The 288,358-nt window shown below is 42.1% G+C and overlaps 5 protein-coding genes and 3 pseudogenes across 11 annotated transcripts; 3 read left to right on the forward strand and 5 right to left on the reverse strand.

Annotated features, from left to right (window-relative positions):
* The first annotated feature begins 1,368 nt into the window (after window positions 1–1,368).
* Window positions 1,369–61,531, forward strand: CTNNAL1 (catenin alpha like 1). The gene is made up of 19 exons (XM_045780728.2): window positions 1,369–1,554; window positions 17,473–17,662; window positions 24,272–24,459; window positions 26,114–26,233; window positions 28,614–28,703; window positions 29,724–29,894; window positions 32,800–33,000; window positions 35,446–35,532; window positions 39,064–39,222; window positions 41,396–41,488; window positions 44,877–45,027; window positions 50,285–50,322; window positions 52,667–52,714; window positions 52,807–52,961; window positions 56,549–56,597; window positions 59,367–59,423; window positions 59,566–59,679; window positions 60,340–60,423; window positions 60,557–61,531. Exons 1-19 carry the CDS (start codon window positions 1,432–1,434, stop codon window positions 60,620–60,622), a joined length of 2,184 nt encoding a protein of 727 aa, XP_045636684.1. The 5' UTR covers window positions 1,369–1,431; the 3' UTR covers window positions 60,623–61,531.
* A 261-nt stretch (window positions 61,532–61,792) lies between these two features.
* ABITRAM (actin binding transcription modulator) lies at window positions 61,793–68,757 on the reverse strand. Of its 3 annotated transcripts, none has more exons than XR_006776648.2 (7): window positions 68,605–68,757; window positions 67,465–67,516; window positions 66,738–66,867; window positions 63,774–63,850; window positions 63,626–63,695; window positions 63,244–63,532; window positions 61,793–62,331 (listed from the first exon to the last, which is right to left on the reverse strand). XR_006776648.2 is itself a non-coding variant. In XM_045780729.2 (6 exons), the coding sequence occupies exons 1-6, from the start codon at window positions 68,681–68,683 to the stop codon at window positions 63,395–63,397; spliced, it is 546 nt and encodes a 181-aa protein (XP_045636685.2). In that variant the 5' UTR covers window positions 68,684–68,757; the 3' UTR covers window positions 61,793–63,394. The 3 variants fall into 3 exon arrangements, 1 of the variants encoding a protein (XP_045636685.2); XR_006776647.2 differs by having other exon boundaries at window positions 61,793–62,629; XM_045780729.2 differs by having other exon boundaries at window positions 61,793–63,532.
* Window positions 68,758–68,851: 94 nt separating this feature from the next.
* ELP1 (elongator acetyltransferase complex subunit 1) lies at window positions 68,852–127,517 on the forward strand. 5 transcript variants are annotated; one of them, XM_045780726.2, is made up of 37 exons: window positions 68,852–69,230; window positions 72,741–72,903; window positions 73,792–73,944; window positions 74,181–74,262; window positions 75,006–75,086; window positions 78,378–78,463; window positions 79,786–79,882; window positions 80,196–80,286; window positions 81,533–81,656; window positions 82,579–82,672; window positions 84,974–85,204; window positions 86,256–86,426; window positions 87,234–87,333; window positions 88,964–89,146; window positions 91,422–91,528; window positions 91,839–91,942; window positions 92,642–92,695; window positions 92,781–92,886; window positions 94,170–94,285; window positions 94,651–94,724; window positions 95,475–95,553; window positions 95,651–95,730; window positions 96,897–97,034; window positions 97,142–97,227; window positions 97,514–97,662; window positions 99,606–99,729; window positions 100,621–100,718; window positions 102,144–102,345; window positions 105,061–105,122; window positions 112,322–112,384; window positions 112,767–112,827; window positions 114,425–114,562; window positions 115,060–115,171; window positions 116,522–116,649; window positions 117,122–117,276; window positions 119,959–120,034; window positions 123,173–127,517. In XM_045780726.2, exons 2-37 carry the CDS (start codon window positions 72,754–72,756, stop codon window positions 123,238–123,240), a joined length of 4,023 nt encoding a protein of 1,340 aa, XP_045636682.2. In that variant the 5' UTR covers window positions 68,852–69,230; window positions 72,741–72,753; the 3' UTR covers window positions 123,241–127,517. The 5 variants fall into 5 exon arrangements, with proteins under 5 accessions (XP_045636682.2, XP_045636683.2, XP_045636680.2 ...); XM_045780727.2 differs by having other exon boundaries at window positions 68,853–69,230; window positions 114,449–114,562; XM_045780724.2 differs by having other exon boundaries at window positions 68,906–69,127.
* Window positions 127,518–128,913: 1,396 nt separating this feature from the next.
* Window positions 128,914–130,254, reverse strand: ACTL7A (actin like 7A). Its single transcript, XM_045780611.2, has one exon. The coding sequence runs from the start codon at window positions 130,234–130,236 to the stop codon at window positions 128,914–128,916; it is 1,323 nt and encodes a 440-aa protein (XP_045636567.1). The 5' UTR covers window positions 130,237–130,254.
* A 1,416-nt stretch (window positions 130,255–131,670) lies between these two features.
* On the forward strand, window positions 131,671–136,220 carry ACTL7B (actin like 7B). The gene has a single exon (XM_087869494.1). It carries the CDS (start codon window positions 134,880–134,882, stop codon window positions 136,131–136,133), a length of 1,254 nt encoding a protein of 417 aa, XP_087725620.1. The 5' UTR covers window positions 131,671–134,879; the 3' UTR covers window positions 136,134–136,220.
* Window positions 136,221–168,461: 32,241 nt separating this feature from the next.
* On the reverse strand, window positions 168,462–168,769 carry LOC123781333 (large ribosomal subunit protein eL42-like; annotated as a pseudogene).
* Window positions 168,770–186,585: 17,816 nt separating this feature from the next.
* LOC123781171 (ubiquitin-conjugating enzyme E2 N pseudogene) lies at window positions 186,586–191,802 on the reverse strand (annotated as a pseudogene).
* An 8,806-nt stretch (window positions 191,803–200,608) lies between these two features.
* On the reverse strand, window positions 200,609–202,122 carry LOC123781172 (keratin, type II cytoskeletal 8 pseudogene; annotated as a pseudogene).
* Window positions 202,123–288,358: the final 86,236 nt, after the last annotated feature.

Consider the following 288,358-nt stretch of genomic DNA (forward strand, 5'->3'; position numbering starts at 1 on the left):
AGAATCCAAGGAAGAGAAAGTTGGTTAAAGGAACTGCACATTTTGAATGAAGAAAACAAGCCCACATTATGGCTATCTTCAATAGCAACGATATCTGTGCAGCCCCGGCAGACGGAGCTAAACTCCCAAGTGGGAGTACCGTGAAGCACATTTCAACAGTGCTTGGGAAAGAGCCTCTGACACCTGGAGTTGGTGGTATTCAGCTCATCAATCTGACATGGATGGAGAAATAATCCTGGCGAAAGTGAAAGGGTGGACTCGCCAGTCTCAGATTCTTTTCTACTCCACTGGTTGCTTACTCGCAGGTATGTTCACAAATACTTCTCCATGCTTCTCAGTCTATTGCTTAAGCTGAGGACCCCCTCATGGATTTCTGACAGCCTCCTTTTGTATGTGTTTCTGACAGCCTCCTTTTGGCTTTGCTTCTGGAACTCCTGGGGAAAGGGGTGTTCAGCTCTCCCTCCCATCTGATCATGTTGGGGCTCCCTGATTCCTAGCCTTACCTTTAAGTGAGTTCAGTCAGAAATATACATTAATGATCTTTTCAGTCAATAAACAGCCTTTAGGAAACTGCTCTGTGCTGGGCCCTAAGGGAAAAGTAATTCTGAAAAGTAGTTTTAGGGTCGCCTGGGTGGCTCAGTCAGTTAGGAAGCTGACTCTTGATTTCAGCTCAGGTCCGGATCTTAGGGTCATGAGTTCAAGCCCCCCTTGGGCTCCATGCTGGGTGTGTTAAGAAAAAAAAAGTAGTTTTAAAATGTAATAGTGTTGAACAGTAGGTAAAAGCTTTTCCATATGCTCTAGTTAATTTCATTTTGAAGAGTAATTTTAAGCAGTACCCTGAAAAGTATCCAAATCCCTGCCTCCTTGCTAAGTACTCAGGTACTCCTTAAAACTGCATTATCAAATGTTTCATTCTCAATCCAGCCCAAATTGTGAGAAAGATAGGGTCGGAAGAGGAGCCAGGGGGCAAGTGGGACCTTCTGGAAAGCTCCAGAAAGACGCTTTACGGGTAAAATTCCAGTCTCAGGGTAAAGGACCCTTCCTAACAGACTTGACTTTGATTCTGCTCCACCAGTTAGCTCTAGAAATTCTCGTGGGAATTCGGAGTTAAGACGAGTCACCTACCAGGAGGACGAAAAGCTTTGCTAGAGACCGTTGTCTTTGTCCCGGTAGGAGGCCACACAGCCCTTCGAAGCCCGCAGGTGTCTGGTTTGATCCGTCCAGGCGGGGGCGAGTAGGAGCGGAGAAGTGGGACAGACCCAGCGGGGCTGCAGGGCAGACCCTAGACCCGAGCGCGTGGGGGCGTGGCCGTCCCGGGGGCGTGGCCCGGCTGGGCTGGGGGCGGGGCCTCGGGCGGCGCGGTTGCTTTGCCGCTGCCGCGGGCGTGCTTGCTGGCGGGCGGCGTCCCGGCTGCGCGACGGGCCGAGGGCCATGGCCGCCTCTTTGGGCCCGGCCGGCGTTGGCGGCGCCGGCCCGTCGGGCTTCGCCTTCGACTCGGGACTGGAGATCAAAACTCGTTCGGTGGAGCAGACGCTGCTCCCGCTGGTCTCTCAGGTAAACTGGCTCCCGGCGCGGCCCCTCGTCTCCCTCCGGCAGCGGCCCGCGATGGCGGCGGCCGCTCGCACTACCCGGGGTCGGGTCGGGCCGGGCGGGAGGCAGCCGCTGCCCCACATTCCGCACCAGGACTGTGGCGTCGGGTCGGGCTGCCTGTCTGAGGCTTGGGGACCGGACTCGGTTGCGGCTGCGGCGTTTGGTCTGGACCATCCGAAATCCGGCCGCGAGGCCGAGTGGGCTGCGCGGCAGGGGAGGCAGAGGGGCGGGGAGCCCAGTGCGGACCGGAGAGCCGGGCAGGCAGGTGCGCCGCCCGGCCTGCCCCGCGCGACCCGCCTGGGGCTCCGGCTCCGGCGGCCCCGGGCCCAGCGAGGGGCCCCGCGCGGGCTCCCCCGAGGTAGAGGGGACCCTGCGGGGGCCCACATGTTCGCATCCCCAGTCCACACCCCGACTGCTGGCCACTCCGGCCGGGGCATTGCTGCCGGCCTCCAAGTCCAGCGTGCTCTCCCCGAGGCCTTTGTCCCTGTCCCCTGCGCGTGTCGGCTCGCTGTGCGCCCATTCACCCCGGGCCACCCTGCCTGCCCCTGCCCCTTAACCTGCCGCTTTTGTCTGGCTTCGGAAGAGTGCAGCGAAGCGCTGTCTGATAGTTAATCCGGATGCACATCTTTTTGCCAAATCCCGTCTGGGATGTATGCTTTATTGTATTTGTTGGTCATAACAGAAGTCTGGAATCAGCTAATTGACGCGCTGAGTTTTAGAGAAGTTTTTGTTACTGTGAGCCGAGTTATACGCAGCCTGAGGGCTAGAATTCCTCACCTCGATCTGTTGTAATGTGCCAAGCACTGTGGGGAGTGAAGAATTCTGTGCCTTCTGGAGAGCGTTGGCGATGTGTGACTCACAACTAGATGGTAATGTCTTGATGACTCACGCTAGTATTGCCAAGACTTTAGAGGTAGAAGGAATCTTAAAGGTTATCTGACTCTAAATTTAAAAATTCTTTCTTATAGCATCCTTACACCTGGTCACCATTCTCCTGCTTAAACATGTTCAGTGATGGGGAGCCTGTAGCCGTTCCATAGAATTTTAAGTGCTGTCTTTTCTCCGTCCCAGTCCTGCAAATATTTGAAAATAGCAGTCACACATGTCCCTAGATTCCTGTTATGCCGATTAAATAAACAGCTTCCCCCCCCCCTTTTTAATACCTGTGTGCACTTTAGCTTGGCTAACAGAACAGGAATGAATACACCTGACAGTCCTCCACCCCCTCTCCTTCCCTTCCATGTCTGATAGAGGCACTGACCAGGGGGAAGGAGTGCTAGGATCTGTTAATAATCTCTACACTGTCTCCTCTCCCCCCAAAGAATGCCACTACTACCACTAATACAGCCACAACCCAAAATGAGAAATACTGTAGTAGTTTTAAGAGTGATAAGAGAGTGGTGGAGTTCAACTTGACAGTATGCTATCCATTTATTTAACAATACATGTGTTGCTTACTATTTATGTTAGGCCATGGTTTAAGCACTTTATAAATATTAACTCCTTTAATTCTCATAACAATCTTATGAAGTAGATCTGTGTTTATTCTCAGTATATGGAAGAGGAAACTGAGGAATAGTGAGATTAAGTAATTTATTCTGGGACTTTGAACTGTAAATGTCGAATTAGCATTTGAACCCAGGCATCCTGGTTCCAGATTCTGTGCTCTTAGTTACACCATATGCTGTGTTCTCTCTAGAGATTAGAAGCGGTGATGAGGTCAGCTAGTAAGAGATACAGAGAAGAGAATCCACAATGGAAAAACAAGGTGGAAAGTAGTTGTAATCTGGAGAAATGGTAACTTTTCACAGTATTACTGCTAAAAATGTATCAGTCCTACAGCTCTGCATTGTGTAATTCTGGGATAAAAGAGGGTGGAGTGGAGGAGGAAATGTGTGAATCTGTGAATTGTATGAATTGCTGCTGAGAGTTAACTAGAGGTCAATGCCAAAGGGGGAAAATGCCAGCTTTTTTTTTTTTTTTCCTTCCTTGTTAAAGATTCATTCAGGGTCATAGTTGAGGTTCTGCATCCCACATATTATGTATCCACAGCTGTATCGTTAGCACGATACCATAACTGACATTCCTTATGATTGCCCGTACTCAACAAATAACAGTTGACGTTGTTTAAAATCAAGAAATGAATAAAGCATGGCCGGAATACTGCTAACAAAGCAGGAAAGTGTGGAGTACAATTTAGAGTGATTTTTAAGTTTCAGTGACTATTAGCTGATTAAAACTTCAGCTTTCTAGAAAATTCATGTCCAGAAGTCTCATTTTTTTAAGGATGCTGCATTATTATTCAACTCATATTTCACCATTTTATCCACAAGAATATTTTAAGTAAGCATGTATTGTGTACTTACCAGCTGCTCCTTGAGGAACTTGTAGTCCGGTTGGGAGACAGGACATATATAAATTAACACGTGCCAGTTGTCAAATGAATAACATCAATAGTAAATGCTCTAAGAGCTCAGAGAAGGCATGGATGAGTCAGGAATGATGCCATAGAGGAGACGGTCTTAAGGTGAGCAAGTAAGACTAGCATCATAAAATTTAGTGAGTTTTAAGCAGATATAATCTAACCTCTTCTGACTCTACAAGTAAAAAGTTCTGAGTTACTGGCCTTATTCTAGGAACGGATGATTGAGTTAGTATTAGACAAATGTGTACTATTTTCTGTATTCACATGTTAGAAGAGATACATGTTCTTATCAGTAGATGCAGAAGAAACATTCAGTTAAGTCCAAATTATAATCATGATAAAAACATTTATCAAACTAGTAATTAAAGAAAACTTCCTTAACCTGATGAAGAGTATCTGCAGAAAACCTATAGTTAACATCATAGCAACAAGTCAAATTTAAAATAAACATTTCCTGGGGCTCCTGGGTGGGTCAGTCTGTTAGGCATCTCACTCTTAATTTTGGCTCAAGTCATGGCTTTGGGGTCTTGGGATCAAGCCCCGAGTCAGGCTCCACGGTCAGCAGGGAGTCTGCTCGACCTTCTCTCTCTCCTTCTGCCTCTGCCCCTCTACCCCATGCTCTTTTGTGCTCTTGCTCTCTCTCAAATAAATAAATAAGTCCTAAAAAAATAAAACATTTCCTTTAAAACCAGAAACAAGAGGAGGGATGTGTGCTATTGCAGCTTTTGCTCAACACTGTACTGGAAATCCTAACCAGTGCAATGAGACAAGAAGTGAAAGGTGTAAAGAGAGAAGGAAAAATCAAAAATCTCGAGAGTCTACAGATAAATCATAAAAATGAGAAGCGTAGGTAAGTTCACTGAATATAGGATACTAAAGTCAACTGCATTTTTCTACATTAATTAAAAAAAAGGTAATTCTAAAAAAAAAAAAAAAACTTAGAATAAAAACTACAGCAAAAAATGAGGTTCCTGGGAGTATATACATAGCAAAAGAGATGCCAAGCTTTGTGAAAAGATTTTTTTAAATTCTTATATTTTTTAAAGATTTTATTTTTAAGTAATCTCTACACCCAACATGGGGTTCAAACTCACAACCCTGAGATCAAGAGTCCCATGCTCCACACACTGAGCCAGCCAGGCACACCCCGAGAATTTTAAAAATTTATTGAAAGCCAAAGTAGATCTAGATAAATGGAGTAAAGTACAGTGTTCCATGACTAGATTGACTCAGTGTTCTAGACATATCAATTTTCCCTATTCTATAAATTTTATACAATTCCAATGAAAATTTCAACAGGATTTTTTGAGTAGAATTTGATAAAAAGTAATTGTAATTATATGAAAGAGCACGGAGCCAAGAATAACCAGAAGAGAAACAAAGTGGGAAGATTTTAAGACATTATAAAGCTATCATAATTAAGGCAATAGACCACTGAAAGGAAACAGAGAACCTAGAAACAGGTCCACACATATGTGGAAACTTGATAAATCACAGAATTGGCACTGCTGGTTAGTGGGGAAAGGAAAAACTTTTTAAAAAGGGGCTAAGACAATTGTTATCTAATAGTAACACATGAAATTGGATCCCTGTCTCACACCAAATACAAAAATCAATTCCAGATAGATTAAGGACATCAATATGAAAGTGAAAACGTGTAGCACTTTTAGAGAAAAAAAAAAAGGGCAATATCTTCACCCCTCATGGTGGGAAGTGATTTTTTAATAACTGAAAGTAAAAATTCTAAGCAAAGATTGATAAATTTGACTCCATTAGAATGAAGAACCTCTGTTTATCAAAATTGAAAGGATAAGCCATAAAGTGGGAGAATATGATTGCTACACAAATCACCAATAAATGACTGGTGGTACCCAGAATAAATGAAAGACTGCAATGAATCAAAAATAAAAAGATAACCTGTTAAAGATTGGTAAAAATAAATAGTCATCTCATGGAAGAGGCTAAAAAAACATAAGATGTTCCATTTTATCAGAAATCAGTGGAGTACAAATTAAAACCACAATGAGAACAAGTATTGGTGAGGAATGTGGAGCCAATGGGAATGTCAACTTTGGAAAACAGTTTGATGTAATCTAAACTTGAAGGTGGGTATTACCTATGGCCCAGCTATTCTACTCCAAAATCTAAACCCCTAGAGAAAGTCCTGCATGTGTGTTAGAGACCTGGATTGGAATGTTGATAGTTTTTTGTTTGTTTTTACTTCAAGTGGCCCCAAACTGGAAACTACCTAAATCTACCTAAATGTCTTTTAACAGTACGATGTTTAAGTAAATTGTGTTATGTTCATACAATGAGATACGATGCAGCAGTGAAATGAATGAACCACAGCTATAATTATCCGTATGGATGAATCTCAAAAACATAATGTTGAGTGAAAAAAAATTAAAGGCTCAAAAGCAGGCAAAATGAAACCATATATCATTTAGGGATATAACATCTGTGCAGTAATAATAAGGAAGAGATGAGCACAAACTCAGGATAGTGGTTTCTTCTGGGGAAAGGGAGGCAGGTGATGTGGAAAGGTAGGTACCCACAAGGCGTGTGGGTTGTCAGAGGTACTGGTAATATTGTTAAGCTTGGTGCTGGGTGCATATGTCTTCCATTTCTTTACACTGTGCACATATATGTTATATATATTCATTTGTTATATATTTTCTAATTCAGACAGTCTAAAGTGCCTTGGTTTTGGGGTACCTGGGTGGCTCAGTCGTTAAGTGTCTGCCTTCGGCTCAGGGCACGATCCCAGGGTTCTGGGATCGAGCCCCGCATCGGGCTCCCTGCTCTGCTGGAGCCTGCTTCTTCCTCTCCCACTCCCCCTGCTTGTGTTCCCTCTCTTGCTGGCTGTCTCTCTCAGTCAAATATATAAATAAAATCTTTAAAAAGAAAAAAAGGGTGTGCATCAAATATATAAAAATAAATAAATAAATAAATAAATAAATAAATAAATAAATAAATAAATAAAAAAAAATAAAATGCCTTGGGTTAGGTCCCAAACACATTTTCTGCACCTTCTTTAATAATCATTTTGTTCTTGGGGCACCTGGGTGGCTCAGTTGGTTAAGTGTGTGCCTGTGGCTCAGGTCATGATCCCAGGGTCCTGGGATTGCTCCCTGCTCAACCGGGGGTGTGCTTCTCCCTCTGGTCCCTCCCCTCTGCTCGTGCTCTCTCTCTCTCTCAAATAAAGTCTTTAAAAAAATCATCATCATCATCATCATCATTTTATTCTTCCTGTCAAAATGCCCACTCCCAGTCTTAAAATGTTTTTATCCAAGGAAGGGAAGAGGGATGTCTGCCACATACTCCACCCTAGTGTGGAATGTTATTCTACCACCCACTAGTCTTTTCCTGTCTCTGATAGATTTACCGTTCGCCATTGTACAGACCCTTCACATTTCTAAGGTAGCTCACCTTGTCTTTCTGTTTCTTTCTGTACTGTCCTGTAGGCTTTTCAGGATCCTTGTCTTATTAACTGAAGATGAATAGACTATGTGTGGGGCCCTCTTTGCTGATTTGTGTATGTGAATATATGTGTTTTTTTACTTGCAAACATAAAACACATAAAGTAAGTGAAAGTGCCCTTTTTCCTGAATCTTTTAAAGCATCTCCCATGATTTTATGTGTTTTCTTCCATACTGGTTTCTATAGCTAATTAGCTTATATATATATTATTTTTTAATTTTTATTTATTTTTAATTTTTTTATTTTTTAAGTAGGCTCCATGCCCAGTGTGGGGCTTGAACTCACAACCCTGAGATCAAGAGCCACATGCTTTACCGACTAAGCCAGCCAGGCACCTCTAATTTTTATATCTAATTATTTTGAAAACTCACTAATGAGTTAAGCCCAGAGACAAATTTCTCTGTACTAGCCTGGCTCCCTTATTTTTCGGGTCCCAGGGAATTAAGCCATTGTTCTTTTATCTGGGCTACTACCATCTTTTTTTCTTCCTGGTCGTCACTTGCTTTCTTGCTTCCCCACAAAATAAGTAAGTAAACTAAGAAAATCCATTTCACTGAAGAGATTGCTGTGAGCTATTCTAGAAAATAAGAATAACGTCACAAACATGAGGAAAGAAGAGAGATTCTAAAATGTAAACTGTAATATCTAACAATTGTGCGATGTTTACTATATACCAGACACTATTCTAAATACTTTATTTACTAATGTATTCCCCACAATGACCTTGTGAAATGGGTACTATTATTCCTGTTTGTATAGATGAGAACATGGAGTTACAGAAAGGTTAGATGACTTGCCACATTGTCACACGACAGAGCCAGAATTCAAACCCAGGCAAAGTAAGCCAGAGTTCATGTTCTTAACTGCTAAGATATATTTTGTTGGAGATTGATACTTCTTGACACCCTTTGTTAGAAGGTATCAAATAAGCCCTAGTTCTTATTCTTTTATTCTACAGCAGAATTCTTCGATGTGTCAGATGCTCTTTTTTCCCCATGGGATGCTTTTCTGCCCTCCTTTTTCCAGTTCATTCACACATACTCTAGGCTCTGGGGTCAGAGCATCTTCAGGTTGTGAGTCTCAATTTAATATGCCTCTATTTTTGTAGTATAATAGCTAAAATTTTATTTGGCACATATAATTTACAAGGCACTCTCACCAACTGTCTTTTCCCTGATCTTTAGCATAATCCTGAGAGGAAAGAAGCAGTGTAGTTACTAACAGCATAGGCAACTTACTCCCTTTGTGCCCTTGGGCAAATTTTTTACCTCTTCAAGGTTCAGGTCTTTATCTGTAAGATGAGGGTAATAATAGTATCCGTCACATAGAGATGTAAGCATTAAATGAATTAACACGCATAAAACTCATAGGATAGTGCCTGACTGTTAAATGCTATCTAGTCTTATTTTTCACATGACAAGAAAATTGAAGTGTGATCTCAATTTTGTAAAACTGTGTGTTTATGTATAAAATAAGACTGAGAAAAATTATGGCAAAATGCTCACAGGGTTGTGTGATAATGAGTAATTGTTATTTCTTTAGTCTTTCCTATATTTCCCTTTTTTTAAAAAAGATTTTATTTATTTATTTGACAGAATGAGAGAACATAAGCAGGGGGAGCAGCAGAGGGAGAAGCAGGCTCCCCACTGAGCAGGGAGACTGACATGGGGCTCAATCCCAGGACCCTGGGAGCATGACCTCAGCTGAAGGCAGACGCTTAACTGATTGAGCCACCCAGGCACCCCATTTCCTATTTTTTAAAAACAATCAACATGTATAACTTTTTGAAACTCCCTTTAAAAAAGTTTGAGAATAATTTAAGGATATAAATCGACCTTTAATGAGGAATTTTCTAAATTGACTTGGCTCCTGTATATGTCCATTTCAAATGTATACCTGTATTTGGATTGAATATTTTCCTAGCCTGCTTTGAGTAAAAGGAAGACAGCCACACCTAATTACGCACCGGGGAAGATGCTTGTAGTGAAACAAAATGTGCATTTCAGAACTGGACGATAGTTGGCATTTTAGCCTAATTGATGATCTCTTCTATATAATTGAAAATGTAAAGCTTTTGATAATAAACAACTTAAACTCCTTTTCACTCGAGAGTTTCTTTCAACTTAGTTGTTTGGAATAGTCAATGGTGATTAAGTCCTCTGTTCTCCAGGTGGTTCTAAGAGTTCCTTAGGGTCTGTCTGGTGTGGGGAAGGATCAAAGACTCCTAAAGACTACACACACACACACACACACACACACAGAGAGAGAGAGAGAGAGAGAGAGAGAGAATAAATGAATTTAGTAAAGTTGCCAGATAAAAAAATCAACATGCAGAAATCAGTTGTGTTTCTATACACTAACAACAAAATATTTGAAAAAGAAATGAAACAATCCCATTTACAGTAGCATCAAAAACAGTAAAATACCTAAAAATATATTTAATCAAGGAGGTAAAGGGTCTGGAACTGAAAACTGTGAGACTTTGATGAAAGAAATTGAAGAAGACACAAATAAATGGAAAGATGGCCCATATTCATAGATCTGAAGAATTAATATTATTAAAATGTCCATAACACCTAAAGCCATCTATAGACTCAGTGCAATCCCTATCATAATTCCAAAAGCATTTTTTCCCCACAGAAATAGAAAACAATCCTAAAATTTGTATGGAAGCACAAAAGACATCAACTAGCCAAAACAATCTTGGAAAAGGAGAACAAAGCTAGAGGCAACACACTTCTTGATTTCAAATTATACTACAAAGCTGTAGTAATTAAACAGTATGGCACCAACATAAAAACAGACACATAGTCTAATGAAACAGAGTCAAGAGGCCAGAAATATATCCATACATATATGGTAAACTAATATTTGACAAGGGAGCCAGGAAAAACCAGTGGAGAAAGGATAATTTCTTCAATAAGTAGTGTTGGAAAAACTGGATCATCGCATGCAAAAGAATGAAACTGGACCCCTATCTTACACCACTCACAAAATTGACTAGAAATGGATCAATGACTTAAATGTAAGACTTAAAATTTAAACTCCTAGAATAAAAGAAGGAAAAATCTCCTTGACATTGGTCTCGGCAGTGACTTTTGGATATGACACCAAGAACACAAGTAACAAAAGCAAAAATAAGCAAACGGGAGTACATCAAACTAAAAAGCTCTGCATAGCAAGAGAAGCAATCAACAAAGTGAAAAGATAGCCTACAGAATGGAATAATGTATTTGCAAACCATCTAGGTGATAAGAGGTTAGCATTTAAAATATATATAGGGAGCTCATACCACTCCATAACACCAACAACGAAAGTCTGATTTAAAAATGGGCAGAGGAACTGAATTTTTTTTAAAAAGATTTATTTGTTAGAGAGAGTGGGAGTGGGGTGGGGAGGGGCAGAAGGAGGGGGAGTGAGAGTCTTAAGCAGACTCTGCACTGCCCAACACAGGGCTCTATCTTATGACCCTGAGATCACGACCTGAGCCAAAACCAGGAGTCAGATGCTCAACCGACCGTGCCACCCAGGCGCCCCGAACAGACATTTTTTGAAAGAAGACACACAAATGGTCAAAAGGTTTACGAAAATATGCTCAACATCACTAAACATCAAGGAAATGCTAGGTCAAAACCACAATGAGATATTGCCTCATACCTCTTAGAACTGGCTGTTTTAAAAAAGACAAGAAAACAAGTGTTGGTGAGGATGTGGAGAAAAGGGAAGCCTATGTACTGTTGATGGGAATGTAAATTGGCTCAGCCACTATGGAAAACAGCATAAAGGTCCACAAAAAATTAAAGATAGAACTATCATATGACTCAGCAATCCCACTTTTGGGTATATATCCTCAGGAAATGAAATCAGGATCTTGAAGAGATATTTGCACTCCCATGTTCATTGCAGTATTATTCACAATAGCCAAGATATTGAAACACCCTCAGCGTCGTTCTATTGATAAATAGATCAAGAAGATGTGGTATAAATATACCATGGAATATTATTCAGCCATGAGAAAGAAGGAAGTCTTGCCATTTGCTACAATGTAGATGGACCTTGAATGCATTATGCTAAGTGAAATAAATCAGACAGAAAAGGCAAATACCAAATGATCTCACTTGTATGTGGAATCTACAAAAGCCAAACCCACAGAAACAGAGTCGAACAGTGATTGTGGGGGGCTATGTGGTGGGGAAAATAGGGAGATGTTGGTCAAAGGGTGCCAATTTCCAGTTATAAGATGAATAAGTTCTAGGGATCTGATGTACAGCATGGTGACTATAGTTAAGAACTCTGTATTACTAATGAATCATCGAGCCTTACATCGAAAACCGGGGATGTACTGTATGGTGACTAACATAATATAATAAAAACTCATTATTAAAAAAAAAAAAAGAACTCTGTATTACATACTTAAAAGTAGCTAAAAGGGTAGATCTTAAATGTTCTTACCACCACCACCACCAAAAAAATAATGATAATAATTATGTGAGGTGATAGAGGTGTTAACTAACTATTGTGGCAATCATTTGTAGTTTATTGTGGAACCATTTGCAGTGTATATGTGCATCAAATCATGTTGTACACCTTAAACTTACACAGTGTTATATGTACGTTACATATCAGTAAAGCTGGAAGAATAAAGTACGGTCTCTGAGTCAAATTGTCTGACTGTGAATCTTGGCTTTACCTTTTAATAGCTATGAGACCTTAAATAAGCATCTTTTTTTTTTTTTAAAAGATTTTATTTATTTATTTGACAGAGAGAGAGACAGCTAGCGAGAGAGGGAACACAAGCGGGGGGAGTGGGAGAGGAAGAAGCAGGCTCCCAGCAGAGGAGCCTGATGTGGGGCTCGATCCCAGAACGCCGGGATCACGCCCTGAGCCGAAGGCAGGCGCTTAACCGCTGTGCCACCCAGGCGCCCCTAAATAAGCATCTTTTAATGTCAGTTGCCTTCTCTGTAGAAAGGGGATAAAGTAGGGCCTGCATGCTTAGATCATTGTGAGGATTAAACTATTTGTGCAAAAACACTTTTTTGTGCCTCCCATGTTGAGATGTTAGTGTTATGCCAATGCACCCTGTTTCTTCTATCACACATTTAGGGGTCATCTTTGACAACACCAATCTAATCCATCAAGCAATCCAGCTTATCCATTTTCCTCTATATTAACTATTGCTGCCTTATTTCAAGCTGGCATTTTTTTAAAAAAAGATTTTGTTGACTTACTGATTTGAGAGAGAGAGAGCATGAGAGTGTGAGCAGGGGGGAGAGAATCTCAAGCCAGCTGCACACTGAGCATGGAGTCCAACACAGGGCCCGATCTCACGACCCTGAGATCATGAACTGAGCCGAAACCAAGAGTCAGACGCTTAACTGACTGAGCCACCCACGTGCCCCAAGCTGGCATCATCTTTTACCTGGACTATTGGCATGGTTTCCTGACTGGTCTCCCTCCTTCTACTTTTGCCACTTTATCAATCTATTCTTCCCCCAGAAGAGAGTGTTCTTTTAAAAATACATAAGTTTGAGATTGTATTAGTTATTTACTGTTGCAAAATAAATTACCTCAAACTTAATGTTTAAAAACAACAAACATTTGTTATCTTAGATTCTGTGCGTCAGGAATTTGTGAGTGCTGTACCTGTCTGGTTGTAGACTACTCACGTGTCTGTAAGCAGGAGGCCTCAGACTCTTGCTAGCTGCTGGTCAGAGGCCTCACTCAGTTGTCATGTCAGACTGCATCAGGCTGGTCAAGCATCTTTATGACATGGTAACTGGTTTCCCCAAGAGTGAATAACCTCAGAGGGAGAGAAAGATTGAAACCAGAGTGTCTTTATGACCGGCCCTCACAAGTAGCATACTGTCACTTCCGCTTTATTAGTTAGAAGTGATTCACAAAGTTCAGCCCACACTCAAGGGCAGGGGAACAAGATTCCACCTCTTGAAGGGAGGAATAGCAAAGAATTTGTGGGCGTATTTTAAAACCACCACACTCCACCCTCTGGCCACAAATTGTTTACTTTCTTTCCATTTGCAAACAACCTTCATGCCAGTCCTCCTAAAAGTCTCATCCCTCTATGATATCAGCTGGAGATTCAAGATTTTGGCATCTAATTCTGATTCAGATGAGACTTCTTGTCCGTGTAGTTCCTTAGGTGTAGCTCCTTGAGTATAGTTCCATTTGATCTGAAACCCTGTGAGCTAAAGTGACAGTTTATCTGTTCCCAAACACACAACTTATAGTGGTAGGACAAGCAGAGGATAATCGTTATGGACAATTTGTTAAAACAACATCAACAACCCCCCCCCCACAAAACAAAACAAAACAAAACAGGAAAATAGGCATAGGATAACTGCCATATACTTCTGTTTGAAAATGGGAAACAGGAATAGGAGTCACTGGTTCGCAGTATTCTGAAACCCACCTAGATACAGGTTAGCAGTACCTTGATTAAGACCTGAGGCCTGGGAATGATTCTTCATGGCTCTTAGCACTGCCCTCTAAGCCATCCTCGCTCATGAGAGGTAGACCATGTTTGTAGCTGCATAGTTTCTCAGCCTGTTCCTTGCCTCTGGAAGCTTGGGGATTCAAAAGCCTCTCTTCGTTTTGTACTGATCTATTTCCTTCAGTCCAAGCTGGTAGCATTTCTCCTGACATAATTATCTTTAAAATTTTGTGGGTCTCCTGTGAATCTTATTGTGCTCACTCAATTAGACAAACCATATCCACAAGTCTCTTTATGATAAGCCCTGCTCTAACTTGGGCTTCTGATGGGGCTCCTGAGGACAATACCTATAAAACTTCTCAGGAGACCTGTTGTTTAAGTGAATGGATCTCTGGAGCACCACCTTGAATCTTTCTGAGATCTTAACATAAGATTTTATAGTCACACTCTTAGCTTCATCTTTAGACTTTGCTTTCCTGACAGTGCCCTAGATTTTGTTTATGCTTGGAAGCCATTCTTAATTTTAACAGCATTTGCCTTCTGGAGAAGAAGGAATTTTCAAATCCAGCAAGGCCTGGCTTCTTTTTATTTAACAGTATTTCCTTTAGCTTCCATCTCACCTCTTATATTTTACATTTTAAGGAAGAAACCAATTGGTATCTTCAAAATCTGTCTTGAAATCTTAGTTAGATCACCCAGTTCATTAGGTATATTCTCTAATTTACACATTCCTGGGGGTGATTTTCTGCCACTAGATAACAAAGATCCTCTTTTCCCTAGTTCCAGTAGTATTTTTCTCACTTTCCTTTAAGCCTTCACCCAAAGCTTCTCAATGGACACCATGCTTCTACAAAGTTTATTCAGCACTCTCTAGCTTTTACTAACTCCTCAAAGTCCATTCAGCTTCCAAGGCCTGATGTCAAAGCCACTCCCACATTTTAGGTTTTGTTACAGCATTGCCCCAGTTCTAGAGACTAAAACATGTATTAGTTACCTATTGATACATAGCAAATTACCCCAAATTTAATGCCTTAAAACAACAAACATTTATCATCTCATAGTTTCTTTGGGTCAAGAATTCTGGGATGGCTTACCTGGTAGTTCTGGATTAAGGTCTTTATGAGATTGAGATCAGGATGTTGGCTGGACCCACAGTAATCTGAAGGCTTGACTGAGGCTGGAGAATTTGTTCCCATGTTCACTGTTCTTGTTGTAGGCAGGAGGCTTCAGTTCTTCCCTATCTTTTGGCCAGAGGCCTTAGGTTCTTCCCCTGTGGGTCTCTCCATAGAGTTGCTTGAGTGTCCTGCAAGACGTGGTAGCTGGTTCTCTCCCACAGTGATTGATCTGAGATTGAGGAGTTGGGGGAGATGGAAGTTTACAATGTGTTTTATGACCTATTCTCAGAAGTATGCCATTGCTTCCACTTTATTCATTAGAAGTGAGTCACTAAGTTCAGTTCATACTTAAGGGGAGAAAAATGAGGCTCTACCTCTTAAAAGAAGAAATATTGAAGAACTTGTGGGCACACTTAAAAATAACTGCAGGGGTGCCTGGATGGCTCAGTCGATTAAGCGTTGGACTCTTGGTTTTGGCTCAGGTCATGATCTCAGGGTCGTGAGATTGAGCCCCATGATGGGCTCTGCACTCAGTGCAAAGTCTACTTGTCCCTCTCCCTCTGCTCCTTCCCCCACTCCCTCTCTCTCCCTCTCTCAAATAAATAAATAATTCTTAAAAAAAAATCACTACAGAGATTATACCACTTTCCTGCTTAAAAACCCTTCAGTGGCTTCCTGTCACACTTAGAATAAAATACAAATTCTTTACTCCAATTCACAACCTTTCATGACGGATCCCTGCCCACCTGCTGGATGTTGGTTTTATACTTGTCCTCTTGCCCCTGATCTTTGACCACTTCTGGCGTTACCTCATTCCTTGAACAGGACCAGCTTCCCTTCTCTCTCTCCCCTTCTCCCCTTCTCCCACTCTCTCTTCCTATCCCTCTTTTTTTCTCTCTCCCTTTCTCTCTCTGTCTTAACAACTATATCTTCTAGAATGCTTTGTCTCCTGATGTTTGCTAGCTTGGCTACTTTATATCATTTAGATCTTAGCTTAAGTAGCATTTCCTCATAGAAGCAAGATCAACTAACCTGTGGTAGCTACACAAATACTTTCTATCACATTATCCTATTTTAATATTTTGCATAGCATTTACATTATTTTATTTTATTATTTTATTTTTTTGCCTATTTGTATGATTATTGTGTCTCCTCTCTCTCCTACTTGAATGAGGGTTTGGGCCTTTCTTTCTTGTACATTGCTTTTTCATCATTGCCTAAAATTTCATTTGGCATACGATAGGTGTGCAACAAATATATTTTATATGATTGAATTATTGTTATCCTGGTAGACTGTAAACTGAATAGGGTTGTGTTAGTCTTGTTCAGAGATACATCTTCAGGACCTGGCATCTAGGAAATATTCAAAATTTAAAAAATAATATAGGTGAGGAAATTTGGAGAGATGAAGTAAATTTCCCTGGGTCATTTAGCTAGTAATGGCAGAGCCGAGTCTCAAACCCAGGCCTTCCTGATTCTAAATTATTAATACTAGAACATATAAAGTGCTACATAGTAGTTGCACAAAGAACCATTCCCTTCCTCTTCTTAATTCTCTGTTCTGGTCTTTGTGAATGCACTCCTATAAATCATTTCACAGTTACATTCAGTGGACATGTACTATTTAGGATTCATATTTTTCATGTAACATTCTTTAAATATTTTTATATGTCCGTATAGTTCATGTACTAGTTCTATAGGACATTTTGAAGATTTATATTTGTTTCAACAAGCTTAACTTGTCACCTTTTGTATTTTATTTCAGGGTCTGGAATTAAGTGTTCAAATCCTTGGTATTTAATTTACTTTGGTTCTACAACAACACTTAGAGAAGTATAACATGTAGATTATAATGGTCATTCTAAAGTGTCTGGCTAATTCAGTAAGCATGTAGGGCACGCATACCATTTTGTACAACCTGTACCGTGTGCTGGGCAATGGAGCGGAATGCAAGGGGAGCAAGGTGCTGTCTCTACTCTCACACCAGCTCAAGCCACATTAAAGGAAACGAGATCTCTAGGATGCAGTAAGAACTAAGAAGTGCTTTGGTTTTCTGTGTGTGTGTGTTTTTTTTTAATGTAATGATTCCTCTGTTCCTACTTTTCTCCTGTCTTTAAATTTGTTGAAATATCTGGAGGGCTTCTGGAACTATATGTGCCAGATAACTGTGATCAGGTAAACTTGGAGTTGTTATTAATGGAAACGTTGACCTGAGGACGGATGCAGGATTCTTTTGCTGGTTGTCTCTGGGTTGAAGCATCAAAGCTGTGAATTTAGTCTGTTAAGCCAAAGACTGTTGCTGTATGCTGGGCCTTGTCTAGTATGCTGGGCTTCATTTTCTTGGCCTCTGTGATATAGCTTTAAAAGATAATGAGATAAATTTTAATCAGGTTGCTTTCGTCTTTTATTTTTAGATCACCACGCTTATTAATCATAAAGATAATACCAAAAAGTCTGATAAAACTCTGCAAGCAATTCAGCGTGTAGGACAAGCCGTTAACTTGGCAGTTGGAAGATTTGTTAAAGTAGGGGAAGCTATAGCCAATGAAAACTGGGATTTGAAAGAAGAAATAAATATTGCCTGCATTGAAGCTAAACAAGCAGGTATGTGATATTGATATTAAAGCCTATTTATACCAGTTTTATTGCTTTGAATATGATGACAAATTATGGTCTTATTTTGAGTAAAGGTGTGTACTGTGCCTTAGCCCTGTGATTAGATTCCTAGGACATTAAAGGCCTGGATTAGCTTCCAGGAATATTGAACTTCTCTTGGCTCAAATCCTAAATCTGACACATTGAATTCTTTCATTGGGTAGGGTAGTGTCTTCCATTCTTGCCATTAACCATTGAAATGCTGGAGATACAGGAGAATGTGAGGCATGGACTCTGCCCTCCAGGAGCACATTAGCATAATTCCACCATGTAGAAAATGGAAATAAAAATTAGCATGTTCAGGGTTGTAAGTTTGAGCCCCACGTTAGGTATAGAAAATACTTTAAAAAATCTTTTAAAAAATTAGCATGTTCCTATACTCAAAGCAGACAAATCTTAACGACTTCAAATTTTGTGATGTCCCACATTTCTCTATAGCTGGTGGCACAAAAGCCTGAGAGAACCTGGGGTGTTTTGATGGATATAAATAGTTCACCTTTGTTGAAGTGTAATTTATCCATTTATTCTTTCAATAAAGATTTACTGAGTGCTGGTTATCTGCCAGGCTTTCTTCTAGGCCATAGGGATATAGCTGTGTACACATCAGTCAGATGTCTGCCCTCATGGAGCTTGCATTCTAGTGAGGGAGACCATAAACTAAAGCAGAGTAAGGGTTAGGAGATCGGTGGAGGTATATTTTAGAGAGGACAAGTTTTCCCAATTTCGATGCTTTTGACATGTTGGGCTGGATAATTACTTGTTGATAATTCTTTGTTGGGGGTGGGGGCTGTCCTGTGCATTATAAAGTGCTTACCAGAATTCCTAGCTTCTACCTATTAGATGCCATTAGATTCCCCCTCTTCCCCCCTGTGACACCAAAAATGTTTCCAGACATTGCCAAATGTCCTTCAGGGGGTCAAAATGCTCCCCCCCCCCCGGTTGAAAGCTTTTGAGGTAGGGGGTCAGGAAGCCCTTCTAAGGAAGTAACATTGGAGCAGAGTCTGCTCCAATGAGGGTCCCAGCTATATGAAAGAATATCTGGAAGAATGGCATTTCTGGCAAGGAGAAGACTGAGAACAGGTATGAGCTTCTAGAAGGGCAGGAGCTTTGGACTGTGTTCTAAATATGATAGGGGGCCTAATGGAAGGTTTTATGCAGGGTGGTGACATAATCTCATATTTTAAAAAGGTCACTGGTGGTTCCTATATGGAGAGTAGATACTAGGAGGCCTGAGGGTGAAATCAGAGACCAATTAGAAGGTTGTTGCTGAGGTTAAGTTAATGAATGACGACAACTTAGATCAGGTTGTCGCATTTGAGGTGGTGAAGATTGGTTGCATTTGGTTGTATTATCAAGGTAAAGCTAATACAATTTGCTGATAGTTTGGATGTGGGGTATGACGGAAAGAGGAGTCATGGGTAACTCCAAGGTTTGGAGTATGAACAGCTAGGGAAATGGTGGTGCCATTTACTGAGATGGGCAACCCTGAGAGAGGAGCCGGTGTGTTTGGAGGCTCATCCTAAGTGAGATAAGGCCAAGTGAATACGGAGGGACCAACCAGATCATATGTGGTCCTGTGTATTATGTGAATGACTTCAGGTATTACTCTATAGATGACAGATTGGGGAATTTTCAGCCAGATAAGAAACATAGTTTTGTGTTAGAAATCTTTCTGGTAGGGGGCGCCTGGGTGGCTCAGTCAGTTAAGCGTCTGCCTTTGGCTCAGGTCATGGTCCCAGGGTCCTGGGATGGAGCCCCATGTCAGTCTCCCTGCTCAGTGGGGAGCCTGCTTCTCCCTCTGCCTGCTTCTGCCTGTGGCTTCCCCTGCTTGTGCTCACTCTCTCTGGCAAATAAATAAATAAAATCTTAAAAAAAAAGAGAGAGAAATCTTTCTGGTAGGATGGAAGAAATAAACAAATGAGGGTTGATTAGAGTTGAGGATAAAGGCAGGGAGATTAATATGGAAGCTTTTACAATAAACCAGGCTAAGCCAAGGCAATGCCTTAGGGATAATAAAGAACAGGGAGAGTATGTGAAATATTCATTAAGGTGTTTAAATAGATAGGACTTCGTTATTGGTTAGAGGCAGGGAGGTTTCTGAGTTGACTCTTGAGTTTGTAGCCATTCACTGTGCTAGCGAATAGATTTTAAGTGGGGAAGGAAGGATGGCCTTATTCTATTCATAATTTATATTTTACCTACATTTTAAAGAGATTTGAAATAACTTACAATAAAAGATACATGTTTAATAAATCCATTACAATGGGAGATGAAAATAAATATCCTGGAAACTTTGGCCAACATTGTTACTCTAATTAAGCATGAAATTTATCTTTGTACTTCCTGGAAGGCAAGGCACAAATGTGGGAAAGAAAGGGTTATATAATTCTCATTGTTTGTTAAAAGGAAACAAACCAGCTTGTCAAGTGGAGAGCAACTTCTTTCCTGGCACTAAATTATTGTGTGGGCGCTTATTCAACAGACATTACATAATGCAATGGACAATTCAACAGAAAATGTAGAGATGTTCTACATATTACTGTTTCTTTTTATAGCAGCCCTTAATTAAAGCAAGAGTAGGGGTTTTTGAATGAAAGGGCAAGCTGAGTCCTACTCACCTTATGGGCTTTGTAGGATGTCACTGTGCTCAGTATAGGGTGAGAAAAGAGGATGTGGTCCACCGACCCACACTCTTGTAGACTATGGCGCTTGGAAGCCATCTGTTGTCTCCTTTTAAAGTCCCCTTTCCCTTCTTGAGAACTACCTCTTCTGTCCCTCTGGTAAGAGAATGAGAATGGCGCCTCCTGGAGTTGTGTAGTATGGAAGCCTTATTTTCTCTTAACATGTACAGATTTAAGACTTAACTTGAATCACTCCTGAAATGTTTCTAGCCCACTCAGCCATAGTACTCAATTTCTCCTTTGGACAACTTAATATTTATTTGAGGGAAATAATGTAAGATAGTGATAAAGAACTAGAACTTTGGAGTCAAGACTACCTGGATTTCAGTCCTAGCTCTTGACTTGATAGCAGTGTGATATTGGGCAAGCTATTAAACTTTTTTAAACCTCAGTTTTCTCATCAATAAAATGGGGTAATGTTAGTATTTATAGAAGTGTTTTGATATAATACATGTATGCATTTGGCACACAGAAAGTACTCAGTAAGTATTAGTTATCATTATAATTTTTTTTTTTCCTTTTCTTTCCTCCGGGGAATTCTTTTTATCTTCCTTAAAGCCTTTATTTTTAAGTAATCTGCACCCAGTGTGGGGCTTGAACATACAACCCCGAGATCAAGAGTCACATACTCCACCAACTGAGCCAGCCAGGGACCCCTCCTCTGTTGAGTTCTTGCATTGTGTTTTTACATCTTGTTAAATTGAGGTATAATTGACATGCAATGTTATGTTAGTTTTGGGTGTACAACACAATGATTTGATATTTGGATGTACAGTTGACCCTTGAATAACACAGAGGTTACGGGAACCAATGCCTGTGCGGTTGAAAATCCATGTATAACTTTTGACTCTTCAAAAACTTATCTCCTTATAGCCTACTGTTGACCAGAAGTCTTACCAATAACAGATGGTTGATTAATAACATGTTTTGTGTTTTATATGTATTGTATACTGTATTCTTACAATAAAGCAAGCTAGAGTAAAGAAAATGTTATTAAGGAAATCATAAGGAAGAGAAAATACATTTGCAGTACTATCCTGTATTTATTGAAAAAAATCTGCATATAAGTGGACCCACAGCATTCAACCCACATTATTGAAGGGTCAACTATATTGTGAAATGATCACCATAGTAAGTCTAGTTAATCTGTCACCATACATAGTTAAAAATTTTGTGTGTGTAGTGAGAACTTTTAAGATTTACTCTCTTAAAAATATCCAATATTTTAAAAAATACACGATACAGTATTAACTCTGGTTGCCAAGCTATATATTGATCCCCACAACTGATGCAGTAACTAGAAATTTGTAATGTTTGACTCCACCCAATTGGCGCCCCCCTTCAACATTTTTACTTGTCTACTTAGTCCCATATTTTTTTTTATGGGAGCTCAATAAATATTTGTAATTGACTGACTTTAGGTTTTCACATTAAGACACAACACTAATTACATATACAAGTTAAAAATGGCAACCACAAAGCTAAAAGGACAGCTTTGTGACTTTTTCAGGGAGCTAATTTCTGAACAGTCTACAGTTTGAACAATTTTATAATGTTAAGGAAGAATTTGACCATGTTAGTGTAACTAACCAAATGTTTCATCCCACGTAGTTAGGAGTTTAATGCCTGGGTTTAGTCAGAAAAAGGAAAAGTTACATAATGCCATATGTGCAGGCTCATATGTAGTATCTTTGAGGGTTGAGAGCTGTAGGAAGAAGTAACATTTTCCAGAGGCAGAGAGGAAACATTTTTATCCTCAAAGCTATTGCAAACTGATACTTTTTCTCCTGCCCCATTCTATGTTCATGAAGGTTTAATTCCAACCTTTTTTCTCTGTATATTTTGCTGTATAAAATGTATTAGTAACCTATTGCTGTGTAACAAATTAACCCAAACCTAGCAACTTAAAACCATAAACATTTATTATCACACATAGTTTCTGAGGGTCAGAAATCAGGGAGTGGCTTAGCCAGTGGGGTCTGGGTCAGTGTCTCTCACAAGGTTGCACTCAAGGTGTCTGCTGCGCCTCTGGTTATCTGAAGGCTTGACTGGACTGCAGGATCTGCTTTCCAGTTCTCTCTGATGGTTGTTGGCAGGCTTCACTTCTTTGTTGGCTTTTGGGCAGAGGCCCGAGTTTCTCCTCATCTATGCCTCTTTGTAGGAATGGCTGCTTACAACATGGTAGCTGGCTTCCCTTAGAGAGGGAGCAACCAAGATGGCTACCTTAGTGTCCTTAAAAACCTGTATCAGAGGGGACATACCATCACTTCTGCTATACCAACCCTAGTATGATGTAGGAGGAGACAACACAAGCATTGGGATTGCTGGGAGCCATCTTGGAGGCTGGCTACCACAGACTTCCTCTATTAGTAGAATTTCAGCTGTTGTCATGATAGGTAACCAGTCCATATCTACAGGCTTGTCTTTTGGGGGGTTTTCCTGTGTTGTTTCAAATTCCTGTTGTCTGAAAGTAAATTTATCATCTTCCTTTCTGTGCCCTTCTGATTTTTTTTTTTTTAAAGTGATTTAGGTTCACAACCTTGAAGCCATTGTTTACATTTCTCTTTTTCTTATCACTGCCCAGGTACCAATTTTGCATTTTCTTTCCCTGGTATCTCCCAAATCGTCTTTTTTATATTCCTGTAGCTACCAGCCTTGCAAGATCCTTACTCCTCCATACCCGCAATTGAAATGCTGCCTGAGTAGTACCCTGACTTTGAGTCTCTCCTTTCTCCAGACTGATCCTAAATCTTGATTTCATTATGTCACACCTTGTTGACCTGTCCATTAAAATTCAGGTACTTTTACTCAAGATCCTTAGCCTATGGGCTGATACCTTATTGGATATATATAATAATATTGACAAAGGGGTTTTTGTGAGAAATCAATCCATTATGCACTGAGGTTTATTTAGGATGTAAAAAATTATCTTGAACATTGCAAGATGATGGAAAGTTTATTTTTTAAATCTTGTTAAGTTAAGCAGTAAAGTTTGGAAGAAATTACAGCCTGGCTTCATTTTTGAGGAGAACAAATATTTGTATTGTTTTATTGATGGATAATTGCTATTACAGAAATCAAAGCATTTTGACAGCAACATTTTGATAGTGAAGAAGAGACTTTTTCTAGAGGGTTGGGCGTTCATTTGGTAGAACGGTTTATGCCGGGCATCATAAGAAGTATAAATTCAAACAGCAAGCCTCAGGGTCAGCCTATGTCTTGAGTTCTCAGGAGAGATACTTTTGTTGTTTTCCCACTCAGAGCCCAGGCTGCCCAACAGATAAACTTGCATATTATTTCCCTTTGCCTATAGATGATTTTTCTAGGCCCCCTTTTTACGGAGGATGCCTTCCAAGGGGTCCAAAGCTTTGTCTTCTTTCCGTGGGTGTTCATAAAAACCGTAACCTCTTCAGGCTGTGGAGATGGGCAGTGACAACCACCCCCGCCCCAGACCCCCTCTATCCCTTCAGCCCAGGCCAGAGCCTTGGCATCTGCTTACTTCCCTGCTTGGGGTTCTTCTTTGGTTATTAGCTCTTAGGATTTCTCTTACTTGGTCTTACAGTAGAAGAAGGCTTTTTTAGATCATGTCGTTTGCCATATCACTGGAGGAAAAGTTAAAATATTTTGTGAACTTGTGAAGGCAGCAAATTTTTCAAAGTTCTTAAGAACGTGCCATTATTTTGTCATTAGAGAGCCTCATACGATAATCCTTGTGCTCATCAAGCAGAAGCTGTTTCTTCTTCCTGAAATGAGACTCCAGAGCCAAGTGTCTACCCACTTGAGCATATTCCCTACTTTAAGAGTAGAGAAAAGTCTGGATTTTAATTGAAGTGCATCTTATTCCCAATTAACTTTTCACCCTTGCCTTTCTTGTTAGGAGAAACAATCGCAGCACTTACAGATGTAAGCAGCTTGAATCATCCAGAATCTGATGGCCAGATCACAATTTTTACAGATAAAACGGGAGTTATAAAGGCTGCAAGATTACTTCTTTCTTCAGTGACAAAAGTGTTGTTGCTGGCAGACCGAGTAGTCATTAAGCAGATAATAACATCAAGAAATAAGGTACTTGTCTTTCTCATGTTTCTATATTTGTGTCTTTGGGGTTGTTCAAAAGTGTTTTTTAGGTTAATTACAGGTAATTTGGCAGTGCTTGTCAATTTTAGTTTTTTATACCTCTAGTTGTCTGTAGTTTTAAAAGTGATATTTCTTCTGCACCTATAATTCCTAAACAATGTGTGTGCTGAGTCTAAACATTTAGATGTAAATAGTATTTTTTCTCAGGAAATTGTTATCTACTTGTTGAGGCTTATTTGTGAAAGTTTTCATGTGTACAAATTTGGAAGAAAAGCCAAAACCCGTGACAATGTATGTAGTAGACACCTAATTAATAAAAATACCAAATTCCTCAGTACCTTTTTTTTTTTTCAGAGTCAGAGGATAATAATTTATAAGCTTAAGAAAAAAATTCAGTCATCTGAAACCGCAGTTATCCACACTATGAAATTTCTGTATGCAGCATCCCTAGAGATTATGAATATCATAAAGCTGACAGAATAAATTTAAACTGTCCCAGTCTAGAACTTTTCCAGTCGCTCAGATAATGGTCATGCTCCCCCATCATCCGGGGAAGCCAGGGTGTGGACAGTCACTTCTTTCCCTGGATAATTCCCGAGGCAAGGAGGAGGGCAATCTGCCAGGGAAGGGATTGTCTCAACCGAGTTTTAGGACAAAACTACCTGATGAGTGTTGAGTGAATTGAGGAGTGTGAGTTTCAGGCGAAAAAGAAATTGGAGACGTATATCGGGCAGTGCCGGAGTGATAGGAAAAAACCCCACTCTCTTTGAAAGATGGTTTCTGCCCAGTGGTAGCAATCTGTCTTATCTGTGCTGGTCTCCTGGACTTCCTGAGCTGCCAGGGCGGATTAACGTGCCAAACAGCCATCATATCCTCATTTTCAAACGTAAACACAGGATATCTGTGTTTTCTTTACCTATCTTGGTCTGACGAAAGCTAATCCAGTACTATTATTTTAGAGAAAAGTATGAAAATATGTTTCTCATCTATTTACTTTACTTTTAATATCAAGAAAACACCTAACATTGTCTGTTGGCTCTACTATAGGTTTCTCACTTTTTTTGCCTCTGGCGGCCCAAAGGCTCTTGGCAATTAATTTATTCAACACAGGCAATTCCTGACTGATCCAAACTGTTTTCCTGCTCTTGAAGCACCACACCTTCCTTTCCACTCCTCACTGTGCAGGTGACCTTCCTTCCACTTTCTTGGGAAGAGTGAGGTTCCCCCCAGTTCTGGTTCACTGAACCTTAAGGCTTCTGTGTATTACCTCTATCCTCCCTGTCTCCTTAGTTCTCTGAAGATTTGATTACCTCTTTCCTGCACACGTTCACCTTCTCCAGACTTTGCTACATAAATGATGTCTTCTCCTGTATATTGAGGTGTTTCGTGTACTCTTTTTCCTTTTAATTTTCAAGTAAGCTCAGGTCTCCCCATCGTAAAAACAAATTATTCGCTAGATGATTCTCACCTTTGGATGGGCTTCTGCTTCTCTGGGCTCCTCCTTCCCTGTCTTCCCCTGTGACGACGACTCCTCAGCTCTCGCCTAGAATTCAGAGTTTCTCCTTTGTCCTCTCTATTCAGCCTTGACATCTCAGTCTCTTTCATCTCTACACCTGACAATCAAATATTCTCTGTTTTGCAGGTTCTTGCAACTATGGAAAGACTAGAGAAAGTGAATAGCTTTCAAGAGTTTGTCCAAATATTCAGTCAATTTGGAAATGAAATGGTGGAGTTTGCACATCTAACTGGAGATAGACAAAACGTATGTGTTTACCGCATTGAAACATTTTCAAATACATGCATACTTTTTCATTTGGATGGAGGCATGATCTTGGTTTATTTGCTTATTAAATTTATAACCTTGGTGTTGAAAGCCTTTCATAAAGGAGCTAGGATAAAGTAAGTAAATCTACATGTCTTTTTTTTTTTGCATACATGTGATAGTTAAATATGTTCTCACCACACAGACTAGGAAAAGGTCATATTTGCCTTCAGGGCTCAGATCTAATACTTGCTTTTTTAGGAAAATACCTCTTCTACCAGGGCTCAGGCAAATAAATTGAGTCATCATATATAATCTGGTAGTATTTTATTGTATATCTGTTTTGTAACTTGTTATGTATTATTCTGTTATTACCTATTTCTGTCAGTTTTCTCCATTAGAATCAGTAGTATTAAGTCAAGCCATTACTCATCTGCATTAGCTGTGTGTTAGGTACTTAATATACATGATCTCATTAATTTTGAAAACATTCCTATAAGGCGGGTATTGTTACTACTGTTTCACACCTGAGGAGATGGAACCTGAGAGGATAATAAACTTTCCCAAGGTCACTCATCTAGCAGGTTGAACTTCATTATATCTGATTTTGGAGCCTGTATTTTTTTTGTTTTTTTTTTTAAAGATTTTATTTATTTATGTGACAGACAGCCAGCGAGAGAGGGAACACAGCAGGGGGAGTGGGATAGGAAGAAGCAGGCTCCCAGCGGAGGAGCCCGATGTGGGACTCGATCCTGGAACGCCGGGATCACGCCCTGAGCCGAAGGCAGATGCTTAACGACTGCGCTACCCAGGCGCTCCTGGAGCCTGTAGTTTTTAACCTACACTGTGATATTAGTTCTTTATGGGTCTTGTTCCTCAGTTTAGACTATAAGCCCCTAAATTTAGGGTGATAGAAGACCATATTATATCTAGAGTTGACTTTTCTTTGTTGGGGTATTCATGCATGAGTTCATCTTGTCAGCAGGTTAGGTATATAATAAGGGACCCCTTGAGGTGTTTTGGTATAGTCCCATAGGCTATCATTTTCGTGTTGGCCATGAACTTTCCTGGCTGTAGCTGGAGTTGAAAGATGGGTATTGGCCTGGAAAGTGACAGGCTGGTTTGTATGGTTCACCTAGTGCTTCTTGGACCATCTGGGTTTTATGGAGGCCTCTCTTTGTCCTGTGGACTAGCCCTCTAACAGATTGAGATGGCATCTTTTTCACTCATTTGTTATCACCATACAAGAGATGGTGTCGTGTATGGCGTACAACTCACAAATGGAAAGACTGACTAATGTGACAGGTGAAAATTTTGTGTGATTCAAATTTCAGTGTCCATAAGTAAAGTTTTGTTGGGCCACAGCCATGCTAGTTTGTTTATGGATTGTCTCAGCGTGGCTTTCACACTGCAATGGCAGAGTTAAGTAGTTGTTTCAGACACTGACCCAGAAAGCCTGAAAAATTTATTATCTGGCTTTTTGTTGAAAATGGCTGCTGACCTCTGATTTAGATGGCCATCATCAAATTATTATGAGAGTATTGGGTTCTAGATTTGATCACAATATTTAGGTACTTTCTGTAATAGCACATATTCTATCAAGGGCTCTATGAAGAGCAACTAAAAGAAAAAAATTCAAAGCATGGTGCCTGCCCCAGACCTCATAATCTAGTTGGAGAAAATGATAGACCCGAGAAACATCTTAAGAATATTTCAGAGCAGCATATTGGTTAAGTTTAACCGGACATGGTCTCTGAAAGAGTAGACATCTAAGTATCTAAGTGGAAGGAAATAATAGCCCAAAAATGCTTGATAAACAGGTCACTCTTAACGGAGTAAAGCATAGGATGGTTGTTTCCGGTCAGGAGTGAGGTGTATCCACGTGGGCACGAGGATGTCAGGTGTGCAGACCACCAGCGTGCGAGCAGCGAGGCATCCCCCTGCTCCTTCTCAGTCCCTGGCTCTGCTGCCCTCAATAACGGCACCTGTTTCTTTCCACACATTGTGTTGATTTATTTATGTATAAAAGATTTTATTTATTTATTTGAGAGAGAGAGAGAGTGAATGCACAGAGAGGGAGATAGAGAAGCAGGCTCCCTGCTGAGCAGAGAGCCCGATGTGGGACTCGATCCTATGACCCTGGGACCATGACCTCAGTCAAAGGCAGACGCTTCACGGACTGAGCCACCCAGGCGCCCCTGTGTTGATGTATTTAGATCAAAGCAGTGACATTTTATAAAACTTTATCCTGGTTTTTTTTTTTCACTTTGTCACTTTTTAAACACTGTTACTTAATTGATTGAGTCTTGTTGCATAAATAATTTTTCAAGAAATTGTTTACAGGATCCTAGACTTCTCAGTGGTTTTATTTCATTTTTAGGATCTGAAAGACGAGAAGAAAAAGGCAAAAATGGCAGCAGCCAGGGCAGTCCTTGAAAAATGTACAATGATGCTTCTCACAGCTTCGAAGGTAGGGACGCTTTTGTTTTACCTGCTTAAATGCAACTAATTTATATGTTTTACATTTTTAAAAAGACTAACATGATAAATTGGAACATAGGCTACAGCGGTCAAATCTCAGTTATCCTTTAGCAAGAAGGCTAACTTCCTTCCCCAGTTCCAGACCGCTGTTAGTCTGCCAGTCAACGCTGCGGGAGCAGCTGAGCAGAAGATGGTGTGTGAGGTGCCGTGAGTCGGGGCCTGTCACACACGGTCACTGCCTGCAGGGTTTGCCAATCTCGTCGGGGAGCCAACACATGTACTCTCGAAAAAACGAGGCAAGTTAGAATCTGTTAAGTAACAGTGGAGTATTAATCCAGCCTTTCATTTGTTTATTCTGTAAATTCATACTTCTAATTCCTTATTCTACTTTTAACAAAATTGTCTGTTGAGCGCTGGTGATTCCACACAGCAGCTGGCCAGCAAGTCAGTACAACTCAAGAATAAACTAGTCAACAGCTCATGAGCAGTTTATTGAGAATTGCCTTTTCTGCTCGCAGTATTTACTCTAGGCTGGGTTAGCGAAGCCACATAAACAGCGCCCCGGAGCTCGCCTGCAGGGCTGTGTTCACACTGAGGCCCTTTGAGCAGCTTGCATTCACATCACATCATTTTTAAAAAGTCAAAGATATATCCACTGTCATAGAACATGTGTTCATGTGTCCTCATTCTTTTTTAGTTTTTGCACATGGAAGGCAACATTTTAAAATAGTTTTAATCATGATGAAGATAGTTTTTTCCCCCCAAATTTTAAGTGAACTTATTGAAGTATAAAGATACAGTTTTACACTCTGCCTTTTTCACTTAACCTTGCTATCGCTTTTTACTCATCCTGCTTCCACTTTTAGTGAGGAGAAGCAGCTGAGTGAGCCAGGGACCCAGGAGATTTTGGTAAAGAACCATTTTTATTAGCATGACATGTTCTCTGTAAGATTTTGTGTATTATGGTATGGTATTTTTATTGAAATAAAAATTTTCAATTGTTTTGAAGACATGTCTCAGGCATCCCAACTGCGAATCAGCCCATAAAAACAAAGAGGGAGTATTTGACCGAATGAAAGTGGCATTAGATAAGGTGATTGAAATCGTGACTGACTGCAAACCAAGTGGAGAGACTGACATTTCATCTGTCAGTATTTTTACTGGAATTAAAGAATTCAAGGTAAGAATAGAGAGAATATATATATTTTTTTCCTTTCCGTAGCAGAGGAACATCTTCAGACGTAGTATCCATGTTTTGGTATAATATTTTAGGATAGATGCTTCCCAAAAGCGGATATTTTTCTGTAAGACAGTGCTACTCTGTAAAAACTTAATATTCGGTAACATTTAGTTTAGTGTCGTTTGTATGGAGGACGTTGGTCTGGGATTATGGTAGCTACCCTGGCCCTGTGTTGCTGCACGGTTCAGCGGAAGCCTCCTGTCCTCCGTTCAGAAAGGTGTTCCCTGCCCAGTCTTTTGAGCAGTGCTGTGCTATCCGTGGCTGATGACAGACAAATTGTTTCTGCTGGAATCCCTACTTTTCCCCCGAGCTCTAGGGTGGATACTTTGAGACTTTAGTAATAATAATATTCATGTTAATTACAATCTAGAATGAACACTAATACATGCTAACATGTATTGTTGAGCATTTACTCTGTGCCAACCCTGTTCTGAATGCTTTAAATGTATGTACATGTAAAATCCTATAAGAACTATTGCTACTGTACTGTTGAGGAGACTGAGAAATAGAGATTAAGTGATTTGCTAGTGAGGAAGTGCCAGAGTTAGGATTAGAAACCAAGCAGTCTGACTCTGAAACCCCCCCGTTTTCAGGCAGAACTTCTCATGGGAGGTCAGAGAGCTGTTGAAGCTGCCCTCTGGGTCAGAGCGGGGTCTGATTGAGGAGGGCCCTAGCAAATCATCTAGTCCAACACCTCATTTAACAGCTGGGAAGACTAGGGCCCTTGGAAGTTATCTAATAGGCTAAGGGCTGCAATGAGGTGGCATCTTTTTAATTCCTACTTAGGTAGGAACATGGGGTGAAAGAAAGTCATGGAAAGAACAGTTATTTTTAGGGGCCAGTTGTCTTCATGAATATTATCTAATTTAAACTAACTTCCCTTTAGGTGGGTACTGTTATCATTATGTTTTTGAGGAGGAAAGCTAGAAAGTGGTGGAACCCCCCCCCCCCCTTTAGAACCAGGACACACTAATCCAAAGTCCACGACCTTTCAGTTTATGCCTGTGGGTTTGCTTGTATGCTGCCGGTCCTGCCCTAAATCTCTCTCTGAGGGGAAAGAAGCTACAAAGACCAGTCATTGTTTTAGAGTTTTTATTGCCTAAGGGATCTTAGAGATTATTTTTCTAATCCCCTCTTTTTATAAAGGCTGAGGGGGAGATGTCTTCTCAAGGGTTAAAGGATAATTAGGGAAACAAACAGGACTAGAGCCAAGTCTTTTGCTTCTTGGTGCTACACTTGGGTTCCAGGGTAACTCGGGGCAGTGCCGTGCCCGTGGCCGCTGCCGGCTGCTCTGGCTGCTGACCCTTCACCATCAGGCATTCTGGAGGGCAGAGTTATTATGAGTAGACTCCGTCTCTCCGTCAATGGGTATCTTTTTGGCATCTTACCATTTTTACTGGTGAAGAGATAATCTGTAGACGGAAACTGGATATTTTACTGTGCTTGGTACTGTGAATATGTGGACAAATCTTATGAAACCATATAAATGCATGACTTCTGAAAAAACTACTCAGTTGCTGTTTAAAAGCATGTTTGTGTTCTTTCAAAGGGGAGAATCAAAAACCTTACATAAATGGTGTGTGGTCCACATGACTGATTTTTATGTTGTAATGTTTAAATTCTAAATTCTCAGATACTCCTTGTCAATTCCATACCTCACTCTTATCCATGTTCTTTCCTAGCTTAAAAATAAAATGCCTTCTAGCTAGAATAGGGTGGTTACTGGAGACACCTTGGGCAAAGAGGAGGAGGGGAAGCAAGACCCACTGTGGCCTCTTGACCTTTCCAAATCTTAGTATTTTCATGGGTCCTGTGAAAATGGGTCAGATGTAAGGATTAACTTGAGACTGTGAAAGGACTTTAAAGTGCTAAACAAATGTAAGCTATTCTTATCAGCACATTCAGTGTGAGCACAGTCGCCTGGATCACCTCAGATCACCTTGGATCGCCTCTTGGCCCAGGTTGTTTCTGCGACCCTGCTCAGGTGAGAGGTTAGAGCCAGCTGAAGTGGCATAGTGTCACCTAGACAGCTGACAGAGAAAGACGCACTAGTGAATACCTGTCCATCACACAGCTGGGGAACTCTGAGCATAGGATGGCTCAAGTGACAGGTTGTTTGGAAACTTGGGGGGGTGGTGAGACAGACTGTCAGAAACATCTATAAAATCAAGACCCTAGAGGATTTTGTGTTATGCAATAGAAATTTGAGCTTAATTTTATAGGTAGTGAGGAGTCAATTAGAGGGAGGTGGCAATATCAGAAGCTTTCCATTTCAGAAAGATGATACAGAAAGATGATAGAGGATGGTAGAGAAGGTTTTGGTCAGGGAGGTGCTGTCGGGGACATAAGACAAAATGTGGGGAGACCAAGTAGGTGACTAGGAGAGTTTTGCTGAATTAAGGAAGGAACAATTGGTGCCTTTCCCAGCCCTTCCCATACCCACACCCTCCACACCCTGTCCCCCTGGGCTCAGCACAGGTTCATATTTGGGTGGAGCGTCTTTCAGGACTTCGCCTCAGCATTTTCTCAGATGCACATTCTCTACCTGCGGGCTGGTTCATTTTCCTGCCGGTTGCTACGTGATGATGCTTTTCTGTCTTAGGATTTACTGATTTCATAGGACTGTTGTATTAACAGCTATTGCAGTGAATCTCTGCATGGCCGCTGGGGGCTCTTAAGCTGTGTGTCCTGGAGAAAAGAGTCCTCACTAGAGGTGGTATTTCCCTGGAGCCCTCAGATAGGGAAAGAAATTGCTAGTGTGTCTCTGGGCACTGTTAGAAATTGCAGCCCATTTGTTTAGGTGGGAATATTGACTCATGCGGATGGATATCCTTTCCGTTCTCAGATGAATATTGAAGCTCTTCGGGAGAATCTTTATTTTCAGTCAAAAGAGAATCTTTCTGTGACTCTGGAAGTCATCTTGGAGCGCACCGAGGACTTTACTGATTCTGCCTACACCAGCCATGAGCACAGGGAACGCATCTTGGAACTGTCAACCCAGGCGAGACTGGAACTGCAGCAGTTACTTTCTGTGTGGATTCAAAGTGTAAGAAGTTTTTCTCGTCAAAGTAAATCCCCCCAAATAGCTTTTTCCTAAAGCTCTGAGAATTGCGGAAGCTAACATAATCATCAGGAGTATGAATGTGGTCTGGAATGGGACAAGGATATGTCATCCCTTTTCTCCCTCCTTCTTGGCCCAAAGCCTCCTTCCCATCCAGCGCTCACAGTACTTGACATTTCTAGGCCTGTTGTTTCTCAGTTTCCCATCCTGGCAAGCCTAGACTCTGTACCACCATCATTATCATGAGTTCATCCCATAATCCCCACTCGTCCACCAAACTCACTTCTGGGAAATTCCTCCCCAAAATGCTTCTTCAGAGTGAAGAGCCAAGGAGCTGACCCCTACTAGAGGTTCTTGTCACCTGAATCTTACTGCCGGAGCCATTCACATGTGCTGAGCGGATACACCAATTTATTTTATTATTATTTTTTTAGAGAAAGAGAGAAAGAAGGAAGGGAGGAGGGGAGGGAGAGGGAGAGAGAAAATCTGGGCGTGGAGCCTGAGGTGGGGCTTGATCTCACAACCCTGAGATCATGACCTGAGAGGGAATCAAGAGTCAAACACTTAACCAACTAAGCCACCCAGGCGCCCTTACAGACACAACAAGACAACTTAGATGACTTACTAAAGTCTAGACGCAGTGAAGGCCAGGGTGGATCCAGCAAGCAGGTAAAAGATTTTTTACCCGTGTACTGATTCCTGGTCTAAGATTGTGAGCAGCCATTCAGAGGCAGACTGCTGGTGCACATACAGCCTGGGGGGTTATGTGGGGCAGAAGGGTAAAGATGGACAGAGCTGGGGGCACCTGGCTGGCTTATGGTAGAGTATCCAACTCTTGATCTTGGGGTCATGAGTTCGAGCCCCATATGTGGTGTAGAGTTTACTTAAAAATTTTTTAAAATAAATTAAAAAAAAAAAAAAGATGGACAGAGTGGGACAACACAGAAAGTGTATAGCCAGACTCTTGTAGAGAGTGGTTACAAAATCAGAAGGTAGAGGCTTGAGACTCTGGCCCCTACACTATTTATTTATTTCTTAGACCCAAGGTATGTCAAAAAAAGTATTTAATGTGATTTACAATGTACAGCATAGATGGAACAAATCTGAGAGCTATGAACAGAAGCTTTGGCAGTAAAGATGAAGAGGGGCGAATGTGGCTGAGAATAGTGCGTGAAGTAGCAGTTGACTTTCTTGTAAAGAGATTGGTTTATGAATGAAGAGTAGATATAAATCAAGATTTCTCTCCTATTCTTTTGCATCATGACAGTGCAAATGCTCATATTAACTGGAATTAACCTAAAGTAGAGTGTCAGAGCTAAAAGCAATATTTTGTGACTACTTTGACATATCTATGTGATATCTAATCTGAAGTATAGATTGCTTCAGCATTAAATTTTTAAAACCAACAGTCAACATAAAGAGCTTCTGTGAGGAAATGCTCTCTGTGTTGGAAATCCGAGTCTGTCAACACTTAAGTTTGCAATTAGCACCTTTCCCATATTTCACAAGTGCTCAGATCTCTGAGTCTGCACGCCAGAGATATTGTTCATTCATTCATTTTTTTCAGCAGTTGTTGCTGAGCGCCTTTTATATGCCAGGCACTGGAAATCTAAAGACGAATAAGATAAAATCTTTGCCTGCAAGAATTTTGCAATGGAGAAAAGTGTGGGAAGGGGTAAAATAAGTACAGAAAGCTTTGTAAATGTCCTGCCAGAGGTACAGACCATGTGTTGCGGGGATTTGAAGGAGGGCGAATTTATATTTAGGGAGACGAATCAAGAAGACTTCTTGAAGATATTGACATTTGACTTTGATTTATCCATTCAAAGAACGGAGTACCTACTCTCTTCCATTTGCTGTGCCAGGTATTGTGTATTCATTGGTGAGCAAAAGAAATGGGATCTCAGCCTTCATGGAGCTTACCAAGGCCTAGTGGAGAAGATCGACTTTAAACAAAAATATTTAAAAAGTAAATATGTAATTGTAAACTAGAATGATTACTTAGAGAAAGATTGGAATGGGTAAGAAGAGGGCGTAAGTTAGATTGTGTGATCTGAAAAGGTCTTTCTGAGAAAGAGACATTTATGTAGAGACTTGAGGTAAATAGGATTTTAATTTTTAACTACATTAAGAGCAAAGAGATGAACATTCTGGGCAGAAGATAAAATAGATTCATTGTAGACATGATAAATTTATTAAAGAAATGAGATTTTAAAAATTCATCTTTTTATAGTTAGAATGGGAAAATATAACTAGATAGTTAAAATTCTATTTTCCATTTTAACCATAAATAGGTGAATTTTTAAAATCTTTTTAAATAACTCACAGAATGATATTAAACATTTATTATAATTTGTAGTTTAAGTAAAATTGGAATTACCAGATTAAAAAGATGATGTAACACTATATATATATTTTTTTAATTTTCAGCAAAGCAAGAAAACAAAAAGTATTGCTGAAGAACTAGAACTCACTGTTTTGAAAATCAGTCACAGTCTCAATGAACTTAAGAAAGAAGTAAGTATAGTTTGACATTTAGCCTCCTTTATTTTTTTTTTTAATTTTTTATTATTTTTTTAAAGATTTTATTTATTTATTTGACAGAGATAGAGACAGCCAGCGAGAGAGGGAACACAAGCAGGGGGAGTGGGAGAGGAAGAAGCAGGCTCATAGCAGAGGAGCCTGATGTGGGGCTCGATCCCGTAACGCTGGGATCACACCCTGAGCCGAAGGCAGACGCTTAACCGCTTTGCCACCCAGGCGCCCCAACATTTAGCCTCCTTTAATGCTTTACTAATTTTCATGTAGAATGGTATATATGACATGCATTAATATTAGTACGTCTGTGTGCCCAGAAGATGGCTTTCCTTTTTGAAGCCCCATTTTTTTAGTGCCATCCTTCTCAAAGCTCGTACATGAATGTTCATAGCAGCTTTATTTATAATAGCCCCAAACCAAAGACAGTCTAAGTTTCCATCCACAGGGGAATCGATAAATGGATTTTGGTATCACTCTAACAAGTATTATTCAGCAATAAAATGGAACAATATTGATACAGATAATCATATGGCTGAATCACTAAAACATAACAGTGAAAGAGGTCAGACACCAAAGAGTGTGAGTGGGTGTGTATATATATAATTCCATTTAGAAGAAATTCTAGAAAAGGCAATACTAATTTGTAGTGACAAAAACGAGATCAGTGGCTGCCTGGGGGCAGAAGTTGGGGGTATTTACTGCAAAGGGGCATGGGAGAACTTTGGGGGATAATGGAAATGTAGTAAATAGTGATTGTGGTGGTGGTTACGTAGATATGTTTGTCAAAACTCATCAAACAGTACCCTTGGTACATTTTGCTGTATGTAAACTATAACCTTAATATAATCGATTTTTTTAAACTATTCTTTTGGCTGAGATTTCCCTGCTTCTTGCAAAACTTGGCCATCTCATGACTTGTTTATTTTTTTATTTTTATTTTTTATGTTCATAGCCACTGTATAGTAAGTACGTCATCAGTTTTTGATGTAGTGTTCCATGATTCATTAGTTGTGTATAACGCCCAGCCCAGTGCTTATCATAACACACACCCTCCTTAATATCCATCACCCGCTACCCCTTCCCCCACCCGCCTCCCCTCAGTTTGTTTCTCGGAGTCCATAGTCTCTCAGGGTTCGTCTCCCTCTCATGACTTATTTAATCACTCTCAGGTAATTGATAGTCACCTTAAGTCAGATGTTTGCCAACTACAGCCGGGCTGTCTGTTGTAAGTCAAGTTTCGGGAGACACAGTCCTGCCCATGTGCTTACGTATTGTCTACTGTTTTTTCACAACAGCAGAGTTGGGTAGTCGCAGTAGGCCCTGTGCAGCCTGAAAAGCCTAAAATATTTCCTCTCTGGCCCTTTACAGAGTAAGTTTGCCAGTACCTGCTTTAGGTCATGAAACACAATCTCAGTTCCAAAATTTGAATGTTTTCTCCAGTATATTAATTGCTACTTCAGTAGTCATTCAATGAAGGACTCACCCCTGTTCCCCAGCCCCCAGCCCACCTAGGGCTTTTGGGAAAGGTGTGGTCTCTGGTCTCTTCATACCTTTCCTCCTTTTCCCCGCTCGCCGTTAGCTTCAGTTCCTGATCTTTGCCAGGTGTGGCTCAGGGCCAGAAGAGAGGAAGTGGGGAGGTGGAAAGTTATTTGAAACTGGTGCCCTTATAGGATGCTTTGGGCTCTGTTTAAGCTGGCTTTGTCTCTCCTGGATGGTTGAGTGTGTTCTTCAGAAGCCCTCCTGTGGGGCCTCCAGCTCCTCACTGCAACTCCCACACCACCCTGCTTCCTCTTCGCTGGAGGCACTCAGTAAGCACCCATCCGCTCTCCAAACAGCTTCCTTACCTCTAATTCCTCTATTCTTTTATATTTTTGCGGACTCAAGGGTTCAAGAGAAAGGAATTGGGTTTTGGTTTTCTTTTATAAATTATATACATGATGATTTGTTTCGCATCTTACTTAGTACGGACCTCTGTTGAAACCTTCATTTTAACATCTTATTAAACATAGAAGGATGTTATGGTTTTCTTTGGTTTAAAGAAAGCCTATCCATTTTTTCCAGCCTATTCAGTTTTAACTAGATTATTGTTAAAATTTGACTATCAGTAAGAGGATAAAATCCTTTGGTGACAGACTCAGCTGCTTCCCACCAGCTTATTTTCCTTACCTCTGAAATGCGTGTAACAACATCAACCTAGAAGAATTTTTATAAGGATTAAGGCAGATAGTGTCTATAAAGCTGCTGTCAGTTCGTTGCGCAGACCGGAACTTTGGGTTTATTCACCCTTCCTCCCTTAGGCGTGGTAATAAGTTGTCTCTAGAATCACTGAGATTTACGTGACCATGGGCAAGTCACTCCGTCTCTAAGGACCTGTTTCATAGTCTATAAAATAAAGGGCTGGCATTAGGTATTCTCTAAGGCCCTGATGGTTAAATAAAATCTTTTAAAATTCTTATGTGGCATTTAGTTTCCAAAGGAAAGTACATTCTAATGTCTTTGTTTCTGACTGTAATTATTTTCACTTGATTGCATGAATGTGGACTACTCTATTGTTAATTTTATAGAAAGTCCTGTAATTTGAATTGACATTGGATTATTTCCAGGAAAAAAAATCACTTCATTCAATAGGCTTCATTCAAAGTCAGATTTTCCTTAGAACAGTGTTATTAAAAGTGATCTCTTCCTGGAGAACCCCAGAATAACCCGTCAGATCATTTTTTTTTTTTTTAAACAAAAGTCAGGATGAAGGGAAGATTTTGGAGTTAATAGATTTATCTGCTAAGGGTGGGCCGTGCTTAAAATCCATTCCAAGTCAAATACAGCCTCGGGGTTTTGGTTACCCTTTGTCTGTCATTTATCCTGTGACCCAAGAGTTGGGGGATAAAGTTCTAGATAGCAACTGCAGATGGGCTATAACCCCCCAGAGAGAAGGGAGTATGTCCTACTTGTCTATGTCCAGCCTCTAGTACAGGGTCTGCCATGATCTAGGTATCTAACAAAATTGTGTTGAATACCTAACTGATTGAATCTCACATCAATACCTTCTCAAAAGTCTATTAAAAAACCTTAATGATCATGAACTGCCATTTGATTTTCCTCGTAGTACTCTGAATACCGTCCTCTTAATACTGTTGTGTTTCTTACTTCTAGAGTAGTGGGAGCATTTCTTAAGTAAGAGAGAAGCTGTATGGGCAAGAGCTGGTTACTAGCAGGATGAAAAAGGGACTGGCCACTCCACACTAGCTGAGCAGTTCATCTTTTGCAGACAGCAGTTCTGCCAACGTGAGGGGACTCAGAAGATGTCCATGTCACTCCTGCTCTGGGAGAACTGACAAGCTCCCCCATGCTGCACAACTTCCACTGTTACCACAGGAACTGTACACTTTCCTCTCAGTGGATCAAGTGGGGACTGCTCCTTTTTTGTTTTTAAAGTGCTTGTGAGGTGCTTGATGACAAAACCTGATTGTTTGTTGTCTTTCTTTCATTGCCCTTCACCCCCCACATCTGCAGCTTCACAGGACAGCAACCCAGCTGGCAGCAGATCTGTTAAAATCCCATGCTGATCACGTGGTCCTAAAAGCATTAAAACTTACTGGAGTAGAAGGAAATTTAGAAGGTTTGGCTGAATATGCCTGTAAACTCTCTGAACAGAAAGAGCAGCTTGTTGAGGTGAGTAATAGGTTCTTTTGTTAAAGAAATTGTGGTTTCCTGATAGCCATACCATCATCAGGGAATATTAACACAAATAGAGTTTTTGGGTAACTTACATGAGCATTTTATCTGTCTCCTTTGGAATCTTAAAGATATAATGTTTTTCTGTTCTATTCTTACAACAATCTGGCTTCTAAAACAAAACAACAAAAAATGCTGGAACCCACAGATGCACGTATTAATCTTTTTGTCCTTATTCTCTCAGAGAGGTTAGGCTTTGGAGTGGAGCGGTGGAGATACATCATCTGACCTTGTTTCTATTTGAATCTCTGGGGTCTCAGCAGGAAAGAGATGGCACACTTGAATTAGGATAATCTAAAGAGGCTTTAATAAAGGAGCTGTTTACAATTGCGTAGACAGGGTTTGGGGGAGGACCATGGGAGTGCAGTAATTGGGGTTAGTGATAGCAGAGCTGGTACTGCTCATAGGCCCAAATTAATCGGGGAAAGGAGTGGTTACTAGAAACCAGAAGGGCATAGAGTCTTTCAGAAAGCCACCTTGAGAGATTCTGATTTCAGGACTAGATGCAGAGACAGCCCAAGGCAACCCTGCAGGGAAAGAGCATGAGAGTAAAGGCCCTTACTCTTTGCATTCCTGCTGGTCTATTGCTGGGGCTTCCCACTGGCCAAACATAGCTGGAGACCACAAATGTTAGTCTCCCAGGGCAAAGAGCAGGTTGAGAAGAAGGAGAGTGGATGTGGATGGACAAAGAAAAGACATTCAGCACGGTATTCCTCCTCTGAACCTCTTCTATTCTGCCCAAACCTCTGTTGGTGCTTCACCTGCCACTTTTGCTATAGTTTCAATTATTAATTGATATTCTAAGCCTTCCACTTATTGAAAACACCAGACATCTCTTAGTAAAAAACACATACTTAACCTACGTATAACTTGTGTATATGAGGTATAGCCAGCATGTATACAAAGGCACAGATACGAACCATAGCGCTGTCTCCATATTACCTGCTGTGCCCGGCTCACCAAATCGCAAGGATTTGTGATGGTCAGAATCTAACGGTTAGAAGGTTCCTTCTAATGGTTACAAGGAACCTTTAGACTAAGTGGACTAGCTTCCTCTCCTTCACTTGCTTACATATGAAAACTGCTAGGGAGCATTCTTAAAATTACTGTAGATACATCTCCATTTTAAACTAGATTTGATGATTATGTTTTTTAAAATAGTTTTTTAAAGATATAATTGACATATAACATTGTGTAAGTTTAAGGGGTACAATAGAATGATCTCATATACATATATATTCCGAAATGATCACCAGAATAAATTTCGTTAACATCTCTCACCTCAGATAGTTACAGAAAATTATCAAGGGAACTTGCAGGATCTACTGTCTTAGCAACTTTCAAGTATACAAAACAGTACTGTTAATTCCAGTCTTATATATTATATCCTCAGAGCATATTTATCTTATAGCTGGAGATTTGTACCTTTTGATCACCTTCACTTAATTTCCCTGGCCCCAGTGCCGTTACGTTTATAAACCAAATATTATGACTTTAAGCAAACTTGCTACTTATAGGAATCCTGCAGCAAATATTTTAAGTGAAAAAAATGTTTTCTGTCTGAAGTCTCAAGAGTTTCAGTAATTTTCTTTGATAAAGGCTCTTTATCATTACACCAGCCTTGCCTAATCTAGTGTTATCTCCAGTGAAAGGCGTGTTAATTAATTGACCCCGAGGGGAAGTGTTGTTTGTTGATAGAATGTGTAGCTTGACAGTATAGCTGAGGGACCTTGGGCAAGTCACTCCTCTGAGTGAAGTTTCTTCATACGTACAATGTGTGGGCACTTACTAGATCCTTTCAGAGATTCCTTCTGGTTCTAATATTCTGTGACCGCTTGCCATAATCAGATAAGAAGCGAGACAGAGAGACAATATGCTCTACCCTTATGTATTCCTGCTTTATTCCTAGAAAATCTGTTGGTGACCAATATAGCATTATAATAATCTTCTAAGTAATGTACAACTTGATTTAATAAATAAGGTTTAATTTAATAAGGTTTTAATAAGTTTTACGTGTAAGGCTTTATTTCCTTTATTAATTATAAAATGAAAACCTGTATTGCGAAGATTGAGAACATGGGGGTTGAACTGTAGAAATGTTTTCTCATAGGTCTGTCGATTGTTACGTCATATATCTGGGACAGAACCTCTTGAAATAACCTGTGTACATGCAGAGGAGACGTTTCAGGTGACTGGCCAGCAGGTATGATCAATAGCAGATCATTCCTTTATATTATGTCCTGTCTGAGTGTCAAAACAAATTGTGTGGAAGGAAGATGTACATGGTTCTGCATAACGAGAGGTCAAATCCGAGAGTCATGAAGAAGATTATGGAATTGTCATTGACAGTGTGCCAGAACATAGCTGACATTCCATGCTGATGCTGCTCATCTGCAAAATTGGAGATTGGCCCGTTTAATTGATGTCCTAGTTCATATTTATTTTCTGTGGAGCTGTTTGCAGTGCAGGCTGTAATGCCATATTTGAAAAGTAATTTACCGGGGCACCTGGCTGGCTCAGTCAGTGGAGTGTGAGCATGCAGCTCTTGGTCTTGGGGTTGTGGGTTCTAACCCTGCATTGAATATAGAGATTACTTTAAAAAATAAAATCTTAGGGGCGCCTGGCTGGCTCAGTCAGTTAAGCGTCTGCCTTCGGGTCAGGTCATGATCTCAGGATCCTGGGATCGAGCCCCATGTTGGGCCCCCTGTTCAGTGGAGAGTTTGCTTCTCCCTCTTCCTCTCTCCCTCTCCCCCACACATGCTCTCTCTCAAATAAATAGATAAAACCTTTAAAAAAAATAAAACCTTGAAAAAAAAGTTAAGTTACCATTTATGGACCAAGCCATAAAAATATTTACATATTTTGACCTAGGATTCCCAAGGACATAAGGAAATTAGAAAAACAAAAACTAAAGCAATGTTTGTTACAGCATTACTTATAAGATTCAGTTGGAAGCAAAATAATTATCTTAAGTTAGGCAAATAGTATATTATGACCTTAAAATAATAATTATAACTAGAATTAGCAACATTGAAAGATGTGTTGTTAAAATGTTAGATGATAAAAGCAGGATACAGATTTGTATACTTGCTACTATGTAAAACCTATGTATATAAGAAAATGAAGGGTGCTTGGGTGGCTCAGTCAGTTAAGTGTCCAACTCCTGGTTTTGACTCGGGTCATGATCTCAGGGTCTTGAGATCAAGCCCCATGTCCGGATTCTCTCTCTTCTTCTCCTTCTACCCCTCCTGCTTGTGCTCCCTCTCTCTCTCTAAAAATAAATAAATCTTAAAAAAAAAAATGACTACATAGGAATATGTAGAAATGAAAGGTCTTGTGCTTTTTTGGAAGGATTGTGAGTTTTTTCTGAATTTTCTGAAATATAACTTTGTCTTTATAATTTTCCAGAGCCTTTAAAACATTGATATCCCATTTAATACTGTCCCTGTCAAATTAATCTAAAGAGAAAAGCGAGGGGCAGAACTTCCTTTCTTTTTTAGGTCTAAGCTCCAAAATACAATTTACCAGGTGTTCTTGTTCCATTTATCATGGTCAGCCAAAGGACGTCCTGCTAACTGCGGTATTAGATTGTAGATGCAGAGCCCTTGAATTTTGAGTTGAGAATAGCACAAGTGACTTAGAGACCATGGTGGCCTGTGTCCTCTAGCAGAAGCATGTAGAATGTTGGAGGGCTGTGTGCTCCCCTGTAGAGAACAGTGTCAAAGGCTTATCATGGAAGGAGGAAGTACATGAGTGACCCTTAGCAATGATCATCTGCTAAACATTTTATTGTAACCAGAGGATCTCTGCTTATTAAGAAAAACCAAGGTTTTCATATTTACTTGTCTACTTGAGATTCATCCTATTTGCCTTGGCTTTAAATGTATATCAGTAGAATTAAAGGGTTTGACTCCTCTGCCATATGCAATCAGCTCTTGCTTTCCTCAAGCCCTGCTTGCTATTTGGCTGTAATTCTTCACTTACTGTTTTTATTGTAGCAGGGATGTTAGGAATAACCATACTTTCTGCCCCAGGATGGTGATAGAGCCTGTTGTCAACTTCCATAACCAGAGAAGCACTTTTTTTCTCATAGCCTTAGCTTTTACTCCTAGTCTTTGCCATCTGTCTCACAAAGGGATCGTTTAAGGAAATAGAACATGCCTCTGGGATAATTTGTATTTATTTCTGGACATCTCTACTTTAGCTATGTCATTTTTATATTTCCTTTAGGATGTTAGATCCCATCCAGGGCACAGCGTAACAGTTTGTACAGCATACAATGGCTCCTGGTGGAGAGGGGAGTCACACTGAAATCTAGCTTGTAGTTCTCTGGTGAGCCCATGTGCCCACCTTCCCTGAAGATGGGGAACCTTGTTTTGCACATGAAGCTGCCACCTACTTGTCAAGCCCTGTGCCCATGTGACTCTGCCCATGCAGGAGGAGCATGTAGCTCAAATTCCCTTAAGGTAGCATGACGTGGACCGTATCAGTCTTCTGAAAGCTTTCCAGTGACTTCCTGTCTCACAGTAAAGTCCAGTCCTTACTGTGTATGTTCCTCATCACATGGCATCTGGTGACCTTCCTTTTTTTCATGTCAGTCCAGTCACACTGGCCTACTGGCTGGTCCTTGACCACCCTAGAAGTGCTCCCACCTTATCCCACACGACTCTCCCTAGATTTCCTTGTGCCCCCCACCCCCACTGGCCTTCTTTAGTTCTTTGCTTTTACATGCTACCTTTTCTGTGACCACCTAATACCCTCTCTCCTCCTTACCCTTTATTTTTATACATATAATTTATCATAATTTACAGTATCTTATCATTTACTTGTATGTCTCCCCCCATGCTAATGTGAGCCCCATGGAGACAGGCGTCTTTATCTGTTTCACTCAGCTGTTTCCCCAGCTCCTGGAACATGGGTACGGTGCCTGGCACAGAGAGGATGAATGAATAACTGTGTATTAATTACTTGGTATCCCTGAGCCTCCGTTCCTCTTTCCATAATGGGAATAATGTATTTTGTTTGTGTGTTTCTGAAGGTTAATACTAGTGTAGATCAAGCCTCTAAGACAGTATCTTGAGAATGTATCTGCCATGTGTTCATAGGTGTGTGTGTATGTTACCACTCCTACCACTACCAATACTACTAGCCACCTACCACTGTTACCACTCCCACTACTCCTGCCGGTCCTGCTACTGCCACCAGCACCACTACACTGTGACTGCTGCTTCTGCCACAGCCACTGCCCTATCTCTTGTGCGACAGTGCACACTACACTGTTTCTTGTCTGAGTATAACTCTTTGAATTCTGCTGTGGAAATAACTCTGTTGAAACAGTTTTCCTGAAATAAAGACCATTGCTCCCTCAATAAAGGTTTGTATGTAATAATGCATGCTGTTTATTTGTGGATCAGATTCAAAGAAACGGTGAGTTTTGTGGCGTGTGTCTCCATATTGGCCCACATGGCACTTATGTGTGGAAAGCACTTCATAGTTGTTGGGTTGAACAGTACAGCTTAAGTTTGGTCTCCAGTATGATGTTGAGAGCTAAGATTTTGAAGTGGACACCTGTGTGTGTTGTATTTCATTAGATAATTTCTGCCGCTGAAACATTGACATTGCATCCATCTAGTAAAATTGCTAAAGAAAACCTAGATGTATTTTGTGAAGCTTGGGAATCACAAATTGGCGACATGTCAACACTGCTAAGAGAAATCAACGACGTGTTTGAAGGAAGACGAGGTGAGAAACTGTCCGCATATTTAAATATATTGTTATTTTAATTAGCTCTATTAGATTTTTTATGTCAAACCTCAGTTGCAAAATGAATTATCTTGTTATAACCCAATGGGTTATTTTTGTAGTAACATATCTCCCACAGAAAAATTGTGAAAACGTTGTGTGTCCTTCCTTATTGTAGTATGTAAACAGTACAATTTATTGTACAACAGTGTAGTAGATTTCTTTGAATTAATAATAATGTTCTAGAGTTCCTATTGAAATTCAGTCATTTTATATTTTATCTAAATTGTTTTTTAATGTTAGTACAAAAATTCTTCTGTAATACACTTATTCAATGATTTAATTCTACTAACTTCATAATGAAATGAATGTAGTTATTTGATTTTTGAATTGCTTTCCTTCCACTTGGATGGAATCTCTTTCTTTGATGACTACATAATCTTGGAAAATTTCCTGTGGTGGGTAAGTTCACTGGTATTTCTACAACATGTAGAATAGCACTGCATAATGTATAGGAGGGCGTCATTTTTATTCTTTATTTTAATAACAACTGGGACTTTTGTTTATTTTCCATTGTATAGTGCGTCCTGTTATTTATGGTTATGTGTTTTCATGTATTTTTTTCCCTTTGAATGGCTTCTGTTGGTGTCAAGCATGCTTGTTTTTTTTTAAAAGTGTCCTTTAAGCCACTATAACATCAAATTACATATTTATTTTTATTGACTTGAACATCTAAACATTTCATATTTTTAAAAATACCTATTTAGGATAATCGTTGATTTGCTTTTAAAAATCAAGAAATTAGATAGACTTTGTAAATGTAGCATAATTTGTAAAGTATAATAAATGTTTACCATGCTTTTACATTTAAAGATTTCTGTGATAGCTAGTCTAAATGGCTTATCATTTTGATGCTTTTATAAAGTATTTATAGGCACATGGATTTTTATGTGAGGCAAGTTGCATATATTAAAAGGTAATATCTGAAGAATGGTCATTAGCTATAGGACTTGTTTAGGAAAGGAAGAAAGTGACTTCCCTGTCTTTCTCAGCACTAGCACCCACTACAGATAGACTAGAGCTGAAACAAGAAAATCCTATACTTGATGTTTGGACCACATAGTCACTGTGGTTTCTTTTACTTTCAAGCTGGGTATTATGTAAATGGTCTCTTCTCCAGGTTTGGATAACCTATCCTCAAAAAAATCAGGGTTACCTTAACTTAGGGCTGAAAGAAATTCCTCTGTAGGTGGGAAACTCTGCTGCCTCGATCAATGGTACATCCATTGTCTAACTGGTAAAGTATCTTGCTGTTCAGAAGGATCCTTATGTGGAGCTAACTGAGATAGTGTTGGTTGATTTCTTGTACTGCCTTTCTTTGTCCCGACTTTTATCATTAAGCTCATAAGAACAGCTTTTCTGACAAAGAATTCCAACTCTGGGTTAGCCATTACTGATTGGAATGAGTCCAGTGTCACAGTGTTGCTTTTCCTGTTCTGTATGGTTATTACGACAGGCTGGCCTGTTACCTTGCACCTGTCCATTACTTTCCATACAAAGGACGGAGTGTATTCTTCAGATCCTGATTTCTCTCTGCTACTGTTATAACTCATGTTATGGCTATTATTGAAAAGCCTTTGCTGTATTCTAGCTACCTTTGTTCTGCTCTGAATGTCTTGACTCTCATTACTAGAAAAATTATCAGATATATTTGCAAGGATCGTTTAACCCACCAATTAAAGCAAATAACATGGTAAGCAATGAGAAAGGGACTCAGAGCTAGGTCATTGTCCCCCTTACCCTGAGACACGCAAATTTCACAATAGGGCCTCCTGGGGTTGTTTTAAGAACCCAAAAATCAATACTTGTCTTCCTGCCTTTCTCTCTTCATCCATTTCTACCTTCATACCCAACCCTCCTGGGATGCCATGGTCTTCATATTAGAAAGGAACAGATCAGAAAGACTCCACTTTCCCTTAATAATGAATATGTAATCATAGCATTTAGAATTTGAGGTAATTTTAGGTAACTAAATGTTGAAAGAAGCCTTTTTTCACACCTTGTAGACTATCTCTCCTTGAAAGAGGCTGAATTTCTCTTGTTCTGTTTGAACCATCTTAGAATTAATATGACTAGGCTTCACTTTATAGGGATGTCCCTAATGGTCCTGTTCCATAGCTCTGCGCCTATTTTATCACTTGGCTGATTGGATGTGTAAGGTGCTGTTCACTGAAATGGGATGCATAGAAAGAGGAACATGCTTATGGATAGATAAGAGCTTATTTGGGGAACATGGAGTTTGATACAAGGGAGTGACCCATCCAGACAAGAGAATGAGATGATGATAGTAGAAATGGAGATAAGAAGACTGATTTAAGAAGAATTTTACAGGTCATATTGGTAGGATTTGGTGATTAATTGAATGTAGAGGTAAGGGAGAGTTTGAGCATGACGACTAGGTTTGGATTAGAATACCCCAATCCTGCTCCTGTGGTTAGCTCATAATCGCCTCTCCTTCAGTAGTTAGCGATTCATTTTCAGTGGGTCTGGGGACATGATCTTTCTGATCATGCCATATAGAGCTCCTTCCAGAATCAAAAACGCTGATTGTGGGAACGTCTAATGGGGAATTATATAGCACATCTTTAGTGGAATAGTGAGGCTTTTCTGTCCTTGGGAAATTAGCTTTAGTTTGTAGAGATGCAGAAGAGCTCTGGGTAGTGAAAATGAGGCAGCATTTCTCAGTTAGGTTTTCGTAAGAGATCATTTAGGTACTCCCATCAGATGAAAGGGGCTCTTGAGCTTAACCCTGAACTTAGTCCCTCTGGAGGTGTAAGGTGAGAAGTAAAGATAGTGCAGTTGTGGTGTTGATTTAGGGAATATTAGACAAAGGATTTTGGGAGTATTAAGTTTATGATACTCCTGTGAAAACAGTGCTTTGAAAACAGGTTTATACTTCAAATATCGACTATGTTCTCCCCATAAATATTCCTGTTTTTCCAGTTACTTCTGATGTTTATAACATGTTTTCACCAGAGATAGAAATTGTTTGTTAATGCCACTTTTTTAATTTGATAGAAGAGCTAAACATAACTGAGTCAATAGATTCGCTCTGCTTAGAATCAGTGGCAATAATAAGGCTTGTGGAAAAAAACAGCTATAAAATGATTCAGATTAATGATTTTTGGTATCTTTATCAACTTTTTTTTTTATGATTATCAACTAAACTTGGCTTATATTGGAATTGGGGGAAAGAGGGACAACCTTACCTGCAGAGCATTTGGGGAAAAGCTATCTTGAAGAATGATCAGTTTTGCAATTATCCTCAAATATGCAAAGCATTCTGAGTCCAACTAAATGATGGGAATAGAGAGCAAAACAAAGTAGCTGTAAGACAGCCTCGGGGACTGGACGTGCCAGTGATTAATTGGTGATGGTAATGCCAGCAAACCAGATCATATGAAGGCTCCTTTTTTCATTGCATTTATTTCTCCCTGCCTTCTGGTTTCTTTAACTCTGTTGTTTCTCGGAGAAATAAGAGATACTAAGATAGGTGGCTTTTTTTTTTTCTCTTGGAGAGTAAATGTGAACATTTCAGGGTCATAGGCACTATGGAGTATCACAAGGGTAGATAACACAGGATTGCTCACACCTGAGCTAATTATGCTTAAGTAATGATTATGCTTGTTTCTGCAGCTTATTAAGACCACTTTTTAGGGATATTATGGACAGGATTTGAACTTTGAATTAAGATATATCGTGAATTTTGAGGTTCTAAATGACTTAAAGTCTTCTATTAATCTTTCACAGCTAAATCAGGCACTTTTTATATCACGGCTAGGAGGTAAGGCCTGGAAATCATGTCGTTAAGTTTTATTTTTCTTTCACAATTCTGAGAACAGAAAATCATTAATAAAATTCCCTTACAATTCTGACATTACAAAGAAATTATTTGAACCATAAGGCTATTACCGAGTACCAATGGCTGACCTGTAATGACAGTGCATTTTTGAGATCAGCATTGGTCAACAGAAATATAAGATGAGCCACATATGTACTTTAAAGTTTCTAGGAGGCACAAAAAAAATTTCAAAAGAAACAGGTGAAATTCATTTCAATGTTTTTTACTTAACTCAATGTATCCAAAATATTGTTTCCATTTATAATCAATACTTAAAAATTATTAATGAGGTCTTTTACATTTTTCCCCCTTTATATTAAATCTTCAAAATCCAGTATGTATTTTATACTTACAGCACATCTCAATTCAGACCTGTCATGTTTCAGTTGCTCAGTAGTCATGCATGGCTGGTGGATTCCATATTCAATAGCACAGTTCTAGATGAAAATTTAAATATGTTATGAACAGGCTCATGCTGTTCATGTAACAGTCATTCTATAAGAAAGTGTACGACTTAGTGCTCTTACACTGTATTTACTCTCATTAGGTGAAACTGTGTGAAATTGCTGTTTTTGTTGATCAAAGTGGTTGAATATCAGCAATTTCATATGGTTCTACCTAACATATTACAGCTGAACAAACTCCCATTCCTTGAAATCAAGAAACAATTACTGTTCAATCTTATCGTGAATTCTTTCCCCTATTAACAAATTAGGCTTTAAAAACAATCTACCGTCCATTGTAACCTGACTTTATACATAATCCGGAAGTTTGAAATATGAAAGCAGCACAGGGGTGAAGTGGGCATCACATGTCGTCTACCTTTCCTCAGTTACTGTGCTTCCTGCGTGTGTTAATTCACAGCCGAGACACTGTTAATTTGGTTTACTTCATCTTCCTATCTTGTATGTTAGGGTTGCTCTCTTTGACTGAAAGAATACTTTAAGAATTTAGCTGTAAATGATTTGGTTTGATAGTCACAGAAAAGGAAGCAAGCACTGATAACCCGTACTGATAAAAGAAGCATCTCGTGTCGCTAGAGGCAGGCGGCTGTAAAAGTGCACCGGGAATGAAGCCTGTTGTAAATATAAGTAAACAGCACTGAGGTATTTTGCCTTTCTGCCATTACGCTGGGGGAGGTAGAGACTGTCCGACCAGGTACCTTAGAGATACAACTGTTGACAGCCTCCATGTTCCCCAAATTGCGATTTTGTTTCTGAAACACGTGTAACTAATAGACTAAATTATCAAAACTAATGTACTAACCTTCCTAATTAATATTTTAAAAAATTAAATGTGAATAATAGAAAATGCGCTAATAGAAAATTTGTTTTAAGTTATATGTGTTATTCGTAGGAGAGAAGTATGGCTACCTGTCACTTCCAAAGCCAATGGTAAGTAGCAGAGTTTTGTACATTTTGGAATGTTTTATTCAGAACTCAAATTATAAACTTGAGACTGAAACGGCTGCATCTGACTGCATTCCAAAATAGTGTCCACTAGATGGCCAGCGTGGTGACATATATGAAGGTGGTTTCTGTACCTTTTCAGGCAGTTGCCTTTCATTCTTCATGAAACACTTTAATAATAATCATTTATAAAAATAAAAATAATGAAAACACAACTGAATTAAAAAAAATAAGACAGGGTGTAAAATTCTAAATAAAATAAACCCTCAACACCTCGAGGCTGTGTCTTCAGTGCTTTATCAGTCGCTTTAGAGTCTACCAGACGGAGGAGGAGGATACAGGTGATGTGCCCGTCTGCACAAGGAGGGGCCAGAGAGATCACAGATCATCTCTATTTGCCAATGAACATAAGGGGCAGCTTGTATTTGAACATGTGTGTAGCTTTATAGCTTCCCCACATTCATTTTCTGTCCTATTTCTTCTATAGTAAGCAGCATTAGAATGTCTCAAAAGGGCTATGTTCAATGAGCAAATATAAACCATGAGACAGAAGAAAAAGGAAACGTTGAGGCTCTTCTGTTCTGCAGGGAAACCGGTAACAGAATAGCTGGTCAGAGTATCAAGTTGTGGTCATAAGAAGGGAAACAAAAACCAAGGAGATATACATATACTTCGAAGGCATTGATGATGACCTGTTTCTTTAGCTAAAGGAGCTAGGGTATTTTGTTTTACTGTATTATAATTTATACTTAGTGTACATCTCCTCAATGTGTGTATATGTGTGTGTTTATGGTTTGAGTAAATGTTAAAAAAAAAAAAAAAAAAGGTTAAGGTTACCAGCCTCTCCTGCCCCTTTATGTACACTAGCCTCGGCCATTCTGGAACTCCTGCCCCAATTAGGGGAGCTCCCACCAGACCTCAGATTGAGGGGAATGGCCAACCTGAGCTGCCATTTCCTGAGAGCTTTGGCATATATTTTTCAAAGAAACATTGCTATTGGTAGTGGTTTCTATTCTTTTTTTTTTTTTTAGATTTTATTTATTTATTTGACACAGAGAGAGAAAGCACACAAACAGGGGAAGAGGCAGAGAGGGAGAAGCAGGCTCCCTGCCGAGAAAGGAGGCCGATATGGGGCTTAAGCCCAGGACCCTGAGATCATGACCTGAGCCGAAGGCAGACACTTAACCAACTGAGCCACCCAGGCGCCCCAGTTCTTTTTCTTTTTATAAGATTTTATTTATTTGAGAGAGACAGAGAGCGTAAGGATGGGGTGGGGGGAAGGGGGAAGGGCAGAGGGAGAGGGAGAAGCAGACTCCCCACTGAGTGGGGAGCCCGATGTGGGGCTTGATTCCAGGACCCTGAGATCATGACCTGAGCCAAAGGCAGATGCTTAACCGACTGAGCCACCCAGGCGCCCTACTATTCTTCATGGAAATAGGCATCTGTTGGGTAGCCTGGTAACCTAACTGCGATGTTTTCGCCTCTGCTAGGGGAACTATATTCTGAGTTCCATATAGCTTACACAGAAACAAACTTGCTGTTTCAAAAATAGGGGCCCATCCAATATGTTGATTCAAATATGAAATGCTACATTCTTTTTTTTTTTTTTAAGATTTTATTTATTTATTTGTCAGAGAGAGAGACAGCCAATGAGAGAGGGAACACAAGCAGGGGAAGTGGGAGAGGAAGAAGCAGGCTCCCAGCGGAGGTGCCCAATGTGGGGCTCGATCCCAGAACGCCAGGATCACGCCCTGAGCCGAAGGCAGACACTTAACCAGTGAGCCACCCAGGCACCCCGAAGTGCTACATTCTAAGTATAATCTAGTATACAGCCTGGGGTAGAGGATTAGGACCTGGGATGTCAGTGACACTAGGGTGCTGAGATTTAGCCCTCAAAGGGCAAATTGGTTAAAGGAATTGAGCTCCAGAGTTATAACATTAGGAACATGTGGAAAACTACATATAGTGGCTAATTTTAGGACATCATTTTATAAAAATAACTCAACAGAGGGGCCAGGAATGTTTGGAGGCATAATTACTGGACTCTGAGAAGACCGCGGAAGTCTTTAAGTCCTTCTGGGATGTAAACTGCTTTCCCTGGTCCCGAGTTTCTAACTACTTACGTGTTCAAAGCTGAACTCACATGCTGGAAGAGTTTTTGCAATTAGTTGTTTGTTTCAATTTAATTTAATATAGTTTAAGTATGTTCTGAAAATATTTAAATTAAAATTTTATTATATGTCATTTGTTATGCTTTCTATTACTGTTGCATTCCCTCACAATGAACTGTACTGCTTTTTAAGATGTCTTAATCTTTTTATTGTCATAGAATAATGCAAACCCGAAATCATTAAAGTCAGACAAGCCTGACTCTGAGGTAAGACCTTTTTCTTTTAACAGTCTTACTTCCAATCTTCCTTTTATATCAATAATGACAATATTATGGTGATTAAAATGTGTATTTTATAGGAGCAAGCCAAGATAGCAAAGCTTGGACTTAAGCTGGGTTTGCTTACCTCTGATGCCAACTGTGAGATCAAGAAATGGGAGGATCAGGAAAATGAAATTGTTCGAAATGGGCGGAACATGTCCAGTATGGCCTATTCTCTGTATTTATTTACTAGGTAAATATAGTTACACTTTGATCCTTTTAAATCATTTTAAAAATATTTGGTGTAAGGAAAAACTCATGTTAAATCATTGATAGGTTAAAGTCAATTTCAAATATTTGGTAAAAAAGACTGTAAGTTCTTATGATAATTGAGTGAATGCAACAAGAAGACATTTATTTAATTAGGATTTAGATTCAGAAGATAACCCCTCCAGGGCACCTGGGTGGCACAGCGGTTAAGCGTCTGCCTTCGGCTCAGGGCGTGATCCCGGCGTTACGGGATCGAGCCCCACATCAGGCTCCTCCGCTATGAGCCTGCTTCTTCCTCTCCCACTCCCCCTGCTTGTGTTCCTTCTCTCGCTGGCTGTCTCTATCTCTGTCGAATAAATAAATAATAAAAAAAATCTTTAAAAAAAAAAAAAAAAAAGAAGAAGAAGATAACCCCTCCAGGTTTGTGTCCTGTTCTTTTCATAGTTTTGAAAAAATTTTGCATTCTGATTTTTGTCCTTCTATGTATCATTCTCTCTCCTAGCCAGCATCAGTAAGTTTAGAAAACATGCCTTTAACTCTTTATGGAAGTGATTAATAATTGATTAGATAATACAGATCAAAGAGTGGAACCATGAGGACTACCACCTCAGTAGGGTGCCAAATCTCCATGAATCAGTATTCATTAGATAGCGGGGAATTTCCCTAACTTTACTATTACATGACCTACGTTCTCTGTCTTGTCTGCATTACAAGACTCTTATTAATCAAATGCCTCATTGAAGTCCACGTTGATTACATTCCACAATCTTCTGTTAAAATAATCTATACGTGTGGTATAGTAATTCCATGTTGCTAAACATTTATCAGTTATCTGCTCAATAATCTGCTCTAGAATTTTCTCAAGGAATGACTTTAAACTTTTCACTAACTTTCTGAAATCTGTCTTTTTTTATTTTTGGAAACCTGGAAAATACTTGCTATCTCTAATGTTATGGCTCCTCTCCTACTCATTCTGATTTTGAAAATATTATCAGCAGTGGTTCACACCTACAAGTTGTTTCAGTATGCTGCAATGTAATCTATTTCATCTGGAGTTTTTTTTTTTTTCTTTTAAAGATTTATTCTTTTAGAGTGAGAGACAGAACATGCACTTGTGAGTGGGGGGAGGGGCAGAGTGAGAGGAAGAGAATCTCCAGCAGACTCCCTTCTGAGAGGAGAGCCTGACGTGGTGCTCGATCTCAAGACCTGAGCTGAAACTGAGAGTCAGTCACCCAACCGACTGAGCCACCCAGGCACCCCTCATCTGGAGTCTTAAGCTCAATTAGAGTAGCTAGGATCTCCACAACTGTGTGGGCAATGAGGTTCAATAAATAGCACCCTTTTTCCTACTCAAGTTCTGAACAAAATGAAAAAAGAAGCAAAAGAGTAGGCAGATAGGGGATGTAACCTTTATACTGATAAAGCTATTATTGGATGATGTAGTTTATATCCACTAGCAAGTAGGTTGTTTTTTTTTTTTAAGATTTTATTTATTTATTTGACAGAGATAGAGACAGCCAGCGAGAGAGGGAACACAAGCAGGGGAGTGGGAGAGGAAGAAGCAGGCTCATAGTGGAGGAGCCTGATGTGGGGCTCGATCCCATAACGCCAAGATCACGCCCTGAGCCGAAGGCAGACGCTTAACTGCTGTGCCACCCAGGCGCCCCAGCAAGTAGGTTTTAAAAAATGATCTCTAGAATTCAGAAATCTTACTCTACAGGGACAGAATGCGTCTCTTAAAATACCCAGAAGAGCAGGTGTCGCCCAAAGGCAGCTTTACTTCCAAGAGAAAAAGGAGAAAGGAAAGGCCTACCACATCCAATTTATTTTCGCAAAGTCACCAAAAAGACTGAAAAGCTAAGTAAATGTCCACACTCTTCTACAGGAGGGACTAAGTGCGAGAGCTGAGAGAAGTGAGGGATGTTAGGCTAGTGAAGATCCCTTTGTACGAAAGGAAGGTCAGAAGTGAGGAAGAAGCATTCATTTCCCTCTTGATGAAGTCCTCTACCTTTTCAAGATAGCGAATTCTTCTGGAGGGTGCAGGACAAGTGATAGGAGCTGAGTGATTGGGCCTTGGTTGCAGTCATCTGTTAATACTTTCCCATACTTTCCAGCATGGGTCACCTTTCCTCCTCGGTGGTTTCCTTCGTTTTTAATCGTTTTTCTGCAAGCTTCTCCTGGGATTGAGTCTTCCTAACACAATTTTGACCTTTTTTTCTTAGTTCCTGTCTTTTAAAAATCTGATGAGTCAAATTTGCAGAACAAAGTAAAATGGAACTCCTTCGTTTACCCACACCAAATGTGCACAGATGAGCTGAAATAACACAGATCTTGACATTTGGCTACAAACATGCTAGTTATATCATGGTGATAAAAATCAGATCTTTAAACAAAAAAATTTTTTTTGACTGATGAAAACTTAATCCCATGACCTATGGAGATCATGACCTGAGCCAAAACCAAGAGTCAGACATTTAACTCACCGAGCCACCCAGGCACCCCTTGTTTCTGAGACCCATCTGTTAACCTTCACAATATCCAGTTTTACAGTTTTTCTGGGCAATTTTATAGCTTTTCCTCAGGCTGTTGTTTAAGGTTGTCTTAACAATTTATATAATTTCTCAGTAATTTATAGATGATAATTCATATTTTTTGATAATTTTAAAGATTTTATTTTTAAGTGCTCTCTACACCCAATAAGGAGCTCAAACTTACAACTCCAAGATCAAGAGTTACATGCTCTACCAACTGAGCCGGCCAGGCATCCCTATTTCTTGATAATTTATATATTTAAGATTTACTGGTGCCTTCTAGCTTAAAAAGATTTCAGACTTACCAGAGCCTTATAGGTTTTTAAATGGTTTCTGTTTCACGATTTCATTTGATGATCACAGCGGTTTATCAGGGAACAGGAATAATTTGTTCACATGTCACAGATGTTGAGGCCAGAATTGGTTGTTATTAGATTTCTTCTGATTTATGCTCTTTTTAATGCATTCTGTTGTTCTCTTTGCTTTTTGGTTTTAGAGGTCTTGGTTCTTCTTGGTAGTTTTCAATCTGACGTTCCAGAATGTTCTGATGAAAGTGGTAGCACAAATATTACTATGATTATTTTATGTACTCAGTGCTGAAACTTAAATGACGTGCCTTGTCAAAGTTTTAGAATTAAAAATGAGAGTTTTTTGAGTTTTGGTCTGATCCTCTTAACATTATGTAACAAAGGCCTTTTGGTTAAGACATATTGTCAGATCTCATGTATTTAATTTGTGAAGCAAAATGAAAAAGCTTTGTTAAAAAGGAAAAATAAAACGTAAATATTATTTGTCAGTTTTAAATTTCTTTACATTATAAAATTAACATATATAATGTTCACTGAAAAATTTCGAAGTGCCCTAAGAAGTAATAAAGTTGTTTAAGAATAAAGTCACAATATTATTAGTTTACTCAATATTACTCTTCAAAATTTGGGATCTATTAATACACAAAATGCTCTAGAACTCTTTCCTTATGAAACCAATTTTCAGACAATAACTTTTTCTTACACGTCCTTGATAATTCATTTTATTTCAGAGGAGAGGGGCCGCTGAGAACTTCCCAGGATTTAATTCATCAACTAGAGGTATGTTTTATTTCCATTTTACGCTACTAATTTAATTCTGGGCTAAAAGTGGGTAATAACAGATTTTCTAAATGATTTTCCGTATCATGTTTGTGTGCTTACCTGTGCACACACTTGCATAGAGAAAAGTGGAAAAGCAGAGGGCTTGCAGTAGCATTTTGTGGGGCTTTTTTTGGATATCTTGTGTAAAATTCAAATGTTATAAGGATAAAGAGAATGGGCTTTGTTGACAGTCAATATGTGCAATAAGTTATAAGTTTTCCAAGCAGGTGCAAATATCCTGTCAGCAGACGCATATCCTGGATACCTTCCTGAATGCTAGGAAGGCTTTTTGGCCTCTTCATTATTGGATTGGATGAATGATATTGAGTAAATGAGGACCACACATGAGAAAGCATCTGTCATAGGCTTGAGACAGAGGGTACTTGGTACAGTTTCTTTCTTTCCTTCCATATTCCTGCTAATTTAAGGCATTCAGGGAGAGACAGACATACTCACCGCTGTGCCCCAGTGTGTCCAATGGAACTCCACATAGGCCCATCTTGAATTCATCTCCCTCATTAGAGGCATTAGATTGGCAAGTGGGTTGCAAGATTACTTTCCCTAACTCTCACGTTTGTTTGCTTTTCTAGAACCAAAGGCATTCTTACATTTGAAATGTGTAATTTCTATCACTTTCTCACCTTTAATATTTCCTTTGGCATTCCCATGTGCTGCCCCCAGAGCCTCTTCAGGAAGGGAGTTTAGCTTGGGAGGATGATTATCATCAGAGTCAGAAGATTTATAGAAAATATTTCTTTCATATTTTTTTCGTAAAGTCAACTATAAATGAGCGATTTCCCTTAAAACAGTTGGAATACATTCTGGATTCATTCTGCTCCATTTGGCTCATATCCATTTGAAGTCATACCACACCACAGGGGGTATTTCACCGCGAAAACCCACTAGTCACCTTCTTCCTGTGTGAGCTTATTCATTAAACCGGTGTCTACTGAGTTGTCTGCTGATGAACATGCAGCGCTCATCAAGTGTTTACTGAGCTTCTACTGTGTGTCAGATCCTGAGGGGAAGAGCTCTGTGGAGAAAAGAGAACAGACCAAAGCCAGTGCTGGCCTGGAGCTTACATTCTAGTGGGAGGAGGTAGGCAGGAGAAAGTTAAGCATGCAATGCCCATATATAAGCATTTAGAGAAAAAATCATGAAAGATAGAGCGTTGATAGAAGGGTGGCAAGAAAAGACCTCTCTAAGGGGGTAACATTTGAGTAGAGAGATTAATGAATGAGAGGGAGCTGGATGGATATCTGGGGGTAGAATATTTTAGGCAAACAGAGTGCAAAGGCCCTGAGATGTTGGGGTATGCTTGGGGGGGTCTAAAGAAAAATACGGAGGCAAATGTGGATGGGATGGAGTGAGCCAAAAGGAAAGTGGTAAGGTTTGACATCTCTGTAGCCACGGGAAGAACTTTGACTCTTTTTTCAGGTATGAGGGAAGACCCGTTGAGGATCTGGAGGAGCAGTGGCAGGATCGGACTTAGGTTTTAAAAGGTTTTTGGCTTGACCACCAGGGTAAAGGGTAGTGCCATTTACTGAGCTAGGGAACACTGAGGGAGAACACCAGATTTAGAGGGCGGAAATCAATCATTTTGTTTTGCTCAAGTAGTATGTAAAAGACTGGTGTCAGGATCGTTCAAGAATGGAGAGAGAGACTGGGAGTCATCAGCTTTCAGGTGGTTGTAAAACCATGATAGTCCAGGAGATAGACATGGATCTTGCCCCTGAGAGGTTTACAGGTCAGAAGGGAAGAGATGTAAACAGAAAGTGGTAATGTGGGATGATGAGGAACGTATGGGTAAGAGAGTCATTCTGTTTGGTTAGAATCCACATGTAAAACTCATTGGTTTCCCTTTTAAAGGATAAGGAAGGGAGCAAAGGATTATTTGACCTTGAGATCAGTCCATCCAATGATAGCAAGGTGGTAAGGCTGTTGGATAGAGTGTTAAGGTTAACCCCGAAAGCATTGCTTCCTTCTTCATGTTTTATCTAATTCATTACCAAGGCACATTACTTTTCTTCACAAACCACCCTTGCATTTTGCCATTCTCTTCTTTTTTATGGCTGTGACCTAAAGCTAAGACTCCTACCCTTTATTCCCCTGCTGTCTCTTACTCTGAAACATTCTGTTACCATTTTAAAATAATCATCCTAAATATTCCTATCTTATCTGTCCAACCTTATTTTTCACTGCTCTTTGCCATCATCCCGTTCTCCTCACTAAATTATACAATGCATGGTGAATAGTCCAGAACCGATCTAAATTGGTCCTCTCAAATGGCTGGTTAAGGAATGTGTATGGGTGACAAATTTTAGTGGAAGTGGGAAAGTTCTAACTGTTTTGACCTCGTGTTCTACAATGCATCACCCTTTTACAGTTGAGGTGTTATAAGATGAGCCCCCGATCCTTCCAGAAGCCCACACATAATTTGTATGGTTATTTTGTATGGTTATGACCCTCCAGTGTAATTGGAGGTTTCCAGGTGTAGAGGAGCCTCTCCAGGGACTGATTCTGCATCAGGCCTGAGAAATCTCTTTCTGAGTACAGTTAAACATTTGTGTTTCCTGGGGAGAAGAAAAGCTTCAGGCGTTCCATGACAGACCTTTTATGTTTAGGTTTTACTTTTAAAATTCAATAAGACAGTTAGCCATGAATATATTTCTTATGAATGATCTGTAAGATAAACGTCTAACTAATGATACTTTTCTTTTCCACTAGGTTTTTGCTGAAGAGGGCTTAAAGCTTGCTTCAAGTGTACAAGTTTTCTCAAAACAGGTAATGCAAGTCTGCCTGCTTGGTCTTGGTGGTGATGTCATGAATACCCACCTGGGGGGTATATTATTAAGGTATAAGGGTATTTAAAGTTTAAAAGATGGTTTTTGTTGGAGTTGTTATAACCTCCTAAATTATATTTCAGCTGAAAGATGATGACAAGCTTATGCTTCTCCTGGAAATAAACAAGTTAATTCCTTTCTGCCACCAGCTCCAGACAGTAACTAAGACACCTTTGCAAAATCAAGTGTTTCTAAAGGTAAAAGGAAGAGTGGGTTATTCAGGGAGACACGTGAGAAACTTTCACACTATCAGGTTTGCTTCTAGCCCATTTTTCTTCAGAGTGTTATTACCCCCAGACGGGCAGTTTACTTCCATTTTTCATGCCTTAATTGCAAGACTCATTTATCATCTGTAGTTGTAACTGACCCCAGGGAGCAGTGGGTTCACCAAATAAATCAGCTTTTTGGACATGATTACATCCACAACACTGAGCAGCTACGCTTAAATCCTGATGTTGTCACATGTCTAACCAGACACAGATCCCTCAGAGTAGGGGCTCCCGTTGTTTGTCTTAGAGAATTTAGCTTATGCCCACAAAGCAGTGTGCCAGAAGTTGCAAAGTAGGGGGTTCACTGCCACCATTTGGAGTGTTTTAAGTGCCTAAACAGCTCAAAATAAAACAGGTTGATTTTCCATCCATTCTTCCGGGGTTCCATGAAGTGGGCAGGAGACCTGGGCAACAGGCCCTGCACTTGTGTTCTGGGGCCTCCAGTCTGCTCATGTGCCCTAATCCATATGCCTTTTGAGATCCTTTAAATTTCTACAATGACATTTTATCTGGTTAAAGTGAAATCAAAGGTATAGTCTTTTGAAGTACTCTTTGTAGAATTTGACTGCTTGCTTTCTGTCATTATAGGTTGATAAGTGTATTACAAAGACAAGATCTGTGATGGCTATTTTGGTCCAACTTCTCTCACTTTGCTATAAACTGCTAAAGAAGGTAAGATAGTTTTTCTGTCTGAAAATCAGGTTTTTAAAAATAAGTTTCTAGAAAAATGCAAAAGAAATAGTTACTATTTTGCAATTTTTATTTTGAAAGTAAAGTAGAAACTAATTGTCTTAACTCTTTCTAGCTTCAGTTGGAAAATAACAGATGGGTCTCAGTTACAAATAAAGACTCCGTGGACGGTAAAACTTGAGAAGCTTTTGGGGTCAGATCTCTCGAACAGCATGTGGCAAAACTAATATTTTTAGAAAGTAAATGGTCCTTTATATTTTCAGAAATTCAACAGTTTTATAAAGAAAACAATTATGAAATCTTGCTTTATTTTCTGATTATGAAACTGATTGTGATGCTTTTTGGTGACTAATAAATGCCATGGTAGTTGCTACATTCCTAATTGCGTGTGAATTTATGATGGGACATTGCCACTAATAATGTTCTTGAGAGTCAAACCAAATATCTCAACTGTCTTAATGACAGTTTGATCCAAAGAAGCTATTTTGAATGTGCTCACCTTTGGCATAAAATACCTTAATTTCCTCTTTTCTCCTTTTATTTAAGCTTATCATCTAGAACACTAACTTTCAGCAGAAAATATACAGTTGTCTGGGTGAACACAGGGGTTTCCTTAAATCTGTGGACTCTTCTTCAGTCCTTCTCTGTCCACAATTGTGACTGCCCTCTTTGCTGTCCTGTCACAGATCACCCATGCTAGTAGCACACGTTCATTCTCTAACAAGCATTTCAGAGCACAGGCTCTCTGTTGTGCTGCACGTTATCTCCCCCTTTCCCAAAAGCAGGGTCTTGGAGCCCACTCCACAGAATCTTCCAGGAACTCACTAGGAGATGGCTTTCATGTCTCCTTCTACCATAGCTGGCTGGCCTGTCTGCCTTGAACATTAGCTGGAATCCTAAGCCTATCTTACTGGTGTAAAAAAAGTCTTTGAACCAGCCTTCTCTGTACTGACTCACGGAATTTAAGATATGAGACAACAATGGAACTAAGATGTCTAAAATAAATTCTGAATAATCATGCATTTTGTATATGTGCCTTTGGAATGTTTATCATAAAATAAATAAACATCTTTCATCTTTTTAATTTAGAGCTTAAAGCTTTTCTTGTTTTTTGTTTGGGTTGGGGCTTTGATTGAAGGATCTGATTTATATGTTCTGTCCTTATAGTATAACTTTGTTTTGAAGTCTTGCTAGTGCTTGTATCCCAAAACTGTGAAATTCATTTTGAAATCTGATAGAACATGTCAGTTGTCAAACGGCAGTAGTTATAGAAGCTTGTCTGATGATTGGTATCTGGGTCAGCTATCACAATCAATATTCACAAGATCCTGAAGAACCACAGTACTACCAGTTAGCTAGTCAATATTTTATTGAAGGAAACTTAAGGTTACTGTAAGCCTTCATGAGAAAATGGGATATACTCGGCTTATTGACTTTTATAAAACACTTCCTTTATAAAAATTATCAAGCATGATTTTTATTCCCTGAAGCCAAAATATTCTTTAAAATTACAACAAAAGTAATGGGAGAACAATGTGAGACAATGTTATGTGTAAAATATATATTTCTTTTACTATCTTTAGTCTTTGTTTTCTCATGTCTTCAGGAATCATTATGTTACATGAAATGGGGGCCTGCTGGTTTGTGCTTGTGTTTCTAGCTCACAGCACCATTAATGTAGGTGTTCCTAGAGTTATTACCTATTTCATGTCTGGGGGTATATTTAAGGGACTGTCATGCTGGCGCTCAAGTGACAGGAAGTTCTTCTCGAGAATCAAAAATAATTTTTAGATTTTATTTACAAAATACTTTTACATACCTGAAATGAGAGCGTATCTTCTCTTATTTAAGTGCAGTTGCGGGTGGGGAAGGGATGACTTATGACTTCAACTGTGTAAGAGGATAGAGAACCAAAGGAATTTACAAGTAAAGTGATTTCTTCTGTATTAAATTACATCTTCTGCTTTATTTACAGAGATATTTAAATGTACACATGTTGCAGCCTTTAAGAAAAAAATGACAATTTTAAAAGTCCTTCTATTTGACATTCAGTGTAAATGAATAGACAGTCTTAAACCATAAATCAGTTCCGTTGTCAGTTTAGATGATGTGAAAGTTTTTGTTCCATTCAAAGGCATCTGTGCCTTTGGATTACGGCAACTTGTCAGCAACTTCTTGGCTGGCTGCCCTGTAGCGAGAGTGTGGGATTGAGCGACCACAGTGTACATATGCAGTAAGCAGCTTTACTCTGCGTCAGAGTACTTCCATGCTGGGAAGGCCCTTTGCATTGCAAAGCCTTTCCCTGTATCCCTCGTTTAAGAAGCCACAGTGTTACAGTCGACTTTGTGTCAGAGAGGAAGGCCGTCCGAGCTGCGGAAGGGGTGGACAGTGTACTCTGCCTCTCCCCCACGACTGCAGGGGAAAAGACTTGGGGCTGCAGAGGCGGCACTAAGCTTTTTAGTAGTGTCACTCGGAAGCACATTGGGTAAAAAAGGCCAGGTTTTTTGTTTTTTTTTTAAACTTCAAACTGAAGGAAAATTGAGGCAAAAACAATAACCATGCCATAACACTCAAACCGAAGCATGTTAAAATGTAGTATTTACCAAGGGGTTACAGGATGATGGGTAAATTATTTTTATTTTGCTACTTAAAACTCATCTGTCTTGTCCAAATTTTCCTCAAAGTGCTTTGTTTTTAATCAGAAAAACATCCTTTGTTTGCCAGTTGTTAGAAAAGCAAAAGAACAAAGTGGGTACCTGGGCAGGGCAGATCTGGGAGGCTGAGGACAAAATAGGAACCAACCTTGTTATGCCAGACAGAGAGGGAAGACTAGGTTCAGTCTGCAGATCAGGCCTCCCTGCGGGTGGCGGGGTGGGAGGCATGCTTCACACGTGTCGGTTCTTTAGCGCACGGATCACGCAGGCTGCGGAGGAGTCATTATCCCGCGCGACACTCACGAGGTAGCTGTCGCGGCATGAACGCGCGTCACCAGGACTTCTTCATACTGTTTCTGTGTCAGTAACCCTTCTGTTATGCTTTTACTTTCTTCAAATTTGGGCAACACAACCGCAATGTAGCCTTCAGTGGATGGCTAGGAAGGAAATAGAACATTTAGTACTGTCAGATGTGTAAAATCAAATAAAAAGTATGTGGATGGGATCACCCTTTTTTCTGCCTCCTTTACCTTCTCTTGAAGAATAGATGGTTCATGGAGAATGTTTTCATTCACTTCAATCAACCGTCCTCTAACACAGCTAGTTAAAAAAAAGGTGTTTTGAAGAAAAATACTACCTCCTTTGTTTCTCCTCAATTGTAGTTAAAAAGTAACTCACCTAGATACGGTGTATTCTTCTCCATCTGAGCAGTAAATCTTACACAGAGGTGCAAGCTCTGTTAGAAACTGTGCCCCCTGATAATAAAAGGGAAGAAGTAATTAAGCGATGTATATGTCCACTTTCCTTTGAGAGCCAGTCCTCAGTGTGCTAAGAGAATATATTCCTGAACTAGTGTTTTAAGTAAAAATGACGTTAAGTACAGAAAAACCATTTACTCAAACATTTATGTAAGTGCCTACTTGGGCCAGGTACCATCAGAGGCTCTAGGGGAAAGAGCAGACTAAGATACATAACAAGTAGTTTAATTAAAAGATTAAGAATATATTTTACCAACTTTAAATGAGAAAGCTACATATGGCCAGATATAAAGATTTCAAAAGTGTAGGAAAATCCATCAATAAGCAATAATATAAAATTCAACATGATAAAGTATGACAGCAATATTATACAAAGTTACTTTAAGATTCCCAACTTATTTTTATATTAGAACTTACTAGATAAAGGAACTTCTTTATTAGAGTCAATCAACACTTTTTGAAGCAATGATATTTTTCTAATTAAAAAGAATGCACTTTGAGGAAAATTGGGAAAATACAGGAAAATTTTAAATAGCAAACAAGAATAGTTTACCCATTATCCTTATAACCCAGAAGCAAATACTACATTTTCACACTCATCTGTTTGAATGCTACGGCACGACTGTTTCACGTACTCCACTATTATCGATGTATCTGGTGAGATTCTGACTAATGTCTACAAGGAAGCTCCCAGGAAACTGAGGCACACGTGTCTATATTGCTTACTTTTTTCCCCAGGAATTGTTCCTATAGTTAACATGGTATCTGAGGTCAAGATGCTATTCTCTATGACCTCTTTACCACTCAAAACATTATTTCTCTCTTTCTCTCTTTTTTAAAGATTTTATTTATCCATTTGAGAGAGAGAGAACTTGTGAGTGGGGTGGGGGTGGGGACAGTGGCAGAGGGGGAGGAGGAGGAGGGACAAGCAAAACTCCAAGCTCTGCACAGAGCCAGACATAGGGCCTGATCCCAGGACCCTGAGATCATGACCTGAGCTTAAACCAGGAGTCAGATACTCAACCAACTAAGCCACCAAGGTGTCCGGCACTCAAAGCATCAGACAGCATACAGATGCTCCCACATTGGCTTCAATCATCTGCACATGGGTACTTCATTTCAAAATACTTATCACTTTTGGGAGGACTCCCAAAGTGTGACTCCTCACTTTTGGGAGGAGGGGCTGGGGATTTGTCCCAAAGTGTGTGTCTGTCACTGGGTCTACGTTAAAAGAGCAGAAGTGTTTTGACCCCTTTTTATCACCTCCCTTGGGAAAATAAATGATTGGCGGTGCTGAGAATCAAAACTTATCTCTAATGGGTTCCAAATGCAGGTTCTTCTCTGTTTGTCAATAGTAACAATAGTGTTACTACTTTGGACAAAGATTTATCACAGGAACTTCACAAACACTAACTGTTATACTTGTAATTTGTGGACTTTATCTTTTTTTTTTAAGAGAGAGAAGCTGGGGGTGGGGGATGGAGGAGAGGGACACAGAGAAAGAAAGATGACCTTAAGCAGGCTCCATGCTCAGCACTAGCCCAACGCAGGGCTCGATCCCATAACCCTGACATTGTGTCCCGAGCCAAAATTAAGAGTCAATGCTCAACCGACTGAGGCACCCAGGTGCCCCTGTAGACTTTATCTTTTAAGAAAGGTTCATACTTTTCTAAGTCCATGTGTTTCCTGAGCAAGGAAAAATTAATTGTAAGGCACATTAATAGGGAAATTCGAACCTCAAAGGGGAGTATAAGCAAGGGTCTCCTACAACAGTGAGGGAAATTAGCAGAAACTCTTAGTATCAAGTCAGAAAATGAAGGACCTAAATCATCCACTGAAACCTTACCCAGTAGGTATGTCGGGTACTTCAGTATGTTACTGAATTGTCCCTGGTGTGATCATCTAATAAAATGTGTCCATCCTGCCTAAAGTTGTATAGGGTAGAGATAATATCCTGTACAACCCCGCACTGTGTAGAGCTACAGGGTGTGGCTAGATAAGGTATTAAATTGGTAAGGAGCAAATACTGTATTTTTTTTCATTTTTTTTTTCTGTATTTTTTTTCAGACTGATTGTTTTTTCACTACCTGAGAATTTATTTATTTTTTATTTACATTTGAAAATACATGGTAAAGAAGAGTTGGTCACCTAAATTTTATAGAACTCAGGATACTGGTTTAATAAAACTAGAAGAGACAAAATATCTCGTTATATTGGTATGAAGTTGTCCTTTCAAAGGCCCACCTTCCCCATCCTCCACCCTGGGAATGACAGGAATGGTGATACGTAACAGAAAATATGACAAATCCTACACCTCCTGAAATACCTCATTTTTTGGTTTAAGAATTTCTTCAGGGTTAAAGTACTCTTTTTTTTTTTTTTTTTCAGATTTCATTTATTTGTTTGAGAGAGAGAGAACACGATCAGGAGGGAGAGGGAGAAGCAGGTTCCCCGCTGAGCCGGGAACCCAACATGGGGCTTGATCCCAGGACCCTATCATGACCTGAACTGAAGGCAGATGCTTAACCGACTAAGCCACCCAGGCATCCCTAGGGTTAAAGTATCCGTAAAATCAGCACATCAGGGGCGCCTAGGTGGCACAGTCAGTTAAGTGTCCGACTCTTGGTTTCAGCTCAGGTTGTGATCTCAGGTTCATGAGATCAAGCTCCATCAGGCTCTGCGCTCAGCACGGAGTCTGCCTGAGATTTTCTCTCTCTCTCCCTCTCCTGCTCGTGCTCTCTAAAATAAATACACCTTTTTTAAAAAATCAGCACATCAAACTGTCAGGGAAGTATGCTGAGCATACATCACTGGATTCTCAGACTGACTAGATCTATCACTACTAAGACATTGAAGATTTAAGTAGAGAATGACGGGAACATACCCGCTTAAATTTCCCAGAGACCTTGTTCTGAAGTCTGCTACAGTTGGTACTGATTTGATAGGAGATGCTTTTAATTGTTTTTCCACTTTGAAGAACTGGATGAGATTCTGCCAATGTGATGACACATATTCTATAAGGAGCAAAAATTTGATGCTGTGTTATTGGCTGGTATAATTCTTCCTCATACCACACAGTACTCCTACTGGCACAAGAATATATGAACTGACATTTGTTTAGTCAAATTATCATTGCCCCACATTTTCCTCTGGCTACTACTGGAGCTTAACTGTAGAAGGGAATGCAGTAATAGGAGAAAATGAGATTGAATATCCTTCCCAGAAGAAAGAAGAGTACTAGAAGTCTTTAGGTAGAACTGAGGTACAACTGAGAGAGAAGTAAGGCATCCCTGTATGTGTAGGATTCTACCCGTGCCTCTACCCTAGTCCATTCTCTGAGCCCTGGCAATTCACTGAGGTTGGGCACAGGCTGGTTAGTTACTTCAAGCAGTGGCTGACTGAGGGTGTGGTTCTCCACTTGGATGTTGGGGTAATCAAGTTTGTTTGGAGTATGCACTGAAAGGCTCACTCTTGTCAGCCAAACTCATAATAAATGCCATTTCAACACGGTGGAAGTTAATCATTAATGAGTATTTTTTTAATCCAAGACCATACCAGGCTACAATACCAGAAACTTTTTTTTTATAATTAAAAATTCCCAATTTGCTTACCGGTTGGAGTGCTGTAGTATACAGTGGTCCTCACAGGGTTTGCCTTTGACATCTAGAAGAATGAATGAGTCTGTTGGTTGCTGGACCAATATTTACTGCCACTGTGTGGTGTTTTCTTTGGTTTGTAGAGATAATCATGAAGATTGAATACACACTGATCATTGCTATTCCTTCATTACTTAAAAAGATATACATAAAGGCTTCCTGTAAGGTATTTAAAGAGATCTGGCCCAGGTGGAATCATTCATTCAATATTAAGTGATTAGTAACTCTTTGCTCCTTCTTGCTTTATCTTCACTTATTAAAATGAGTACACTCATAATTCCTATTAGAAAAAGTGCCATTAGCAATGCATTCTTTATATAATATAGTGGCATACGTTTTATCAGTCAATTTTAGAGTGACCAACTCTTCTGGTTTACCCAGGGCTATCTTGATGTTGGCTCTGAAAGTCTCAGATTCTGGGAAATCCTTCAGTTTTGGATAAACCGGAACGGTTAGTCATCTGAATTTGGCTAAAAAATTGTATGCCATAATTAAAAAAAAAAAAGTACACCTATTATCCCTGAATGAAAGCAAGCAAGTAGGGGTTAGAGAAGGGTCCTCAGTGCCTCCCACCACTGATATTTACTGGGTACACAAAGCAGGACAACATGGCATCTACTTTCAAGTGACAAGTATATGATACTAGCAACTTTTAGTAAAACTGTTAGATTCGGCTTTCTATATGCCTCCATTCTAACCCAATTCTCCTCTCCGTCCCTGCCTCTACCATTTTCGACCTGATCATTTAAATCACTGTAAATATCGCCACTGCTGTAGGACTTAACCCGTCAAATCCTTGCAGGCACTCAGGGCGATAGCAATCCACCTTCCTTGGGGGTGGTGCTTCACCTTCGACTACCTTCCCGCAAGCGACCCACCCTTGAACTCGCACTGGGACCCCAGCCCCAGAGTGCGCCCGACTGTACTGCAGGCCTCCACGGCTGTGCAACTGCCATTCCCTCCGCCTAGAAGGAACAGAGAAATCCAGTTCCTTCGGACATGGAGAGGAAGAGCGTGGTTCATGATCTGTCACCACTGTCCCTACAGGATCAGGCCAAGGCAGCCGAACAGAAGCCGACATCATTCCCCACTTACCGGCTTTGTACCAGCGCGTGAAGTAGCGATCCACGAGCGACGGCACAGTCGGTTCGGCGATCGCGGGCTCAGTGGCCATGGCGACCACGGGCGCCACTAGTCCCGCCCTACGAGATCCGAGCACTTCCTCCGAGCCTGCCCGGGAGGAGGACGTGCTTCCGGCGCGCGGCCCGCGGCGTGCGCACGCGCGCTGCTCCCTGGTCCCTCCGACTCCGCCAGCGGAGCTTCTAGCACTGTGTTTTGGAGTCCGACGTCAAAGCGGGGATCCAATACTATAGGTTAGGAGGGACAGGAGCGGAGGGGCAGCGACGCTCCCCACCTCTAGCTTGCCCGGGCCCTGGAGAAGGCCGGCCACGCCCCCTCCGCCTCGTGACGTCACTCCCGCGCCGCTGGGCGCGTGTCTCACCTACTTCGCTTGCTCTTCGCGGTCTCACTGCCGTGCTTCAGCTCCTACTCCCTGTGGACGAGCTCCTGGGCGGCCCCGTGCGCGTCCCAAAAGCTGGAGAGTCGCGGACGGAGAGAGGTGTGTGTGCAGCCTCGCGCGGGCTCTGGAAGGCCCGCTGCGCGTGGCGGGTGAGGCGAGGGTGGACGCACCGGTGTTTGCGGGTCCTCGGAGCTCATCGCAGGTGAGCGTTCGAACGACTCCCTCGGGGTGGAGGGCATGGAATCGGCTCTGTGCTCTGGATGTCCTGACTGAGGGGATCCTTGAGCGTGCAACCTCTGCCTGCTGCGGGAGGCCCGGGAGTGGAGTGCGGCGTGACTACCTCTGCCCTCGAGCCTTAAGTTCTCTTTCTGCAGACATGGCATCTGCTCCATCCGGGGGCTCTGCGCTGCATGCTGAGGACGACGTGTTGCTTCCCTGGCTGCACATTTACCCAGCCTCTGAATTCTTGCAGGAGTGGATAGTACCGCTGAACCAATCAATGTGCGACTGCTATTAGTGGATTGGATGAGTGTTTCGCGTTGCTTCTCGCATCTAGAGATGCGTGCTTCTCCATCTAATGTATATTATATGGCTCTCTCTCCCTTTAAGTTGTGACCTTCGTGTGGGCAGTGACAGAGGCCTCTCTTGTCTTCAGATCCTAGCACTTACTAAGTGCTCAGTAGGTGTTTCATGTGGGCCACGGACCGGGTCGTAGGATCGATTAGACATTGCAAAGGATTGAAACTATATATTGACAGCGATGGAACTAACCAGTAAATGAATAGGTTAATATGAAATGTGAGCAAAAAGAAGGGAAAGACCGTTTTCAGCTTGGGGGACAGGGAGAGTAGAAGAGATGCCATGTCCTCAAATAGAAACTCATTTGAATAGGAGAATAGCAGTACTTCGTTTTCCAGGCTATGTGTGTTGTGCTTATGAGACATCCTTGTGATAACGACAGGAGGTTGAAATGTGGATTTGTTCACTTTGGGGAGAGTTGGGGCTAGACATGTAGATCTAATCAGCATATCAGTGAGCTGCCTGATAACTTGTAGTGGTGGACATGCTAATTAGCGAAGAGGAGCAAGGGTGGAGGAGTTGCCAGAAATTTCAGAGAGGATACAGACTTGATCTGTAGTATGAAGAGATCTATGGCACAATTAAGGGCTGGGAAAAGAGTAATCGAGGGTGAGAGAGTTGGGGATTGCCGATGTAAAAGAAAGGGTACTAATAAGTTGAGGTCCTGGGGGAGTGTGAAGGATACCACTTCCCTAGCCTTGAAAAGGAGTGGGGACACTTCTGAGAAGATAAGGGAATAAGGACGTGGGTGTGAAAAGTTAGAGAAGTTCCTTTTGAGCTCGGAAGGGTTGGAATGGGGGAGATAAATGATGAGCTCATCTTTGTCAGTGATTTTGGAAGCTCTGTGACTTGAGAACACCAGTTGTTTGCTGTGTTGGTCAGTCAGGGTCCAATCAGGAAAGTAGAAACCACACAAAATGTCAACAGAATTTAATATGAAGAATTGGGTAAGTAGCTATTAGAGGAATAAAAACGAAAGGGAGCAGTGAGGTAATGTAAAAGGTAAACTGATGGAAGTAGCTATAATACTGAGTTTAGAGCTTGGGTTCAAAACAAGGGAAGATGGCGTTTGCATGACCTAATCTTGGAGGAGAGGCACTATTAAAGCTGGGACTCACACTTCTGGTGTTGAGGACTCTGGAATTCAGAGGAGTCGTCCCACGCTCTGGATTTCAGTGCCTGGAGAGAGACTGCCTGGGTAGTACTAGTATCTGTTGGGGTGGGGTTGATGAGGTTGGTCCTGGAAGTGCTAGGGACTGGGACCATGGGCCCCTTCAAGAATGGAGGCCAATTGCTGGGATGACAATGACTGTCGTATCAAGAGAGTCCTCAGCTCCTTCTGTCTTTATCCTCCAAATTCTTATCCTGGGGTCCTTGGACTCCAGGGCTCCACAGGTTGTTGGTTAATGGAATCTAAGTTCACAGGGAGAGATATGAAGACATTTTGATGATCTGATAATGGCAACAGTACTAGCATGATTATTATTAGATAAACTAGCATAAAAGACAGGAGACTCTACACATAGGACCTCAGTTGCCTGTCTGTTCTCTTTTCTTGCTCCTCTGTTACTTGCTTACTCCCTTCTAGTCAGAAAATCTCTCATCTCAAATCTACCCATCCTTTCAGATCTGTGTCACTGGTCGTCTGTATGTTTAAAGATGAAAGATAGGTGATTTTTATATTCCTTAAAAAACCCAAGTTTTCTGTGTAGAATTAGATCTAAATTAAAAACGTGCATGGTATAATATAGGTTCAAATAATTTCCAGAAGTTCTTGAATATGAATGTCACCAAAGCTTACAAAACCATTGTTGGCCTTGATTTTCTTCCTCACTCCCACCATGTATGATCTTGCCTTCCTCTTAATCCACATTACATCTTGTATTTTTATATTACACTTACCACTCTGTGCAGTGGTAGGATGAGGATTAACTAATTTTATTTTTACATTGTCATGTGTATGAAATGGAAGATGAGAGAATTCACCTTGGATGAAGGTGATAATAAGGCCATTGTGTTCTATATATTTGCCACCCCTACCATAAGTTAAGGACTTCTAATTATAAACTTCAGAGGGATCTGAGTATAAATATCCAGCACATTAACATTAATTTTTTTTCTTAGCTAATGTTATGCTTTAAAGCAAGTCTGATTTGGCCAGACCAAAGTAGGTTTCCTATTTATCATCCTATGTCACCTTTTCTATTGTACTGGTAAAAACCAGGCCAGGAAAGCAGAATTATGTGACGTAGTTTTATCAAGTTGTCAGGCTCCTCAGATGTTGGTCATCATTTTGAGGTAAATGGTATAATTTCACAGTGTCTTTATTTTCTCCCTGAGAATAGTAAATACTTTTATTTCTATCTTTAATTTCAGTATTTATTTTTTATTTTTATTTTTTTTAAAGATTTTATTTATTTATTCGACAGAGATAGAGACAGCCAGCGAGAGAGGGAACACAAGCAGGGGGAGTGGGAGAGGAAGAAGCAGGCTCCTAGCAGAAGAGCCTCACGTGGGGCCCGATCCCATATCGCCGGGATCACGCCCTGAGCCGAAGGCAGACGCTTAACCGCTGTGCCACCCAGGCGCCCCCAGTATTTATTTTTTAAATGAACATATAAAGCCAGTTTACAAATAAATTTATCTGGTGATATTAAAGCTATTTTATTCTAGATTTTCTTTAACTGACTGTGTGTATGTGTGTGTGCGCGTATGTTTTTTTTAATATGATTTTATAAGTTTCAGGTTATAAAGATACTCCTACTTGCAAAAATAAAATGTTTTCCTATTTATTTTGATCTTCAGCTTTCCTGAGGAATAACTGATGTTAAATCTTTTTGAAGAAAAAATTCTGAAGTTGAGGCTCTTGCCTCTCCCAAAGAGAAGGAACTTAAAGTAGATTTCAGAGCCTCAGTTTGTAGACCATAGATAAACGCTCTGAGTTGGTGAGGTTGCTACCACACATCCCTGTGTGGGTTCAGATTAGGTCTTTTTCTTTTTTTCTTGGTTATTCTAACTATCACATCCCTGCCCCTGAATCATTTTGCTTCTATAAGTGTCATTTTTCACTGGTAAGCTATTCCTTTCTCTCAGAGCAATTCTTCATCAAGGGATATTTGTACTTTTCTTTCAGGTGTTGCTTCATCATGAGAAATCTGAAGTTATTTCGGACCCTGGAGTTCAGGGATATTCAGGCTCCAGGGAAACCTCAGTGCTTCTCTCTCCGAACCGAACAGAGGACAGTGCTCATTGGCTCAGATCATGGACTGATAGAAATAGACCCTGTTGCAAGAGAAGTAAGTTAGTGATGGAGAATGCTAGCACTTGCAGGACCCTCGGCTTATCTTGTTACAAACCTGCTTCCCCCAGATAGGCTTTAGTTTGAATCTTACTGATTTCACATATCTTCCTAAATGAACATTCCCTTTGCTTTATATTGGTGTCATATTAGGCATTACTTAAATAGTAACCTACCCTTAACTCTGCTTCTGCTTGAAATGTAAGTTGGCAAAATTCTGACTTTATATTTCGTGTGGGTGCCCTATTTTTTACCCTTTCCTTCGTGTAAAGAACAGTGGATCTCAACTGGGAATGCAAACGAAAATTGCCTGTAGAGCTTTTTAAAATTGTGTTTCAGCCTCCATCCTGTGCCAACTAAATCAGAATCTTCACTGATGGATCCTGAGTGTGTTTGTGTATATATATAAATACGTGTGTATGCTCGTATATACATACACGTATATATGCATATATATGTATACGTGTATGTATGTATACACATACTTAAAAAATCTTTGAGTTGATTCTGAGGTATTGCTTTAATTATATTTTGCTACTAATGTATTTTAGGTGATTACATTCTTAGTTTTTTTCTACCATACTATAGATATTTTAGAAAACCATAGTTATTAGCTTCATGTTTTATTGGGCTTTTTTTAAAGAGACCACGCTTCTTGCTTTTGTTTAGTACTTGCTTGGCAAAAAGGGCCCATTAACTTTTTTTTTTTTTTTAATTAAAGACAGTAGTGTTGCGATATTTCTCAAATGAAAGTTTGGATTTTAATCTAGGAAAAATTGAAAACTTTTATATTAGAAAAGAAGCATTAATTTGTTTTTGGAAATGTAATGAATTGATCTTAAAAATAGATTGGCCTAATTTGTTTATGTGTTTGTTTTGGTGAAAGGTGAAAAATGAAATTTCGTTAGTGGCTGAAGGCTTTCTTCCAGAGGATGGAAGTGGCTGCATTGTTGGTATTCAGGACTTGCTGGATCAGGAGTCTGTGTGTGTGGCCACAGCCTCCGGAGACGTCATACTTTGCAATCTCAGCACATGCCAGGTAAGTGGAGGAGTCCAGTGAGGAGGAACTCTCAAGCATCCTCAAATAAGTCATGTGTTTTGTGTAGAAGCTTAAAAAAATCAGGAGCTAATGCTTAAATATTACATTTAAGCATTTTGCAAATTAGAGTCTTTGCATTATGTGTTTCTTTACAAAAAGTTGTTGGCATGGCTTTAGCTGTATTTCAGCTGTACTTTAGCTGTATTTCAAAAACTCACCTTTGTCTCCTGATGCAGCTGGAATGTGTTGGGAGTGTAGCCAGTGGTATCTCTGTCATGAGTTGGAGTCCTGACCAAGAGCTGGTGCTCCTCGCCACAGGTAAGCTTGTCACTGTCTCTCACTGTGGCTTTTATAAAACATGACTCCTAATATCTTAAAGACTTAAATTTTGGGGGGTTTATTCAAAAAATATCTTTGAACAATGATACCAGCATTATAATCTAAAGGGAATGTGCTCTTTTTGACTTAAGTTTCCGCGCTTAATACATTGTTTTAAGAAGTTATTTCATATTACTGTTTTGATTTTTAGAAATGGGAAACGGAGTCATAAAACTTGGAGAATCTACAAGGTCCACAGTTGTAGTTAAAAATGTTAGCAATATTTAACCTCCTCAGAAAGAAGAGTCACTATAAATGTATTCTAAAGACTGCGCTCTTACCTCTTTTCGGAGCTCTCATGAGCTCTTTAAAACTACTTTTTTTCCTGTAAGTCTCTTCATTCCAGATAAGTTTCTGTAAGCTGGCACCCCTGATAAGGTATGTGGTGGAAGAGATACCTCGGTGAAGTGTTGAAGTTAGTGGAGGGGGGCTAGGTAGATTTTTGTGTTAGCTTTACGTACATAAATGATTGAGTATAAGCACCAGGTAACTTAGCTGGTCGAAGTTTTTTCTTTCTTTCTTTTTTCAAATGAAAGTCAAAATATTTAGAATGAATTATGTGTTCCCTGTTCGGACTCTAAACTCCTCCACTCCAGCTCTGTAGCTTCCAGTGTTGTAGATACTTACGAAATAGCAAATTTGTTACATGAAAGCAAAATCGTTCTTGTTTGTGCCCACCCAAGGTCAACAGACCCTAGTTATGATGACAAAAGACTTTGAACCAATCATGGAACAGCAGATCCACCAGGATGATTTTGGTGAAGGTGAGTATAGCTTTGTTTGAAACATTTTGTGATCTGAAGTTCCTCTCAGGTTTGATCATTTTCGTGTACACTAATAGTCACATCATAAACCCAAAGAATTATGAAACATGAAGCCTCGTGCATTAAATGTCTGATAAGCCTGTTGCTTTAGCCCATTCCAGACTTTAGTAAAAGGCATACCTCTGGTGCCTCTCCAAGTCTGAGAACTCACTTTGCCAGTAACCTGGGGACAGAAGTCTGCTTAATGTCACCTACATAGTTGTTGCCCAAACCTCAGGACAGGCTTAGGCTGGGACTTCAATGAAAGGAACTGTGCTAGCTGAAATAAAGAGAGCATTTCTGGGGTACAGTTTTGGGGCAAAAACAAGAGAGGTGGGGTAGAAGGCTGATTTTTAGTTCCTGCTGATTAGACCTGACTCTGCGTTTTCATGGGAACCATCGGATTGTTCTCTTGCTAAGATCTAGTTGAGGTGATTTGGGCCTTGAAGCTGTGGGAGTATTGAAAGGGAGAAGAGGGGAGATGTTTATTGTGTGTACGAAGCTCTGACCAACAAGGGGGCACCAGATAGATGGCCTGATTGAGGAGAGGGATGGGGGCAGAAGGGATTTTAACTTTTGCTGATTCCTGACCTCATGCCTTCTTGTTCTGCCAACTCTCAGAAATCATTTAGAAAGTTGCTGCTCATTTATTCATTCAAAAATAATTTATTCAGAAATGATTTTGAGTAGGTACTGTGAACACAGTAGTGTGTTTGGTGCTGTGGATAATTCAGCTTTTCCTCTGAGGAGTCCCATAATAACCTGATGTGCAGGTGTTAGGGTAGCATGAGGGCAGGAAGGGAGCCACAGAGAGGGAAGACTTCTCAGAGGAGGCTGGCGTGAGCTGAGTCTTGGCCGGGCTAATTGGTGTTGGGTCGGGGAGGGTTAAGGGTGGTGGAGTGGTCTAAGCAATGGAGTTAGTCCATTCCGAGGCACAGATGCTTCATGGACCAGTCATGGCTTGTTCAGGCCGCTGTGAGTACGTCTGTACTGGTGCTAACAGGACAGGAGTGTGGCTTGAAATAAACAGGATAGATTTTGATTTGAGTTTGGTAGGGAATTTGGCTATACAAATGACCAGTTGTTAAAGGTTTTGATGATGCAAGATTGATTGGTTGATGAGTGGAGAGGGAAGAGACTGGAGGCAGGGTGATCAGATAGGAGGGCTACAGGAATCCAGATAAGGAAGGTCAGTGTGGGGCTAAAAGAGGGAATGAATTCAGGAAACATTTGATTCTCAGTAAGGAGGGTAATACCTTTTTGGAATTGGAATTATCTGAGAAATGTTTTTGGAATAGTTTGCATGGTCCCCTGCCATTCTAGCCAGTTTGAGAAATAGCAGTTTAGAAAGTGAAATAAATGGGCTTGGGTATGTAAGGTGAGGAAGAAAGAGTTCAGTGGGACTCTGGTCAGAAGCTCAGGTGATGGGAATATAGATGCCAGTAACTGAGAGGGAAGGTGGGGAAGTGCTGGGTTGTAAGCGGTAGGTGGTGAGTTCTGTTCTGGGTTTGTGAAGGACCATATGGGATCACCACGTGGAGTAGTCAGGTATAAGGAGCTGAAGCTCAGGATAGGCCACACCTGTGGATTGGGAGTCAATGGCATGGAGGGAATCTTTCCAATCTTGGGAGGAGGCGAACTTGCTCAGGAGCAGGTGGTGGATTTCCTGGGCAGGCTCAGGTGGGAATTCCTGGGCATCCATTTTTGAGGACAGTCATAGAAGTAACCAGCACACCTTTGGATGGGAAAGTCCACGGGGCCTGGCTAATCCCAGTAACTTTTTCAGAAGAAGCTTACAGAATATAAGTCAAGGGAATAGGGGTCCAAGTTAGGGTCTTAGGTCTTAGACATGTGTTTGTCAGTACAAAAAAATCACTCCATGGAGTTGTGAATAGGTATTTTTCCTCTAACCTAGGGGTTGACAAACTTGTTCTGTGAGGGGCTTGATAGCAGTTATTTTCAGCTTTGCAGGCCACTTAGCCTCTGTTGTAGTTACTCACCTCTGCTGTTGCAGTGTTAAAGCAATTATAGATAATACATAGGGAATGAGCATGTCTGTGTTCCAATAAAATTTTGTTGTTTTTGTTTTGTTTTTAGATTTAGTTTATTTATTTGATAGAGTGCACGCACAAGCATGGGGAGTGGCAGAGGGAGAGGGAGAAGCAGGCTCCCCACTGAGCAGGGAGCCCAACGTGGGGCTCGATCCCAAGACCCTCAGATCATGACCTGAGCTGAAGGCAGATGCTTAACTGACTGAGCTACCTACCTGCCCCAATAAAACTTTATTTGTACATGCAGACACATGCTGTGGTTTGCTGATCCCTGATCCCATTGGAAAAGTTCTCTTGCTTCATTCCTTGGTCCTTTACGTCTCTCTGGAAGGTTTCAGAAGCACAAAGGTGTGTGCTGGGGTAGGCGTTGCTGTTCATAGACAGCTGCAGGTGTGCTTTGAGGTATTACAGTACTCACCTGGACCCCTGTGAAGCAGACAGGAAATGGTCATGCTGACCCATAATATATAGAAATTATGAAGAGCCCCGCTTCATCAGAATCAATGGCAGGAGGGAAGTATTGGGTTTGGGATCTGGCCAATGCCTTCAGAGACGGCTGTAGTACCTGTTGCCGGTGGCTGCCTAGTCCTCCTCCCGACAGGGGCTGCATTATTTCAGCATCTCTGGTTTCGTATTTTATGCAAGAGAAACATTTATGATTTAGAGAGAATCTCAGGCTAGAAGGCAGATACCCTTTGTTCTAATTTGGCCTCTGCCACTGGAGGGTCTCAGTCTCTGTCGGTGTGAGGAGTGAATTCCATAATCTACAGTTGCTTCCGCCACTGATAGAGGAGGTTGGATGCATTTAGTTGATTGAATGCTTATAATCAGAATTTTATTCCCAGCTCTCATCTTGAGTTTAATGTTCTTATCCATGGAGATGTCTTATAAATTCTTCATGTTTCATTCTTCTTACTTGCAAAGTGGGAATTGCTATCATCAAGGGAATTTAGAATATATAAGATGGCAGTAAAGTGCGTTCCCAAATAAGGCCATTTAAAATTCTTCAAAAATCATTGTTGTGTATAATATGGAATATTGGTTTTTCAAACATTGAGTGTTGGTCAATTTACTGAGAGGTCTCAGAGGACCCAAGTAATTGCCAGTGACTAACTTAATGAAGAACACAATGAAACTGCTTTTGTTTCATTTCATTTAGCTTATTGGTTGTCTTGCGTGTTCTCCGTCACTTGTTCCCTAGGCAAGTTTATCACTGTTGGATGGGGCAGGAAGGAGACGCAGTTCCATGGATCAGAAGGCCGACAAGCAGCCTTTCAGGTGCAGATGGTAAGATTGGTCTGATGGATACAGGACCTTGACCGGAACAAATAGAAGTTTTGCCGTCTACCGGGAACTCTAGGTGGCCTGTTAGAGGCTAATAATGGACAGAGTTGTTGTGCTTTAGTAAAACTGAAACCATGTCAAGCCCTCAGGGAATGAGTCAATCTAGAAAGACTTCTTTTTCCTTGCCAAGTTGCTTTGTAATTTCTTTTCAGTATAGAGAATAATTATAACCAATATTCAGTTTAAAAAATACATCATCACAGATAGAAATGAAGCATTTTCTGCATCCTTTCCTGGTACTCTTTCCTTCCTTCCTCCCCAGAGCTGCTGTCCTTCATTCATTGTTGATCATTTATATACATGTTTTCATGCTTTCCTACATACCTATATTAGATATTTTTTATGATTTTCCCCTTTGGACGAAACTGTGTTTTCCTTTTTTATGAATACCTTTTGAAGGTAGAACTATAGGAGTTATTGATAATGGATTAAATGTGGGGTGAGAGACAGAAATTGAGAATGATCCTCAGATTTGGGCTGAGCAGATTTTCCATCCCTAATGATTTCTCCTTCCGTGTAACTCGTCTGTCATCTCTTAACCCTTCGCTAGAGGTTTGTGTTCTCTGCTGTAGGGCAGTGTCATTGAGAATAGGTCTTGTTAGGCTGCCTGTGTATTCCCTCCCATGCAGAGTGTGGCCATTCTGCTGCACCCTATTACTGGAATGGGTGCTCGGGTGGTCTTTTGTTCCCCACCCCGCAGAGTCAGCCTCTGTCTTCAAGGCCTTCAGGATTGAGATGCAGGTGGTGCTGGAGACCTTTCTTCTTCCCATACTGCAGACCATAGAACTCCTCTGTATTTTCATCGTTACTACTGGCTTTACCGCCTCTGGTTTTCCCTGCCTACCTTCCTCTCATCTTCTTAACTCATCTGTGTACTGTTCTGAAGCTTACATAGTAATCAAAGAACCAGAACTCTACCCTCTGACATTTAGATAAACTAAACATTTATATCCTTATCCTAGTTACCTGGCAGATTCCTGAGCCATTTTATTTAATATCCAGATCTGCACCTCCTTTCCTCTGTTGCTGTGCTTGGAGACCATTTTTTTTAATGCTCCAAGACAGATTTTGTTTTGTTCTCTTTTTTGGATGGTTTCAGGGTCTAAGAGTCTTGCCTCTTAGAAGGGTTCCTGAGGATTCTGTATAGTTGGTTTTCTAGATAGCTTAAACCTCCTGTAAAAGATTTAACTTTAATAGCCTGGGGCTTGTTTGATTTGGGGCCATTTAAGTACTCCAGTAACATTTGTGTTTCTTCTCCTCTTTAGTACCAGTCGGCTTTGCCCTGGGATGACCATAGACCACAAGTGACATGGCGTGGTGATGGCCAATTTTTTGCTGTGAGTGTTGTTTGCCCAGAGACAGGTATGGAAATAAATTGCAGTTAAAGAAAAATTTATTTTATGAAGTTCAAGAAGGTTTTCTTCCTTTTGCTTTTTAAAATTATTCATACAAGGTTCTGTTTTAGATGTTAAATGAATTTAGAGCTAAGAACTGGAAGAATTCTTTGAGGCCATCTGGTCCAGCTTCCTACCTGTTGGGTACAAATTCTTAATAAGATAATCTGCTTGGCTTTGTAAAACCATGGCAGTTTTTATTAATGAGATGTTTGAATCGTTCTGACTTGACAACATTTTAAGATGTCTGTCTGTTTATTTTAACTCTGCCTGCTATGCAGGAGCTCGGAAGGTCAGAGTATGGAACCGAGAGTTTGCTTTGCAGTCAACCAGTGAGCCTGTGGCAGGACTGGGACCAGCTCTGGCTTGGAAGTGAGTGGGAGAAGAAACCTTGTAACTTCTTCCTCAGGGAATATCTAGGAACTCGGGTAGGGGTGGTGGTACCTGTTAAATACAGGTGTTTATATAACACAAAACGATACTAACTTCTCATTTGGCTATAAGCCTGTATGTTTCTCTTTCTACTTTTCCTGAAGTCTGAATTCAATTTGAATAGTGGATTCTGAGCTTCTTCACAGATGTCGTCATACCAAGGCCCACACATTTTACGGCTTATAGGGTGGGTCTGTATGAAGCCGTTGGGTGTAACAGAAAATGGTGCCCAGAAGGGAAGTCATAGTCTACAAAGCTCTGTGGGGCAGTGAGCTTTGGTGAAAACTAGGAAAAGGGCTCTCTTCTCTGCACAAGCTACAAGCTCTTAGACTGGAAGTTTCTGCTTGCTGAGGAACATGCAGGCTGGATTCAGGCTTGATTTACCTCCTGTCCAGTGTCTGTAGCTTCCCTGAGTAAAGATAGAAGAAACATCTCCTTCTCAGTAGCATCTGTTATATGCCAAACCCCTGGGTCTCTGGATTTTAGACATCATGTTTCCCACCAGTATTTGAGTGACAATTGAATGACAGAGCAAAGAGAGAAAGGTATTTAAATTAAAACCATAGAGACAAATATGAACAAGATGAGGTGCTTGGCATGTTTTAATTAGATGGAGAAGTCTTTTTTTTTTTTAAGATTTTTTTTTTTTTTAATTTATTTATTAGGGAGAGAGAGATCACAAGCAGGGCGGAAGGGTAGAGGGAGAGGCAGACTCCCTGCTGAGCAGAGAGCCTGATGCAGGGCTTGATCCCAGGACCCTGGGCAGACGCTTAACTGACTGAGCCATCCAGGTGCCCCTAGATTGAGAAGTCTTAAGAAATACTTATCTGAGCATGGAATAGTTGCTGAAGGCATATACTTAAAGGAGAAATACATTACTTTTTTATAGGATATTATATTTGGAATAGTTTTTAAAAAATTATTGTTTTATTTAAAAGTCGCACTGGTGCAGTCTAAATTTGTAAGTCTTTGTGGGCAAATGGAGTGTTTGCAAATTAGGAAGAGGCCCTTCTCTGGGCAGGTGTAGTCCCACACTAGACTGGAGAGCTTGCCAAGAGACATGTGGGATTTAAACCTCCCTTGGGTGGAGATTTTTTGTTGGAAAAATTGTTTCTCTGACTTGCGTCTTGTTCTTAGCCAGCTGGCTGCACTTCTGGATGTTCTAACGCTCAGGGTTTGCTTTAAGGCCCTCAGGTAGTTTGATTGCATCTACACAAGAGAAACCCAATCAGCAGGATATTGTGTTTTTTGAGAAAAATGGCCTTCTTCATGGACATTTTACACTTCCGTTTCTCAAAGATGAGGTTAAGGTAAGTGCCTGAGTTGTTTCCCCATCAAATTGAGAGGACTTCTCACAGTTATAGAGGCTTATATCTTATACGGGTATATAAAGAGAAGCTCTAGGGTAGACAATAATAAAAATAGTGGCTTCTTCTAACTGCATTGTTTTTGAAAGAGGCTTTTTTTAAAAGGATATTTTGCAAAGAAGAAATGGCATTCTTTCTTACACTAGGTAAAACACAGATAGAAGTCCTCGTTTGTATTGTTTGGCCAAAAGCATAATGCTTCCAATGGTAGATACTTTTTATTAATAACATTTAAACCTTAAGCCTCTTGTGTACCATTAGGATTTTTACTGGAGCAGAAACACCAAATGGTAAGCTTTAATTACGTAGACATAAACATAATTTAAAATTTTGTTACATGTAAATTAAAAATTGAAGATAAAAGTTGAGAGAAGAGTTTCATGAATTCCATGTCCTTCTTATTCACTTTCAACAGATGCCAACATTTTGTAGAGTTTCATCCAAGCACCATTTTCTAGCCTAAACACACACACATACGTTTTTATTTCCTGGGGTTTTAATTTTTAATACTCATTTCTAACAGGTAAGATAACATTTTTTTTATATGACGATAAAGTAATAATTCCTGAGTATCATCTAATACCTAGTCCACGTTCAGATTTCCCTGATTGTCTAAAAGTATCAACTTGCATTTGGTTAAGTATCTTAAATTTTTAAGCATAAGGCATTTTTTTAATGTTCCCTACATATAAAGACATATTATCTAGATTTGTTTAATGATTCTGTGGGTTCATAGTCTGTAGCCTGGGGATCAGCTCAAGTAGTGGGATTATTTGGTTTGTGAGGGCAGGGAATTCAGCTCTTGAAAAGATTTTGAAGTACATACATAGTGAAAAGCCGGTGACCCATCTTTTTTCCCTACTAGGTAAATGGCCTGCTCTGGAATGCAGATTCCACTGTGCTTGCAGTTTGGCTGGAAGATCTTCAGAGGGCAGAAAATTGCACTCTAAAAACCTATGGTAAGACAGCGCTGGTATCTCAACCTTATGCCACATAGAATGTAGTTGAAAGTAGTAGGCTATGGAGTTGCCTTTCTCCCTTCTACTTTGTCCTGTAGTAGAATCAGGGATAACTGAGGGGATTGGTGGGGATGAGGGACTGGTTTGGTTTTGATTATTTGTGGAGTTTAGTCATGTATCAGGGTTCTTTAGACAAATAGAATCAGGGCAGGCTGGCAGGTTGGAAGTTAAGAGTTGATGTTTCAGTCTTAAGTCTTAAATCTCTAAAGGCAGGCCTGCAGTCTGGAAACTCAGGCAGGTTCTGTGTTACAGTCTTGAGGAATTCCTTCTCTGGGAAACCTCAGTTTTTGCTCTTAAGGCTGTAAACTCCTCGCATGAGACCCACCCATGTAATGGAGGATAATCTTTTATATTTAAAGTCAATTGATTGTGAAGGGTAATGACATCTACAAAATAACCTTCCAGCAATATCTAGACTAGTGTTTGTTTAAACAGCTGGATGTCATAGCCTAGCCAAGTTGACATATAAAGTTAACCATCACAAGTCATCAGAGCTTTCTCTGCGTGGATGGAGGAAGTTTAACTGCAGGAAGTTAAAGTGCTAGCCAGGGGAAAACTGTAGCAGTGAAAGAGAAATGGCAGTAGCTACAAGTAAGACTCCACTCTATACCTTTTTATTGTAGATCAGATTGTAAATATGTGTTTTTCAGTGTATGTGTAGTATGTGAAGATATTAAAAATTAGAGAAGAAACAAAAGTTTTTCCATAATTCTATTGTTCAGTAATGAGCACTGTTAAAATTTTCTTGTCTTCCAGATTTTATGTGTATAAAACAGTATAGTTATGATCTCAGTTTTGTTAAGTATATGATACATGTAGATTTATGTCACAGACATGTTTCCATTTCAGGTACCCGTGGGCATCATTTTAAATTGCTGTGTAATACACATTTGTGCCACAGCTCATTAAATCTCCTGCTGTTAGGCACTTAAAGTTCTGTCATTTTTCATATCAACAGCAATGCACTGATTTTTGTTCATAAATCTTTTCACTTATTTTTAAGTGGCTTTTAAACTTTTTAATCAGTAGAACTTTTTCTTTGAAACGTTATTTAGAAGCTCCTTTATTTATTCATTCATTACATAATCCTTCTCAATGCTGGCTGCGCCTTTTGAAAAAAAATGCCATCCAGGCCTCATCTCAGAGTTGGATTCAGTGTTAGAATGGGGACTATACATCAGTGCTTAATTTAAAAAAAGTTCCCAGGTGATTGTTAACATGCAGCCAGAGTTTCGAACCACTGATTAGACAGGGTGTCAAGGGCTGGCACTGTGATATGCTCTGGGTAAAAGTGTGGCATAAGAACAGCCCGATCATCTGTCCTCACAGAGTGTGAGTACGTGGTCTTACTTAACAATGTACAGCTAGTAGAAGTGTTCTAATAAAGGTTGGTTTCGACATGATTAGGTCTTTTCCCCCCAGCTTTATTGAGATACAACACCATGTAAGCTTAAGATGTACATTGGGATGATTTGATACATGTATGTATTGTGACATGTTCACCCCAGTGAAGTTGGTTGACATCCTTCACTTCACATAATTCGCAATTTGCTTAATATGGCAAGAACATTTAAGACCTACTCTCATAGCAACTTTCAGGTGTACTATACAGGTTGTTAAACCGTAGTCACCATGCTGTTTATCAGATCCCCGGAACTTGAACTCAGAGTTTGTGCTCTTTGACCAACATCTCCCCCATTTCCTCCCCACCCCAGGATCAGGTCTTATTCTTTTAACAGATGTTGAAAGGGACGGTTGCTGATAAAGTGATTTTCCTTGGAGAGCTGAATCCTGCTTAATACCAGATCGCTCGGGACATAACTGTAGGGAAAGCGCCTGGGGGAAAAGAATCAGCATCTTAAGCCTCATATAGCATGGTGATACTCATCTCAAGCTCTCAGATTGAGCGTTTTCATACTTTAATCTAATTGCCTAATTTTCTTTGTAAATCTTTATGAAAAAACAACTCACTAAAGCACTGTCGTCCTAGTAATTTTCTGACCTCATGATCCTAAAGTTTGAAAGTAGAGACAACCTGAACATCTGTGCTTCTGGCCTTAGTTTGTCCCCGTGGGAAACTACTTCTTCTTGACTGTTACTATTGTTAATATTATTTGAATGAAGGGCCTGAGCAGGAAGGGTCGTTTGAAAAAGAAACAGTTGCCCCCATCCCCGTCCAGCAGGTGATGAGAAGTCTGGTCATCTGGCCTCTGACGGCCCTGCTTGCGTTTCCCCTTGCAGTGCAGCTCTGGACCGTGGGGAACTATCACTGGTATCTCAAGCAGAGTCTGCCCTTCAGCACCTGCGGGAAGAGCAAGCTCGTGTCTCTGACGTGGGACCCAGTGACCCCGTCCCGGCTGCACGTTCTCTGTCAGGGCTGGCATTACCTCTGCTACGACTGGCACTGGACGACGGACCGGAGCTCAGGAGAGAACTCCGGTGACATGGCAAATGTGGCTGTCATTGATGGAAGTAATGAGCTAGAAGGGGTGGCCATGAGCCTGTGCCTGCAGATATGGTGGTTTGACTAAAACTGGGGAATTTTGATTTGTGTGGTGCTTTGGTGGTTTGGTTTATTTTTACTTATTTCCTGTTTTGTTTGGATGGGGATGCCCTTAGTGGGGGCATGTACTCTCCTGAGAACCATAGTCCTTCCTCCTCACCCCTACCCCTGCTCCACCCCAATTCCATCTGTAGTCTTCACGAATTTACTTGTCTGGCCTTCGAAGATGTTGAAAATTTTGACTCTAGGTACAGAGGAAGATAGCAGTGGTCTTGTGGCATCGGGTATGCTAGCCTTACCTTTTTGCCCTATTGACATAGATTTGCATTGACACTGGCATCCCCCCACTTGGGTTGTTTTGCTTTTTGATGTAATACTTGTTAATTATATAATCTCTCCAAAATTTTCAAGTCACAGACATCTGTCTAGTGTGAGGATTGGTTGGTGTTTTTTGTTTGATGACGGGGAGGAAATTGGGGCAAGAAGTAGTCACCAGAAAAGACAGTTTACTTACTGCTGATAACATAAAGGAAAACTTGTTTCCAGGATTGTAATGTGCCATGGTGTGCTAATTTTGTTCTGTGTAGTAGTCCTAATACTGATTTTACAACAGCATGTTCTGTCCAGAGGACTTAATCAGGTATGTTTTATTACTAAAGACATGCATAGGGAAGTGGTTTAAGGATTTTCAAGGGAATCATTCCCTTGGTTCAGTCTGGCTTGGTTTCAGGCCTTGGTTTCAAGCTAGCACCCTTGGCCTTCTTGCCCATGTTCGCCAGAGTTGGACTGCTCTGGGCCGGGAGGTGACAGTAGCCAGATACAGAGCCCTGACACTTAATTTTCCCTATATGTTGTGTTTAAGCTTATTTATGATAAAAAAAAAAAAAACACCAAATATTTTTAGGAATTGCTATATATTTTCTACCCCCATCATTAGTTAATGGTACTGTGCTGTCAGATGCTTCATTTTACAAATTAAACATCCATGTATTAATCTCCTCTTCTCTCTCTCATACGCAGACAGGGTATTGGTGACAGTCTTCCGACAGGGTGTGGTTCCACCTCCCATGTGCACCTACCGACTGCTGCTCCCACACCCTGTGAATCAAGTCATGTTCTCTGCACACCCCCAAAAGAGTAATGACCTTGCAGTCCTAGATGCCAGTAACCAGATTTCTGTTTATAAATGTGGTATGTTCAAAAACTGTTACCAAGATGTTCTGAACCGAGTCCCTCCTGCACAAAAGCAAATTATAGTGTGGTGTTGCTTTAGCTCTAGTGTTTCTAAAAACCTTGAAGTTTGTAATTAGTATCATTATTACTATGATATCTAATTGACTTGTGGGGTTTTTTGGGGTGGGAGGGGGGTCTGATCCCATTCTGGCTTATAAAGAGCAATTCCTTTTGGTTTTTGAACTTGAAGAGTCAGTGATTTAAGAAAAACATTCATCCTGGAAGTAGCATAGTATCTTATTGCGTCTTTAACATGGTTTACAGTTCTCATTGCCTTTGCACACATTTCTAGTTGATCTCATAGCCTTCCTGGGAGCGGCGTCAGAGCTGTGTTTTTCTGTAGATGAGGGAAGAAAATGCCAGGGTGTTTGCAGTTTGCTCGAACAAGAACGGACGAGGATCTCAGCTTAGGTGTGCTAGCTTCTAATCCAGTTGTCCTTCTACCATCCCATTTCTGTCAGATTCTAGTTGCTTTCCTGATGTCCAGGAGAAGCTGAAATGTGTTTTCAATTGTGAGTTCTGTGATCATGTTGTAAATTATACTGGCACATGATACTGGCAGCCTTGTTTTCAAATTGTCCTGAATTCTCAGGCTGAAAGGCAGACAGAGATTTAAGAAAGAGGTTGAGATGTGATTGTTTCTGACCGCTTTATATCTAGAGTGGATTACATTCTAGAACCCATTAAATGCAGAATTCAGTACCCTTAGTATCAGGGAAAATGTGTGTAGTTTACTATGATAGTAACTGCATTTTTGTGTTCTAGGTGATAGTCCAAGTGTGGACCCTACAGTGAAGCTGGGAGCTGTGGGTGGAAATGGATTTAAAGTTTCTCTGAGAACACCTCATCTGGAAAAGAGATACAAGTAGGTTGTTCTTAATTACCTTGGACCTCTGGGAACAGCATTTAGTCCTAACTTCAGCCAGCTGTTACCATTCAGTGTCTGTTGCTGAGTGGAACACGAAGTAGATACAGTGGCTGCTGGGGAAGTCCGTTATCTGAGATCTGAGTGCCATGTGCTGATGGCAGTGGCGCCAAGCTGGTAGCTGGCTTAGAACCCATTTCCTCCAACAGCCCTTGGTTCTCCAGGGAAGACCACGTGGCAAAGGTGGAGGTGAGGGTGATAGAGCCAAGCTGCATTTGCTTGTGTACGTGAGGGGGTCTGTGTTGTTCACATATGGCTGAATGCAGTCTCTCTCCTGGTGGCATCCCATACTCCAGAACTTTGGGTTGCTGCGTTTTGAGTCTCTCAGGTTGGAAATCAGAATGTATTTTCCCATTGAAACGATATTATAAACGGGTATGAACGAGTACCTCAGGTACACTCTGAGTATTGTAAAATGACCCTGAAGCTAATTATTAATTATAATACCACTTCTGTGAGAATCCAGGATTTGATTCTATTCTATTTGATAAGCACATGTTCTCAATTACTGAACTCTGCCTCCTAAGAGCATTTATTTATAAATTAATAGGGACAGTAAACTGACTAAAATAAGTAACTGAATTTCATAAGTAATATGTTTCTTAAATATATGCAGTATGCTTAATAAACACGTATAAATTTTCAACCTGTGTATGATTTGGGGGCTGTCTGTATAATGCTTAGTCGTTTTCAAAGAACGTTTATGTGGGTTATTTCATCTCACGGAATTCAACCCACTGGAGGACAGACTTAAGGCAAACTAGGAAGCATGAGGCAATTTAGAATATAATTTGATTTTTAAAAAATTGATAGAAGGATAGCTCCCAGTCATTTAGGAGATTTCATGATGGACATGAATACTTATTTTGATCTTTGAAGAAGAGATCAGGTTAGGACCGGTGGAGACAGACTGGGAGCGTTGAGTGTGCTGGATGGAACGTGTTGGTGGGAACCGGAGGTGGGAATGCCCCCACATGGGGAAGAACGCAGTGGAGGGACTGAGTCCAGGGAGAGCTGGTTAAGTAGGAAGATCAGGGTAGTGACCCAGCTTCTTCAGTGCATGCAGAAGATTTGCCACTTAAACTAAAAGGCAGTAGAAGTAGCCATTACGGGTTCCTGCTTGAGGTGGCAAAAACGTGCTGTCCTCTGATGTATTAATGCTACAGGAGGCAGGTGTTAGAGGCCAGAGAAATCATCTCTGAAGCTAATTAGCCGTTTCGATGTGAGATGCTTAAAAATAACCTACTCTAGTGAGACCCACATATCTGCTGGAGCCTGGTTTGAATGCTGGTAAGTGGTGACAGTGGAAAACCTCTGGGGTTTGTTTCTGTAGGGCCTGGGGCAAGTGATTTTCTTGTGTAGTCAGTTTCCTGAAGTGTTCTCTTCAAATCTAAAGATCTCAGAATATAAGAAACCTAAATAGAAAAACATTCTGGCATTACCTCAGGTTTTGTCCCTCCAAATAATTAGGAGTTGACTATATACAAGGGAATTTATTCTTCGTTTAGGAAAATCTCAGTGACATTAGAGCTTTATTCATGTCTTGGATATTCTTCAATATTTAAAACAGAATTCAGTTTGAGAATGGTGAAGATCAAGAAGTAAACCCACTGAAGCTCAGCCTTCTCACCTGGATTCAAGAAGACGTTTTCCTGGCTGTAAGCCACGGTCAGTCCAGCGCACAGTCTGTCATTCACCATCTGACTGTGGCCCCTTCTGAGACGAATGACGAGCACGGACAGCTCAGCATTAGGTATCTCGACACTTCCCTGCGTTCCGTGTGCTCATAAGCAGGTGGAGTCACGCTTTTGTCTTTTCTGGGTATAGGACTCTTCTAGTGAGCAAGGTTGAGGGCATTAGCTTCCTTGTTAAACACACTTAGCAAGAGGGTTAAGTGTATTTTAAGTCATGTCAAAATACAAACCTAAAAATGCATCAGGAAGTGGTGGAACAGAGGACAAATACCAGTAGATGGGGTAAAACATTTTTAAGATGTGTTACAGTTTTTAATTCGGCATATACTTACATTCCAGCAGGGTAATTGTTAGCCCAAGAGAATTAGCCACAGTTACCCTTGTTAGTTACTAAACTCAGTGATGAGGTACAGGCACTTCGCTGGGTGAGGTGACTTCAGGAGGCTGCTTCTGGCTTCTCTGTGTTCTGTTTGGCGCTTGACTGCATGTGCTACTAGGCATCGTTTCTGTTTCTCTTTGCTAAAATTTCACTGCTCCCTGGCCCTGAGTTTTGCTTTGTTTCCAGACTGCGTGTTTGTCACAGGTTTCAAATAATGGATGCTGTTTTCTGTAACTCAAGCCCCGTTGTTCGGTAGATGGCTTTGTGTGGACAGCTCCGAGAAATCCTCAAGCTTCCAGTGTCAAAACTTGGCACATCAGGGGCGCCTGGGTGGCACAGCGGTTAAGCGTCTGCCTTCGGCTCAGGGCGTGATCCCGGCGTTATGGGATCGAGCCCCACATCAGGCTCCTCTGCTATGAGCCTGCCTCTTCCTCTCCCACTCCCCCTGCTTGTGTTCCCTCTCTCACTGGCTGTCTCTATCTCTGTTGAATAAATAAATAAAATCTTAAAAAAAAAAAAAAAACTTGGCACATTAACCAAAAGCTGATATTAATCCTCACACTCATTTGTAATTAAGGGTTTCCTATTTAGATTTCAATTCTGAAAACCCTTGCTGCAAAATTAGGAACTTCATTGTATACACAAAACCTGTTCTACTGTAGTTAACTCATTTTTGACTCATAGTGCTTCATGTTTTTACAAAGCTTTTTGTGAATATCCAGATGGATACAGGAAATGTTCTAGCTGTATGCAACACTCAAGTTAACCAGGAGCTTACTTGGTTTTTTTTAGATTTTTATTTATTTAGAAATACCTAACGTTAGAAATACCTAAGTTGTACACATTTCTGCTTCTCCAAATTTGAAATTCTTTATCATCAGCTTGTAGAAAGAAAAACTAGATCATCTCATTTGCTGTAAGGGAAAAGAGAAATCATTTAAAATATGTTTCTGCTGCTTTGACTTTTGTTTTTCAAAAAAAGGCTGTTTTGTTCATATTAAAATATTAATGTCTTTAGGGAATATAAAGTCCCTCAGTCAGCTTATGGCTTTAAAACCTAATATTTATTATAGCTTAAGTTTTGTAAAAGGTACTCTTTTCAGTGCTTTCCCTATGGTACCTCCTTTCTCATGCTACGTCTTTGAAGTAGATATTATTGGCGTCCTTGTTTTATAGCCAAGACCTCTCAGGCCAGAGCAGTTCAGTAACTTGCCTGACATGATGCAGGTAGAGCCTCGATCTAGACCCAGTCAGTTTCGCTCTGGAGTCTGTTCTCTTAACCTATTCGCAGATTGTTTATCCTCACAAAATTTGGGGCATTTTGAGTTTTTTTGTATATTGGCTAAAAACTCTTTGAGTAAATATTAGCATTGGCAACATTTGCTTTTATTGCTATCTCTTAATAGGTCTACTCTCTCTGTTCATTGACACAGGAAAAAAATGTGACAGTAACAGATTCCCCTCTTCTCATTAATGAAGACCCACCAATTTCCATGAATGAATGTGATAGCAATAAGAGATATTGAGTATGCTCATTTTCCTACAGACTCACTGCTCTATGTACTGCATTTTAAGGAGACAGAGATAATACTGTGCATATCTAATGAAGGCAGTAAGTTGTTATAAGTTGTATTAAGTTGCTGCCAGAGTGGGAGTGATGACCTCGCAGTGTAGACACCCAGCTTATTGGCATTGTGGAAAACAGTGTCATGTGACAGGTCATTACTTTGGCCTTCGGCTTACAGTATTTATCTGTCAGTGTGTATATATGTGCGTGTGTGTGTATATATTATGTGTATGTTGTATTGAAATAGGCCCTGCAGCCCAAAGGGAAATTGTTTATTTATTTTCCTCTTTCTGCAAAATAAGTGAAATGCTCTAGTTTTGAGAAAAGTGGTCTGTTCACACTCCCATTCCTGTTTTTTGTTTTTTTTTTAATCTGTTACTTTCATCAGTTCATCTGTGACAGTGGATGGAGTCATAATCAGTCTGTGTTGCAATTCCAAGACCAAGTCCGTAGCATTGCAGCTGGCTGGTGGCCAGATACTTAAGTACTTTTGGGGTGAGTATCAGAATGTTAGGAAAGCATGTTTATGACTTACATAAATGTTTAATTCTTGAGAATGTGTACTTGTGAGTTTCTTGTCAGTGCTACATTGATGGTTAGGTCTTTTAGCTGTCCTGGAAAACCCTAAGCTGTGGAGTGGAATTGGTAAGTGTATTCTGTAATGGACCAGAGTGTTCTAATGAGTTTCCAAAATATATTTGGAAAGTGACCCAAATTGTATGTTAAGTGTTTCAGCAAATGTTGATGTGACAGTTTTACAGTGAGCACACCAGCTTTTTGTAAACTTCATCTGCCCATCCTGCAGAGTCACCCTCTCTGGCTGTTGAACCATGGAAGAACCCCAGTGGATTTCCTGTTCGGTTTCCTTATCCATGCACACAGACGGAATTGGCCATGATTGGAGGAGAGGTAAGTGAACAGAAAACTTTACCACTTAGAACAGTAGCCCAGGTACTGCTGGCATTAGGTAAAGAATATGGACTTTGGAGGTAGACCTGGGTCTCCACTTCATCTCAGGGCAAGAGTGAGAAATTTCTGAGCTTCAGCTTCTTCATCCATGAATGGGATTAAGAGACTGTCCAGCATTTATGTAGTAGTTCGTTGATTCCTTTCCTTGGAGGTATAAATTAAAAGATAGAAAAACGCAGTTGGCAGACTTTTACCCTCCATTGTACAGATCATCAGAGTTAGTTTTATTTAAATACCATCTGGGGACAGCAGAAATGTAATCTTAAAAATAGTGTTCAGGAGTTTGCCATTGATCAAATACTGGAATGTCTGTAATTGTGGTGGGTGGTAGGATTCAGTGGTTACAGAACAAAATAGCCGACTAATCCCTGCTCTTCTGGAATTTGTAATCTATCAGTATAGATGTGATGATCCCCTCTGATGGGAGAATGAATGAAATGAACAGAATGTGGTGGAAGAGTGTTGAGGTGTTTGGTGGCTAATGAGAGGATGGTAGCTATGAGGATGGGTGTCCGTATTCAGTCTTGACATGGACTTAGATATGAAAGCACAGGGCAATAGTAGAACTATGTTGTAGAAAAATTAGGTTTAACTAGTTTGGTTAGAATTGTTTGTAATTTCAGTTTTGTTTCTTTGCAGGAATGTGTCCTTGGTCTGAGCGACAGGTGTCGCTTTTTTATCAATGACACTGAGGTAACTAGGCTTGGTTTGGTGCAGGATCCTTTTCAGTATTGACTCCCAAGTAATAAAGCTAACATTCCCCTTTGCCTTGTTGTAGATTGCTTCAAATATCACATCATTTGCAGTATATGCTGAATTTTTGTTGTTGACAACCCATTCCCATACCTGCCAGTGTTTCTGCTTGAGAGACGCTTCATTTAACAGTAAGTGTTCAGTGTGTAGAGTAGAAAATAGTCCCTCTTTTATTATCTTTTGTCCTTTGAAATCTTGATGATTTTTAAAGTTCACCACCTACTTTGGCTTTTGTCATAGAGTCCTAGACTATCAGAAAACCTTTACAGGCGCCTGGGTGGCTCAGTTAAGTGTCTGCCTTCAGCTCATGTCACAGTCCCAGGGTCCTGGGATGAAGCCCTGCATTGGACTCCCTGCTCAGTGGGGAGTCTGCTTCTCCCTCTCCTGCTCCCCCAGCGTGTTCTCTCTCCCTCTCTCTCTGTCAAATAAATAAATAAAATCTTTTTAAAAAGAAAAAAAATAGAGAAGAAAACCTTTAGAGTTCATGTACTTAGCCCCTAATTTCAACACAATATCTCAGTTCAATATTCTACACGAGTCAGCAAAGACTTCCAGAGAAGGAGGTCCTTCCTGGAGAACATTGTGAAATTAAACTTTTTCAGGATTATGTAACTAATCCAGTATATTACCTTGGGTTACCATGCAGATACAAACTGGCTCTAACTTCTTTGCAATCTTCCTTTGCTCACTGTGACCACCCTCCATAGTAGATCTGAAAGACTCCATCTTGTGGAGTCTGTGTCCATTTTTCCTTCAATTCCTCATGTCTCCTCCCCCCACCGTGTGTGTGTGTGTGTGTGTGTGTGTGTATTTTCCCTATTCTGGAAAACTCCACTTAATTGCCTTTGCTTCCAACTTGGAAACTAGCAATCTTTCACTGACGTGATTATAGTATACTGATAGTGCTAAGAAATAGAGAAACTGCATCCTGCCTGTGTTTTCTGAATCAGTTGAGAAGCTATGTGTGTGATTATGCATGAGGGCTCTGTGAGAAAGGGCAAGTTCCAGGGACAAGATTGTTTGTCAGAAAGGCTACTGGTCTTAAGGTTGAGTGGGAGAGGAAAGGGGTGTGGTCGTTAATTGCTTTCTTCTACTTTATTTTTATGGGTTTTGTTTTCTTTTCTTTTCTTTTTTTTTAAGATTCTATTTATTTGAGAGAGAGTGCATAAGTGGAGGGGAGGGGCAGAGGGAGAGGGAGAAGCAGACTCCCTGCTGAGCAGGGAGCCCGATGCAGGGCTCCATCCCAGGACCCTGGGATCATGACCTGAGCTGAAGGTAGACACTTCACTGACTGAGCCACCCAGGCGCCCCTGCTTTCTTCTGTTTTGAGTCCTATGTTCAGTTTCAACTGCAGTTAATGGAAAGTGGCTTGTCATGACAGTGATTCTTATGGCTTAGCCCATGGTGTCTTTAGCATTACATGCAGGTCTGAGCAGCAGCCATCTGTCTAAAGGGGAGTCTCTGCGGAAGGTGGAGAGGGGTTCACATATTGTCACTGTTGTGCCCCAGGACACAAAGCTTATATTACAGGTAAGCTGATTCTCTAAGCTGTGTTTCTGATTGTTGTTGGGCTGTCATTATGAAACAATTCTTGCAGATTTTATTTTACACCCTCTTACCATTTGTAACAATTTATTATAAGCCATTTCTTGCGAGGTTCTGCATTAGCTTTATACAAAGGAGTGTTCATACAGGCTGTGCCCAGCAAGGCTGGAAGGGAAGCTTCTCAGGGAAGTCAGAATAAATACTGAGCACAACTAGATTCTGCTGGAAGCGTGCTTGTTTTACAGGATCATGATTAATTCTGTATGGAGAGTTGAGTTAGGTGAAGTTGTGTATCCTGGGTATTTAAATTTTTTCTATTCAATTAAAAACATTATTCTGATTTATTTAAGATGCCAAGGGGAAACTTAGAAGTTGTTCATCATCGAGCTCTGGTTTTAGCTCAGATTCGGAAGTGGCTGGACAAGTAAGAACCATATATATGACTAGTTTGCTTGTTCTTATGACTTATATGTGAAGATAGTATGTATGCTATTAAAGTTTTTAAAACTTGAAAGTATGGATAACCTGTATTACACATGCCTTCAATCAGATTCTCAGAGGCTTTTTTTCCTCCTGCACTTTGATTTGTGTGTTTTATAGTCTGGTAAATATTCCTAGTAGAAAGAATCATGAAACACATCATACAAGAGAGGGTTTCCTAGCCTGGGGGGGAATCCATATGGGCTTTAGATGCTCTGTGAACCCAGGGAAATTGCACCAAACTTTGTCTGTGTGTATTTATTTGGGCAGAAGGCCTAAGGCTTTTGGCAGATAAACAGAGGAGCCTGTGACCCAAAAATGCCTGAGCCACTGTTGTGAAGGAGATGATCCATTGTCAGTTTATTTTGGGGAAACTTTGTATTAGAAAGATCTTCATTAGCATTTTGTTAAAAGAGAAAGTGGACCTAATTCTGTGATGATTTTCTGTTGTGTGTATATGGAGATACAGTCCTCAGACTGCCATGGTGACTAAGACCCGCCTTTTACAAAGGCAAGTGAATCTGGTGCCTGATTTTTCATTCTGTGAGTTGGGAGTAGAAATACAGTAGTAGTTGTTTGGCATTTGGACTATAATCTGATTACAGCTGGTTTGTATCATAATAATGGTGTTCGATCCAGAGAGTTTAGTTTTTGTAAAATGACCTTTCTATCTATTCTCTCTGCCTCTTCATAGACTGATGTTTAAAGAAGCATTTGAATGCATGAGAAAACTGAGAATTAATCTCAATCTGATTCATGACCATAACCCTAAGGTAACTTTCTAAATCTGATATTAACTCTAGCTTACCCAAGACCTGATCTGATGTGATTGGAACTAAAATTTTTTGTCCTTTTTTTTTTTTTGGGTAGGTGTTTCTTGAAAATGTGGACACCTTCATAAGACAGATAGATTCTGTAAATCATATTAATTTGTTTTTCACAGAATTGAAGTAAGTATTTTGAATAATTCACGAGTATCATATCCATAATTTATCTAGTTTAGGAAATGAAGCAGATAAATAGCTAGAGGAGAAAAATTAACTTTGTGTTTGGTTTTTTTTTTTATCACTATAACTCTCAGATGCCACCTGTAACAGATTTTTGCTCTTTTCCCTTCTTTTTAAAAACAGCCTATTTAAAACTGAGACTTGAAAGCATGTCATTTAGAATTATAATTGACTATTTTTAGGTGTACATGTAAGACTATTTGTCTTATGAAACTGAAATCAAATGGTATGTTTTTCTGCAATGACTTTTTTTAACCTAAGAAAAAATTGTAAACATACAAGAAAAGTTGTCCTGTAAGCATCCTGTACCACCATCTAGACTCTCTAGTTCATATTTTCCTGTATTTGCTGTGTCATGATGTACCATCTGTCCATCCATCATTCATCTTTTTTTAGGCAAATTTTAAGTTAATTGTAGCCTTCAGTCCACTTTATGGCTCAGTATTTCACTTCGTAGAACACTGACTATAGTGCATTCTCTGTGTGTCAGATTCATGTGTGGTGAAATGCAGAAATGCACTATTTACTGTTCTCACGAGTGTGTACTTCCATGTAACCCAAACCTCTATCGAGATAGAGAGCATTTCCTTCACCTCAGAAAGTTCCTCCAAACCTCGTGTCAGTCACTCCTGTCCCCTCCCCCTAGGCAACCACTGTTGTGAGTTTTTCACCGTAGATCGGTTTGCCTGTTGAAGAACTTTAAGTGGAAGCATATAGTACTTACTCTTCTGTGTTTGGTAGGCTGCTCTCACTCAGTATGTTACCTTGAGATTAGCCATGTTTTTGCTGGTAGTACTAGTTCCTTCGTGTTTACCCCTCAGTAGTGTGCGCTAGTGCAGATCTGCTACGGTTTGTTTCTTTGTTCCCCCAGAGTTGGACACCTGTTCGGGGCTAATGTGAATAAAACACCTGTAACATCACTGTATGAATCTTGTGTGGAAATGCTTTCATTTCTCAGTTTGTTTCTTCATTGTTCACCTTATGTGAATATGATGAAACTGTTTTCCAAAAGCCATTTTTATTCCCTCCTCAACCTGCCTGGGGACACGTCCGTCATTTGGTAGCTGGACACATGTTCAGTTAGTGACCTCTTAATAACTTGCCCTTAGGGAAGAGGATGTTACAAAGACCATGTATCCTCCGCCAGTTACCGGCGCTGTCCAGCCATCCAAAGATCCTGCTGGGAAAAAAGTAGACCTTGTGTGTGATGCTCTGAGAGCAGCCATGGAGAGCATAAATCCCCACAAGTATGTGCGCTGTCATTAGTTGGCATCTTCTGAGTCACGGAGCGTTCTGTTGTCCTTACTCAGCTTGTTCATTCTCCTCATCCTGGGTTCTTCACTCACCACTGCAGGTACTGCCTGTCCATCCTCACCTCTCACGTGAAGAAAACAACCCCAGAGCTGGAGATTGTGCTGCAGAAGGTACACGAGCTTCAAGGTAGAGACCCGTTCACAGACAGTGTGTCACCAGCCTTCCGGCTTCTGGGGAGCCCACTGACCACGCTCAGTGCCCCATCACGCAGTTAGTCTGGGGCTTTGGGGTTGCCATTTTAAGACCTGTGTCTGTTTTTTTTGAGCGCTGCCCTACAAAACATGGACAGAAGTCCTGTGGCATCCAGTTCTGTCAAGAAAATTAGTAACTTTATCTTTTGGGTTATGTGCTAGAAACGTGGGTTTTTTCCCCAAATGGCTTTGTTGTGTCTTGTTTCCTTACACACTGACAGGCAGTGCTCCACCTGCTCCTGGTGCTGTGAGTGCCGAAGAGGCCCTGAAGTATCTGCTGCTTCTGGTAGATGTTAATGAGTTATATGATCATTCTCTTGGGACTTATGACTTTGACTTGGTCCTCATGGTAGCTGAGAAGTCACAGAAGGTAGGTGCACTTACTACTTTAACGTCCTTCCGGTTCTTGCTTCTGTGGTCGTGGCAGTATGAATCCCTGGCCCTGGCAGCGCTGGGGCTTGTCTGACATGAACACAGCGAGTACATGCCCGGGGGCAGAGCTGGGGCTCTCCGGGGCAGCTACTTCTAAGCCCCATTCTCTGTCATAGTTCAAGGCTGGTCAAAGTATTTTGAATGCCAGGTGGAACAAGTGAAATAAAGTTATTCGGTTATTTTTAAGATTATGGTCATGTGTGTGAACGAACTCTCCTCTTGTAAAGGAAATTCAGCAAATGATTCATATTCCCATCCAGTTCCTTGTTACGTGGCTGGAAAATGGGAACACGGAGAATAGGAAGGTTTGGGGCCTCTTGTCCCACTTTAGCGTGCTACATTTGAAAAGTTTGGGTGCCCCTGGTCTGGTCTGGTTTCTGCAACCTCAGTTTCATCCTGTCATCTTCCTCCTTGCTCTTGCCAGAGTGATCTTTCTACAAACGAAATTTTGATCCTTCATTCTTTTACTTAAAATCCTTCATGGGCTCTCCCTTGCCCCTAGGATAAAGTTCAGAAGCCATCGTATTGCTTAACCCCCTGCCCCTAGCATCTGGTCTCTGTGTATCTGTCTGTGCTCATCTCTTGATGTTGTTCCTTTTTCTCAGCCTGTAGAGGAGAGGCGGTGCTGTTGTCCCCCCAGCTGCCACACACCTCTGCAGATAGTGTTACTTCTGCCTCCCATGGGCCAGTGGACTTCACCACTCTCCCCCGCTCCATTCGCCAGGCTAATTCTCACCCGTCTCAGGCAGAGGATGCCAAGGTAGCATCTTGCCAATGCTCCATTCTTGCCTCCCTGCCCCCCACGCAGGGACTGGATGAGGTGGGCCACATATGTGCGGCCATTGGACCCAGTGCGTACCCCTGCATGTCATATATTCTAGCTCCTGTACTAGGTGTAGGTTTCCTGAGGGTAAGCCTTGGTTGTATTTTTTGTACGTAGCGAATTCTTACTAAATGTTTGTTGATTGAACACTTTGGCCTCTAGTTCTCTGTATTACATGCCTGAGTATTTATTTTTTCTTTTGGGTTTTCTTTTTTTTCTGGATTGTTCTTATGTGTATTTATCCTGTCTGCTCAGCATTAAGAACAGGGAGCATCTGTTCTTTAGAAAAAAAATAACTTTCAGAGCATGGCACAGAGCTGCAGACGATCAGTGCTAATAAAATCTTGGTTGGCAGGGCCTTAGAGTTTTGTCTTTAACTCAGTACAATTTTACTTTTGTTTTAAAACTTGCAAGAGGTGGGGTGCCGGGGGTGGCTCAGTCAGTTAAGTATCCGACTCTTGATTCCGGCTCAAGTCATGATCTCAGTGTCCTGGGATCGAGCCCTAAGTCGGGCTTCACGCTCAGCACAGTCTGCTTGGGATTTTCTCTCTTCCTCCCTCCCCCCTGCACATACATGCACGTGAACGCACGCTCTCTCTCTCTTTCTCTCTCTCTAAAGAAATAAATAAAATTTTGAAAAAAACTTGCAGAGGGAGGACATGCAATGTCATGCAAACAGATTTAAGCACAATGCCTTGCACTTCTGGAGAAACTTGGATGCATTTGTTGAATATCTTTTAGATTGACCTTGTTTTCCTTATTAGCCTCTGAAATAAGTGGCTCTTGTGAGATTGCATAAGAGATCATCATCATTGTTCTCAATGAAAACAACGTCTATACATGAAAGCATTTTTGCCAAAACTTATTATGTGTTGTTTCATTTTATGTATTTATACAATATTTAATTAATATACTAATATAGTACATATTTTTAAAATTATGTAGCTTTGGGTTTATTGATTGTTATAATTGTTATTTGTATTGTTATAAATAAATGTAATCATAAGCAGTAAAGATCTGTTGGTGTGTGGTTTTTTTGTTTTGTTTTGTTTTTTTAGGATCCCAAAGAGTATCTTCCATTTCTTAACACACTTAAAAAAATGGAAATTAATTATCAGCGGTTCACCATAGACAAATACCTGAAACGTTATGAAAAAGCCATTGGGCACCTCAGCAAATGTGGTAAGTGTGAGGATTAGTATGTTTATTTCTGCTTCAGGTCTTCTTTGGAGCTAGGCAGGGTATAAATTAAAGTGTTAATTTAGACATAGACTGATTTCAGTTTCTACTCCTGATAATTTTAACAGTTACTTATGTGTACCTTCTTTTATCGTATGATCTGAAAAGCTGAAGACAAAGCAAATGACTTTTGATGAACTGGAGGAGCTCCCAAATTTAAAAAAATAGAGCAGATCCTTTTTGGGTTAAGGATGATCACCTAAATTCATTTCAGTATCTCAGAATAAAAATTGTTTGATGATGCACTCTTCTCCGTGGTATTTGCAAACACCCGAGGGAAACGTAGCTTGTCTGGAGTCAGTGGCCATGCACACTGGCAGTTTCCAGAAGGACACAGGTGTAAGTGGTACCGATGGACTAGGATGAGCACAGTGCCTGTTGTTCCACCTCATCCCGTCCCCGTCCCCTGCTAGAGTTTATGGCTTCAGCAGGTGTGGTTCTTTCCAGAGAGCTAAGATGGGGATAAGAAGTTACCTGGGTGTCACTAAGCTGCTTTGGAGGACCTCATTGAGCTGGGCTGCGTGTGTGTGCTTGATAAGCTCCCGCGTGATTCTAATGAGGGAGGTTGAGCAAACACAGGATTGGAGGGTGATTTATCAGGGGTAGTGTATACAGCGTCCTTTTACATAGAACTCTGATCCCAACTGGTGCTTCTCATTCCTCGCATCTGCCCGGGTGCTTTGCTAAAGTTAGGATTCCTGGATTCTGATACCCCTGAATCTGCAGGTCTTACAAAGGTCCCTTGTTGATTTCGTGTAGGGACTGCTGGTATAAATGAAATCCATTATGCTTCCAAAGTCTTAAACTTGTGTGTGTGTGAATCTTATTCCTCAGGACCTGAATACTTCCCAGAATGCTTAAACTTAGTAAAAGATAAAAACTTATATAAGGAAGCTCTGAAGTTATATCCGTCAGACTCGCAGCAGTACAAGGTGAGTGGTGTGCGAAGTGAGGCTCTTCTGACTTTGTGCGTCAGCTGGCGAGGGGTAAGGATCCTGAGCCCATAATGCCATTCTTGGCCTCAAGGTTTATCTTCAGATGAATTCATGTCGTCCTGAGCTCTTATCTGGAGAATGGCCCTGACCTGCTCCTCTTCTGAAGAAAGTGCCTGGGCTGGAAGGCTAGGAGCTGTCCCCCATTCCTCATCATGAATACCACGGCAGCTTCTACCTGGGGTTCCCTGCTTCCGTCCCACCCCTTGCTCCAGCCCAGCCTTGCTGTCGCATGACTGACTGTACTGAAGTGTGTAGATATTTCTTATGGAGTTTGGAAGAAAGGGATACAGTTTGTTTGTTTAAACAGGCATCTGTTTAGTTTTTCTTATATGCCAAATACTTTGCTAAATGTATTCTATGATTCTCATGACAACCTGATTGGGTAAACAGATGAGGAAACAACTTGCCTCAGGAGCTGGAGTGTGAAGCCGCCGACCTGGGATGTGGACCCCAGGCTGTCTGACCCTGGAGCCTGTGCTGGAACTACTACTCAGCCCCGCCACCCTCCCCGCCCTCGGCAGTTCATCTGTGTCTCTGCTCTGGCTCCTGTCTGCTTCCTTAGCATTGGCTGCCTCTTCCAGACCTCTCTCTGCCCCTATCTTGAGCCCCACTTGTCTTTCAACTCTCAGGTCTCCTCTGCCAGAAAGCTGTTCCTGGGTGAGGTGCCACACCGAGCTCCCAGATTTGTTTTCCCCACCGGCCGTGGGCTGCTTGAAGGCAGGGGCTTCGTCTTGTATTCCTCTCTGTGTCCCTGCCTGACGTTGAGCCTGGGGATAGAGAATTTGGCCAATGGCTGCCTCTTTGCTCTCGTTTTCACTGTCTCTTCCTCTCTCCCGTGCTCGCTCTCCTCCAGTCACACCAGCCTTCTTGTTATTCCGTCCTTTGTATTCCGTACACGTTTCTGCCGGATGGCCATGGTGCTTTCTCTAGCTCTCGGCCTGGATTACTCTCCCATAACTCTTCACATGGCTGCTTCCCCTCAGCCCTCTGAAATAGCACTCCCATGGCTCTTTGTCCCTTTATCACTATGTCATAGGCCATATTGTGTTTATAAGTCACCACAAGAGCAGGATCTTGGTGGTGGTTCTTGTTATTGTTTGGGTTATTGCTGTTTGTTTTTATTTTGCATTGCTGTGTGATTTTCACTGCCCTGAATAGTACTTAGTAATTATTTGTTGTGTGAATACATGGCACATCTTCAATAAGGTTTTTGAATGGAAGAATGATTGAATTCACTGATTAACCACGGGGTATTTCTAAGTCATTCAGGAGAGTTTCAAATGTAGTGATGAGACAGCCTACACTGGAGGTTAAGAAATGACTGTCGTCTTTCCTCACCAAGCCTGTGTTCTTCTGCGACAGGATATCAGCATTGCTTATGGGGAACACCTGACACGGGAACGCCTCTATGAGCCGGCAGGGCTTGTGTTTGCCCGCTGTGGTGCCCACGAGAAAGCTCTCGATGCCTTTCTGACTAGTGGCAGCTGGCAACAAGCTCTCTGCATGGCGGCCCGGCTTAACTTGACCCAAGACCAGCTGGCTGGCCTCGGCAGAACTCTGGCAGGTAAACGTGGTTGTTCAGGTTCTCTAAAAGGAGAACTCTCCCAAAGGTTTTTTTGTTTCTTCCTTTCTTTGGCAATTTTGCAAGTAAATTTAAGACAGCATACCTTGCGATAGTCTCATATTCACTAATAAAAATTAATTAGGGGCGCCTGGGTAGCGCAGTCGTTAAAGCGTCTGCCTTCGGCTCAGGGCGTGATCCCGGCGTACCGGGATCGAGTCCCACATCAGGCTCCTCCGTTATGAGCCTGCTTCTTCCTCTCCCACTCCCCCTGCTGTGTTCCCTCTCTCGCTGGCTGTCTCTCTGTCACATAAATAAATAAAATCTTTAAAAAAAAAAAAAAATTAATTAGATAATTTAGAATGGTTTCTTAAGTAAAGGTTAAACTGCTATAGCGAGTCCCCAAACACAGTGGCATGATAAAGAAAGCTTCTGGCTCTCATGTAAGGACTGAGAAGTCCTCCTGTTGTGTGGCTCTGTCATCTCAGGCAGATGGTTGTAGCTGGATTTTATCCATACCCATATTCCAGGCCTTAGGAAGAGGAAAAAGCTAGAGCCTTAGGAGAACACTTGAAGTTGGAAATGACCTTGAAGTTACACTATTACTTGTGTTTCATCTCATTTGCCAAAACTTACATCATAGTGCAGAGCAGCTGTGTGGCCCTGTGCCCTGTCAGAAGGTAAATGTGAGTTTTGGAGTGGGGCCATTCAGGTATAGACAGTAGATCATTGGGAAACATAATAGCATTTATGAGAAATGAGGTGAAAGAAAAGGCCAAACATATAAGCATTCTGAAAGCAAAGGCAGTTTAGCTGTGTCAGGGTCTAGGGATTGTCTGAACCAAAGGTGGGCCTATGTCAGAGACTGATTCCTTTGAGGGAGGAGAGCTAAAGGACTCCGTGGAAGAAGAGGTGAATAGGCGCTCTGCCCTCTCAGCTCGTTTGGTATATTCTCCCCTGGCTCTTTTAAGAGTTTTAAAAATATTGTTATCGTTTCAAAAAAAAAATGCAGTCCTGAAAAAATTCCAAATTAAATCCTGTTAAATATACGTACATGTCCTCCTTAGCTATTTGCATTCTTCCTTTTTCTTTGGGTCATAAAAATGTTTTGACGTTATCACTTTTCTTTTTCTGGCATTTTCTGGTTATTAGGTCTGTAGGCTCTTCTATAAGGCCTTTTCATTTCCATGGTGAACTCTTTAGTTTTTGAGAATTCCCTGTATTAGGGCTTTTAGTTATTCATTCCAGTGCCATTGTTACTTCTGCTTTAGAAACTTATTTTGTGGTAGTTTATACCTTCCAGATCTGTTCTTAGGCCCTATTGTCTTCTCTTACATTCTTTTTTTTTTTTTTTTAAAGATTTTATTTATTTATTCGACAGAGATAGAGACAGCCAGCGAGAGACGGAACACAAGCAGGGGAGTAGGAGAGGAAGAAGCAGGCTCATAGCGGAGAAGCCTGATGTGGGGCTCGATTCCATAACGCCGGGATCACGCCCTGAGCCGAAGGCAGACGCTTAACTGCTGTGCCACCCAGGCGCCCCTTCTCTTACATTCTTTATAACTCTTACCTCGCTGTTTGTTGTGCCGAATGGTATATACATCCAGTTCTCCCCGACGTTTAGCAAAAAACAGTAGGGAAGGTGGTCAGAGATTGTTGAGAAACGTTAGAAGGTAGAGTCACTTCATGTGCACTTTAACTTCGGTAGTTTATACAAGAAAAGAAAGATAGCTGTTGAAATTGTGGAGGTCATTCTTCCGGTTTTTATCAGGGAAAATATGCGCTGGAGTTAGCAGGAGATGGGAGACACGAGTCTGCCAGCTCCATAGTCGACTTCAGGCTCCGTGTGCCTCTCGAAGCATGATTATCTCCACTGTGCTGAGTGATTCGAGGATCTAAAGACACTGCATGACCCCTAAGCCAACGACCTTCATCTTAGTGCTCAATCAAACAACAGGAGGCTCTTCCTGTTTGAGGAAGAAGTGGATGAGCCGGAGATGCTAGGTCGGTTTCCCATACGTGTACCTTTGTAAGCTTTTCTTCATGGCTAATTTTGGCTCTCCATGGTTTTCACATTCCATGCTAAATTTAGATTGTAACTGCCATTTAAGATAGGACGCTGTGGTATTCCTGCCTATTTCCTGACAGATATTCACAAGTATATAGTTTGATACATAATAAAGATATGTTAGTGAAGCATTTCAGCAGAGGAATCTGTGGAGCCTTGTTATGCCCAATGTTTCACAAACTTACTTGACACAAGAATGGTTTTTTGGTATTGCTTTTTATTATCCTCAGAACAGTCTTAGGGAACACTTTGGAAAATGCTGTTTTAAAGCAGTTCTATTTCAATGTACACGGTAGAGCACAATCTCCAATTTGTAGGGGACTGTTTTTACTTAAAAAGTACCTCCAGGGGTGCCTGGGTGGTGTAGTCGGTTGGGTGTCCGACTCTTGGTTTGGGCTTATGTTGTGGCCTCAGGGTTGTGAGATAGAGCCCCGTGTCAGGCTCCGTGCTCAGTGTGGAGTTGGCTCGAGATTCTCTCCCTCTCCTTCTGCCCCTCCCACTTGTGTGCACACATGCGTGCTCGCTTTCTCTCTCTCTCTCAAATAAATAAATACATCTTTAAAAAAAAAGTACCTCCAAAAACCATTTCAACATGAGGTAATCCTGTTCTTAGCAAGCCAGTTATGGTCAAATGTTTATTATCTTTGCAGGAAAGCTGGTTGAGCAGAGGAAGCACAGTGATGCGGCCACAGTCTTGGAACAATATGCCCAGGTAACCTCATTTCCTCCATTCAGCCACCCAGTCAACAAGCAGGGCCTTCCCAGTTGTACCTCACTGATCTGTGAAAATTAAAGGAACTTGGGGGTAATTAGGAAGTCCAGAGACAGTATTTGCTCTGCAGATCTTCCCTCTTGCTGACCTGACTTAGACATCTAAATTTAACTTTTTTTTTTTTTAAGATTTTATTTATTTATTCGACAGAGATAGAGACAGGCAGCGAGAGAGGGAACACAAGCAGGGGGAGTGGGAGAGAAAGAGCAGGCTCCCAGCAGAGGAGCCTGATGTGGGGCTCGATCCCAGAACGCCGGGATCACGCCCTGAGCCGAAGGCAGGCGCTTAACCGCTGTGCCACCCAGGCGCCCCAATTTAACTTATTTCTAAATAATTAGTTTTCTAAACAATAAGTTCTATAAGGTAGAATACCACTCTACCACGATAGGCACTAGTAGTTTGACCTTGGTAGAAAGTACTAAATTAAAACTCAAGGGAGTTGTACTTTTTATGTTACCTTGCCAAGTAGAAACAGTGAGAAAGGACCATTCTAAAACAAAGGGATTGGATTTCAGATACTTTTTTGGCTTTTACAGCCATTGTCTCTGTTGGAAGTGTCTTTTATCTCAGGCAGCTTGATGGGTTTCAATTTTCCAGTAGATTATAAAGATGAGTACCTTTACTGGCTTTTGATAGAATTATAGAATTTATTATGAAAATAATAAAACTATGCACTGACATGGAGTGCCTGGGTGACTGAGTCAGTTGGGTGTCCAGCTCCTGATTCTGGCTCAGGTCATCATCTCAGGGTCGTGAGATTGAGCCCTGTGTCAGTCTCATGCTCAGTGGGGAGTCTGCTTGAGATTCTCGCCCTCTACCCCTTCCCCACTCGCTCGCCCTTTAAAATAAATAAACCTTAAAAAAAAAAAAAACCCAACAAACTATGTATTGACACTGGCCATGAACTAATAGGACATAGGTACACAGTTGACACCAGGGGTCAGTGCCTTCTAGAGTTTTAGCCTTTGATTAGAAAGTATTTTTTACAGTTGTTACTAGTAGGCACATTTGTATAACATAATCGTTGCTTTTAAAATACCTGAATATCTTTCATGTAGTAAGTATGAGTGAAAGAAGATCACTAAAATTTGACAGATCCTAGCAAGAAATTATGTTGGGTGATTGAGCTGAAAACATCAATGAATAAAATATGCATAATAACAAGTCTAGAGTAGAAAGATATACCATCTAAGATGGTTAATTAAATGGATAAGATGCCACCATCCTTTTTTTTGTCTAAATGAAGATTAATACATATATATATTTAATTTGCATTTTTAATTGGGTATACTTTCCATATAATAAAATATACCAATTTTAAATGAACAGTTGGATGAGTTTTGACAAATCCTACTACAACCATGCTAATAGAACATTTGTAACACCCCAAAAAGTTCCCTGCTTCCCCTTTTTAGTGAGTCTTCTCCCTCTACTCTCAGCTCTTACCAGCCACTGATGCGCTTTTTGTCATTACAGTTTTGCTTTTTCTAGAATTTTATATAAATGGAACCATCTGGTATGTGGTTTTTTAGTCTGGCTTCTTTCACTCACATAATGCTTTTGTTTTCTAACATTTCTTTTTGATTCTTTCTTAGAATTTCCATTTCTCTGTTTGCATTACCCATCTGTTCCTGCATGTTGTCTGCTGTTTCCATTAGAGCCTTGAGCCTATAATCATACCTCTTTTTTTCTTTTTCTAATATTTCAGGTGGAATTATAGAATTATACTCAATAATTCACATGCAGTGGCATATTAGTTTCAGGTGTAATCATACTTATTTTAAATTCCTGGGCTTGTAATTTCAATATCCCTGCCACATCTCAGTCTTGTTCTGATGCTCGCCCTGGCTCTTCGAACAGTTTTTGTCCTTTGTGTAATTTTTGGTTGGAGCCTGCCCGTTATGTACTGGGTGCGAGGAATTTGGTAAAGACGCCTTTAGTGATGTGGTGGTAAGGTGTGGGGAGAGGAGAAGTGTTCTACAGTCCTATGATTAAGGCTCAGTCTTTTAGTGAGCCTGTGTCCCTGGACCTGGAACTTCACCAGTGCGTCTCAGATTTTTCACTCCTTAGGTAGGACAGGAGGGCCAGGGGGAGCTGGAGTTGGGTATTTCTCTTCCGTCATGTTAGTTAGGCCCTGGTCAAACCAACTTCAGTTAGGCTTTGGCAAAATTGTTTCTTTTGACATCAGGCCTTGTTAAGAGCAGCATGCTCTGGGCGCTTTCAAAATGACAACTTTTCCCTTCTTGCCAGAAGCAGATTTTCATCTGATGCTGTGAGAACCTGGTAGGGCTCACAGCGGTAAAAACTCGCAAAAGTGTAGGAGCCTTCCTAAGTCTGGACGTCCATAGAGTTTTCAACTCTAACGTTGTCCACAGGGGTGCTTCAGCCACTAGCTACTTACAGTTCAGATTTTCCTACCCCTGTACTGGTTCTGGTGGAGATCTCTACTTGTGGGTCACTGCTCTGTTCTGGTAAGTTGTAACTCTGCGTCTGCCTGTCTGTCTCTCCAGTTTGGGGGGGGCAGTAGTTTGCCCTATGACCTCAGTTCTCCAGTGGGTCAAAGGAGAGTTGTTCAGTTTGCTCAGCTTTCTACTTGTTACAATGGAGGGATGTCTTCCAAGTTCCTTGTGTGTTGGACTGGAAACTGGAAGTCATATGCTTTTGAGATTCATCCATATTATATTGTGTATCTCATTTATTTTGCTCAGTGGCATTTTGTTTTATGAATAGGGCACAATTGTGGATCCATCCACAAGTTGATGTACATTTGGATTGTTTTCAGTTTAGGGTTAGAATAAAGCGACTATAAACTGGTACAGGTCTTTGTGAGGACAGATGTTTGCATTTCACTTGGGTAAATACCTGTGAATGGGAGTGCTGGTCACGTGGTAAGTGGTGCATAATTTAATAAGGAGGGGCAGAGCTTCTCTGCAGTGGCTCTGTCGTTTTGTGCTGCCACCAGTGAGGTAGGAGTACTCCGTTGACCCTGTACTCATGTACACTGGGTGAATTGAGTATCTATGGATACATAACAAATTACCTCAAAACTTAGCTTCAAATGACAAACACCTATTTGTTTCTATGGGTCAAGAATCTGGGCAGGGCTTAGTTAGGGCATCTGGCTCCGGGTCGTTGACAGGACTGCAGTTAAGGCGTTGGCCAGAGCTGGGGTCATCTTAAGACTTGACTAGTATTTTTTTTTTCACTTCCCAATTTTTTGTTGCTAGTAAATAGAAATATAGTTTTGTTTTGTTTGTATGTTGGCCTTATATCCTACAGCCTTGCTGTGAACTCATTTATTAGTTCTAGGAGCGTTGGAGGTAAATTCTCTAGGATTTTCTATATTAATGAGCATGGCTTCTCTGACTAAAGACTGTTTTATATCTTTTCAATTCATATGCCTTTATATTTTTTCCTAGCCTTACTGTATTAGCTAGAACTTCCAGTATAGTATTGAATAGAAATGGTAGGGGTTGGTGGACATCCTTGCCTTTTTCCTGATATTAGGGTGGAAATTCAGTCTTTCAACATTAAGTGTGAGGTTTGCTTTTTTTTGTTTTTTTTTAGATTTTTTAAAATTTGTTTTAGAGAGAGAGAGTGAGAGAGAGAGCATGAGCAGCGGGGAGAGGAAGAAGTGGGCTCCCTGCTTATTAGCAGGGAGCCCGATGTGGGACTCTATCCCAGGACCCTGGGACCATGACCTAAGCTGAAGGCAGATATGTAGGCACTGAGGTGCCCCATGCTATTGTTTTTTAATAGATGCGAGAACCTGGTAGGGCTATTGGAGTTGGCAAACTATAGTCTATGGGCTAAATCTAGCTGGCCACCTGTTTTTATAAATAAAGTTTTATTGGAACTTAGCCACACCTATTTGTTTACATATTTTTCTGTGGCTGTTTTTGTAGCTATAACCTTAGAGTTGAGGAGTTGTGACGGAGATGGTCTGGCCACAAAGCCTAAAATATTTGCTATCTAGCCATTTACAGAAAAAAATTGCCAATCCTTGCTCTCTCGGGTTGTGGAAATTCCCTTCTATTCTTGGTTCTGAGTTTTTATCATGAAGAGGTATTGAATTTTGTCAAATGCATTTTCAGCTAAGGTATTATGTTTTAGACCAGGGCTAGGATGAATTACATTGATTTTTGAATGTTAAACCAATCTTGCATTCCTTAGGTTAAACCCATCTTGGTCATAATGTATTATCCTTTTTCATTATTGGTGGATTCAATTTGCTAAAATTTTCTCGAGGATTTTTGTATTTGTCCATGAGCGATATTGGTTTATAGTTTTCTTGTTACATCCATAATATATCAAGAAATTTTACAACTTAGCAACAAAAAGACAGAACAACCCATTTTTAAAATGGCCAAAAGACTTGAAATAGCTGTTTCTCTAAAGAAAATGTACAAATGGCCTACAAGCACATGAAAAGTTGTTTAGCTTCATTGTTCATTAAGGAAATGCAAATCAAAACCACAGTACCCACTAGAATAGCTTTAATCAAAAAGATGAAAAATTGGCAAGGATGTAGAGAAATAGGAACCCTTGTACATTGCTGCTGGGAATATAAAATGGCACAGCCCCTATGGGAAACAGTTTGATGGTTCCTTAAAAAGTCCAACATATGGGGCACCTGGGTGGCTCAGTTAAGCATCTGACTTCAACTGGGGTCATGATCCCAGCGTCCTGGGATCAGGCCCTGCTTCGGGCTCCCCTGCATCGGGGAGTGCTTTCTCCCTCTTCTTCTCCCTCTGCCTTTCTCCCTGCTTGTGCTCTGTCTCAAATGAATAAGCAAAATCTTTAAAAAAAAAAAAAAAAAATTCAACATAAACATATGACAGTCATATGTCTACTCAGGAGAAATGGAAACATGTCCACAAAGAAACCTGTATGCAGATGTTTATAACAGCATTATTTATAACCAAAAGGAAGAAACAACCCAGATGTCCATCAATGAGAGATGAATGGATAAATCATGAGGTACACACACACACACACACACACACGTACACACACACACACACACACACATATTTGTACACACACAGAAGAATATTAATCAGTCATAAAAAGGAATTTAAAACCAGTGGATGCTTCAATTTGAATAAATCTTGAAAACATTATGGTAAGTGAAAGAAGCCAGACACAAAATGTCACCTATTTTATGGTTTCTTTTGTATGATATGTCCTGAGTAGTCAAACCCAGAGAAGGGGCACATCAGAGGTCACCAGGGGAGGAAGGGACTGAGAAATGGGAGTGTTTTTATTAGGTGATTTTAAAAAGGTTGGTGGTTACACAACACTGTGAACGCAGTAAATGCCACAAATTGTACACTTCAGAGTGCTTGTATGTCATGTGATTGTCACCTTGGTAAAACAACTCTCCCCTCCCACCTTTCTTACACTGCTGGTCACACAGCACATACCCTGCTATGTCCCTTTGTGGACCTGTGGTATGGGCCTGTTGGTGGTGAATATGCATTGGGGTCTGGGAAGAAAATGCTTTTACTTAATATTTTTAATTAAAAATAATTTAAAGTACTATGTATGTATTGTAGATTATTTAGAATGCTGAAAGTAATTAGGAAAACAAAGCATGTCATTCCTACCACTCAAGAGTTTGCTAGTCTTCCCTATTTCTGATTCTTCCTACAGTGCTTTCTCTGCGCGCACACACACACACACACACGCACACAGAGGCATTTTTAACCAAAACGAAATTACACTATGCTGTTTTTAAATTTGCTTTATTTGTTTATGGTCTTCATCTTCCCATGTTAATACATTTTAATTTATCTAATAATTCAAATTCAAATTCCCTCTGGTTCCAAACTTGTTTACAGTAGGTTGATCCAAGATAGGTTCCAATCTAGGGTCATGTATTGCATTTGTATCTTATGTCTCTTAAATGCGTTTTAATCTAATGCATTCCCATCCCCCCTTTTTATCACCATGACTACTGGAGGAAACCCAGCTAGTTGTTTTATGTATTTCACCTTTTTCCTTTTAAAGATTTATTTATTTATTTGAGAGAGCGGGGGAGAGAGAGAAAGAGAGAGTAGCAGAGAGAGGGAGAGGGAGAGAAAGAGAGAATCTAAGCAGACTCTTTGCTCAGCTCAGAGCCTGATGTGGGGCTTGATCTCACAACCCTGAGATCATTACCTGAGCTGAAACCAAAAGTCAGACGCTTAACCAACTGAGCCACCCAGGCGCCCCACAAAACACGTTTTAAAGCTGTGAGATACAGGGGCATCTGGGTGGCACAGTCGGTTAAGTGTCCGACTCTTTGTTTCAGCTCTCTGCCCCCCCCTTAAAAAAAATAAAATGTGTTTTGTTTCACTTACTTACAGTTTCACAAACTTCTAGTTATAAAATAAGTCACGGAGATGAAAAGTACAGCTTGGGAAGTATAGTCAGTAATACTGGAATCATGTGTGCTGACAGATGGGGCTGTACTCACGGTGGGGAGCACTGAGTAATGTACAGAGCTGTCAGATCACTGTGTTGGACGCCTGAAACTGATAATAACATTGCGTGCCAACTGCACTTCAATAGTGTATAGATAAACATGAAATGTACCTATAAAAATGCTTTGTTGTATATGTTTTATAAGTATAGTAAGTAATTACATACTGCAGTACATGTCCAAAAATTTTTACTGGTAAGGCTACAAGCATCAAAAATGTTTGAGGACTTAGGATATGCAGGTGTTTATTACACTCACCTTTCAGTTTCCTGTAGGTTTGAAGTGTTTCAAAATAAAAGTTGGAGGAAAAAAAAAACATTAAGGAGCAAAAAGAAAGGTTTAGAAACCTCTAAACCTGCCAAGTCGAACTGGGTGGAGTAGCTGGGGCAGTGGGCATTTCTGTCAGACCTTTCTGGTGGTTTCGATGCTCGGGGATGTAGGGAGGTGGTGCCCTGTGTTTTATGGTTATTTCCAGAATTTACATCTCCCCCTACGTTGTCTTTTGCATCACTGTTTACTGAGCAGGGACTTGAGGCCAGACGTGATTCTAGGAACCGGGACATCAGGGATAGGCCGGAGGGCAGAGAGGCCGCTCTGTCGGCAGCGTTGCAGTTTGCCATGGTGGCACTCTTGCTCCATTCACCTGTTATCTTCCTTGATGTTTCCTTGTCAGGATTATGAAGAAGCTGTGGTCTTACTGTTAGAAGGAGCCGCCTGGGAAGAAGCTCTGAGACTGGTAGGAAAACTTCTAAAATCCTCCCTGTGTTAGGTGCTTAGAGCGAGAGTGCAGGGGAGACAGGGTCAGCTGGAATCCCTTGTCTTCTGAGGCTAGCAAAATTAGGTCAAAATAGTTTAGGTTGCTGGTCTAAGGAGAAGCAGTATTTTTAAAACCACTTAAAAATTTTATTCTTGATGTTTGGAATTAGTCAATTCTTTAAATGTGAAGTATTACCGGTTTTTACCGAAATGAGTTGAATGTTCTCCAGCTACCTTGTAGAGGCCTGCTCCTCTTGAAAATAACCTGGTGACCTCTGAAATCTTCCATTTCCTTCCCAGTGTCTTAACTCTAAAATGACTTGCAGTTTTCTTGCCTAAAATTACTGTCTTTTTCCTTTTAGGTATACAAATATAACAGACCAGATATAATAGAAACCAACGTAAAGCCTTCCATTTTAGAAGGTAAGGGTTATATCTCGGAATTCTACATTTGGAAGTGTAGAGGTGGGGAAGCGAGAGAGAAGAAGAATACTCCCTGTTATTATGTCCTTTAATCATGTGTTACATAGAGTTGATCAGAGTTCTCCACTGGGTGTAATACTTAATTCTGACCAGGATTTTTAAATATGCTAAACTGCTAAATGGTAGTCTGTAAGACATATGAATGTTAAAAACACGTGATAAGATATACGGTTAAGAATCTTCATATTTGTAGGGGCGCCTGGGTGGCTCAGTCAGTTAAGTGTCTGCCTTCAGCTCGGGTCATGATCTCAGGGTCCTGGGATCCAGCCCCACATTGGTCTCCCTGCTCAGCGGGGAGTCTGCTTCTTCCTCTGCCTGCTGCTCCCCCTGCTTGTGTGCTCGCTCTCTCTCTCTCTCTCTCTGTGTCAAATAAGTAAATAAAATCTTTTTTAAAAAAAGAATCTTTATATTTGGGTGTAGTTGGTAAACTTGAGTATGAACTAGATATTAGATAATATCGTATTTTGTCAGTGGCCAATTTCTTGTATTTAATAGTTGTATTGTGCTTATGTTAGATAATGTCCTTATTCTTTTTTTTTAAAGATTTATTTATTTATTAGAGAGTGGGGTAAGGGGCAGAGGGAGAGAATTTTAAGCAGACTCCGTGCCGAGTGTGGAGCCCAACACGGAGCTTGATCCCATGACCCAATGAGATCATAATAATGTCCTTATTCTTAGGAGAGAGGTTCTGAAGTATTTAAGAGGGAAAGATCACACCTGCAGCCTACTCTCAAAAGGTCCCACAAAAATAATAGTTGTGTGTGTGTGTATGGAGAGAAACAGAAAGCAGAATGTTTACAGTTAGTAAATCCAAGTGGAGTGTGTATTTGTATGTTGAACCAGGTGAGTTTGACCAGTTCTGGAACACTTGGGTGGAAAAGAAGGACATCTGTTTGGCTTACAGAAATTTCCAGCAGTGGGGGTTGGTTTTAAGCTCTTTTCAGCACAGTCCGCCCTGTGAGTAGGATCTGGCCTTTCTGATGTGTACATATACTCACACGTGTACCCTGCCTGCGTCCCCCTCCGCCCTCCTCATTAACACCACGGGAGGATTCTTTTCATATCATTCACGTAGGTACCCTTACCTGGTTACTGAAAGCTCCCTCCTGACCCTCCAGCCGTCCATCTAGCTGTCTCTTGCTTGGATTTTCTCCTCTAATGAGCACCTAGGAAAGTGCTGACTGTTCATCTGCGTAGACTTAATATCTGTGTTTCAGAAGCATCTCAGTGACTGTCCTGTTTCTGTTAACAGCTTCCTTGTATACTCCTTTTCTTTGCTAGTCCGCTCTTCGGTACCTAGTCTTTGTTAGGTGATTTTATTAATTTAGTGCTAGAGAGTATTCTAAGATGATGTTGATGAACTCTGAAATCTGAATTTCATTGAGTAGTTCATTCTCCTAATAAAACAATGCAGGTTAATTCTCATTAAGGAAAAAGTCTTGCTTGGAAAACCTAGTAACCTGTTTCTTTTTATTAAATTCTTACTCCCTCACTGCCTTTCTCGAGTTTTTTCTCTTGACTTAAACATCTTGCTCAGATCATTTTCCATCTGCACCGCCAGCCCAGAAGAATTACATGGCCCTTCTGGACTCTCAGACAGCCACATTCAGTCGCCATAAAGATCGTTTATTGGTGGTTCGAGAGCTCCAGGAGCAGGCACAGCAGGTGAATCTGGGTGAGTGTCGGCATGAAGACATGGACGCTTGGGCATGGTGGGGACACGTCACACTTCGTCTGAGCTGCTTATTTTGCCTCCTTCACTGTGATTACCCTGCTGGGGGATGTCTAAGGCTTCTGAAACCCCGTAGGGGCTGTGTACGTCTGTGTTGGTGCGTGGTGGGGAGGGCTGGGAGCAGGACCAAGCATGACTGGGAAGAGCTCTGCTACACATTCCGTCCACCCCCACCAAGCAGAGCAGAATGAGCCTCCTTGCCTCCAAAGGTTCCTTTGCTTTCAGAAAGGAAAGAAAAGAAAAAACAAGCTTGGTACTGGTGTGCTGGTGTGTGGTAGTGATAACTGTATTTAATATTACCTCGTTTCACTTTGAGATCTACTTTATAATAATTTTCATCCATCCTCAGATATGCCTTGGTTTACTATAGTCCACTTACCCCACTGAAGGTAAACCTACATCAGCAGGGAGTTTTCATCCTGTATCTGGTTCTTTTCTAGATGATGAGGTGCCCCAAGGTCAAGAGTCCGACCTCTTCTCTGAAACTAGCAGTGTCATGAGTGGCAGTGACATGAGCGGCAAATATTCCCAGAGCAACTCCAGGATATCAGCGTATGTATCATGTTTATTCAGCACGTGGACCAGGCCTTGGGGAGATGGAGAAAGTGCAAGTAAGGAGGTCAGGTTCTCATCAGGACAGTGCAGGGGGGCGAGGACAGTTCTCAAGGTCAGGATTTGGTGTACAAGGGCTTTCCCCACACAGCTCAGAAACTAGACTTGGTGTGCAGATGTCTTTCTGCTGCAGCTTTGTGGACTGTGTGTTTGTCTGTGCCCACGAGGCCCTTACTCTGGTACTCAGTTTTTATGACATCTGATTTTACTCGTTTAACAAATATTAGGTGACCGGATTGTGTGGGTGCTGAAAAAAATAAAAGATTATAAAGAAAAAAGATATCAGGCATCTTCAGTTCAAAGTCAAGATTAGAAGAGGTTACTAATATAAAATAAGTCATCGTGCTTACTCAGCGTAGCATTTGGTCAGAATACCCAAATGCTAGTTGTAGTGGATGTTACCAAAAACTTTTAAGGAGATGTGGTTTATAAGAGCTTATAGTCATCCTTGGGAAACATAAAACAGTGCAAGATTGTGTATTTAAACTGAATCATGATGGGGCACCTGGGTGGCCTAGTTGGTTAAGCGTCTGCCTTCGGCTCGGGTCATGATCCCAGAGTCCTGGGGTTGAGCCCCGCGTTGGGCTCCCTGCTCAGCGGGGAGCCTGCTTCTCCCTCTGCCTCTGCCTGCCGTTCCCCCTGCTCGTATGTGTGTGTGCGTGCTCGCTCTCTCTGACAAATAAATAAATGAAATCTTAAAAAAAAATAAAAATAGATAAATAAAACTAAATCATGCTTTAGGAATTTGAGGTTATATGGTGGGATCAGAAACTGTAAGAGAGGCAGCTAGAAACTGGGCTTTTCGGAGTCAGGGTGGGAGAGTCCCAGACAAGACAGGGGGCATAATTAAAGACCTCTGAGCAGGAAACATATAGGATTCATATATATTTTATTATATCCAAATTTCAGTGTGCTATGTCTATGTCTCCTTATTTAATAAGTTTTACTCTAAATTTGTTTTTCATTACAAAATTCAAGTTGGTTGTTCTGTTGTTCCAGCTGTCATTATCAAATATAACCTCACTTTACTCTGTATTTTAATTAAAATTTCAAGGCCAGATACTACTTTTTAGGGGTTTCCTTATTATTTCCTGCCTGTCAGACTTGCCTTTCCCAAATTTATTTTAGCTATCATTCCCAACACCTCATTATCATTTTCTTCCAAATACACATACCATCTGTAGACTCTCTGGGTTCCCAGAAAGTTGGTGGCCAACAGGTACATTCATTTGAATCCGTTCAGTGCAGAAAGAACCCCTTTTATAACATCTTTCCAATTTCTTCTAACAGGCGATCATCTAAGAATCGCCGCAAAGCAGAGCGGAAGAAGCATAGCCTCAAAGAAGGGAGTCCGCTGGAGGATCTGGCGCTTCTAGAGGCACTCAGTGAAGTTGTACAGAGCACTGAAAAATTGAAAGGTATATTCTCAATACTGATGATTCTTGCCACAAAAAAAGGTAAATGGATAGCACAGACAGAGTTTAGCAGATAGTTAAGATACACAGTTTTCCCAACTTGAGGAAGGACAGAAACTTTCAGCAGGAAGTGTCATTTCAGGGCATGTTCCTGAATCACCCTCAGCTGGGAACCTGGAAGCCTTCTTCCATTGGCCCCCGCCTAGCCCCACTGGGACACATTGGTACTGAAGCCGGGGAAAAGGACTGTGAAGACAGCTTCCTGCTTGGACCCCATCGTATTCCTTTTTTTTTTTTTTTTTGGTAATAGATAGGTTGAATTACTCCAGCATTCGGGGAGACAGAAGAAAATGTGAGAGATGGCAACTGTAGTGTGATAGTAAATATTTTTTTGCTTGGGGAAGAAACTGTGTTATGATCCTAGCAATGGAGCTGGGGACCCAAGTTACCACCTTCTCAAATTTCTTCTCTCTAGATGAAGTATACCATATTTTAAAGGTGCTCTTTCTCTTTGAGTTTGATGAGCAAGGAAGGGAATTACAGAAGGCCTTTGAAGATACCCTCCAGCTGATGGAAAGGTCACTTCCCGAAATTTGGACTCCCACTCACCAGCAGAATTCAGCTACACCTGTAAGTTTTCCTCAGTGACAGAATGTGCATCTTTTAAAAGTCATTTCACAGGTTCTTACATTCACACGATCTCTTAAAAGTCAAAAGATTTTTTTGTTCTTAAAAACATAGTATGCCATAGTTGAATTATCCTAGGCTTATGTTTAAGCTGTCAGTAAGAAGATTTTCTATTTGAGTACACGTTGGCCTAGGTTAAGTTTGCTTTTGTTTCTCCTTTCTGCGTGAAACAGCTGTCGTGGAGAAGATGGGCAAGTCAGACTGTTTCCCCTGCCTTTGTGTGAGATTGGAGTGGGGAAGCGGGGGAGCTAGGGCCAGAGTTGGCCTCTCACTTCCCTGTTCAGACTTTGGTTGGTATCAGAGTTCTTTAAAGTAACCCAGACAGGGGCTCCTGGGTGGCTCAGTCGGTTAAGCAGCCAACTCTTGATTTCGGCTCAGGTCAGGATCTCAGAGTCGTGGCATGGAGCCCTGCATCAGGCTCTGCACTCAGCACAGAGTCGGCTTGAGATTCTCTCTCTCCTTCTCCCTCTGCCCCTCTCTCCACTCACATGCTCTCTCTCTAAAATAAATAAAATCTTTAACAACAACAACAACAAAAGTAAACCAGACAATTGCTTTCCCTTTTGTTTATGGAAAACTTGACTTGTCGCTTGTACTCTGTGGTTATGGGGAGCTTTGCTGCTCATGTAAGGCAGTTGTGTCCTGTCAAGAATTCTGGTGTGTTATCTATTTATTTTGTATACTTTGCTCAGTCTCTCACACCCCAGGCCTATTGGTAAGAGTTTCTGTTTTGATTTAGAAAGGCTGGTGTGTCAGGCACCATCCATTAAGGAAAACAGCCACAGCTATTATTTTAACAGAGAGAATTTAACATAGGGAACTGGTTGAACAAGTATTGCAGAACTGAAAAGGCCAAAGGGAGGAACCTGGAGAAGGAACATTGAGAGAGTAACTGTGAGGGAAGAAAGGAAGAGTTTGGGTTTACTACAGTTTAGAAGCTTGGAGGTGGGGCCCTGCTGAGCTGGTTCGTGACCCTCTGAAAAGGGGTGCCAGCCAGCTGGTGCTGATACTTCTGAGGGGGCGCGATGGCTCTAAGTGTAGAGAAATAAGTAAACTGGAATGAACGGCTGTTACCAGGGTAAAGAACTGTTGAGTGAAAGCAAGGAGCACATTCCTTTTTCTCCAGCCTTGCACTCTTCCTCTGGCATCTGTGGGCAGAGCATAATGAGCAGCTGACGAAGGCGGAATGTTTTCTCAGGCTCCCAGTCCCGGCATCACAGGCACTGTAGAGGGTGGGTTTGGAGCCTGGAGAGAGACTGGTATTGAGTTCACTGATTAGAAACACATAAGCTTTATTGGGGCCTCGATTTCCTCAGTTACAAATGGGGATATACTTCCCTATCCACTTCACTGGAATGTTCCGAAGCTTAGGTAAGAGGGTAGATATAAGCACATAGAGCATACCTTAACAATAAAAGTTGCGAATCAGCGCCTCACAAATATTTGAATTTACTAAAATACGTATTTCCTAGAAGAGATGTGATCATCTCCAAAACTGTAGTGGTTTTGAAGCTTAGCAGTTTATAATACTTCTTCATGCTCTCTATTCAGATCATGGTAATTTTTAAAAAATATTTTTAAATTTCAATTTTACTTACTCTACAGTATAGTACTGGTTTCTAGAGTAGAACTTAGTGATTGATCACTTACATAATTTACCCAGTGCCCATAACAACAGGTGTCCTCTTTAATCCCCATCCCCCATCGAGCCCATCCCCTACCCACCTCTCTCCATCAACCCTCGGTTGTTCTGTGTTGTAAGAGTTTCTTATGGCTTGTTTTCCTCTCCTTTTTCTTTTCCCCCTTCCCATGTGTTATCTGTTTTCTTTCCTAAATTCCACATATGAGTGAGATCATAACAGTATTTGTCTTTCTCCGACTATTTCGCTTAGAATAATACACTTTAGCTCTACCCATGTTATTGCTGATGGCAAGATTTCATTCTTTTTGATGGCTGAAGATCATATTAATTTCTGAGACACCAACTTTAAGAATCTTCTGGGGAAAATGACCAGAAAATCATGTGTTGGTTTGGGTTGGTAAATTGTGGTAATGACACGTGGGCAGTATCTCCGGAGTCACGTGGAAGTGCTTTGAGCAGGACAGCACTACTGAGGAGGTGCCCCTGAGGGTGTGCACGCTGAGCCAGGCGAAGACAAAGCAGAGGGCCTGACATGTGCTCCCTGAGGCTGATACAAACGTGGAGTTCCTTTGGAGGCTCTGGTTTTACCTTCAACACGCGTGCACGGTTTGCGTTCTACTCCATGATATATACACGTATTGGTTTTAATATCGAGATTCCCACAGATCTTCTGAGTGCGTTTGATGCTCCGTGTAGCCTCTTACCTTTGTAGTCCTCCCCTCAGGGTATGGCTTATATTCCTTAAGATTTTCCTTTTTTGTTTTCCCCTCATTGTTACCTTGTCTTCTGGAAGGAAGGAGATTTGGAGGTCTCAGTTGAGACTGGAAAAACTGGCGAAGTAAAAATCACAAAGGAAAAGGGAATTCCTCTGTGGTTGATACCATGAAAATGACAAGCTATTTACTGCTGGTAGAAACTTGGCCTTTGGTATCCACGGTCATCAGAAGTATAAAATGATCTTTGCTGATCTACTTTCTACTTAGGTTCTGGGTCCCAGTTCTACTGCAAATAGTATCATGGCCTCTTATCAACAACAGAAGACTTCAGTTCCTGTTCTTGGTTAGTATTCTTTTCTCTTCAAATTATCACAGTACTCAGCAGAAGGAATATCTTTCTCTTAAGTGTTGAGAAGGTCAGGGGTATGAGGAAAGATCAGGTATTGACCACAATTTTCCCTCAAATTTATGACTATATCTTTAATACAATCGATTTAGTGCTTCTAGTGTTGGGAATCGGAGGGGTGGGGAATCCAAGATGACGTTAAACGTATAAATTTTTGAAAGATCATCCGGACATATACTGTCCATACCCGGGCACACGCTTGTCCATACAGGCACATGACAGCTGAAGTTTGAGTCTAAGCAGTCCAATTTATATATATATGTTTTAAGGATCTTCTGAATCATCATTTTTGGCTTTTGGCAGTTATGCATTACATCTTGGGGACATTTTCATAATCATCCGGGATTGACAATATAATTTGAAAGCAAATCCAAAGAATGTTAGTATTTTATTTGCATTTCCTATTTAAGTTTACCTAAAATATTTTGTTTTGTTTTATTTTTTGTTTGTTAGTGGGGGAGATGATTCCTGATTAGATTGCATAGCCCGTAAAGCTAAAAGCCCCGAAGGCTTTCTTTTTAAATTTGGTTAGAAAGTTTTGACTGATCAGTTTGGTGCCTGAGTATTTACCTTTAGGTGAATCAACCAGGCATAGCAGCCTCTTAGCTTTCAAAAGTTAGCGGTATGTTCTGAAATAATTGGGAGTTTTTACTACTGTAATTTGCATTTTCCAGAATTTTTTTTCCTTTAAATGCTGTGCTGTACTAACATTCTGATGACATTTGAAGTAGCCTCTGGGTTTTCCGTTAAGTTTGAAGTTTAACAGCTTATGTTGCTACCAGGAATAAATGAACTGCTTCCCATCCAGCTTAGCTCATGTAACTGGACAGTACCTACTGTATTCCCAGCTCCCTTTCTTCCCGAAGGTTGACAAACTGCTTTTGCTGTCAGTCCCAACATATACTTCATTCTGAGATGCTGAAAATTCATCTTAGACCTGAGGCAGCTTGGTCATTGCTCAGTTGTACTCTCTGCAATCCAGTGGTGATTTCCGCCCCATTTTCCTCACTACTGGCCTGATGCTGACCTTCACATGAAGTCTAGTCACACCTTTCCCTAGAGTATCCTGGTGGCTTTATTGAAGAGCACTTTCATTTTCCAGCTGAGCCTTAAAGACACTATTTTGAGGCTCCTCATTATCTGAGTGCATAAGTATTATCAGTGTCTTTGTGGTTACAAGATGGCGTAGGAAAAGAAAGGTTCTCATAATCTAAAAATAGGCAGATGAACTACTGACAAAGTCCCAACACTATTCCTCAACTGCTTCTCCCCAGCTAAGGGGAGGAGTTAAGCACGCTCACAGGGCCCTGTGAGTGGGATCCATGACTTGATAGGCATTCTCTCTGTTTCATGTTTACAGCGCAGTATCATGCAGATCCATTGTAAGTCTTGCAAAAATGTAGCGTTTGGTAAAATGGATTAAAGTATTTTAAGAGAAGTGCTTGAATCATCATAGCTGAGTTGGGCTTGTTATAATTGATAACAGAGTAAGTGCTTCAAGTGGGAGTGATTTTGACTATTAAAGATTAAGAAAAGTCCTTGGAAAAATTGATAAGACCTTCAAAGTATTTTTCCAAAAATAGCTCTTACACTGTGAAGTTCAGACACGGAAAGGTGAAGGATGTCATGCCTTGTTGTCATACAGTTTGTCAGCACAGTTACTTTCTTACTAAAAAGTCAACGCTTGGTATTCTTAGTTAAGTGTAGAAATCAAATATAGTTGTAGTTATGTCTAATTTTTTAATAAGATAGAATACTTTATTTTCATAACTTGTTTCTTTTTTTAAAAAGTTCATCTCATTTAAATTCAGTTAATTAATACATAGTGTACTATCAGCTTCAGATGTAGAGTTCAGTGATTCATCCGTCTTATATAATACCCACTTGATGTTGTAATGAGCACTGGGTGTTATATAAGATCATCTCATTTAAAGTTTAATCACCATTTCACATGAGATGATGGGCCTTGCTGATAATGAATTTCCTGTATCAGTGTCCTTATATAAGGAAAACCTCCTGTGGTCTTTTTGTCTATCTAGCTTTTTGTTTAGGGGAGTAGAAAGCACTAATTGTATGTAAAATTATAAAACTGATGTGATTAATGGCAAAAATCTGGATTGTACAGAAAAGTATGTCAAAGAATATTAAAATTTGACAATTTTTAGTACATGTATGTTTAATATGAAAGTCATGTTTTTAAAAACATTCTATCTTGAGCATTTTTCTCACATTGGTTAAATATTCTTAAAAATAAATTTTAATGTCTGTATGGTTCGTAAAGATAGATATTCTTCTGCTGGAAGTGTATTACAAATAATGCTGAGAAAGAACATCTTTCTGTACATGTATTTTCTCATATCTTTGCTATCTCTATATATCTCTGCTACCACAAATCTGAAAGAGGGCCCAGGTGGAGCCGTGTCTCTTCATCTCAGCGTTGTGGGTTTGAGCCGCACGTTGGGTGAAGAAATTGTTTAAAAACAAAATCTTTTAGAAAAAGGAAAGAAAGAGGGCCTGCAAGTTTTATTTAATAGTGACAATTTTACCCCATCCATCTTCTCCTCCTCCACTTGCTTTTTTCTAAAAGTAGGGACATTTTTATTGATCATTGTGTTTGTAGAATTTTTTTTTATCATAAAAGTATTTTCTGTTCATTAACTGTTTACCAAATAACATGCCATCACATTTTTTTTCCTCTTATAATTGAGGAAAACTTCATGGATAGTGAAGTGTACAGATCTTAGTGTACAGTTTGATGAGATTTAATAATTACATATGGCCTTGTAACCACCACCATCCCCTCCCATTTGAAATCTAGAACATTCTTCTACTTTGAATCACTCAGTGGGCATTTTTTCTTCTACCCTTCACATGCCTGAAGTGGAAATCCCTGTTCTTGGGGCAGGGCCTCCAGGCTGTGTTTGCTCTGACGGGAGGCTGTGAGGGTTAACAGGAACTTTAGCTCTCGTTTGATGGTTATGACGGTTATCTCGTAGCTTCCAGCGCAGAGTTACTGCCTCAGCTCCCCCTAGCAAGAAAATGTGTCTGTCACAGTTTTCCTTTCTTTTCTTCTAGATGCTGAGCTTTTTATACCCCCAAAGATCAACAAAAAAACCCAGTGGAAACTGAGCCTTCTAGAGTGACTAACCCCGGCAGAGACGGTTTTCCTTTCACTCCCTCCTCGAGGCCTGGCTGTCGGGAACTGGGAAGAGTAAGACAGTGATCTGCCTTAGCAGTGTGGAGAGCTGCTCTATACAGCAGACCTAAGCAGACACCAAGCACTTTTGCTTTATTTGGGGTATAATTTTAATTAGCAAAACATTAAGCTTTAACCAGTATTGCATCAATTTGTAAGAATTACTTTCTTTTGTTTAGTGCTGTTTGAGAGCATATTTTTGGTATAGTAATCAGAAGATTGACTTTCATTCCCAGCTACCAGTCTGATTCATTTTGGGACCTTAGACAAGTCACATAATTAATTGATTTGTGCCTCAGTTAATTGGGAATAATGTTTCATGGCTTCTACCTCAAAGTGTGAGGAAAAGAAAAGAATGTTGTTTAAATATTTTATGTTCTGGGAGGAGACCATTATATATAAACAACATGGCTATTCGTGCTACCAACAGTTGGTGAAATTTAATCACTTAAATGACTTCTTCACCTTGAACTAAAGCAGAATAAAAAGCTAAATATATCCTTTGAAATTCTAAGCTTTCCTTGCTGACAGCTGTTATTTTGTGATATCCTACCAGGCCATGTGCTTCCAGTTACAACGGCATTGAGCTTCACTACAGTGCCCATAGGGACTATTTTTACTGCCTGTGAATTTTCTGCTAGGGAGTTAGCAGCGCTAGAGCTGAAACAGATGAGAATTTCTGAAACAGTATCATGCACATTTGGTATGGTGAACTGTGTGCACAATTTTAAGTTATTCCTTTTTTCTCCAAGTAATTGCTGCTTTTAACTAAAAGGTTTTTGTTAGTGTCAAGGCTGTTTCATGTATTTTTCTTTATCACGCTTCACTGACTTCTTTTAGTTATTTTCTTTGGTAAAAATGAGAATGTTTTCTCTTTTTGGTGAGTCTAGAAAAAGCTCATTTTGTTTTGACAACAGTTTTGTGGCTGATTCTTGGGTAAGGTTAACAATTTCTTCCATGCCTTTAATACCAGTACCAGACGTTCATGACTGTACATAAACGAAAATGCTGCCTCTGATCCGTGGAGTATAGATTTGCCCAGAATTGTAATTAAAGTCGTTCCCTAAATAGCAAAATGTTAACTATAGAATCTAGGTGTGTTTGCTTGTATAATTAAGCTTCTTTGAGTGTCTGAAAATTTTTACAAAATAATAGAAAACAAAAAAGAAAGTATTTCCTGCCTTGTAGAAATCTACTTTTTGATTTGTATCCATAATGGATTTGCTATAATTAAGTGCCCCATGCTGAAAGGCTGAACATGCTCTGCGACTAACTCTTCGACCTGGGTAAATGAACATAGTAACTTATATGGCATTTTAATATATTATAGTGCTCTTCCTATGCACAGTGGCAAGGGCACCCATGCCTGATGGATTGGAAGTAGAAGTAAATGTGCCTGTTGATACTAGTGTGACTTTTCATAGATGTTCCGTTTCCTTGAGATAATGTATTGAAGCGGCAAGAAAGAATTTGTGTGAATACAAATTGCTATCAATTACTGTCTATTTCCTGTGAGCAAGATGGAATTTTGTTCATTTGGAGAAGCAGCAGGCTGGAGCAGACCTTCTAGACTGAAGTCAAAGTCACGGGAGAATTCATGAGGAAAGTGCAGTGTATGGGAAGAGGAGAAACTTTTGGAAGTGGTGAACACTTAATTTTGGGGAAAGCTTCTGTCAAGGTCCTCGAAAAGAATTTATAACTCTTCCACCAGATTGGAACTCTGTCCCAAAGCAAGTTCATGCTGCAGTAAGCTAAAGACCCCAGTTATTTTGTTGGTCCCGTTGAGTCAGCTGTGCTCAGATGTTCCAGGCGTCAAGAGGGAACTTGGAGAGGACGGTCTCCTACAATCCATTTTAAATTTACACTTAAAAAAAAAACTGAGGCAGGAGGTAATGTTTTTGTTATGTCTTTATGAGTGTTGCTTGATGTAATTTTTTAGCACTGCCACATATTTTAAAATAAATTCATTTTCCATACATGTCTACATATACACACACACACACACAGGTTTACCTTTTAGGGTTTGTTCATAGCCATAATTGAAGAGGGTGTTTTCAAAAATAAATAAAGCTAATGATTCTTAGCAATTTAAGGTCACTACAAGTTTGGGAAGCAAAATCAGCTTTTTCCCCGCCTCCCATAAACTTGTGCTTCATCAGAAGTACCACCTGAACAAACCCTTGGGAGTTTCTGGCTGTCCTTTCTTGTTTGTTGTATTTATTAGTAACTGAGGTGAGGAAAATAAACATCTTAGACGTTAGGTACCCATTAATATCCCAGAAGCTGTAGACAAGTCAAAGCTAATATGGTGACATCTGGGAACACTGAATTGATTCTTGTGTTCTCCGTGCTCCCTAAGCCCTTGCCTGTGCTCACGTCTATGTTAATCTTACTGGCTCTGAAGTCCCAAGGGTTTTAAGACCAACAGATGTTCTCCTGGAGAACCCACCCATCTTAGTGTCCTTGGATAGAGACGTTTTTCTATAAAGATTGTACTTAATTGAGAGAGAGAGAGAGCATGAGGGGGGGAAGGGGTGGAGGGAGAGGGAGAAGCAGACTTTCTGCTGAGCTGGGAGCCTGATGCAGCGCTCGATCCCAGGACCCTGGGGTCATGACCTGAGCTGAAGGCAGATGCTTAACTGTCTGGGCCACCCAGGCACACCTGGACAGACATATTTAATCTCCCTGAATCTTGTTTTCCTCCAACCTTGTGTACCTACTAGCACCATTGTGCGCCTTAGCACTGTTGACATTTTGGGTCATTTCATTCTTTGTCGTAGGGAGCACCCTGTGCTTTATAGGATGTTTAGCAATATCCCTGGCCTCTAGCCACCACCTGCCAGCACTGTATATCCCCCACTCCTGTTCCGATAACCAGAAACATTTTTAGACATTGCCAAGTGTCTCCTGGGGGGTCAAAATTGCCCGCAGTTGAGAACCACTAGGCTAAGATGACTTTCATGTACTTACTACAACTATTCATCTCTTTCGTGAGGATGACTTTTTTTTCCTACAAGGGGAATTGTGTAAGGATCAAGTGAGAATTCATGGAAGTGTTGTTTTGTTTTAAGATTTATTTTAGAGAGAGGGAGCGCGGGGAGAGGGAGAGAAACGTCAGCGGACTGTATGCTGAGTGTGGAGCCCAGTGTGGGGCCCAGTCTTAACGACCTTGAGATCATGATCTGAGCAAGAGTCAGGCGCCTCACTGTGCCCCCCAGGTGCTCCCATCAAAGTGTTTTGAAAAAGATACATAGTTGTTCAGCTTTGGATTGGTATTTTTCTTTTTCTTTCTTCTTTCTTTTTTTGGTTTTTTCATTTTAAAGTGCAGCAGAACATTTAGACCTACTGTGGCCTGGAGGTTTCCCTCCAGAGCCACCTCCTGTGCTTCTCCTTCATCAAGACTCACCTTTTCGGGGATCCTTGACTTGGGGTTCATAGATACTTAATGGATTTAAAGATAGTATGTTTCTACATGATTGGTTTTCTCTGTAATTCTGTGTATTTTATTTTATGCATTTTAACACATTATTCTGAGGAGGGGTCCAGAGGCTTTAGCACCCTGCCAGCGAGGTCCAAAGGTTAGGAATTAATCAAATTTTAACCTGTCCAACAGTGAGCGTTCATGGAATCTTGGACATGAGAAACTGAGGTGAATAAGACCTTCTACCTCCTTCTCAAGTCAGTGTACCCTACTGCTAGGGGATCCTGGTGCTTCAGGGTAAGGTTTAGTCATCCTTGCTTAACCGTAGGAACTTCAGAAGCCCTTCTGTGCCGGTCTTTACTTCTCTATTCCGGCTTGCTGGTGCCAGTCAGCCATGCTTACCAGGCCTGGATCCAGGGTTGGGCATTTAGGTCTTTCGAGGCAGTCCAGGCCTCCCAGTCTAGGCAAACCCAGATACTATAAAGATGGCTCGGTAGGGCTTCTCCCTGGGGATGGTCGAGATGCCATTCTCTCCTGTGAGTGCTGGAATGCCTGCCTTTGGTTGTGCGTGTGACTAAGACCATGGTAAGGGACACCTGGGTGGCGTAGTCAGTTAAGTGTCCCACTCTTGGTTTCAGCTCAGGATGTGATCTCGGGGTCATGAGATCAAGCCCCGTGTCAGGCTCTGCACTCAGTTTGGAGTCTGCTTGAGATTCTCTGTCCCTCTCCCTCTGCCCCTCCCCCTATCCCATGCTAACTTTCTAAAATAAATAAATAAATCTTAAAAAAAAAACAAAACCCACCATGGTAAGACTTTGGGGCTCCTGTATAAGAGAAATCTACAAGATAATTCTAGCTAGGTCTTGTGATCACCTCCCAGAAGCCAGATACTAGTATTTCAGTGTAGGTGTTTGAATTCAATTTTATAGGTAAGTAGACTCAGGCCACACAGTTAGGTGTTAGTAAAATAGGTTTTCAAATCAGAGTTCAAAGCCCCTTTCTTTCCACTGTTTGATGCTGCTCCCTGCCAGCGTTCAGATGCTGAGTTTTAGAGACAGGGCAGAGAATATATTGGGGACTGTTCTGAAAAATCTGCGTTCCATTTACAAAACTGGCCCTGTAAGACTACCACAGAACATGCTGGGCCCTGGAAGGGCTTCTCTGGTCTTGAGGGACTGTGTGTTCCTTCTGGCTCCTCACTCAGTTAGGTTAGAATAACCAGCATAGGGCAGGTTCCCGCAAACCCACACCATTAGCCCAAGAACTAGCACCCTCTGTCCTGCGCCCGTCCCAGATTCCAACTGTATATCCTACAGGTTGATGGGGAATCCAGTCTAGTGGGTGACAAGCAGCTGAAGAGTTGCCCCCTTCAGACACACACTTACACCTTGCTCATTACATGCCAGGTTTCAACAGCCAGACACCATGATGGCTTGGTAAGAGCTGGTACTGAGACGTAAGTTCCTGTTGGAACTAAAAGAAAGTACAGTTTAAGCAGGAATCAGACACCCTCGTCAGCTCTTTACAAGCCTTCATGAAACATGAAATGTACTCTGCAGCTTTGTGGGACGTTGAACCATTACAGCAGACTTCCTGTGGTTGATCAAAAGGGATGTTCTGCAGGCCCTAACAGCATTTAATCTATCTTCATCTCGCTCCCCTTCTGAGCAGATTGAACAGTGCGATAGTTCCTAAAACAGGGAATACAAAAAAGGGACAGAATAATTTTAGAGCTAGTTTTTCCCAAGAATGTTTAAGCAACAGGCGCCTGGGTGGCTTAGTCATTAAGCGTCTGCCTTCAGCTCAGGGCATGATTCTGGGATCGAGCCCCACGTCAGGGTCCTCCTCTGGAGCCTGCTTCTTCCTCTCCCACTCCCCCTGCTGTGTTCCCTCTCTCACTGGCTGTCTCTCTGTCAAATAAATAAATGAAATCTTTAAAAAAAAAAAAAAGATTAAAAAAATGTTTAAGCAAGCAACACGTACTGCAGGTCTTTGTTGTTTCACCCACCCCTGACTTTTGTTTGGTACATGCTGTGTATATGAACTTGCTCGTGTTAAGTCAGGAAATGGAGAAGCACACTTCGGAGGGAACACGAGGATTTAATACTACAGGAGCGACCGTGTGGATTCAGCTCCCTGTGTGTCGGGTGGGTGCTCCCCCGGCAAAGCCGCTGCACGGCAGCCATGCTTGGTCAGAGTTCAGAAGCACCTTCTGTAGAGGAAGAAAGGCCCGTGTTCCTCGTACTCAAAGCGGTGGACCCACAGCGGTTGGAAGCCCTGAAGTGATGCCAGGATGGAGCCGCCCGTCCACACTGCAGTGTCTCTCTCGGGCAGCACGTTTACCTGCGGGGTGTCGTTGGGACACATGCTGCTCAGCTCCTTCTGCAGGCGGTTAGGGAAACCGCTGAGCATAGTGCCCCCCCCGCAGAGCAGGATGTTCCCCATGAGATCCCGCTTGAGGGCAATGTCACACTTGTGAAGGCAGGACACCGTCTGGGTGTGGAGCCCCAGCTGCATGGACTTGATCAGAGAAGGCTTAAAGAACATCTCCGAGCAGAGGAACCTCTCCTGGCACAGGTTTATCGCCTGCCCGTCGGGCAGAGTGTACTGGATTGTATGCTCAGTGGCTGGGACTTTCTTCTCTTCGATAGGGTCCAGGGCCACAAAGCAGCATTTCTTCTTGATGTCCTCCACAATGCCTATCTGGTCCTCGGTGAAGTATTTCCCCGAATTATTCATCAGGCCCATCAAGTAGGCTGTCAGGTCAGAGCCCGCATAGTCCAGGCGTCCAGTGATGCTGGGCAAAGGATAACCCTCATAGATGGGGACCACGTAGGACACGCCGTGGCCCACCTCCACTACCAGGCCAGAGGTCCTTCCGTAGGAGTACATGGACAGGCGGGATTGGTAGGCGATGTGCATTGCAGGAGTGCTGAAGGTTTCAAACAGCATTTCAGCATACTTCTCTCTGTTGGTGTGCGGGCTCAGGGGTGGGTCTGAAACCAAGACCGCGTGCTCCTCTGGGGCGATCTTCATCTCTTGATGAAAGAGATATTCCCAGATATCCTGCACTGTGTCCCAGTCCACAATGATGCCGTGCCGCAGAGGATTAATTAGCTTGAGACGAACTGCTGGATTGATGAGCTCCTGCCCCACGAATGTCTCCTTGCGATTGTCCCCGGTTTTGGCCGTCTCCATGTAGGGCTTGCCCACTGTTGATGAGATGGTATGGGTGGGCTTCGGCAGCCCGGCAAAGCCACATTTGCAGGAGCCAGTGCCAAGGTCCACGACCACTGCTTTGGTCACCCCTAGCTTGGGTTTCTCCTTGACCATCTTTGATTTAGTAGGTTCTTCTGGCTCTGAGCGGTTACAGCGGACCCACACTGCCCGCTTCGCCGGGCCATCTCTTAAGGAGGCAGTCTGGAGGACATGTGTCTGTAGGGGGGCCTGTTCACCCACTTTCTTGGCAGGCCCATCCCCAATGATTGATGCCTGGGGAGCCCACATGCTATCAAGAGCCATCTTGCTCTCAGAAAGTTCCTCGATCCCACAGGCTTCAAGGCCTGAAAGGCTTATATCAGAGAGCAACTTGAGAATTTTCCCAACAATGACATCACTGATTGTGACATAATCTGGTGACCCAGGGCTTTCTAGATACTGGGAACCTGTGTCCCATGTTAGGGTGGATTTGGGGTAGTGTTTTGGAGGTCATTTAACCTTTTTCTAGATTTTGTAATAAACCTGATTTAGCCAATCAGTTATTTATTGAGCGCTTGCTACGTGCAAGGCCGCTGTGGAGGAAAAAAGACAAAAAGGTCTGCCCTTGTAGAGTTCACACTCTGGTCAGTGGGGGCTAGGGGGAGAGGCAATAGCCAAAACAAACAGCTGTCGGAAAATGGTAAGGGCGAGAGGGAAAAGGCAGGGAGGGGGGTTGAGGGTGGCCTTGGCAGGGGTCCCTGAGAGGGTGACACTTGAGTGAAGACCTGAAGTGGGGGAGGGACGGTGCCACGTGTGTATCGTGTATATCTGGAGCCACAGGTGCAGATGATGGAGGAGAGGTCAGCAAACTAGGGCCTGCAGCCTGTTTTTGTAAAGCAGCCTTTATCCGAAGACAGCCATGCTCATTTACGTCCTGTCTGGCTGCTTTTGTGCTACAAGCACAAGGTTGGGTCATTGTCACAAAGAGTACACGGCCCGCCACACCGACAGTGTTGATTATCAGGCCCTTTACAGAACAAGTTTGTTGGTCCTTGAGTTAGAAGATCCCATGCCCGTGTGGCTGAGTGGGGACAGCAAGGAAAACTACGTGAGGCGGGAGAAGGGGGTGGGGAGGGCGAGCAGCCCGCATCTGTTCTCTTGGGAGGTTGCCAGGACGTTGGCTCTGACTGCATGAGATCAGAAAGCACTAGAGACATGAGCACAGTGGACACTGTGATTGAGATTTTGGCAGGACCGCTTGCTGCTGTAGTGACTGTGCTAAGCACTTCTGTCCCACTTGTCCCTTAGGACAGCCTGCAGAAGAAGAATTTTTAGACGTGTGTACACACACTCCTTCACGCAGGTCCTTGGGTTGGCAATGAAATCGGACCGTACAGAGTGCACTGATGAGAACACTGAGGTTCTTAGGTGCGTGGCTCACCCGTGGACATCCAGCCAGCGGGGGCCAAGCTTTCCTGACTGCGACTTCTTCCCAGGGGTGTGGTGTGGACACACCTCAGTGAGACCCAAAATGTGTCTCTGAGGCTGTATGGCCGTCATCTCATCTACCATCTCTGAAGCTAGGCACATTGGTGCTGACACCTGTCACTGTCAAGGCGCCCAGAAGCCAACTTTTTGTTATATAGTCCCACTCTTTTCATAAAAGAGGCAGTTACTCCGGGGGGTGGGGGTGGCTTTCTCCTTTAAGGAGGTTACTGAAGATACTCTTGGCTCCTTGGGGGGGGGGGGGGTGAGAGAAGAAAAGGTCCAGGTCCAGTCTTGTGACCGCCTGATGGGGGCAGTCAGGCCATCATATCAAAGGCAGAGTGTCAGCTTCTTGGTTCAATGGGTGGAGGATGAGATGGCATTGAATTTTGGAAGAAGAGGAAAGTACTTTTCTCTACACCTGGCTGCCTAAAATATTGGGTACTTGCCTCTGCTGTTCCGTAGGGGTTCGCGTGGCCGACTTGGATTGTTTGACTTCACTTCAAAAGAATGTGTATGTGATAACCAAGGGCATACTTAATGTAGAATGACCAATTTTTCCTTCTCTAACCCTCGTCTTGAATTTGGACGGCTGTGCAGGTGCCTAGCACATTTTCATTGTCCCGGATTCCTGTAAGAGCCCGTGCTCCTTTCCTGTGGCCGCTGTAACAAATTACCACGTATTTAGTGGCTTAAGACACAGATTTATCAACAGCTGTGGAGGTCAGAAGTCCACAGTTGTCCTCAGCTGCAATCAAGCTATTGGCAGGGCCGCGTTCCTTCCCAAGGCTCTAGGTGATCGTCTTTGGCCTTTTCCAGCTCCCTGGAGGCCACCTACATTCCTTGGCTTGGGGCCCCTTCATCTTCAAAGACCTGTCTGACTTCTACTTCTGTGGTCCTATCTCTGACTTCACCCTCCTGTCCCCCCTCTTATTAAGACCCTGATGATTACTTCAGGGCCACCCAGATAATGCAGGGTAAGCTCCCTATCTCAAACTCCTTAACTCTTATCTGTGAAGTCCCTTTTGCCATGAAAGGTAACATTCACAGATTCCAGATGGGCACATCTTTTGGGGACCATTATTCACCCTGTCCCTTGACCTGTGCTTCCCACTTCCCTGAGAGACACTAAAGCCTGCCAGGCTGTGTTTCAAGTGCCCCCCCCCCCCAGGCTTGGCCCTCCTTGGCCCTTTCTGTCAGTGCGGGTGGGAGAGGTGCTGTGCGGGCTTAAAGCTAGTCACTCCATCATGTCTGTAAGGCCTAAGAGCACAGGGACTCTCGGTCTACCCCACATCCTTCAGGCTAAAGTCACTGGATACTTTTCACTCCTTTCACTTCACCTCTCAGGATTTTGCATGCTTGGACGCTCTCTCTTAAGTGAAGCCCTTTTCCCTTAGTTTCTATGTCCTCCTTTCTGTTCCTTCTCTGTTCTCGGGGGTCAGGACACAGTTAATGGTATTGATGATGGAAGAATATGGAGACCATTGGCACACTGCACTCCAAACCTTCAGTACCTGGCATGCACAAGCCCCCATACTTGTCACTAGCCATCTAAGGTACTGGTGGGCTCCCTGCGGTCTCTGGTGAGGTCCTGCCAGGTTAGAGATGCCCACTATTGTTCAAACTATCTTGGGCCACATATTCCGGTGGGATCACACCTACTTTTGCTCCTCTGGCCCAAGGCTGGAAAACCATGAGGTGATCCTTCTTGAAAGCAACTCTGAGGCCCTCCTGCAGTGGAGGAAAAAAACAAAACAACACACCAAAAAACCAACAATTGGTAAGATTAGACCAAGAAACACATTTCTCCCTGAGCTGGTATCCTTGCTCCAGCTTTTAGGACACCACCCACCCTTTATTTTTGGAAGAAAGGTGAACTGAGCCCCTGTAATTTTAGAAGCTATGGGAGGGAAGAAAGAGAATCTAGTAAGGAAAATGTTGAAGTTCAGGGTTTCTTATGAATCACCTGGAGGTGTTTTTGTTTTTGTTTTTTTGAGGGAAGACGGTTTGGGGCCCCATGGAAACAATGAATTGGCCTGTTCTGGATGACAGGCCATCTTTCTTTGCTTTGGTGAAGCTGAGGGATTCCTCCTTCCCTCTCCCTCACTCCCCACAGCTAGTCTAATCATCTGATGTAAATGCGGTGTTTCAGGTGAGGCATGTCACAGGAACAACGAGAGACGGCCTTCAATGCTAGAGTAAGAGCTTGGGTTGAATGGGGGATAGTTGGGGAACCAACCAACTGGATGAGATTCTGCCTTCTAAACTGCTCGAGAACCTGTTCCTTCCCTTCCACACTGCCACAGCCTGGCTTGGGTCACCTTCAGGTCTTACAAGAATGTCTTCCGTGGCCTTGCCCCTCTACATCACAGCTAAACACAGATGTTTCCCAAATTTTCCAGTGGTCAGATCTGACCAGCCCCTGCTTATAGTCTTCATTTGTTCCCCAGCTGTCCTCCATTTAACCCAGGCGCTTATTTCCGGGTGTTTGAGGCCCTCCCTAGTTGGCTCCATGAGCTCTCTAGCCTCATCTGTTTTTCCAAACATTCAACTAGTAGAAGTTCCCACCGTTGCCCCGGCCACCCGCCCACCCCGCCTTTGTACAGGCTGTGCTCTGCTTGGGATGCCTTCCCCTCCCCCTCGCTACTTGACAGATGCCCACGTACCCTTTAGTAGTTGACTTAGGATCACCTAGAACCCGCTGACTCCTTCCCTTCCGTAATCACTCCTTCCTTGGGCACCTTCGTTTTCCCAGTAGCCTTCCACCTACAAACTCATCTGCATCCATCCTGTCTCCTTCCCACCTAGACGGGACACTGCTGTGGCCAGGCTTCTGTCACCACTCACTGGCAAGCTGCCCTGGGCTCGACCTGCACCAGCCCCAGTAAACGTTGAATGAAGGGATGAGGGCACCGTTGGAGCCCTCACACTCTAAGCCCTGGCACAGGGGAGTTGAAAGAACTTGAATGAAAATGCAAAGTTTCAAGAGCTGTTTGCTCCTGAGCAAATCATTTGAATTCTGAGCCTTCATTTCCTCAGCTCTGCCTGTACCTCTCAGGATTCTGGGGAGTAATGTATGTGAGGTACCTGGTGCAGTGCCTGGCTTACTGCAGGGGCTCAAATGTGTATCACCCTCTCAGCCACGAAGCAGAGGAAGAAAAGGCGTTCGGTCAGTGGACAGGGCATTAGAAGCAGGGGTGGAAGGGGAGGGGACGGAAACCTGAGACCCCAATGTGCTTGGATTTCTAAAACTGCTGGCCGCCTGCTGTGTCTCGAAGCAAAGTCGAGTTAGGTGGACGGCAGTGGGGGTGGCAGATCGAGGGCCTGCCAAGGCCAAGCCCTCCCCGGGCCGCCAGAATGGACCGGCCCTCAGTGACATCACAGTCCTGAGGGGTTGCCAAGGCACTGCTGGAGGCGGGCTGTCTTATTTCTCCCCACGGAGCTCTAGGATGTGGATGTGAGAAGGTGAGCCAAGAAGGAAGATGGCGACGAGGAGCAGCCCTAGCCCCATGCCCCTGGGCACGGCGCAGGGTGACCCTGGCGAGGCAGGAACGCTGTCCGGTCCCGATGCCGGCATCCGGGACGCATGTTCAGCCACTCAGCTGAAGATGAAGCCCAAGAAGGTGCGCAAGCTCAAGGCCCTCATCCTTGACCTGGGCTCCCAGTACTGTAAGTGCGGCTATGCGGGCGAGCCACGGCCCACCTACTTCATCTCCTCCACCGTGGGCAAGCGCTCCTCGGAGGCGGCTGATGCCGGCGACACCCGCAAGGGGACCTACGTGGGCCACGAGCTGCTCAACACGGAGGCGCCCCTGAAGCTGATGAACCCGCTCAAATACGGCATCGTGGTGGACTGGGACTGCGTGCAGAGCATCTGGGAGTACGTCTTCCACACGGCCATGAAGATCCTCCCCGAGGAGCATGCGGTGCTGGTCTCCGACCCCCCACTCAGCCCCAGCAGCAACCGGGAGAAGTACGCGGAGCTCATGTTCGAGACCTTCGGCATCCCTGCCATGCATGTGACGTCCCAGTCGCTGCTGTCCATCTACTCCTACGGCAAGACCTCGGGCCTGGTGGTGGAGAGCGGCCACGGCGTCTCGCACGTGGTGCCCATCTCGGAGGGCGACGTGCTGCCGGGCCTGACGGGCCGTGCTGACTACGCTGGCAGCGACCTCACCAACTACCTGCTGCAGCTGCTCAACGAGGCCGGCCACAAGTTCACGGACGACCACCTGCACATCATCGAGCACATCAAGAAGAAGTGCTGCTACTCGGCGCTCATGCCCGAGCAGGAGCTCGGCCTGTGCCTGGAGGAGATGCGCGTGGACTACGAGCTCCCCGACGGCAAGCTCATCACCATCGGCCGGGAGCGCTTCCAGTGCGCCGAGATGCTCTTCAAGCCCACCCTGGTGGGCAGCAGCCAGCCTGGCCTGCCCGCGCTCACGGCCGCCTGCCTGGACCGCTGCCAGGAGGTGGGCTTCAAGGAGGAGATGGCCGCCAACGTGCTGCTGTGTGGTGGCTGTACCATGCTGGATGGCTTCCCCGAGCGCTTCCAGAAGGAGCTGAGCCTCCTCTGCTCCGGGGACAGCCCCGCGGTGGCTGCCGCTCCCGAGAGGAAGACCTCCGTGTGGACCGGCGGCTCCATCCTGGCCTCCCTGCAGGCCTTCCAGCAGCTCTGGGTCAGCAAGGAAGAGTTTGAGGAGCGGGGCAGCGCGGCCATCTATAGCAAGTGCTGAGCGCTGCTGCCCTGACAGGCGGGGCCTGGTGGGCAGGCGGCCTCCGGCCACTCTACACATTTACAGAGTTTCTCATAAAAGTTTCACGTGCAGTGGTTCTTGTCTAGTCTGGATTTCTTGCTCTTGTCTGGCAGCAGGGTGGCGGGGGGTGGGGCGCGGATTTGAGCCGAGAGATCTCAGCACCTTTTGCTCTGCTGAGTCGAGTAATGGGTGGGCTGGGGGGGGGGCCCGCTGTGGCTCCCTAACCCGTCCCCCTCAACCCCCGTCATGAGGGTGACATCATCTCAGAGCCCAGAGTGTTCCATTAGCTCGCCTGAGTTCGAAACCCAGCTCAACAGGCATATTGCTTGCTCACCCATGACCGCCTCGTATGAAGGGACTAGCTTGGGACCCGTAGTTGAGTAGTGGGTGGGAGCCTTAGCCAGGTGTCCGACTTCAGTCTCCTGTTTCTGGCCCTGGTGGTCACACAGCTTCCCACTGCTGCCCACAGCTTCTCCTTGCTGGATCTCTCCAGGCGCTCTCACTAACCCCCCTCACAACCCGCCCTTTTCGAAGGTGTAGCCCATGGGCGTGTGTCTTCTGATTGTGCGCAGCCATTTCTGCCTCTCAGGCCTTCCCCCTCCCAACCCCAGCCCAAAATGCAGCTGTTTTTGCACTGGCAAAGCCAAGCCACTGAATCCAGAGAATGCCAGAGAAAACCAGAAAGGCCTTTAGAAATCACATGGTTCTCTCCTTGCTGTAGACAAGGGGAAACTGAGGACAAGGAGGGAGGGGCCTATGTCAGTGGTTGAGCCCAAGTCTTCTGACCCAGGCCATGATTATTTCCAGAAGAGTAAACATGGTTCCTTTAGCGTGGGCTGTTACAACAAAAGACCACAGACCAGGGGGCTTCTAAACAACAGAAATTTATTTCTGGAGGCGGGAAGTCTAAGATCAGCTTGCCAGCGTGGCTGGTTTCTGGTGAAAGCCCTCTTCTGGGATGCAGACTGCCCACACCTTGCTGTGTTCTCACATGGCAGAAGGGGTAGGGAACTCTCTGAATCCTTTTATAAAGGCACTAATCCCATTCATGGGGGCTGCCCTTGTGACCTAGTCACTTCTCAAAGGCTGCCCAGCTCATACCATTACCTTGGGCACTAGGTTTTCAACATATGAACTGACCAAGGGGGCCAGTAGGGATCGGGGGTGGGGCAAACACTCAGTCTATAGCAGTGGTTCTTAATGGTTAGTAACCATAACCAAGAATGTGGCGCTTCCCTCGGGATCACACACAGCTAGTGGGGGATTCGGTGGTCACCCATGTTGGTAAGATGAGGCCGGAAGCTCATGTTTCTGGGGGCGGGAAGGTGGAGGTGGTATTGGAAAGCTGTAAATAGAGAAGTGCTGGGCGTGGTGGCTGCTTGGTGGCTTCAGGGCTAAGGGAGAAGCTGGTGAGGCCTGTGAGATTTCAGCTCAGGGATGACTGCCCAGAGGAGGTGCTCCTGCCTCTTTGCCCAGCCCCCCTGTGCTGACGGAGCCCATGACCACGCATCTGTGGGATCGGACGCTGGTGAGCTGTGGAATCTGATGGGCTACCAAATGGTCCTGAGCCACCTCTTAAGAGTCCTGATTTGGGGCACCCGGTGAGGCTGCGTCTGTCCTGGGCCGGTGCTGGAGGCCGCAGGCTTGCAAAAGAACCAGCCGTGGTCTTCATTGAACCAATGCCTGGCCATTTAGTCCTTCCCCATCATCCAGAATTGGGTTGGAGTCCCTGTGGGGCTGGCAGGGCCTCAGTGCTAGGCAGGGACCCCGGCTCTTTCCTGTGGGGAGGGGTTGCAGACGGGGCTGCAGGGCGATGGTGCCAGGAAGCACATGACGTTTGGCTGGCACAGTGTATGCGTGTTTTCCTGAATGCGAATTCTTTCAGTGGGGCTCACGTGCTGCAGGTTGCCCCAGTCTCTCCCCGCTCCCATCTCTTCACACGAACCTGCTGCTGTAGTATCTTTTGCTTAATTAGCTGGCATTCATTTCTGTTGCTTGCACTCCAAGAACCTTTGATAAATACTAATCCTAAAATACTGATGAGTTACAGACAGGGAAACAGAGGAAAATGACGTGCCCCAAATCACAGGCAGTAAGCTAGGGCTGCATGGGAACCCTCTTCCACATGCTGATCTTGGAGATCTCCAAATCCATGCCTCTTCCTTGCTCCCCACATCCTCAGCAACTTCCCTCTCCACAGTCACCCCCTCACTGCCCTCCTTGCCTGGTCCTCTCCTTCTCACTGGTGGCAGGGGCTGTAGAAACACTTCATCCTTGACATGTATTTATCCAAGCCCATCACAGACATAACAATTTTGGTGGAAAACTATGGGTCCGTGATTTCCCACTTAAAATGACCAACCAAACATGTGCTTGTCTCCTCTCCCTCCTAGGACTGCGTTAAAGTGATAGAAGAATCAATGTTTCATCCCACTGCAAATGAGGATGATAGAGGGATTACAGGAGGCCAGAGATTTCTGCCTGATTCTGGAAGAAGGAAAGTGGATGCAGGGCAGGAAGGTTGCCGCCTGAAGCTTGCAAGGTGCTCCTGGTGGGTGAGGGTGGCTTCCCGTCCAGCAGAACAGGTAAAGTTTGGGGACTTGCAAATGCCAAGTAGGGGAGGATCTCTGAGTGAAGTGTGTGAGATAAAACGGGATAGGGGAGGGGACGGTAACGAATGGTCCCTGAGAGCACAGTCCCCCTCCCACGCGCTGCAGGTAGAGGGGTGAGCAGAGCGGTCGGCTTCTAAGTGCGAATTTCTCAGGCAGGAAACGGAAGACCTCACTCTGTGGAGGCAGTGCTAGTACAGGGAATGGGAGTGTATATGAAGAGCGCATCATGAGCTCCACCTGCTTCCCCTTGTTCCTCCCGAAAGCACGAGTCACACCCAGGTCTAGCTAATACGCCCCAGGTGGAGCCGATAGTTGATGCCTCCAATTCCCCCTCAACCCTTCCCCACAACTTCCCTCTTCTGCGTGGGCATCACGTGTGGCCCAGGGCTGACCCCTCCCCAGAGCCGAGGGGCAAAGCCGATCAGAGCTGCCATCCACCTGCCTGGCTGGAGTGAGCACGTGACTCAGTGTGCCTAAGCCGAGTCACAGGCCGTTCGCTGGGAAGCTTGACATGGGATTGATGTGGCCTGGAACTGCTGCAGCAATATTTGTTACCAGGAAGGAAACCAGCTTGAAGCGGAGCCAGCAGGGAGCGCAGAACTCAGACACCTGGTCCCCTGATGGGAAAGTGAGCTCAGAACGCGACCGGGCCCGGAGCGCCCTCTACCGGCAGCCTCTGTTTCCACGAGCCGACGCGCTCAGCCTGCGCGCCTGCGCCTCGGGACGGGGAACGGGAACCGGAGCGTTCGGCTTCAGTTTCCTCCTCGGGAGTGGTATTCCTCCAGAGCAGTTTGCGGGGCGGAGGGGCTGGGGTTGGAGAGGGCTGCTACAGTTGAAATTTTAAGACCAGCGCTTCATTTATTTCCGAAAAAATCGGCTACTACCCATGAAGACGTCTTATCAAGATTTTAGAGAGTGTCAGGTAACAAAATGCTGAAATGCAGAAACCTAAGAGTGTCTACTGGCCAGTGTCTTGTAATCTCGGGTGGTGTAGATATTTGTCCCCGAGGTTAAAGGTGGAGCTCCTCAGGGGCAGGAACTTCGACTTCCTTATCTTTGTTTTCTGCAAGCCCAGTGCAGAACAGACTACCAACCGAGATAATGTACTCCCAGCCTGTGAGGTGGAAGTTACAAGTATTTCCCCCATTTCACAGATGAGGACACTATGGCCTGGAGAGGTTAAAAAGGCTTGTCCAAGTTCACCTGCCTGATATATCAGTCTTGTGCTAAATCAAAGTTTCGTGATTCCAGAATGCCTCCTTGCCTTTGTCTCTTACCTTCCTGCAAATTACCGCTTTCTTTAACCAAGAAAAAAATATTGACATAAAAACTGCTTTCAAGTAATGAACAACAAATATGATGTAATTTCATAATCACCTTGAGATACAAAAGTTAAGAATGCCAACCTTTTAGTGAGGGAGAGACTTCTCTTGCCTGAGATTGCCAGAGACATAAAGACGCAAGTACTAGAGTGACATCACGTGGTGAAATTCTACTATTTAGACATGGCGAGCGGCCTCTCATCCTCGCTGCCTGTCTGGGCAGCCTAATCTCTTTTCCCCTAGTGGTTATTACCAAGTTTGCTCTGAGAGTTTTCTGCATAAGATGGGTTTAAGCAATTAACTTTTTAAAAAGATTTTATTTATTAATTTGACAGAGGGAGAGGGAGAAGCAAACTCTCAGTTGAGCAGGAAGCTTGATGTGGGGCTGGATCCCAGGACCCTGGGATCATGACCTGAGCTGAAGGCAGTCGCTTAACGGACTGAGCCACCCAGGTGTCCCAGCAATTAACTTTATTACAATACAAACTATTAATGTTTTTCTACTTGACGTTAGGTGTTTTTTTGTTTGGTCCTACATTTTACTAGAATATAGTATTTCTAAACCAGTGGGGACAGGGATGTGGGCTATTGGTTATGCTGGAGCTGGCTCTTAAGACGGCCTGTGAGAGTCCATTGTTAACTATTCAGGAATTTTGCAAGCCAAATTAAATTGTTAATTTGTGTTGGTGGCTTGAATTGGGCCTGGTGGGCGTATTGATCCCCACAGAAATCAGCAGGTGTTACATATCAGGGTCCCCTGCCCACCACAGAGAGTCTGTTTAAAGGGGGGGAGCAGGAGAGTGGGAGAGAAATGGTGGGCAGCAGAACTGTCTAGGGAGCTAGTTCCAACAAAACAAATAACAAAACTGGTGTGGACCACCCTCCTAGATTGAATCAGTAGACTTGGGGAAGCGCCTCGGAATCTGTATGTGAGAAGTCCCCCCCCCCCCCCCCCCCCCCCCCGGTGACTCTAATAGACACTCCCGGTAAAGAGCTGCTCAGAAGAGTGCCGGGCACATACTAAGCGCAGTGTGAATGTTCAGAAGTAAATCAGAAGCTGTGGCATAGTGTGGGACAAGCCAAAGGTGCTGGGTGTCTGCCATGCTGCTCCTTTAGGTCATAACAGTTCTCGTTACCTGTTTAAGCCCCAGTCTTCCTCCAAGGCACAGCCCCATGGCCGCTCCTCTGGAAGGCATTCCCTGACGTGCCTGCACCCCTTTGCACTGCTGTGGCTTTGCAGGTCTGCCTTGGCTTTTTTTTTTTTTTTTTTTTTGGTCCGTACAACTTGGTGGAAAGGACAGACTGTCTTTTCCATCTTTGAGTCCTGGTGGAGGCTTGGGTCTGGCATGAGCAGGTGCCTGGGGAAAAGGGATGCTGCATTTATCGTTCCTAGACTCCTTAATTTCTATTTCTTGAGTTTTTGTTGTTCTTCCTTTCCCAGAGCTCTGCAGGATCTTTAAAGAAAATATAGTTAATATAATTGGCCCTGTCATGAACGGTTGCCAAATAGACAACCAGAATATAAGAAAACACACTTAGGCTGGGTTTCAAGGGGGCTGAATAAGGAGTTGGTCTCCCACCCAACCCTCTGCTCCATGGAAGTGAGTGCCATGCTCAGACTCCCCCAGGGGGTGGTGTCAGGGATCCTGTGTTAAGCTGTACTGTCATCCCCAGCCAGCAGCAGTGAGGTGGAATGAAGTGGTGAGAGGTGAGGCTAGCTGGCACTTACCTCCCTCCTCCTCATGGGCTCCTAATGGGGCCCAGTGAGGAGCTAATCTTGCACCTCCACTTGGAGGCAAGTGATTTGTGGATATTGCCAAATTGATTCTGAAGTTTATATGGAAAAACAAAGACCCAAAATAGCCTAAAATAGCCACCACAGCATCGAGGAAGAAGGAAGACAGTTTGAAGACTGACACTATCTGACTTAAAGACTTTCTCTAAAGTTGAAATAATCAAGACAGTGTGGTCTTGATCAAAGAATAGACAAATAGATCAATGGAAACAATACAGAGAACTCCAACATAGATTCATACAAATATATAGTCAGTTGTTGGCAAAAGAGTAAAAGCAACTCAATAGAGAAAGGACAAACTTTTTAATAAATGGAGGTAGAACAATAGGAAATATTTTTGCAAAAAAAAAAAAAAAAGGATCTAGACACAGTCTTTACCTTCCATAAAATTTAACTCAAAATGGATCATAGACCTAAATGCAGAACACAAACTTACAGCATAGAACTTCCAGAAGACAATAGAGGAGAAAAGCTATGTGACCTTTGGCTTGGTAATTGAATTTCAGATAGGATACCAACACAATCCATGAGAGAAACTATTGAATTGGTAACTTAAACTGTATTACAGTGAAAAACTGCTCTGTGAAAGAAACTGTTAAGAGAATTAAAAGACAAGACTCAGAATGGAAGAAAATATTTGCAAAACACATATCCGATAAAGGATTTGAATTGGAAGAACTCAAAACACAGCAATAACAAACAACCCAATTAAAAATTGGCAAAAGATCTGAAGGAACACTTCACCAAAGAAGATACAGAGATGGCAAATAAGCATATGAAGAGATATTCAACCTTATATAAAAGATACAAAATGGTACATCCACTTTGAAAAGCCGTTTGGCAGGGTTTTTTTTTTTTAACCAAGATAAACATATTCTTATCATATGATCTAACAATCACACTCCTGGATATTTACCCAATTGAATTGAAAATTTACATCCACAGAAAAACCTACACACAAATATTTACAGCAGCTTTATTCATAATTGCCCCAAACTGGAGGGCACCGAGATGTCCTTAGATTGATGGGTAAATGGCGGTACATCTATGCAATGGAACATTATTTAGTGATAAAAACTATGGACTTTAGTGAATAATAATGTGTCAATTTGGGCTCATTAATTATGAGAAATGTGCCACACTAATGCAAAATGTCATAATAGGGCAAATGTATGAGTGGATGGGGGTTGGTATATAGAAACTTCCTGTGCTATCTGCTCATTTTTCTGAAAATCTAAACCTATTTAAAAATAATTTAAGAAAATCATCTGTTAATTAAAATCAAAAGACAAATGATAGGCCAGGAGAAAATATGTGGAAACCATATATCCAGCCAAGGATTAGTATCTAGAATATTATATAAAGAATTCTCAAAACTGAACCATTAGAAACAAACAATCCAATTAAAAAATGGACATAAGACATGAGCAGACATTTCACTAAAAATGATATGCAGTTGGTAGATAAGCACATGAAAAGATATTCGCCAGGGTGAATCACTAGCCATTAGGGAAATAAATGCAAAGTAAAACCACAGGAAGAATTATCACCATTCTATCAGATTGGCTTTTAAGAAAAAATTGTGTCAAAAACTTGATCACTCGTGCATTGCTGATGGGAATGTAAAATGGTACAGTCATTCTAAAAGATGGTTGGGCAGCTGCCATAACCACCCAGCAATTGTACTTTGGCATTGATCTCAGAGATATCAAAACTCATCTTCAGACAAAAGCCCACACACAAATGTTCATGACAGCTTTATTCATAATTGTCAAACTGGAGACAACTCAGATATCTTTCAATGGTTGAGTAAACTGGCACATCATACCAATGAGTACTACTCAGCAATAAAGAAAAAATGAACTATTAAAACATGAAGCAACTTGGGTGAATCTCCAGGGAGTTTTGCTGAGTGAAAAAAGCCAATCGTAAATTGTCACAGATTGCATGATTCCATTTATACAATTTTCTTGAAATGACAAAATGATAGAAGTGCAGAACAGATTAGTGAATACTGGGGGTAAGGGATGGATGGGTAGCGGGAGTTGGTTATGGCTGTAAAAGGAAAGTTCAAGAGATCCTTGTGGTGGTGAAACCTGTTCTGCATCTTGGCGATACGAATGCCGGTATTACGGTTGGGGTATCATACTGCAGTTTCGCAAGGTGTTACTGTTGGGGAAACTGGCCAAAAGGTACATGGGATTGATCTATATTATTTCTCACAACTGCACATGAATCTACAATTATCTCACAATAAAAAAAATTTAATTGAAAATGAAGAGATAGACTGAGAAAAAAAATGTATCCTCATATCAAGGCTACACTTTAGACTAATTAAATCGAAATCTCTGCGGGTGGGATCGGGGGTTAGCATTAATTTTTAAGTTTTCCAAGTGGTTCCAGCGTGCAACCAAGTTTGAGAACCAATACCCCAGCCAGCTTTGTGGAGGATGGAGTATCCGTGTAGAGGCAGTGGAGAGGTTAGGGGTTACACAACTCAGACCAGCTGCGGGGTCTTGGGAAAGCCATTTAACGTCATTTAACCTCTGGCTCTTTCATTTGTAAAATGGTGGCTACCTCTTCTTACTTCCCAGGGCTTTTCTGAAGATTGAAGAGAAAATGCAGCTAAGTATTTCATGAATTGTAAAAGCAATAATTTCATAAATTGTAAGAGCAATATAAATGTTCCGATCAATGTACAGGGTGTGTTGTACATATGCACAAAATTCGTGTGTTTTTAAACATGTACAGAGTGTCAGCTGCATGCAGCAGTCCTGATATTTACAGTCTCATTCAGTAGGAACTGTGATTCTGATTTTACAGAGAGAAGGAGCCTGAGGCTCATAGAGATAAATAATAATGCTCTTGGTGTTAGGAGTCTAAACAGACTCTGTTACAGCAGAACTCTCCCGGTCATGGGCTTGCTGACAGAGGTGGGTTATCAGAGTAATTCTGGTGAAAAAGTAAGCTCCTACTTTCACTTCCAAGAGACATAAACAAATAAAATTCCTGCTAGGACAATTTTGGTTGAATTATCTTGTTAACGGTCTGAATTCTTGACTTCATTCTGCCAATAAAGATGAAGCTAAGTGTGAGAGGGAGAAACAAGTGGAGAATAAGAAAGCACCTGGTTCCCAAATGAGTTTTGCCCAGCAGGTAGCCAGAAGACAGAGGCCACTGGGGGTAAGAACAAATTAGGACATGTGGCATCCCATTTGTGAATATGCAATCCCTCCCAATGCCTGTGTTTGATGACAAAGGTAGAAAATATTGCTCCAACCATCACATACATTTTTCATTTCTCTCAGTGTCTGCTGTCTACCTCAGTCTCTCTGCAGACTTGGATTGCAGGGACACTAGTCAACACTATGTTAACATTCCTTTGACATCTGGCTGGAACTGGCCCCAACAAAAGGCCAGCCCTAGGTCCTGGTGCCCAGGAAGGGCACAGGGGGAGTCTCTTTGGAGACCTTGAATTTTCCCACCTCAGGTAATGGACCTTCTCATTCTAAATGAATGAGAAGGAAAGAGGTATCTTTTCCCTTTAGTTACTGCTGAGGTGTTCCAACAAGAAACACAAGAAAAGGTCATGGACAACTGGGGGATTGGAACAAAGAATCTAGAAGTGATCTGGTCAAATATTTTTAGATAAGGAAGCAGAGGCCCAGGGTGGGGAAGCAACTTGGCCAAGGACACACGTAGCTGGTGAGTGCAGGCACTGAGGCCACTGTGAGATCCTGGCGTTTGGTCCTGTGCTCTCTGCACGCCATTGGAGCATCTCCTTGAGTGACGTGCAGCTCAGCACATCCGAAGCCTTCACACTGTGTACTTTTTAATCATTTGAGAATCACTTAAAGAGGAACGGACCTGTCTGTGGGTGCCACAGGAGCATACTCTTTGCAGAAACAATGTGATTGCGCTCTCTCTACAAAGAGCATGAATGAGTCACCTCTAGTAACAGCCAAGCCAGTATCTCTCACCATACTGGGGGAGAAGGCCCCTCACATCAAAATCATATCTTCAGAAAACAGCTGGGTGGCGCTTCGGGAAGATCCCTAGCCCGGCACTGAGCTCCCAGGGCTCCCTTTTGGGGCCCCAGCTTTTCATCAGAGTTGGAGAGCCCGAATGGCCAATTATATCTCACCAGAGTGTCTGATGGCCTCAAGGAAGCTTCCCCCAAGTGAGGCCTGATTTAGTAAATGGCAAAGGCTCACAGCTAGACCAAGAACAAGCCAAGTATTGTTGAAGAAGAGTAAAGCAGGAGGAAGCCTGTGGCAGAGAATGATAGCTGTCAAGCAATCATTCCTCTGCTTTGATAGGATTTGTAGCTGGGCCTGCGGCTTGAAGTTGGAGATTGCGTTCCAGCCTCCCTGCAGCGAAGTGTGGCCGTGTGACTAAGTTCAGGCCCACGAGGTGTGAATAGAAGTGTTATATGCAACTTCTGGGTCATCTTCAACAACGGGGTCCCGCCACAGCCCTCCCTCTCCTCTTTCCTTGAGCTGGAACGTGAATGTGCCTGTGACCTAGCCTTGTCCATGCAGACAAGGATGATGCCCTTGATGGGTGATGGCAGAACAGCAGGATGGAGGAAACCTGGATTTCTGAATGGCCACATGGAGAAAAACCACTCACCAACCTGAACCTCAGGGACCTAGGGACAGAAATCTCCCTCTCCTTTAAACTACTATATTTTGGGAATCTTTTGGATGTAGAAGGTTATCCTTTACTCTGACTTTACTGGGGAGAGCACAATAGGAAATGGGTGACATTTTGAGCAAAACTGGAAGGAGTCTAGGCCATTGCTGGTAGAAATCCCACCCTTTTGGAAATTTACTGGGCTGGGCATGGAATTTCTCTGTAAAGCTATTGTCCATCACTTTGCCTTTTCTGACGGTTTCCCTAAGTAAGCAAATCAGCTGTCTCATACAACTCTCATAAAAATCCTGTGAATAGGGTCCCCCCCCCCTTTATACCTGAGAAAACAGACTCAGGTCACTCACCCAAGATCATACAGTTAATATATGATAGGAATATGATTTGACCTTGGGTCACTGTGACTCCAGGGCCCAGGAGCTTTGCTCTGTGGCATGCCGCCCCTCCCAATAAGCCAGAATGTGTTTCTGAAAATAAGTGCTCACTATGCTTTGGTGGTTTTAAGTCTTAAGTTCCTAAGTGGAATGGGCTTGGTTGTTCATGCAGGTAGAGGCTGGCAGGAAGCTGGTACAGGCTGTACCCAGTTTATAATAGTGATGGGACAATTCACTTACATCCCTGTTGTTTGGAACCGAGAACGTGTTTTCCCATAGAATCAGAGTGATTCATGGTGACACATACCCAGGCTAGCTCCCAGACACCTTTATAACTCATAGTCTGAGTTCTGGGTCTAGCAAGCAAGGTAAGAGAGTCATGAGAGGTGATGATTCTCCGGTGACCAGATGCCTCATGCCCACTCAGCCCTATGCTTCCGGCCTGCCTTCGCTACAAATTGCCACCTCCCCTACATTTCAACCAAATCCCCCAACTCCTTAGTCTGGCTTATTTCACAAAGGAATAAATAAGAAAGCAAGCTGATTGAACTCATTTACACTAACATGCTTGTTATCTAAGAAAATCTATGCCATTCAATATGGTGGAATTAGAAAAATTCGCTTTCTAGTCTGTGTGTTTTACTACGGTGCAGTTGTAGTCTACAGGCGTGGTTGGGTCAGGTCAAGGAATTAGGTTATCTTGTTGACCACATTTCATTCTTACAGACGGATTAGGTTTCATCTGGAAAGGCATAAGTCATATTTTAAAGGAGAGTGAAGTGGGGAAACAATTTCAAAAGGCAATCAAGTGCATAGCTACCTAGTTCAATTGCTAGAAGTCTGGGTTGCATGTATGGAGTTTGGAAAGCAAAGGAATGATTTGGAAACAAAAGAGCTATGTTGTCAATGTGCTTTGTCCCACATCAATCACAATTTGGTAGCCTTTTGAATATTTTAAGCAGGAAGAGATTTTAATACATTAAATCTTACCAAATTTTGCTCACCAAAATAGTGATGAGTGTTGGGGGAACTGGTTCGGCTTTGGGCCTCTAGGTATATAGAACACTACAGAAATAATGCACCTGGAAAGCTACCACCTCTTGAACCTTAAGAACTATTGAGTTCAAGAACCTATCACTGTAGCTTTGAGCTGGATAAGGCAGATGGAATCACAAAGCTGCTGACATTCCTGCAAGGCCAAGGCCGCAGCTGCCTTTGACACGTAGAAAGCTAAACAGATGCTAGTGTGCTGCTGCAGAAAAGCGTAACACCCTCAGGTTGTGTTTATCTTTGTTTTTGTTCTTGAAGTAAGCTCTGTGCCCACCGTGGGGCTTGAATTCATAACCCCGAGAGCAGGAGTCCCCAGGTGAGCCAGCCAGGTGCCCCATGTTTATCTTATTTTTGCCTCACCAAACTCCTATAAGCATATCGAATTCGTAAACAGAATTTGCATCCAGAACCAGCAAAGGAGTGTAGAAAGTGTAGTTTTAGCTTTCTGAACTCCCAAACAGGAAGGCACACTAGATCTTCATAGTCAGTAGAACTTTCTGTGATGAGGGAAGCGTTCTTTATCAGCACTGCCTAGTACAGTTGCCAGATGTGGCCGTTGAATACTTGAAATGTGGCAATTGCAGAAGTAAATTTAAAATTTTATTTAATTTTAGTTATTTAAATTTAATTTCCAAGGGTCACGTGTGTTTGGTAGCTAGGGTATTGATGAGTGCCACTCCGGAAAGAAGATGGAAGGGAGGTGGAATGAGCCAATTCATTGTATCCATAACACTGATTATAGTCCTTGAGAATCACTGTGGAGGGTAACCTTCATGGCCTCTATTCACACCTGTAAATGAGGAGAACTACTTCAAAGGGTAATGTCATAATAAAGCAACTGGGAAACAGCTCATAGTTAGCAGTAAGTTCAGGACCATGCATACCAGAGGGCTAGGATTAAGATGTGGCAGGAAAGATTATCCCAGAGGATAAAGGTAAATACACTTGAAACTAGGGTCTGGCACACTACTATTGACAACTCAAGGGCTTTTCAAAGTATGTCTTTCTAAGAGAAAGCTGATGACGTGTTCTTGACTGAACTTGGCTTCTCTCTAGTCCAGACCTCTCTCCTGAGCTCCATGTCCACGGATCTGTCTACTGGATGGCTTTACCTGGACGCCTGACAGTTACCTCAAATGCAGCACATTTATCCATCCACCCATCTGTCCATCCATCCACCCAAACATACACAAACATGTATTATATGCTACCATTTATGCAGTAATGAGCTAGACTATTAGAAGTGTACTGTTAACAAAACAGGTAATACCTCCTTCCTGGAGCTTCTAGCTTAATAGGAAAGAGAGAATAATAGGCAGTGGGGTAAGTGGGAACACAGGGTGCAATGGGAGTACCTTGGAGGAGCACCAGACCTAGACCAAGAGCTGCCCAGGCTGTCGGAGAGGGCTCCCTGGAGAAGCAAAAGAATTGGATCTCGCCAACACAGGCAGAGGGGAGAATCAAAAGCACAGGCCCAGAGGCAGGAAAGCATGTGACGCATTCGAGGAGGCAGAGATGGTTGGTTAACTAGTATATGAGGGAGTGGTGTAAGATGGGGTAGGTAGAGACAGATGATGCAGGATCTTGAAAGTCAAGGTAATTGGACTTTATCCTAAAAGCACAGGGGAACCATAGAAAGATTTTAAGCAAGATATTTGCTTTTGGGGAAAAAGCTCTGCTATCAACAGAATTGTAACCCCCAATTTGCAGATGAGGCCTTTGGGACGTAATTGGGTTTTAGGTGAGGTCATGTGAGGGCGATTAGAGTCCTTATAAGAAGAGATACCAGAGAGCTTGCTCTCACTCTCTCTTACCATCATATGAAGACCAGCAAGATGGTGGCCTTCTACAAGCCAGGGAGAGAGTCCTCACCAGAAACCGACCATGCTGGCATCTCAGACTTCTAGCCTCTAGACCTCTGAGAACGACATTTTTGTTGTTTAAGCCATCCAGTCTAGATATTTTGTTACAGTAGCATAAGCTAACTAATTTAGGCCCTCTGATTGCAATGTGAATGAATTCTAAGAAAACAAGTCTGGACACAGGGAGACTGGTGGAAACAGGAGGTTGATGTAATTCATATAGGAGAGGAATGAGGGTAGTAGCACAAAGATAGTAGCAATAGGGAAGGAGAGAAGAGTGCAGGTTATGGAGATAAATAGAGATTTCTGACTTGGGCAATAGTGGGAGAAAACTGGTGCTAAGGTAGGGAACACTAGAAGAAAAGTTGGTTTTGAGATGGGGAGATGAGCTCAATTTTGAATGTGATAACAATGCAGTTAACTTGTTGGTCCTTTACTGCACTATGTCTGGTAACTTCATTTGATCAATAGGTTTCTCTAATGTTCTTTTAGGGAGAAGAATGGATGATTGGAAAGATTAGTAACTGTTTTTGAAGATTTTTGGAAACAGACCTTGTGATAGGCACCATAATGCTCTCCCCAACGATGTCCACACCCTAATTCCAAGAATCCGTGAATGTCACCTTACATGACAAAAGGGATTTACAGATGCAATTAAAATATGGGGAGATTATTCTGGATTAACTGGGTGGGCCCAATCTAATCAGAGAGTCATCAATATGGAGTACCTTTCCTGGCTGGGTTAGAGAGATAAGGTGGAAGAAGAAAGAAGAGTTGAACCCTCCATTGTTGGTTTTGAAGATGGAAGAAGGGGGTTATAAACCTACGAATGTAGTAGCTTCTGGAAGCTGGGAATGATTCTCAGTTGATAGCCAGCAAGGATTTGGGGATTTCAGTACTACAACAACAAGGAGTGATCTGAATTCTGTCAACAACCCAATGAACAGAAAACAAATTTTTGTTTAAAGCCCCCAGAAAGAAATGCAGCCTGCTGACACCTTGATAAGTCTCATGAAATTGTGAAATCCGTTCTGGACTCCCAACCTGCAGACCATATAAAGTAATAACATTTGTGTTGTTTCATGTTCCTACACCACCCTGCTGGGTAACAGAACAAATCCTGGCCCTCACCTGCATGGTTGGTAGACACACCAGTTAGTGTCTACTTAGGAGCTTAAGCCACACTAGTAATTCGAACAAATTTGTAAAGAATTGTTAACTAGTAAAAAGTGATCAACAAATAAGAAGAGTAAAAGAGAACTCTGAAGAATACAGAAATAGCAAATGGGGGAGCAGCCAGTACATCTAGTGCTGTGAGAAAGTATCCAAGGAAGGAACAAACTTGGCCAGGTCTTGCAAGGTGCAAAATTGATTGGGATTGTTTAGTTTACGACATTATAATAGCCTTGGATCAGTGGGCACAACAAAGCAAAGATCTTGTAGCAAGCCTTGATCAATAATAGTCCTGATGAGTAAATTATTTTAGTTGTTTTGCACTGTAGTCTTCTAGGAGTAAACTATTTCCTGGAACGAATGGCTACATTAATTTTGTTTCTTCTCAGTACTGTTTAACATAGTGATAGAAAATATGTGGGTCCCAGTATTATTTTAATACAGGTACAGAAAATTATGTTGGTTTAAATTTTCATTACCTCTGCCATTCTTCTGAGAGGAAGATACCCTCATTGTTTTTGGAATTTATGTTTCATGAATGAGTTGAAGAGCTTTTCATATATAGTTCCGTGTGAATGCCTATGAATTAATCATCTTCTTCTGATTGGTTTGTAAGAACGTTGCATAAAATAAGGATATTCTTTATCATTTGAGCTCTAATACTTCCCAGTTTGCCATTTGTTTTCGACTTTGTTTTTACCTTTTAATACAGAAATATTAAATCTGTTTATTTTGGCCCATGAATCAGTCTTTATAAGATTTCTGGGTTTCAGGTTATGCTTTAAAATGCCTTTCCACACATACCAGATTGTTAACTGTGCCCACTTCCACAGAATGGGAGTGTAAAGGGATGAGAATGCTTACACTTTGGGATTTATACATTTATGTGTTGTTTGAATTTATTATAAAAAGCATGCTCTGCTGTTACACTTTTTAAATATTTTTAAAACATAGATGGGTATTAAGGAGGGCACGTATTGCATGGTGCACTGGTTATACGCAAGTAATGAATCATGGAACTTTACATCAAAAACTAGGGATGTACTATATGGTGACCAACATAATAAAAAATATTATTAAAAAAAACATGGATATGCTTTTCACACTCCAAGATGGTAGTCTTCTAGAACTTTTTATGTTTTTTTAAGTATGCTTATATGGGGCACCTGGGTGGCTCAGTCAGTTAAGCATCCGACTCTTGATTTCAGCTCAAGTCATGATCTCAGGGTGATGAGATCAAGTCCAGAGTCAGGGTCTGAGTTGAGCAAAGAGTCTGCTTGAGATTCTCTCTCTCCCTTTCCTTCTGCCCCTCCCCCTGCTCGCTCAATAATAAATAAATAAACAAATAAATATTTTTTAAAAAAGTTATAGCCAGTTTTTCCTCCAAACACCTAGGCAATTGCCCCAACTTTGCCGAATATCCCATCTTTTCTCCCTGATTTGACATGCTATCTTTACAAGATGCTAAATTTCCATACACAGTTGGGACAATTTATGGACTATTCACACCCACATTCCTGTATTTCTGTGCCAATACCATACTGTTTTGTTTACTGTAACTTTATTAAAATATTTTAATACCTTTGGGACACTTGCCTCCCTCATTACTATTTTCCAGAATGTCTCTGACCATGCTTGTATGTTTTCCTCTTTTTATATTAATTTTAATCACCACTAATCATGTTGGTGTTATCATTGTAATTATAATGATTTATAGATTTAGGGAAAACTTACATCTTTATAATTTTGTATCTTTCCATCCTAAAATAATGTGTATCTTCGTCTCCTAAAACAAATTTTCTCTCCTTTGAGTCCCTAAGTAGAATTTGAGGAACTCATGATTTTGCAAATTTATTTTTTTACTTAGCTACTTTTATTATTTTATTCTTTTATCAGTTCTCTTGGCTTTTCTAATTTTTCTGAGTCTCTACCTTAGGCATGTTAATTTATAGAAAGCATAGAGTGTGGTTTCATTTTTGGACTCAATCTGAGTTTTTCATTTCCTAAGGATTTTATCCCACTTTCATGTAGTGCTATCCCAGCTGTTTATTCTGCTTCTGCGTCCTTATTTCAAAAAGTCTTCATCTGTTTGGGCCACTATCACACAAATACCATAGGCTGCATGGCTTAAACAACATGGATTTCTCACCGTTCTAGAGGCTGGGAAGTCCAAATATAAGGCGCCAGCTGATTGGGTGCCTGGCCAGAGCCTGCTTCCTGGTTCCACAAACGGCGGTTTTCTAGCTGTGTCCTCACATGGGGGAAAAGAGATCCCGGAAGTAAGTTGTCTTGTGATTCTTAAAAGGGTTGGGGTTAGGGTGAGGGCTCTACTCTTATGACCTCATCTAATCCTATGCGCCTCCTAAAGGCTCTGCTTCCTAATACTAGGACATGGTGGTGGTGGTGGTGGGAAGTTTGGACATCAATTTTGAGGGGGACACAAACATTCAGTCCCTTACATAGTCTGAGTTTCCTTTTTATGCCTTTTCTCGGTAGTCTACCTCACCACTGCCATCCAGACAAGTCTGGTTTTTTGTTTTTGCTTTTTTTTGGTTTGAATAGGTAAAATATTTACTTTTATATCCCTTCAAATATAGGTGTTTGTTTAGCTCTTCTGAGCTCTGTCCCAGACTATTAGCATACATTATTATTATTTCTACATTATACATAATGGATTTTTATTATTTTTTAAATCTTTTTTTTTAAGATTTTATTTCAGAGAGAGAGCGCGCGCACAAGTGGGAGAGACAAGCCGAGGAAGAGGGAGAAGCAGATTCCTTGCTGAGCAGGGAGGCCTGATGTGGGGCTCGATCCCAGGACCCTGGGATCATGACCTGAGTTGAAGGCAGATGCTTAACCAACTAAGCCACCCAGGCGCCCCCATAATGGATTTTTAAAGGACACCAAAATAGGATGACAAGTTGGTCTAAAATTTCAAAGTCCCTACTAATCTTTTTCTACTGAATAGCTCTCATATTTTGAGCACTTACTATGGACCAGGCATTTCACATGTTACATCATTTAATCTGTAGATTATTTCTAGGAAATGGGTATTATTATTCCCATTTTCATGTGAAGAAAGCAAGTCTCAAAAGAGCTAGTAAATGCCCAAATTCAAAGAGTAGTGGATTTGAACCACAGCTTTCTAGTTTCTGCTCCTTTCTGTTCTTCACATTCCTTCTGTATCTTGAGGGAAGAAATAAAAGCCAGGTTATATCATCTCTGTTTTTGCTGGTGAATCAGAGGAAAGGATTGGAAGTGAGACTTCTCAAGTATAATTTACTTTTGACTTTTGAATTATGTAAATGTTTTGGTTTTTTTCTGAAAACTAAAATCAGCAAGGAAAATAGAGCTAACCCTAAAATTGGAAATAAATTGAAATTAATAACCTTAACTCTTTATCAAATTGGTTACATAACCATACAGAGAAAATAATTATTTTTAGTGACTTTGGAAGATGTTCTTCTGGTATATATTCTTGGAGAGGTATATTCTAAGGAAAAAAGAATTGCAAATAATTTCAAACTTCATAGTTTTTTTATTAGGAGTAATATTTGTGTTATAATTTTGAAATATATAATTTCATATATTTGGAAAGAACAAATGAGAATGGTCATGTTAAGAGCCAAACTTTTCATTGTGAAAGGAGACAACATATAAAAATTAAAAAACCCTGTGTTAAATTTGATATATTAATATGAACTCAAGGTTTAGATGTTTTTACTTTCTCTGTTCACTGAAAGGACCTAAAAGCAACAGTATCCAGTAGTCATGTTAACTGAGGATCTATCCTTCATACTTGTTCTTGCTGCGAGTTCTGGCAAAGCCTCATCATTTGGGTGAGAAAGGACTGGGTGCCCCAGGCTACGACTGTTTCAGGTCAGGAAATAAGTCAGTGCTTAATTCAGCAGGTGGGGATTTTAAAGTTGTTTGCCAGGGGTGAGGTCTGCCCCAGTCCTCTTCATCATCATTTTGTAAAGGCTACATTGCTCACTAATGCTTTTATGTGAAAGTGGACTCTTTTGGGTAAACATGAAGGCGGAGTTGTATCCTATGTCTGCATTAATGCTGGGTGGGAATCTGGAGGTGAGAACAGGAAATCCTGAGAATTTAAATCCCCGGGAATTAGCAAAAACTCCTGAAAGAACTTGAGTTTTTCAAAGGCTGTATAACTGGTAGGATCAAAGCTGAGGTGACCAATGCGGACGACCCAGCTAATATCTGGGTTGTAGGAGGCATTAGTGTATGTAGGATATGAAGAAAAGATGGGATTGGAAAAATACTAAGGCCCAGAGAAGGATAGAAGGATCTAGAAGGCCCCTGGAAGGGTGAAGGGATCTACTAGTCTGGATGCTGTGGGGAGGGATTGTGGTTCACCTTCCTCTTTAAGGACCTTCTCCCACCTCAAACACACTGTCACTGTCCCCTAACTCCTGATGGGGACCTAGAACTTTAATCTACAGTATATATTCTCAGTGTCAGTTGAGGCTTCTGTGTACTTCAGATAAACTGCTTTCAGATGCTTCTCAGTGAGCCTTGGGGCACTAGTGCCATTTTATATTTTCTGTGAGTATGGGGTTCCTTTTTCTGTTCCTATGCTATTTACAGAGGAATCAAAATTTACCAATATTTAGAAAAACCAGACACATCAATTTGGCAGAGGAACCTTAGGGCCAGCCCCCAGCAGAGATGAACCTTTTCCTCTTCCTACTTTCCTGGATCAATTATGTTGCTACAGAGAGCCACCAGAGATGGAAACTCTCAGGAAAGACTAGAATTCACTGAGGGGCATAGGGCAGGGGTAGGGGTGGGAACTGGGGTTTATATTTGAAGCTCAAAGATCCTCTTTCTGGGTGTGGTAGAGGGCTCCATGATAGAATCCTGACAATAGTCACCAGCCATAGACTGGATCATCAGGAGAGTTTAGGATACCTGTAGGAGGATGGAGTCCCTCAACTCTATTCATCAGTCATGATCCCAGCTCAGGTCTATCTCTGGGCCAAGGCTTCCCTTTGTGTTAGGGCTAATATGAAGAACAGTGCTGCTAGCCTTTGAAAGCCTTGAATCAGATGCTGGAGCCCAAGTTCTGTCATCAAGGTCAAGTCCAACATGAACGAGTACACATGAGCTTGCTGCTCTGAGAAATTTGTGTCTTTCATCTGAAGAGGATAGGGACTGAAAAATCAATTGAGCATGGCATACAGAAAACCCTTCTTGAAATTTTGCAGAAGGAAAAGTGACAATATTTTACCCACTTTAAAATGAATAACAGGGATGGATCCCAGAGCTCTATTAATTCAATATAGAAAATCAGATTATCCATGAATCATGAATAATGTGTGCAGCTAGCCTAGAGAGAAGAGAGTGAAAATTTGGTCCTAGCCACTCAATCTAGTCTCTTAAGATCAGTGCAGAGTCAAAAAGAGGAACAAAGGTGAAGCACTAAAAGGCAAGATTTTGTCGAGTCAACTGTGGGATGCTCAAGGTTTAACCTTAATCTCAGCTATCCATGAGGACCCAGGTCCACAATCTCTTGAGGATGACAGTTCCTAGAGCAAGTCCCTATTAGAAAACAGAGTTCTTAGAAGGGGGTCATGTGAGATCTACTGGAACCACTGGGCAGAACTCCCAGGCCCTGATTTTGGACAAGCTCTCTGACTTCCCCAAGGTTCAGTTGCCTCCTCTGAGGTGTCACCTGATCTCCATACCTCACAGGGTTGTTGTGAGGATCGCATGAGAAAATGTCTGGGAAAGGCCTTCCTATTCTTGTCATGGACTATTTTATCTCGTGTACTAATTCTGTTGCTTTCAGAGTCTTAGTCTTCCAAGAGTCTGCCCCAAAGGATCATTCCACAAAGCCTCCTAAAATATCACTTTGCTCCTCTCTTCACCGCAAGTAACCCGAGCTCTTGGATTCTCAGATTGGAGAGGATGACTGGTAGAATCTGATGGAGCACAGGACAAGCTTTTCCGGGGAACAGGAGAGGACTCTCTCTCCCCTCTTTTCTGTGTCCCTCTTCCTAGGATGACTTATGCAGTGGCAGGGCCCAGTGCAGCCTGGGATTGACGTTGGCTTAGAAGCCTGTAGGGAAGGGCATGTGCAAAAAAGCCTTAGTGTGAGGAATGAGGGAAACATTGTGAAGTCTGGGATGTGGGGGAACATAATGTGTTTTCAGCTCTGCAGGCCCCCATCCCAGCTCACTGACTTAGCTTACTCTTTTTGTCTTCTGCAGCCACTTGGACAAGCTCCCCGTTACAGGCAGTTTGTGGCAACTGTTTTGTCAAGAGCCCTACTGTGAGTTGTGTGATCTAGTGGCTATGGAAGCTGACGTTCTGCTGTTTGGGGAGCCTGTGGAAGATGCTGCTGCCTTAGAGCCCCATGGCTCCCACCATTCCTCTGAGGGGCTTAGCTCTATCTCTGCCTTCAACCTCCCACTGACCTTCAGAAGACCTATAACGGACCCCTCAGGCCCCTGTACCTCTGGTTTCCACATTTTCACTGGATTCTACAGACGCCCAAGTTCCAGACCGTCTGCAGACTCCGTAGCACTGCCTTCCATATTCTCCGTGGACTCTCCAGCGGCGTATTCACTCAGTTGCTTCTTTGCCTGAGTACCTTTGGGGCCCCTCTTCCCTCAGCAAACTTTTACTGTCTCTTTCCTCTCATTGTGTCCCATTTTCTCAAAACACCTCTTTGTCACTCATTTTACCATCATCACTGCCTTTCCTTTTGTGAAGATTTGGGTGGAAAAGCTGATTTTCACAAAAGGTTTCTGAGGATTGTTTTGTTTAGGACTCCAAACTTCCTTTCTATGTACGACGTGACAGGGGGTTTTAGAATTCTGGTTGTTTGACCTGTTATACTATTTTTCATCCCTAGATCACTTCTTGGTTGAGTCTTATCACCTAGGAAATAATTTGATTAATTCCATGACATTGATAGCAAAGGCAGTTGGATGGCACCCACAGGCAAGTACGTACAAACGCAGCAGACAGTGTAATTGCACGTTGTAGCCAAATGGTAAGCAAATTGCGCCTGGGACTGGACTCATACCGAGGAGTGACTAAGATAAAATACAAACAAACAAACACCAGTATGAAAGGTAAAGACCTTGGAGGTATCAAGGTTAATAGGTAAGAAGTGTCAACAATTCAAACCTTAACTTTACAGAGAGGAAAGAAAAAGAGCAAAAGCACATGCAGATCAAAGCACCACCATGGTTGGCTCTGGTGGTCTTGTCTGGTGGATCTTGAGGGAAGGTGACACTTCCTGCAGTTACCAGCATGGTCCCAATGGTCGTGGGTGGAAGGTGCAACTTCCTGCCCTTATCTGTTTTGGAATGATTCCTCAGATGGTGCTGTTTGAGGTCTCCGGATAGCCTCCCAGTGGTTTTGTGCGGCTTACGTCTTTTGACTTGGGAGCATGCGTTTACCGTTGTGTTTAGCTGTTAACAGTACCTGGTAAGGTCCTTCTCACCGAGTTTTTCTTTGCTGTCTCATCTAGTAACAAAAAAAATAAATAAGGAAATTTGTGTTATTCAAGAGAATGACAGGACAGAGAGTTAACAGAATATTTTGGTGATTCAAAAGAAAACTCTGTTATCTAAGCACAAAATAACTTGGGTCATTGTCTTTAATCAAGAAAGAAAACCCTAAATCTCTTCTTTTTGTGTACTGTCTAGGTTACAATTTGCAGTAAGAGGCTTAGAAGGCTTTTTCTGTGAATAAATCCATTAATATGGAATATATCCTTGAAGCTGTTTTTTGGTCATTTATAAAATCAAAGTTTATTAATGTATCTTTATATGTCCATGTAGGCATACATAAATATATATATTATATATATATAATATATATATAATTATACATTAAGATTAAAATTAACTTTATTATATATATATAAGGTATATATATATATAAGGTATATATATATAAAATTAAGTTAATTTTAGTCTTAATGTATAATTTATCTTAGCATATAAAAACAAATGTATATATTACATTGAATTATCATTTAATACAATAAAAATTCCTTAACAGATAAACCATATTCATTCTTACATACACATTCATATTTTCTGTAATTATTATACTAAATATAGTCTTAATCATTTTTAGTTCTAACTATTTAATCAAGGTAACCAAATTTTGTTTTCTCCAGACACAGGGACAACTAAAAGGTAAGAAACCAAGAACTGACTGACTAAATTTTTTTGAGTATGCATTTTAGATTACCTTTTACACTTTCAGGAGGCAGAATAAACACTGTCCAAAGTCATTTACACATTCTATTAATAGAATTAATAGTTAATTCTATTAATCTATAGTCCTTATGTAATATATATGAATAAAGATAAATTAAAATTGTTATATTTTATATATATCTAAAAGCATAGAAACTGTTCAGGTATCCAAATGTTATATATCAAGTAACACAACATTTCCTAACGTCTTACCATTTCAACTAAGTATTTAGAGATTACAATTTTAGCTAAAACATTAAATCCTTATGATTCATAGTACTGTAAAAATTTTACAAGATCACAACCCTTTAAAAGACATCTGTCTTATGATTTCACTTAAACACAATTTTATATTTTGTAATCTTAAAAAAGTTTGCTTCAACAATGATTCTTTTCTTGTCCCATAAAACCAATATACAAAATTTAGAAGGTTTAAATCTTGAAGTTTTAATCCTAGTTTCTTATAAAGTAGAATACTGTCTCAGCATTAATTTTATATAACAAAACCAGAGCAATAACTTTTTATAATAAAACCAAGGCAATATGGACATAGAGTTGTCTTTAATCAATATGATTAACTCATTCCAATTTGCCCAAAATTTATTTATGAGAAAATTACAGGATACTTTAAAAATATGCTTTATGAACTTTGTATTCGTGAAACAAAATTTAAATGATCTTCAAGTCATATTTAAAAGCTCTTATATTGAAGCTAAGATCTCTCATAGCTGTAGTAATGAAGGTTAGTATTTTAATACATTTGTCTATATTTTATAATGCAAAATAGTTTACCAACATTTTTATTGTCTTTTTTTCACACATATTTTGACTATTTAGTGCAAAATAATGACATGATTTTTTTTCCTGAGCATCAAATTGATGTTTAGAATTTCCCAAGTGAGGGAGAAACAGAGGGATAGAACAACAAAGTTGAGTGAAAGGTAGCTTTAGACAAATACAAAGTTATCAATGTAAAAGGTTATCTTCTCTCTTTAAGGAGAAGGGAGAAAGTTTATATGCAGGAAGAACTTTTTCATATGTACAGAGACACAAAAGAGAAAGTCATTACAGGTTTAAACAGTAACTCAAGCCTTTGACAATTTTATCAAGCCATACAATTAAAAGCCAGTGTTTATTAATCCCTATGGAATGGAAACAGAGGGGAAATCTACATTAATCACAGTGATCTCTTTCTTTTAGACCAGTTATACAATCTCCTCTTGAGAGTTTCTGTTCCCTTTTTGCCTCGGGCATTTCTCAAATGAACATTCTTGTTTGTGTCAAAGTTCCCCAAGTGGCCACTATAATTCTAATTTATCCTCAGTGAAGTTATGCCAGGTGCTAGCGCAAGCTTATTAGCAGACAAGCCCACGAGAGATTTTTGGACTGTGGATCAGAGGCAAAATATCACTTGTGCTCTAAGTCTTCAGACTAAGTTTAGGCTGCTGCTACTTGCTGACCTGAGAAATCAGCAGCCACCTGGCTCAAATGTGTGGAGAGATTTTTGCCAAAGCCAATTTCTCACACCTAGAAAAGATTGGAGAAAGTTCTCATAGACAAACAGAAGATGTTGTTAAAAACCACATTTTACCAGGGGACACTCAGGTCTGATCAAGAAACCAAAAATTCCAGCAAATATTAAACTGGTTGTATCTTTGGTCCTTCAATATCAGAATCTAAATTCAGTCTAAAACCACACAAAGACAGAGAGACCTTCAATGTCTTGAGATTCAAGGAGTCTCAGATACATTATTATGAGTGAAGGAGGCCAATGCTTAGTAGGGAAGGTCTTGACCAAATATCAAGAGAACCTCGAAATGTCCTATTTTAGGACACCAGTAGCAAAGTTGTAGTTGATAAAGTCAGATTTATTGACTCATTGCAATGGTGGAGGTCACACACCAGAGGAACCATGGGGTGTGTCACCAAGAAAGGGAAATGTTAAATGGTACGGTTTTGAGGAAGGGTGGCATTTAGATGACATTTATATGAAACAGTATTTTGATAAGTTTAAGCAAAGGAGGACTGTGTGAAAAAGGGACAATATCAGGCCTGAATGGTGAAATAGACACAAGGTCTCCTTTTCTTTGAAATTACAAATTCAGATAAATGTGGAATGTTATATGCCCAAACCCCTATCCTGAATCTGTTCCTGGGTTGGATATGAAGGCAGATGCTTTGTGTTAAAGTGAATTAGATCCTGTAGACAAGAGCAGGATATTTTGTTCTTATTGAAATTATTTCAAAAGTAGTTTCTGATAAACTATGATTTTTAGAAAGCAAGATTTCTCACTAGCAAAGTAATAGTCATGCTACTGAGTGCCATTAGAACACTTTACAGCTGCAATGTTTCTTTGGGAGAAATAGAATTTTCTGCTAACTTTGCAGCTGGCTTTATCTGTGTTTTGTGTCTGTTTTCTCAGCTTGATGAATGGCGTGGTGGATTTTCAGTTTCTCAGGCCAAACTAATTTTCACTTTCTCAACATGTAACTCAGTCTCTTGTTTTACCAGCTTGTAGAACTTGCCAGAAAGAAGCTGTGATGGCATGGGACCTTTCTGAAAGTGATTAATCTCTTCCCTTCTTTTCTGTTTCCCTGCTTCCTAGGATGGGCTGTGTGATTTTGGGGCCCCAGTGCAGCCTCGGGTTGTTCCCAAAGGAGGAACCCATAGGGAACAGAGTGAGAAAGCAAGCCTTGGGATGAGGTAAAAAGGTGTACAGGTTTCCCCACTATCCAAAAGTCGTGTGTTTCTATGAAAAGTTTCATAAGCCAAAAAAAAAAAAAATGGCATAAAGCAAAGAACCATTACCATTGATTTATATGGAAAAATTTTGAATGTTCCCAGACCACCTCCCCCCCCCCAAAAAAAAACCTTCTTAGGCTTTTCTGATACCTTCGGGCACATTTGCTAAAGGAGGCACAAAATAAGTCAAGAGCAAGCACAGAAGCTCACACAGCTCAGAGGGCTGGCGGCTTGATGCTGAGATGCTGAGTGTAGTTCTGGGGAAGGAGCTCAGGGTGCGCGCTGCCTCATAAAGGCTCACCGCAGCACAAATGCTGAACGCTATTTCCACTGTTCACCTTTTTTTGTAAAAGCAAAAATTCTCTTTGGATGTCTTTTAGGTAACGGAAACAGGTAGAAACGTAGGTCTTTCCTAAAAACGAGGCTGCATAACACAAACTTTCAAAAAGTAGGGGAAATCTGGAACCATGAGTGTTCTGTGGGAGATGAAATGAACGGAATACATGTGAAGTGCTTACTAGGGCTTGCATATAGTAAGATAGCGATGTAGGTTGGTATTCAAAAAAGGGCTCACTACAAAAACACTTTCTGCTTTCCATCTTTTGTTCTAAAGGTGAAAATCCTCTTCGGATTTCTTTCAGCTAGCAAAAACAGGTACTAATGTAGGTCTTTTGTAAAGTGGTGTTACATGAACTTTGGAAAAGTTGGGGGAGGATACCTGTATTATGAGTCTAGGATGTGGGGGAATGGGCAGGGGGAGCATGCCTTAGGTGCCCTTACTCTCTCCAGAGCCTCTTATTCCTATTCTGTTCCTGATCTCAGTAACTGCTGGGTCAAGACCTGCACAGGGGGGCTTGGGAAAGCCTCCCTTTGGAGGTTGACCTTTAGCAGGCCCGTGGAAGATGCTGCTCTGTCTGTGTCCCCTTTGGTTCCTGTAGCTTCTCTACCTGGGCCCTCTTTAACTCTGGCGTCCACTCTTTTACTAGACCTTCCAGAAAAACCATTATCAGTCTTTCTGGCTGAGCCCACATACTGACCTATTTATCAGCCTCTCTTTCTAGGACCCTGCAGAGTCCTGTCAACCCTTGCACCTTCCCTCTTGTGTCTGACTCTGCTCCCACAGAGTCTGTTTTCTTCTCATTCTGTCCTGCCCTGCACAGTGGGGGCCACTCCCTCATCCCGCCTTTCACCCTATTATTGCCACCAGAGGCTCTCCCACATTCTCACTCATCTCTTTCTCCACTCCCATGATGGCTTTCTCTCCTCTGCCTGGGAGTCCTCTATGCCTTGGTCTTGCCTAATCTTTCACTGTCCTTCCTTTGCCCTCACTACCAGCTTCCTCATTTTTTTCCCACAAGGTCTCTCTGCCTCCACTTGCCCCCCCCAGGTGCCCTAATTCAGGCTCATCACGGAGCACCAGATCCCTTTTTGCCTCTGGAGCTACAATCATAACAGACTATCTTCTACTCCCATCATTTACCCTTTCTCCTCTCTCCTGGAACACACTCAGATACTAGACCCTCTTCCCCAACCAGATCCCACCCCTTCACATGATGCTACCCTCTTTGTCAGGACTTCAGCTTCTCATTTCTCACCAAAGCCTCATTCACTCCATGAATCCCACGGATTCATTTGCCTGTCAACCCCCTCCACCAACTGTCTCTACCCCACATTGCCAGACTCTAACAATGACTCAGTTTGGCTCAATTTCAATCTTACTGAACACTGTTCCAGAAAGTTCATCTTCAGAGGCTTTTTGTCTGGCCTCTCTGCTACAACAACCTCAAGCACTGACTGCTCAAAAAACTTGCCCCTATCAACTTTCTGGTGGCAGGTGTCTGCTGAGGACTTGTTTCTCCCTACCTTATCATTCTGTGACTTCCAGCCGAAGTTTTTTTTTTTCTATCAGGTTCCTTCTCTGGGGAGATCCTATAACCAGATATGTGGATGCAGGTAGACACTCTTTCCTCAGCTCTACTAGTCCAGAAACTCCTGGAGATACAAGTCACAAAGAATGTGGATTTCCAGATTTGGGAGGAGAAAGAAGAGGGGATCATTTCTAAAGCAATAAAGGGCATATTACCAACTTTACTGTTGGTAAGCATCCCTTATTGTTGTGTACTACTCCAGAGTCCTCTGACTCTTCTGGAGATACGAAGGCGAACTGGAGAAATTGCATAGTCTATAGGAGCTTACAAATCCCCAAACCTTCACAGACTCTGCAGCAGAAATGTGGCTGGTTCTTCTGAGGTCCCTGCTCTGCACAGCGAGTCCCTGCTGGCTACTCTCCTGTTCTTTGATAGCTGTCCCCCACCAGTTTCCCTTTCACTTATTCCAACTCTAATGCCCTCCTCCTGCAATTGAAATGCAGATAACCAATCCCCAGAATAACCAATTCCCCACCTTAAAACCTAGCCCCAGCCCTTGGGGAAAAGTTCTAGAGAGAAAGAACTTACCAAAGATGGATAGTATGTATCTTCTCTAAGTTGAGTTCCCACTTTAGGAATATGATGACAGGGGGTGCCTGGGTGGCTCAGTCGTTAAGCATCTGCCTTCGGCTCAGGGTGTGATCCCAGAGCGCTGGGATCGAGCGCCACATCAGGCTCCTCCGCTGGGAGCCTGCTTCTTCCTCTCCCACTCCCCCTGCTTGTGTTCCCTCTCTCACTGGCTGTCTCTCTCTCTGTCAAATAAATAAATAAAATCTTAAAAAAAAAAGGAATATGATGACAGAAATTAATTTAGGAATGAATTGGAATTCTTTCACGGAGGGAAATAGTTAAGGCCAAAGCATCCCCAGCTCAGGAGCAGCTTGGGTGAGCAGAAGCCCTATGTCCATAAGCTTTAGGCCCCAAGGAAAAGCCAGAAAAAAGAATGTAGCCCCAAAGGATGAGAAGACCTTAGGAGATAAATGCATCAAGGAAGGGAGGAAGGATTAGGGACACACCAAGCCAAAGAGTCACCCTCCCAGTCCAGGGACTTAGGTGACACCCTAATGAACAAGACCCATGGTTTTTACCCCAGCTGGAATAGACTTCTACAAAAAGTCACTTAGGAACAAAGGATGAGATGCTTGGTTCAGTGACTTTGTCCCAGGACACAGCTAAGAGCAAGAAGATCGCTTGGAAAAAACCTCCATCACCTGTGTATCATCCACGTCCAGTTGAAACCAGAGGAGTTTGGTAAAGTATCACCGTCATCGTTCCAAGCATCTGGGACACATCAGTGAGAAAAACAAAACTGTCTGCCCTTGTCCAGTTTACCTCTTTGGTCCTTGAGTCGGCTTCCTCTGAAACTACACAAAATTATCAAACCTCCTTCATTCTCCTCAAGCTTCTGCCTCCCCCCCCCGCCCCGACAGATTTGCTGTGTGGCCCGCAAGCCTTCAGATGGGAACTTTTCATCATCAAATCTTCAAAACCGTTGCATCCCACCTTTCTTTCCTCCTTCCTTACTGCTGTGTGAAGGAGAGGTCCTTCTGGAAGGCCTTCCTTGACCCTCCCAAGGAGGGGCCGGTGCTCTCACTTTGACCATCACAACTCTTGTTACACCGTGTTGTAACTTTGGACGACTGTCCAGCTTCTCTGAGCTTCCCTGAGGGGTCCTCTCTATCTCCCTCACGACTGGCCTGGTGGGTCACACCCAGGTAACGGTCAGTAATAACGGTACAAGAGAATTCACCAGCAAAACTCCAGGACTCTCGGGGGGCGGGGCTGCGTCCTGGAGGCGGGACCACGTCAGGGGTGGGGCCACACCTGGGCGGGGCTGCGGCTTCGGGGCGGGGCCTGCATGGGCTCGCTTCCCGCTTTCTGGTGGTGGTAGCCGCTTCTCCTCAGGATTATGAGTCGGGAAGGAAGAGCTGGGGCTTTACCCTCAGAGACGAGGTTAGGATGGGACCTTCCCCCACCCGTGCCCCCGGAGCTTCACCAGCTGGCCCTCACCTCAGCCCCGCTGGGGCTCACAGTGGGGCCGCACGGGCCAGAGGCAGCCTCCGAGGGCCCGGAGAGACCCTGAGCACCAGCCGCCCTCTCTGCTGGAGCTTGGCGCAGGTAACCTTCATCATCATCATCATCACCGTAGCACTGACCGCTGCCTGTTGAGGCCGCACGTCGCCCTGGCTGCCCAGCTCTAGGCAAGTCCCCGGGCTCGGGTCCCAGTGACATCGTCCCAGGGACTGGAACACTGTGCATACCTGCCTTGTGAGGCTGCCGCGGGAGTGGAAGGAGAAATGGAAGGGGGCCTAGAACCTATGTTCAGCGCCGGGGTCGGGGCTGGCCCAGACGCTCTGGCGCAGCTGCCGCGGGGGCTTGGCGAGGCCAGCATCTCACGCTACCCGCAGGACCACGGAGGGTGCCCAAGGCCGCGCTGGGCACTGTGTTCTGGGAAGCCGCCGGGAAGGCCCCGGCGCCTCCAGCAAGGCCAGGTTCCCGAGAGTCCCCAGGTGAAGGCCATCAGCGCAGCGTGACGGTGGAGGCACGAGGTCACCCCCGAGGGGCAGAGGCAGAAGCCCGAGCAGACTCCCGAGGCCTCCAGCACAGCGGTGGAGCTGCCTTCACGACTCAGGTAGGCTTCTGTTACAGCCTTGCTTTGCTGGAGGGGCCCTCCGTGTCAGGCCCTCTGTTAGACTGGGCCTCTGGATATGACCGTAGTCACCAGAGATGAGAGCAAACGCTACGTTTCTTCTTTTTTTGAACATTTTCTCGCATGAGTATTATCTAGCACATTTGCAAGATACACATTATCCCATAGTAGTAGTGCTCATAAGCTCCACCCTAAACATTTAATACTAACACTTTGTTGTATTTCTTTTTTTTCCCTATTGCTTCTCCTTCCTTCCTCCCTCCCTCCCTCCCTCCCTCCCTCCCTCCCTCCCTTCCTTCCTTCCTTCCTTCCTTCCTTCCTTCCTTCCTTCCTTCCTTCCTTCCATGTTATGTTAGTCACCACACAGTACATCATTAGTTTTTGATGTAGTGTTCCATGATTCATTATTTGCCTATAACCCCCAATGGTCATTACAACACGTGCCCTCTTTTAATACCCATCACCGGTCTACCCCATCCCCCCACCCCTCTCCCCTCTGAAACCTTCAGATTGTATTTCTTTCCAGACTTTGCTATGCGTATTTTTGGTGTTTAAATAATATCTATACACATAAATTTTTGAAAGGTCAGAAAACATTTAACATTTTATCCCAAGCAATCTCTACATTATTGTATACTCTTCCTAAACATCATTTTTAGTTAATGTTCCATATTAACTTAACCATTCTGTTCTTTCTTTGATATTCAGATTTGTTCTAAGTTTTTGATATTATAAGATGTTGCTTAACATATTTGTGGGTAATTGTACTTGCTTCTGAACTGTCTTATTCCAAAAATCACAAAGCTTTCCCCAAACTTCAGATGATTTTCTAATCCGGGGTTCTACTCTTGAGCCATTTTTTCTTCTTTTTCTATAGTCTCCCTAGGTGAGGTTTCCACCTACGATGTTATTTCAATATTGACTTCTCCCTTTTGCTTCAAATTTATACATCCAGATGCTGGCTAAACATTCCCAACCTTGATTTCCCACAGGTACCCCAAACCTAACATCTGTAAATTTAGCTCTGCCAGCATGGGGCTCTTGCTCTCCTAGTCCCAGTATCAATTGTGGCACCTGGTCACCAAGCCAGAAACAGGTGAGCCTTTCTCTGCTCTGCCCCCTTCATTCTTCCCGTAATTAGTTAGTCACTAATATTTAGCACCTGTCTGCTAAATAGTTCTCAACTTTTAATCTCCTCTCAATTCTTACTCCCACCCTGGTAGTTCAGGCCCTCATCATCTCTCACCAAACTATGCAGTAGCCTCTTAACTAATCCTCTGTTGCTGATCTCTCTCTCTCTCTCTTTTAGCTTCTTTTGTTACTCTCTACTCTGCATTTTTTTTACTCCAGTAATAAATGCCTGTTTTGTTCAGTGCTTCTACATCTTTACGGTTTTTCTACTTGGAGTGCCTCAGGGGGGTGAACACTAGCATTTTCACCATCTACCAGTGTAGGTCAGGGGCTTTATTTATTTTTTTCAAGGAATTTGTCCATTTCATCCAACTTGTTGACTTTATTGTCATAGTTCATAATATTTCCTTATTTTTCTTTTAATATTCGTAGATCTGGTACTGTTCCTTCTTTCCTTCTTGATACTGCTAATATGTGTCTTTTGTGATCAGTCTGACCAGAGGTTTATCAATTGTCTTTTTTTGCAAAGAAACAGCTTTTGGTTTTATTGATTTTATTATTTTTCTGGCTTATTTGATAGATTTCTGCTCACGTTATTATGTTCCTCCTTCTGTTTGCTTCCTTCTGTTTCTTTTTCCAGCTTCTTAAGGTGAATACTTATTAGATCGTTAATTTGAGACCATTCTTCTCTTCTTAGTATAAGCTTATTTTTTTTCAAAGTTACATAACCTCAAGATTTTATTGCGTTTAGAATAACACAAAAGATGAAGCTCAAAACTGGATTGTTTGACCTTTTCTCTTGTTACCTCGTCCTAGTTCAAAATGCTTGCATCTCTTGATAGCTGGCATTCTCTTAGATCTATAGTTGGGCTCCACGCATTTTTGCACAATCTTCTCTATGGTTTCAGCCTTTTTCTGTAAAATTGTCTTAGTCTGCTCACCATAGTCACTCTGCCTCCTGTCCCAACACTGCTTCCCCGGGATACATGAAAAACTTATCCTTCTCATACTGTGTTATTTTGTTGGTATCTGCCACACTTCTTAGAGAAAGTCTGCTGGGTTTTAAGGATGTTTACCATGGTTGTGTGGGTACTTTCACTACGCATGTTTAATGCTATGAATTTTCCTACGAATACTGATTTATCGGTAGTCCATGCATTTTGGTACATTGCCTTAATTTTCATTTGAAATTATTTTTAAATTTTCTTATTTGACTTTTTCTTTGAGTTACTTAGAAGCATGTTTTCAATTTTCCAATATTGGGGAATTTCCCAAATATCTTTCTGTGTTGATTTCTAATTTAATTCCCTTGTGGGAGAACATACTTTGTACGATTTCAATATTTTAAACTTCGCTGAAGTCTGTTTTATGAAAAGTGTCTCTTGGTGACTGTTTCATGTGCCCTTGGAAAGAATATGTATTTTGCTGTTTGTTGGGAATTCTCTGTGACTATTAGGTCAAGTTAGTTTATAGTATTTTTCATGTTTTCCATGTCTTTTCTAACTTTCTTTCTGCTTTTATTCCCGAGGGAGGATTGTTGAAGTGTCCAACTCTAGTCCTGATGTTGTCTGTGTCTCCTGAGCTCTGTCAGTTTTTGCTTCAGGCATGCTTCAGGCTCCACTGTTAGATGTGTATACATTTAGGATTCTTATGTCTTGTGGGTGAATTGTCTCCTTTATTATTATCTAATGACTCTCTTTATCTGTGGTAATACTCCTGAAGTTCACTCTGGTATTCATAAAGGCCCCCCAGCTTTCTTTGGATTAGTGTTTTCATGGTATATCTTTTTACATCTTTTAACTTAGTTATGTCTTAATCTCTAAGGTGAGTTTCTTGTACACAGCATATGATGGTGTCTTGCTTTTTTATCCAATCTGACAATCTCTGCCTTTTAATTGAGGTGTGTAGACCACTTCCATTGCTATTATTGAAATGGTTATATTTAAATCTACCATCTTGCCAACCGTTTATTATTTGTTCCTTCTGTCCTTTCTTTTCCCACCTTTGCCAACTTGCTTTTGGATTATTTTTTATGATTCTATTTTCTCTTCACTCTTGTCTTGTTAAACCTCTTTTAATATTTTTTCCCTGTGCATGTCACAGGACTTAAAATATTCATCTTTAATTTACACATTTTAAAATAGTCATCTTCAAAAAAATAGTCATCTTCAAATAATAGTATACCACTTCATGTATAGTGTAAGAACCTTACAACAAGTTTCCCCCCCTCCTTTGTTCTGTTATCATATACTTAGGGGCTGTGTTATTTCAAATAAATTTTAAATTTCTTAAGTAATACGTAATTTTTTTTGTGTAAAAATATTAAGACATTTCGCAAAGCCTAAAGTCCCCTTGACCATCCATCCCTTCCCTGGAGGTGAGCAATGTTATAAGTTTCTTATACATTGTTTTAAACCTTTTCTATGCCTGTACCGTGTGTGTGTGCGCATGCGTGCGCATATATATATATACACTTAGAATATGTATAGTTTTTTTACATGAAAGATATCACACTGTGCATACCAGTCTATGGCAGCTTCTTTTATTCAACAGTGTATCTTATCCGTCTACCCATATCAGTACCTCATTCTTTTGACCCATTACCTAGTACTCTATTAAGTGAGTTGCCCACCATGTTACTTAAGGCAATGGACCTTTGTTTCCTATTACTCATTATGATAAACAAGCTTCCAGTGAACATCCTTCTCTATGCCTTACTATGGACATATGCGAGTGCTTCCTTAGAGTACCTGCCTAGAAGGAGAATTACATTTTTCATAGAACCCTCTAGCAAGAAATAAAGGGGAGAGGGGAGCAGAAATTAAAATGAGAAGGTTTTAGGGTTGCACTGGGACGAGTGGGTGTGGTAGTGGGTGTGGTGGTTGTGTTTGGAATATGATAGAGGATTTAAAGCCTTGGAAAGTCTTTGGAAAATCTTATGCAGTAATGGCATAATCTTTGGAACTCAGGGGCATGTGAGGGAACACGGATTGGTTGCTATTTTCATGCCTTGGGTATAAAGAGTCTGCTTTTTTTTCTTCACTGCATGTAGAAAAGAATGGTGCGACTCATTTTGATAGTCGATCAGAGGGGTTAAATAACTTGCCCAAAGTCATATGGCTGGTAAAGGGTTATTTTCTGGTTACCCCACAGCAGAATCAGTGACAGCCCAGTGGGCTTGTGAAAGTAATTGAGTTTAGAGGTCATCTGGTTAGACACCTTCACTATTCACATGGGAAGAGAGGCCTTCAGAGCAGAGAGACTTGCTCAAGGTCCCATATCAAGTCAGTGATAGAGCTGGAGCTCCAGCCCTAAATGCTAACATATTTTGGCCTGGCTGTAGGAGGCAGAAAAGCAGAAACAGGAAGGAGATAGCTTAGTCCAGCTCGGAAGTGGTGGTGGGGGACCAAGGAGACAGAGAAGCAAACAACATTGTCGCCTACTCCGCCCCCTGCAGCCCACTCTCTTCCTTTCTCCAGATTCTTGCGGACTTCTTTCTTCAGCAGCATCAAAGAAGTCCAAAAAGGAAAACTAAACAATCCAAATTATAGGATAGAGAAAAAGACCCATTTCCATGTAAATGTTACCATTATGCTGCAAAACAAACATAGTGGAAATAACGAGACTTTGGTTTGAATCTGCGATGTGGAAGATGGGCATAAATAGTCTCTACACCAACAAGTGGAACCGCAGTAATTCTCTCCTGGATGGTAGAGGGATGGGGGCTGGGCACAGGACCCAAACACTATTATTTAAAGAGTGGTCTAGGTCCCTTTGCAATAATCATTAATTTCAGGCAGCAAAACAAAATAAAATTAAAAAAAGAAAAATGAAGGCATGGAGTCATTAAAACAAAAAAGTTGGGCGCTCAAAAGACTTCTCAAAGCTGGAAAGTTTTGGAGAAAGGGTTTGAAACTGTCACCGGGCTCTTGCCTACTTTACAGCAGAGGTCCTCAAACTGCCTACAAGCAGATAAAGGATGCCTTTTGAGACTGATGGCATTTTGGGGTGCTGTCTTCTGAGTAGTTGGGAACAGAATATTCTTCCAGTTCAGAAATTTTCCAGGGGAGTTTTTGTTGTTGTTGTTGTTGTTTTTTGTTTTTAAGTAATCTCTCAGCCTTGGAATATCTGGTATATGTTTTAAAAAGGCAAATTCCTGAACTACCCCACCCCAACTCCGCTACTGAATATGGGGGTAGGTCTGGGAATCTTCATATTAAGAATTGTCCAGGTGGTTCTTGTGCCTGCCTGCTGATGATGGGCTTGTTCAATCATTTTGCAATGATAAAGGAACTTTTTTGAAAACCTGCATCAATTATCTTGAACCCAATCAATTTACTATTTTAGTTTTTTTGTAAGTCAAAAAATAGATATTGGTAACCTATGGTTCAAACTAGTATCTTTGTTTTCTTTAAGTTTCAACTGAGTGCTAGAAAACGAGTGTCCTAGATTTTTGATTGGAGACACTCAGGGTGAAGAGAGTTTTTCAAGGTGTGAACATTAACTGACAGATGACCTAGGGCAGAGGTTTCTATATTTGGTAAGTTTTGAAACCATTTCTGGGAGCACCTTAGAGTTCTCATTTCTGTTTGGAGCTATGAAGTTCAAACATATATTTTATGAGGCAGCAGGTCCTCAGGGTTTTTTTTTCTAATTTTTTTTATTATGTTCATTTCTTTATTTGAGAGAAAGAGAGTGCATGAGATTGGGGGAGGGGCAGAGAGAGAAGCAGACTCTCTGCTGAGTACGGAGCCTGAGACAGGGGTCAATCCCAGGACCTGAGATCATTACTTGAGCTAAAATCAAGAGCCGGAGGCTTAAATGACTGAGCCACCCAGGAGCTCCAGGTCCTCAGGTTTTAAAGGTAGTTCCAGTGTTACTTATAATTCTGACCTAATCCCCTTGCTAGGATCTCTATAAACACAGTAGGAGAAGTTTCTCCCTATACTGCAGGGAAGGATTAAGATGTTAAACTTCTGGAATGATGCAAGGACAAACCCATCAGGCAATCAAAACAAAACTCCCAGTGGTGAAGTGTTAGGGCCAGGATCTCAGACACAGCAACTGGGAGAATTAGGCTTTGGACATAAGTTTTTGGGAAGCAACCTGGTGCTGTAAAGAGTATGAATTGAACTTTGATCCTAAATTAGGATTGCCAGTTACTAGTTAGTTATGTGATCGTGGTCAAATCAAGTAACCTCCTGGAGCTATCTGCATTTCTAAAACAAGAATGACATCTTGCAGAGCTGGTGGGATTGGCAGTGCTGTAGTTTGGGGAAGGTGTGTGAGATGCTCAGAGCTGTGCATGCCCACAGGAGGTCCTTAGTAGTGGTTATGATTAGTGAATTCCAGGCTGAAGGTTTTTTTTCACAAATGCATGGCAACCATTCAGGTAAGGAAAAGAAGTCTCCCAGTGCCTTTTGGACTAGCTGTAACTCTTCCCCTCCTCCCCCTACAACCCATAACTGCCCTTGGGCATCTGCATTCCAGAGGATAAATGCTTGTTGAAGCTGGCATATCTACTGTGGGAACCAGCAGGTGCCAGCACAGGCCAAGCTTTCAGAAGGGCTGCTTCATTTGATCGTATCATTCTTCCATCCCTCAGTGTGACTCATGAGAGCCCAGACTTCCTTTCCTTTCATCTGGAGTGCTTCTGGTCTCTCACAGCCTTTCTTGCTTGTTATGCTGAGCTGGGAGAAAATGCTCAGGGTTGCACTGTCAAATACTAATTTGAAGGCCTTGAAGAAAGGCCTCCTGTTTGGGGATCCCTGTAGTAGAACTAATTAAACACCAGTGGCTCCATTTGGGCAGTACTTTACAGTTTGCAGAATCCTTTCATATCTGTTAACTCATTTAATATTTGCAAGGTCCTCATTTAATATTTGCAAGGCAGTGTGATGGCTAAGGGTGGGGCTCTGGAGTCTGCACATTGCCTTCAAAATCCCTTCTTCACCTTTTCCTGGCTAAATTATCTTGGGCAACTATCTCTGAACCCCACAGATTCAAGTGGGAAGTAGTTACAATATGGTTAAGGAGCGCTCTATAACGGTTAGCTAGTGTTTCTGTCATGCCCATTTTACCAAGTGACTTCATGTTCTTCCATAACCCAACCATTTGTCCTTAACCTAGTAGGTCAGGCCTTACTTTGTTTATTTTTATCCCCGTATCTTGTCCTCCCAGTCCTCTGCCCCCACACCCTCCTCAGCCTCACTCCCCCTTCATCCATAGCCTACCGTGAACTTTCCCCTACCTGTGCTGTGCAGGCTATCTCAGGCCTTTGCAGGTGCTATCCTGTCTGTCCTGAGCCTGTTTCCTGAATCCTGGTAAGTACCTACCCATCCTTCAAGCAGATGGACTCCCTCTTATCCCTAGGCTTCCTGCTTGCTTTCTGCACACCTTGGTTACAGCAGTTGTACAGACTGAGATGGTCTTTTTCCCTGTCTGTCTTCTCATCAGACTGAGTGCTCCTTGGTGACAGTGAGCACATCTCACTCTTGTAAGCCTGGTGCCTGATATCTATGAGGTACCAAATGAATGCTAAATTATCTTAGGTAAGCATTCAAGTCATTGAGTTTGGAGGCTGTGGGGCCAGTCCTGGAACCCAGGCTCCGCTCCCAGGCCTCTCTGGGCACCCCTGAGGCTGCCTCTTCATGTGGCTTCCTTACATTGCTGAGTAGTTTTTTGGATTAAGCTGGACACAGACAAAAATGAATGATATGAAAGCACTAGACTCATGTTTACAGGCCCAGTAGAGATTTCCAAAGGACACCAAGCAGCCAGTGTGCAAAGGCCTCCTTTTAATGTATCAGAAAAGACACAATTACAGAATGCCCGCTTTTGATGTGCCGTCTGTTTCGTCTTTCTGAGTAAAAGGGAAACTCTGGCTCCAGGCTGATTTTCAATTGCAAAAATAGACTAAATTCCAACCCTTAAATTATCAAAAGTGCCACATACTTGACAAGCAGCTAAGCAGAGAGCAGAAACTACCAAGTTAGTAATTAAACAGAGCTTAAGTCAAATTAACAGAGACAGACATTCTTGTCTGGCGGTCAGAACAGAGGCCTGGAGAGTCCTGAATCTGGCCCTGGTGCCCACACGTGTCAGAGTCAAGTCCTGATGTGCAGCCACAGTTGTCCGGGAGAGACCCATCTCCCTCCACCCCCATCTGTCTTCCTGGAAAGGCTCCCAGGGTGGGAAGGGGTTATGTTCCTGTTGAGAGATGAGAAGAATGGGGGGAGGTAGGCCTGAAAGGAATCAGGAGGTGACCGCGGGGACCCAGCTATTCCCCATTTCAGAATTTGTTTCCAAATATTACAAGGGGCCATGGAAGATCTTTTTTAAAAAAAATATAAAATGATCGTAGGTTAGGAGCTCTTATAAGTACTTTAGTGGAAATTATTCATTCACTGAAAAAATACTGACTGCCTACAATGGTGGACAAAGCACAGTTCTAGGCTTGGATTGCTGACATGCTGGAAGGGAAAGGCAGACAACGAACAAGCAAGTCAATGTGTGGCTCTAAGTGACATGGATATAACTATAGTGAAGGGAAGAAAAGAGGGGGAGTTCAGGAAATAGAAGGCAGGGGGAGAAGGGGAAGATGGAGTTGTTATTTATATTAGGCAACTAGGGGAAGCTCTTCTGATAAGGAATATTTGAGAAGAAACCTAAAAGCAGAAGAGAATTCCAGGCAGAAGAAACAGCAAGTATAAAGTTCTTGAGTTGGAGAAGTGCTTAGCATGTTTGAGGAAAAGCAAGGAGCCCAATGTAGCCTGATTAGGGCAAGCAAGTGGGATTGGTAGAAAGATGAGGTTTGAAAAAGATTAGGGGCTAGATCATGGAGGCATTCTAAAGACATTGGCTTTTATTCTAAGTTAAAAGTGAAGGCAGGATATCCTCCTTTCTCGTGGCTGAATAACATTCCATTGTGTATGTATACCACATTTTTATCCAAAAAAAAGAAAAAAAGGGCCTTGAAGGATCTTCAGCAGGTCTACATGACTTGAAAGTAGACTTACAAGTGATTTAGTCACTTGGGCTGCTGCATTGGGATTGGGCTGTGGAGCAACAAGAGTAGAAACAGAAAGACCTGCTACAAGGCTCTTGCAATAATCCAGGGGAGACACAACTGTAACTCAGATTGGATGGTGGTAAAACGTGGTCAGATTCAGAATAACTTTTGAAAGTAGAGCTTGTAGGATTTCCTCACAGTTTGGAACCAGGATGTAAAAAGAAAGATTCAGGGATGACTTTAAGGATATGGGCCTGACCAAGTGGAATGATGGGTTCCTATTTAATAGGAGATGGGGAAGAGAAGGTCTGGGGGTTGGAAACTAAGAATTCCTCTTTGGGTATGATAATATGAGATGGCTATCGCAGCACTGCAAATGGGTATTGTGATAATACAGTGTGTAAGATAGTAGGTACTGCGAAGAAGCACAGCTCTGGGAATCAATGAGACTATGGTTTTGTTTTGTCTCCTGATGTCCCTTTAGGATTTATTTGGTGGAGGAATAGTTTTCTGTGGCATTGGGTGAAAACTCTGGTGAGTACCATGATTTTTTTAGGTTACTCTTAGGTATCAGTAAGTCTTCTACAATTTTCTTTAGGTAGGAAATCAGAGTCTTGATTCAGACACGAGGATGTCCACTTTAGTTTATTAATACTCACCATATTCATTAAAAGGTCAAATTCCTTCTGCTTCTAATTTTTTCTACTTTTAAGCCTCTTGTTCTACCTTCAAACCTGTCAAACTAGGTCCTGTAGCAGATAGGAAAAACTTTTCCCATTGGGGAGGAAATTATGTTTGGCTTTTTTTCTCTTTCTTATGTTCTCAGTAGCTATGCTTTCAACCACTCCAGAGTTGGAGACCTTGGAAGGTAGAGGGGAGAGAGATCAGAAAGTCCCCACTTGGCTGAGGCCATCCTAATCAGATCTCACTTTCTTGGAGGTCGGCTAATACTTCTAGTCATGTCTTCCTTGGTTCTTTCGTGGCTTCTGTGGCTGCTCCCCTACTGTGGCTCCTCTTTCAGCAACACCATTGGAGTGGGTGATACATCCTGTTCCTCCAATTGCCACTGGTTTTCCTGCAGCTCACTCCACACAGACTCTCTCGTTTACAGTCCCATCACCCCGCTGAGCGGCTCCTGGCTGACTCTCCTGCATGGCCCACCTCTTGTCCGCGGGAAGCATACACCCTGTGCCTCAGCTGATCCCCAAAGGAATACCTCTTCTCTGCTACCACCCACTCTGTTAGCAGCCTCTCATCTTTAGATCCCCCCCGGGGGGGGCAGTTAGACTCCAGTGAATTAAGAAGCTCCCACCATCCCCCTTTCTCCAAACTGCAAGGAACACATATCAGCTCTCCAAGTCATAGTCTATCACTAGATCTGAGCTGAAGGTAGACTTCCCCACTTCCTCACCTCTCCAGTGAGAGGAGCTATTCATAGCATAGCTGTTTTGAAAGAAATTTCATAAATCCACTCTTCAGTTTCTAGGAGCCAGACCATTTTATAAACTTGATTACAGTGAGGGGCCCACGTTAAACTGTTCTCAGATACTGCTGTGAAGATCTTGTTTTGCATCGGCCCCTTAATTTATCTGTGTTTATGTCTGTTGTATTAAAGGCTTGCCCCAAATTCCCTTTATAACATCTTGTTACATTTTCAAAGTGTGGGAATCAATGGCATATGAAATGTACTTAACGCCACGAGATTAGGGGAAATTGCCTATGGTATGAACAGCAAAAAGGTCTGAGGACTGAGCCTTGAGACTTTCAGAAATTGGAGAAATGAAGAGCCAGCAAAAGGACACTGAGAAGGAGTGCTTAGAATTTGACCTATTTCTGGACTGGCTTTAAAAAAACAAGTAACCCTTACTTCAGGCTTGTAGAACTCCTCTTTTATTCTGAATTATAATCAATACTCTAATAACTGTCTTTTTCAAGAGCGAATTTTCCATCCTTCACGATGCCACTCTTGATGTGTACATGCCTTGGCATTTACACAGTGTCCATTGTCTCCTTTTAACCACTGATAACCCCGTGAGCAAAGTTTATTACAGACAGGAGAACTGAAGGCCAGAGAACTTTCAGAGACTTTCCCAAGTTTCAAGAAGTAAGAGGCAATGGGTGGATTGAGGTGTTTGGTTTCAGTTGTTGTTGTTGTTATTGTTTTTTGTAATATACTTAATGTAGTTTAAAAAATGTTTATTTTAATTCCAATTAGTTAACATACAGTGTAATACTAGTTTCAGGTGTACAATATAGTGTTTCAGCACTTCCATACATCACCCAGTGCTCATCACGACAGGTGCTCCCCTTAATCCCCATCATGCCTATTTAATTCATCCCCCCCATGAATTAAATGATGAAAAAAACCTGAAAGGGGTTTTGAGCTTTCTTGTGCAGCTGCCTTGGAGACCCTCATGAAAATCATAGTATTTTCTAGGTTTTGCTGAAGTAGTCTGTTTAATCAATGGATGGTAAAAGTTTTATCTCACCAGCTCCTGTGTGTTAATCAAGATTACCTGGAGAGCTGTGTTGAGAAGGATTCTGAAGCATAGTGAAGTTCAGCAGGAAAGAGTACCTTGATTGATTAGTTATGGCTGCCATTGGTGTGATAGGGGTTTTGGTGGCATGCATGCAATGTATTTGGCATCACCAATTTAATTATTTTTCGTGTGTGTGTGTGTGTGTGTTTGTATTGTACCCTGGAACAGTTGCAGTTTCTCAGAACATATTATAAGAAAGGGAACAGGAAGAAAGAGCAGGCTAAAAACATATTGGGTTACTGGAGATGACAGCATTGTATGCATGCAATCTGAGAGCACACATTTTTAAAGATGTGGCATGAGTAAAGAAAATAGCCTGAACTCAGAGCAGCCTTACAAACCAGCCATTGTTCACCAGCAGTTTTCTCCCTGAATTTTTATTTTGAGAAATTTTGGACCAACAGAAAAGTAAAAGAATAAGTAGTACAATGAGTGCCGAATGTCAATTTCCTAGATTTATCAAGTGTTAAAATTCTCTCTCTCTATGCTTTTATTCTGAATTACTCAAAACTAAAAGTTCATGACACTTGGGAATTCATCTCTTAAGAACAGGGAATTTTCCTGTATGATCAAAATACCATTATCATACCATTAAAAATAATATATAGGCCATGTTTAAATTTACCCAGTTGTCCCCCAAAGTGAGATCAGATTGACTGTACTACTTTTTGACAAGATTTTATCTTGGTAAATGATATATTGTAAGGTTTTTCACTTCATTGATAAAATCCATCAAAAATGAGCATGTTGGGGTGCCTGGGTGGCTCAGTCGGTTAAGCATCTGCCCTTGGCTCAGGTCATGATCCTGGGGTCCTGGGATCAAGTCCCGCATTGGGCTCCCTGCTCACCAGTGAGTCTGCTTCTCTCTCTGCCCCTCCCCCTGCTCATGTTCTCTCTAATAAATAAATAAATAAATAAATAAATAAATAAATAAATAAATAAATAAAATCTTTAAAGAATGAGCGTGTTATTTTATTACCTGGATATAGTACATTTTATTTTACCCGTCTTTTACTTTTGGGCATTTAGTCTGCTTTCTACTTAGCAATTGTTATTGTAAATGCTGCTGCAGTGAACATTGTGGGAACATAGTAGATTGACCTTAATATATATTCCAACCTCTTTTTCCAGGGCCCTCCTATAGTAAAAGGCTACATTTTCCCCAGCTTGCTTTGCAATTTGGGTTCTAGATATGATTTAGTTTCCACCAATCACTTGCACTTACCTAAGACTTGGAAGGCAAGAGTGAGGTAGATGTCATGCTTTTGCGCTCCTGGATTTCTCCTAGAAAGCCTGGCTATTTATTTATTTATTTCTTCTGCAGTGTCAGAGACTATGGAAAGCCATTGGAGAGTTGACGGCAGAGGTATGGAATGATCTGATTTAATTTTTAAAATCATGCTGGCTGCTGCTTGGAGAACAGATTATAAGGGAGTGTAATCAGAATCAGGATCCAGTTAGGAGGCTCTTGCTATCTGGGTGGAGATGATGGTGGTTTGGACGAGCATGATATCTATTGGTAGAGGAGGTGAGCAATAGTTGGATTCAGAATATATTTTGAAGGTGGAATCATCAGAATTTGCTGCTAGATTGTCTATGGGATGTGAGAAGAAATGATCCCCGGCTCCCTTTTCGTTTGAGTTCTGGATGTAATTCACCCATCAGATGCAGTCGTGTGAGATTTGGAAGGCAGAATTAAGGTAGAGGTCTTGCCTTTGCTATTTCTGACCTCATCCACTGCAGCTGGAAGGAAGGCAGCGTGTATTGGTTCAGCTGTAGAAACGATGGTAGATTTGGTGGTGGAAGCATTGGGTGGTTGTCTCCTGGTGTTTCACTTTTCTCATGAACTAAAATGCAAAGACATCAACTGAGATTGGGGTGTGTGGGAGGAAGGGCTGAGATTTATTATTTATCATGTGTTGCTTCCTCCACTGCCAGGACCCTACACAATGCCTGGTCTCTAGAAGATAGTCACTTTGTTGTTAACTGGACAGTTCTCTACTTTTGTAGAAAGATTTACCCATAAAGCGTAACCTTTGACTTCAAAATAAATCAATGCAGTAAACTAAATCAAGGAGATTCTCACATTGTTCAAAGAAGCTATCTTTTTACTATTTAAACCTCAGGTTTCAAACAGTAATTGTCTTTGAAAGTGTTGCTAGGTTTAGAAGTGTTTTTTGATTCTGACCTATACCTAAGCGTTCTGTATCTTTTCAAGAGACGACTCCGTCTCCTCAGGAGGTATTAATATGTAAGGGACAAATAGCTCCCTATATTTGAAAACACTTGAGAAATCTCTGGCATTTTTCTAATAGTCTTGAGAAATAATTTGGTAAACCAGTTTTTTTTTTAATTTTAAAAATTTTTATTTTTTATAATAATTTTTTATTATGTTAGTCATCATACAGTATAACCTTAGTTTTTGATGTAATGTTCCATGATTCATTATTTGCGTAAACCAGTCTTTAAAACTTTATGTGATGAAACTGGTCATTCCTGTCATGGCCTGTATTTCTTTTTAAAGCATGTCGTTGGGCTTTTTTCATCACCTTTGATATATTGAATTCTAATTTTTGATTCAAATTTTTTAATCTCTAAATATCCTCATTTTGGAGTTGATTGTTTAGATTGTGTATAAAGCACCTATGGTAGTGGAAGAAGTATTTGATTTAGAGCTAGAAGATACAATTTTGGGTCCTTCCTCAGCAATGTCCTGGCTATATGACTTTGGGTTATTTAATTAAATTTCTGAGACTGTGTTTCCATTTTATTTTATTTTTTATTCTTTTTTTTTGATAATAATTTTTTATTATGTTAGTCACTATACAGTACATCCTTGGTTTTTGATGCAGTGTTACAGGATTCATTATTTGCGTATAACACCCAGCGCTCCATGCAATATGTGCCCTCCTTAATACCCATCACCGGCCTATCCCAATCCCCCAACCCCCTCCCCTCTGAAGCCCTCAGTTTGTTTTCCAGAGTCCATAGTCTCTCATGGTTCATTCCCCTTCTGTTTACCCCCCCCCTTCATCCTTCCCTTCCTTCTCCTACCGATCTCCCTGCTATTTCTTATGTTCCATAAATGAGTGAAACCATATGATAATTGTCTTTCTCTGCTTGACTTATTTCACTTAGCATAATCTTCTCCAGTCCTGTCCAAGTTGCTGCAAATGTTGGGTAATCATTCTTTCTGATGGCTGAGAAATATTCCATTTTATGGACCACATCTTCTTTATCCATTTGTCTGTTGAAGGGCATCTCAGCTCCTTCCACAATTTAGCTATTGTGGACAATGCTGCTATGAACATTGGGGTGCATATGGCCCTTCTCTTCACTATGTCTGTATCTTTGGGATAAATACCCAGTAGTGCAATTGCTGGATCATAGGGTAGCTCTATTTTTAACTTTTTAAGGGACCTCCACACTGTTTTCCAAAGTGGCTGTACCAACTTGCATTCCCACCAACAGTGTAAGAGGGATCCCCTTTCTCCACATCCTCTCCAACATTATCTTAACCAGAGAGGTAAAGGATCTATACTCTAGAAACTACAGATCACTCTTGAAAGACATTGAAGAAGACACAGAAAGATGGAAAAATATTCCATGCTCATGAATCAGAAGAATAAACATAGTTAAAATGTCTATGCTACCCAGAGCAATCTACACTTTCAATGCCATCCCATTCTAAATATCAATGACATTTTTCAAAGAGCTGGAACAAACCCCCTAAATTTGTGTGGAACCAGAAAAGGCCCCGAATTGCCAAGGAATTGTTGAAAAGGAAAAACAAAGGTAGGGGCATCACGTTGCCTGATTTCAAGCTATACTGCAAAGCTGTGATCACCAAGACAGCGTGGTACTGGCACAAGAACAGACACATAGACCAATGGAACAGAATAGAGACCCCAGAAATGGACCCTTGGCTCTATGGGCAACTAATCTTTGACAAAGCAGGAAAAAACATCTAGTGGAAAAAAGACAGTCTCTTCAATAAATGGTGCTGGGAAAATTGGACAGCTCCATGCAAAAGAATGAAACTTGACCACTCTCACACCATATACAAAGATAAACTCCAAATGGATGAAAGACCTCGATGTGAGACAAGAATCCATCAAAATCATAGAGGAGAACATAGGCTGTAACCTCTTGGACATCGGCCACAGCAACTTTTTTCATGACACATCTCCAAAGGCAAGAGAAACAAAAGAAAAAATGAACTTTTTATCTTGATGAAAAGCTTCTGCACAGCCAAGGAAACAGCAAAAAAACTATAAAACAAGGTTGATACCTACCTCATGTAGTTACTGTAATAATGACAACTCACATCTCTATAACTTGCAGTCATTTTTCTACATATCATCTTATTTGATCTTCAGGTCAACTCCATGAGCTTGATGGGGCATATAATATCAATCCCCTTCTACATTCGTGGAAACTGAGGCTGGGCAAGGCTCATGTGAAGGGTCAAATAGGAGGTGTCAGAGCTGGAATTTGAACCCAAATATTTTTCCATATACCACCCATCATATTCCATTGGGTTTATATTGCATTTTATAAATCTCAAAGCATTCTTCAAAAGCAAAGCATTATTATTTTTATGTTACTGTCTATTCCTGAGTAGACATTCAGTGGTGGTTTTGTTGGGAAAGTAGCCAGACATGCAGTCTGATCGTCTAGAATTGTGCTGTTCATTATGGGAGCCACTAGCCACATGCGGCTGCTGAGTAGTTGAAGTGTGGCTGCTATTACTGAGGCACTGAAGCTTTACATTTTGTTTAGTAAATTTAAGTTTAGAAACTGAAACTCAATTTTAGTTAGTGGAAAACTTGTAAGTATATTTGAAACAATTTGGGTATATGAATCTATTTTTCCAGCTGTAAATTTTGTGATCTAAATACAGATACCCATTTCCAATGAAAACGTAGCAGTCATATTGAGATGTGCTATAAGTATAAAAAATACGTCACATTTTGAAGACTTAGTATGACAAATGTGATGTAAAACATAATATTTATATTGATTACATTTTGAAAGGGTAATACTGTGGATATATTGGGTTAAAATATATTAAAATTAATTTCGTCTGTTTCTATTTACTTTTAAATGTTGCTACTAGAAAATTTGAAACTATGCGTGTGGCTTACGTAGTACTTCTTGGACGGCATTACTCTAGAATTAGCTCTGAAAGAACATTTGTGTTTTCTTGATTAGGTATTTCCAGACCAGACATCATAGTTCAAATTTCACATTTTCTCTCAAATAAGGAGTCTCTGGAGCAACCTGTTTTGTGTATTAGGCCCTGGCTAATTACTATTCCTTCCGAACAAGGAGAGTGAGTCTCTTGCGGGCGCTCCTTGAGGTTTGTTCCGACCTCGGTGAGGAGCTTTGCTGCTTCCGCCTGGTGCTCAGTCCCAGCAGCCAGTCTGACAGGCGTGGCCTTCTAACTCTCCCTCCCACCCTCAAGGCTTCCTGAGTTTGTGTCTTGGGCTCCACTCTGACCTGGCCCGCCGCAGGTTCTAATTCTACCGTGCTTGGTTTTGGTACTTGCTGGTGTGCCTCCACCTGGGTCTGTGCTGGCTTGACTGTTTGCGTGGAGTGTTCCGCTGTGCAGGAATTGAGTGGACATAGCTTTGGGAGACGCTAGGTTGCAGGTAATAGCTTTGTACCTAGCCACATTCCTGAAAGTGTATGTGAAAGTTCAACACACCCAAAACAGAGCTATGTAAGATGAGGACTGTAAACTCAATAGCCTAAATATCAGTCTTAAGTAATTCCTTGTCTTCTATTTTATTTTATTTTGGTTCAGTATTTGTATATATTGCAAATGATCACCATAATAAGTCTAGTTAACATCTATCACCATACATGCAGATTTTTTCTTGTGATGAGAAATTTTAAGATTTACTGTTTTAACAACTTTCAAATATGCCATTATTAACTGTAGTCGCCATGCTGTACATGACATCGCCATGACTTATTTATTTTATAATTGGAAGTTTGTACCTTTTGACCTTCACCTATTTTGCCCATCCCATACCCCCTGCCTCTGGCAACCACCAATCTGTTCTCTGTATCTATGTTTTTAAAAATAATATATTTCATATAAAGTGAGATTATAAAGTATCTTTGTCTGACTTATTTCATGCAGCATAATGCCCTTAAGGTCCATTCATGTTGTCACAAATGACAAGATTTCATTCTTTTTTATGGCTGAATAATATTCCATTATATGTCTATATCTATCTATCTGCACACATGTCACATTTTCTTAATCTGTCCGTTGATGGATACTTGGGTTGTTTGCGTATCTTGGCTATTGCAAGTAATGCTCCAGGGAACATGGGGGTGCATATAGCTTTTTGAGTTAGTGTTTTTGTTTTCTTTGGATAAATAGCTGGTAGTGGAGCTGCTGGATCATATGATAGTTCTTTTTTTAATTTGTTGAGGAAGCTCCATACTGTTTTCCATAGTGGCTACACCAATTTACATTCCCACTAACAGTGCACAAGCTTCCCTTTTTACCACATTCCTCACTAATGCTTGTTATTTCTTGTTTTCTTGATGATAGCCATTTTAACTGGTATGAGGTGGTATCTCATTGTGTTTTGATTTGCATTTCCCTGATGATGAGTGATGTTGAGCACTTTATCATGTACTTGTTGGCCAAGTATATGTCTTCTTTGGGAAAATGCCTATTTAGATCCTATGCCTTTTTTAAAAATTTAAATTCAATTAGCCAAGATATAGTACACCATTAGTTTCAGATGTAGAGTCCAGTGCTCATCACATCACTTGCCCTCCTTAATCCCCATTCCCCACCCATCACCCCTCCAGCAGCCCTTAGTTTGTTTTCGATAGTTAAGAGTCTCTCATGGTTTTTCTCCCCCTCTGATATCTTCCCCTTCAGTTTTCCCTCCCTTCCCCTATGATCCTCTGTGCTGTTTCTCATATTCCACATATGAGTGAAACCATTTGATAATTGTCTTTCTCTGATTGACTTATTTCGCTCAGCATAATACCCTGCAGTTCCATCCACGTCAAAGTAAATGGTAAGTATCCATCCTTTCTGATGGCTGAGTAATATTCCATTTTGTGTGTGTGTGTGTGTGTGTGTGTGTGTGTGTGTGTGTATGTATGTCACCTCTTTATCCATTCATCTGTCGATGAACATCTCTTCTATGCCTATTTTTAAATTGAATTTTTTTCTTCTTTTTGTTTTTTTCTTGCCATTGAGTTGTTCATACAACTTCTTTATGTATTTTGGATATTAACCTATTATATATATGATTTGCAAATATTTTCTCCCATTCAGTAGTTGCCTTTTCATTTTATTGATGTTTCTTTGCTGTGCAGAAACTTTGGAGCTTGATGTAGTCCTACTTGCTTAGTTTTGATTTTGTTGCTCTTGCTTTTGGTGTCAGATTAAGAAAATTATTGCCAAGACTAATGTCGAGGAGCTTACTGCCCATGTTTTCTTGTATGAACTTTGTGATTTCAGGTCTTATATTCAAGTCTTTAATTCGTTTCGGGTTAATTTTTGTGTATAGTGTAAGGTAAAGGTTCAGTTTCATACTTTTGCATGTGGATGTCCAGTTTTTCCAATACCATTTATTGAAGGGTTTGTCCTTTCCCCATTGTATGTTATACCTTATCTTTTTTTTGAATAAAAAATATTTTTACTAAAACATAAAATTTACAGAAGTTTCCAGACAAGCCATACAAAATGGTCATAAGCTTTTTCTTGAAGGAAGGATTCTACACTTGACAGCAAAGTCACAATGTTATTAGCGAAGGCTGTGATGTTTGCTTAATGTTTCCATTTTAGTTCATCAATCTTGTCCATCTACAGTGTTTAAATAAAGTTAGACTTGGCTAGGGAGCACATTATAACAAACTTGCTAGCTGCTTTTAACCAAATGCTATTAGATCACCAATTAAAGGGGGAAGGAGCCCATAAAATTAAAATAAAACTACCTCTCCCCCTCAAAAAAAAAAAAAAAAAAAAAGAACACCCACACCCTTGCAGCTAACGCTGACAACTACCTTCATTCATACTTCTTTATACTTAAACCATAATGGGGGAAGTGAATAAAAGCAGAGACGGGCCACTGCTTTTAAATGTTTTGAAATAATCCCAATGGTACTTCTAGTCTCTAATCATGCTTTATAACAGTGAATCAGGACAAGACATAGATCTGCTAATGTGTACTTAGCCACCAAAGGACTGAAGATGTCTGGGCTTTATTCTGTAATGTTTCTAAGACTGTGTCCATTAAATGCAAACAAAAAAGGAAGAAGTCTTGGCAGATGAGGAGAAGTGATGCACACTTGATGATTGATTTTAAATATTATTCATGGCATGTAGCTAGTCCATGCTCTAGCTGTTTCTATGGCTTGGGTTTCATTGGTCTTGCACTGCTCTGCTCCATCATTTGCTAATGGATCATCTGGACCGGAAGGACTTAACAAAGCCGGGATCAATAGCAGAACTGTGCAGATCTGCAGTGCTGGGGACCACTTATCTTTCCAACATATCTAAACATATTTTTTTCAACTTGCCCACATTAGGATGATAAATTTTGGTCATGAAATGTATGTTAGGGGCTGCCATTGGGTATTCTTCTGGAAAGAATAGTTGAAGTTTAAAAGTCCTTCCTTCCTGGTGCCTGGGTGTCTCAGTCCATTAAGCGTCTGCCTTCAGCTCAGGTCGTGATCCCAGGGTCCTGGGATAGAGCCCAGCATGAGGCCCCTGCTCGCAGGGAGCCTGCTTCTCCCTCTCCTCCCCACTTATGCTCTCTCTTGCAATCTTTCTCTCTGTCTCTCAAATAAATAAAATCTTAAAAACAAAAAGTCCTTCCTTCAAAGGGGGAAATCCTGGGGGCCAACAATGACCACATGAAAATATGGGCATTGCTTCCATCTGGTTCTGCTTTAATATCAGGAACTGGTTCTGCCAGCAACCGCTGGGTTTCCTTGATAAATCCTTCAGGGCCGCCTGGCCATCTTGTCAGATCCTGAGTTTGGCCTCTGGTCTTAACTCTGGTTTCCTATACCTTGTCATTTAGCCACAATCTTTGATGTTGTCTTTCCAACATTTCATATATGCTTTTTGATTTTGTGGGATTGTTTTCACAGTTGGAAACATAATTAACTACCTAAATGTACTACGATGGCTTAAAGATTTGACACTTTTAGTACCCCCAAGTGCCCTCATTTTTCTCAAATATATTGTTTGTAAATCCCACAGATCTTATCAGTAGTATTAATGTTTTAATTTTTCCTACCATCCATTTATTTTTAAATATTAAGGGTAAAGAAACAATGCTTCTCAAAAATTTTAGCCTTGGATTTTTAGCATTTTTTCAAATGAAACCTTAGGTGCAAGCCCAGTAAGTAAAGCAGAGCATTGTAGCATGCTGTGGTTGGAACAGCAGGTGTGTGTGTGTGTGGGGGGGATCGGGAAGGGAGTGCAGGGTCTGTGAGGGGAGCAGGCTGTCAACTCAACATGTAAAAAGTCAGTGAGTCACTGAAATAAACTATTCACACAGGATATAGACCCTTCTTTTGGGGCAAAGAAGGTGGTGCTGCTAAAACTGTTGTTGACTTGCAGGTGGTGCCACCATGATGTTTTTGAGTTGATATTACGATAGCCTGAAATTACTTGTTGAAAGTTGATTTATGACTGTCAAAGTGAAATATACAAATGTGTGGGGGGGAGGTTGGCCTGATTGGTCCCTGATGGATTCTTGAATCCCATACTGGGCAGTCCTGGAGAGAGGCTCTGTTTGTTTTGTCCTATGAGAACATGCCTATAATTTGGGGGTGGAGGAAGAGAACTACAGATAAAGACACTTCACTCCATGCTCAACAACTTGGTTTTATTCCCTCACCATGGAATCCCCTGAAGATTGCGGATGATTTTTCTGGCCAGGTTTCCCCCATAAACCAAGACAATGAAGTATGGGACACTTGTTAAACACATAAAAGTGGACTACAGAGCTCTTGATTACCCCCCTCCCTGCTCCCTACTCTCTTGTCCCACTTGGCGTGTTTGGCATGATGATGGGGAGGGCAGAGCTCCAGCATCCCAGGTAGGCATGAGTGACACCATATTAATAAATGAGTATTTTATTAATGGTGAAGAAGTAGTTCCCACTTTTCCAAATGATCTGATTTCAGTGAAAGGGCAAAAACTAAGATTCCTGTGTAAGTGAATGGTTTATGAAATCGTCCTGTGAATGAAAGCAGATAAACAGGTTATCAGACCCCATCCTTCTTTCCCATCAGCATTCAGCTTCTTTGGCTCTGCACAGTGGCATTTAGTTTTCAAAGAACATGAAAAAAAAGGTGGGAAGAGGGGTACCAGGTTTAGCTTTATTTACCATATGATTGGTACTGAATGCTTTAAACATTTATTTAAATGGTAGAATTTACTTTTCTATTCAAATATGAGCTAACCCAGGCTCAGAGAGGTAGAGCATTTGCTGAAAGTCACACAGCTGGTAACTAGGTGTTACTCTAAAATCCATTTGCTTACATAACACTAGGAAAATACTCTCAACATATGAATGAGTGGTTTCTACTTAGGATCCCTATAGCCCTTTGTACACAGTAGAATATAATACACACCATGACTTGTGTTATGCACCTGTTTGTCTTCCTCACTGTATGTAGGTTCCGTGAGGCTAGGGACCAAGGCAGATACTTTTGGTTCTCCTCCCATCAGCCTCTCCTTTCTTCTTTGCCAGTAGGACTTATCTCGTCCAGAATATATCACATGACTACACCTAGCTGCAAGGAAGGTTGGGAAATGTAGTCTTTAAGTGGGTCATTTCTGCCCTTAATAAAAATTGAGTTCTGGGGCACCTGGGTGGCTCAGTCGGTTAAGCATCTGACTCTGATTTTGGCTCAGGTCATGATATCAGGGTCATGAGATTGAGCTCCATATTGGGCTCTGTGCTCAGGGCAGAGTCTGCTTGAGATTTTCTCTCCCTCTCCATCACTCTAAAATAAATAACTATCCTTTTTAAAAAAGTTGAATTCTATTGATAAGAAAGGAGGGGAGTTTGGATATGGGGTATAAAGCTTTTCTGTATAGAGTACTTAAAATATATATATTTTAGGGGCACCTCGGTGGCTTAGTCGGTTAAGCATTTGACTCTTGATTTTGGCTCAGGTCATGATCTCAGGTTCTGGGATGGAGCCTGCGTCAGGGGTAGGGGTGGGGGATGGGTCCCTGCTCAGTGGGGAGTCTGCTTCTCCCTTTGCCTTTCCCCTTGCTTATGTTCTCTCTCTCTCTCTCAAATAGATAAATAAAATCTTCAAAAAATTTATATTTTAAAATACCTTAAAAAAATAAAATACCCTTTTAGGAAGGGCACTTTTTTTTTTTTTAGCTTCCTTTCTACTCCTTTTTCTCTTTAACTTACCGTAATACAGATATATGTTACTTCTAGGCATTGGGTTTAGAACTTGGCAGAAACCTCTGTTTCTGTAAGTAAGGCAGCACCCTCCTTACTTTTCCTGACAATTCCTTTCTGAGGTCAGGAGTGGGTTCTACTCACTTTCTGCCTGGAAGGGGCTTCTACCCTCTGCCCAAGATCTGGAAATGACGCTTTGATCCCTGGTCAGTGATCCCCTCAAAGCCGTGTTTGCCTCATCCTTGCTTTCTAAAGCATTTCTTCTGTCTTAACAAGTTCTTCTCATATGTTCGAAACACAGTTCAATGTGATTTTCACCTCATTTGCAAAGGTCTATTGAGAAATGTGGGGGAAGAGGTATTTGTCATAGCTATTGCAATTTCCTGGAAACTATTTATGATATGATTAGCCCGTTTGGAGAAGAGAGACTCTGAGCAAGTGGTAAGAATAAAAGTATTTCCCATTTAGGAAAAAAAAATTCACTCATTCACTTATTTATTTAAATTTTTCCAGCGGTTTCTTTGATTCTTGGGAAGGCTTTGAGGGACTTTTTGAAATTTTAGGCAATTTTCAAAGACTTCTCCAGTTGTTTTCCACAGGAAATGTAAAAGCACACATTTAATTTTAGTTCATTTGGAGGTATTTCAGGAAAACAGAATGTGGAAATAGGGAGAAATGTATAAATAAATAAACTTTAAAAAAAAATCAGGACGTAAGTCATTTTGTGCTCTTTTACTAAAACCCAGTTAATACTAATCATGCCTGCCATTAATTATTTGAGTTCAACTGTCTTTTGGCAGGCAGGATTGCTTGGTAAGCTGGCTCTGTAGGGCAGGGTTATAGTACTGGATTCATCTTAGTAATTTTAATAACCAGCACAGAGATAAGCACAACCAGGGGCCTGAGACGTATGTGTAGAATTGAATGGGTGCCAACAGTAGAAAGTGTTTCATTAATGCACCTGATTGATTCATGTCTTAAAACTTTGACGAGACTCTTATAAACTTCTGGCCATTCTTGGGAGGAAATCAATTTGCAAGTTAATTAACCAGCCTCACATATATTATTTATTCAGTTCTAATTGTTTATGAACTTTATGCAGATGGTTTTGCTCTGAATGAGAGAATCAGTGTCCATAAATTAGTGAAAATATTTGATTTCTCTGCACTCTGCTTATGTGTCTGTATTATGCATATTATAGCAGGACCCAAGGTTAACAAATTATTTTGACACAGAGAATTGTAATCAGGAATTTCTACCTAAGTAAGGATGTAAGCAGTTCTCCACAGTGATGGTATAAATAGAAATTTGAATTTGTTAATTGGCAAAATAGGTCACTTCCATTAGGTCAGTCTTATAGCCAATGGGGAATCTTTTGACTATCCAATTAAAAATATCAGCAATTAGGGACATCTTGTAGTGGCTGTGAAATAATAGAAAAAACTATATTAATTAAACCTTTTTAATTTCCTAAGTGATAAGAACACTAGGAGCATCTTTTGTTCTAATATTTGGTCTTTGATCCTGATTCCTGACATAGAGCTCCTAAATCCCTTATAATCTCCTGGGTAATAGCAATGTCTTTTGTTTTAACAAGATGACCTCTCTTGGTGGCTCCTGGATGGGGTCTGGTCGCCAGAAGGACCAAGCCATGATTAGATGCTTGGAAGTTTCAGCTCCACCCCCTGTTTTCCAGAGAGGGGAAAGGGACTGGAAATGAAGTTAATGATCCATTATGCCTCTGTGATGAAGCCTCCATAAAAATCTTGAAAGTATGGGATTTGGAGAACTTCTAGGTTAGTGAACACATCCACTTATCGGGAGGGTCACACACCCCTACTCCACGGGGACAGAAGTTCCCAGACCTGCCCCTAAGTATCTCTTCATCTGGTTGTTCATCTGTATCCTTTATTTTATCCTTTATTACATAATAAGCTGGTAAGTGTTTCCCTGAATTCTGTGAGCTGTTCTAGCAAATAATTGAACCTGAGGAAGGGGTAGTAGGAACCTTCCATTTAGAGCCCATTGGTCAGAAGCACAGGTCACAACCTGGACTGGCTGTTGACCTCTGAAGTGGTGGTGGTGGGGGTGGGCAGTCTTGTGGGGCTGAGTCCTCCACCTGTGGGATCTGACGCCATCTCCGGGTAGATCGTGTCAGAAATGAGTTAAATTGTAGGACATCAGGCTGGCGTCACAGAACTGACTGGTGTGGGAGAAAGACCCACACGCACCTGGTGGCAGAAGTGTTGTGAGTGTGGCAGTAGTGGGAGAGTACAGGAGACACGCAGGAGGAGTGGAGGTGTTCTTTATGGTAGCCCATGGAGATAGAGTCAGGTTTGCCACATATTTGAAACACTTTTTTGTTAAGGTATAATTACATAGAGAAAAATGTAAAAATCATAAGTGTAGAGCTTAAATTTTTATAAATGAAATCTCATGTAATTAGCACTCTGATTAAGAAACAGAATATGACCAGGGGCGCCTGGATGGCTCAGTCGGTTAAACATCCAACTCTTGATTTCGGCTCGGGTCATGATCTCAGGGTTGTGGGATTAAGCCCTGTGTTGGGCTCCCTGCTGAGTGTGGAGCCTGCTTGAGATTCTCCCTCCTTCTCCTTCTGCCCCTTCCCACTCACACGCTCTCGCTGTCTCTCAAAAACAAGCAAACAAAAACACAAAAGAAGCCCAGCAAAAAAACCACAAGTAGGTGACTAGTACCCTAGAAAATTCAGTCCTGCTCCCTTGCAGGCTGCCACTGGCTTTTTTTTTTTTTTTTTTGATAGACACACAAGCACACCTTTTTCTTAGGCACCAGTCCCTTTTAGTTTCCATCTATTCTTAATACTGTCTAAAAGTAAATGAGTTCTGACATTTCTAGTGAGCCCCCAAGTGGTAAAGATGCCACTGGTTAGCAGGCCACACTCGGAGTAGCAAAGATCTAGGGCTGCAAGCTCCAGTAGGGTAACCATGAGCTGTGTGTATTGGCCATGTGAAATGTGGCTGGTCCAGGTTGCAATGTGCTGTGACAGAGAAAGAAAAATGAGAAACTGGAGGGGAGACTTTCCTGCTCCCATTTCCTGCACGAAGAACCTCCCTCTTGAAGCAAAGGAACTCAAAGTATTCCCACACTACACTGCATCACTCCATGCTGCTAACTTCACAAGGACACGTACCACATGTTTCAGTGAGTCATTATGATTCCAGCACCTGGCATGATGCCTGACCTGTGAACGTCCTTCAACATAGACCTTGAATGAATGAATGAATGGAAGAACAAATGTATGAAAAAACGAAGTGGTGGTCACAGGGGGCCCAAGATAGAGGAGAAATCACAACAAACTCAGTGTACAGCTGCTTGACCACCTCCATGTAATTTGGTAGTTGAGCTCCATGGGATGAGACCCATTCATCTTTGAACCCCTCACAATGCCTTGCCTTTAGTAGGGGGAACTCAATAAATGTTGCATGAAATTATATTTTTTAAAAAAGTAAATGAATTCTACTAACGGCCATTGCCATTCCTTGAATTATTCTTATGGTATCTAGGTCTTCCTTGCAATCACACAGCCCAAGATTTGGCCAACGGCTTCCATTTTCTCTAAAGCTCCCATTAAATCGTGTTAAGTAATTTCAAAAAAAAAAAATATAAAAATATTGACTGGGGTGCCTGGGTGGCTCAGTTGGTTGAGTGTCCAACTCTTTTTTTTTTTTTTTAAAGATTTTATTTATTTATTTGACAGAGATAGAGACAGCCAGCGAGAGAGGGAACACAAGCAGGGGGAGTGGGAGAGGAAGAAGCAGGCTCATAGCGGAGGAGCCTGATGTGGGGCTCGATCCCAGAATGCCAGGATCACGCCCTGAGCCGAAGGCAGACGCTTAACCGCTGTGCCACCCAGGCGCCCCTGAGTGTCCAACTCTTGGTTTCAGCTGAGGTCATGATCTCATGGATTGTAAGATTAAATCCCATGCTCAGCAGGGAGTCGGCTTGAAGATTCTCTCATTCCGCCCCTCCCCCACTCACATTCTCTCTCTCTCTCTCTCTCTCTCTCTCTCTCAAATCTTAAAAAAATAGTATCAATGCTAGTCTGTTTAAAAGTTTTATATTCCCATTTACATTACTTTAAAAGTAGGTTCAGGGGTATCTGGCTGCCTCAGTTGGTAGAGCATGCGACTCTTGATCTCAGGGTTGTAAGTTCAAGTCCCACATTGGGTAGAGAGAACTGCCAGTGAGGTAGGGAGATCACACAGCCTGCAAGGACTCACAGACTCAGCGCAGGGTCTTTGCTGCTCCGCCAGGAGAAATGTATGATCCTTCACTGACTAGAGTGTATAAGGTCTCAAAGACCTTGAGAATCCTTTGTTTCTATAACTCCCAAAAGGAGACATCTTCATCCTTCATTCAGAGACATTCCGAGTATGCAGATAATTCACAACAGGGCTGGGGGAGAGTTGCTGTCCATTTATTCATGTATTCATTCTTTCTTGATTACTCTTTGCCAGGCACTGTTATGAACAACGTACAGCTTAGAACAAGACAGATAATGTCCTTGTTCTCTTTTGGTGCTTATATTGTAGAGAAGGAGACAGAAAATCAATAAGTAAACACAAACATAGACAAGTTAATTTGAAATAATTATAGTGTCGTGAAGACAATAAGGCTAACACGAGAGGCGGAGGGTGGGGGGCATGGGATGGTCGGGAAGACTTCTCTGAGGAGGTGACTTATATTGTAAAGTAAACTTTCACTGAAGAATAACATACATGCAAAAATGTGTGCATGTCCTAAGTGTACAGCTTGATGAATTTCTGCAGAGTGAACACATGCAGCTAACTACCACTCAGAAGAAGAAATAGAGCTTTACCAACACCCTGGGAGCACCCCCACTCCCTGATGGGGTGACATTTGATCTGAGACCCACATGCTAAATAGGTGACTGTGCAAAGCTCTAGGCTCAGAGTATTCCTGAGGAAGAGGAGAACAATGGGAAGCCAGAAAGAATCTGGAGTGTTTGAGGGACAGAAAGAAGGCCAGTTTGTACCAGTTTGTTGATGTGGCACAGCAGTATTTGGGCTATGTGTTTGTAATATGACTCTCATCTTGGGACTGGAAAGGAAGCAACACCTTGATTATAAATGCTATTCAGGCCCCATCTCTCAGTAAGTTGGGCTCTTCGGATCCCAAAGTAGCTTGGAGCAGAGAGTCTTAGCAGGAAAATCTTCAGATAGTTTATGGATCACATAGTGTCCACCACATCCAAGGAGGGCAGTTGTCCTAGTCCAAGCCCAACTCAGATATAGAGACTTATGAAAAGATTTTATAATCTCTCACATTACGATAATTTCCCTAGATTTTTTTTTTTCAATTCCATCAACCTCCCTTCCCCATAGTAACCCATTAAATAAGAGTACCTCCTGTTGTCTTGTCCAGGGCCTTGGTCTTGACATTGGATATTCCAGAATTTCATCATGACAATACGCCTGAAAATCCCAATTTACCTAAACATTTGAATATAGGCGGGGTTGGTTCCTGAGAAAGGGATGTAGGGAAATGACAGAGGTACCGGGAGACACTTACGTAACTGGAAACAGTAGGAATGAAGGGGAGGTTGTTACACAAACGTCTGTTCCTCAAAGCTATTATGCTCAGAGGAGATATGTCAAATTGTTTTCTTCCCACCCTAGTTAAGTTTTAAAGATTTATTTATGTGTGTGTGTGAGAGAGCAAGAGCGTGAGAGCATGAGTGGAAGGGGCAGAGGGAGGGGAAGAGAGAATCTCAAGCAGACTCCACGCTGAGCGTAGAGCCTATGGGGGACACCCAACAGACTACGCCACCTAGGGGCTTCCACCCTCGTTAAGTTTCAATTCTGCTTTAACATTAGACAGTCCTACAAGTGTTGATATTTTCTTGTATGAACAACATGCATTCAGAACTTGACAGATGAGCACTTTGGTGAGGCAGTCATGCCTTCACACCGGGACACAAATTAACCTAATTTGGTCCCTGACTGCCTGTGCAGAGGCTCCATCTGGGCCCCCAGCCGCTGGTTAGGGTTTCTGATGAGCTCAGAGCATATCCACTGCTCTCAGTGTCCATGCTGGGCCACCATGGAGAACTCTGCAGGGTGTGACCACTCCTGTGGTGGACATCGCTGCTCTAAGGTAGGCACAAACAGGACCCTGTTCTGTGCCAGTCTGTAGATGGCTGTGACTTCTCCCACAGTTCTTCGCTGGCTGCTGCCCCCAGCCCTCAGATGCCAGAAGTGTGTGGTGGAGGACCATCTCCTCTCCTTTCACTACACTCTGTGAGAGGGTCCCCAAGCAGAGCTGCATGAGCTCCAAAGTGTTTCCATGTTTATTTACAGCCTTTTGATCGACAGAGAAGTCTGACATGATCCCCCTGGGGGCTGAGTCAAGAGACAAATTAGAAGGACAGATACCTGGATGAGCTCAGAATTTTCCCATCCTTAGGAGTCTCTTACAGCTTAACAGGATGTTTCTTACCCTTAGGGTATGTTCCTTCCCCAGAGGCTCCTTAGTTTACCTCCATACAAATATCTGTCAGCCACTTCCCGTCTGCCAGGTGTGTGCAGGCATCCTGACTCTCCAGCCTCAACACAGCACTAGTTCTTTCTCAGGGTGGCTCTGCAGCTCACTGATGGTTTACCATACAGGCTCAGGAAGGCCTGAATCTTGCAGCCTTGCACCGGGAGTCCCTACTCCTTTTAAAAAATGTTCAATGCTTTTTTATTTTTTCAATCAGCAAAAGCCTGATCCTTGTTTTGACAAGTCATGTCCCAACAAGAGAAGGCAGTGCTTGCAGTCAAACTACCTTAACATGTAAATCTCCTGGGAAGTTGGATAATTTCTTTGGCTCAATCTTAGCGAGGAGGATGAGGGAAGGCAGTGGGCTCCTAACTGATCTCTCAGACCAGAGTCTCACCCCGGTAATTTATCTGCTTGCATGGGGCCATTTGAGTAATCTTTCTAAAGTACTGAGTCATTCCTCTGCTGTGATCGACTCCCGATTTTGACTCAGGTCATGATCTCACCTCACCCTCAATAAGGGATCAGCCTGCATTGGGCTCCCTGCTCAGTGTGGAGTCTGCTTCTGCTTCTCTCTCTCTCTCCCTCTGCCCCCTCCCCCGCCCCCATGCACTCTATCTCCAAAATGAATAAATCTTAAAAACAACAACTTCTGCTTACCCATCACTTAAAGGCTGATGCCTTCCTGATCCTTCTTGATCCAGTAGCCACCTTACTTCTCCTGCCTCTGCTTTCCTTACTTCCCTCTGCATGCCGAACTTCCCAGTCACATTTGTCTATTCCATGCCTGTACCTTTCCTCATGCTGTTCCCTTTGTTTGGTATACCGCCTTCCCCTCCCCTTTACTACTAGCTGGCAAGCTACTCATCCTTTAGGCCCAGCTCACAGGTCCTCCTCTAAGAAGCCCTTTCCTCCTGACATCTTAAATTGTCTCCTTACTGCAGGGAAGGTGTCCCCAGCAGGACGTGCAGGGCCTGGCTCAGTGTGTTGAAGCAGAGTTGAAGTGCTACTGAGAGGTTGGTTCTTCTGAGACCTGGCGTGCCTCTCTATAGGGCATGGATTTTCTCCTTGGTTGTGTTTGTGAAATGCACTTTCTCTCCTTATTTGGCTTCTGGGGCCCAGAGTGCCATCCATGAGTGCATAAGGGAGTTGCCTCTTCGTGCAAGATCATCAGCCTCTTTAATCCCCCTTTGTAACTGGATTATGTCAGATTTTACTGTGTGCCTGGAGGCATCCTGTGGGCCTCATTTCAAAATAACAGAGAAATGTCATACTAACCGCCCCTCCCAGGCCCCCACGACAACGTATTTGTTTTTGAAACATTTTCATAGAATAATATTCAGGGAAGAAACAGGAACAAGGGGAAAAGAACCCAAAACCCTCCCAAATTCATGAGACAGCTAATGTGCTAAGCGTGTCCAAAGACTCTCAGCTCCTCTAGGAGATCTGCAGGAGAACCAAAAAGGAGTCACCGTGTGGAGGGGTGAGTGCCTGTACTGCCTGGACAGATGGAACTCTATTGGGCTGCCAGTGGGGAGGACCTGGTGTAAACAGGACCCTTAATCAAAGCCCAAGCCACTGCTAATTGACTAGGTAGTAAATCAACAAGAGGCAGACACTGAGGGTGGCAGTGGGGTAGGGGTAGGGGTGGTATAGGGCTAGGGGGTATGGGTGAGGGGTGGGAGGATTAAAGTCTTGGAAAGTCAGAGCTGAGGCACTTAGAATGAGCGAGATTCTCTGGCCTGTGCTATTCCTATCACTCCTTGGCTCAGAAACCGGTAGAGTGCTTCCCTTTTATAGCCACCCCTGGAGCCCCCTTCCCTGGCAACCACTCATCTGTTTCCATCTCTCTCGTTTGGTCATTTCAAGAATGTTATAGAAATGGAACCATACTGTCTGCAGCTGTTTTGAGGTAGGCTTTTTCGCTGGGCGTAATTCCTCTGTGTATCAATAGTTTGTTCCCTTTTTTTTTTTTTTAAAGATTTTATTTATTTATGTGAAAGAGAGACAGCCAGCAAGAGAGGGAACAGAGCAGGCGAGTGAGAGAGGAAGAAGCAGGCTCCCAGCAGAGGAGCCCGATGTGGGACTCGATCCCGGAACGCCGGGATCACGCCCTGAGCCGAAGGCAGACGCTTTAACGACTGTGCTACCCAGGCGCCCCTAGTTTGTTCCCTTTTATTGCTGAGGAGTATCCCATGGTTTACATGTATTACCAGTTGTGTAACCATTCCATGAAAGGGCGGTACAGGAAATTCTTTTGAGGGAGCTATTCTGTATCTTGACTCTGGTGGTAAAATTGAACAAAACACATGTACACAGTGCATGCACAAGTGCTGAAAGTTGAATAAGATGGGTGGATTGTATCAATGCTAATTTCTTAATTGTGATTCTGGGCTATAGGTCTAGAAGATGTCAACACTGGGGGAAACTAGACGAAGGATGTATTGGATTTATCTGTAGTGTTCTTACAACTGCATATGAATCTACAATGATCTCAAACACAAAACAAAAAACGATTGGTGGTGTTCCTTTGCCTGTGGAACAAAGGATAAACCCTTTGATCTGGAACTCAAGGCCCTTCCATGGTCTGGCTCCACCTTCACCTGCCTTCAGTCTCCTCTCTCACAATGTCAGCAGGGCTGACTTATTCAACATTTCATACCAGTTACTTTTCTTTAAAGTAAACGTTTCTTTTTAGTTGAAATGTGATGTTCAAATGGGAAAGGGGTCAAATCACAAAGGTGCAGCTTAATGAATTTTCAGAACATGAACTCACCCATATAACCAGAACTAGAATAAGAAGTAAAACATCGCCAGGACTCCAGATGACCACCCCCTACCCCCCGCCCTGCCCCACTGCCATCACCTCCTGTCCACTTACTACCCTCCAAAGGATAATTGCTGTCTGATTTCCATCCCATATATTGGTTTTTCCTGTTTTTAAACTTCATATAAATGAATTCATGGATTCATTTTAATTGGCTTCCTTTGTTCAGCATGTGATTAGATTGATTCATGCTGCAGGTAGTAGTGGTTCATTATCTTTGCTGTATAGTATTTTTTTCCAATGTGTGAAAAAAACCACAGTTGCTCAATTTATACATGGTACTATTGGTGATTATTGGCTTGTTTACAGTTTGGGTTATTTCAAATAGATCTGCCATGAATGCTCTTTAACATGCTTTTTGGCTCATGTCTGTACTCATTTCACTTAGATTAATACCTAGAAGTGGAATTGCTGGGCCATAGGATATACATGTGTGTAGCTTTAGTCGGTAGTGCCAAATACTTTTCTAAAGTAGTTACAGCAGTTGAGACCATTCCCAGGAGCACAGGGGAGTACTTGTGGTTCTGCATCCTTGCCAATTTTTGGCATCATCAGTCTAATTAATTGTAATCATTCTGGTGGGGTGTGTAGTGGTAGCTCATTATTGAGGACTGGTTGCAAGAGGATTTTCTGCTCTTCCCCACCAGGAGGAGAGTGCCATTGCTTGTTACTCAGTGCAAGGGTTACCATGGGGATAGAGAGGTTTTCCCACTTCTCCAGAGGCAGATGGCTATGTCTTTCCCTTCTGCAAACAGAGGATCTTAGCCTGGGCCTCAGGAGTGGGGGGTTGCCTGCCACTCCCCTAGTGGTTTAAGGGTTTGACTTCTTATAAGAGAATGTTCTGGAAAATGGATGGGGTTGCATGTCTGCAGGCCAATGAGGGCTCTCTCAGCTGTCCTGCCTGCCTCAGTCTTTCTTCTGAGTAGCTGGTGGAGATTATGGAAAACAGCTTGGGAATATGAACCTCTCTTCTGTCTGGGGTTCCCGTGGATTCTTAACTTCATGCCAACTCACACTTCACTTTTAAGAATTTGTTATAATGCTAGCTCTTTTCTTCTTGCCCTGTTCCTCCAAAGAGGCTCTGGCAAAGGTGAAACAGTTCTTGTGTATTGTCTCTCTGTGGTAGGGCTTGTCATTCATAGGAATTCAGATCTCCTGATTTGCTTTGTAACCTCCATACTCTTGATGTGCTCAAGGGAAGTTATGGTTTTATAGATTGTCTGGTTTTCTCTCATTGTTGGGGTAGGAGGTGTGTTCTCTTGTGGCTTTCTACCTCTCACTGTGGTTTTTAATTTGAATTTCTTTCATGACTAATGAGTTTGAGCTTTTTTTTTTTTTTTTTTTCCAGAGCCAGCTGAAGCGTTATTTGGGAAAAGACACTTGAATTGACTTTTACTTAGGGGCATGGGCAAGAGAGGATACCCAGGACAGTAGACTAACCCCCAAGGGTAGAATGAGGACTGGGGCTGAGCCTTAGGTGGGTCTCCTATTCCCAATCACTCCCCTGCACATTCCCCCAAAGGCTCTATGGCAGCCACAGGAGAGAAGACACTGGGAGGGACCTCAGTGGCTGTTTACTTGGACAGAACAACAGACAACTCAGACATGAGCTTCCCTTTGTGGGTCTCGATCTTCCTTGCAACCGTGGCCTTGGAGAAGCTGAGCAGCTGAAGGAGCTGGAGCCCCAGACAGAGCTGAAGCTGGCCCAGAAGAAGCTCAGGCTGTAGCTGAGGCCAGGGCTCATGAGACGCCCATGGACTGAGCTCAGCCCACCAGAGTAGCTGCTGGTGGTCTTGGTGTGGCTAGTCATGTTCTGCATTCCACATTCCAGCCGGCTTTCCTCACCCTCCAGCAGTGTGGTAGGTGGTGATCTTGATGTTCAGCGCCAGCTTGATGTTCTTGAGCTCCTGGCATTCACACAGCTGCCATGCCATGTCCTACTTGGCTTGCTCAGGGGACCCTCTGGCTCTGCCAGCTTGGCATTGGCCTTCTTAATGGCCAGCTTCCTAAACTGCTCTGCACCAGTGATGGCAAACCCCAGGAGAGCCCTTTGGACTTTGAGGGTGTAGATTTCAGCCTGGATTTGTCTGATGTTCCGGTTCATCTCAGAAATCTCTTTGTGCAACAGAGGTTATCCCTGTGCTTCCCAGCCAGTGTCTGCATTTCCTCATACTTGATCTGGCACATGGTTTCAGCATTGGCCTGCCTATGGTTGGTGATCTCCTTGTACTGGGCCTTGACCTTGGTGATCCAGGGAGTGCTGTTGTCCATGAAGAGGACCATGGAGGTGCCAGAGACCTATGACTGCAGTTCTTGGTTCTCTTCTTCATACAGTGGCCTTAGGGAGTTGCTCTTGTCTGTCAGCCCTTCCAGGTGGGACTCCAGCTCTGCCATGTTCATTGTCAGCTTCATCCACAGCCATTTTGACAAGGACAGTTTCATCCTCCGTCTCTGCATGCTCTTTGATCTCTCTTTAATCTCTTGCTTGTGCTTATTCTTGAAGTCCTTCACCAGCCCCTGCATGTTGCCAAGCTTTGTCTCCAGCTTCAGCTTCTCCTGGGCAACTATGTCCAGCTGTTGCCCAAAGTTGATGTAGCTCTCGAACATGTCCATGTTGCTCTGGGCCATTTTCTGTCGCCTTGTTGATAAAGGAGGTGAACTTTTTCTTGAGGTTCTTGATCTCCTTGTCCTAGGTGTGCACGGCCTGGGTGTTGGGGTGCACTTCCAGCTTAATGGGGCTGAGGAGGCTCTGTTTCACTGAGACAGCTGTGATGTTCCTCCTACCCCTGGCCCCGATGTAGCCCCTGACCACACTCATGCTAGTGCCCAGGCCACCCCAGGAGCTGCTGCTGCTGCCCACCTCGGAGAAGGCCGAGGAACTGATGTGGGTGCCAGGCACACTCGTGAAGGAGTGGCTGCTGAAGGCCCAGGGACCAGAGGTGGACACCTTCTAGGACTTCTGAGTCACCCTGCTGGACGCAGTGGAGGCTGGAGTGCAAGTGAGTAGGCTGAACCAGACAGAAACTTGAGGCACTGAGAAACTGCTTCTAGGTGTGGGAACTTCAGCACCTTTTAATATAACAACCATATCTTTCATTTACCTGCTCCATTGCCTTTGTCTGAAATGCCTTTTCCTTTTATTCTCTGCCTATTCCTTTAAGGGTTACTTCAAGGGTCCCTTTGTCCATGCAGCTGTCCCTCACCACCTCTGTCTTCATCCGCCATCCCTACCAAAACTTACTCTCTCCTCCATTTCCCCAGCATTTTGTACTATTTGACTTAGGCAACTGGGAATTGGGGAAAGATATTACTTTTTTCTGGTTTCCATTAGTTTTCCTTATGATCAGCTAGGAGAAGCAGAGTAGGTGGATGAGAGGAAATATAAATGCCCAGGGTGGATTTTTCCTGGGACTTGAAGAGAGGAATAGGGCACAGAGATGATTTCTTCCAGAACTGTTATGGTTTCACCTCATTTCCCCAAAAGGCAGAGCTTACAGTCTGGGAATTTGTAGGAGGGTCATCTCATAAATACCCTAAAGGCATACTCCTGGTTAATTGAGCCCAAATTGCTGAAAACAAACTTTCTCGGGGTTATCCTCATCCTGCTGGGTATCAGCTTTCCCTAAAACCAAAATTGCTGCTTAGTCTAGACCTGCACGTTTATCGTTCTATTTTAAGAGAAGTCCCACATCCACACCAGAACAGCAGAGGTGGCTGCTCTACATAACACCGCCTTTCCCTTTGGCATTTACTTGTCGCCCTCACAGCCGTGAACCTTTTGTACATTTGCTGTCCCTGGCTACTTCTGGGCAGACCTCAGCTGCCTTGTTACCTTCCAGGGCAGCAGCAAAGCCAGAAATAGCAGTTTCAAAGTGAGAGAAGAGAAAAATAGGATATGTCTCAGTCACAGAAAAGGAAGCCTGCATCCCGAGGGTGGTCACAAAAGACCACCTGTTAATTAAGCCCTGACCAGACATGCCTGGCTGGGTATTCCTGTCCTTCTTTTCCTCTGATTCTGTGGACTGCATTTTCCCTTTACATTTTGCCTCTCTGTCTGGATTTTCTGGGTGAGTTGGTAAAGCACTTTGGTTTTCTGTGATTTTCTCCCGCAGTGACCTCAAGACAGTGGTGTGCTGGTAAACTTTTAACAACCAGCTTCCAGGAAGAGAAGCCTTGATTTGCAGTGTTTGCCCATTTCTGTAGTGTAAATACTTTCACCGTAGTTGATTTTAAGCTGCTAACGTGGTATCACTGAAAATGGCGTTGGGCAGAGATGTGCAAGAGCACACAATTATATATGTGAGTGAAATAGGTGTAAATAACTTCAAGATCATAGATCAATGATTGGCAAATTATGGCCTGTAGGCCCCATTTGACTCATGGCCTGTTATTGTGCAGCCCATGAGCTAAGATTGGTTTTTATCTTTTTAAAGCATTGTTAAAAAAACAATATATGACAGACTGTCTGTGACCCTCAAAGCCTAAAATATTTAATATTTGTCCCTTTGCAGAAAAAGTTTGCTGACCCCTGGCATAGATAACAGTAAAATGTAGTAAAGTAACTGGGAAATGGCGAATTTGGGGTATTTTCACTGTTGGATTTTCATATCATTTATTTAATTGTTAATGTGTATTATTTAACTTTTTAAATAATAGTTGTGTTTAACAACCACAAAGTTCCTCCAAATTTAATAGCTGGTTCTCATGATCAGTAAGAGCTGACTTGAGCATACCACTGCCTCAAGGGTCATTGCTTCGGGGACCTCAAGGTTCTTTAACCAAGTCTCTTCACATTATAGATGGGGAAACTGAGGTCCAGAGAGAATGATTTACCCAAGATCACTTGGCAAATTAGTGGCAGAGCCAAGTTTTTTGCCCCCTACTTCTGTTGTATTTGGTCCTTTGATGCTGTCTAACAAATTCCTTTGGTCCCTTTTTTATTGCTTTTACCTCTTAACTCCCTGATTTCCTCTGAAGTCGGAGCTGACACTTGGCCCCATATGGTGCGCCCCCGCACTGCACAGCCTGGGCCAGCACATGGAAGAACCGGTACACTGACTTAACTGGGACCCTGTTCAGATTCACTGACTTACTCATTTTTCTGTTTACTTTGAGGATAAATATTCTTTTCCTCTCCTCTAGATTGTTGCCCCCTGGGTATGTTCTCAACTCCTGACTTTTCACCCAGTCTTGGTTTCTTCCGACAGGATGGGTGTTCTTGTACTAGCCTCCTTGACCATCACCTCCCCTTTGGGGTTTGCATTTGGGCACTCTTCTGCTAAATCTTTGTTCTCAGCCAACTGGGACCCTGTTTATTGTGAGAGAACCTAATGTTTTCTGAGGAGTGAGGCATGGGTTGGGGAGGGAGCAGAGAAAGCTGGGCCTGAGAAAGAGGAAAATGCTGGGTGGGTGGCTGGGGCTGCATCTCCTGTGAGTTGTTGAGTGAGGGGTAGGATCCAGGCTAGAGAGAGGAGACAGGAGGGAGAGATAAGAAGCAAGGAGCAGAGACAAGCTCTGGGTTCGATGGCTTCCATAGTTCCACAAAGCTAGGCTAATGTCCTGTGCTTTGGGGGTATCTCTGATCTCTTTAGTAATCTTATAATCAACTCCCACGTACTTTGAGCTAGTCTAAGTGGATTCTTGCTCTTTGTGACCATTAAAACACTGGAAGTCTCAGCATCTTTATGGACAAGGGCTAGCTGAGGCACTGAGGGCAGGTGACCCAGGGAATGAGCAGGCACCTTCCATTGGAGTCCCCTGGCTGGCCAGGAGCTATGGCAAGGTCCAGTTGCTTTCTGCTGTTTTCTCTTCCTCTTTTCCCAGAGTGGTTGAATGCCAAATTGTTGTTATAGCACAGTTAATGTAGTCACAGGCGGGGGCAACTATAGTTATTGGCCTGATTTTGTTATATTCTACGGTTCCAGAGAGAAAGTGATAAATTATAAAAGATTTCCTATAAATATAGAAGTAAAATAATCTTAGTTTGAAGAAAGTTTTCATTTTATGTTTAGTTCTGTGAAGCAAAATTAAATTCATTTGAATCAATAGATCGAACAGATAATTTGGGAATGCACATACATCTGGCATTAGAAAATCATCATAGATTTGGGGCCCCTGGGTGGCTCAGTCAGTTAAGCATCCGACTCTTGATTTTGGCTCAGGTCATGATCTCAGGGTCTTGAGACTGAGCCCTGCATTAGGCTCCATGCTCTGCGCAGAGCCTGCTTGAAATTCTCTCTCTCCCTTTGCCTCTTGGCCCTCCCCCCCATGTCCCTGCTCACACTCATGTGCACACTCTCTCTCTCTCTAAAAAAAAAAGGAAAAAAATCAGGGATATTATAAACCTATTTATTGTTAAGACATCATAATGGCACTAAAAAACAGCTATAAAGAAAAAAAAATAATGCTCAGAATTCTATTTCCCTGCAAATAATACGTTAATTTTGGCTGACTTTCTGCCTGTCCTTATTTACATAAGCTTTTGCACAGTTGTGTGCAAAATGATATACATATACATTTTTCAGTTATGAAAAGTTTCCATGTTTCTATAATCTATGAAATTTTCCTTTCTAATGGTTGAGTGATAGTGTTTCTAGTGGGTTTACAAGAGTTTGCTTAATTATTCTATAATTAGATATTTAGATTGCTTCCAATTTTTGGTGTAATTTTTGATAATTCAATGAACTTTTTCCTAAGATTTTATTTATTTATTTTAGAGAGTGAGCAAATGGGAGGGGCAGAGGGAGAGGGAGAGAGAGAATCTCAAGCAGACTCTAGGTGGGGTTCCATCCCAGGACCCTGCGATCATGACCTGAGCTGAAATCAAGAGTTGGATGCTCAACTGACTGAGCCACCCAGGTGCCCCAGTGAACATTTTTTATATTTGATTTTTTTTTAAAGATTTTATTTATTTGACAGACAGCCAGCGAGAGAGGGAACACAAACAGGGGGAGTGGGAGAGGAAGAAGCAAGCTCCCAGCGGAGGAGCCTGATGTGGGGTTCGGTCCCAGGACTCTGGGATCATGCCCTGAGCCAAAGGCAGACGCTTAACGACTGAGCCACCCAGGTGCCCCTGATTTTAAAATTAAAATGCAAAATTCCTCAGCAAAAATCCCCTGGAGTGGGATTACTGGGTGATGAGGGAAGGCTGGCTCCAGAAGGAACACTGAATTTAGAGTCAGAGACCTGGGATTGATCTTTGATCTATTACCTGTGTGATCTTGGGCAAATTACTTCATGTCCATGACTTGTAGTTTTCTCACCTGTAAACCTTATTTATGCTGTTTCATACCTCATAGGATTTTAATGAGCATTGATGAGATATCATAAGTATTTACACATAGCATATTCAAATGAGTTAGTTGAAAGGGGATAGACATTTTTATATTTCTTGATCTATATCACCAAATTCTTTTTCAGAATATGGAATCATCAGTGATGTAAGAGTATATGCAGGTTTGAGGGCTAACTTACCAGAATTTTATGATTTTGAAGTTCATTATAACAGGTGAGATGATATTAACAGATACTTAGAGATATTCCTAAGTGTGCAAAAGAAATGCTTAGATACTGAAAAGAAAAAAAAAATTAGTAGGCAAAGCACAGCATGGTATGAAATGACTGAAATAAGAGGAAGGATCAAAGAGACCGGGGTGGGGAGGGGCTGTGGCAGAGGAAGTCAGTACTTTTCTGATGCATCTCTAACCTTTGTCAGGTCGGCTTATGGGTGGGCCCCATTCAATATTTCCCTTTCTTTCTAGATGGGCAGTGCACAGTTCTCTCCCAGGGCCCTGGCAGATGCTCCCCAACTCAGTTCTTCCCTGCCCTCCACCCTTAGAGGAGCAGATGTAGAGCAGGGAGGGAACAATGCCCACATTGTAAGCCCAGCTGTCACACACAGCTCCCTGCTTTCCTCCCCACCACAGAGGCTGCCCCCATGCTGCCAGAGCCTTCAGCCCACTCTTCTGCCCACTCAGGCTCATCCCTGCCAGACCCCAGGGCAAACAATGCCTGTTTGTACTCAGGCACTGGTTTCCTTCTTGCAAGGAAACCGACCTTTCTTTGCAGAATAGCCTTTGGCCCATCTCTGACTTAGGAAGGCGGCGTTCTCTCTCTAAAGCTGTGTCCTTGGCATTGGAGGAAGGGAAAGCCACCTCAGTTTCAAGGGATCTGGTGGAAGTGACTTGGGTCTATTCCTTCTTCTCATGAGGCTTAAAGTGGTCTTGACCATAAAGTGAAGGAGAAACATCAAAACAACTATGGTGAGACCCGTGCTTCAGAACTGTTCTTCTGGAAAAGTCCATAGTCTCTACAGCAGTGGTCCTTGTTGAACACCCATACTGTGGGCTGAAGAAAACATCTCTGCATCAGACAGTTGATTTAAAGTCCAGTACAAAAACTTTCTGACATGGGAGGGGGATTTCTTCTACTTTCATGGTACTTGATATTCTATAGAGCTCTTTCTCATCTATTTTCTTTGAGGGAGGCAGGAATATAAACAGGGAAACTGAGGTCCAGGGATGGAGAGTAGTGAATAAGTTTGGAACTGGGACTTTGGAATCTAGGTCCTCAGTCTCCTGGGCAAAATTGTGTTCTTTTTACCATACCACACTGAGCTTAGGAAAAAGCATGGAGAGTGCAGGAAATGACCAACTCCAGGGATGTAGATGAGGGTCCCAAGGAATAAGCTGGAGGGGCTCTGCAAACAGTAGAGCTACCCTGGGTGGAGCTTGTGAAGTAGAAGCAACGCAAGCCTCAGATTTCGTCTGAGTTAGGTTTGCACCAGAGCATCTTCATGGTTTCCTCCAGTAGTCTCTCTCCGCAGGGTTCTTTGGCTTCTAGTAGGACTGAGAGGATTGCTCTGAGCTGAGCATTTGTGCTCAAAACTGGATTGTGATTGCTGGCAGATCTCAGATCACTTTGATTAGAGATCGATAGTCTATATTTTTCCCTTCTAATGGGCCCTCAGTGTTTCTCCCTTCTCATCAGGGGCGATCGTTTTAAAAGGAAACTCCCCCTGGTTAGTAGTTTTCCATGGCTTCCCATTCCCCCAGGAAAAGTACAATCAGTCCCTGCAAGATGACACAAATCTTTCTGGGCCTGTGTGGGACCCTAGCCCCTGGCCCTCCTCCTCACTGCTTTTCCTCTGACTCCCACCCTGACCCCCCCCTTTCTTTTTTTTTTTTTTAAGATTTTTTACTTATTTAACAGAGAGACAGCCAGCAAGAGAGGGAACACAAGCAGGGGGACTGGGAGAGGAAGAAGCAGGCTCCCAGTGGAGCAGGGAGCCTGATGCGGGGCTCGATCCCAGGACCCTGGGATCAGGCCCAAGCTGAAGGCAGATGCTTAACGGCTGAGCCACCCAGGCGCCCCCACCCTGACCCTTTATACAGAACTTGATCAAGCTTCCTAAATGGAGTATGCTGTTTCATGCTTCCGTTCTTTTCTTCATGCTGTGCCTCCTGCCTGGAATGCCTTTCGTACCTTATTCCCCTGCAGAGCTTGTATGCATTCTTTAAGATTCAGCTCAGTTTAATCTTTCTTCCTCAGTAGAGTGTTCACTAATCCCACTTCTGGTCTTTCTGCCACCACCGCCTCTATTATAGCATCCAGTACTCTGGTCGTGTGTCTCTCTCCCTCTCTAGACTGAGAGCTCTTGGAGGACAAGGATCAGGCCTGGTTCATTTTGGTGTCCTTGGCACCAAGCAGGGGTCAGAAGGCTTGTTGAGTGATTGGTCAAGGGGTTTTCTCTGGACTTCTGGCATAAATTGCCTCCTACTGGGCTCCAGTCCATTGCCGGACAGTAGCTAGAGTATTCTTTTAAAAACATAGATGGCACCATATTGCTCATCTGCTTAAAATTCCTCAGTGGTCTCCTGCTGCGTTCTGGGTAAAATCTTTATGATGGTAGCCCCAGGTTCCCCCTCTGATCTCACTGTGCATGTCACTAGAGCCTCACTGGGTCCTCTCAGTTCCTGGAACATTTCTTCCTGCTTTTAGAACTTCGAAGTGCTGTTTCTTCAATCTAGAGTGCTGCTCGCTCAGTTTGACATGCCCGAGCCGGCCTGGCTCTTTGTCAGCCCGCCTAGCCTGTGAGATGGCAGACCTCGGGCAGACCTTGGGTTCTGGTGCAGGTACTCTATGTGCCATGTGATTGCCTATCACTAGTAAGGCTTACCTGTGTGTGCCCATGAGCTGAGGTGGTCACCACCCTTTAAAAGAGTGAAAAGAAGAGAAACAAAGTGGTCTGGGGCCTTGAGGAGGCACAGAGGGAAGAAAAGGAAAAAAGGTAGGAATCAATCAGTCAGACTCTTATCAGATCTAAGTCCAAATTCTGGCTCCATGCTCATTAGTTGTGGGATTTTGGACAAGATATTTAGTCTCTCTAATCTTAGTTTTCTCACCTGTAAAGTCTGGTTAATGGTTTTTGCCTCATGGTGTTAGAGTGTGTAATGAAGTTTAGCACAATGCCTGCTGCATGAGTCCCCAACTTTATTTATAATTAATTTATTAGAAAACACTGTGTATATAAATATATAAGCATTTATTCAAAATCACTTCCGAATCTCTCTTTCCTCCCCCCTTCTTCCTTTCTCTCTCTTCTCTCCCTTCCTCTGTCCCTCTCTTTTATCTTTTTCTCTCCCTCCCTCCCTCCCTTCCATAAACTTTATTAGGTGCTACTGTGTGCCGGGCATTATCCCAGCATCTGAGAAAACATTTTGGCAAGAAGAATGTGTGTTTTGTTTTCTTTTCTTGCCCGTGTCCCTGGGCGAACTTTGAATTTGTCTATATGACTTAGCCTCAAATGACAGACCCAGCAAATCTGAGGAGGTGAGGGGTGGTGGGGGGTGGATAAAAAGGTTCTGGGGATGAAAAGGTTTCAGTTGGGCCTGCCTCCCGTGATCTCTCCTCTCCACCCACGGCCCAGCAGGAAGTCTCCACTTGTGATATGAAAATGCCCTTTCAACAGCACCAGTGTGGAAGCTCAGATGTTTGTAACAGTTGCTTAATTTCAGGAACAGAGATATATTTTGCCAAGTTGTGATCCCACCGGGCTTCTGAGCAGTCTGAACTTGGAATGAAATCCAAACCATGACGTCTTAAAACTCTTGAAACTGAAAATAAAAAAGGGCGGTGGCGGGGGGGGGGGATGATTTCTAGGTTCAAAGAAAAGAGCTTCACCAGGATCCTGGATGAAGGAGTTGGTCTAAAATATAATCATCCAAAAATAATATTCTGAAGGTTTCCTTTAGTAGAATCAGAGACCTATTGGTAAAACTTTCTTTGTAACAGAGATACAAGAAGGTAGTGTGGGAGAATGGTTCTCCTTTCCAGAGCACTCAACCAAGAGTTATTTTGCGATGTCACCTGCTAAGAGAAAATGTTTTTCTTTTTTGACTAGGGAAGATCATCTATGGTGAATGGATTTATAAGTTTGAATTCCAGTTATACTGCTTACATTTTAAAGGTGTAGTTCACAATTATCCGTCCCAAAGTGGAGAGGCCTTAAAATGAGTGAGACCAAAGCATAGCTCAAAGCAGATTGGCAGTTCATAAACAAACTGGGATTATGAAGAGTAGTTAGTCTGATGTGATATTTCCTACATGTTTTTCAGGATGCAGGTCAGATTTTAGCTTCTTTGTAAAATGTTCCTATTCCTCTTCTCCTCAGCCTGTGTCCGCCCACTTCCCCTGGCCTATTTCCCTCCTTACTCCTACCAGCTGCCTCCTGCCTCAAGTTTGTGGCCTTCCACTAGACCTGCTGGTCACACCCCCTGCCTCAGTCTGATGTCTTAGGACCCCCTCACAAAGCCTGAAATCTTTGGGAAAAGGGTGTGGAGTGGGGAGTGGTAGCTAGTCCCAGGTGATGGACATTTCCCCATTCGATACAACTCGGAGTCAGAGGGGTATCTTGGTCTACCTGCCTGCTTATGGGGAGGAATAAGAGATATGGTCCCTGCACCAGTCCCTGGGAGGGATTGCTGGCTAGGATAGGAGTCTGAAAACTCTAGAAGAAAGAGTTGTACATGCAAAGCCTCTCTTGGGGATCAGACTTGCCTTAGCCAGCTTTCCCAGTCCTGTAGTGGAGAAGGAGAAGTTGCAGGACACAGTTCTGCTGGCCTGAGTTGACTTAGACCATGTGTGGTGAGGCCTGGGACCTCAAGGAAAGGTACCTGGGTGAAGAGAGGTCTCAGCAAGGTGGGATGCTTGAGATTATGGGGTTTTTGGCTTTTTCATTTTAATGTATTGTGTTTTCTGATTTAAAACTTTTTTTTATATGAATATAGTTGACGCACAATGTTGCCTTAGTGTTGGGTATATAACAGTGATTCAACATCTCTATATGTTATGCTCTGCTCACTCCAAGTGTAGCAACCATCTGTCACCATACGGTGCTATTATAATATTGATGATATTATATTCCCTAGGCTGAGCTTTTTATTCCCATGCCTTAGTCATTCCGTAACTGCAAGCCTGTATCTCCTACTCCTCTTCACCCATTTGCCCATCCCTCCACCCTCCTTCCCTCTGGCAACCATCAGATTGTTCTCTGTATCTATAGGTCTTATTCTGCTTTTTGCTTGTTTATTTGTTTTATTTTTTAGATTCCACATGTGAGTGAAATCACATGGTATTTGTCTTTCTCAGTCTGACTTATTTCACTTAGCATAATACCCTTGTGAGTTTATGGTTTAAGTTCTGTCATGGCTGCCTCAGAAGTTGGGCCCATGAACCTAACTTGATGGGACTGGAAGAAGCTTCTGGAGGAGCAGGAACTAAAATCCTAGAGCTTCATGGGGTGGCAGGCTTAGTATGGGGCAATAAAGGGAGAAGCTCGCCCCTCTGAGGCTAGACCCTTCCTGCTCTCTGGCTCTGGATTCAAGAACCATCCGTGGTTAATTCCAACACTGCCCCATCTATGAAGTCCTCAGCTCTCGCCTCCAGGAAGCCTAAAGTCGGGCCTGGGCTGGGAAGGAGAGGAATACACACTCCCTGGTCTAGGAAGTGTAGCTTTAAGAAAGGACTCCAGTGTGAGGCTTTTATGGTAGTACCCAATATGGTGGCTCTAAAACAAGTTTGCATTTTATCTGACACTACCCTTCCAAAGGTGGAGCCTAAACTCCTTTTGAATATGGGCTGTCCTTTAGACTCACTTCTAACTAATGGGATGTGCCAGAGGGGATGGTACATGACTTCTGAGGCTAGGTTTGAAAAAGCTATACAACTTCTTGGAACCCAAACCACCACGTTGTAGGGAGGCCCAGGCTACAAGGAGAAGCTCAGTGTGGGCACTGGAGCAGACAGGAGCAGCTAATGTCTCCGCTAACGGGCAGCTTCCATTGCCAGATGTTAAATGAGAGAGCCTTCAGATATAATGAGATGAGCCTGTAGCCGTTGACCCTGCCCAGCTGATGCCACCTCCCACCCCCATGCCCTGCCCAAATTGCAGATTCATGAAAGAAATAAATGCTGCATTGTTTTAAGTCACTAAGTTTTGGGGTAGTTTGTTGCATAGCAATAGGTAACTAGAACACAAAATGTCAGAGTTCTCTGGCTTTTGTCATTTATTAGATACGCAGGTACATTGTCTTCTGTCCCCCGGCAGGAGAACGGTTCAGTAAATCATAGCACACTCAAAATGCAGAATATCATGTGGCCATTAAAAATGCCATTTTTGAAGAATTTCTAATAACTTGAGAAAATGCTCTTTTTATAGTATTAGAATTAAAAGATCTAAGTGAAATATTGCATGCGTGATAGAATCCTAATTCTGTTTTAAAAACGCACATAGGAAAAGAACTGAAAGGGAACACATGTATAGAATGAAGTGGTAGGATTATAAGATATCTTTAATTTTTTCCATTTCCAGTTTTCTGTAGTGCATATATTCTATTCTTATATCAAGAAAAAATGGTTACACTAAAAGAGATGATCTGTGCCTTTCTTTTTTTGTCACGCTAAACATGGTGTCATTTTCTCATCCTTAATTTCCAGTTTCAAACTTTGCCTAAGGGGAAATTTCATATTCACTCCAGGAAACTGTTACAAATAGATAATAGTAATTGAAAAACTAGCTTCATCAAAACGAATGTAGATTAAATGACTTTTCATCAGACTTTCAAAAAAATTAGCCCTTTCATATCTTGCTTCTCTTATTCTGTAAGTGGGACTGAACCATGTTGCATCTCACTGAGTGTCAAAGTCTTCTCAAAACTTCATGCTTTCTGAACAGTCCCCTGGAGCTTCCTTCGTGCTGCTCTGATTCCCATTCCCAAACTTATGATTTCTCTCTCTCTCAGGGGAAAGAAATACCTTTCTGGAACTGTGTCTCTAAAAGACACACACACTGTGCAAAATTAGTCTCCAGATGAAAGCTCACTCGCTCTCTCTCTCTTTCTCTCTCTCTCTCTATGGCCCTAACTCAACATTGTAATCCAAGAGATAGTAAATGAGTCAAATCATGTTAGACTTGGAAGAAACCCCATAGATGATCTGATTCTACCTTTTTTTTCCAGAGAGAGGGAAATCTAGTGGTATTCCCAAGATCACAACATGAATGATGACAAACTAGCATCAGGGCCAAGTTTTTCTAACTAGAGACAGCAGAGCCTGGGGGAAAGTGTGAGGGTGTTGGTACCAGACATGTTGGGTTCAAGCCTTTGCTCTGCCAGTTCCTGACTGTGAAGTTGGGCCAAGTTAGTTAATCTCTCCAAGCCTTACTTTTCCCTTCTGGAAAGTGAGGAGAATAGCATGCACCTTGAAGAACAGCTGTGATGTTAGAAATACTATACTTTATCTTCCCTTTGCATGATCAAAAGACAATGTGGCCCTTGCCGGGTTTTTTTGAGCACATAATTTCTTCAGAGGAATCAATTCAAGGATCACTCATACAGATACATATAGTCCCAAGAAACAAATACAGGCATTTTCAAAGTCCACAGTTTTAAATACCTGAGTTAACAAATATCTTTCCCAGGCCAACAGCACCCTCCTCCCAATCTGATTACTTTGCTTCTTATCACCTGGTGGCCTGTCATTGCCCCTTTACCTCATTTGCATCCTGAGCTAAATACCTCATTCTTCTCCAACTGTCCATGGTTTACTTTACTTCTATACCCATTTTTAAATATAATCCTTTTCCTTCTTCTGTATCTTCTAACACATGTCAATTGCCTCAGAAAAATCTCTCTTTATTTTATCCATAAATTTAAAAACTCCCTAAGTCCTGGAAGACATGTATAAAAATACTTATGGTCATGATTCACTTGTGTGCAGGAAAATGAAATCCACATGCTTTTTTTTTTTTAGTGTTATTAGATTATAATAAAACATGATTAAAAATTAACATTTTTCATCCATCAGATTGGCAAGAATGACAAAGACATTATTTATTGTTGGTAAAGGTGAGGAGAAATTTGTATTATTATATACTATAATGTTAATAGTAATATATACAAAGTATAATATGCACTATTATCTTGCATCAATAAATGATTATTGATGTAGCCCTTTTGGAGAACATTTTGGCTCTGTTTAAGTAAAAAATGTATTTATCCTTTATTTGGCTATATGCACAAAGAGGCATGTCCAAGAATATTTACTAAAGCATTATTATCATTATTTTTTAAGTGGGCTCCACACCCAGTGTGGAGCCCAATGAGGGGCTTGAATTTACGACCCTGATATTAAGACCTGAGCTGGGATCAAGAGTCAGACGCTTAGCTGACTAAGTCACCCAGGCGCCCCTGAAACATTTATAGTAAAAAAAACCAAACAAACCCAAATGTTTCTTGGTAAGGAAATGATTAAATGAATTATGGTTCATTCATTTTATGGAATACTTTGAAGCAGTTAAAAAAATAAATGTAATAGATCTATGTTTGCCAACATGGAAAGGTCTCTAAGACATAGGGTTATGTGAAAAACACAAGTCGGTGAACAATATATATGGTATGATACTATTATAAGTAATTACATAAAAAAGATGTGGAAGGATATGCTTCAAATGGGTAGAGTGTTTATTTTGGGAGAGGAAAGTGGTTTTTTTTGGGAAAAATTTTTAAATAATTAGGATGTTTTACTTGTAAAATTTAAAAAACAACACTTCAAAATTAAATATGGCTAAAAAAACCATGTTCATACAGGTTTGGAGACCAAAATATGTAATCTTTTGCTGTGTAACAAATTACCTCAAAATTCAGCAGTTTAATGTAACACACGTCTGTTATGTTTTTTTGGGTCAGGAAGGCAGGTATGGCTTACCTACTAGACCCTCTGCTTTAGGATCTCTCAAAAGGCTGCTCTTGAGGTGTTTTCTGGGGTTATGATCTCATTCCACTGGTCTATTGGGAAAGGATCTGCTTTTAAGATGACTCGCATGGTTTTTGGCAGAATTCAATCTCTCATAGGCTGTTGGATTGAGAGCTTCAGTTCTTCATGGTAATTAGCTGAAGGCCACCCTCATTTCCTTGCCATGTGAGCCTTTCCAGTGTGGCAACTTGCTTCATCAAAGTGTGTTCGCTGAGAAGGCAATAGAGAGAGACCAGCTAGATGGAAGTCAGTCTATTGCAACCTAATCATGGAAGTGATATCCCATCACTTTGCCGTAGTCTGTTCATTGGAAGCAGCTCACTAGGTCCAGCCAACAGTGAAGAGGGAGCGGATTACACAATCGCATGAATACCAGGAGGGGAGATCACTGAGTGCTATATAAGATCCTGCTTACCACAGAAACCACTTAGGTAATTAAGAAAACAATCTAAAAATGAACTTGTTTTTGTCAAGCACCATTATTCAGATTTTAAATTTGCTTATTCAGTTGCATTTCTACTTTAATTATAATAATTACTTAAACATTTTTATACCTTAATGTATTTCTTAAAAAATATCTCATAGTGGTTAAATATACCTTTATGGACCAGCCTAGGAACTCCATCATCATCTAGGTCAGAATTGCTATGGGAAAATGCATTTGAATTCTGTACAGCACTTCCACACATTGTGGGGACGTCAGTCACTTCTAAACTGAGGGCAGCGGACCACTCAATCTAGAAATTAAAATGACCAATATATCTTCAAATCTCTTTCTTACTTCAGAATTTGCTTGTAATGGGTGTCTGTTTCAGCTCACATTGCTATATAAATACCATCCCAAAAGTTAATGGCTTAAAACAACAACCATTTTATTATTGTTCGTGAATTGGTGGCTGACTGCAGTCAGCTGTTCTGACCAGATGACGGAAGCTGGAGCTGTAGGATGACCTCACTCACATATCTGGCAACTGGCAAACTGGTTATTCAGCTGGGACAGCTCTTCTCTACTCCATGTGGTCTCTCATTCCCCAGGAAGCTAACCTGGGCTTCTGCCTAGTAGTCTGAGGGCAAATCTCATTGGTCAAAGCAAGTTACATGGCCAAGCCTGGAGTCAGTATGGGAGGGGACTACTGAGGGGAGGCCTAAGTGACTAGGGGCCATTAGTGAACATTACTGCCACAGTATCGGAAGTTTTCAAAATCTTTGTCACTTTTTTGTTCTGTACTATTTTGTTAAACATAGCCACCAAAGGGTGTGAATCTTGTCAACCAGTAAAGGAGTCGCTACGCTTTTGGGTCTCACTAGGGAGCATATCTCAGTGAGAACTGATCTAGTCCTTGTCCAGAGCTAGGCCAGGGCTGTTGCAGTTTGAGGAAGTAATTATTATTATTTTTTAATATTTTATTTATTTATTTGACAGAGAAAGAGAGGGAGGGAGGGAGAGAGCGATAGAGAGCGCACACACAAACCGGGGGAGTGGCAGGCAGAGGGAGGAGAAGCAGGCTTTCTGCTGAGTGGGGAGCCCAGTGCGGGGCTTTATCCCAGGACCCTGGGACCATGACCTGAGCATAAGGCAGATGCTTAACCAACTGAGTCACCCAGGTGCCCCGAGGAAGTAAATTTGAATGACATTTCTTCCATTCATCCCTGTACTCTAAGCTCTATCCTCATAGCAGTGAAAACCAGTTAGCATCAACATGCATACCTGGACTGCAATAACGCAGCCACCTGCAAGGAAAAAGCATCACCAAGTAATAGTTTAATGTCATGCCCTTGACTTCTATTCATGGTCAATATGAGAAATGACTGTTGGATGAAATCTGTATATCTGTAATAGAATCAATGTGGAGCATGCTATTGGGAATGATTTTCAGTGTCCCTCATATGAAGTGCCAAATGATAAATTCCTTCCAGAAATTAGTATCATCAGGAAAATGCTTATCTCGCCTGAAAAAGGGTGATCAATCAGTCTTCCTTTATAAGGCAATAAGAGTCAATAACCTTTCTTTTTTTGGCTTTGGATGGTAGAAATAACTAAAGTTAAATGTAATGTTTTATTATAGTAACTCTGTTAGCCCTGTTAGCTATGGCTTTTGATACATTTATTTCCCTCTCTCTCTTTACCAGATGATATCTTTCTATTTTAATCCTAATTTTTGGGGAAGTGTTTTGGGAATAAAATTACAAATACATGAACAAACAGATAAGCGTATTAAGCAATCTCAGTTTTGCTGCTAACAAGTTGTGTAATCACTTAAAGATTTATTTATTTGAGAGAGCGAGACTGCAAGTGGGGGGAGGGGCAGAAGGAGAGAGAGAGAGAATCTCAAGGAGACTCCACGCGGAGTATGGAGCTCCACGGGGAGCTCAGTCTCACGGCCCTGAGATTATGACCTGAGCCGAAACCAAGAGTTGGCTGCTTAACTGACTGAGCCACCCAGGCGCCCCAAGTTGTGTAATCATTTAAAAAAACAATCATCACATGATGATTAAAAAAATAATTTTTCTTTTGCAGATAAGACCGAGATAAGATTGGGCTAAGTGATCTTTAAAGTCCCTTTGGCTCTTAATAACTTCCAAACTGTTTCTCCTGTGACTTTTCCACTTGAACATTTTATATTTTATGATTTAGTCCAGCTATTAGATGTCTTAAACACCTTAGTAGAAAAAGGTAAATTCAGACCTCTTTCAGTGTGGTTGAAAATTTTTTCAAATATTGTGAGTTTGGCAAAAAGTGATGGATATTGGCAAGCCTTTGTCCCTTGTTGCTAAGATCCAGATGTACGGTGTTTCTAGGGAAGTGTAAAGCACATGGCACTGATTCATAGTACAGCTCATCTGCAGTGTTCATCAAAACCCACTTGACACCTATGAAACCTCTATGACTTGACATATAAAAAGCTTTAAGTTTGATTTGCTTTTAAAAATAATGTAAATGCTAGAAGTTACCAAAAGGCAACCATTGACTCTCAAGTGCTCTTAAATTCAACCAAACACTTTCCTAATGGTAATTAGGGGATAATTTATCTTTTAGACACTACTCTGGGATTCTGTTGTTTAGACTGGCTGGTTTGTTGTACAGAAAACTTTTTTATTTTTAAAGATTTTATTTATTTATTTGAGAGAGAGAGAGAGAGTGCAGGGAGAAGCAGAGGGAGAGGGACAAGCAGACTCCGTGCTGAGCGCAGAGCCCAAAGTGGGGCTCGATATCAGGATCCTGAGATCATGACCTGAAATGAAACCAAGAGTTGGAGGGTTAACTGACTGAGCCACCCAGGCGCCCCCAGGAAACTTCTTAAAAAGAGACTTTGGATTGGAGTTTCTTATGAAAGCCCATGGGAAAATAATATAATATCTTCCTGTACGATTTATTAATTGCTGCTTTGGAAGCACAAGGAAGCATGGATATCTGAATGTGCTGCAGCCTCATGGTTTCATGGTAAAGAGATTGGTTATGGATATCAAACCCCACTTCTGCCTCTCTCTCTGTGTGACCCTGGCAAGTTACTGTTCTAAGCTTAGTACCCTAAGTTTTAAAAGAGTGGCCATAACAATACCTGTTGTGGGAGGGTAAATAGGAAATGCGTGTAAGCCGCTTAGTGCAGTACCTGGCACTACACCCTTAACAACCATTAGCTATTATTAATGCTGTACTATTATTAATGTTAAATTACATCGGATTAGGCCTATTTTTTCCCCCTTTGTCTCCCTTTTTATGTGAAAGGTTTTATTGAGATTGAAATGAACTGAGTGAATTTAGGGTTGTTGATAGTTCAAATATCATATATGTGTAAAAGGAGCCAGAAGATCTGGGCTTCTGTCTTGATTCCTTACCAGCTACATTACCTTGAACAAACAAGTTTCTTCACTTCTCTGAACTCCACTTTTCAAAGCATGTCAGTTTTCCTGTCAATCTGGCGGGTATGTGAAACACAGGCCTCCCCACTGAGTCACCAACATAGTATGCTTTTCCATGAATAAGCCAGCAAAACTCCGATAGCAAGAATTGCCTAAGATAATGGTTCCTGAGAGTCCCACATGGTGTTCTCAGCTGGGAGGTATTTGGAAAATATTTGGGGTTGATTTGATTGTCACAATGACTAAGGGTGTTGCCCATAATTAACAGGCAGGGGGTAGGGATTCTAACTGTACTGCAGTACATGAGATAGTCCTGCACAATGGAGAATTGTCCTGCCCTAAAGACCAATGGTATCCACGCTGAGAAATGTTGAATTTGAGGGCTAAGAGAGGGGTCCCTGGTTCAGAGTTGTAAGGTTCAATTGAGGTGTGGATGGCGGTGCCTCCTAAGGAACTAAGACTGTTGAGGTTCAAGGATGTCTTGTGGATGCTGCCTTTTCTAAGATTTTGCTAACGGTATGGGTACTGAATCATGTCCTTAAAGCACTATATGAAAATCGCTGGCTTTCTTAGTTACATGGCTTCCTTGCTCTTCCATGCTGGCCATGCTCACCACTCAGGGCCTTTGCACTGGCTGCAGCTTCTGTTTAGAGCACTGCCTTGGGCAGCTCTACCTCACTTGCTTTACATCCTTTCTCAAAGACACATCAATGAGGCCTACTCTAACCACCCAATTTAAAATTGCACTCTACCCAAAACTCTTTTTTTTTTTTTTTATTTTATTATTATTTTTTTTAATGATTTTTTATTATATTATGTTAGTCACCATACAGTACATCCCCGGTTTCCGATGTAAGGCTCGATGATTCATTAGTTGTGTATAACACCCAGTGCACCATGCAATACGTGCCCTCCTTACTACCCATCACCGGTCTATCCCATTCCCCCACCCTCCTCCCCTCTGAAGTCCTCAGTTTGTTTCTCATAGTCCATAGTCTCTCATGTTTCATTCCCCCTTCTGATTACCCCCCCTTTCTTTATCCCTTTCTTCCCCTACCGATCATCCTAGTTCTTATGTTCCATAGATGAGAGAAATCATATGATAGTTGGCTTTCTCTGCTTGACTTATTTCACTTAGCATTATCTCCTCCAGTGCTGTCCATGTTGTAGCAAATGTTGAGAACTCGTTCTTTCTGATAGCTGAGTAATATTCCATCGTATATATGGACCACAACTTCTTAATCCAGTCATCTGTTGAAGGGCATCTCGGCTCCTTCCACAATTTAGCTATTGTGGACATCACTGCTATGAACATTGGGGTGCATATGGCCCTTCTCTTCACTACGTCTGTATCTTTGGGGTAAATACCCAGTAGTGCAATGGCTGGGTCATAGGGTAGCTCAATTTTTAACTTTTTAAGGGACCTCCACACTGTTTTCCAGAGTGGCTGTACCAACTTGCATTCCCACCAACAATGTAGGAGGGATCCCCTTTCTCCACATCCTCTCCAACAATTGTTGTTTCTTGCCTTGTCTATTTTTGCCATTCTAACTGGCGTAAGGTGGTATCTCAGTGTGGTTTTGATTTGAATTTCCTTGATGGCTAATGATTTTGAACATTTTTTCATGTGTCTGTTAGCCATTTGTATGTCTTCATTGGAAAAGTGTCTGTTCATATCTTCTGCCCATTTTTTGATTTGTTTATTTGTTTCTCGTTCTACCCAAAACTCTTGATTCCTCTTATTCTGCCTTTCCCCCCACCATAGTACTTAACGTCTTCTGAAATACTATATTACCTATGTTGATCATGTTTGTTTTTTATTTTCTGTCTTGCCATCACTAGAATGTAACCTCCACAGGCGGGTGTGTGTATGTGGCGGGGGGGAGGGGGGAGGAGAGAGTTCACAAATGTATTCTAAACCCTTCATCCAGTGCCTGGCACATAGTGAGTACTCCGTAGATATTTTTGAGTGCATATATGAATGAATGAATACCAGCAAAAAGAGCTAGAAAATATAATGCATGGAAGGTCTGGGTCCCAAACACAATAGCAATAGAAAAAAGATTTTAAAAGAGGGATAAATTTGAGAAATATGCAGTGCCTGTGTGAGAAAACTGTAACATCTTATAGAGAGGCATGAAAGACTGGAGCAAATGAAATATTCTCTGATTACTTGATTTGAGGATTTTCTATTAAAAAGTGTATAACTTTATAAAAGTTTTTAAAAAGATTTACTCATTTATTTGACAGAAAGAGAAAGCACAAACAGAGGGAGTGGCAGGGAGAGGGAGAGGGAGAAGCAGGCTCCCCACAGAGCAGAAAGCCCGATGCGGGGCTCGATCTCAGGACCCTGAGATCATGACCTGAACTGAAGGCAGACACTTACCTGACTGAGCCATGCAGGTGCCCCTTTAACAAAATTTTGATTAAAAAATATATGTTTTTCTGAACTTGGCAAAAATGGTTCTCAAATATTTTTGGAGAATAAATGTGAGAAAAACTCAGAGATGTAGAAAAGAGTTACAAGGAGAGGTGTACCCCAGTTTTACTGAAACCATTTATAAAATAAAGTAATTAAAAGTTGCAGGAGTAATCAGGCAGAGCGATGGAACAGAATAGAGGCCTCAGAAAAAGACACAAGTATGTGTACAGATTTGGAGTGGGATAAAGGTAGTATTTTGAATTAATAGGGAAAAGTACAAATAACTAACATTTATTAAGCATTATCTATTATCTGTGTTATTTACTTCTTGCCACAGAAAGCATGCACTATCATTACCCATTTATTACAGACAAGGGAAGGAGGTTTAGGTGCAGTTGCTGCCCGGCCTGAAGTCCCCCAGTTTGTACATTGTGGAGTTGGGATTTGAACCCAGATCTGACACCAAAGTTCATACCCTTAGCCTCTGTTTTACGTGAATAAAAGATACTGGCTAAATGACTTGGAAAAAAGAGTCACACACAGATTTAAATGTAGAGAATGAAAATGTAGCAAAGACTTAGTGTTAGGGAATTTTTACAAAATATTTTTATAATAAAAATTAGAAGCCACATGAATTTCATTTTCTATTTTAAAATAATTATATATTTTAAAATTATATCTACAAATTGGAACACTAGGCAATTATCAGAAAATGAGGGAGAGGAATAGTTAAATAATTTGAGAAATTATTTGCAATATAGGTAAAAAAAAAAAAGCAATTTGCAAAATAGTGTCCAAAGTATGTTATTTCTATAAAATGATTTATAAGCATCAACAAAAGAAGAACCTCCCTCTCCCCAGTATAAGTTATATATGTGTAAGGGAAGGTTAGCTGGCACCTGAAGAAATCTGTGACTGGTTTTCTCTCTTGTGGGATGGTTGCTGCTGGTGCCAGGCAGAAAATGGCACTCTGGTACCTTGCAAAAATAGATGCCCAGGTCCTTTTTGGCCACAGTCATTTCTTCACCTGTCACTCCTATCAACAAGCCAAAATAATAGCCTGACTTTCTCTGCGCCGACTTCCCACAGGGTTCCTATCTTCCTTGACCTGACATGTCAAACCCGGTAAAAGACAAATTGGAAGCCTTGTTAACTCTTTTTCGACTCTGCCTTGACTTGGAGCATTTGAAGGCTGCGGCTGGTTAATGATGTCTGTTTGTGCAGTTACTCAACCCAGGGCCTGGTTTCTTACCCAGGTGTCAGACTGACGGGAGGCCGTTCTTCAAGCCGTGAGCATTACCAAGCAGAGAGGTTCATGCACCAGCTCCCTGCTCCACCTGGCTTCTCATCTGGGACGCCCTGGGGTGGGGGAGGGCTGGGAGCCCTGAGCACATTGACTGCGCTCGCTCAGTTCCTGCCTCTGTGCAAACAGCACTTAGGACTCTGCGTCTGATTATTTAATATGAGTCGGCCTGCCTAGTTAAAATATGGGAACACAGTAAGATCAAACAGCCCAACAGGGGCTGGATCTTATTCATCTCTGTGTCCTCAACACTTTGTACTCAGTGTGATGTTGAGGAAGGAGCCCTGAACCGGGAATTCCCCAGATCTAAGTTGGAATCCTTATTAGCTTGGTAACTCTGGACAAGTGATTTAAGCTTTTTGAGCTTCTTCATGGTCTATAAAATGGGTCTAATGATAGTCACCTAACATGAGCACTAGTGAGACTAGGTATATGAAGGCACATATCCCAGAGCATGGTGTGTGGAAGGCTTTCAACTGATGTCCATTGACCACGCCAAGGTGAATCCTGGACAAACCATATGGCTCCAAGTGGGTAAAGGGGAATCCTCCCTGGCAGTAATCCCTAGTATTGCCACTAAGAGGCGTGCGAGCTCCATGATTGAGGCTTTTTTTTTTTTTTTTTTTTGCTCTTCCTACTCCAACCCCTAGTATGTGCAATTCAACTTCTGCAACTTTACGTTTATTGTTTAAGAGTTGATGAATGACTATGGACTCTAGGAAACAAACTGAGGGCTTCAGAGGGGAGGGGGGGGGTGGGGAAATGGGATAGACTGGTGATGGGTGGGTAGTAAGGAGGGCACGTATTGCATGGTGCACTGGGTGTTATACGCAACTAATGAATCATGAACTTTGCATCAGAAACCAGGGATGTACTGTATGGTGACTAACATAATATAATAAAAAAACATTAAAAAAAAAGAGTTGATGAATGGCCTGCTGCTGTATTCCTTTCCTATTCAAATTATTGTCATTAAATTAAGACAGTGGTGCTGGCTTGTAAAATGTTGAATCCTTTTTGTTTGTTTTTTGCTGAGCTCCATTTGGGGGATGAGCCTTGTTAGTTGGCTGCCCAAAACTTAGCCTTCGTTTTTTTCTATGTACACTTAATACCCTCGGTCAATACCTTGTGTCTTGTTCCGACAGTTTGGACTATTTATGGGAAGTAAAGTGAACCTAGTCTTGATCCATTATCTTTTATGCAACCAAGGATGTCCATCTGTGGCCCCAAATGTGCTGTGGCTCCTCTTTCCTGCCTTTAGAAGAAGTGTTCTCAGCTCCATTTTTGTTTATTGTCTCTGGCTGTGTTCCTGGAGCTGTAGCAGTATGCTTCCAGTCAGAGAGCTGGGTTTAAGCCTCAGAGATGGTTAAGTTAGGAAGAGCCTTCATGGGGGTGCCTGGGTGGCTCAGTCAGTTAAGCCTCTGCCTTCGGCTGAGCTCATGATCCCAGAGTCCTGGGCTGGAGCCTGATGTTGGGATCCATGTTCAGTGGGGAGTCTACTTCTCCTTCTCCCTCTGCCCCTGCCCCCTGCTCATCCTCTGTCTCTTTCTTTCTCTCAAATAAATAAATCTTAAAAAAGGGAAGAGCCTTCATGGAGCAGTGAGTCCAAGCTACCCCCAGATGGGGAGATTGAGGGTCAGAGGGGGGCTAAGACCTTGGGCGTTAGCTTCTTTATGGGTAGACCAAGAGGATCGGGCTGAGTATTTTCTAATAGGGTTCCAGTGCTGACATTTTTCCACTTTCAAATCTAGAGGACATACAAGCCCAGTTCTCCCGCTCACCTGCGGTGTGTGAATTCTGGTTATGAAGAGCAGACAGAGATGTCGTAAATTTGAATGTCACTGTGATTTATGGGTGTTGTAGCAACCTAGCCCTTGGAGCCATGTTGGGGCTTTCTCAAAGTAGACATTATGCCTTGGAACAAGCTGTTCTGATGAGCAACACAGGAATACATCAAAGACTCCCGCTCCCCTGCCTGGCTTTGGGGCCCACGGTTCTCCTTTTTATAGTCTTGTGACATTGGTACAACATCAACATTTACTTCCATTTGCTAAGCAGGGCAACATGCCATGTGAAAGCAATGGTTATGAGTATTCTCATGGAAGTACATGGCCAGCCTAGGAAAAGAGCTCAGTTTTCTGAGACATGTGAGGTATTTGGTGTCAACCGCAGCAAGAATACAGAGGATAGAACCCACAACTGTGTGGGCTTAAATCCTGCCCACTGTTGACTGGCTTTGTGACTTCAGGCAGGTAGCTGAACCTCTCTGAGGCTCACTTCCTTTCCTGTGAAAAGGGATAATAATACCACCAGCTGCCCAGGGTTGGTTTGAGGTTTGAGAAGAGAGTGTTACTGTAAGGTGTTCATGGAATATGAGACATTTTTATTTCTTTCATTTTGAAGCCCAAGGGCAATGAAACATGCTTTTCTGTCCTGAAATGGGGGGTTAGGTAGGGCTAAAAAATGAGGCAGAATAATGTGAGAACTTGAAGAATGTCAGTGAGCTATAACAGAGTCTGAACTAAGGATAACTGAGCATAAAAAAAAAAAGAGTGATTGGGATTATGTAGGAAAAATAAGCAAGACCTGCTAATTGCTAATGTCCCTGAGCTTCTGAAAAAAGGGAAGTCAGAATCTTGAATTCACTGGGGTTTCCTGAAGGGCCAGATTGCCAAGGATAGTATCAAACTGGTGACCATAGCTTCTTATCTTCCATTATCAATCTGCCAGAATATTTATCCTCTTTCTGACTCTCTTCTTCATTGGGCCATGCAGACATCTGTTGGGCATCCATCATGAACCAGGCATGTGTCGCTGCTGGGGACACTTGGAGGCCAAGGACAGGTCCTGGCCTCCATGGTCTGATAGGGAAGACCCAGGTGAAAAGGCAAGTTCACTATACCTAGGGTGAAGGGCTTCAGCTGAAGCCTTCCCCAGCAAGGAGGGAGGTGTGGGGAGCATCCAGCCCTGTCTTCCACAGGGGTCAGGAAAGACCTGCCCAAGGAGGAAGTGTCTGGGCTGGGGGCGGAGGCTACTGAGGGCATGGAGAAGGTCTAGAGGAGCCAGCGATGGGAGAGGAGACAGCCAGCTCCTGAGGAGCAGTGTGCTGCCTTGCAGAGTTGAGGAGGAGGAGGGCAGGATTGTTGGAGGAGGTTGTTTACCCTTTTTCCTTCCTTCTCATGTCCACCACAAGGGGTGAGGTTAGCCCATAAAGAAAACTTCAACCCAGTGAGAAAGCCTTCTTCTGCCTTTAGCTCTAGGAAGATCATTCAAGCATATCAGTGTCCCATTTTAACTCTGACCTCCATCATCTGACAGCGTCATCTTAGCTATTAAAGCAAGCATCTGAAGGATGATGCATGGGTCATGCATGTGGGGAGCATGCATATTTAAATCCATAGCTTCTCTTCAGGGACTACTGTGAACTAATTCAATTAGCAAGTTTTTGAAAAAAAAAATGTTGACACTCAATGCTGATGAGTTTCTGTTGAAAACAGCTACATTTGCTGTCTACCAGGAGCAGGGAAAATCAGTACAATGCCTTAGGAGAACAATCTGGTAATATATAGCAGCAAGCGGTGAAGCTATGTATATCCCTAGGCCTGCTCCTGGCCCTTAGTTCCATTCACCTACCCCCTAAAGGAATTAAAGGAATTTGCCCCAAGTGAGCGACTCCCCACTGTGGCCCATACAGGCTGTGCACTGCACTCTTGGGGTGTCATTCACATACACAGGAACATAAATGGCACCCCCTGGAATTGTGTGCTGCTGCAGTCTTGAGAGCAGGGGCCTTATCTTGGTCACTATTAGATTCCTGGGGACCCTGGAGTTACATCTGTCGCACAGTAGGGGTCCAGTAAATACTTCTTGACTCACTGTGGCATGCTGAAGTGGCATGCCAACTCACGAGTCCATTGTCCAGAAATTTAAAATGATCATCATGAAGATAATACATAAACTCACAGATGCAGGAACTTTAACCAGGAGAAAAACAAGACTTAAATATCACTTCTTTGTAATTACCGCCATGCAAAATTGTATATGAATATGAAAACAAGGCCTGAAATGGAATGGGCAAAAATGAAAATAATTCTGTTAGTGTGCTGAGATTATGGGCCATTGCTTTCCATCGTTAAGATGTTTCCAAAATAAAGTGAAGTCAGATATTTTTTGACCACACATTTAAGGTTGATTTAAGAAAAACAAGGCAAGACATTATTAGTAGTAGAAATGGATTTAAATAACTACTTTATTTCACAACTTTTTTTTTTCTCCCTTGGAGTCGATAAATATTCTTCAAGCATCTGTAATCCATACTTTGTAGCATCGGTCCCAAGGCAATCAACAAGCTCAAAAGCAGAAGGACTGCCAAGATGGAAACCGAGAAGAGTACTTTTGTTTTCAATATCTACTGTGAGAAAGCACGCAAACGAACAATAAAGAACCACAAAGAGAAAAGCAAGCCCTGGTTTGTTGGGAGGCTTAGATTCACGAATTGGCCAGAGATAGAATTCCCCCAGTGGGTTGAGGGTGCAGTGAGGGCAAGCAAAATTGGGCCTAGCGTTTCCTGAGGCAGGACTGGCTTCGCCGAACATTCTCATTTGCCTGTTTCAGCGTCAGCGTCTATTCCTTCTCACTGCAAAGGATGGATGAGTTCCTAACTGTGGGAACAGAACCTCCAGTGAGGCTTTTTGGGTTCAATGCCCCATTCCACAAGGGACTTGCGTCCTTGGAGGAAGACACATTCCTTTTCCGTGTCTAATGTTTTCAATCTGCGGCTGGCTAATAGTGCTGGTTGCCACTGACGGCACAGAGATGCCATACCCAGCAGAAGTTCTGTTTGATGGGCACCCAAATCCCTTGGAAGAGCTTGCCAACACCAAGTCCTGGGCCCTGCCCCCAGCTATTCTGACTCAGTAGTTCTGGGTGGGGCCTGAGAATGTGAATTCTCACCAGCCCCCAGGTGATGCTGCTGCTGCTGGTTGGAGGACAAAACTTTGAGTAGTGCTGGTGTGTAGCTCTCCCAGGTGGGTCACCAGATGCTGGTCCAGAGGGGCACCTGGGTAAGGAACAGGTTACACTCACTCCCTGTGAAGTAATCCACTTTGACTTCTTGAGAAGTAGCCTGACAGCTTTAGAGTTAGGTCCAGGGTCCGATCCCTGCTCTGAGCTTTTCTCTGTGGCTGTGGGAACCTAACCCTCTGGACCTCAGTTTCCTTGTCCACAACAGGGCTGATGTTGACCAAGTAGAGTTTTTGCAAAGATTAAATGAGACAATGTTAGGAAAATACCTTGCACAGTGTCTAGCTTGTAGTAGTTATTCAATAAATAGTGGTTCTTACTAAAATTCCTTTTGAGGTTCTAAGATGACTAAAATGTTGTTAAGTCTTTAAGCATCTGTAGGGAGGTTTTCAAGAGCACTTCTAAGGGGTAGGTGCGTGGAACTAAAGGTTAGAAAGGAAAGTGGAAAGGGGGAAAACTGATATAATGCATTAAACTGCAGCTTCTCAGTTAGCCTCATTTTTGTCTTATCCCAGGCAAAACACTCTCTATTCTGTTCTGTCTGTTCTGTTCTATCCTACCCTGCCCCACTCCTACCTATCCTATTCTACCTTATTCATTAAGATTTGAAGTCTCTACAATGCCATGCACTACACCAAATGTTTCTATTCTTAAGGAGAAGCAGCCTCATGAGATGACAAAATTGTGAATTTTGAATCAGGCTTATTTGTGATTGATTTAGGACTCTGCCACCTCCCATTTGTGTGATCTCCAGGCTGGTCATTTCAGTTTTCTGAGCTTTAGAGTCCTTGTTTGTAGAGCGGGGAAAGAACACAGGGAACACGGGGCAGGAAGGTGCTTAGCTAACCTGACTGGCTCCTGACGGAGACTCTGGACTGTGATGGGTAGAGAGAGCCTACAGCTTTTGGGACTGAGAGCCGTCCTTGGCTAGCCTAGATGGCTGCTATCTTCACTTTGAGCAGAGCTGGGATCCCTTCCACAGGGTTCTCAGGTCCCGAGGGACCAGTGCAGGGTGGGAGGCCTTCCCTGTAGGGCAGAACTGGATCTCTGATATTTCACTGGAGTGATAGTGGGAGGCCGGGTATGGCTGTGTAATCACCCAACCTGAGTTTTAATCCTGATCCTGGTATTTATGATCAATGTGACGGTACCACTGTTTGTTTTCTTCTTAGCACCTGTCACTGTCTGCAATGACTTAGTTAATTGTTTCCTTTTTTGGTCATTGTCTCTTACCCCCTGTACTGGACTGTGAGCTCCCCGAGGGGTGGGACAACATGGCTTATTTTAACTGTCTGTTCCCTGCCTTATCAATCGCCTGGCAAGTGTTTGTTGTCTAAATGAATGAATAAATAGTGACTGTGGCATAGACTGTTGTTTCCTGCTGTCATTCACTAAGTGGCCGTAGTGCAGGGATTCAGTTTCTCTTGTCACAAATAGAGAGCAATGAGTCCCATCTCACAGAGATACTGTGGAAATGAAATCAAACAACAGATATGAAAATGCTTTGTTATAAACCATGTAATACTATGCACACGTGGGGTGAAGAGGAAATCGTTTCCTTTTAGCTGTGGGACTCATGAATATCCGTATCTGTTCCCCCAACAGCCTTCTTGAATTTTGCTCTTTCGATCTGATCAATTTTGGGGGACTGGGGAAAAGTTAATGCCACCTTAGTCGGGGAACCTAATGACTTCCTGCTAAAGTAATTTTAAACTAATTATGCCCGAAGTGATAAATTCTTCCATTCTCTATGAAGGCCTGTGATACTTTGTCTTAGAGCAAGAGGGTTCTTGGTTAGGTAGATAGTCTGCTACGGAGGAATCATCTTTGAACTTAAAATTCAGAGACCTGGGTTTCAATCCTGATTCTGTCAAATGAAAGACATTGGGCAACTTTCTTCCTTCTAGGTGAAAGGCAATATCATGGCTAGAAGTTAGAGGTCCTCTCGTCTAGGAAACACAAACTATAGGCCAGTGAGCCAAATCTGGTCCACCACCTGTTTTTGTAAATAAAGTTATATTGGGACATAGCCATACTTATTTGTTTACATAGTGCCTGTGGCTGCTTTCTTGCTATAAAGGCTGGGTGAGTAGTTGCAACAGAGACCATATGGTGTAGAAAGCTGAAAATATTTACTGTCTGGGCATTTACAGGAAAAGTTTGCTGACTTCTGCTCTAGTCCAATATCCCACTCCTTTTTTTCTTAAATATTGGAAATTAATTCCAGAAAAAGAAAGGAGCTTGCTCAAAATCACATAAAGAATTAGCAAAAGCAAAAAAGCAAATACTTAGGAAAGAAAAGAACTAAGGTCCAGAGACTAAACATATCAATTGTTCTAAGGTCATTCAGAGACATTTGAGGTGCTTTGCCCTCCCTTACCTTCAATCTGTCCGAATAAGACTAGTATTATCACATTTAAGTGGTTTCAAGGAGATGAGTGCCTTGGAGAGTCCTATAATGGAAGCTTTTACAGTGTGAATCTAACAAATTCATCCTAATGAACATACAGCCAAAACATCCATTCGCATGTTGTTTTTGTAAAAATGTCCCTGAGGTTGTGATTCATCTGAACTTTACTAATTTGGAAGTTGTGTTAATTTGATGACATAGGCTCTGGTAAATTTATCTTTGCACACTGCCTGACAAAATGCTTCATTAAGCACGTTGATAATGTAAACAAGATTTTGGGGGAGTAGTGTTTAAATTACTTAAAGGACTGAATGACTTTTTAGGTATTGCCAAGTCATTCAGAAGTGTTTATTTGAAAATAAATGATTACGAATGATTTCTATCTGCCTATTAATGTATATTCAAGGTCCTTCTGATTGGAAAATGTTCTGACAATGTTTAGATGTGGAAAGTAATTTCTCTCAGAAAGCCTGTAACTCAAATTTTCCACTCATTATGATCACACTTCCTCTACAGTGGGGCCAAATATCAGTGTGGGAGAAGATCTTAGAAGTGATCAATTGTTTCCTAAACCATAGGAATATTGAGATTATTCAGGTGATAAGGATAGGACATTAACATCAAGTCCTGTAGTGAGAAGTTATTCCCTTTTAAGTTTTCTTTTGGTCCTTTTTGATGAGTCAGGGGAAAGTCTCTAGTGGGTGTTGGGATGTCCTTAACACCTCTTTACCGTTTATGAATCTCCCTGCTTATGGAACAGCAGATCTCAGGCAGCCAGTCCTCAAGAGACAGCACTTCCCAGACATAATTAAAAGCATTGTTCTTTTTGTTGTATTTACTTTTATGGCTGCCTTCTGTTCTGGCAAGTGATAGTGGTTTCCATTCATGGTAATTCTATCAAGTTTCCTTTTAAAATCAATTTCAAGGAAGAAAAAAAGTGAGGAAGTGAGGCAATTTTAACCAAATACATAAACAGTGCAGATGATGTAGATATGACAAAAAATCACAATGTGGCATATTGTTAATATGGAAAACCATGAAGATGGGCTCACATGATAAAAGTTTAGGAAAAATTAATGTCCAATTGCCTTATTTTATGGTGGAGGAAACTAATGTCCAAAAAGGGCTAGAACAGGCAAAGTTCACCCAGCCCTGATGTAAGAACTGAGACTAGGAAAGGCCCTTGACCCTCAGCTCATACTCTTTCTGCCATGCGCCACCACCTTGCACCCATTTGGTACTCCTAGCCAGGTACAAGCAAACATTTGGGAATGTGAGCTTGTTCTCTAAATGTGAAGTTTTTTTCACCAACCCACTCTGCATCAAAATGTTTGCCTCACATTAGCCTGCTCTGTGATATTGAAGAAAAATTTGCGGGAATTACAGTGAGTGGAATATAGGATTGGGCCCTCACCCTATTGTGGTTCTATAATTCCTTCTGTGACTTCCCTCACACAGCCAGCCTTAGGAGGCTAAAAAACATCAGCTCTTTGAGAAAAAAGTGATTCTTTTTCAGAATGTGGTTGTTTTCTCAATAATACCTCAGAAAGTATTTGTATTTCCTCCTTAATGGGTAATTCACTACTTCATAATGTGGCCTTCCCTTCCTTCCCTCCATCCTTCTTCCCACCCTCCCTCTCTTTTCTTCTTTTCTTTTTATTTTCCTTTTCCTTTCCCCTTTCCCCTTTCTCCTTTCCTTCCCTTCCCTTCCCTTCCCTTCCCTTCCCTTCCCTTCCCTTTCCTTTCCTTTCCTTTCCTTTCCACTGACACAAAATGTTACATTAGTTTCAGGTGTACAACCTGGTGATTTGACAATTCTATATGTTATGCTGTGCTCACAGCAAATGTAGCTGTCCCCATATATCACTATTCCAGTACCATTGACTATATTCCCTGTGCTGTACCTTTCATCCCTGTGACTTATTCATTCCATAGCTGGAAGCCTGTACCCCCACTCCCCTGCACCCATTTTTACCCATCTCCCCATCTCCTCCCCTCTGGCAACCATCAGATTGTTCTTGGTACTTACAGGTCTGTTTCTGCTCTTTTGTTTGTTTATTCATTTGTTTTGTTTTTTAGATTCCACATATACGTGAAATGATATGGTATTGTCTTCTTCTGCGTGACTTATTTCATTTAGCATAATACCCTCTAGGTCCATCCATGTTGTCACAAATGGCAAGATCTCATTCTTTTTTATGGCCAAGTAATAGTCTAGTGTGTGTGTGTGTGTGTGTGTGTGTGTGTGTATACACACACCACATCTTCTTTACCCATTCATTTATAGGTGGACACTTAGGTTGTTTCCATATCTTGGATATTGTAAATAATACAATGAATATGGTGGTGCCTATATTTTTTTGTGTTAGTGTTTTCATTTTCTTTGGATAATTACCCAGAAGTGGAATTACCAGATCATATGGTAGTTCTATTTTTAATTTTTCAAGGAACCTCCATATTCTTTTCCATAGTGGCTGCACCAATTTACATTTTCACCAGAAGTACACGAGGTTTCTCTTTCTCCACATCCTCACCCATACTTGTTATTTCTTGTCTTTTTGAAAATAGTCTTCTAACAGGTATGAGGTGATATCTCATTTTGGTTTTGATTTGCATTTCCCTGATAATTAATGGTGTTGAGCATCTTTGTATGTCCCTGTTGGCCATCTGTGTGTCTTCTTTGGGAAAATGTCTGTTCAGATCTTCTGTCCATTTTTAGTTGGGTTGTTTGTTATTTTGCTATTGAGTTGTATGAGTTCTTTATATATTTTAGATATTAGCCCCTTTTCATGTATATGATTTGCAAATATTTTCTCCCATTCAGTAAGTTGCCTTTTCAGTTTTTGATGGTTTCTTTTGCTGTGCAGAAGCTTTTTAATTTGATGGAGTCCCACTTGTTGATTTTTGCTTTTGGTTTCAGGTTCAAAAAACCATCACCAAAGCAGATGTCAAGGAACTTACCATCTGTGTTTTCTTCTAGGAATTTTATGGTTTTGGATCTTTAATTCATTTTGAGTATGGTGTGGTTTTTTTTTTTTTTTTTTGGTGGGTATGGTGTAAGCTAGTGATTGAGTTTCATTCTTTTATTTTTATTTATTAATTTATAAAGATAAATTTATTTGAGAAAGAGAGTGAGAGTGAGTGGGGGAGGGTCAGAGGGTGAGGGAGGGAGGGAATCCTCAAGCAGGATTTCAACCAAAATCAAGAGTGCGACACTTAGGGGCGCCTGGGTGGCACAGCGGTTAAGCGTCTGCCTTCGGCTTAGGGCGTGATCCCGGCGTTGTGGGATCGAGCCCCACATCAGGCTCCTCTGCTATGAGCCTGCTTCTTCCTCTCCCACTCCCCCTGCTTGTGTCCCCCCTCTTGCTGGCTGTCTCTATCTCTGTCAAATAAATAAAATCTTATAAAAAAAAAAAAAAGAGTGCGACACTTAACCAACTGAGCTACCCAGGTGTCCTGAGCTTCATTCTTTTAAATGTAGCTGTGCAGGGGCGCCTGGGTGGCTCAGTTGGTTGGATGGCTGACTCTTGATTTTGGCTCAGGTCATGATCTCAGGGTTCTGGGATCCAGCCCTGTGCTGGGCTCCATGCTCAGCAGGAAGTCTACTTGTGGATTCTCTCCCGCTCCCTCTGCCCCCACCCTCTAAAATAAATAAATAAATCTTTAAAAAGATGTAGCTGTGAAGTTTTTCCAACACCATTTATTGAAGAGACTGTCCTTTCCCCATTGTGTGTTCTTGGCTTCTTTATCATAAATTAATTGAGCATACAGGCATGGATTTATTTCTGGGCTCTTTATTCTCTTCCATTCGTCTATGTGTCTATGTCAATATCATACTGTTTTAGTTACTATAGCTTTATAATATAGTGAGAAATCAGGGAGCATGATGCCTCTAGCTTTGTTCTTCCTTTTCAAGATTGCTTTGGCTATTCAAGTTCTTTTGTGGTTCCATTCAAATTTTAGGATTATTTGTTCTACTTCTGTGAAAAATGCCATTAGAGTTTTGATAGGGATTGCATATGTTCTTAGTAATATCCCAGGAAGTATTTGTACTCCACCTTCAGTGGGGAGCTCACTACTTTATAGGGTGGCAGTGAATGCAGTCCTGAGGACCTTCTGGAGTTTAGGAGAATGGCGCAGGGCCCTGAGATTTCAGATATATTTCCTTGAGCTAAACCAGCAGAGATATTGAAGCTTCAGATCTTAGAATCCTGCTGGGGTAGGGGGCTGCAGTAATGGCGTTCTTGGTTTCTGTCTTTCCTTGCAGCAGGCCTGGAGGAGATCTTGCAGGGTGATTGGGTAGGTGATTGCCCCATTTCCCGCACATTCTTGGCCTCTGGGTATAGCCAAGACACTGGACCCTTCCATCGTGGGGTACACCCATTGGCTGCGGCTCTCTGGCATCCCAGGCATGTGGAGCATGGACAGATGTCACCTCTTTGCTTTGAAAGTAAAGTGGCGGAGAGAACAAAGATCTGCTTTTCAGAGTATTGCGCCAGGATACATATTTCCTATGCATTTTTCAGATGCCACTTGACCCGCCTGAGCCAATAATTGTCCCAAAACCACATACCAGCTCTCATGGCACATGGTGACATCTGTTTTCAACAGTAGCTCTTCGAGTTACATGGTGATTGGCAAACCAGGAGATGAAAGGTCAGATGATGAAGCTGGCTGGAGATCAGCATCTCCCCTTGGTCCACATTTAGGAATGACTAAACCAGGACTGAGATCGCGGTAACGAAATTGTGACCACTTACTGAGCATCTACTTTGCGCCAGGCACTGTCCTAAGCGCTTTACTTCTCTTGTCCTATTGAATTCTCTCAAATACTTTTAAAGATACATTTTATAGTCTTCAATTTTCAGGTGAGAAAATGAAGCTCGAAGAGGTTAAAGCATTTGCTTCCAGCGAGAAGCAGAACTAGAATTTGATTCCAGGTCTTTCTCTTGGAACCCTTTTTCGAACTGTAGCAGCCTTTACAAAAACACAGGATTGTTGGGACTCCCTGGTCTTGCCCAAATTACATTATTTATCAACGACACATTGGATTAGAGTCCATTAAGTGAGAGATATTACAGATGGGGCTAGGGGAGGGCTGACATTAAAAGGAAAAGGTTATGGCTGGCTTGGTTTTGGATCCTTGAGGCAGCTGTCCCATGGTCTCATGTCCACCAGATTGTGGGTGCTTCCGGGACAGGGATGAGCACGTAGCACAGGGCCCTGCACCCAGGGGATTTCCAGTTGAATTGGATTTAGAATCATTTATATCCCTGAGCCCTAGAATAAACACTTACTGGGGAGAGGGAAAGTCATCAGGAACAGATTACATTGAAGTTTGAAAAATATTAATAAGTGCTTCACATTTTTAGTTACTTGATTTTTCCCTAATGTTACGCTTTTTTCCTTTCCAGTATGTGTCCTCATTCTAATTAAGTCGTTTGGATGATAACAGATTCCCCCCTGCAATCTTCCTGCCTATAATCTCTCCCTCTTCCAATCTGATTACTCTCCCCTGGGCCTGCTAGGACAAGGGGCGTCTTCCTCAATGTAATCCTGAGTCTATCCCTCCTCACAAAACCCCTCTGTTGTGACAGAACTCTGTGAGCCCTTCTTCCCCCTTGAAGCTGGGGCATTTTTGATTGTGTATTCTCTCTCTCAGGGCATACTGCTGTGCCTGGCACAAAGCAGGAGCTTTATAAATTTTTTTTTTTTATCAAAAACATTCCCTCTACTGCAATGTCCTTTCCTTTTTTCTTCATCAGAACACATTGCCGGTCATTCCTGACTGTCTTGGGTCAGGTTCCTCGAAGCAGAGCCTGAGATGGGGATAGTTTCACATGTGGTTTCTTGAGGGAGTGCTCTCAGAGGAAAATCTTGTAAGGAAGTGAGGGTAACAGGATAAGGCAGGGATGGAGCCAATCAAAGAGGAGTTTTCAGCTAAACTTTTGCCCCAGCCTCATCCCACAGGCAGCTCTGGAGCATGAAAAGCACCCTTGAAGCAAGGGGCCAGCCTTCTCTACTCTGAAGACGTCAGGCACTGACTGCCGGTTACTGCTGGTTTTATGTGGTGGGGGAGGGGCTTTGTCTCAGGCTCTGTCAGGCCAGGTGGCTTCTGCAGGTAGTTTTCTCAAAAGTGGGAGGCTGTGAGCCCTTAGCAGTTAACACAGCAGCTGGGGGATGGGCACACCGATCAGGCCAAGGGTTGCTGGGCCAGAGGCTCCACCACTGTCTACTCTAAAGACTAAGCTCAAATATCATCTCTTCTGTGACTCACTGGGCAGGGTGTTGAAAATTATTGCTTTTTACTGTTACAAATACAGAAGTTGCTGCCTTATTCAACATGTGAGTTACTTGCTGGTCACGGAAGAAACTGAGGCTTTGGAGCCAGACACATCCGGGGTTCCAATCTAGCTCTGCCCTTCGTTACTTTGGTACTTTGAACATTGCTTTACCTTTCTGAGCTCAGTTTCCACCTCAGAGAACTGTTGCAGCACCGCAGGAGCTATGGATGCATAGCACCCGGCCCACAGGAGGCTCAAAAAAGTGGACCAACCATTACATGAATGATCAAACTTGGAATGAATTTTTTGCTTTTCAAAGAGCCCACATTCCCCGCCACTGTTATTCCCACTACATGGATGAAGAAACAGAGTTGAGGGATCCGGTCAGTTGCAGAAGGTGGCAGTCAGTAAATGGCAGGGCTGGGTCTTACCCTGGAACTCCACAAAGCAGCACAAGTGGGTTTTGTTGTGTTTTTCCATGTAGCCATTACTTTTAGCTCTGAGGAAACCCTGGGGATAATTGGATTGATGGGGAAGGTAGATTGAGAATAAAACTAACGTTTATTAGGTACTTGCTGTGAGCCAAGCACTGTGGAAAGCATTTTTTAAAAATTATTTATTTATTTGACAGAGAGAGAGACAGCCAGTGAGAGAGGGAGCACAAGCAGGGGGAGTGGGAGAGGAAGAAGCAGGCTCCCAGTGGGGGAGCCTGATGCAGGGCTCGATCCCGGGACTCCGGGATCATGCCTTGAGCCGAAGGCAGATGCTTAATGACTGAGCCACTCAGGCGCCCCTGTGGAAAGCATTTTTATCCCTAAACTCTTTTCTTTTTCTTTTTAATATTTTATTTATTTATTTGAGAGAGAGAGCATGAGAGAGAGAGAGAGGGAGGGAGAGAGAGGGAGGATGAGCAGGGGGAGGGGCAGAAGGAGAAGCAGGCTTGATCCCAGGACCCTAGGATCATGACCTGAGCCAAAGGCAGATGCTGAACTGACTGAGCCACCCAGGCTCCCTATCTCTGAACTCTTTTCATTCTGGGAGGGAAATTTTACCCCCATTTAACAGATGAGGAAAGTGAGCTAGTTGTTGAAGGCACGTATTTACTCTGTGGAGCATCACACTGTCTCCAGGCCTGGGCTGCCTTCTTCCAGGAAGAGGTGCTGGCTTCTGCATTTGTCCTTTGCTGTGGTCTGATCTGACGGTGGTGTCTTATTCAGCCCTCATCACGTGCCACCTTCTCTGTTGGTTTGTCTCCAGCCCTGCCCACTGTGGCTGGGGATGGTATTTTTATTGCTGTGGGCACAGAGCTAGACTTTTCCCGGGCCAGTGCCATCTGTCTGCCCAGTGGACACTGGAGGCTCTTCATAGCAGATACTGTCCAGAGGCACATTCCATGCACTGCTGAAAGGCAGTGTTGTGTGGGCCCACGTGTGTGCACTTGCCCAGGCATCTCAGTCCCCAGGTGAGGCCCCTGGGATCAGACATTCTGTCAGTATGCCTCTTAGGAAAGAGGTTGGCAAGATTGCCCCTGTCATCTGTCCATAAATGTCCCCGTGCTGCAGCGCCCAGGTGCTTGGAGCCTTGGTGCTCCCTCAGTGTGCACTAAGAGGGGGAGGCTGCAGTTTTAGCCACTGCCTTTTGCTCATTTGTCTGTCCACTTATACATTCCACCCCTACTTACTGAGCATCTGCCGTATGTCACTCAGAATCAGTGGGAAGACCGTGATAATGTAGTTTGTACAGAGATGAAAAATTGTCCAAAATTTACTGTAGAGGCTGCTGCTTTCTCAGGGAAGCAGAGTAATCCCTCTCAGGGAAGCCCCTGAAGTTCAAGCCTTTCCTCTTTCTTGGATTCTTCGCTGATGGGTTCAGGCAAGATTAACCACTCAGTCCTCTGTGCACAGCCCCTTGTGGTCACACCCCTGGTGGCCAGTGTCACTTCTCCCATCTACTTGTTGTTATCTGTGGTGCTCCTTGAGAGGTTGAACATTGTCTGCCCTTTCTGACTTTTGGACGTAGAATGGCTCTGGAATCAGAAAAACCAGGATTTGAATCTCAGAGCTGCTGCGTACTAATTTAGGGCCAGGACAAGGATGAGGAGAGTGCGGCACTCACCTTAGGTTTAAATTTAAAAAGGCACCAACAAACTCAGTAATCAAGATAAATAATATTTTAATGCAATATTAAAAAAAAATCAGCATTAATACAAAAAAATCCACGATGAACAAAATTTTAAAGAAAGATAGGATCTGACCCCGATCTTGCCTGACTTACTTCAGTTGCCTCTCTGTAATACTGGTCCTGTCATATTAGGTTTTCATTAATTTGGCTTAATTTCTGCCTTAATTTTGAATTAAAACATATTGCCTTCAAGGAGCTCACATTCTAATTGGAGGGGCAGATATGTGCACAGATAACCGTAACACGTTCCATAAAGGCACAATCATCTCCCAAGGTTGCTGCTGCTGGTAGTGGGATGAATGTTGGGAAATGCTGTCGAGAAGTAGTGACATTTGACTGGGGTCTTGAAGGATAAGTAAGAGTTCAACAGCTGGTTGACAGGTAGATGGTGAAAGGGAAGCAGAGGGAGTTGCCTGAGAAGCAAAAAAGCATGGGAGTGCTGACATGTCTGGGGCATGCAAACAGGTTGGGTGTTAGGTTTAGTGAGAACTATTCAGCTGGTAAGAGAAATGGTTATTTCCATTCTTGATGTGTTTCTGAGAACATTCAAGTGAAGTTTCCCTTCAGGCAGTTAGAGATGTTGGAAGTGAGACTTGAAGAGGGATTTCGGAATCAGAGGTAGTAAGAGGTGGGAGGTAATGTAAAGAAAGAATGTTTCTCAAGGGAATAATACAGGTTATCTGGCTCTGTACAGGAAAAGTTAGCTGACCCCTGGTCTATTACATAGCAGGTGTACGTTTAGTTGCTTATGTAATTATGTCATTCAATCCTCACAACAATCCTTTGTGATAAATTTTTATTAGCTTATTATCTCTCTCTCTCTCTTTTAAAGTAAGCTCTATGCCCAGTGTGGGGCTTGGACTCAAGACCCTGAGATCAAGAGTCACATGTTCTACTGACTGAGCCAGCCAGGTGCCCCTATTATCTCTCATTTTAAAGGTGAAGACCTTAGTGAAGTTAAGTAACTTGTTCAAAATTACATAGTATGAGAGTCACTGAACATAAGAGTTGAGGTCATGGGAAATTGCCAAGGGGAGAGTATAGAGGCTAGAGTGTGTATCCTAAAACTTTCAAAAAGGTCACAAGCCTCTTTGGAAGTCTGATGAAAACTAAAGACATCCCCTTCCCTCCCCTGCCCCAAGCGTGTATATATACAAGGTCCTGCATATAATTTCAGGGCATTCATGGAACCCCCCAAATCCCCTGTGATATTGTGATTTACAATAATAAATATGTATTTGGTCTTCGTCCCTGTCTATGGTGTCACCATGCCCAAGGTCATCTAGGTTTTCTTCTATGTTACCTCCTAGGAGTTTTATAGTTTTTCATTTTATATTTAGGTCTATGATCCATTTTGAGTTGGTTTTTGTGAAGGACGTAAAAGTCTCTTTGTTTTAATTTGTATTTCTCCGATGACTTAATGATATTAAGCTTTTTTGTGTGTGTGCTTATTGACCATTTGTGTATTTGCTTTTGTGAAATATTTATTCTTTTGTGAAATATTTATTCAAGTCTTTTGCTCATTTTAATTGGGTATTATTTTTTGTTACTTTGTAAGGGCTCTTTATATATTCATTTTTTCTGCATGGATATACTGTGGATCAGCACCACTTGTTGAAAAATTTTCTCATTGAATTGACAAAAAGTCAGTTGATACTATACGTGTGGGTGTATTTCTGAAGTCTTTATTTTGTTCCAGTGATCTGCTTGTCTGTCTTATACCAGCACCACACTATCTGGATTGCAATAGCTTTCTAGTGAGCCTTGAAATCACGAAGTGTAAACCTTCCAGCTTTGCTTTTGTTTTTAAAGATTGTTTTGACTATTCTAGGACTTTGCCTTCCATATACATTTTAGAATCAACTTGTCAGGTAGAAAATTGGTTGGTATCTTTTTATTTAACATCGACTTGGAGGTATGGACACCTAACACTGTTGCCTTTTTGAATCCATGAACCTGATATTCACATATTTAATTAAGGCTTCAGTTGTTCCAAGCAGTGCTTTATAGTTTTCAGTGTGGACCTATTATGCATTTTTCATTAGATTTACTCCTATTTTGCCTGCCCCATTTTTTTTGGAAGGCCACTGCTGAGCACTTTGTAAAGTCCTAGAGAGGCTCAGAGGAATTTTCCTCAGTTCTTCTGGTCTTGCCCTCAGCTATCAGTAGGCCCCTGCCTTGTACTAGGCCAGTCTCTATGCTTCTCAGAGGGATCTTTCTCAGGTCTTCTGCCACACTTCAAGCCTGTAGAAACCATCCCCATGCACTTGGTGAAGGCCTGTGGCAAGGACGTGGTTGGTGGGGTAAGACTTACTCTGTGACCAGCACCGCTGAAATTCTGATCCACTACTATACTCTATACCTAGATGTTAACAGTCCATTAATGTTCAGCTGGTTTCTCTTTTCCCTGTCTATGGCAGAGCTCTCTCTCCTCTCCCAGGAAAAGTTTTCTACTTGCTGGAATTTAGTTCATGTAGGTTTCTTTATATTACTGCCTCTCTGATGTGTTTCTACAAAAGCATGATTTTGTAGCGTACCTGGTTTGGTCTTGTTCTTGGTTCTCTGTGGGTCTGATAGCGTCTTCTGACTCTCTGCATTCTAACTGGAACTGTATCAAACTTTTATACAAACACTCAGAACCATGAGTATTATTATTTTGGTTGAGTTCTGGCTGCAAAGCCTTGCTAAGCTTTCAACACTCGTGAGTTCTCACTTATCATCCTCCACGCCCCCTCCCCACCCCATCAGTCACTGGATTGCTGAGTCTTAAATGCTCATAGAACGTGCCAGTCTCGGCTTTTGTGTTGGATTCAAAGAGCTATCTCCTGAGGAAAAATAGCTTGCTTATTAAAGAAAAGAGTCCAGGGAAGCGGATGCTGACGTGATGGCCCGGACTGGGTGCCCTCTAATTTGTGGGCTTCATGTTTTGAGAAAGAACGAAAACTTCTAGCCTGTGACACACCCTGCCCAGGACTTGTTACAGCAGCTAATGTTTATTGGCCATAATATTTTTCATGTTCTGTTTCAGGCCTCCTGCAATCTTGTCCCCAATAAGAGGATGGGTCACAGCAGAAGTGGGTAAAATAGGAATAATAAAACCTATCCTACACGGCTAATGATGAAGTGAGGTAATGTCTATGGCATGGATGGCATGTAATAGGTGCTTAATAAATACCACCTCTTCACACCTTTAGTTGGAAGAAAAGGGCTCTCAGAATTGAGGATGAGTTTCCTGTTTTCATGTAGAGACTGTATGGGACTATTGAGAACGTGTGTAGCAAGTAACCCATGAGAGTCAAAGCTGGAGAGAGCTGGGGTGTGTGCCCCATGATCTAGTTTCATCATCTACCATGGAGCCTTCTGCAGAAAGTTCATCCAAGGGGAGAAGGAGTCAGGTGCGTAGCTTGGTCCAGGCCTTGAGGGCGAGGGTAACTCTTATCCTGCTCTCACTTGGATTTCTCTTCAGCACCATTCTTTGTGGATTCCTGTCTTGGTCCTGAGAAGGGAGAGTGCTGTGTGTAAAAATAATTCTGTTTTCTTTGGTATAAAATCATTTTGTGTGAGATCAGGATCTCAAAGAGATATCTGCACTCCCACGTTCACTGCTGCGTTATTCACAATAGCCAAGGTATGGAAACAACCCAAATGTCCATTGATGGATGGATAAAGAAGGTGTGGTATACATTTTTAGGCTGAGTCCAATATTCCATTTATGTTAACTGCTGCTTCTGATAGTATAATTTAAAAGAATCCCACCATTTTTAGGAGAATTGAATAAGCCCACCACAAGAAGTTTCTCTTACAAATGAAAATAAATCCTGAGCAAAATTGCCTTGGTACCATTGAAGTTCACATAAAAGGTGGAGGCTCCTGGTTCTATCCCACGACTCCATGGGATCTGTAGAATACTGAATTTCAAACAAAGCAGTCAGTAATGGTATTTACAATGGTGTATATTAAAACTGATGGAAATTGAACATTAGGTAAATGAGAAGAAGTTACCTTAAGATTTGTAAGCTAGTAACCAGGGCTAAGACTGGAATACTCATGGCCATCAGATGACCTTTTAAGTGTGAAGATAAAAAATTAAAGTTGGCTTTGATCAGAATTAAAGAAAAATGATGTGGTAAATGCATGCAATATCACTCAGCGTTAAAAAAAGAAGGAAACGCTACTATTTGTGACAACGTGGATAAACCCGGAGGACATTATGCTAGATAAAATAAGCCAGTTCCAGAAGGACAAATACTGTGTGATTCCTCTTATACGAGGTATCTACGTTAGTCAAAGTCATAGAAGCAGAGAGTGGAGTGATGGAGTGGTGCCAGGGGCAGAGGGGAGGAGGAAATGGAGAGTTGTTGCTCAATGGGTATAAAGTTTCAGCTATGCAAGATGAGTAAATTCTAGAGATCAGCTCTACTGCATAGTGCCTAGAGTTAACAGTACTCTACCACTGGAACGTTTGTTAAGAGGGTAGATCTCATGTTAAGCATTCTCACCACACAGAAAGGGACGCAGGGAAACTTTCAGAGGTGATGATGAATGTGTTTATTACCTTGATTATGGTGATAGCATCACAGGTGCATGCACATGTCTAAACTTACCAAATTGTATACATTAAGCGTGCAGTTTTTGGCATATTCATTATATTTCAGTAAGTCAGTTAAAATAATTCTGTGATACTAAATCCAAGGCCATGTAACTTGATAATCCATGCAATAGAATGTAGCATGAGAGTAGGAGAGAGGCCTTTTTTCCACTTGGCAGGGGGCAGCACAGGGCTCTGGTTATCTTAGTAAGGATCTTGGCTGAGTGGCTGACGTCAGTGGGTAGAGGTAGAGTCTTAAGCTGGAGTGCTATGGTGTATTTTCACAGGATCTCCCCAGTTTGGGGATACCTCTTTTCTCTGGGCCTGACTCTTGTGTTTTGCTTTATGTGAATGGGATGGAAATTTGGGGTCACTGAAGACAGAGATTAATAAAGAGTCTCACTCAGGCTTAATTCACTATCAGAGTCAATGGTCAAGTAATATCCTGCTTGACGGTAGGGATCTTCAATTGCCTGAAGGGTCGGGCCCCAGAGCTGATGGGGTTGGACCAAGGGAGAGGGTTGTACTCACTACCCAGTCTCTCTTGGGCAAGGCTGCCCTCTAGCAAAGAGAGGGTGCCTCTGCTGACCCTTTTTATTATTTGCTTTGGTGTGAAAATTGTAGAGTCAAGGTGATATTTAATTAGACTGTTCTGCTTCATTTGGGACATAGGGACAAGTTTCTATTTATGGAGGCTAACATTTCAAAGAGCAAACAACACATTTCTGACACCAGAGGATGTCTATGTGTGCGTTTAGTGGATGGTACCCCCTTTTCCTTCAATGTAGACATGCAGATATCTTAGACGAAGGGGGCTCACCTTGGATTTATTAGTTTCCCCTATGGCCCTAGGGAGGAAGAATCCTGTTGCAGCTGATGCCAGGTGTGCAGGCACCATTGGGGGATTTTCCCAAGGTTCTCCCATGGCAGGTGGCACCAGCTCCATGAGGTGGCAGCATCAGGGGCTTTAATGGGGACTCACAGTTGCAGAAGTATTTGCAGCAGCTGGCAGCTGCTGGGAGCCTCGAGGGACAAAGCCTCTGCCATGATTCACCGGGCCCTTGCTGGTGGGTGCTGGCAGCATGGTGGTAGGAGGCCCAGTGACATGACTTGCCAGTCAACAAAGACCCAAGTAGGATAAAAGGGCCACAACAAGAGAAAAGGAAACTGGTGGACACTCCATGGTGGTGCCTAGAACTTGCTTGTGTGCCCATGTGTGGTCACCCTGCCCTGCTGGGGCAGAGCGGAAACTTTGAAAAGGGTTCTATTAATTTCTTAGGGCTGATGTAACAAATTACCAAACAACCGGGTGGCTTAAAGCAATAGAAATTTATTCTACAGCTCTGTAGGCCAGCAGTCGGAAATCAAGGTGTTGGCAGGGCTGCACTTCCTCCAAAGGCTCCAGGGAACAATTTCTTCTTTGCCTTTTCCAGCTTCTGGTGGCTGTTGTCATTCCTTGTGGCTGCCTTACTACAGTCTCTGCCTCTGCCTTCTCATTGCCTTCTCCTCTTGGTGTTTCAAATCTCCCTTTGCGTTTTTCTTATAAGGATACTTGTCATTGGATTTCAGCCCACTCAGATAATTCAGGATGATCTCATCTCGAGATTCTTAGTGTAATTGTATTTGCAAAGACCTTTTTCTCAAACAAGGCAACATTTACAGGTTCTAGGGATTTGATGTGGGTGTATCTTTTTGGAGACCCAATCCAGCCCACTGAAGAGGGTCAGGGTCCCAGGCCTAATAATGACCTGGCTGGTGGGGGTGTATCTAGAGAGAACAGAGTCAGTAAGACTCCTTTCACCCCATGCTGCTGCATATGGCCTCATGCATTATCCCCCTCTTCAACCAGACGTCCGCTTTGGTCCTGAATTCCAGACCCCCTTTCTTGGTCCTGCCCCTCTCACACAAATATGCAGTCATCTACCACCTTCTAAAGCCTTCACATTTTGGTCAAAGAACTATTTGCTGATTTTCACGAAGGCTTGAGACCCCTTCTTTACCAGATGACGAATGTATAATATATACTTGTGTTTGTGAGTGAGTTTGTGTGTGTGTGTGTGTGTATTCAAAGATTGCCCTTTTGCAGCAAATGACTTGGGGGACCAGCACCTTCCCCATGTCTGTAGGCTCATTGGCATTCTTTGCCCCTGTGCCCAGGCATCATCTGGTAACATTTGCATTTACAGGTCTAGACAGTGATCTGGCGATAGACGGAAAAGAGGACAGCTTTGGAGTTAGACCTGGATCGAATGTTGGCCTGGCCACTTGGCTCTGCCGTGGGACTCTGGGCATGTCACTGAGTCTCCATCACTCTGGAGAAAGGGGTTCATAACTCCTATTTTTATAGGATGGTGGTGGGGAGTAAAAGAAAAAACACACACGTGGCTCCTGGCACAGGGGAGGTGCTTAATCAGCTAGTACCTTTTATCCTTTATTTCCTCTCATTTGGGTGTCTTGAGAAATCACCTTCCTGTCCCCTGAAAGACATAACTCACTTCTAGTACTTCAGCTCCAAAGACAAACACACAAATTGTTCAGCAGCGACCAATTTTGTACCATGGCAACCTGCTGTTTTTAATTATCCGTCTTTACTCTGTAACAGCTGTGGGGCACTTGGCCTGGCCAAATGTAATTGAGTCTTGTGACGTGCTCCAGATGTGGAGGTGTTCTGCCAGGTGTTTATTTTGAGTATATAATGAGGCATTTTAGCACACGCAGTCTTTATTTCCCCCTCCCCCTTTCTCTACCCCAAGTATTCTTTCAGGAAAGATCCAGGCTCTGGCCCCCAGCTCTAGGCCTGGGCCTCTGAGCCAGTGTTGTGAGTTTGAAGTCTTTATAACTGGGCTTCCTACCTCTTCTGGAAGTGGGGTGGGGGAGCGTTCCTCAGTTCCCTGGAGACTTGCTCTGTTAATTAGGAAAGTCACTGCTACTGCTTTGAGAAAGAGCCACACAGTGCCTTGGGCCTTGCCACCTTCCTTGGTGGTCTGGATCAAGTCTTCTGGGCTTTCACTTGGCTGGGCCAGTCCTTGCTTTGAGGCTTCATTTTTTGAATAGAGGCTTATCTTCCTGTGAGGGAGGCGGCAACTCCGCTTTTGGAATGTGGCTTGAAGAATTAAAAATATATGTTCTTTAGAATCCAGGAGGCCGGCCTTGAACCCAGTATCTGGAGTGGCTCTCTCCAGCAGCTCTGGGCTGAACGCATGGGCTTTCTCATGGTGCCGCTGCCCCGGAGCCCTGCCTGGACCCAGGGTCTGGCTGTCGTAGACTCAAAATGGGGCAGCTGTTGGGAAAGTGCTGCTTTTGGAAGTGGAAATGTGTTTGGGGAGTTTTTTTTTCCCTTTTCATAATCTTTGTAAATTTGGGACAAGTCCTTTGGATTGTTGAAGCTTTTTCCCTTGTTTGCATTTGACCAAAACCTTTAGGGTAATGTGTTAGAGGTATTGAACAAATTTGGTGGCTGGTGGCTGGTGGCTGGTATGAAACTGGGTTTAGGTTGCGGTTTAATTCAGTTTCTCTTTTAACCTAATCTAATCCACTTAATTTATACATTCAACAAGTATTTTTTAAGCACCTACCATATGTCAGGCGCTCTTCTAAACACTGAGAAACAACTGTAAGCAAAACAAAGCCTCTGCCCTCATGGAGCTTATAATCTAGAACAGAACAAAAATAAGAAAACAAATAGGTATGTTAAGTGTTAAATAAAAATTAAGCAGGAGAGAAGAGAAAAGGAGGATTTGTCCTTTTAGAAAACCCCCAAAACAGTAGATTGAAGAGGGTAGAAGTATACTTTATTTTTCCATGCAAAATCAAACAATCCAGCTCTTTTTATCCTCTTGTTCCATCATCCTCAATATGTGGCTTGCGCATCATGGCTGTACATGGCTGCTTCAGCTCCAGCCATCACTTCTGCATTCCAGTAGGAAAGGGGAAAGGGAAAGAGCAGGGCATGGCCCTTTTTGAAGGTATGTCCTAGAAGTTGTGCACATTATCTCTGTTCTCATTCACTTGGTCAGATATTAGTCACATGGCCATACCTAGCTGCAAGAAAGTCCGAGGAGATGTTTTCTTTATTCCAGGCTTTATTTTGTGCCTGGCTAAAAGTCAGGGGTCTTTTTCGTAGACGACATAGGGAAATAGACATTGAGGGATAACCATAGGTTGTGAAAGAATATCTCCCCGAGGAGGCATTACCTGAATAGAGACCAGAATGACATGCTTTTCCTCTAAGCCATTTAATGAATGAACTGCCGCCTCTGTGTTTGGTATTAGAGATGTAAAGATGAATAATAGTGCATGGTCTTGTCCTCAAGGGCTTGTAATTCAGAGCAGAGGTGGCAAACTGGCATTGCAGGGGCGGGTGTAATTTGTTTGGCTGACACATGTTTTCATAATTAGGAAATTTCACATAAAAAGTCAGATTTCTACATTTTCATAAAACCTGAGAAGATCTGGTCATATAGGATCTGCCTTCCCACATGACAAGCTGACTAGAGGCTGACCTTTACTAGTTGGTCACGAGCACTGTGGTTTGCTCCAGTCTCCACTATTCCCAACTGTAACACACTGGCTTGTTTTCCTCTTTTCTCTCATTTACTGGCATGGCCCCTCTAGGCAGTTGACTTTGGAATCCAAGAAGTCAAATGAAATAATTAAAATAAAACAGGCTTCATGATTTGGCTTGTTTCTCTCACCATTGAGGAGCCACAGCTACTTGTTTCTTCTTGAAACCTGGAGTGCCCAAGGGAATTATGGGAGTTCCAGTCAAATTCCCTATGAATTTGTTTTTCTCGATCACATGATATAGTGGGAAAAATACCCCACCGTGAGTCAGAAGACCTGAGTGCAGATTCTGCCCTTTATAGCTAGCTGGGTGAGTAATTTTGGAAAAGTTCCCTCCTCTCTTTGGGCCTCAGTTTCCCGATCTATAAAAGAAGAGTGAGGGTCATCATTCCTGGTCTTCTGGTCTTCCAGGACTTGACGAAGGGCAATCAAGATAATGTAGGTGGAAAAGATTTGTAAAGTGAAGGTGAATCATTGTGGCAAGGGGCGGAAAGCAGATATTCAGACTCTCAACCCTGAACAAACCCCGAGGCATGACACCGAAATGGAGCACAACCTTGCCTGTGAAAATTGGAGCTGGGAACTGGAAAGCCATTAAAAAGGTGGCTTGTGCCCTGTTGGTAGCAGTGTGAATTGGTGCAGTCACTATGGAAAACACTATGGAGGCTCCTCGAAATTAAAAACAGAACTACCGCATGATCCAGCAATTCCCCTTCTGAATATTTATCCAAAGAAAACAAAAACACTAATTTGAAAAGGTATATGTTTCCCTATGTCCTTGCAGCATTGTTTACAGTAGCCAATATATGGAAGCAATCTAAGTGTCTATCAGTAGAATGGATAAAAAAGAGGTGTATACACACACACACACACACACACACACACACACACACTGGAATATTACTCAGCTATAAAAAAGAATGAAATCTTGTCATTTGTGACAATGTGGATGGACCTAGAAGTTATTATGCTAAGTGAAATAAGTCTGAGAAAGACCAATACCATGTGATTTCACTTATACAGGAATCTAAAAAACAGAACAAATGAACAAACAAAACAAAACAGAAATAGGCTCATAGATGCAGAGAACAAACTGATGGTTGCCGGTGGTGGTAAAGGGGGTGAGTGACAAGCAGAATAGGTGGTGGGGGTTAAGAGGTACAAACTTCCAGTTATAAATAAGCCACAGGGATATTATGTACAGTATAGGATAGATAGTCAATAACATTGTAATAACTTAGTAGAGACAGGTGTTATTATCAAGGTGATCATTTCATAGTGTAGAAAAACATAAAATCACTATGTTGCATACCTGCAACTAATATAATGTCTGTCAATTATAGGTCAATAAAAAAAGAAATTGAAGTGGCTACTGTCTTCTTCTCTCTCTGGGACTACATGAATTCTTTTCTTTTCTTTTTCTTTTTTTTTTTTTTTTCTATCTGAGCCAATCTCCCTCTTCTTTGTAGATTGTTTCCTTCTTATTATGTACAAGGCCAAGAAGGGTGCCTCCAGCCCTAAAGCTATAAGACTTTTTTTTTTTAAGATTTTATTTATTTGACAGAACAGGAGTGAGTGAACACAAAGGGAGCGGGAGAGGGAGAAGCAGACTTCCCGCTGAGCAGGGTGCCCAACACAGGGCTCCATCCCGGGACCCTGGGGTTATGAGCTGAGCTGAAGGCACACACTTAACCGACTGAGCCAACCAGGTGCCCCACTATATGAACTTTTAATTTAACTGCCCCTGATCAATTAATGGCAATCTCTGCATTTTTTATTTATTTTTTATTTTTTATTTTTTTTTAAAGATTTTATTTATTTATTCGACAGAGATAGAGACAGCCAGCGAGAGACGGAACACAAGCAGGGGGAGTGGGAGAGGAAGAAGCAGGCTCACAGTGGAGGAGCCTGATGTGGGGCTCGATCCCATAACGCCGGGATCACGCCCTGAGCCGAAGGCAGGCGCTTAACCGCTGTGCCACCCAGGCGCCCCTGCATTTTTTATTTTAAGTTCCCATGAGAAAGATTCTTTTTTTCTTTTTTTGAAATTATGTTATGTTAGTCACCATACAGTACATCATTAGTTTTTGATGTAGTGTTTAATGATTCATTATTTGCGAAAGATTCTTAACTGATACGTTGGCTTCTCCTGGGTCAGGTGACAAGCTGAGTTTCAACTGCCTTGAGACAATGGAAGATGGAAGCAGGAATCACACAGTCCATATATGGTGGCGTAGGCCCAGTCCTTCAGCAGATGCTGAGGTAGCCATTCCTGGAGCAAGGGCTGTGGCTGGGCAAGGACATTAAGCATGTCTTCTACAACATAAAGTGTTTAATGTTATACCCACAATGATTCTGTCTCGAATGGCTCTGCTGATAGTTCTTCTGGCAGGTGGGGTGGAAGGGTCTTTTTAAAGAGACAAGCGATCTGAAACAACTCTGTAATGAAAACATGATCATTTCCAGGTATGGACATGTGTACCAAAGTCCTTTGAAAAATTATGCCACCTCCGTGCTCTCCAGAGCGTATTTAATCTGTAGCTGATGCTAACTTCTGGGCTCCAAGAGAAGGAATGGTGCTCAGAGAGGCTGAGGAAACAAAATGAGGGTTTCCATGGCTACTGGCTTGAGTGCACATAAGACAAAAGTTTTTGAACTACAAGTCATCAATTCATCCAAAATATTTTTCCTCTTCTATTTCACTTGTTTACTTGGTAAGCAGAGAAACAGAGCAGGGAATGTTCTGGTACAAATACATAGCCTGAGGGAATCAGAACTTTTCCAGCTGCCAGGAACATCCCAAACAGAGCTTTGAGTGTTCAAAAAATTTTGGGGACACTCAGAACTAGGTTGGGTAAATGTGGAGACCGGGAGTTTGGGTCTCATTCCTGCCAGTCTCTAGCTGAGAGATGTTGGGTGAATGACTTTACCTCTCTGAGTTTAGATGTTCCATCTGTAAAACATACAGATTCTGGTTGAATGTGAACCCTTAATTGAAGTTAGTGCTAACAACCTATCTCAGGTAAGATTAAACTCATCTGCATGTGAGAGAAACTCAAGTCGAGTTCTCAACATTTGCTGCAACATGGATGGGACTGGAGGAGCTAATGCTAAGCGAAATAAGTCAAGCAGAGAAGGACAATTATCATATGGTTTCATTCATCTATGGAACATAAGAAGTAGGAAGATCAGTAGGAGAAGAAAGGGAAAAAGAAAGGGGGGTAAACAGAAGGGGGAATGAACCATGAGAGACTATGGACTCTGGGAAACAAACTGAGGGCTTCAGAGGGGAGGGGGGTGGGAGAATGGGATAGGCTGGTGATGGGTATTAAGGAGGGCATGTATTGCATGGTGCACTGGGTGTTATACGCAAGTAATGAATCATGGAACTTTACATCAAAAACTAGGGATGTACTGTATGGTGACTAACATAATATAATAAAAAAATAAATAAAAAAGAACCTCAAGTTGAGAGTGACTTTGTCTCTTAAGGTTTTATTCTTTTGAGTGAGAGGCAATGTTGATGTGATGAAATCACTAGGGGCTCAGGCTTCTCTTTCCTGTTCTCTGATCCACCATCTCTAGGGTGTGGCCCTCATCCTTACCAGCCAGGATGGCTGGCAGAATTCTAGCCGTTATATCCATGTTCCAGGCAAGAGGATGGAGGCTGGTAGATTTTTGTAATCCCCTTCCCTTGAGCGTGGGCTGGACCTAGTGACTCACTTCTAATGAAGAGAATACAGCAAAAGTGATGTGATGTCATTCCTGAGATTAGGTTACAGAAAGACTATATCCACTCTTTTCTCCCTTCCTCTCCCCTTGCCTCCCCTTTCTACTTTTTCCCTCTCTTTCTCTCCACTCCCCCTCCCCCACCCACATCTTCCCCAGTGTTGGGGGAAGTGAGCTGCTATGTTATGAGGCAGCCCAGTGGAGAGGCCCAGTTGGCAAGGACTGAAAGCCTTTTGGGTGAGCTTGAAAGCAGATTCTCCCTCCCTAGTTACACCTTGAGACAACTGCAGCCCTGGCTGACAGCTTTAGCAGCAACCTCATCAGCAACCTTGAACGAGAGATGTCCTGCAAAGTTGCACTCAAGATTCCTGACCCTCAGAAACGTTGAGATACAAAGTGCTTGTTGTTTTTAACCACTAAATTTTGGGGTAATTTGTTGTGCAGCACTAGAAAATGAATTCACTCTGCAACTGCTTTAGAGGCATTCAGTGAACTTTGGGTAAATACAGAGACCACCAGAGACAGCCTAATAGGAAATTGGACTTGGAGTCTCTAGTTCTCCCAGGTGGCACATGAGCAAGCATTTAGGCTGAAGCTTTGCTCAACTTCTATCACTTGGGTATTTTCCTAAAATTTGCTTAGAGGAAAAGAATGAAACCATCATGAGCACTCTATGCATAACAGCAGAACTGACTTAGCACCCATTATCAGAGCCTGCTCTTTGCATGCCATGGTTTGACCCTGTGCTCTGGGGCATGGGGCATAGATTTGGCACAGACGCGGCAGATGGATGGTGCCAACTGTGCTTGCCCTCGCTGGCTCCAGTGTGATCAGAAGCAGGCTCTCTGGGTCCACAGTCTCCACGGCTAGAATCAGCCTTACTCAGACACCAGCACACACAGCGCCTCCATGCAAATCACACAAGGGCCACTTTCCCTGGATGTCGTTGCTGTGCCAGGGGGCTCGCCTGGAGCCTGGAGCAGGCTGGCTTGCAACTCTCGTGTTCTCCTGGCCTCTGTGCAGGGCACAGGGCACTACAAGTGATAAACCAGGCACTACTGGTCCTCTGAGGACCAGTTTCATAAGCCATTAAGAGGATGATAAGTAAACCACCTGGTTCCTTTCACAGGGCTGATCTAAGCTCAGAAGAATTGCCTCCTGAAAATAAAATTTTCTTGATTTTTCGCCAAGTATAACTTGAGTGAAAAGAATAGATCACAAAACAGCACGAAGAGTATGATCCCATTTATTAATAATTATATGCCCACACATATAGACTCAAACAGATTTCTTGTATTAGCATTAAGATGCTAATAATCTCTGGATAATGGAATGGATAATGTTTACTTCATGCTTTTTTTCTATAGTATTTTATTAGTTTTTGACTTAATATATTCTTTTAAATAGCAAATAACAATAAATATCATTTTTGTTTTGTAAAAACACCCCTTTCTCTTTCATTTGTGTAGTGCTTTGTGGCTAAGGAAATTGTTTTCAATTCATAGGTTTAGTAACTGTGGCTCAGAGAGAAGTGATTAGTTTATTCATGGAGCCAGTCCTCCACTGTATCTTTTCTCTCTGTCTCCCTGCCCATCCCCCAGGGGTCACCCATCTAGAGTTTTATCTGACATCATCAAACTTATATAACTTGGATTAGTCCTTTCCCCTTTCAGTTTTCTCGTCTGTAAAATGAGGCTAGGAATAGCATCTACCTCATAGGGTCATTGTGAGATTAAATGTGCTAATATGTATGAAACACTTAGCACAGCCCCTAGACCCCTAGCATCAGTACTTGTTAGCATTGGTTATTCTTGGGTGACTTTGGAAAAGGCATTTCCCCTCTTTGGGTCTGTTTCTTCAAATTCAAAATGCATGGTTTGGACTTGATGACTATTGAAAATTCTGCATTTTGTTTCTCTGGTTCCAAAATTTCGTTGCTAATATATGAAACAAAGTTGATTTATAGAAGCTGGGTTGCAAGAACCAGTTGTTACCTACTCATTACTCTATTGAATTAGCTAAAAAATGATTGAATGTATGAACATCTAAAAAGAATCTGGGGAAAGGGTGTTCCTGGCGGAGGAATAGCATATGTACATACCCTGACAAGGGCTCGGCAACCTGGAGGGAGGGATAGGAGGATCCTGGTGCCAGGGGTGTGGGCTGACAGCTCTTTCCAGAACCAGGTTCACAGCCACAGTCAAGGAAGTGGTGTCCTACTTCTCAATGAGCTCTCCACACCAGGTTGCTGGACAGCTGAGGTGCTTTTAAAGGTACAACATAGTCTCTTAGTGCCAGTTTTACATATCTGCTTTTGCTCATTTGTGTTGGACCCAAGAACATGAGAAAAATGTTGAGTTCATGCCACATTGTCAATCAGAGGCCTGTATGTGGCTTTTCCGTCTTCAACAGGTCCACTGAGCCATGTGTGGGAATTCCCTACCCTGATGGAGCTGATGGTAGGAGCAGGTCTCATGAGCCAGGAAGCTGCTGGGACAGGGACCTTCTGGAAGTCCCTCTTTGAAGCTGATCAGGGAGGTGCAGCTACATTGGGAGCTTGGGAGCATCTGGGTCATGGGGACGTTGGACAGGTGGCCAACCATTGACATGATCTGACCAGGGAGCAGTATCCTGGCTTTTACTAATTAGCTGAAGATGACAGACCTGTTACCATGGTGTCATTGTACTCATCTGGTGTAAGGGGACCGGTCCATGACATTGTCTGCATGTGAAAAAAATCATTTTTACTCAGCTTTTTGAGGATGGGAATGTAGTTAGAAGACAAACAAAAACCCCAAAACACAATGGAGGATGCTGGTGAGTGAAGGATGCTGCCCCCTCTTCCATTCATTTTTCTTTCCTATTTTTCTGATAAAACACTGATAACTGCTTCCTGTTTGGACAGCGTTTGAATAACACTACCACCCAACTTTCAGTGCATCCTCCACTCATCCAAGCCTTCGGGGCACTTTGCTAACATAGTGACCTGGTCATATGGTTCCTCTTTCGTGGTTCCCCACTGGGTAAAGCACAAATGCCCTAGCATTGTGTGCAAGGCTCTTCATGATCTCATGTTGACCCTCTCTTCCAGCCTCTTCTTGAAGCAATCCCATTCCCTCCATCTGGAACCATAGAGTGTCAGAGCTGAAATGGTTTTGGAGATCATCTAGTTCTTTTTCTTGCTTGAAAAACATGAAGGATTTTTCATAACAAAATCTTATCTGGATCATCAGAAGGCCAGAGGTTGTCTAGCTCAAGGAGCTATGGTGGTAGTGGTGGGACCCAGAGGCTCACCCTTACTTGGACTCCTTAATATCTTTCACCCCAAATCTGCAGCGGCCTCTGAATTTATAGAGGCACTGCAGGGCTAGGTGGAGGTGCTTGAAAATCATTGATCTGATTCAATTCTCCCCAGTTACATAGAGGTTGGGTCACTTTCCTAGGGTTTCTAAACTGGTATATTGCAGAGTCAGTTCTCCAAGATCCAGGGTAGAGGCCTTGCCTATGTGTCTTCCCATTCCCAACTCCACTATTCCTGCTCTAATTTAGATTATAAACTCCTTTGAAGTGTTATTCAATTGCATCTGCAGGCCAAGTTCTTTCCACAAGGTGCAACTAAAAAGAAGGTGCAAGTAACCTTGGCCATATATTCCTTTCCCAATTATTTGGTCTTTAGAAACATTGTGAGGATGTGAGCAGCCCATATTGCTTTGCAGTGTCATTGAACAAATGTCATTAGCAAAATCACAATAAGGGGCTTCTTTTTTTTGAAGGTTTATTGAAGAACCCCTCCTGCTCTTTGGGAAATTTTCCTCCCAAATAGACTTATTGGCATAGGATCAGATTACCGTGAACATTTCATTTTGCTGATTTATTTAGCTTTCACATCATTCTGAGGAATCCTATTCCAGCATCTAGGAATCATAAAGCTGGAGAAGGTGCTTCTTTCCCCTCATCTCACATGATGTCCTTTGCATCTCTGGCCTATCCAGGTTCTGGTAAAATTTGGTCAGAACTGACTTTTATCTGTTCCATTCACCATGCTGGATGGGAGGACTCAGATCCTGAATAGTAACAGCAAGTATTTCAGTTCGTGACCAGTGGAATATTTTTGATATAATAAATAGGACAGGGGAGGGAAGTTGGCTGGGAGTAAATTGGATGCTCAACCTGAGGCTCTGAAAATGGCTTTCCTGACTCGATGATGATGATGGTAGTGGTAATGATGGCGATAATAGCAAGTGATGTTAAGTTTGCATTGACTTTGTACCAGGCCCCATGCTAAGTAGTTTACATGCATGCTCTTCTTCTTCTTTTTTTAAATCCCCACAAAAATCCCACAAGGCAGATTCATTTTATAGGTGGAAAGAAAAAAAAAAGAAGCTCAGAGAGAGGCTGGGTCTTTGCCTGTGGTTGTACAGGCAGAACATGGTGCAGCCATGAAGGAGACACACTTGATTACAACTCTCTGTACGAAAACATTTCCATGTTAAAGTCAAGGGAAATGCACACATAGTGAAAGAAAGTGACAGCTGAAGGTTAAGCTGTGTCCAAGCCCATTGAAGAATGTGTGTGTGTGTGTGTGTGTGTGTGTGTGTGTGTGTTTAAGATTTATTTATTTATTTTTGAGAGAGAGAAAGAGCACAAGCAGGAGGGGGAGAGGGAGAGAATCTGAAGCAGGCTCTTCACTGAGCACGGAGCCCAACCCGGGGCTCTATCTCACGACTCTGAGATCATGATCTGAGCTGAAACCAAGAGTTGGGTGCCTAACAAACTGTGCCACGCAGGTGCCCCAAGAATGGTTTTCTGAGAATCCTACTTCACCTCCATTCTTTGGGAATGGTCTCTGGGGACAGACTGGATAGCCATATTGGTACAAGATAACCCTCACCCCTGGGCAGAGCTGATTGGTCCAGGGGTAGACACCTGACCATGGGGTGGTCAATTCATTGTCTAATCAACAATTTATCAGACTCTCCACGCAAATATGAAAAGAGACGTGGGAACTAGGGTAAGTTGGTGTTGGGCTTTTGGCCCAAATGATGAGTCAGAGTGGAAAAGAAAACTGAAGTTGGCTTCCCTGTGTGCTTATTTTCTCTTACCCAGATTGCTCTCTTGTTATGGGAACTGGGATAGGAGATGGAAAGGGGAACAGGCTTTGAAACAGAGAAGAGAGATTAGTGAATTTGTACGCCATCCCACGGTCACTATGATTTTGCCGGCAGGCCTTGTAGAAACTAGGAAACCCAAGTCCAGGGAAGCTGTGTGTTGGCTTCCCAACCAGTGGGTGGCAGCAATGGGCCTACAGTGCAGGCCCTACTTCCCAGCCAGGGGAGAGGGACTCTAGGAAAGGGAGGGAAGATTGTGCTTCACATTTGCATTGGGCATTAGAAAGGAACAATCTGCTTCAAAGAGATAAGCCTGGATTATATATTGCCCTGATCACATAAAAGAAACGTATTAAATCCACTCCAAATGTGAATATTTCATAGTAATCATTACATTTCTGTCCTATTTACCCATAGGGGTGGGGATATGCGTATTTGAGTTTATTAGCAAATGTATCATGTTTCTCAGGAGTTAATGAAGGTATCCCTCTCTAAAAATTGGGGTGGAGAGGAAAAATAGGACATCGAGATGAAACAGTGACTTCAAGCTGAGCTGAGAGTCCCTCTGTGGTTTTTTTGTTTTTTTTTTTTGTTTTTGTTGTTTTTTGTTTTTGGCCTGAGTTGTGCATACACCCTGAGAAATCTTTGTCCAGTTAGAAGTTAATTTTCTCCGTCATTGATGATGTTGGATACTAGCAGCTCTGTTTATAATGCACTGTGGGATTAGTTACTGTCCGTGTAACACAATCATCATTAAACAAGGGCTTCAGGAAAGCTGGAATCCTTGTTTTGATTGTGGTTACCGCGGCGACAAGTGGCCCATTGGTCCTGAGTCTCTCCTGTGACGCTCACAGTGTTTCCTTGTTCTTCTGTTACATCGTTACATGCAAGTAGCAAGTTACGTTTCCAGTAACTCACGTCAGAGTTTTAACATGCCCAGGCATAAGCAGGGAAAGGCTGGGAGGGAGAGGAGAGCCTCGTCATGGAAAGGGAAAGGGGTGAGGTTGGATGGCTGCCGTCATCAAGCTAAAGCAATCCTGTGAGGCCCAATAGACCCTGTCCCTGCCCTGCCTCTGCTTCCTCACCTTCTCCCAGGCTAGACTCATTGACTTTCCTTCTTTCAGCTGGCCTCTGCCCAAGGCCTTAGATTCCTTTGGACCTGAGTAAACAGCCCCAGCCCCTTGGAGATCTCTTTTTGGTCTTAGACCCTGGTTCAGATGAGCTGCCTGGTCCTATAAGCCTCTTGCAAGGTCTAGAGCCTTGGTCTGGCCTGGGACCTAGCTGCCTCCTGGATACAGGGATGTGATGACCTCTCGTTGCCACTTCTGCCATAAGGTATCAACCACTGCAGCCTGGGCTTTGAGTGCCCCCTGTCTCTTGTCACACCCTGCCTCTTTTTTTTTTCCATTTTTTTTTTAATAATGATTTTTTATTATATTATGTTAGTCACCATACAGTACATCCCCGGTTTTCGATGTAAGGCTCGATGATTCATTAGTTGTGTATAACACCCAGTGCACCATGCAATATGTGCCCTCCTTACTACCCATCACCGGTCTATCCCATTCCCCCACCCCCCTCCCCTCTGTAGCCCTCAGTTTGTTTCTCATAGTCCATAGTCTCTCATGTTTCATTCCCCCTTCTGATTACCCCCCCTTTCTTTATCCCTTTCTTCCCCTACTGATCATTCTAGTTCTTATGTTCCATAGATGAGAGAAATCATATGATAGTTGTCTTTCTCTGTTTGACTTATTTCACTAAGCATTATCTCCTCCAGTGCCGTCCATGTTGTAGCAAATGTTGAGAACTCGTTCTTTCTGATTGCTGAGTAATATTCCATTGTATATATGGACCACAACTTCTTAATCCAGTCATCTGTTGCAGGGCATCTCGGCTCCTTCCACGATTTAGCTATTGTGGACATTGCTGCTATGAACATTGGGGTGCATATGGCCCTTCTCTTCACTACGTCTGTATCTTTGGGGTAAACACCCAGTAGTGCAATGGCTGGATCATAGGGTAGCTCAATTTTTAACTTTTTAAGGGACCTCCACACGGTTTTCCAGAGTGGCTGTACCAACTTGCATTCCCACCAACAATGTAGGAGGGATCCCCTTTCTCCACATCCTCTCCAACAATTGTTGTTTCTTGCCTTGTCTATTTTTGCCATTCTAACTGGCGTAAGGTGGTATCTCAGTGTGGTTTTGATTTGAATTTCCTTGATGGCTAATGATTTTGAACATTTTTTCATGTGTCTGTTAGCCATTTGTATGTCTTCATTGGAAAAGTGTTCATATCTTCTGCCCATTTTTTGATTTGTTTATTTGTTTCTCGTGTATTGAGTTTGAGAAGTTCTTTGTAGATCTTGGATACCAGTCCTTTATCTGTAGTGTCATTTGCAAATATACACACCCTGCCTCTTACTAGCGTACCACATGTATGTTCATCTGGGACTCCCACCATTTACTGAGCCTTACTCCATTGGATCCTATGCTTATGCCTTAACTACCTGCTAGAATGTTCACTGTCACATGGGCTTTCCTCTCCAGAATTTCCCTAGTCTTTAGAGGCTTGGCTGGAACCCAGCTCTGGCTTTTCTCTGTCACTGGTCTCTTAGCCAGCTTTACATACAACTTGTTTGTCTTTTCTGAAATATGACAACAGGCCAGTGGGACAGCTGTTCAGTCACTTTCTGGCCTGGAGGTAGCTGTGAAAATTAGTTTCACTGGCATGTTCTGCTGGATTTTAAAGAATATAAAAATAATGCAGACCCAGCCATGGGTGAGAGCCACCGAGAAGCAAATCCCTGCCTTCTCTTCTGTCTTAGGGTCCTATGATCCTTTCTCTGATTTTGGAGAATCAAGTCTATGCTCAAAAAGCATTACTGCTTCCTTTTGGTTTCCAAAATAAACCAGCACCTCCCCAGGTCTGTCCTCGGCCTGCCTCTACAGCCTGTGGAACTGGTTTATAGGACGACTGAATGCACTTGGGTACTGTCAGGTTTTATTGTTCCCTCACCTGTGCCTCTGAAGGTGCTCCTTCTCCTACCCTGCGTACCAACTTGGAACAGATCCTGTCATTTGCCAGTCACTTGCAGTCTTGAAAGCCCAGTTCAAACCTCAATCTTAATCCACATTCAATTCAAAATTCTCTTCCTTCATGTAGTCACCAGCTCAGGCTTGGCCTGTGGCTTGGGATCCACTTTGTGGCATTCTGGCTGCACGACTTCCCGATTGATTCTAGAACTCACCCTCCGCGTTCCATTTTAGAGCCTGTTTCTAGCCGTCTCTGCCTGGAGAGATCCTCGGAGCTGGTCGTGTGGGTGGCTGTGTCTTAGCCTTTGGCTTTCAGCTTCTAGTGACCCGCCTTAAAAGGAGTGATCCTGATTGCCCTGTCCCAACTGTGCCCTTGCTCCACTTTCTAGCACATAATAATTTTTCTGAGCTTTTTCACTATTTTAATTAGTTCATTCAGGGTTTTTTTTTTTTTTTTTTGATTAGTTGAACTCTGTCTGCTTTTTGCCATAGTAATATTAACTCCAAGAGGGCAGAAATTGTGTTTGTCTTGCTTAGAGTTATATATCCATGGCCTAATTCCATGTCTGTCACACTGTAGGCATTCAAAAATATTTGTTTAATCAGTATGAGTTCTTTTTTGAAATAAAATTCCAATATTTTACGAAATGGCCAAATAATAGACTGAAAGATAGGAAATCGCTGACACTGATTTTTTTTTTGGGGCGGAGAGAGGGTCTGGAAAATGGCAATTTCATATGGTTCATTCTAATATTTGAAGCATTCCTATTAAAGTCAACAGCGAGATATCAAAATGGTTGCTATCACTAATATATATTACATTTTCCTGGTAATTAATTCTGGTCAACATAATAAAATGAGAAAAAAAACCAGATATAATATTGGAAATACCAGTTGCAGAGGATAAATGTTATAAAATCCCAGTTCTCTCCATAATTAATATCAATATTTATTTTCATTCCAACCAAATTCTAATAGAATTTTGGGGGGAACCTAACAAAAAAATGCAAAGATTATCTGAGAGAAAAAAATGGGATCAGCCAAGAGTCCTCTTAAAAAGAAGAGATATGTGTAGGGAATTTCCATGCCTGATAGTAAAATAATCCTGCTACAATAATTAAAATAGTGACAGTGGCCCATGAATAGGCTGACATATGAATGAAATGGAATGGGAACTCAGGAGACTAAATCAACTTTACACAATAACTTATTGTATACCACAGGTGACACTGAATCCCAGAGGAGAGAAGGGATGTACTCTAAAAAGTATTTTGGGATAACTAGCATCCATTTAGAAAAAAAATTTAAATTCCTATCTCACACTTAATACCAAAATAAATTTCAAATGAATTAATTTAAATATTTCTTATGTTATTAAACCATAGATATTTTAGAAGAAAATACGTTGCTCAGTCTTAGGGAAGAAAGGGCTTTCTAAGCAAATAAACTGAATATATAACTCCAAAAGAAAAGATTGATAAATTTTATAGTATATGAACAAAAGTATAAACTTCTGTATATCGAAAATATCACAGAGTTGAAAAGGAGCTATCAAAGTGGGAAAGTGTTTTCAACATGTATGATAGAAAAAATAGTTGAAATTATTTTTTTATTATGTTCATTAGGCAGCAAATAGTACATCATAAGTTTTTGATGTAGTGTTCAATGATTCATTAGTTGTGTATAACACCCAGTGCTCATCACAACACATAAAATAGTTGAGATTCTTAATATATAAAGGACTTTTACAAATCAAAAAAAAAAGTCAAATATCACAATTGAAATGGGCTCAGGACATAAATAGGCAAATGATGAACTGAGAAACAGAGCGAGTGAGCCTGTACGCTAATGACAAGTTAACCGGAAAAAGAGTTGCCTCACCTCAGTTATTCTTGCTGTGTGAAATAATGCACATGTAAGTTATTGTGAGTGGAGTTCTTCTTTTGTTTTTATTTTTATTGTCATTGTTATTTGCAACCCAAAGTTATTTGCAATACTTCCTGATCCATAATTTTGTACCAGGAGTAGGCTATTACTATAAGTATTTGACCTAAAATGTGTAAGTGGCTAAGAGGAGGAAGTGTCTTGGGCTAAGATGGGCCAGTTATTACAGGTTGAGAAGTTGGCAACTCTTTCCATGAGCCTTTCTCTTAACCTCTCAGTCATGCTACCTTAGGGTCTTAACTGTACACCCTCAGAGTCATAGTACCGAGGGGGTGATAGAAGCAACTCAGGCTGTTAATCTGTGTGACCTCATTCTTTTTTTTTTAAAAGATTTTATTTATTTATTTGACAGAGATAGAGACAGCCAGCGAGAGAGGGAACCCAAGCAGGGGGAGTGGGAGAGGAAGAAGCAGGCTCATAGTGGAGGAGCCTGATGTGGGGCTCGATTCCATAACGCCGGGATCACGCCCTGAGCCGAAGGCAGACGCTTAACCGCTGTGCCACCCAGGCGCCCCTGTGTGACCTCATTCTGTCTTTGACTGGATTCTACTAGAAATGGGCAGGCTTAGCTGAAGGTGACCCATCTCAATGCAAAAAAGGAAGAAAATATAGCTTTGCCAGGAGTTCTTCCAGCCTGTGGCCTCTGATATAGTCCCATCATTTGGAGTTTTTGCAGTTAAGAAACCTGAATGTTATATTCCAAGGGTAATATAATCCAGGCAGGGAGGTGGGAGAATTAGGAGACAATTGACAAGATTTGTTCCTCTCTCCACGGAAGCCTTCTTTCTTTCCCAACAAATTTCCTGTATTAAAAAAATTGGTTTGATTTGGAGTTTCTTTCCATTGGAGCTGAAAACACCCTAAATGATTTTAAAAAATAGCAAAATATTGGAAACAAACAAGATGTCTGATAACGGGGGATTGGTGAAACTATGGAACCTTCACACAGTGGGATATCAGGCAATGCTCATATATTTAAAGTGAAAAAATTAGGTAGTAAAATTGTTACTAGAACAGGGTTGGGGATTGGAGAGGGCTCTTTCGGCAGAATCAATGTCATGATCACCGATGTTTAATGAATGGTTGCTAAATGGTTGCTAAATACCAGGTATGGTGCTAAGGGCTTTTACCTGTATTATTTCATTCCATCTGTCCAACTGCACTCTGAGGAAGACACTGCTCTCAGTCCTTTCACAGATGAGGAAACTGAAACTGAAATTTCATAACTTGCTCAAGTAAATGTTAGAACAAACAAGCCAAGCTCAGGTCTGCTTCATTCCAAAGTGTGTACTTAAAACTCGGAGCTATTTTTTGCTTTCTCTGTTTTGCCATGGTATCCAGTCAGTTTCCAAATTCTGTCAATTCTTCTCTGTAAATTTATTTTATTTCCATCCTTTCCTCTTATGTCCAGTTACAACTGCCCCATTCAGGACCTTTTTATTTTTAGCTTGGACAATTGCAGTAGTCATTTAACTTCTCTCCTTCTTCCATTTTCCCTTGCTCACACCATGAATTCATTTTGTCTATCATTTCCAGATGAATCTTCCAAGCATTTCACTCTGAAAGAAATGTTCTTTTCTCCACCAAATACCTGCTCAAAAAATCTCTGGGGACTTCTGAATGTTCACCAAACAAAGTGTAAACTCATTGGCATTCTGGGCTCTTTACAATCCCAGCCTGCCTTTTCAACTCTGTCTTCCATTATTCCTCTAAATAGGGATCAGCAAACTCAGTCCTGGGCCTTTTTTTGGTGAATAAAGTTTTATTGGAACAGAGTCATTCCTGTTCATTTACATATTACCTACGGGGCCTTTGGCGCAGCAGAACTGAATACTTGTGAAAGAGACTGTATGGCCACAAAATTTAAAATATTTACTGTATGGTCTTTTATGAAACAAGTTTGCCAACTCTTCTAACCAGATGGATCTACTCTTCATCCCTTTCTCAAATAATTTTTGGAACAAGATAGAATAAGTTAAAAAATATTCATTGTTTCCTGAATTCCACTTGAACTTTCTCACCTCCCATGTCTTTTTTAAAAATTAAAAAAATTTAAATTCCAGTACAATTAACATACAGTGTTACATTAGTTTCAGGTATACAATATGATTCAACAATTCTATACATTCCTCAATGCTCCTCACATTGAGTGCACTCTTAATGCTCCTTATCTGTTTCACCCTTTCCCCCACCCGCCTCCTCTCTGGCAACCACCAGTTTGTTCTCAGTATTTAAGAGTCTGTTTTTTGTTTGTCTCTTTTTTTTTCTTTGTTTCGTAAATTCCACATGTGAGTGAAAACTGGACAGCGGCATGCAAAAATAAAAAAAAAAGAAACTGGACCACTTTCTTTCACCATACACAAAAATAAACTGGATTAAACACGTTAATCTGAGGGGCGCCTGGGTGGCTCAGTCGTTAAGCATCTGCCTTCGGCTCAGGGCGTGATCCTGGTGTTTTGGGTTCGAGCCCCGCATCAGGCTCCTCTGCTGGGAGCCTGCCTCTTCCTCTCCCACTCCCCTTGCTCCCCATGCTTGTGTTCCCTCTCTCGCTGGCTGTCTGTCTGTCTGTCAAATAAATAAATAAAATCTTAAAAAAAAACACTTAAATCTGAGACCTAAAGCCATGTCTTAAAAAAAAAAATGCTGTTTAATTCAATGAGTGAATGATCAAACAAATTCCACAGCACATCTATCATCTATACTTTGGAATACTACTCAATAATAAAAAAGAACCAATGAATACTTCTGTGGTTAAAGTTATGGCTATATGCTCATGTATGAAAACTTTTTTGATTAATATAGAGAAATTCATCTTTGAACTCTTCCTCTGAATTACCCTCCCCTGCCCACACACCTAAAAAAATTTTTTTTGTATCATTCACATATATTTGTTTTATTTTTTTCTGATCGAGTTTCTGATTCTTTAGGGCTTTCTAGGATATAGACACTTGTAGGTCATTTTCCCACTGTTATTCCCACAGCAAACCAGTTAGGGTAGACAGTGATGGGCTTATCATTGCCGTTTTTTGATGAAAGAAGCTAAGTTGTTCTGAGGTTCTGTGATTTGCCAGTTGTCACAAGGCTGGTCTTTGGAATCCAAATCTAGTGCTGGTCCTCTTTGCCATCTCCTTGAGAAGAGCAATCAGGCAGCGTGCGCATTTATATTACTAGTACTGTTATGGCATTGGGAAGCAGTGAACCATGGATCAGTAGTTCTCCAAGTGTGGTCCCTGGACCAGCAGCACCATCGTCCCCTGGGAACTGTTAGTAATGAAAATTATCAGGCCCACCCAAGACCTACTGAATTAGTCACTCTAGGGTGGGGCCTAACAACCCATATTTTAACAAGCCCTCCAGGTGATTCTGATGCCCACTCAAGCTTGAGAAGCCCTGGTCTTGGTAATCATGAGACATAGGTCCTGCTGCTCTTCTGCCAGTCTGACTTTGGTACTGAATGGTGGGAATGCAGGGACACTCCTGACTCCCTTTTCTTTTTTTTTTTTTTTTAATAAAAAAAGAGATATATTTATTTATTTTAGACAGAAAGACAGTGATGGAGGAGTGGGGAGTGGCAGAGAGAGAATCTCAAGCAGACACCCTGCTGAGCGTGGAGCTGACAGGGACTCTATCTCACTACCCTGACATGACCTGAGCAGAAACCAAGAGTCAGACACTCAACTGACTGAGCCCCTTAGGCGCCCCCTCATTCCCTTTTCAATGATGATCTCTCATGCCATCAACTGACAGCAAGGATAGTTCACCAAAATGTTGCAATTGTATGTACAGTACCTCAAATTAAGTTAATGAAGCCTGTGTCTTTCAATATAGGATCAAAGAGTAGAAATGACTTCTTATGTTACCTTGGTTTTTCCCCCAGTTAAATAACTTTTACCTTCCCACAAGAGAATGAGGGAGTTAGGACCTCACGAGGGGTAGAACACATAGTATGCTTTTCTCACAGATGAAATGAATGAATGAATGAATGAATGGATTTATTCATTTAAACATCATCCATATAGTGTTTAGTACTGAGCAGGCACTGGAATAGTCTTTATTAATAGAGGACACAAGTGGTAGATATAGACTTACAATATAATATGGACAGTAATAGAATTAAGCACAAGATTTGAAGTTATATGGAGAAGGGAATAGTGCCCTGTGTTTGTGTGTTTGTACACGTGTGCATGCACATGCATGCATATATGTGTGTGCCTGTGCATGCATGTGTACATGTGTGTATATGTACACGTGTCTTGTGTAAGGCAGGATGGGTTCAGGGAGAGGTGTTTTCTGCACTTCACAAAGGAGGACATTCTTGAGTTGGATTTTAAGATCACTTAGTTCAGCAGGAACACAAGATAAGAACATTCCAGGCATGTTGAACAGAACATGTAAATGTAAGGAGGCATGAAATAGCATGGGATCTGTAGGGAACAATGAGTGGTTTGGTGTTGGTTGAGTCTAGAGTGTTTAGGTACAGCTGACAGTGAGGCCAGCGAAGGAGTCAGGAGTCAGATCACAGCTGTGAATGTGCTGCTAAGGAGTCTGCTTTTGACCCATTGACTAGTGCTTCCCAAAGTGTATCCAACACAGAACATTGGGTCCAGGGGATTATGTTAGGTGTTCTTTGTAAAAAAGGCTTCTCTGATCAGGCAAATGTGAAGAACTTAACAAAAGTAAATGGATGTGTGTGTGTGTGTGTGTGTGTGTGTGTGAACTCTGAGAGCCTTTAACATGTATATTGAGAATATCTGGGATGGAGATTCAGATGGCATAGGAAGCTTTCTGATGAGCCTTCTCAATGTCTTAAGTGCCTTAAGAAAGGACTTTGGACAATTCCACTGTATACTGTGGGGGAGGGTTATTTTGTCCTATCCCTCTTAGGATAAAATCCATGTCCTTAGCATGACCTCCAGGGCCCTGCAAAATCCATTCCTGCTTACATTTCTGACCTTGCCTCCTACCATCATTTTTGGGAACATGGCCCACATTTATTCATTTCCATATTGTCTATGGTTGCAGAGTAGTTGCTATAGAGCCTAAAATATTTACATTTTGTTCTTAGAAAAAAAACTTGCTGATCCTAGCATTGTAGTATTGCCACAGTGTTTTCTGTCTGCCCCTCTAGATTTAGAGCTCCTAGATGCTAGGGTTTTGATCTTGTTATTTTTGACATATTCGTCTTTGCGTCACCGGCACCAAGCATAGGTCTTGGCATATAGAAGGCGGCCAGTGAATGCTTAATGAAAGAACATGTGAAACTTTCATAATCATAATGAAAGCCTGGTATTTGTCCAGGCTTTGTGGTTTCATATATACCATCTAATTTAATCTTCTTTCCAACTCTCTGAGATGAATGAACAATAGCCCTCTTTAATATCTGAGGAAGCAGGGGCTCAGAGAAGCTAAGTGATTTTTCCAAAGTACCACAGCCAAGTCAGAATTACACGGGGTGGTCTGTTGCTGCCATATCCCATGTTTGTCCCTTTGCACTTGGGTGTCTCACACGTTGGCCTTACTACCAGATCCCTAGTAGCAGTTTCACTATGACTCATGTCAGTTTGATGTTTCTTTCTGTCAGAGCATCCTCCTGTGGCACCCCTTCTCCTGTCCCAGCTACTGTCCTCTCCTTCTCCCTATTCTCTTACCTCCCTCTCCTTGCTTGCTTCTCCCCCCTGTGCAATTTGTGGCTCAATAACTGAGGGTAGTATTTCCTAGGAAGTCCATGCACAACACAGTATGTGGTCATCTGTATTTTGGCTTGTTTTTCTCAAAATTAGAAGCAATCAAAGGTCCAGGAGAAGAGATTGACCTCCAAGCTATGCCCCAGAAGGATGGACAGTGTCTTATTTTGCTCAGGCTACTATTATGGAGCACCATAGACTGGGTAGCTTATAAACGACAGAAATTTTATTTCTCATAGTTCTGGAGGCTGGAAGTCAACATCAAGGCAGTGTCTGGTGAGAGCCTGCCTCCTGATTCGTAGATGGCCATCTTCTTGCTGTGCCCTCACATGGCAGAAGGGGCGAGGATGTTCTCTGTAGGGCACTAATCCCATTCGTGAGGGCTCCACCCTCATGACCTAATCACCTCCCAAAGGCCTCATGTCCAAGTACCAACACACTGGGTGTTAGGATTTAGCATTTGAATTTTTGGGGGAAACGCAAACATTCAGTCTATGGCAGACTGACTCCTCTGCCAACAGACAGGGCTTTGTATTGCAGGATGCTGGCCATCTGCAGCTCTGCTCACAGCACAGTGCTCGAGGCCTGCAGAGAAATGCATTCTAGCCTCTCCCCTAAGACTCTTCTGAGCTGGCCTAAGGGTACTGTTTGTAGGAAAAATATTATGCTGAGCACCCCCGAGAGAAAATGAAGTCATTGCTTGCCTGAGAGTGATTTATTCGTTCATTAATAACATATTTGCTATCTTTTCCAATGATAAATTAGGTCCTTATGGCAAACGCTTTTGTTCCTAACCTGGCTCAAAGGAGAGGCCCGTGCATCACTAACACGCTGTCAGTTTTCCTGGTGTTCGTGTTTGGTCAACTGACAAATCCCTCAAACTCATCACTAGCTGAATTATGTTTGAACTTTATTCTTGAGCTGTCTAATTGTCACATGATATGAGGCAAACTTCTAGAAGGGGTTGCTTTATAACTAGCAATTTGGCTTTTGAAGGAGGTACAATATGCAAAAGAAATTACGTGAGAAAAAAAATCTAACACCTTCTCTATCGAAGTTACTATAAAGGTCCAGATAGAAGTCTTGTAAAATGAAATCTGAGGTCATAAACATGCTTTGCACATCTGGAATCTTGCCTGTGGCAGATATTCTAAAATTGGAGATGCTATATTAAAGCAAGGAAAAAAGCATGTATTGGATACCTACTAAGTGTTAGGCTTTTTCACACCTCACCTCATTACAGCAGCCTTGTGAGCAGAGGGCATTATTATCATCAGTTTACATAGTTAAATAACTCGCACGAAGTTAAGATTTGAATTTAATCATTTTCTGAGTGCATCTTGCTGCCTCTCCAAGCCAAGTATATAGAAGTTTACCAGGAGCGCCAAATAGTTTCACCTGGGGAAGAGGAAGGATTCTGGTTCCTCAACATCCAGGAATACAACTGTTTGTCGTGTGTGAATGGACTGATGTAGGGCTCTGAGCTGAGCGTGGGAGCAGGGTTTTAGGATAATGCTGTGTGCGCAGTGGATGCTTTTAAAATGAACACTGCCTGGCTATTTACACCTTAGTTACTGATTTGTGTTGTGGCCCTCAATTTTCTTCTGATCTCCTTTCTCACTTCTGTGCAGGAAGATGAACCAGGATTTTATTATTATTATTATTATTATTATTATTATTATTATTATTTATTTTTTAAGTGTTGCCATTTAGCTGAGAGAAGCAACCTTCTTTCAAATGATTTTCCTAATTCATATTGTTATGAGAAATCAATAAATGGCTTCTTCCTTTCTTTGATGAACTTTCACATTCTGCCTATATCCACCTGTCAAGTTCCTCATTGGGATACCCTTGAGCTCAATAAACTGGGACACTTTTCCTGTTGTTGAGCACAGATGTTTTGTAGGTCTGGTGTTCATGAGTGCTGCTCACCACATCTTTGTGGTTCTCCAAATTCCTGGTCCTGTGACTGGATGGGGCCCGTGGCCATTTCTGTCCAATGGGTTGGGACGGGGAGTGATGTGTGTCACTTCTCAAAGCATTTAATTGTTAGTACTTTTTTTCCCCTTCTTTCTGAGGCAATGACTGCCAGTATTCTAGAAGATGCTGGCTTCTTGCTGAGCTTGGTTCCATGAGTGATTTTGTCAAGCAGAGAGCTTTTTTGGTGTCCTGTGATCGACTTACACTATGGGCCAGAAAGAAAAATTAATTGTTTTAAGACACTGAGATCCTGGGTATTTTGCTATTACATTATAATCTAGACAGAGATAAGAATTGTTTACTGAATGGATAAATCCATTCCTAGTTTCTATTCTCACCACTGTAAGTCCTAATAAATCCTGCTACACTATAAATCCTAAGTAAGTCTTTTTGTTCTTATTCACTTGTATAATTATACTGTCTTTGGCCTGCTCACTTCTAGGGCCCTATTTTGTCCACCTACCACTTTTTAAAGAAATAATTAATTTTTTTAAAGCAAATTCATCTTCCGTGATTTCAGCTACTCTCTATATTTATAGCAAAACAGCATGATGTGAGAGAATAATGGTTTTGAAGATGGATAGAGGCCTGAGTTCCAGTCTTGATTCTCCCACTTCCCACAGGCCTGGGTAAACTGCTTAAGACTGTGTCAGTTCTCTCATCTGTACAGTTGGAGTAGTGATGACTGTCATGCCTGTTTCACCAGGTTACCCATGAGAATCAGAGGAGAGAGCAGCTTTTGTAAACGGTAAAGCATTATTCGCACAGGAGAAAGTGTGAATTAAGAGGAACCCTGGACTTCTATCCCAGCAGAGCTTTTGCCCTGCACTACCTCATGTTCAGGATTCACCTTGTATGGCTGTGTCCTCATTAAGACGACCTGTCTCTACATCCGTGCCTGTCTACTTTGCCGTGGTTGCATTTGTATCACCAGCCCCGTGTCCTTAGGCCCTCCCCACCCTTTCTCCCCGTGGGTGATCACATCTTTATTTCTCTATAACTTTTACCTGGTGATTCACCTGAGATTCTTCCTGAGTCTCACCTGTTCCAGCCTGGTACCCATCTCCAGGCTGTGACCGAAAGATCTTACCCTGCAGTTGTGACAGCCAAATTCAGCTGTGCATCACCTTCTTTTCAAGTTCTCAATCCTTTGACCTAACTCAGTCTCAGCAGTGAAAACAAATTTCCCAAAGCCTCACTTAGCTTGCGTCACTCTGCTCCTCAAAATTAAACACTGGCTCTCGGTTGCCTCATTAAAATACACACATGCGTGCACACACAATTTTTGTGGTTATTACAAAAGCAACTCATGCTTGATGTGCTAAAATAGTAAAATACAGAAAAGCAAATGGAAAAAAAAAACAGATCCCCTATTATCCGATCACTTTAAGATAATAGCTGTAAGCATTTCCATTTTTTCTGTGCTTCTCTATTTTATAAAAATGCTGTCAAACAATGTGTACTGTTTCATACTTAGCTTTTCCCTTAGTGATATATTCTGAACATTTTTTCAGGGTGTTAAGTAGACTGGTTTAATGAATCAATGGCTTCATTATAGTCCATTGAATAGATTTCCTGTAATTGACTTAATTCCCTACTACAAAACATTGATTATTTCCTATTATAAATAACATTATGACATATATTCCTGCACATAGTCTTGTGCACATGTCTATTTTATACTTTTTTTTGGAGAAGGGAGTAATGAATCTGTACAAGTAGTATTGCTTGAAGAGTACACACATTTTCAGATTTCTGAGCTACATTGCCATTTGTCTTTCTAAAAGTGTGTACCAATTTGTGTTCTGAGCAGTGTAGAAGAGTGTCAATATCCAAACACTCTCAGTGAGTTATAGTCCTTACTAACTTTATGGGAAGCATGACCCATCTTAAACTTTTAATTTGAATGATTTTGATTAATAGTAAAGTTGAACATTTGTTCGTATATTTATCAATTGTATTTATTCTTTTGGAAACTGACTCCATATAGCTTCCCCATGTTTATAATGTGGTAATCTTTTTATCATTGAGTTGTAAAATCTCTTTAATGTATTAAAGATATTAATTCCTTACCTATCATATATGTTTTAAGTTTTGTAGTGTGTCATTTGCTTTTTTTCGCTCTATAGTATGACAATTCATTATTTTCAGATGAGTCAATATAATCATATTTCCCTTTAAGTTTTCTGACTTTGTTGTTATATTTAAGAGGAATATATGTACATAAAAGTATATACATACATTTTTCTATTTCGTTTATGATTTAGTTAAAAACATTTACTCTGGAGTCCAACTGTAGTCTATTTTGGACTTTGATGTAAATAAAAGTGTGACTTAATTTACTTTTACATAGTTAATCCATGAGTTCAACCAAATATCCCATGGAACATAAATGCTATCTTTGTCATTTAATAAATTCTTGTATGGTTATACTTGGAACCATTTCTGAACTTTCTATTCTTCTTTGATCTATCTTTCTCTTCTTGCACCTGTACAGCAATATTTTATTTATTGTAGGTTTATAGTATATTTTAAAATCTGGTAAAGTAAGTTTAGCCACATTCTTCTTCTTTTTCAATATTTTTTTGATGGTTCTCATGCATTTTTCTAGCTGAATTAGAAATTACTGTCTCAAGTTCCAAGAATACCATTGTAATTTTGATTGAAAAAGTAGTTAAGTTTGTAAGTTAATGTGAAGGCTTACCACCTTTACAAAGTCTGACTCCCCATTCAGGAGTATGGACTTTCTCTCCACTTATTTGAATTTTGTCTATGCCTCATTATAAAATTCTGAAGTTTAATGAACACTGCTTAAGTTTGTTAGTTGGTATTTTAATTTTTTTGGATCCTTATTTTGATTGAGACTTTTTAAAAATCCTTTTTTTTTTTAAACTGGTTATTGATGATTCCTCTGAACTCTTTTTAGTGGTTCTAAAATAAATTCTCTTGGACTTTTCTGGGAGGACAATCTTGGCATCTGAAAATAATTATAACCTGATTTTCTCCTTCCAACTATTTCTACCTCTTATTTATTTTTCCTGTCTTATTGCATTGATTAAAACTTCTAAAACAAGGTTGAAAATAGAAGTGAGGGTTGGCAGTTCTATCTTATCCTGTGTATTTCCCCGTTAAGTAGGTTACTGTCTGGTGCTTTCAGATAAGTTATCCTTTCTCATGTTAAAAAGTAAGTTTCAATCCTCAGTTGTTGTTGTTGTTGTTGTTGTTGTTGTTGTTGTTTTTTAAACCTTGAATGACTTGAATTTTATCAAATGTCTTTTTGGCATCTTCTACAATGATCATATGGTTTTTCTCCTTTGACCTGTAGATGTGATGAATTATGTTAATAGATTTCTTCATATTAAACTATCCTACATTCCTGGAATAAACTCTACTTAGTCATTCTGTATTATTCTTCAAATGCACGGCTGGATTTGATTTGATAATACTTTATTTAGGAGTTTTGCTTCTATGTTTTTGAGATTGGTCTATAGAGTTTTTGAGAGGAGTGTCTGTGCCAGGTTTTGATTTCAGGGTTTTTCTAGCTTTCAAAAATATAGTAGGATGGTCTTCATCTTGAATCAATTAAGTGACATTCCTAACATGGACATGTAGTCTCTCAGGATGGTGTGATGGAACGAACGCAAGACTGGGGCTTAAAAGACCAAAGTTTAATTCCCGCCTCTGTCTCATTAACTCTGTAAGTTTAAGCAAATTATTTGAACCCCCTAAACTTCAGTTTCCTTATCCTTAAAATGGGTATTACACCCAGTTTCTGCCCCAAATATATTGCAAGTTTGTTGTGACAGTCCAGTGAGCTAATGAGAATGGAAACACTTTGCAGAGAAGGGAAACAACATTTATTGAGTATCTGTTCCATGTAAGGTGCTGTGTGGCATTTCACATAAAGGATGTCATTACTGGGAAGCCTCACTCTAATCCTCATATGCTCCAGTGACAGTGAGGACTCCTGACAGCCTTGCAGCAGTAGTCCATGGAGCAACCCGTGGTGGAACTAACAAATTTCCAGCCTCACCCATTGAACCAGAATGCATTTCCACAAGACCTTCACGGTGATTTACACTCACCTTAAAGTGTGAGAAGGACTGATGCTCCCATCTCACAATGGTGCAGATTCCTCAGCCTCAGAACAGAAATACAAATGTAGCATTTAGACATAATTCCAATGATGACTCTCTCTTGTTCATGCTTCTGATATTCTGGATGAGGTGTGGCACCGCTGAGACTATAAATGTTCGTCCTTTAGAAGAAATATCATGAATATGCACACTAATTTCCAATCCAAAACTGACTGTCTTTGAAACCTGAGTTAAAATGACCCATCACTTGTGAGTTATTTTCTAACAAGTCCAAAATTAAAAAGTAGTTTTAGTGCCTGCAGATGTACTCTCCTCTAGGGAGACTCAATCATAGCGCATTCCCATCAGTCAGTCTGACGGAATTTTTCGGCTGATCCTATGAGCAACCACAAACCTTTTACTGGGGCAAGGATTACTGTGTCATTTTCATCACAAAGATTACACTAGTCACTCCTCAAGCGTGTTTTGGCTTCCACCAAGAGCAAAGGGCAGCATGCACTAAGCTTCATTACACACATTAATATATATACATGCATGCACACACATGCTTAGAGAATGCCTAATATCATGGTGAGAACTGAAACCATGGTGACCAAGAGATCAACAAGGATTCCCTCCGTGGGAGTTCTGCAGGGATGTGTAATGCAATCGAGGTAACTGTTTGTAGGCTGTGTCTGGCAGTTGCCATGGAGACTGATAGTTGGGTGAGGGAAATCCTCCTCAGTGACGTGGTCAACAGCTGTTTTATTCCTCTGGGTCTTGTGCGCAAGCAATTCTTTCACACCCTATGTGGGAGGGAAGCACAGGTGTGTCTTTTGCTAAGCTAGGGAAGTATAGAGGAGAAAGTCCAACATAAAAATATTCCTAATCATAGCTTTTTTCCATGCTGGAGAAGCTATTTCTCTTGGTTAGAATTTAGATGGACATTAAAAAAAAAAAGAACATCCATCATGTCAAGGATGCTATCATTTTAACCCAAAGTGTAGAACTTTCTGTGAATGTGAAATGATTTCACTGTGTGAGAACTTACTTCCAAGTTCAAATGTATTTATAAGGCTTTCTCTAGCTTCCCAGGGCAGAAATAATTGCATCTGTAGCTTCACACACTTGGAAATCAGTTTATAAGTCTGTTATAACATTTTGTAAATTATATTGTTCTTTAGGTATAACCATCGTGTTTGTTTAATAGCTCACCTCCTGCTGTCCCCACCCAGAACTGGGCGGGGCCTAATCAAGCTAATAAGACAACTGTGTCTAGAACAGTGCCCAACTTAAAGCATGTTTATAACTGTATTAATTAGGTATTGCTGTGTAACAAATTACCACAAACTTAATGGTTTAAAAAACATACACTTATTTTCTCAGAATTTATGTGGGTCACCTGTCTGGCCCTGGCTTAGCTGGTTCAGAGTTTCATAAAGCTGCAGTCAAGGTTTTTGATGGGCTGAATTCTCATCTGGAGTCCCAACTGTAGAAGAATTTGCTTCCAAGATCATCAAATTGTTGACAGAATTAATTTCTTTGTGGCCTGTAGGAACCCAGGACCTCGGTTCTATAGGCTGCCTATGGTTCCCTACCATGTGGCCCTCTCCATAAGAAGTTTAGAACATAGCAGCTTTCCTCTTCAGGGCCAATGGGAGGATGAGAGTGACTCTGGGGAGACAGAGTTTATATAATACAGTGTAATTGTGGGAGTGACATCTTATCACCTTTGTTATATTCTGTTGGTGAGAAGCAAGTCATAGATCCTGCTCACAGTCAGGGAGGGGATTATGCATGAGTGTGAATGCCAGGAGTTGGGGATCACTTTAGGGTCTGCCTGCCATAATGACTCTTTGTAATTTTGTCCATTGAACTGGCCTTTCAGGTGCACCAGAAACATGAATACTCCGTTTGAGCTTGTTAGGTTGGGAAAGGAGGCACCTGTTCATCACAGAACTCTTATCATCTGTATTCTATATTCTTGTGAGAATTAAGTTTCATTATAAACAGGATGCCTGAACTTTCTTCCATGCTGAGTCCATGTCTCTTAAAAAAGACTTTTTAGAAATTACATTAGCCATTTTTGTATTTAGAAAAAAAAAGTTGCAAAATGTTCAACTGGAGTTGCAAACAAAGCAAGTGTTTCAAAAAAGTTCTGAATGTTTTTACCTGAGTCTGTACAAAAGTACCATGGCAGCTCTGAGAATGCACCTCTCTGACTATAGGGAGTGTGACCAGCTGCTCTGAAGTTTATCACTGCATTCAGGCCAAAGCCACACTTCCCATAGTTACTCTTAGTAGAGGTAGTGAAGGGGGCTTGTTCCTATGCAGTGGGGTACTCTCTGATGGGCTACTTGGCCTGAGGAGTACCCCCAATGGTGTGGCCAAACTTCCCTTAGGCCTGAGGGGCATTCTGAGATACTTCTACCCAACTTTCCTTCTTGCCTTCCTTCCCTATCTCCTCCACTCAGGGTCAGACCTCTTACCTGGTCAGCCGTCTCTCCCAGCCTCCTCTGACTCCTTTGCCATCTTTTTCTCACAGCTGTTTCTCATAATACATTTCTGGTACATTTAATCCCATCTGGGAAGATGGCCCAGACCAATATAGTCATTATCATTGACATAAACCTGCAGCATAATTCAGTGCTGTATCTTTGAATACGGTCCCTTTCTCTCTGCCGAGTCCAGCAATGGCACCGGGTGACTGGAAAGAACATTAGATCCAGGAGACCCACGGTAGAATCTTCCTTGCTTGACCTCAGGCAAGTCACAGTCTCTCTCAGGCTCACTGATCTCATCTGTAGAAGGGGAATAACACTACTATAGTACATTTATGACAGGGTTAAAATGAAATTGTCCCTAAAAACATCATGCCTGGAATAGAGTTGGTGCTTAGAAAGTACTGTGTTGATATTTTGCAAAACATAGTAAAACCAACACTTTTTACGAACTGAGAGGAGGCATTACTAGGAGGTGCATCTTTTCTTGAGTCTCATTAGCAATTACCAGATAATCTCTCAGAGGTACAAGGGACATAGGGAGAAGGGATGCTTTCCAGGGCATCTCTGTGGATGAAAACATTACAAAAGACCAACTAAATCAACATCCTGTGACATATGCCTTTGGAAGGCTGGGCAGGGTGGGGGAAGACCATGGGTTTTACAGTCAAGGTAGTGGGAAGGAGGGCCAAGCCTGGGAAAGTCTAGAAGGATGGGGTTTGCTGGCCACTGTCCCCCACTTCTGCCCAGCAGCAGAAGTTGCAATAGGAGTGATAACTCTGTTTCTCAGAGGGGCTGGAGAGAAGCAATTGCTGGGGCCTTTACTCTCTTCTTCAGTTTAACCTCTACTGTACCTTCCAGATGGTATTTGTGGCTTGACCTCACTCACCCTTTCCCCTCCCCAATTCTTAACTTACCTGAACTGCCTTTACTGGGAAACAATGCTTCCTTCCACCCTTATGGATAACCAGCTAAAAATAGAGATGCCTTTGGGGGAAACACAGAGCTGGTGAGAATGCATGCGTTGCAGCTAAAAGCTTAGGTTTTGAACTCAAACAAGTCTGACTTCTAAAATTCTGTCCTCTTCCCCTGTGGGACTCTGGCAAGCTTTTCTGAATGATTCCCTTCATCTGTAAAATGGGGTAATGGTCTCTTTCTCTTATGTTGTGAGGACTGATGGCCTCTTACAGAGGCTGGTACATGGGGTGGACTCAATAAATTGGATCCTTCCTTTCCTTGTGTACAACATTGTTTAAAATGGCCATTCCAGTGATCCTAGCAATTTTGGTTCCTGATAGCAATGTATAAAAAATGGATGAGTGTTTATGCATATTTGCCCAGGTTGTGGCCTTTGAGCTTTGGAAAGTGAGAAGTGCAGATGAATCCTGTGTCTGACAGTGAAGAGTCAATGGCCTTGAGCCGAGCTTTAGAAGTTGGTCTAAAAAGAAACACACCTCTTCAAAAAAACAAGTAGGAAGCATAAAGCTTTTATATGTATAAATGTTAGGGCCATTCTGCCAGTGTAGGCCAAAAAGCTGTTTTAAGGGGTCAACAAGAAAAAAAAAATTAAGGGGGAGGAGGACGCAGAAAACTTCTAGCTAGAACCATCCCACTTCCTTCCATCTCTTACTTTTCCTTGGAAGGGAAGCAAAGTGCTAGTTGTGCGGGATCCCCCATCTCAAGTGAGTGTGGCTGTTGGAATGAGAGTTAGGGCAGGTGCCTTTGCAATATGAGCAGAGGAAGAGTGGAGAAGTGGAAAGTTACCATATACAGAATCCAAAATCCTAGGCTCCTATCTGCAATCTGTTACTTAGTACCTGTGTGACTTGGAGCAAGCCACTTTATCTCTCTGGACTTGTTTCATTATCTTTAAAATGGGCATAACAAAATAAAACATAACATAGGGCTGTTATGAGTGGGATAACGAATGCATATGAAAGTTCTTATAAATTACTGTGTCAATATTAGCTATTTATTGGAATACTATGTCCTATTACAGCCCACCTGTGGTTATTATTGAAAGATAGCTTTAAATCCCTATGGTTATTATTGAAAGATAGCTTTAAATCACAAAGTCATGAGAATCCAGAATAACTGGGTACATCATGCAGTGGATGATGATGATGAGGAGGAGGAGGAGGAGGAGGAGGAAGAGAAAGAAGAGGAGGAGGATTATGACAACATTTGCATAACTCAGAGTGGCGGTTGCTATGTAGGAGGAATTGAAGAAAGAAACTGGACTGGAAGTAGATGCTAAGAGACCTGTCTGGAAGCTGCCCTTGCATAACATAACACTGTGTTTACATGTATCATGCATTTTTTCATTTGGGGCAGCTAGGGGAAATATTGGTGAAGGTAATGGAGAGGGAGGTGGGGCCAAGGGAGAGTTGAGTCTAAATGTTTATATAACTTTTTAAAGAGAAATTTTGGATCGTCTGCTTAATCTGAGCCTCACACCTACTCTTCTGTTTCTTTCCCTATTTTATAAGGAAACTGAAGTTCAGAGAGGTTAGTTAACTTGTCTAAGGCCACACAGCTCACAAGTTTGAGTAGGGAGTCCATGCCAGGCCTGACTTGATGCCCCTGAGACAGTGCATAGAGCAGGGCTTTGTAGGCAGCACAGTCCCACAGAGATTGACATCATCACTTCTGTTGCATTCAAACAAAGGAGTTAACTAAAGTCCAGAGGACAGAGGAGTGCAATGGGTGGCTTGTGCCCACACAGCATTAGAAGCAATAGAGGGGCCTAGAAGCTGGATTTCCCCATTCCCAGAACATGGCCTGTTTCACTCTGGCTGCTGCCCTAAGAGTGCTCTCTGGTCCTGATCCCTGCCCCATTTTCTTTTTAAAAAATTAATAAAAGGCAGCCAAGCAATGGCTAATGGGCTCATGAGAGGTTAGGAAGCATACTTGTGAGGCAATCACAAGATCGCTTTCAGCGAAACACATGATCTTGGTAACAAAAGGAATACAGAAATAAATTTCTTTGAATGCTCTTCAACCTAATCAGCCCTGATGCTGCTAAACTGTTCCTGACATTCTCTGGTCCCCCCTCCTTTAAAGCCCCAAATAAAGCATAATGAAATAAGCTATAAGCATTTGGGGGGTATTCAACTCTCTGAAGTGCTTGAGGATGCAATTTGTAGGCAAGATGTTAAGGAATTAAAAAAAAAACCAACTGGCTGGTGCCAAGCCGCATTGTACCAATTTCTCCATGGCCCTGTTGCATGTTAGGTATGCATATGGTCCACACATTTCTCAAAAACATACCCCCAGGTGTCAGAGCCTGTTCTTTAGAGCATATCAGCTAAATATGGAGAGACGGGTGTGCTGAGGAAATAAAAAATAAAACCACAGCTGCTCCTTAGAACATTGCTGTAATTTGGAGGCCTGGTGTAGGCTGCAGTATTCTTGTCCAGATTACGACAGCTGCAGCACCTAGAAAGTGAGCTCCTGGAGGACAGGATGGAGGGCACTGCCTCCTTGTCTCCTGGCTCAGCATGGGGCACCACACAAAGTAAGGGCTCAGAGAATTTGAGGCGAATAAATGGGTAATTGAGTGAGGCTAGCAATGAAATTGGTACAAGGGCAGAAAAGCCAATTAAAATAAGCCATGATCCCAGCCCCATTGCCCTCTTAGCCAGTTCCTGCCCAAAAAGAACTGGCTGCATGCGTGGTGAAAAAGAGACAAGGAATGACCTTGGCAGACGTGGGTATATGACCAACAGGATTGTGTTTGAACCCCTTTCTTTTTAATGAGATTGTTGTAGAGCATCTAGGGCAATGTTTGGCACCCAATAGGCATGCATTTCAGTCATTCGAAGTGTACACGGTAACCTACAATGTGCTAGAACTAATGTCACAAGCTAGTGGTGGAAAAGTCACTACCTTCAAGGATCTCAAAATTGAGTGATTATGAGGAACTTTACTACCATTATTGAGTTCTCCAGATAACTCCTTCGAAGAGAATTATTTTTCTTCATTGAGCGATAAGGAAGTCTAACTTCAGAGAAGCTCCATGGCCAGCCCCCTGTAGCCCTAAGTCCTGGCACCTCAAGTGGGACTCAGCAGCAGAGGTCGCCCGTGGGCAGCTCACAGATCAGTTCTGCCTCAACACATGTTTTGTTTGGCCTGCCTGTTGTTTGTTGAGAAAGACAATATGGAATGGGGATGCCTTTAGACAGAGCATGTGCTTCCCAGTTCACGGTGGTCGCTCTATTTTCAAGGTCTAACCCGTGCACCGCGGAGTGTGTCATCCTGGCTCAGATTCGCTGTTTCCACACATGGTGCCCTTTCCAGGGCACTTACAGATATGCTGCCAGCCTCTGGGCCCTGCCAGAGGCTGGGCCACACTCGTGTTACAGATCTCTCTGGGTCTTTTCTGACCCAGCACCAATGGTCACCGCGATCCCTGTTACAGTTTCTTCAACCCCGTGGGCTGTTTGTCAGCTTGGGATTGAATAGACGCAAGTTACCTGTGGCAAGTACAGATTCTGGTATAGTTCTTGGACTTTTTTGGGGGCGGGGACGATGGTGGTGGTGATAGTTGTATAGCACAGACTTGGCACACACTAGATGCTTGGTCAGTGTATCCCACATAAAAGAAAAATATTCTGAAGCTAGTCTCTTCCAAGAGCTCCAATTTAAAAAAAAAGAGGTTTTTTTCCCCTTCTTTTCGAAGTAAGGAGCATGCCTAGGGCTCTATTCAGTTCACTTTCCATAGATCTCTAATGGAAAGGGTGGGTAGCTGGTATTATATCCTCTAAAATGTTTCCATGCTGAGGCCATCCTTCCATTTAATGTAGTGTGGGAGCTTTGGGGTCTCCATCAATCACTGGGAAGTGAGCCGGAGAAAACGTCAATCTCCCTCCAGAAAACTCACATTGGCCTTGGAGGTCCATGCTAGGCCTGACTTGGACTGTTTCGGGTCGGGGCAGGAGAGAATCTGGTCCAGAAATGTCCTTGGAGGAGGCAGGGCTTCCCTAGGATCGTTAAGAAGGAAGGCCCACTGACTGTGCTGCAACTGAGAGCCTAACCTGTCTGCCCGTTCCCACTTCGGTGACCTAATAAGGAGCTGAGTGAGTTTGAACACTTGTCCAGAACTCATTGAATACAGAAGATGCCCGGTGGGCTACAATCCATCAGTTGAGGTGGAATTGCCTGATGTGTAAGAAAGAGGGTCCGAAGTCAGACTGCCTGGGTTAGAATCCAGTTCCACCACTTCTAAGCTCTGCAACTTTGGGCATGTTAATGTCTCTGTGGTTCCGTTTTCTTACCTGTAAAATGGGAATAATAATAGCACCTACTGCATAGGGTGTTTCTGAGGATTTAATTAGCCATTACACATAGTGGCTTAGAACAGTGCACATTATAAGCCCTCCGTGTGCGTAGCTATTGTTGATCTTCCGAGATCCACTCCTGCCGAGTCTGCCTCTGAATTAGATCTGATGTACAGAGAGCCGGGGACTTTCACTGACCCGTCTTTACTGTGAGTCCTTCAGTTGTTAGCCCTGGATGCAAGAATAGCATTTCTATTCTTTTACAAATGACGGTGGGAGTGGCTTCATTACCCATATAGTGCACTCCCAGAAAGGCACCCACCGCTGTCTGTGGATATGTTGGCTTTCTGCTGACAAAAAAAAAATGAGTGATGTTACTGTGTTTTCTTTCTGCCTAAACTGTCAGGAAATTGAGAATGTTACCCACTGCCTATCTTGAGTGCTCCAAAGCATCTATTTCTTCCATTTCCTTCAAATGGAATATTTATCCTAAACTAGTGCTTCTTAATTTTTTCACAGAACCACTAAAAATAGCCAGGAATAGTGAGTGAGGGGAATTTGGAGATGACAGTCTTTAGAATCCAGAAGACTGAATTCCTTTTCAAATTTTGTATTTTAACTTGAAAATGTATACATGTCTTGAACTTCAGCCCATTACATATCTATGTTTGTTTTAACGTTTGGTCAGTATTTTGAGTGATCCATCTCTAAGTAGGATTGATGTTCTGGGAAGGTGCTCCTCTGAATTTATGACTCCTTATGGTAGCTATTAGTGCTGCTCGTCAAGTATTTATGGTCCTTCTTCCTTCAAGGCATATAATAGGACTGAGTGTCGCTGTCCGCCTGAAGTCAGGTGTGGCTGACCGTGTGACTGGCCTGAGCAAGGGAAGCATATCAGTTCTGGCCAGTGCGCAGTTGGCCCCATCACTTTGCTGTGGAGCGGTAGAAGCGTGGGCTACGAGGAAGTCCCAGCAGCTAGCTGGGTCACCATATGACTGATGAGCCAAATTCTTCTACTGGACTGGGCTGGGCAGGGTGGGTAAATAAGAAATAAATGCTGTTGTTACTAGCCAGTGAGAGTTACGGCTGTGTGTCATCGTTGTATGGCACAGCCCGTCCTAGCTGACATTCTTCTCCTCCCATCAAGTTTCCGAAGGGGAGCCCATCTTCCGTTTTGGAAGTGTGGCCTTGAGCATCTCGTGTAGAATCACACATTTTGGAAGAAGAGGAACACAGATGAGAAATGAAAAATTTCAAATAATGGTTCCCTGCCCCCTACTTTCCCAAAAAGATTATTATTCTTAATCTTCAAAATACAGCAGATAGTATGAGATTTGTGAGTCATTCTCAGATTTGGAGTCTCAACTAAAATCAACCTGTCACTTGTGAATTTTTGGAGTGTATCACCCTTGTCCCAGGTATTTATTTACTAAATGACCAGGACTACATACTGTTCTGAAAGTGTGAATGATACGTTTACATTGGGTCGTCAACCTCTGACTGTTGGCTTTTGGTTGCAATTGTGCCTAGAATATAGTGGATCCTTGGCAAACGGTAGGGGACATCTCACAGTCCCCTCACCTGCTTGCACCTAGCTTGAGCATCGATTTCACTTTGTCATTTTCTTCTATAGCTTGCTGTCGATATGTTAGTCCCTCTGACTAAATTGCTAACCCCTTGTGCAGGAACTAGATCATCTTATCTCTGAATCTTCCAATGAGAATAAGCTCAATTTCTGCACCCAGCAGGTGTTCAACAAATGCTTGCTGAGTTGAATTGAATTGGGTGGTAAATTAGTGTGGTTTGGAAGCCAAGGATACTGCAGTGTGTCCTGACATTATACACAGATTCCCATTGTACTGACTCTAATTCTCAGCCAAAGCTCACACCTGTTTCTCTGGCAGAACCTTCTCAGCTTGGTCAGTGCTGTCCCTGAGGCCTGTCATGTGGGCAAATTACAGCAGCAGCCTGACTTTCCCTGTCCCCCTTTTCCCAGGGAGAATGTTCCCAGTAAAATGAAAATGGCCTCAGCTCCCCATTTACAAAGTGCTACAGGATTCCTGCTGCCCTGACTGGTAGGGTCAGAGCTACTGTCAGGGAATTTGCATATGTCTAAAACATCCAGCAGCGTGGCTGGAATAGTTAGAGGCTGTCCAGGTCTCTCTGTGTCTCCACATGCCTAGCTGGGACTTCCTTCCAGCGTGGCAGTGTGAGGGAAGTAGCCATGGCATCTGGCTTCCCTTAGAGCAGGCTTTCTCAGCCTTGGCACTAGTAACATTTTGGGCCATTCTGTTGGGGGGGGGGTTATCTGTGCACTGTAGGGTGTTTAGCCACATTCCTGGCCCCTATCCATTAGAGCTAGTAGCAACCCCTCTTCCCCCTGCCAATTTGTGACGACCAAAAAATGTCTCCAGACATTGCCAAATGTCATCTGGGAAGCAGCATTGCCTTGGGCTGAGAACCACTGCCCTAGTATTGCAAGAAACCCAGGTGGAAGTTGCCAGGCTTCTTAGGACCTAGCCTTGGAAGTTAGGCAGAGGCACTGTCTCCGCATTCTGCTGGCCCAATGGGAGCCCCAAGGCCAGCCCAGATTCAAGGGGAAAGGACTATATTCAAAGGCACAAATATAGGGAGATACGGTTCATCGGGGGAGCAGGGGGAGTCACCTTTGGAAACCAGAGGTTTGTTGACAGGGTGCTCTTGGAAACAGTGCTCCAAGACTCCTTTTATGCTTATCCTCAGCTCCTTTCAATGACTCTCTGCTCTATGCTCACTTTCTCCCCATTTCTGTGAGAGACACTAAATAAAATGAAGCCTAAGTTACCCTCCTGTTTTTGAGGGTCTTGGAGGCTATTTGGGGTGACAGACTGAAAACCAGAGATTTTCGGTGTGATGGGCTGTATGATGAGATGGCGACCACAAGGTGTGAAAGGAGCTTGGGGAAGGGGTGTTCTTTCTGATAGGGGAGCTCACGCAGGGCTTCCTAGAGGAGATGGCTCCTGAGCTGAGACTTGAACGCTGAGGAATCAGTTCGGCAGAGGCGATGTGGGAAGGGCATCCCAAGAGAAAGCACAGTGCAAGGAACAGCAGGGCACACATGTACATGCCGTGTCTACAGGCCGTAGGTGCCTAAGTGTGGGGCTGGGGAAAGGGGAAGCTGATGCTGGTTCAAAGGGCAGAGGAAGCATACAGTGGCTCTGTGAACCCAGCTAAAGAGTACAGACTTGATGCGTATCAATTTCCTGGTCATTGATATACCAGTTCCTAGTCACTAGGAAATGACACATCACTATCTGGTAAAGCAAACAGCAGTGAGATTTTCCTTTTGGGGTACATGCAACCTGAAGTTAGGAGGGAGGCAAAACTGAACACTGTAAACCCGGCATGATGTAGTGCTCTACCAGGAGGGGTGGGGAGCCCAAGAGGGGTGGCAGGTGTCTCAGGGGATGTATCCCAAGCACCAGACCCTTTGACAGCTTTAGAGACCTCCTGTCTGTCAGTCCCCACAGTAGCTGTGTCAGTGCATTATTCTCATTCATAGAAGACGTCACCGAGAGTCAGAGACTTTGAGTTGATCAATGTCTCATAGTGAATTGGAGAGCTAGGATTGTACCCGGGTTTTCTGATGGCTACACACACACACACACACACACACACACACACACACGCACGCACGCATACACACAGACACGAGTGTTGTCTAAAAAGAAAAAAGTTGAGAGAAAAAGAAAACTGAGCAACATTGTATTTTTTTTTTTTTATTTTTTATGGCTGAAGCGTTAGAGAATGCTGATTTGTAATTAATTCCTCAATGTACTGGGGCTCTTTGTGGTGCTTGGGAGTGTGCACGTGTCCCTCCGGTTCTTGCTCTCTACCTCTGCTGCCTGCTCTGACTCAGGAGCAGCAGCCGGTCAGCAGGGACACTTCTGATACATTCGAAGGATAAGGCAGAGGATTTGGACCCTCAGTGTAAAGGGGACCTCTGGGTAGGAGTGATCAGGCAGATACTTGGCTAGACTTGGTTCGAAATCCTTAAGCATTCACTTACTGGGCTACACCACAGCTACCAAATGAACGCCTTTGCTGTTAAAGAAAAACAAAAGCTTGGAAGTCCAAGACCCAATGTTTTTAATGAGAAAGTATGTCCACATGGATCTACCCATGGCAAACCCACACTAATAAATGTACCCTCTGTTCCCAGGATAAAGTTCCAGCTTCTTTGCATGGTATACTGAGCGTTTCCCAATTTGAGGCCAGCTTCCTTTTCCAGCCTCATCTTTCGCTGTTAGCAATACCACACCCATACTGAAATCCTTGTCCTTCCTGCAAAGGCCCGCACAGTGAGCCTTTTCATCATGGTGCCCGCTCTCCCTAATGTACCTCCTTTCTCTTTTTTGTCTAGTGACTCCTACTCATTCTTTGAGATCTTGATTATTTACTTGGCACAAGTCTCTGAGCACTTCTGATGAGCAAAACCCTGTGCTATGCCTAGGGGGCACAGTGATGAGTAGGACACAGTCCTTGACCTCAAAGAGACCGCAAGTATTACTTTCTCTGTGAAAATATCTTTAATCCCTTTGGTAATTCCCAAAGCACGCTCTTAGGGTCTCTGTCACACCACCGATTACAGTATGTTTTAGTTATTTGTATGTCTAACTTCCTCATCATTCTATGAGGAGAGAGACCACACCTGATTTGTTCATTGTTGCTCATGTTCACGATACCTAGTTCATGTCTGGATCACAGTCAATACATATTTTTAAATAAATGAATAAATGAATGAGTGAGTGAGCAAATGAGTAAGTAAATGCAGCTTCTTGGTGCTTAAGCATGTGGATCTTCACCAGCACGTAGCCCACAACGCTGGGCTACGAGAATGATGTTCCTACTCTGTGGAAGTTTTCTGAAGATTTCTATATGTGTACTTCACCTCTGAAATCTCTTAGTGGAAGAACAGGTTTTTGACACACAGCCAGTAAACCCAACAGAGTCAAGTTGCTTTCTTTAAGAAGATTAATGAACAAGGACTTAAGAGAAGGGATGGGTGAACTTGTTACTAACAAGTAAGAACCAGCCGTAAGCTCAACACTATTTTGGGAACAAACCAAACCAGGATCTTTAAGGTTGAGCTTGGCTTGGTTCAATTAATCCTTCTCCTTTTCTTTGTACCTTTGCTGCTCCCACACCCACCACAGCCTCTCACTCATCTCTGTTGAATCATGAGTCACGAGCCAGTAGCACCTCCACAGTCTGTTCTCTGTTGGGTCTGGCGTTTTCCTCACTTTGCTGTCCTATGAGGACAGAGGCCTGGGGGTGGAGGAAGAGATTCAGATAAATAAGCCATTTTGAGTCTTTCGGAGGCAAGGAAGGTCTGAGCGGGCCTCGTGATTCATGGGGAAAGGAAGATACGGAGGAGGAAGGAGACATGGGTTGGATGGGAATCAGAGGGGAAGAAAGGGAGGTGGGCGATGGTAGCCACTGGGTGGGAAATGTGAGCCGCTGGAGTCAGATAAGGAGCGGAAAGTTTTTGGCAGGTGGGTGAGGGATTGCAGGCAGAGTGGGGACACAGATGGCTACATTTTACTTCTTCTCCACCAGTGAACTCTTAGTCAACTTACAGGATCCAAGTGGAATGCCCCTTCCTTGTGAAACCTTCTTTAAGGTGTGCTCTGAATGCTGGCATCCCTCCGTTCCCTCCTCCTCTGTGTCATTTCACACACTCGTCCCTTCTTTCCCCGTCGCCTTCTCTTCTAGACTGTGAGCACTCAAAGGGCTGCAGTCTGACATGCCCTGACACTGACCATCTTTTCCTAACCCAAAATTGAGTCATGTGGCCTGGCACGGTGTGCACCACATGGTCTGAGCCAAGGCACAGAGCATCTGAAATGAGGACCATCTTGGAAAATCCAGGACACATGGTAAAAACGTGCTTAAGGTGCCCTGTGCACCAAGTCAATGGAATTTAGTATTATTCATTTTATTGCCTTACTTCCAAATTCCTGGGTTTCTGCCTTCCCTAATATGAAGATGCATTTTTGCTGAAATGATTCATTTTATAAAATTCCTGCAGGCCAAACAAGAAGAGGCATGCATTTAGTTCGAATGGAAGTGTGTGATCTGGAAATCCAGGATTTCGGTTTCAGTTTAGTTTATCAGTTTCGCTGGTTTCAGACTGCTTTTTTAAACCAGGATCTCAGGTAGAAAAGGAATGCCAACAGACCCACTGTGCAATTATTGAGCCCCTACTGTATACCTGGCCCTTTCACTTATGTTATTCCATTTAGAACCATCCTAGGAGACAGGTAGGTATCAGTCATGTATATTAAGCAGATGAGGAAATCACCTGGCTCTTTGAGGGGCAGAAGTGAGCTATGCCAGAATCATTCTGAGGCTAACCACCCACATCACAATCCAGACAGTCCATAAACTAAAAAGAGCCCTTGTTTGTTGAGAATGTAAGGATGGCAGCTGCTCTTGCTGCCTTTGTAGATGGCCTAGAATCCCTCTTCTGGGACACTGGAAGGCAGTGTGGTATAGTGGTTTGAGCTTGGGATTTGGCATAGGAGGATTTGGGTGTGGGTTTGAAAGCTGTGTGGCCTTGAGCAACTTAAGCAACCTCTCTGAGCCTCAATTTCCTTGTCCTCAGATGGGGATAATCTCTATAATCCATACCTCACCAGAGTGTTGTAAGGATCAGATGAAAAGTAGATGTGGGAAATGCTTTGTAAACTGTGAAGAGCTGAATGCATGATTCTAATGTGATTTTAAGTGCGTAATTAGGAGGGGTGGGGGAAAGGTGATCCTAAGGCACTTTCTGACTAAAAAATCTTTGTCCTCAAAGCTCTCTTAATGATTACCCTCCTTGATTCTGGAGTTTCCTCTCAGGATTCAGATACACTCAATAGGAGCCCATTGCTCAAATAAACCTGTATTCCCTGAGATGGAGGTGGGGAGGGATAGCCCAGGTATAAGTGGGGGGGGGCCCGTTTATCAGTTTCATCCAGGCTCATAACAAGAAAGCAGGTTGTTCAGGATCCAGGACA

The sequence above is a fragment of the Ursus americanus genome, chromosome 18 (assembly GCF_024610735.1).
Source record: "Ursus americanus isolate L20-20 chromosome 18, mUrsAme1.1.p, whole genome shotgun sequence".
NCBI lineage: Eukaryota > Metazoa > Chordata > Mammalia > Carnivora > Ursidae > Ursus > Ursus americanus.

Excerpts from the sequence above, each read along its gene's own strand:
- ACTL7B (XM_087869494.1), top strand. The coding sequence starts at position 134,880 with ATGGCGACGAGGAGCAGCCCTAGCCCCATGCCCCTGGGCACGGCGCAG.
- CTNNAL1 (XM_045780728.2), top strand. The coding sequence starts at position 1,432 with ATGGCCGCCTCTTTGGGCCCGGCCGGCGTTGGCGGCGCCGGCCCGTCG. Across the intron at positions 33,001-35,445 it reads TTTCTGTGTGGATTCAAAGT|CAAAGCAAGAAAACAAAAAG; the intron begins GTAAGAAGTTTT and ends TTTAATTTTCAG. Across the intron at positions 52,715-52,806 it reads CAGACAAGCCTGACTCTGAG|GAGCAAGCCAAGATAGCAAA; the intron begins GTAAGACCTTTT and ends TGTATTTTATAG.
- ELP1 (XM_045780726.2), top strand. The coding sequence starts at position 72,754 with ATGAGAAATCTGAAGTTATTTCGGACCCTGGAGTTCAGGGATATTCAG. Across the intron at positions 82,673-84,973 it reads TTGCACTCTAAAAACCTATG|TGCAGCTCTGGACCGTGGGG; the intron begins GTAAGACAGCGC and ends TTCCCCTTGCAG. Across the intron at positions 105,123-112,321 it reads TCTTGGAACAATATGCCCAG|GATTATGAAGAAGCTGTGGT; the intron begins GTAACCTCATTT and ends TTTCCTTGTCAG.
- ACTL7A (XM_045780611.2), bottom strand. The coding sequence starts at position 130,236 with ATGGCTCTTGATAGCATGTGGGCTCCCCAGGCATCAATCATTGGGGAT.
- ABITRAM (XM_045780729.2), bottom strand. The coding sequence starts at position 68,683 with ATGGCCACTGAGCCCGCGATCGCCGAACCGACTGTGCCGTCGCTCGTG. Across the intron at positions 63,851-66,737 it reads TCTCTGGGAAATTTAAGCGG|GGGGCACAGTTTCTAACAGA; the intron begins GTATGTTCCCGT and ends TTTTATTATCAG. Across the intron at positions 63,533-63,625 it reads CATCTATTCTTCAAGAGAAG|CCATCCACTGAAGGCTACAT; the intron begins GTAAAGGAGGCA and ends TTTCCTTCCTAG.